Source organism: Chanos chanos, chromosome 1, assembly GCF_902362185.1.
Source record: "Chanos chanos chromosome 1, fChaCha1.1, whole genome shotgun sequence".
NCBI lineage: Eukaryota > Metazoa > Chordata > Actinopteri > Gonorynchiformes > Chanidae > Chanos > Chanos chanos.
This window is the reverse complement of record NC_044495.1, coordinates 21,844,717-22,133,074: the sequence shown is the minus strand read 5'-3', so window position 1 is coordinate 22,133,074 and position 288,358 is coordinate 21,844,717. Positions and strand designations below refer to the sequence as shown.

At 41.4% G+C, this 288,358-nt stretch overlaps 13 protein-coding genes across 16 annotated transcripts in view; 8 read left to right on the top strand and 5 right to left on the bottom strand.

The window, feature by feature from the left end:
- The window catches only part of lrrc17 (leucine rich repeat containing 17), a 5,952-nt gene extending 5,458 nt beyond the window's left edge, over window positions 1–494 (bottom strand). The window contains exon 1 of the mRNA XM_030789184.1: window positions 1–494. This exon is cut by the window's left edge and continues 287 nt beyond it. Coding sequence (XP_030645044.1) covers window positions 1–494 — 494 coding nt within the window.
- Window positions 495–23,899: 23,405 nt separating this feature from the next.
- On the top strand, window positions 23,900–44,436 carry ccdc146 (coiled-coil domain containing 146). Its single transcript, XM_030773135.1, has 18 exons — window positions 23,900–24,079; window positions 31,225–31,307; window positions 31,575–31,784; window positions 33,273–33,330; window positions 33,922–34,098; window positions 34,195–34,268; window positions 34,524–34,751; window positions 35,334–35,520; window positions 36,301–36,393; window positions 36,728–36,895; window positions 37,229–37,317; window positions 37,445–37,609; window positions 38,058–38,282; window positions 38,624–38,852; window positions 42,857–42,979; window positions 43,081–43,218; window positions 43,689–43,931; window positions 44,236–44,436. Exons 1-18 carry the CDS (start codon window positions 23,900–23,902, stop codon window positions 44,434–44,436), a joined length of 2,871 nt encoding a protein of 956 aa, XP_030628995.1.
- On the bottom strand, window positions 24,978–29,060 carry fgl2a (fibrinogen-like 2a). The gene is made up of 2 exons (XM_030773892.1): window positions 28,361–29,060; window positions 24,978–26,464 (listed from the first exon to the last, which is right to left on the bottom strand). The coding sequence occupies exons 1-2, from the start codon at window positions 29,022–29,024 to the stop codon at window positions 25,758–25,760; spliced, it is 1,371 nt and encodes a 456-aa protein (XP_030629752.1). The 5' UTR covers window positions 29,025–29,060; the 3' UTR covers window positions 24,978–25,757.
- A 758-nt stretch (window positions 44,437–45,194) lies between the features above and the next one.
- On the bottom strand, window positions 45,195–60,588 carry gsap (gamma-secretase activating protein). Its single transcript, XM_030780083.1, has 32 exons — window positions 60,373–60,588; window positions 60,095–60,162; window positions 59,724–59,780; window positions 59,317–59,386; window positions 58,797–58,844; window positions 58,304–58,392; window positions 57,863–57,932; window positions 57,592–57,641; window positions 57,317–57,421; window positions 56,954–57,010; window positions 56,790–56,836; window positions 56,527–56,606; window positions 56,386–56,388; window positions 55,980–56,057; window positions 55,782–55,865; window positions 55,517–55,609; window positions 54,665–54,885; window positions 54,269–54,338; window positions 54,019–54,098; window positions 53,474–53,554; window positions 52,956–53,090; window positions 52,595–52,650; window positions 51,964–51,995; window positions 51,454–51,515; window positions 49,792–49,887; window positions 48,823–48,893; window positions 48,570–48,664; window positions 47,860–47,979; window positions 47,142–47,203; window positions 46,283–46,387; window positions 45,901–45,997; window positions 45,195–45,789 (listed from the first exon to the last, which is right to left on the bottom strand). The coding sequence occupies exons 1-32, from the start codon at window positions 60,458–60,460 to the stop codon at window positions 45,689–45,691; spliced, it is 2,571 nt and encodes an 856-aa protein (XP_030635943.1). The 5' UTR covers window positions 60,461–60,588; the 3' UTR covers window positions 45,195–45,688.
- Window positions 60,589–70,023: 9,435 nt separating this feature from the next.
- On the top strand, window positions 70,024–101,227 carry ptpn12 (protein tyrosine phosphatase non-receptor type 12). 2 transcript variants are annotated; one of them, XM_030783665.1, is made up of 18 exons: window positions 70,024–70,394; window positions 84,707–84,815; window positions 85,135–85,211; window positions 86,402–86,497; window positions 86,827–86,865; window positions 87,477–87,548; window positions 88,591–88,650; window positions 88,763–88,905; window positions 90,194–90,260; window positions 90,366–90,443; window positions 90,582–90,680; window positions 93,248–93,333; window positions 96,230–97,032; window positions 99,076–99,147; window positions 100,214–100,296; window positions 100,397–100,430; window positions 100,902–101,015; window positions 101,120–101,227. In XM_030783665.1, exons 1-18 carry the CDS (start codon window positions 70,296–70,298, stop codon window positions 101,179–101,181), a joined length of 2,193 nt encoding a protein of 730 aa, XP_030639525.1. In that variant the 5' UTR covers window positions 70,024–70,295; the 3' UTR covers window positions 101,182–101,227. The 2 variants fall into 2 exon arrangements, with proteins under 2 accessions (XP_030639525.1, XP_030639532.1); XM_030783672.1 differs by lacking the exon at window positions 99,076–99,147.
- A 4,136-nt stretch (window positions 101,228–105,363) lies between these two features.
- LOC115812721 (lysine-specific demethylase RSBN1L-like) lies at window positions 105,364–137,929 on the top strand. Its single transcript, XM_030775212.1, has 8 exons — window positions 105,364–105,850; window positions 108,759–108,935; window positions 117,023–117,690; window positions 131,104–131,241; window positions 131,639–131,781; window positions 135,515–135,682; window positions 135,891–135,999; window positions 137,213–137,929. The coding sequence occupies exons 1-8, from the start codon at window positions 105,364–105,366 to the stop codon at window positions 137,927–137,929; spliced, it is 2,607 nt and encodes an 868-aa protein (XP_030631072.1).
- Window positions 137,930–143,094: 5,165 nt separating this feature from the next.
- On the top strand, window positions 143,095–185,065 carry LOC115815214 (putative homeodomain transcription factor 2). Of its 2 annotated transcripts, XM_030778183.1 has the most exons (19): window positions 143,095–143,210; window positions 160,177–160,257; window positions 168,092–168,148; window positions 168,409–168,420; window positions 171,867–171,936; window positions 172,907–173,065; window positions 174,645–174,810; window positions 176,287–176,448; window positions 177,199–177,412; window positions 179,184–179,351; window positions 179,819–180,043; window positions 180,423–180,551; window positions 180,996–181,268; window positions 181,588–181,719; window positions 181,946–182,032; window positions 182,218–182,373; window positions 182,723–182,818; window positions 182,937–183,062; window positions 183,180–185,065. In XM_030778183.1, the coding sequence occupies exons 2-19, from the start codon at window positions 160,213–160,215 to the stop codon at window positions 183,198–183,200; spliced, it is 2,298 nt and encodes a 765-aa protein (XP_030634043.1). In that variant the 5' UTR covers window positions 143,095–143,210; window positions 160,177–160,212; the 3' UTR covers window positions 183,201–185,065. The 2 variants fall into 2 exon arrangements, with proteins under 2 accessions (XP_030634043.1, XP_030634037.1); XM_030778177.1 differs by lacking the exon at window positions 168,409–168,420 and having other exon boundaries at window positions 179,175–179,351.
- Window positions 185,066–188,752: 3,687 nt separating this feature from the next.
- Window positions 188,753–202,823, bottom strand: LOC115821177 (proline-rich protein 5-like). The gene is made up of 8 exons (XM_030784943.1): window positions 202,693–202,823; window positions 200,472–200,552; window positions 196,319–196,367; window positions 196,045–196,102; window positions 195,035–195,126; window positions 194,659–194,799; window positions 189,564–189,702; window positions 188,753–189,377 (listed from the first exon to the last, which is right to left on the bottom strand). Exons 1-8 carry the CDS (start codon window positions 202,821–202,823, stop codon window positions 188,797–188,799), a joined length of 1,272 nt encoding a protein of 423 aa, XP_030640803.1. The 3' UTR covers window positions 188,753–188,796.
- A 19,840-nt stretch (window positions 202,824–222,663) lies between these two features.
- sco2 (synthesis of cytochrome C oxidase 2) lies at window positions 222,664–224,671 on the top strand. Its single transcript, XM_030785639.1, has 2 exons — window positions 222,664–222,715; window positions 223,694–224,671. The coding sequence occupies exon 2, from the start codon at window positions 223,716–223,718 to the stop codon at window positions 224,613–224,615; it is 900 nt and encodes a 299-aa protein (XP_030641499.1). The 5' UTR covers window positions 222,664–222,715; window positions 223,694–223,715; the 3' UTR covers window positions 224,616–224,671.
- Window positions 224,672–225,768: 1,097 nt separating this feature from the next.
- On the bottom strand, window positions 225,769–231,835 carry ncaph2 (non-SMC condensin II complex, subunit H2). Its single transcript, XM_030773061.1, has 20 exons — window positions 231,737–231,835; window positions 231,455–231,619; window positions 231,208–231,309; window positions 230,892–230,953; window positions 230,702–230,780; window positions 230,370–230,438; window positions 230,050–230,129; window positions 229,566–229,738; window positions 229,247–229,344; window positions 228,916–228,990; window positions 228,692–228,761; window positions 228,294–228,395; window positions 228,152–228,196; window positions 227,969–228,039; window positions 227,736–227,832; window positions 227,482–227,565; window positions 227,190–227,239; window positions 226,984–227,085; window positions 226,599–226,748; window positions 225,769–225,906 (listed from the first exon to the last, which is right to left on the bottom strand). Exons 2-20 carry the CDS (start codon window positions 231,560–231,562, stop codon window positions 225,769–225,771), a joined length of 1,755 nt encoding a protein of 584 aa, XP_030628921.1. The 5' UTR covers window positions 231,563–231,619; window positions 231,737–231,835.
- Window positions 231,836–236,881: 5,046 nt separating this feature from the next.
- On the top strand, window positions 236,882–241,060 carry socs2 (suppressor of cytokine signaling 2). Of its 2 annotated transcripts, XM_030772754.1 has the most exons (3): window positions 236,882–237,441; window positions 238,048–238,302; window positions 239,964–241,060. In XM_030772754.1, the coding sequence occupies exons 2-3, from the start codon at window positions 238,176–238,178 to the stop codon at window positions 240,428–240,430; spliced, it is 594 nt and encodes a 197-aa protein (XP_030628614.1). In that variant the 5' UTR covers window positions 236,882–237,441; window positions 238,048–238,175; the 3' UTR covers window positions 240,431–241,060. The 2 variants fall into 2 exon arrangements, with proteins under 2 accessions (XP_030628614.1, XP_030628622.1); XM_030772762.1 differs by lacking the exon at window positions 236,882–237,441 and having other exon boundaries at window positions 237,866–238,302.
- A 5,734-nt stretch (window positions 241,061–246,794) lies between these two features.
- Window positions 246,795–259,063, top strand: cradd (CARD and death domain containing adaptor protein). Its single transcript, XM_030778327.1, has 2 exons — window positions 246,795–247,289; window positions 257,697–259,063. The coding sequence occupies exons 1-2, from the start codon at window positions 246,962–246,964 to the stop codon at window positions 257,990–257,992; spliced, it is 624 nt and encodes a 207-aa protein (XP_030634187.1). The 5' UTR covers window positions 246,795–246,961; the 3' UTR covers window positions 257,993–259,063.
- A 28,031-nt stretch (window positions 259,064–287,094) lies between these two features.
- The window catches only part of plxnc1 (plexin C1), a 16,808-nt gene continuing 15,544 nt past the window's right edge, over window positions 287,095–288,358 (top strand). The window contains exon 1 of the mRNA XM_030772943.1: window positions 287,095–288,006. Coding sequence (XP_030628803.1) covers window positions 287,095–288,006 — 912 coding nt within the window. The remainder of the gene's footprint in view (window positions 288,007–288,358) is intronic.

Below are 288,358 nucleotides of genomic sequence, written 5' to 3'. Positions count from 1 at the left end.
TGGCAGTCACAGCGCCAGGGGTTGTCATGAAGACGCAAGTGGTGTAGACGGGGCATAGGCAAGAGCACCTCCTCAGTGAGGAGCTGTAGGCGGTTGTGTTGCAGCAGCAGGATTGAGAGTTGACTCAGGCCATTGAAGGCTCCTTCCTCAATGTGTGAGATCTCATTCTGCTGCAGATCTAGACTCTTAAGATAACGAAACTGAGCAAAGGCATCGTTGCGAAGAATACGGATCTTGTTGCGGGCCAGCAGGAGGTGCTCAATGTCATCAGGCCAACCAAGAGGGATGGTGGTCAACTGCCGCTCTTGGCAGTCCAAGACCTTCTTACCATCCTCCACATACTCCTTGCACTCAGCTGCAAAGCGCTTGACAGCCCCAGCTCTGCTCCCCCGGCCCCTTCCCCTTATCCTGTTTCTTCCTTTGCTGCGGCCTCCTTTACCCGCCAGTGCCACAGTAAGGACAAGGAGGACCAGCAGAGCTGCAAAGAGCCGCATGGCTAGGGCTGTGTCAGTTGGGTCAATCACTGAAGTCTCCCTGTCAAACCTTTGTGGCCAGGGATAGAGAGCCTCAACTCACAGCCGGTGTCTATGTAGAGGGCTTCCAGCTGCAATCCCTTAGGAGATAAAGACATTAAGAAAATTGCAGCATGTTAAGTGAAGCACATAGGCAAGCATACTCAGACAATGAGGAGACACGTGTCTGCCCCCCCCCCCCCCCCCCCCCCCCCCCACCTCCATATGGTCAAAAGGTGATCTGCTAGAGGTGTTTCCTACCATTGGGTTTCTGAATGCTTGTTTGGGAGCATTTGGTTTTTTCCAGTATCACAGCACAGTGGAATCCATTGTCTGAGTCAGTTCTTCCTCTATTGTTGGTGTGGCTTTTGGTACCACACTGTATACACAACTCAGCTAACATCTATTTAAATGTTCCCAAACACTTTAATTTACCATCAGGTCCAAGTGACTTTCCTGTCTTTTTAGGTGAAATCTGGTGCTGGTATTTTGTTCCTTTTACAGGTTCTTTTTTGGTCAAGCCTTAAGTGTAGGATGCATCTGCCACAGAGAACTCATTTTTAAACATTCTATAAAGAGCAGGAAGTTTAGGCCCACTGCTTGGAAACAGATGTATGTGAGCCTCTTTCAGTTTCACAACACATCTGCCACGTTGTGTACAAATGAGAATCTTGAACCTATGTTTACAAGACCTTCAGCACAGAAAACACCACTCATGTGAAAGGTATCATCTTCCTGAAACTATTCTTGTTATAAAACCATTCATACAATTTTACAACTTGAAGAAATAAACTAGAAGCTAATGGACCTACAATTCCCATTTGTAAACACAGTGACTAAATGTTGAATACCTCTGAACTTCTTGTTTCCAGACAAAATGTGCAGGAATAACCGAATCTAAACACTTTCTGAAAAAAGATCCTGGATCTCAAGAGAGTAACCTGGTGAAATTTAAAAAAAAGAAAGCTGCATAACCTTCCCCCCAAAAGATTTCAGAAACATTACCTCACAAAATCTTATTATATTCTAATCATTCTTTCATGACTTGTAGAGGTGTAGGTGCAATTTTCTTTTCCTCTATGATTTAATAACTATGAAAAGTGATAAACCTATTTTCCCAAGGGCCTAGCCTGCGGCAAAATAAATAATTCCAGCTCTATTTGATGTCAGACAGCTGCACTGCCTGCCAAGTACTAACATCATCTCCAGTTAGTCCCATTCAGCTGCATCCAGATCAGTGTTCAACAGTTAGAGTAGCTATAAGAAGGATGTGTAACTTCCATTAATCCAATGAATTAGAATGTGCAAAAATGGTAAAGTGAGTCAAAGTTCACAGTGGGGCTACCTTCAATCATATACAGACACCGTGCACGGATTCTACACCGTGCATGGATTCTACACGTACAGTGAATTATAAAATGGGAGTAAATACAAACAAACAGTCTGATGAGGTGCATAACCAGCGGGGGTTTTTGTTCTGAGGAAAATTAGTGGGTAGTGTGTACTAAGTATGAGAATAGAGCATGTCGGCACCAGAGGCCCACAAGTGCCAGTGTAAACACTGAACCATATGGGGAGCGGGGGAGGTTCGTCTGGAGGCGTAGGGCATGGTTAGTTTGGTCTCAGCCTGTCAACGGTATCACTGGCACTCATTCCTGTGCTCTGTCTAGAATAGCCCGGCCAAGTGTCTGGAGGTTCTGACTAAACTGTCACAAAATAAATTGGGAGTCGTACATCCCTCTGCCCTGGTCTGGTGAAGTTAGAGAATAGAGCACTTAACAAGCTTTTCTGTTACTCCATACAGTATCCAGAGCCAGACTGTCATTTCATTTCAACATGGATTAAAAGAAAGTTCATTTCTTAGCAATAAGGAGAATGAGCCTTGCTACTGCGGTTTTGCCATCCACAGCATACACCATTTATCCATAATTCTTTGGAATGGGTTTTTAGAGGTGACTCCTTTCCAGAATTCTGGTGAGCTGCCAACAAAATGAGAAAGCACTTGGCAAACTGCTTATTCTCCAACAGATAGCAGTGTTTTAAGTTCTGGGTAGTGTGGGGATTTCTTTATTAGCATTTGACAGGTGTTATACCTTTTTAAACAGTGCAGATTACCTTTGCAGAAAATTTTCCATTCCTCCCATGCAATAAAACAACACCGTGACATAATGCACCCAGAGGGTTGAGTTTGCTCAGCAGAAAATGTGAAATTCAGATTATCATAAATGATTGACACTCAAAAGTCCAGCCAGAAATGTTATCCCAGTGGGTCAAAGTGAGTCTCAAGAATTAAATTAATCTCAAAACTAGTTCATTGCAGGCTGGTGAATGCATGAGCAGACACCCTCTTGAATATCAGAGGTGTAGAGAGAACAGCTGCGTAGGTCTGCCTCACACAAAGGCATCTTCAGATAAAGGATTATACACAGTGATGGAAAAAATCATTAGTGTGATGGCATCATGCAGTTGTTGCAGATTGGATGACAGTATACTCATGCTCCAAAGAACCTGTTCCATTTCATCCAAGAGATGCTTTTTTGGATTGAGGTCTGATGAGTGAGCCGGACACTGAAGAAGGGGGAGCTCACAGTCATGTTCCTGGAACCATTCTGAGGCACGCTTAATGACATGGTACATTATCCTGCCTGAAGTATAAACTGTAAACTGAAGCCATGAGGGCATGCACCTGGTCAGCAACAATGATGAGATACACTGTGGTATTGAAACACCACTCGGTTGGTATCTAGGGACCTAAAATGTGCCAGGAGAACATTTCTCACACCATTACAACTCTGTCATCAGTCTGTACTATTGTCAACAGGCAGAGGGAGTCCATGGGCTCAAACTGTTTATGCAACATCCTTAACTTGCCATCAGTCAAACACATCAAGAACTGGGACTTGTCAGAACAGGTCATAATCTTCTACTCCTCAGTTGTCAACAATTGGTGATTTCATGCTGTCTGAAGCTGCCTCTTTTTATTTATTAGTTCTCAGAAGTTACACCTGGTGTGGTCATCTGTTAGCACTGCCAATCCATGAAATGGAGGAGATGAGGGTTGTCATTCTGGGTATGAATTTTGTATTGTCTTCATATGCCTTTACAAACAGGCATGTGAAGACAATACAGTTTTATTGTATACACCTTTTACCTTGCACAACTCATTTTCTACAGTGATACAGGCGATATATTACTCAACATGTTGCAATTAATCAGCTACACCACAAGCCTGTTGCAACAAACATGACAGAACTTCAGCTGGGGCTGTTTACTGTTATTAAGCAACAGAATGTGAACTGCTTTCTTGGACGCAAGAACATCATTATAAATCAGTAAAACATAATAAATTCTCTCTCTTATCTAATTGCCTATGGTTAATATTGTTCTTGCATGTTCCTTCTTATTTTTCATTTAAAATTTAAAAGTAAATACTATACCACCCATGCCTCACTGGGTCACATTCTTGTTCTGTCTAGGAATAAACGACAGACTGTCTATCTTATGCTTCAGAGAACCTGTGGATTGTGTGGTATTCCTGTCCAAATGTCAATTTGTAGCCATGCATATCTGTAAAGAGGTATATCAATGCCTGATTCAGGCAATTCCCAACACAAAACAGTCTTTGTTTGTCACCCCAGTCAGTTGCAGCCTCTGGGGTCAATATTTACAAGACTAATACTGAATAAGCAGAACTGAGGAATGGGAAGACTCTAGGGGAAATGGGGAAATGATGCAGAACACAGTCACTGTATAGTAACAGAGAGAGAGAGTTAGGAAGTCGTCTGTTTTCATTCCTTTTCTTCATTTCCCTTCCACCAAGACTCCAGGTGATCTGATCTTACCAAAGTTTTCCTTTAATGTTTGCCGAATCAAGTGCCATATCTATTGCCCTTCAACAGTCCCCCAAGTTTAGAGTCCTTTAAAAATTCCCACCCCTAATCCATCCCAAATTCCAAAACATTCACCAGCTTAAGATTCACACACACACACACACACACACACACACACACACACACACACGCTGAGAGAAGGAGGGAGAGAGAGAGAGAGAGAGAGAGAGAGAGAGAGAGAGAGCAAGAGCGAGAGAGAGAGAGAGAGAGAGAGAGAGAGAGAGCGCTTCCACATACTCCAGCCCTTAATTAAAACCATTTGAATTTTGCTGCATGGAAAAGCAAAGAATCATGACAAATGCGTTATTTTCATTTATCACAGAATCAAACTTGTAGGTGAAGAAGCAAGGACCCCTGATATGAAAAAACAGCAGTAAATCCAACAACTCAAGGCAAACTAAATTCAAGTAAAAGTACTCCCCGAATACCTAAGAAATGTATTAGCTTGTGGGGAACTTCCTTTGTCTTTCATTCATAGCAGTCAACTCTCTCATATCCAGGGACACTACATGATGAGCAGCTCACTGTCGATCAATTCCACCACATACTGTCTGTTTCTACATACTCGTACCTGTTGTCAATGAAGACCTTGAACTCACATTTCACTAAGACAGCGTGGAACTCCCAAGGGACTGCTCATTTCACTCCATCCCCCCAGTACTTTGAACCAGCACGCTGGATATGTAGAAAAGCACCAAGAAACATGTAAGGCTTAAATGCCAACACGGCAATCGGTGATTTCCCAGGTTGCCTCGTTTGATAAACCGAGATGTACCGAAATTGGAGCATAAATGCGTAACAAGCTCACATACAACAAGACATTCCAGCTCTGTGCAATGTTCTGTCTTGGGAATGAAGCCCACTGTAAATCTCCCTCTCGAGCACGTACACTCATATGCGAGGGCGCTGCAAAAGCTTTCTAGTTGCTACCTTTGCACAGAGAGAAGAGCAGCCACGCGTCTGTCCACGAGGAGCACCCGCTGGTCCTGCGTTCTCCGTTCTTTGTCCTCTCATGAACGCTGCACCGGTCCCTGGACCGCCGCCTGCCAGCCGCTCCTATTGCCTCAGAAGCTCTCTCTACGCAGAAGAAGCGCCTGCCTCTGGTTTTGAATTACATACGGTTACGCAGTACAAGCAGGCAAACTTATATCGCTGGCTCTAGCATGAAGTGGACCTCCTCCAGGCTACTATGCGTGTGTCTCGACGCTGTGTTGGGTTTGCCACTCTAAAGACAGAGAAGCTGTATCTCTTACAACAGTCACTTACATAGCGCGCGTGCGTTTGTGTGTGTATATGAGCTGAGATCATATTTCTGACTGTTGTATTGGGTGACAGTATTTATAGCAGTTGCTCTGACAATGTAATTTTAGATAATGTACTTTGTAGTCTTTGCGTGATCTGTGCACAAATGGGTCTGTTTCCTCTTACAGGATGAACTGATTTAACACAATAGAAATTGGAAAGAAGCATTGCCCCTCATTTTCTCTGATACTTCGTTTTTACTGTTAACATGGTTTTGATGGCATGTCCAGAATCTCTCACTTAAGACCAATGTCCTTGAGGCAGATTTGCTGTGTTTAAGGAACAAAATCTCTCTAATGGACACAGTATATCCTCCCCCAAGCTGGCCCTCAAGCTTTTAAAACAAGAGCTGAGCTGCCCAGTTTAATATGCCTGGTTCCAAAAGTCATCTGTAACTGTCTTCTCTGGTCCTTATAAGGAGTGCCTCCCCTCTGTTGATCCATTTAAAGGGTTCACATTAATTTCAAGTCAAAGATAAAAAAAAAAAAAAATCTCCCACACTGCTGGTCAAAGTGCTAGACACTGCTATTTTTTTCACAGAACATCTTCTAAACATTTTATCTAAATTAGCATGTGTTCTAAAAGAGCATCACATTTCAGCTCCCATTTTAAGCATAGTTGCTTTGAAGAAGACTAGTACAATAGCCAGGATTTGCCTTTCATATGTTCTCAGAATCCTTTAGTAGATGTTCTGGCACTCTGTAGCATCTCTCTCTCGTCCAAGTCCAGCTGTAGTGAATGGTTGCTTAGATATCTTTGGATAACCTGAAATACTCCAATACAAGCCCTGCACTCCGTGCATTACACAACATGAAATAGATTTGCCTGCCAGTTCTCACACTCACACAGCTGCACAAGTTATATCAAGGATGTGACTCTTGTTGAACATTTCAAATGGAAACTCCAGATGAACAGTGATTGATTGATTGATTGATTGATTGGTTGACTGATTGATTGGTTGATTGACTGATTGATTGGTTGGTTGATTTGTTGATTGACTGATTGATTGGTTGATTGATTGATTGATTGATTGATTGATTGATTGATTGATTGATTGATTGGTTGGTTGATTGGTTGGTTGGATGGTTGGTTGGTTGGTTGATTGATTGATTGATTGACTGATCAAGGATAGTACCCCCACAAAACTTAGCTTGGTTAACATTTAACTAATTTCATTTCATAACTCTGCGCACATCTTATTTGAAGGTTTACAATGATACTTATAAAATTAAAGTACAACTATAATCACCCTTACAGGCTAGTAAAAATCTGAGTGGGTTGGCACCCGTCCCTTTTTATGTTTGTGTAGATGCTGGATTATAAGTCATATTTTAGGAATTAGATTTCCTGAGTCTGGCTCTTTTCCATGACAGATTGGGAATGCATTTTTTTCTCTAAAAGTCATTGGCAAGAATACTGCACTCACACTTTTTTATTTTATTTAAATCATTCTATGTCAGTTGCCAACTATTGAGTGCGTGGAAATGAGGGGTGCTTGAAAAGCATCATTCTCTTCAGTTCAGCGCAGTATGGTCATCTGACTGTAATCTTATCATTTCCGTAACACCGTTTAGAATACTCAAGGTAATGTGTTCTGACTCTTACTGTCAGTCCTCAGTAGATTTTTGTTGTTCTGTATTGTCATATTTTGTTATGCAAGATATGATGTAATCAGAAATTATTCCATTGGGTAAACCGCTTTTTGCATGAAGGAAGCATTTTTCACCCTGATTACCTCTCAAAGCAGAATATCCATTAGCTGTGTCACAAAATAAAACAGAGAGATTAAGATGAGAAACATGGGTTGCTTATTTTCACTAAAGAACAGTCTGTTATGCATCTATCAGATGTGTGCTTTTGGATGCACTGACAGTTTACTGTGCCATTTCTTGATATTAAAGAAATGAGTCTGGCTATTTTGGGAAACTACTTCATGTAGCTTCCTTTGCTAAAGAGGTGCTCTTGCACTCTGTAAAACTTATGGTGGTACGTTCAGCCTTGTAAGGGAGTAACAGAGAGCCCAGTGAAATCACTGACGATGCATTTCCCTATTCCCTGGAGAATGCAAAATTGAGCCCAGTCAAGATAAGCGTACCAAGGCCAGAAAATTCCTCCTGTAATTTAGTGTGAGTGAAAGGAAGCATGGTGATTTGTTTGCCCCACCCCAAGGTCTTTACTCTTTTTTTCACGCACTGTGGACCTTAAGACTCATATGGCATAGTGCAAAGACAGTGTGGCCAGACACTTCTCTATCTATCTGTCTATCTATCTATCTATCCATCTATCTATCTATCTATCTATCTATCTATCTATCTATCTATCTATCTATCTATCTATCTATCTATCTATCTATCTATCTATCTATCCATTAGGGGTTGAGCCAAATCCGAATGCAGTATTCGGCAAAGCACAAATAGTGGGTTTTTACAAATATTCATTTCGTACAAATATTTTTAAAATTATTTGTTTTTGGGAGGAAGGGAAAAAAAACATGTCAAATAACTGATGTTCCTCATTACGATGGAGTATTAGTGCTACATTGAGGGGGGAAAAATCTGAGATTTTGAGAATAAGGTCATAATATTACGTGAATAAAGTCGTAATATTACGAGAATAAAGTCTTCATTTCAGAAGAGCAGAAGAGGATCAGAGGAGCAGGCTGCCGCAACGCGGTGCTGAAGGGCCAAAAGATTAACTACTGTATTTAGTTATTCGTGACACCTACACTAAAGTATAACTTCACAAGGTACTCCACATTCCTCATTTTAACACAGGCGGCAGGCTACTCCTCTGTTATTTCCCCTCCAAAATGTAACCTAAAATTACAACTTTATTCTTGTAATATTATGACTTTTTCCCATAAAATGACAACTTTATTCTCGTAATATCAGAATTTTTTCTTGTAAAATTATGACTTTATTCTCATGGCAATTTCCTCAAAGTCCACATAGTTCTTTCTTCGGAATAGACACAGTTTCTTGCACAATCTTTTCAAAGTCCTGATACTTATGATAATATGATGCTAATGTGCCAAAAGCGTAAGTGTTTCATTATTCGTGAAACCTATATCTACTACCCAAAGTATACGTTTACAAGATGCGCCACGTGGGGGGGGGGGGGTTAGACTACGTTAGCTCTGGTAGTGTAGCCGGTGTGTCAAATGCTTGCGCCCATTAGAATTAGGGCGGGTGGTGGCGGGGTTCACAGTGTTCATACAGGCATTTATTAGTTTAGAGTTTAGTTTATTTATTAGTTTAGAGTTTAGTTTATTGGTTTCAGTGTGGATGAGGAACTGAATTTTAGTTTTAAAATGATTTTCTTTTCAGTGATGTTTATGGTTATACATGTTTATTGCTGGGTTTATGAAAACCATACACCAATATTAAGTGTTCATAATAATTATAATTGTTTACTGAAGAACACTTTAGTATCCTAAAATGAGAGATGTAATAAAAACAAAAAGAGGACTGTTATGCCTATTTTCACTTTTATCTATCTGTCATCAGTCAAACAGTCTGTCAGTCCATAGGCCCATCGGTTCATCTGTCCAACTGTCAGCCCATCAGTCAATCCATCTACCCTTCCATCCATCCACCCATCTCACCATCTATAATTTGATCTACCCATGTTAGTCCTTGTGGATACAGACTGCATTACAACATGTTGTTTTTGACAGAGCATAGAGAGCTGCCAAGGGAAGATGTGCTGCTAAAGTGGTCAAAGAAAGATTCTGGAATATTCTAGAGTCTTCAGTAACATCTGACTCAATCCTAATCTAGGGGGTACATGTTCAGTTTGATTGTATTTCTTATTTGCGGTCTGCTTTGAACAATGGCCACATTATGTTGGGTTTCAAATTGTAATGTTTCAGCTGATTGAAAACACGCTGCCATTCCTGAGGGTTGACACCAACAAAGAAGACTGTGGGTAGGCTGTGGTGCAACCCTGGGGACTTGCCCTGTCCTGCTGTGTGCAGATGTGCACTGGATCAAATTACATAACAGCATAAGGAACAAAGGACACCTGAACACAGGATGGAGAGATCTCTCTCCCTGTTTGTCTAAGTGTGTGTGTGAGTTTCTCAAAAGTCTTCAAGCCAGTGGAGAGTCCTGTGGAGGATCATGGTCTGAGGTTTTTTTATGTCCTGATGGAAATATTGGTGCCTGTAAATTTTTTCATAGGTAAATTTATATTTTCCACACAAACATTTAAGCTAGAGAGTTCCATATGATCTGCATTTTTATCATCAACTCAAATCTCTAGGCAAACCCTCAGACTCTTGAGTTAATCTCTCAGCATTTCTCACAGTGCTGTGGAGGTATGAGCTGTGAATGAGATGTCACACAGTGAGATATTGAGATATTGTGTCATGGACCAGTAGAAACAAGAGAGGGAAATGCTGTCTGTAATTAAATGCTAAACTGAAGTTTTCTTTGGTTGCTTATTTTGCTCCAATATGTTTTCACAGCTGGGGAAGATAAGGTCTTTTGCTTATTTTAAATACTACTCCTCAAGTAAGATAAAAATAATTCCAAGAGGGTCCAAAAAAACCTGACTTCCAACCATTTGTAGTTCATCATTTTTTATCATAACAGGACAGGATAAACAGAAATGTTCATGTGTCCTAGTAAACTCTGAAGCAGGACTTAGACTGTACATTTGGATAAAAGTGCACAACGGATTCACAGTGCTGCTAAAATCTACGCTGTTCTTTGAAAGAAAAACTAATGTTGCATGGTGATATTCTCTCACACTCCATCTTCCTTCTGTTTTTCCATCACAGTGGTACCAGTTATAATTAGAACAGTGTTATTTGTGTTAGTGCTCAGCTTAAACAAATGTGAGCTCTATCGGTTCTTGCTCTGAGAAGCTCTGAAGAGAAGTGCTTTTTGTTTGGATGGACACAGTAAAGGGCATGACTAAAATGATTAACGTGTGCTCCACTGCACAATTTCAAATCAGCCCTCTATTGTTATCCACATACTGACTCCAAGGTCCCTCAGAGTCAAAGAATTATTTAGAAAACCTCTTTAGGACATGTCTTTAAAATAAAGTGGGAAGACTTCCGAGTAAACCTGAATCCTCTTCTATTCATTTATAATTACATTCTCTCCTCAGATCTTGTCTCCTCTTATTCACTGTATCCTGAAAATAAATAAAAAGAAGTTATTTCAGTTTGGTAGGACATAGTAGAATAAGGGAGGCTTAAGCTTAATTGTCTCATGAATTAAAAATATTGATGCATCCCCATGGAGAAAGATTCATGAAGAATGTATCACATCATACTCCATCTAAAGAGTCTTTTTTAAATAGTAATCTCACGCTACCCTCATATCTCAACATCTAACCTTCAATCTAAATGTCATGTCCAAAAAACTGCTCAAGAATCACAGACTTGTTTCTCTACCAACAGTGGCTACTGGACTACAGAGTGTCAATAAATGGCTAAAGTATATCTCCATTTGGCTGTCTTACCTTGCCGTCTCTCACTGATAATATCAGTTCTCAGCACCCAGCATGGCTGCATATGTTGTGGCAGCAGGCAGCTGGCTAATTGGGCTCAATGTCATGCTAAGACATGCTAATTACAAGACAAATGTGTTCTCCATTAAAATGTTTCAAACAAACTGCCACATGCTAGAACCAGGCCACAGTAAAACTCAGCATGAGATGTTTGTTGTATGATCAGCCCTGAAAGAATTTCTGAAGTACATATTTAACATGTCCTGATAGTTCCTCACAGTATTGTTTTCTCACTTGTCTTGTTTCATTCACGGTAGTGAAGCCACACTGCAAAACTTACAATGCTTTATCAATGTTATGAAATGGATAAACAAGAATGGTTAATTTAAGAAGTTAATTTAAAGATAATCAAGTAATTACTCTCCCTCCACACATACATATATACTCATGCACACACAGAGTTTCATCTCACATGTTTGTTTACCTTAAAGTAGTGTCCTGTCAGCTGGTTAATAGTTGGTTTATGTAAAAACTGAAAAATTAACACTTCTTCCAGCAATTTGTGCACCAAGCAGAATGGGCAAATCATTTGACACATGTAGTCTATCAGTGGAGTATGACATCATCACCTCCTGGTCTTTGCTATGGTCTTTTCCTCGTCTACAACTGTTTCTTTTTCTCAACTTCATGAGATGTCCTGTAATTATATCTTTTTCAACTGTTCTCAAAGTGGCTATAGTGGAGGCAGTGGTGAGTATCTACGCTACAACAGTGTGCCACGTTGTACAGTGTTTTTTACATTCATGGAGTTGTTTACAGTTGTGGCCAGTAACCACACTTCACAGACTCTCAAGTGGGTTATTAAAAGCTGTGACACTCACCAGCAGCAAAGACTCCTTAACACTTCTGAGGAAGAACTCACATTACAGGGCATTTGGTTGCTTTCTCACGGATGACTAGTGAGTAGTGGACGAATGGAAAAAAGAGAGAATTTTTGTGTGTGTGTGTGTAGGGGGGAGATGGGGGTTGTGACTTGCCTTCTTTCTTGAACTCCCCCACACTCGTTCCTTCCCTTTAGGAGAGAGAGAGAGAGAGATAGACAGAGAGAGACGGGGGGGGGGGGGAGGGGGAGGGAGAGAGAGACAGAGAGAGTTGACTCTCCGTGCAAGTTGTCTCTCTCTGTGCAAGTTGCCTCTCTCTGTGCAAGAAGCTCAGTCAATCAACAGGTAACAAATGGCTTTGGTTATTGTGTGGACTGTTTTACTCTGTCACACACCACTGTGGAACACAAGTCTGTGTTCAGACTTTCTGAAACTCCTTTAATAATGGGAACCTCTTTCAAGGGAATAAACACCCATTTAGTCTAGCATTTCTGTGTGATTTATCTTTACACCCACATTATGCTGGAGTGTGAAATGTAAGTATGCCAACCACTTTTGCAGCCATGGTAAGTTGAGTGACACTATACATCCATTTATTGTTTCCTTTCCAATAAACACACAGAGACAATGCATGCACTCCTTTTGTGTCCAGAGTTATTTCAATATTGCATAGGACATTACTTTCATATTGTATGTCCATCAAGAACTATACTTCAAAATTATTCATCTTTCACCTGTTCATCAGGCTTGAGATCAAAAACCCTGTTAAAGTATGTTCAGTACAAATATTACAACACCTATATGTTTGACCAGGTTGTGTTTGGTTTCATACTTGAGTGGCTCATGGAAGTTCATCTGTCAGTCCAGAATAATTCTTTAAACCCACATCAAAGTGCTGTTAAAACAAGCACCCACACTATATCAACTGACTCTCTTGAGAACAGTCTAAAGACACAAACTAAGAGTCCAATTATCCTTCTTCTGTTGCTATTTCCTCGGGCCTTCTGTTTGTCTTTCTCAGGAGGAATGTGATCTCATCGCTCATTCCTGAAGTTAGTGTGTGGGATCTGGCAGAGGAGGAGAAATCCGCAGCGTTTCACACCTGGCTAAACTCTTCCACCAGTCATTCAGCGAGGACCCAACTGACATAAAATAATCTGAAAGGGATTTTGGTACTTACAAGCAACACTTCTCATGGGCAGTCTGACAGCATCTGGCAGCGTCATGCGTCTGAACAAGCACAGGGGATTACAATGAAATTTAATGTAACTTAATGTCTGATATAATGTCTTACATACACAATGGAGTAATAGCTAGCCAGCCAGCGCACCAGATATACTGATAGACAGACAGACAGACAGACAGACAGACAGACAGACAGACAGATAGATAGATAGATAGATAGATAGATAGATAGATAGAGCCTTCTGCCTTACATGCATCCTTACTAAATCTCATCTTCACTATTCCCCACCATACACTGCCCATACACCCACACATTAACACTAATGTACGCCTGATCTCAAGACTGTAAATGCTAAACCTGAAAGCTATGAAATACTGTACACAAAAACTGCACAGGTCATGAGGGCATGATGTGAGTTAACATCTGTTCATTCCAGCGAGAGAATAGTCACAGTTATGTGTATTTACATCCAAAAGACTCACTTCCTGAGTTGACTCTCAGGAGGTGTTTGGGTGTACATCTCCCTTGCTCCTGATTTCAGACCTGTACTCCTACATGCTCATGAATAAAGACAAGACAGTGATACAACTTTCCAGTGAATTTCTTCTATTGCAGATATCCAATACTCTACAGTTTTATAACCCTAATCTGATCGTTACACTGTTCTGACTCATGTAGTCTAGAAAAGAGAGAATTTGTTCATGTGCAGAGCATGGGAAATAGAAGCTCTATGACAGACTCAAACAAGAAAAATGAGTGTTTGCGACATACATCTGTTCAGTGGCTTAAGTGAGTGGGATTTTTCTCTGGGGCTGTGAGGAGTTGTGAGTGCTCAGCCAAAAGCCTAAGGGCTAGCTGGGTTCGGCTGTGGTGCCATTCGTGTGGTTTTTCCCTCCTGTCTGCTCTCACGAAGTGTCTAACTGAGTCACCCAGCTGACAGACAGCATGCCCGTCCCACCTGACTTAAACTAACGCGTTCAAAACATGCATGCATGCTCAGATACATGCACAGACAGAAAGACAGATACACACACACACACACACACACATGCACACACACTCAACACCTATTTACAGTAACACATTACATCTAAGTTGTATTTTTTTTCCATTTCTCCTTCCATTGTAATTGCCAGATCAGCAGTTTTGCTGTTTGTGCAGAAACAATGAGTAATTTTATATCACATTAAAACACACAATGGATTTAGTCAGCTAAAATTTGTCCCAGTTTCATCTGATTTTAATTTACAGTAACATGACCAAGAAGATGCAGTATTTCAATCGCTGCTATGAATGTTCAGAGTTATAATGCAAACCAGAGATAAGACATTTTACTGTAGCTATACAAAGGCAACTCTGCTTTGTTTAAGTCTGCACCCCACAATTAAAATGCACAATCTTTAACATCCAAGGGAAAGAAAGTGTCAGGAAACTAATAAAGTTCTTTTGTGAGTTTAATTACTTTACTAGCTGAAAAAGAATGTGTGCAGTGCATTCATATTCGATTTACACTAATGTAACACAGTTTCATTTGCATAAAAAGTGTGTTTACACTGCTCAAGACAAGAACACAATGCATCTGAGAAAAACTAATAAAATGAACAACTTATTACCTTTTTAGATAAGCGCATATTAAAAAGCTCATTTTACAGATGGTTTTTTTACTTCTAAAAAAGCAAATGTGAAAAGTGAAAGCATGACTGGTTTTTATAGTAAAGAAAAAGTCTGACTCCTTTTTTTCCGTAAAGGAAGGTTATGTCCTCACCAGAAATCACTCTTAAGAACACAACTCTCCTCTGAACAGTGATGTGCTTTGCAGCCCATTGACTCGCACTCATTCACATTTGAGAGCTCTCTGGGTTTACATCACACTGCCCATCAATTGGCCTGAAAAATGAATTCACATGTTTGTTTGCTTTTTTCTCAACCTGTAAGATATGAAATATGTCTTCCTGGTGACCACGGTTATGGAAAATAATGCTAGAATTTCCTCTTTCTCTCTGTGGGCTCTCTTTCTGTTCTAATTCTTTTTTCACATTCAGCTTTCTCAGTATGTATATACAAGAACAAACAGACACACAGACACACAATGCCTCTCCGCCTCACACAGCAAGCCAGTTACTGTAGTATGTTGGAAGTGGTCCCCTGATGTTTGCACTGGCATTGACACAACAAAGTCTGAATCATCAAAGGGAATTTTATTTGGCAGTAAAATCTTGGAAAAAGTGTAACTGATAATTACTGCCTTTAAGCTTCCCATCACAACACCAGCTCCATGGGTCCAAGGTCCAGTGCGCATGCTCTTTCAGCTTGACCAGGGGTTAGCACAACACACAGACACATCATGACTCAAACCATCCTTGACAACACAAGACAAACACATTCCAGTACATGTGTGTTGATATGTTGGTGTGATATGTGTTACAGACACAGAGATTGAGAAAGGGAGGGAGAGAGGGAGAGAGAGACCAAGCGAGGAAGAGAGAGCGATAGAGTGATAGTGTGTAAACGCATTTGTCCATGTGTAATTGCTACACAACACAGGGCACACGTACAGTCTCTGCTCTCTCCCGTGGCTTCCCTCTGGCCTTTGTCCCATGGATCCCCGTCAGCCTCTCCCTGTTGGCCTACATCCACTTCCCGTCTCTAATGGGCTCCCTCTTTATCCATCCGCAGCAGCTGCAGGGACACAGCAAGAAGAGGGGGGAAAGTATGGGGAAGAAGCCAGTGACTACTATCCTGAACATACCCCCCCTCCCCACCCCACTGCCTCTTCTCTATTAGGATGACTATCTCAGTGTCAGAAGATCTCTCTCTCTCTCTCTCTCATATCACATATACACACATGCATACTCATAGGGACAGACAGACATACATACACCTCTGGACTTTAATGTCTGTCTGTCCTTCCTGTTGGAGTCTATGAGAAATGCAGATCCAGTGAGTGGGATCTCAAATCTTAATACCACATGTTTTGTCAGTCAAGAGGTAAATTCACTAAGCCCATAGCCCTACTGTTCCCATCTCTTCCAGTCACGATTCTGATTACCTGTTCACTCATCTTTCCTTCTATAGTCAACTCATTGCTTCGCTCACATTGATCAGACCAATAGCAATAAATCAGGCAAAGAGAGTCTCTCACGCTCTTGAATGTTATTCTTATCCTGATCAATCACAGCATATGTCTACAGCAGGGCTTTTCAACCTGTGGGGCCCGCCCGGGGCCCAGGGCACGAGCACCTACCAAGAGGGGCACAAGATTAGGAGATTTTTAGGCACTAACCGGCAAGTACAGTGAAAAAGGAGGGGGCAGGGGGGCGCGAGTTCAAGCCTAGGAAAAGTGTGTGTGTGTGTGTGTGTGTGTGTGTGTGTTTTTGTGTGTGTGGGGGGGGGGGGTGAAAACCCCTGGTCTAGAGCACAAATAAGTTTTTTTTTAATTCACCCTGAGTTAAAGAAGTGTCATTTGCAAGGAGGATTCTTGAATTTCAGTTTTTTGTGAAAAATATAAATCTTTTTTTTAACCTTACCTTGCCTCATTCAAACCACAATACTCCTTTATTCTTACATCAAATGGTCACACTTGGTGTGGTTGTAATCTTTGCAGAGATCTGTGACATGAATGGTAGTTATAACAACTATTATTTCTGAAGTATTATTTCAAAAATAACATTTTAAATAGGCTTACTTTTGGGTATTTTCTTGTGTTTTTTGTTTTGGGTTTTGACCGCATCAGACTAAAAAAGAGCCATATCTGTGGTCCAGTTTCAGTTAGTGTAACATAGCATGTCATACCATCCTCTTCAGAATCGACCTTTGTCATACCTTACCCTTGACGAAGAGAACAGGTTGACTAAGGGACTAAGGGAAATGATTGAACACCCTTGGTTAATACATAGGGAATGCAGAGGGAATAAATAAATAAAGATAAAAGGATATGTCCGGAACTCCAGAAGCAGGATGCATGTGCAAAACAGATTTATTCAAGCATTTAGGCTGCTCCAAAAACCAAAGACAGACAGAGTTCTTTCACAGCTGACAGGTACACAGAGGCAAGACAAACTCACAGTTAATAAATGTTCCAAGATCAGTAACGGATCAGTTTAGCAGACACAACTAAAACATCCAGGCTCAGTACTCACAGCAGCAAGAGACTCCAGAACAAATACATGCACAGACAATCATATATATTGACAGATGATCAATGGAAAACAAACAGGGAACAAGTGTGAGTGATTATTAAGCCATGAGTCTAAATGAGCCGGTGATCAGCGGGCCAGAGACGGCTAATGCAGATAGGGGAATCAGTGGGAGGTAGAGACTATGATGGGACATAGAGAATCCTGAAAAAATGGATGTTTGGAAAGGCCAGTAAAGTGACATTCTTCCGCTGGCTCCTTCAAGAACTTGAGGCCTCAATAAGGTTGAGCTTCCTGTGTATGTGTACACCAGCCACCTTTTTAAACTGTGCTGCCCTTAAGGGGGGGATTGAAGAGTAGATGGCAGGAGACAACTATATGTCTTATACATGTGGGTCCTGAAGCAGAGATGAAGACCATAAGCTGTCCAGGTTTCTGTCCTTGGGAAGAGCCAAAAAGCCGCAAACTGTATCCATACCGGTATTAAAATCAAAGTTATAAGAAGAATCACATCATTCTCCAGATAGTCCATCAAATGTACGACCACCAGCCCGTAAAGGTTCTCATATTATCAGCTCCTGAGTACTGCAGAGCATGAGAGTAAATGGTAGTTAGGTTATGATTATTAGTTATCATAAATGCAGTGGAAAAACAACATTTCAGACTGACTCAGCCGAAACCAGAACTGTGTTTTACTGGTTAGAGCAAATTTTCCAAATAAAGCACTCTGAAAGAAGGCAAAGGCAGACCCTTCAATGAACTGTTGATTTAAGGATTACAACTGAAAGATGTAGAAGGAGGCCTCACCCGTCCCAAAGGAATCATGTTTTAGCCTTATTTACCATGCCTGACAAGGCTGCTTTGGATAATGGGGGATATTCTATTATATTCTTACATAATATATATTGTACCATATTGTAATATAACATATTCTAAGCACAGTGAAAAGAATTACCATAACATTCTGACTGAGGCATGCATAGGTCTAAATTATTCCAAATATGGCTCTGATACAAGTTATTTTCTTCATGACAAATTTAAAAAAAATGTAGGTATAGGTGGAAATAGGTAGAATCTTAGAGATATCCTTCGACACATGTATATTGCTTGTGTTGAATTGACCATGTATATTGTATCCTGTACAACACCTTCACTTTAAATTTTACATTGTTAAGATAAGATTCCATTACTTGACTCTCCCAAAAACAAAGTCTGCCTTTGATGCAGGTTTGAGTTATGAGATGTTCTTTGATCATTTATGTTTTGCTCTCTCTTTATGGAATCTGATAGAGTGAGAATGCTGCAATGGGGAGTGAAATCTCAGTTGTGACCCATTCCAACTGCTTCCCATAGATGTTTGACCCACAAGGTGAAAGGAGTACCTAAGAGTGAACGCAATGTTTTTCTTCTGAAATGTATCTCAAATCACATTCACCTTGTGTTGACTGCACAACCACAACCAAGACTCAACCTACTTCCAAATGAACGTCTGACCTGTCTGGAAAAGCAATCAGTTAATCCCATGCGGAGAACGTCCAGCCACGCTCGTTGTGTTCACAGTAAGATTCGGGGACATTAATAACGTACTCTTTTACTGGAAATACGTTTACAGCCTTGCTAAATAGGGCTTTTAAAATGGCATCTTGGGGGTTTTGGCATGTTTTAGTGTAAAATACTAGGTTCTGACTGAATAGGATGCATGGACTGATTGGTTGAAAAGAATCACTATCCAATCAGTAAAAGCCTTCACTGGCTTGGCCCGGTCATGCTTCAAAAGCAAAGCAGCAGTGGCTGGCTGCCCTGAGGCCATGCTTTGAGTGAGGCCAGAGAGAAGAAATCCCAGCACAATGCTTGCCTTTAGGTTTGGGGAAAATACCTTTACACACTCAACTGGACTTCTCACAAGTGCAATGTGAGCAAGACTCAAAAGAGCTTTCTATGGTGAAAGTCTGTTCTTTCGTTTGTTTTTTTCTTTCTTTCTTTCTTTCTTTCTTTCTTTCTTTCTTTCTTTCTTTCTTTCTTTCTGTCTGTCTTTCTGTCTGTCTGTCTGTCTGTCTGTCTTTCTTTCCTTTTTCCCCCATAAAAAACCTTTGTCATTCCCAGTTCAGGGGTTTACTCCATAACAACTGTAAGTCAGTTTGTAAAATGTCTCCATGCAATGTAGCACTAAGCTGTAATTTTGGTTTCAGTATAATCACAGAGTATTCTCTCAAGAAAGACATAGCTTCTCAGAATCTTTCCACACATTCCAAAACCACAGCTGAAGATTTTTTTTTCTTCTTGTTGTGAGTGTTTGCCTTAAACTATTTAAAAATTTTCATACAATAGACAATGTGAAGAACTGTTAAGATCTACACCAGTTTTTAAGATAAAACTCAGCAGACAGTATAATTCATTGTAAACTAGTGATAAGAACTGCCAATGCTGAAGAAAAGTATGGTGTATTATGTAATGTAATCCTACACCCACCGTATTTAAGTAACAAGTTTGCCAGAGGTCCATGGTGTGGGCACTTACATACAACAGCATACAAAAGCATACACTCTGCATAACCCACATTACACAAAACCAAAATGACAACGCTTTTCCACAAAACAAATGAGCATAGCCAGACAGAGTGGACAGGAGGGACTCTCCCAAGACAGGGCACACACACAGGGCATAGACAAGCATAGTGATGACTCTAGTACAGATTCTGTAGATTGAGAGTGGAGAGTAGACTCCAGATCCCGACACACCCACGGACACCCTCTAACAGGAAATGGCTGACTGAGATAGCTGTGATGGGGATCAGACCGGAGAAAGCTGGATTTCTGTGGTTGGGGTCAATTTTAGCTTTTTTATGTGTGCCTCTATGTAAATTTCAATCTATCTTTTTTTTTTCCTTTTGGTCACTCCAGAGGCTTCCGGGCAGGCAGACAAGGATAATTCCTTCCATTTCCCCTGATGGACATGGTGTCCTGCTGAAAGGCAATTATTCCTTATAGCTATATTCTGTTCTGTATCTCTCTCTCTTTCTCTACGTATCCTTCTCCTCCACATGCTCCGACTTCCTATCTTTTAACACAGCAGTTTTTTTGTCAGACAGGTCCATGTGGTCTGCTAGCCCACCTCCAGTTGGAATTTCTCCATTAACCATTCCTGCTGTGAAGAGTTGTTGATATGTGGTTCCAGAGAGGAATCTCCAATGTCATTTCAGTTCTCTTCATAAAATACTGCCAGTGTGTACAGCATATGCAGAAATTTTAAGGAACACATGTTCCTCCTCAAGATTTATGACAGGCATATGCCAAACTGATGATGCAATTTAGAGGATTTGGTTATCTATTATTTTAGCAATCAGGTTAACCCCAGTTGTCTGGTAAGTGCTGACTTTGTCTTGTTTAACCTTGAGTTTCTCTTCTAAACGGAAATTCCAGTAAGTCCATATGAGTACTGACTATGGCCCCCTCTGATTAAAGCAATATTCTTGAAATTTGAGGCTCAGCAAAGGAAAGGCCGTAAAGATATCTAAAGGGTTTAAAGAACGAACAACAGCTGTTATATTGTTGGGAAAATGGATGGAAAGTTGATGGGCATGAAATACTGAGATGTTTAACTGCTTTTCATAGCTATATGACTGCATTTTGAAGTCAGATTTCAAACCATGTGAAATTTATTTTGTCATGGCTTTCATAATGAGAGACATTAAAATTGGCAAAAGATTATTTCAGAATGCTCATTCTAATCAAGTTATGAGCACGAATTAAAATGGAGAGCGCATCAATCCGGTTCTCTTAAGTAAACGTCTCCATTTATGTAACCAAGCTAAAATGAGGAACATACATGGAAAACATGCTTACAGGTGAGTAAAGGATGCCCTCTAGAGGACATTGTAGAGTTTGGTTGTCTTTCCTGTGAATAAACAAAATACTGCCCTCATCTCTCACACAGCAAACTATATGTTTGATATAGATACACTCACAAAGATAGTCACAAAGCCTATAGATGTAGTCACGAAGCCTCAAATACAGATTTTTTCACATTGTACCTTTACTCTTTGTTATGTGTAAGCCTTGTCATAGTTTTGTTTTGTATCAGGTATGTTAGTGTTGTTTTGCTTTTTTGATTGTTTGTTTTTTAGCCAAAAACTGTGTCTCCTATGTGAGCATAGAGGCTTCATCAATCTCAGTGTAAAACTACCACTGAGGATCCTTCTTAAGCATCTCTAACACACTGTTCTTACTACCTTACTGATCCACACAACATGCCACAGCAGGAGAAACCTGGAGGGTATTCCAGAAAGCAGGTTTAGTGAAAACTCAGATTTAGTTAACTCAGAATAAGTAGTAAACCCTCTAATAGAAGAGCCCTATGGCTTCATTCTCCTATAAAAACAAAGCCATAGGGCTCTTCTACTGGAGGTTTACTACTTATTCTGAGTTTTCACTAAACCTAGGAGAATGAAGCTATAGGGCTTCTCCTAGTACTTTATACTACCTGCTCTGAGTTAACTGACTCAGAGTTTTCACTAAACCCTCTTTCTGGACATATTTACCTTCAGAAGTCCAAAGAAAAGGCTGCTCTAAATGTGGGTAGTCTGAATTTGTCCGCACAAAACCCATCTTAAAGACACGCAGAATATTGATAAAACTTTCACTTGACATGTAACCCCTCAGTCTCCTAGATAACAAGCTCAGAAAACACTGTCTGTTGCAGTGTCTGCCTCCCATTTGTATTAATCTATATTACGGCTATGTAAACAGTCTTTACACACAGCTTTGTGTGGATGGTTGTTATTATCATATATGTGTTGTATATGAGGGGTACATCCGCATTCGAATTTGTCAGACACAAACTAATACCCTATCTTACTTCCGTTAACGCTATATTGCGCTCCTTCCTGAAGTTCTGAGTTCTATTTGCAGTATTTTCAGCAAATTGCTTTTTAATTTACTTACACAACTTACTGGACTTTAGCTGGGTTTATCGATTTTTTACAGAGATTGTACGAAAGAGAATTTTGTAGAAATGCTGATTGAAGGGTTGCTATGGAAACCTCTCAACCCATTTACAAACAGAGCAGCTGTGATTCGCCAAACAAGAAGGTGCATGGAGGAGCAAGCAGTTGCAGTTGACTGGGCGATTCGGTTTTCAAATCAGAGCTTTATGACAAGGAACTAATTCAATGCTGGTGGATGCGGAAAACTGTAAGTCACTGGTCTGTCCAATTAATATTTTCCTCACGCTTTGATGTTACAACTGACTACACCGAGCACTGCCTGAGCCTGCAGCTGTTGCTTCTTACATATCACGAGCATAACAAATATTATTTTATTTCAACATAACTCACCTCTCAAAATAACAAACATATATTAATTTCCCTTATAAGTGCACAAGCGTTGTATTTAAATTTGTCTAGGAGTGTCTGGGTGAATTTCGTTGCTTTAACTACAGGTGGCAGTACGAACATATTCGTTTTTTGGTAACCACTTGCATGTAGGCTACTATGGCTTAATTTTTTTTTTAACCAGGGTCCTCAGCTAGTTCAATACAAGTTCAAAGAACCATGCTCATGTACCCCTACGTATACATGTTTGTATTTATGCTGGTGCTAAAACCTGTTGGAAATGGGAGTGCCACTGGTCATTCTCGTACAGACATCACGTAGGATAACTTTGATTTGTAAATTCGTGATCTTCGGGAATAGGTAAAGGCGCTGCTGCCTGTGGTCAGACGTTTTTATATATACAGCCCTGGAAAAAATTAAGAGACCCCTCCAAATTTTTTCATATATCAGCATCAGCATTTCACTGTCTGTTGAACACAAGCACACCTCATTTTAATTGATAAGGTACTGATTAGGTGGTCACCTGAATGAAATCTTATTTAATAAGGAAAAGTATAAAAACCGCTGCCGCAGTGGTCATCACTATCCTCTTGCAATAGGACCAACTGGATCTACCAGTGGTAGTGCTACCTCAAAACTGGAATTAAAAAAAAAAAAAAGACTATTGACCATACCAAAAGAGTTGAAAAGAACTGGGTCAGGTCATCTTCTCTGATGAGGCCAGTTTTCAGCTTTTCCCAACACCTGGTTGTCTAATGGTTAGACAAAAACACTGCATCTTTTTTGTTATTTCGATCAGTTGTCATTTACTGCAAATAAATGCTCTAAATGACTATATCTTTATTTGGAATTTGGAAGAAATGTTGTCAGTAGTTTATAGAGTAAAACAAATACATATTATATATGTATAAAACAAATATATATATATATATATATATATATATATATATATATATATATATATATATACACACACACACACACACACACACACGCATTGACCTTTCTGTGCCTCGCCTGTAAATGTCTCTGAGCATGTGTGATGGGCAAGAGAGAGAGAGAGAAAGAGAGAGAGAGAATATCATTAAAGCAAAGCTTCAGTGTTGGTTCTAAATGGGCCATATGTATATATATATGTTTATGTATGTTTATGTGTAGTATGTTTATGTGCACAGTTGCATTTACATCTCTTTTCAGACCATGAGCCAAACTAGAGAAGGGAGCAGTTCACTGAGTGAGGAGGACTATGAATATGATGAGGAAGAAGAGGCATGGGGCACAGTGGAAGAGCCCATCTCAGCCTTAGCTCCAGAGACATGTCTGCAGGAGGAACTCCCCTCTCAGGTCTCAGCCCATCCAGCCCTGCAGTGCTTAGATGAGGTAAAGCACTCCACTACAATCAGGGCTTCTCAGTCTGGGTCCTGGGGAACAATAAGAATTAGTGTTTTTTTCACATCTCATTGAATTTCTGAGAGTTTGGTGAAAAGTTAACAAGTTGAATCAGTTGTGTTAGTGCTCTCATATAATGAGAGATGTGCAGCTTAGCAGATTCCATGTCCTGGAGTTTAGAAACAGTGTAGCTGAACAAATGATGATATCATGCACAGATTAAGAATCACATTGATTTCTCTGAGTTGTCTCTACACACACTACACTGAGCAAAGGAGACTGGAGTGAAAGTTGTCCTGTTCATTCATTTGTTGAGGTGCTATGTGAAGTGTGAATGTGCTCTTTAAAGCATGTGAAGCATACGCAAAGACATACAGTTAGAGGCACACTCCACAGTAGATAAGGACAGACCCAAATCATTAAGGCAACTAAAACCATTATAGAGTTCTGTCAGTTTGTCAAACAAAATCAACATGATTCTTTATCACCACTGACTAACAGCCTAGTGTGTGCATGTATACAGTCAACTGAATAGTTCAATAGTAAATACCATGATAGAGCTGTTAGGGGAGAGGGTGGTCTGAATGACAAAAAGGTAGACTAGTTTAGATTGATTCATGTTATGCTAAAGAGTCAAATGTTCCTATTGTAAATTTACATGAGTTTGTCCTTTAGATTTTTTAATCCTCTGTTTACTTTTTAATACAATTTATTTTTAAAAAAACACTCTCATTTTCAAATGAATTAAGATATTTGTAAACTCTAAAACAGGTCTCAAAACCTCAGCAATCTAAATTTAGACATTTCATTGTAGGCTATAGTTTTGTGAAAATGAATTGACCATGAGACTTTTCTTAAAACTTTATTTGATTTTATCAACAAAAAAAAGAACAGACTCAGGAACAAAAAATAAACCATTTCAGAAAATAGCAGTTCTCTGATTTACTGTACAGAAAGTATTTTTTGAAGATAAAAACAGTATTAAACCCAGACTCTCATTCTCAGACAAAACACAGATATCACGTCATAATGCAGCTCATCCTTATGTTATTGGTTCATTCTTCAAAATAGTCACACAATTACTCCTGTAACTATTTTATGTAATACTGATTCTGATATCACACTTTCAATAATAAATACTGTACATTTCTGTCTTGACTTTATCACGTTTGATTCTCTACCAAGCCCTGCTGGTTGTAATGTTGTATTGGAGACACTGGAAAGCAAGATGGCAGTATGACATAAAAAAAAAAAGATACAGAAATTAGCCTTTAAACGATCTCTTATTTCTAAAGAAGGCATATAAAAGAACGATATTAGCTGTATTCCACTGTTCTTTATGTTAGACACATGTCCCTATTGTAATGTTATATGTGTATTACTTTGGTTTTAGATTTTTAGATGTTTACCACTGCTCTTTATGCAGGACCCATGTGTTAGAGTGTTTGCTACAGCGTGTACACTTTTATTTTTAGACATAGATAGCACACTCGATATCACATACTTTCTCATCAGAGGGTGCTTCATCAGAGTCCTTGGCCATCTGTTACTGTAACATATAAGAATTAGTCTTAAGCTTTGAAATTGTGAATAGTACCACAAGGTGTGGAAAGCTTTGGAATGTAAGTGTTCTTTTCACATCACGTTGTCTTTCGTTCCGCCTGCTGATTTATGGCACGTAATTCTTTGGCCTGATCATCATTTTGACTGTCTTAAAAGCTTGCCTGTAATTGGTGGGGTAATACTCAGAGGACATATTGTGCCACGTGCCCCAGAAGATGCCATTGCGCACACCTTTGTAGCGTTTGTGGTAGTACTTGCCATTGAGGTTGGCAGACATACAGGCGTCAAACCACCAGCCGGAGCTGTAGTAGGCACCGCAGTTGCCTGAAGGGTAACGGTCGTTGTCCCTGTCAGGCGTGGTAAAGAAGCACTGGTCGTGATTGAAGTGCTTGCTGAAGTGCAGCGCGTCACCAGCTGTACCTGAGTAGCCACTGATAGACAAGCGATAACGGAGGAACTCGTTGGCAATGTAGAACTGATCATACTTTGCATATCCTCGCACGCCCTCAAAATCCTCCAGCTCCACGCGCAGTATCATGTCCTTGGCTTTGGTGAGCAGGTGGATGTTGTCATTGCCCAGCCAGAACTCACCATGCAGGTCACCAAAACCCTTTTTGTAGTCGTTCCACATGCGGTTGAAGCTCACATTGCCGTGGAGTCGCTGCTGCACCACCGTCCAGCCCCCACCATAGGACTCCATATCACAGAAGACCTCAAAACTGCTGTTCCTGGGATCGGGTGTGACCTTGTAAACGCCATTCTTGCGTACGTCAAGAATACCATAGTCAGAGCAGTCACGAGGAGCTAAGATGTCTATGGAAAGACAAAGACAGAAACAGAACGTCAGGACCTACGTTACCTTCACAGAGTGGATCTAGAGAAAATCACTTTAGCCAAGGAACATGCTAATAAACCAGCACAGTGCTGACACAAGGATACACGTTAAATTAGACTGCAAAATAACATGCATGTCATCAGCTGCCTGTGACAGTAAACGGAGTGACATTAAGTTTGAAGCAGGGAGTGGAAGAGAATTTTGGAAAGTGAAGTCTTGTTCCTGTATCATTGGTGCAGCTAGAAATGAGCTTAACTAGACACAGGACGTATTGATGTTTATTTTCTAACCCTGGGCATCCAGCCCATTAAATGTCTTCCAAATGATAAAGAGCTGCAATCGCACTTTTATGGAAGGAAAGGAAGGGCCCTAAGCAACTGTTGATTGACAGGAGAGGATGTTTCATGTGTGAGATTAAATAATGGCTCAAATGCGCAGAGAGAGTTAATGCTCTTCATGAATGCAGAGCAAGTGTATTTTGATACAGTTTTGATACTGTGCAACACTTCTTTTACACTTGGTCTTTTAAACTACATATTTTCTATCTGATAGTGTTATAAAAGGCATAACAGAAGCAAATTGTTATCTTTGACCTGAAATTCCATCACCACCAACAAATTTCATTAGTTTTTGAAATACAGCTTCCAGTGAATCAGTGCAGTAGATTTTCAGCGGCCAGTTTGCGGTCTTCTATGTGCAAATGGTTGAATGTTGAAATATTTTATATCAGTAAAATTGCCAGTTAGATCTGAATAGGGAGTAAACATTGCTAGAACAATTACATGGCATGGCAACAGTTTTCTGTTCATTGTCAAGTCAAAGACAGAGCTACAAGCACAAAACAGCAAGTGCAGCTGTTTTTGATCATGTTTACTCCAAAGTGTGTTATGCCTGGAAAGCTAGTTAAGGAATAAATGGCAAAATGAATAAACGGGAATAAATGGGAAGAACAACCAAAGGAATAATTAATTTTCCTCAGCTTTGTGGTGTTTTCTTTGTAACCCATGACAACACTTACATTGTGCTGTCTTATAAGCATTGTTGTTGTGGAAGTAGTTGCGCAAGTTCATCTGAGTGTGTTGAGCACGTCTCTCAACATTGTGGAACAATCTAACAGCTGTCCCTCTTGTTCTATGTCATGAAATTGCAACATCTGTTTTTCTAATAGAGCCAAGGAGCAAATCGGTTACCCTCTCAGTTCAGAGATGCTTATTAAATTTAATCAGTGATCATGGGATTGCTGCAGAATTGAGAATTTTGGAGATTTGCTATTTGGCAGATGTAAATGTTTTCATGACTAGTTCACATTCCATTTTTAAATCACAGTCATGAGATTTCAGTATGGATCTGCACAATCTCCCAGAGAGATGGCCACAAATAGCCATACACTCAGGTTTCTCCACTGACAGGAACCTGGCTGCTGTTAGGTTAATGCAAAAGAATTTTCCAGAAGTCCCCTCATTTCAGAGGGCTCTTTGTATGCCTTCATATCTCTTATGATGATCATTCTCTCAGTCAAACATTAGAAGTAAAAATTTTATGAAGCATTTGCCAAGCAGTGTTCAAAATTTTGAAAACTTAAAACACTTCACAAAAGTGCTTATTTTAAGTATTTAGATCTATTAGTATCCTACTTTCCTACTAATGAAATGTAATTCAAGATTCCTCCAAAAATCACACTACACAGTTTGGTGTTAGTTCAGAATGGAAATATTCACAATTATATAAATACATGATCTTGAGTTACAGCTGTCATCATGCAAAAATCAAAGAGTTTCTGTAATAAAATAACTGATCTAAGATAAACATCCCTGACACCTTTCTCTGGAAATGGCACATTACAATGACATACTATAATGTTAATGAGCTCTTACGTTGTGGTGAGTTGCGGGCAGGGCACTGGCTAGAGCAGGTGCTGCTGAGACGACTGACCACATTGCTGATGTTCTCCACTTTGTTGTCAACAATAGCCTCCACATTTTTCAGGTTGAGGATCTTGATTCCTTCCAGCTGACCCTGCAAACCGTTGATCTGGTTTCTCGCATTCCTCAAGCTCGTTGACATACGGTTCATCTTTATCTGCATCTCTTTCACCAGACTGTTGCTGAAGGTGGTGGAGATGTTGGAGATGTCCTGACCTGCACTGATCGCTGCAGGTTGGTCCTGTAGAGGTGGCTCACTGCTGTCCCTTTGCAGGTTTTGGTCTGCCTGGTACTTCTTGCCTTCTAAGCAGGTGTTTTTAAGGCGGTTGACCGTCTCTTTCAGACTCTGCAGCTCTTTGACGGTCTTCTCCAGCAGCCGAAATTGTTTAGGCAGCTGGATGGTGAGTGGAGGCAGAGTGATTTGATATGGGCACTCATCCTCATCACTGCACTGCCCAGCCGGTCTTAACTTCACCGGGCAACCACCACCGGTAACCTCTCTATCACCACCCAGCTCCTTGTCTCCAACCTTGGAGGTGCTGCTGCTCACAGCCACAGAGCTCTGTGTGAGGTTTATCACCAGGACTCCGCAAACACACAGCAGGGGCAGTCTCATGGTGTCAGGCACAAAGCAGAGAAAGAATAGAGTGAAATAGAGAGGGAGCTCAGGAGCACTGGCTCTTACTGCAATAGCAGGCTTATTAAAACAGGCAAGAGAGGAAGAGAGGGTGGGTGGGGCTGCACTGTATTGCGTAATGTTAGGCTCGATAGCATTCTGCTGTGAGAAATTAAAGAGGAGGTGGGTCTTCGTTGAATACCAATACAGTATTTTTTTTTTTTTTTATCATGAAGGCTGTGACTCATTACCTTGGAATCACCATCACTGCACTTTTCTTGTTTCCCGTTTTCTCTGTTCCTGAAATACCGTTTTCATTTCTCAGCACTGTGTAATTCTATAGGCTTTACAAAGTTATTTGCATCTCTGCCTGGGTTCATAAATCTTCACTCTGTGCAGTTGGTGTCAGTACAAGGTGGAGACATTCACAATTGTCGTAAATGTTTAAATGAGCCCCTAAGATTTTACTGTTTTTAGGTCTTTCTCTGTCAGCGTACACAAGCTGCCTCTCAGCCCTGTTCTTCTACACTCATTATAAAGCTTCATTTATTAAAAGTTCTGGGTGGAAGTGAACGTGAGAATAGCTTCAATATCATAACATTATACAACAGTGCAGTTACTTCATCATTCATTTTTGTCTTTCTTGCTAGAGTACCGGATCCGTGAACATCAATCCCTCTTCTCTTTTAGAGCAGAATTTCCACTGTTTAACAGACACAAACACTGGCTTATGTTACAAGGAATGCTGAATTACCATTGGCTTGTTTACAAGCCCTAAATAAAAACATTTTACAATTGTGATATCACCCTTTAAATAATATTTGTAAATGCGTATTGCTATTGCATTTTTTTCAGTAATAATTGAACATAAATTAGAGGCTGCACCACCAAACACTGAAACAATGACTCCCCGCTCCGTTGTGAGATGCTTTAAGGAGGCTGTAGTGCCTGAGATGTAAACCATCGGTCCCCGTTTTACTGAATCTCTCATTTCAAAGCTCAACCTGCATGTGCAAATCTCATGGCTTCTTCTGAGCATCACAGTTGCTGGCAATCAATTCTGCACTTTGGCTCTCCATAGATCTGTTTCAGGAAGTCTCCTAAATAGAGTACTGTGAAACAGTAACTGCCTGTAAAGCCAATCTGGATTGCCCGATGAATCAGTCTATCTGCATGTGTCTAATAGATTTCTGAAGACTATCTTGAGTCATTCAGTGTTAAATCCTTTTTATGAATTGCTGAATGTGGTTGTCCCAGCAATTGGATTAGTCAGTATGTACATTGCAAACATTCTGTGAATGTACTGCAAATTACTCAAATTAAACCACTGTTTTATTATTTTATAGCATTCCATTGTAGTATTCTGAGTATTCTGAATTGTACCATGTTTTCAAATTACATCATACAATTGTTACATTAATGGTTATTTTAGCAAGTGATTTTTTTATCTATCACAGTTAACATTTGGTCATTTTCAAAAGCACATCTAATGATATTTAAGCTATCTAAGAGTGCAGGCTACTGACATCTAAGTTATTTGAGCATGCAGGAAATACAGTTATGATAAACTGCTCTGGTAGTCATCTTCCAAAGCCCTCCACACTTTGGAGGGCCAAGTGTGGCTGATGTGCCCAAGAAATCACATGATCAGATGGACTGGTAAATGGCCCACTCTGCTAAGGTCATAGCTTTGTGATTAGCAAACCTCTTTTATTTTCCTATCAGACCTCTTGGTCTTTGATTTGCCTATCATTGTTTACAATCTCTAAATGGCCCTCTGCACTTAAAGGATGCTTAAATCAGAAATTGCATACTGAATTGCTGCTGAGTGTATGTTTAGGCGCTAAGATTTTGTTTGTTTTGTCCCTTTTGTAATGGAGGAAACACAGATGTTCCCTGTTCTCTGTTGGTCATGATGATAAAATCATGGTGAACATTACTGGCCATGTCTCAGATAAACAGTGTTCAAAGTTTTTAGTTGTTGTTTTTTCGTGGGGGGGGGGGGGGGGGGGGGCAGCTGTTACATTTGTAGCAGTTGAACTCCAAATATTATTCCCAGATGTTCTAATGTAGACTCAGGCTAAACTGTAAAACCATTAAGCTCAGGCAATCATGTCATTTGAGAGAGACTATTTGTGATACAATAGTCTTAATTCTCTCTCTCTCTCTCACTCTCTCTCTCTCTCTCTCTCTCTCTCAGATGTTCTCTCTCGGTAAAATCAGTAGGACTAGACTGGTGAAGCTAAAGTCCAGTTTCAGCTTGCTGCATGACACACTGAGATGGTAAGCGCACAGTAACAGCTGTGTCTCTCACATTCAACATCAAGTTACATTTACATGTCCACACAAGTATTTACAGAGTGTTAATATACAGCGCTAACCAACCTAATCTTTATTTTTAGTAAAACACTTCATATTAGTTATGTTAAACAGGTTCTAAACAACAGCAGTGTAACCTATGAACTCAATATATAGCTTTGATTCCGTTTTTTTCGTAGTACAACATTCACATTTGTTGAGGACGACAGATTTGGTCTCTCTCTCCTTCAGTTCACAGGAGTCAGAGATCCGACTCCTGCAGAAGGCAAAGGGTTTCCGGGCAGAGCTGGAAAGGCAGCAGCAGGAGCTGGAGAGTGTCGAACAGTTCCCTGAGGGGCCTGACACTGAGGTCACTCAGCTGAGACAGAAACTCCTCAAGCTCAACAATGACCTGCGAGAGGCTGAGGACAGGGATTACCAAATGCAGCAGCAGCTTGAGTGGTAGGTGGCCCATTCTGGGTTTTAAAATGCATTTTTAGAATGCATGTTTCGTACTGCGTTGGATTTCGTTGACATGCAGCACGATTCCTTTATATGTTGCATTACGCATCATACAGTATAAATGCCTGTGAAACCGTCGCACTGTGTTTGTGTGTATGAGTATTTGTGTTGCGTAGTCTCGGCTTAATTTGTTTACTCCTCTCAGGGTGTGGGTCAGTGCCCCGTTCTTGTTCCTCTCAACACGCCTGTCCTTGTGTCTGAAAGGTCAAGAATGTCCTCAGAAACCTCCAAGGAAAGGAATGACATTTGCTGTGCTGAACTCAGTGCCTGAAAGAAGTCACTAAAGCATTGCATGGCAACTGTAAAAACTGTAACAAACTATGTACACCGCGAATGCAAAACAATTAATTTTAACGAACTGGAATAGGAATGTGATTTAGAAAGAGAGGCAGCTATGTTGTGAAGTACACAAATCATCTTGTATATGTATTCCTATGACAATACCAAGCTGAACATTTACAGTAATTGAAACCACTTGTAACACATTCTCGCCAGATTTTTCAATGAACTTTTTTTTCTCATAGCATATTACAAAGTGACTACAAATCAGTGCAGAAGTTAGTTTGGGCCCCACCCCCACCTCCAACCCCCTGACTTGAGACTGCAAACATTTGACATGCACATGCTGCTAGTGCAGATATGTCTTTTAAACACACCACAGAGCCTTGATCTTCAGCCAGACAGATATAAAGGAATTCACCTCACATGATGTGCCATAATTCACTTAATCCTCAGGAGCTGTTTCCCTTGCTAATAGGAGATTATTGTTATGAAAGAGCAATGTGTGCTTATTCATGTATGCAGAGCATTTTAAGCAATCTCAGGAATTTTATACTGACGCACAAACTCATAAAACATTAATGACCAATAAATATAGAGGATACAAATAAAACCGCAAATAGCTGTTTATTTTAAGGCGCCCCTTAGAATTTGTGGAGAGTGTGTTTCTGTGAAACCACCTGCAGCGCTAAGATTTACTGCAATGTTAGGGATGTGTTTAGTAGCCAAAACTCTTAACATCATCTGAGGGTAATCCTGTGCTGTAAAATCTAATTAGTTAAGTTTACTTGAAAATATTATACAAACTCGTTGACTTGACTGAGTTAAGCTTTTATTGCCAAGTTAAAACATGTTATGTTTGAGTTTCCAGGAGTTACAATGAAGTGATTAGCTTAACTAGTTAGATTTTGTAGTGTGGTACATTTAATGGGTTTGAAGAAGGAGAAGAAGAAGAAGAAGAAAAAGAAGAAGAAGAAGAAGAAGAAGAAGCCATTTCCTACATTTTATTTTAGATCCCTCTGAGTATTTCAATTCAAAGAATGATTTCCTAATTTTGCTCTGTTCCTGTCTCTCTGAAGTATTTCTCTTCCTTTTTCTCATTAGAGGGAATTTTTCTGCAAGTTTGACTACACTTGTTTTTGTTTGTAGTCTGCAGGAGGAAAAGACTGCTCTTGAGAAAGAGTATAAGAGTCAGCCCAACCCCGATGTGAGTATCACAGTGGACTACAAGTCATCCTTACAACCACTGAAGAAATGACCGATTATAGCCTTTTTATTCTTATGGCATATGATACATGTTCCTTGAAGCCATAAAGCCTAAACAGAGGTATTCCTGTCAAAACTCATAGCTTAAGAGTCACACTAATAGGATTAAGATCTGTTCAGGCTTTTTGAACTTGCCTGAGGATGGTGTAATTCTAATCACTGGCTCACTAAATGGATCTTCTTAGATAAAACTGAGGTATTGTGTAGATATAACTGCTTCTTTTAGAATGCATTAGTGTTAGAAGTTTTGTCTTTGCATTATTTACACTTAATAATACACATTATTAATAAAATAACAAAACCTTATCTAAACCTAACCCTGTCTTGTCCTTCACTGAAGGGTCAGCTGTCATACACTGTAAGATATATTGGTTAACTTAAGTTGAAAACATGCAAACTCATTCCCCTGATTGAACTAAGTTTGGTCATCCTGAAACAGAGGTGAAAACAGTTTAATCAGTGAATCAGTTGCATTCATAGCAGGATGCCACAGCAGTGCGGGTGTGGTTAAATGTATCCATTGATGATGAAGGAGCTGGAGTGGAGGTTGGAGGCTCTGAAGAGGAGCTGTGAGGAGATCAAGGAGGATATTGCTCAGAGGCATCTAGAGATCAAGAATCTCAACAAAGACATGGAGGACCAACAGCAACAGATACAGAGTGAACAGCAAGAGCTGGAAAGGAACAAGGAGATGATTACGCACAAGGAGGTGAACCAGATCTGTCAGTCACAGAGATAATCTATTATTCTGAGTGGCTCAGGCTGGAGTTAGAGTATGGGTGGTGTTTTATGTTTTTGACTTCAGGCGGAGTTGGCTCAACTCCTCTCCATGCCTACACAACTAGGGAAAGAAACTGAGAAGATTCAACGAAGAAAGCTGTAAGTCAGCACTGCTCTGTCAGTTATTACACTCACACTGCAGCATTATGGGTACCCTCATCATTATGCTCAGCGGAGAGTTTTGGTCATGTACTGACATTTAACACATGCATATATATATGTGTGTGTGTGTGTGTTAATATATGCACGTTTTGATTCAAAGTGGCGTCAGAGGGTGTCATTAACTGCTTTTAAACTCTCAATGAAACTTGAACAATAAGAGTGCGTTAGTGTGTGTGTGTGTGTGTCTCACAGGGAGGTAGAGAAGCGTAAAGCATTGCTGGATGAGCAGCTGAAGGACCTATCAGAGCAGAGGAAGTTGACAGAGGAGCAGTGCCGAGTCGTCGATGCGGAGCGCAGGGAGGAGATGAGGGAGCTGGAGGGACGCAGGGCTCTCCTAGAAACAGCAGAGAGAGAACACAGTATGCTGCTGAGGGAACTGGAGATGACCAAGGAGAAAGAGGCCGTGCTGATGAGTCAGAGGTTAGAACGCTGAGGATCCCATACAGTACTCTCAGTCTGGATGGATCAGAGGTTTCGAACGCTTACCACACCCCAAATCACCATAGTCATATCACTGTTTCAGAGGTTTGGAACTCATATCATACTTAAATTCCTGATTAGGCCAAGGTGTGGATTTCACTGTATTGTGATGGGGCAACAGTGGTGGTCTCTGTCCTCTTTAAACTAAAATGATAGCTCCTAAATTCACAGCATCCAAACAATGGCTGCAGTCATAGTGCATTTGTAACCAAACCACAGATTGCTTCTCTGGGACTTGACTTGGGTGATATTCAGCAGAAAAGACTAACTCAGTCTACCACAACACAATGACAGCAAAAGTAAAACTACTCAGCTCTGCTGAGATTTAAACCATATTCAGGCACTTTGATGCTGATTAGTAATCCCTGAGGGCTTCATATGGTCTCTATTTTTTTTTTTAATCTGTAGCTATTTACTAAGAGATGCAATAGCACACTAAGGCAGATAAACATCAATAAACAGTCTTGTTTAATGCCTTTGTTTAATAAATAATGCATCCTTTTTGATATCACTGTACTGTAGAAGCTTTTTGGACATTAATCTTGGCCACTTCACTGTGGAAAGGAAGGCTGTTCATGAGAATCTGACCAGAAAGGCCCGGGAGAAGGACCGAGAGCTACGCAATGTACAGAGAATGGAGCAGCAGCTGAAGTTAGCCAAGGTCGGCCTGGGACACACTGAGTTTCTGTACAATGAAACAAAAGCTCAGGTCAGTCTGCACCTACTGGCGTCTTCACGTGTCTCAGTGATCCTGATCACAGATAAAGACTCAGTGTGTTTTGGAGAATTGCAATGGCACAGACTGCAGAATAGAAAGGAGTTAATAGATTTTGTTTTTGGTACAGCTCTAGCTCGGACTATGGAATAGTTTGCCTCCACAGCATTGCTATCACAACACTGAGAATTTCCTTTTGGAAAGTTCCATCACTCACAAGGCTCAGGTGAACTTCAGTAACCCTGACACAGAAAGAGAAGTGAGGGAAAGAGTTGCTTACAAGCCTCACAGTTCATTCAGTGCAAGAGGGGTGGAGGAATTTTGCAACTATTACGAAGTGTGTATGGAAAAATTCAAGTTCAAGCATTTATTCTGTCGGAGCACTGTACAGTTATATGCCATATTTTTCACTTTACATTGTGATTTAGCTCTTGCAAAATCTCAGTAAGCTCTTGCAGAAATAATAATGCATTTAAGATTTTTGTATTGTTTGGTTGAGGTCTCCAGCGTAAACTTTCTTTGTCAGGATATTAATCTTGATATTTATGCTCAACATTAATTAAATATTTATAGCTGGAAAAATGACGTTGGTAAAAAAGTCACTTCAATAAGATTATGCAGTAGATTGATTAATTGGTTTAACTGGTTGTAATATTGGTAAAACCACTGATTAATTATGCGGACCCATTTTGAATGATCGGTTCTTTTGTTGTTTCCCCTGCCAATAACAGGGGAGCCTCTGTGGTTTTAAGAACTTTTTCTTTTTTTTTGCAGAGAGATGCGATGCCCAAAGATGATGGCTTACTAGAGAGGAGGAATGACCTCCAAAAGGAAATTGAGAACCTACAACGAAACTTCATTCAACAGGTATTCTGTTGAAGATTCATAAAGCTGAAAATAGAACATTGTCCAAAATCCTTTGGCACCCTGGGTAAAGGTGAATGTAAAAGACATAAGAAAATACATTATTCTTGGTAATATACCAAAACAAATGTTTTGATTCTTTGAGCTGCAAGTGGAGAATAAAAGCATGCATTTTTTCCCACATTTTTTAGCGTAAAGTATGACTCAATGCATACTTGTCTAGTCTTTTTTGCAATAGTATTGGAAGTCACCATGCATCGTGTAGTAATTTTGACATAACAAAAGTGTAAAGGTTGTATGGAAGGCAGATTGCATTTGTATGTGTGTATGTGAACAGCAGTCGTTGGTAGAGCTGAAGGAACAGGTGGAGCAATGTATGAAACAGGAGCAGGCTTTGGTGAGGGAGTCTTACCGCTGTAGAGAAGAGCTCCATGACCTCAGCTGTCTGACTCTTATCAAAGCAGAGGAGAGAGCACAGAAAGGTCGTGAGCTTCTCAAGGCTAAGGTACAACACTAGTTTTAGCCATGCTATCAGGTATTTCTACACATTTACAAGTCATTCATTAAACATGTATTGATATGTATCATCTCATCACACTAATATGAGTGATCTGCATGCATGGTGTTTTTATGTTATAATAACTGCCTTTAAGCATCTTCTTACTCCAGTGGTACACATCTGAAGCACTGTATGGTGATGTTACAGCTGCACAGATTATTAAAGTGCTAAACTCTTAAATCATATCCTCAGTTTAATCAATCCCTCATTACCCAGCTGTAATAGTGGAGCAGTTTCTTTATACACACTTCACTTAAAATCTTATCAATCATTTTACAGATGAGATACAACCATAACACAGAAGAATTAAAGGTCAAAGCTTTATTCATTCAGGAGCATAAGAAACAGAATCAGGATATCAAGTCCAGGTAAATCCCACCGTTAAATACATATCAACCATCTACTGTCAAAATTTCATATATGCCTCACTTACATTTGTCCTCTGTTGTGCCAAGTGTTTCCTGAGCCAGTAAATGTTTTACTTCCTCTGTTAAGGCTGAACACACTTGCCAAGATGTATGACGTCAAAAAGAGTGAGAGAAATAAGTTTGTGAACCTCATCCAGATTATCAACCAGAACGCATCTGAGAAGAGGGAGAAACTCAAGTTCCTGGAAAATAACAGAGAGATCCTACGCACTGATGCCATCAACAAAGACAAGTAAAGCCTGGAATTCAGGTGTTTCCACACTTTACAGGAGGAAATAAGTGAAAACACCAAAACCAATTGTAGTTCTACTGTGGACACATTTCAATTTGAGGAAAATACTTTTAGTGTTTCTAGAGAAGTCTAAAACATGAGTCTGACAACATTTTCCATCGTCTTTTAGTGATTCAACAGGACTTGTATTGCTTCTAGTATTTTCACACACCAAATTTTGGCGATGTACTTGTCTCTCATTACATTATGTCTGGACACTGAGTTGCTTATAGAATGAGTAATGTTATTCAAGTACAAATCAGAAAGCTTTTAACGCTGACAAATTTCACTGTTCTGACTCGTTCTTTCGGACGCGTGTTATGACTTTCTCGAGTGTTCTTGCTCTAATATTTATCTCACCTTTGGGTAAAAGTTTCCCTCAAACTAGCCTGGCTCCCTCCCCCCTTAGGCTATTGAAGAAGTTGCAGTTGAGGCATGTCCATAGTTACAAGTTGCGGAGCAGTCTGAAAAAAGACATCTCTAAGGCCACCTTAGAACTTCAAGAATTACGGCAGGAGCGCGAGGAGCAGAAGGTCAAACTTGGCAGACTGGCACGTGTCATTGACTGCCAGGAGCAGACCATGTTACAGATACGCAAGAGCTACCGTGCTGCCCTGCAGAGTCACAAGAACCGGTGAGAACATCAGACCACCCATCCATCAGCACAGTGCTTCCTAAAGAGCCTTATGCTCTGCACAGTCGTGTTCCTAACAAAATCAGTCGGGCATTTCATGATGAGGTCATGACTGGAATGGATTTAGGAGCCAGTATTGTAACTAGCTGTAGTACCATTTTCAGTAACCCATCATCATTTGCACTGACAACTCACCTTTTATTTAAATATTAATGAAGGTGCCAGCCAGCATTTAAGTGACTCTATTACAGAGTTCATTGGTTAGAGGACACTAGGACAGGTTGACTCTCAAAATATGTGTTTGTGTGTGTGTGTGTGGTGTGTGTGTGTGTGTGTAACAGGGTTGCCCAGCTACAAAAGAGCGAGGATGAGATCCATATCCTCAGTGAGAAGGTGAACATGCAAGAGACACAGTACCACAAGAGAAATTTGGAGATCCAGAAGATGGAGGCAGACATCCACTATTTAAATATGTTAATTAGTGACGAGAACAGACAGATTACCCTTTGCCGCAAAGAGCTACCCCGCAAGAGACTCCTGGAGGAAGAGAGCACTCTACTGCAAATACAGGTAGACTACTTTATCCACTAGAGCAGTACCTGCAGCAGTGTGCAGTAGGCACAGGTATTCTGCTATCGACAGTCATGTCCCAGGTACTGAACTCAGTAGTGATGAGACAATTAGTGTCGATTAGACAATTCACACTTTAAGATGTTTAACAGTTCAGTTTGTACCTTGCTTTTTGGGCCACAGTTTGGTTTGTGGCACGGTTTTAGTTGAAAGAAAATTGAACTCAGACCTCAAGTTTTCTTTCTTTTCAAATATGTATGTAAATGTAACCCAAAAGAACACATTTAATACAAACAGTGACAAAACTCTTCAGAAATGATAATGAAAGAAAACTAGTCTTCGGACCTCTTTTTTTAAGATTCTTCTTTTAGAGAATGAGTCTAAGAAAACTAAACTTCAACAACAGTTACTTTAAATCTTTCCCCCATTTCAGTGACTGAAAGAAATCTAATCATCAGCATCTTTTAAGGTTCTTCATTAAGAAAAAGATTTCTGTTGTCATAAATGACAGCAAAACAGAAATCTTGCCTTGTCTGCAATTTGAATGAGGAAGGAGGGTCTTCAATTTGGGGACTGTCACTGAAGGATGCCATTTCAGCAGAAAAAGAACCACAGGATGACTGCAAAAATGATGACTGACTGCTCTGACCCTCCTCAGATCAATACGCAGCTACTTCATACGAAAAACAAGTTTCCACTTTGAGAAGACTAGAGATTAGTTTTACTTTATTTGTTAATGTGGATTCATATATTCCAATATATCTTATATTATTTATGGTCTGAGTAATGACACCATGTGTTTCATTGCTATTTAAAATAGTTGCTCAGTCAACATTGTCGTTAAAACTGTTTCATCGTCCACTCAATTAAAGCATAAGTGCACCACCTGCTAAGCACAGAAAAGGTGCACTGGATTCAAATTATGATTACTATTATTCCTAATGGTTACCTATACCAGGAATATATATTCCCTGTGATTTGGCATCACATGCCAGGGGAAAAGAGAAAAACTTCACTGACAAGAGCTGGGGTGGGAAAAAATGCTTTATAAATAATTTTACATAAGGTACCGCCTCTTTTTTTTTTTTCATTTTAAAAACACTTATTTTGATCTCATCCATCTAAGATTTTCCTCTGCTGTTCCTCTGTCTTATCTCGATTCCTCATAAACTCTAATCTGGCCTGGTTGTACCATGGGTTGATGAGAGGCCATGCATCTTGCTGTGTGTCCGTTGTATCTCTGCCGCCAAAGTCTTCTACAAACTGTAAACTATATTTTCACCCCTGCACTCTGACTGTTGTGCACAGTACATTATTTTCTGTGTTTCCTGTGGATACAGGTGTTTAATTTTTGGATGTTTGAATTGAAAGATGCATACCAGAGACAGCAGAGTTGGTTAATGCTGGCTGAAAACTACTGTATAAAATCCCTCACATACACCCTCAAACATGCACTCAGCTGAAGTAAGCACAAAGTCACTCAGGCATGAAAACATTTACACTAAGCAATAAATGTGATATACCGCTGTGCACTTTTTCAATGGGAAAAAAAAGTTAGGTACATTTATTCCCAGAGATTGTCATTTAAACACACATTCCAGCCAAGTCCTCAGTTATCTACAAGTAAACTTAATGTATGCTGAGAAGCAGTAGAGCAGAAATATGAGGCAGAATACCGCTGTATGTAATATTCATAATCTTTGATGCCTGCTGAATGTGGCCTGTGTACCCACTGATAATTCTGTTTTTGACCATTTATAGAGCCGTTTTGCAAAGAGGAATTTGCACTGTGCAATGCACCACTCCCCCTCTCGTCTCATACTGTATCTTGTTCTGCACAATGTGTAAACACCGAGCTGTCTCACATCACAGACAGTGGTGGGGAAGCGAAGACAAACTCTGAACCAACAGATCATCTCACTGCACTGCAATAGGTTTAGGTGCTAGAGTCATAAGAGAAGCGCGTAGAGCTCAAAGTCAGCCCATCCCAGTGACTTGGCATTGCAAACATTGTTTACTAGGAACTGCCACTGGTTGGTACTGAGGGTTGCTCTCTCTTTCAGTAAGTCCTGCCAGACAAGGATTTAGTCTGGAAATGAAGCTAGCCATTAGCATTGAGCTAAACCTGCCACAGGCTAGGATCATTGATCAAATAGTGTGACTTTAATGATGGTTAATGAACATTAGCTGAATTTCTGTTTGTTGTATTGTGTTCTGTTTAAAGAGTTGAACTCAATATTCCTGTTAGATATCTGTTTGTTTTTTGTTTTGTTTTAATTTGTTTTGGGTTTTTTCTTTTTTTGCAGAGACACACTACTCTGCAAAAAGTGTCCATTTGTTCTGACAGTTGTTATACCAAGACTCACATCACATGACTGTCTTCATCTAGAGCAGTACCCTTTGAAAAGATCTGTACAAAATCACTGAGACCTAGCAGCTTCTCAGTGACGACTGCTCTGAGGCTTGTCCTCTCCCCATCAGAATAAGAGAGCAAAGTTAATAGCTGAAAATAAAAAAACAAACTTTCAACCTCACACTTCCTCATGTTCTTCTCCCCATTCCTGAGTCATTTATTCCTTCTTTTCCTCTGGCTCTACATAAAGCCCTGATTCATTGTATTACTGTGGACTGAACAGATGACCTTTCACTTGTTCCTGGCGTTTGCACAGAAACCTCTATGTACTTGCTAGGCGTTTACTCTCCCTCCAGCCTGACTGGGTGTGGGCCCACCCTGCTGGAGATGCTCCTGACTGACTGCCTTGCTCTGACGCCTGTTTGTAAATTATTACGTGATTCAGTGCTTTGACTCTCTGTTGTGCTGCCTATGTTTTATCTAAATCAGGCTTGTGGCACTGGTTGGTTGTCATGTGTTTTTTTTTTTCACGGCACTCTTTGATGCTGATCATGAATAATGGGCTGGGCTTTGATTTGCTTTTCATTATTTTTTCGTAAAAGAACGTTTAAAGTTTAAAGCTAAATGTGTGTTGGGAAAAGAAGTTGATAGAATTCACTCTGCCATTGAAGAAGAAAATTCATTTAGTCTACAATATGCAGTGTTTAAGACAAAGCTATGAAGCACACACACACACACACACACACAAACAGAAACCCTCACTTTTTTAGCAGCACAGGGTCAATGTCAGGGTGTGGTCTTCATTGCAACATTGCTTGTGGAGCTGAAATGTTGTGCCTGTAGGACACTTTGAGATGTCCATAAACACCCTCACTGTCTATGGAAACTTGTACAATAGTATGAGTTGGACAGCCTCAGCTGTATTCTAACTCATTCTGCACAGCAATCTGTCACCCAGGCTTTTGGACTGTGTATCTATTCTTTCAAGAGTGGTCACAGCATCTACACAGATGCGCAAATATAAATAGGATTTAGATTCACAAATACAAAGCATCGTAAAAAATAATATAATCTTGATAAAATTTAAGATAAAATATAATATATTCGTATTTTGTTTCGTAACCTCCAATTCATTTAATCATCCAAGGCTCCATGCTTATGATATTGATAAAAGCAAATGGATAAGGGCTCTGTAGAAATACTTCACACATATGTTGTTATTTTCAAAATTCATTCCCATAGTCTAATGTTATTTAAACTACTGTATCATTTAAGCTTTTCCAGCCAACTGCTTAACTTATGACTACTTGTAACTGTCATCTCTCTGTGGCTGACTGAGCAGTGCTGGATGAGTTTTCTCAGGTGCCATGAATTAACTTTAATTCCCATCTCCAACATATCAAAGTGCATTTACTCTAAGTGCACTTACATAGTCTGTACTGACTTTTACCCTAACTGGGTCACTTTGGATGCAAGTTCTCTCTGTATACATTAAGGGGCAAAGCAGGCAACTCTTACAGATGAGAAGTGTATGCATCGTTGTCCCTTATCCAGATCCCAGACAGCTCCAAACAGCGATATTCTGTAGTGTGACCCATTAGGGGGCTGTGTGATCGTTCTGTTCTCATCTGGGTTGTGATATCGTGTCCAGGTGTCAGAGTGCAGGGACCAGCTGCTGTGCCTCAATGAAGCTCTTCTGGAGCAAGCCCAAAAGATCAAAGACACCAAGGGGAAAGAGCCATCCACTGAAGACCTTATCAAGAAGATTGAACAGGTAGGGGAACCTCAGTCTACTGTCTCCCTATCAGTTATTCTTGTGTTTGAGACTCTCAAGATAAAAGGAAAGAGTATATGCTTGTGTGTGTGTGTGTGTAGCTGGAGGAGCGTCTGGTGGATAAAGAGGCTCAGCTGCTGGAGAAGGAACTGGTGTATGAGCAGGTGAACCAACAGTGTCAACACATCTGCACCAAGGCCGAAAATGGCAAACGGGACACTTGCAAACTGGCCAAGAAGGTAAGACATACACACACCCACACTGTCCTTATGCAATCTCCTTAAGCACTTAAGTGGTTATAGAAACTATCTCTAGGTACGTGCTTATTTACTCATCATTCACTTTCTCCCCCTCAAACACACACACACACACACACACACACTCGTGGGTTCTTCATGAGGAGTGTATAAGGCTCTGCCTAGCCTCAGCTGGCTGCAGTGAACACTGTCCTCTGACAGCAATGGATTCCATCTCAGTCCATTCACATTTAACTTTAATGTGCCATCTTCTATACAGCCAAATCCTTTAAGCATGCTTTAACAAAACCCTAGGATATGACAAAAGTGCTGAGAAAACAGGCTTATGGATTAGAGAGAGTGACTGAAAGACTGAAATTAAAATTCAGCATGAAGCTAATTGCTGTGGTTTGTATTCTTCCATATAACTGCATGCATATAAAATCTCTCTCTCTCTCTCTCTCTCTCCTCAGGTAAACAAGATGCAGAGCCGTATCAAAGCCTCCACCAGGAGTATGATGGCCGTGGTATCTGAGCTGTCCATGTGGCAGGCGGAGACCATGGCTCTGCAACAGGAGCTAAGGGAGAAGGAGCTGCAAGTGGAGGTGTGTCAGCAACGGCTGGAGCAAGGCCTGCCACCGTCTGAGCAGATAGAGGAGGAGTGGCAGCGGTACCTCAGAGACCGCAGACAGACCAGTGCTGAGGAGAACCTCAGGGTCAGCTTCAACACCACACAAATACCGCACAATCTCATACACACACACACATTTCACCAAGTCTACACACCAAAGTGCTCATGCAAACACAAACATACAGTCATGCAGCCTACAAACACTTCCACAATGATGCATTATTAGTTTGTTCCTGATATTGATACAAGCATGATAAAACTGCTTTTTACAAAGGATGTGCAGAATGATCCTAGAAGTTAGGAACAGGAGTGTTCAATCCACAGCTTTGCATCCCTGTGTCCTGCATCACTCTACACTGTGTTTTGACTGATCTAATTCTTTGCCTCAGCTCGCTGAGGAAGAGAAGTGGAGTCAGCTGCCCAGCGGTGTGTACACCACAGCAGAGCCTCGGCCCAACTGCTACAAATCCACTGGAGACAGGCTGGACATAGCCAAGCCTTATGGTGCCCAGGCACCCTTTAAACCTTCTGAACCGGGCTCCAACATGCGCCACTTCCGCAAGCCCCAGATCAAACCCATCGAGATCTAGTCCTTCGGAAAACCATTCACAGACAGGTGAAATCAATGTTAATGTCAAAGTGGGAAAAAAAAACTTGAAGGAAAAAAAAAGAAACAGTACTAGATGTTTTTGGAATTAAAAGGAAATTGTATCCCATTTTCCGCAGAAACCGTTCCTCTTCCTTCCAATCACATGACATTTCTGCAACATCTGGAATTGATTTCCAGGTCTGGCCGTTACATGTTTGTAGGGAAACGTCAGTTTCTATTGTTTCTCTATCTGTATCCAAGAATGTATTTGGGGAAGTTAGAGAGAGAGTTTTTATAAGCCATCCGTTCTTAAGTGTGAAAAGAACTTGCTGGCACACGTAGGTCAGGATACTGAAAACATTTACATATACACACGAGTGCCTTGTCTCTTTTTATGACAGTAGATACCTAATAATAGCAGCAATAAAAGCCTGATTTCCTCTCTGTAGATGTAGGATTGGTGCAGCCCTGCAGGTGAATAGAGTGTGTGTAATTCAGTGAAGATCTATTAATCCACACCCACAGTATTCTGATCATATTAAGTATAATGTCATAAGCTGAGGCACTAGTCAGACTGTAGTAGAAGTGATAAATATCTTACATTGGGAGGAAAGGATGAGTATTAAGTAGAAATGAAGTAGCCTAAGCTCTCTCTCCATTCTAGAAAATTACAGTCAAGAAGAAGAGGCCCAAAGACAAAAGAAAAAGGACAGTATTTACACATTTTTAAAAATCTTTTATTTGTATTAAAGGTTTTGATACACATACTGATGCACAGTATGCACTGTAAACATATGACACATTTCCAAAAATCCCTTCTCTGGCTCACTGGTATGGTTTGGAAGATTTTGCATTAACAAATATCAGAGATGCTATAATCTATCCATACATGTAAGCACACACAACTAAATCTCAATGTGCAGTGATGAAGTCTAACTAGGCATCCTGTGTTACAGTAAAGGGACTAGAGTATTCTCAAGAGGAACTGATGGCTCATTGGCATTGAGCAACATGGTCATTTCTCTCACTTGCTCTCTCCTTCCACAGGACTCACATACATATACGTACAGCTAAGATCCTGAAAGCTTCCTCTCATCTCTAACTACCCTCTGCTAGGGACCATCTCCCACAGTTACTTTTTTGGTTAAATACTTTTCCTCATATCTTCAAGAGAAGCCACGCCTGTTTATCTGTTTATGCTTTTCCTTCTCTTTCTTACTTTCTCTCTGATTTATTTGTCTCATTATTAAGTCTTATTTGACTTCAAACCCTATCTTGATTGACGTCTGCTTTAGTGCTGTTTCCTCCACAAACCTGGCATCCACATTCTCCTGCTCCTCAAATGGATTCAGAGCTGTAAAACACACACACACACACACACACACAAACAATCATACCACAGTCTGAAAGTGAGCTTTCAAATCAAAGTTCTGGTCTCACAGACACATGGTGCCACCCTACATACCTTGTTCTTCTGCACTGGAGAGAGTTTTTGTAAGGTAAGTGAGAGGAAGGAACTCTGGCCAGAGGCATGTTTTGTCTGTGTCCCCCAGCACTGAACCCTGAAAACAGGCACCAAACCAACCATGTAAACAAGGGAAGGAAAACAAAATAATCTCTGATCTGTGCTGGCAAACACTCCAAGACCACTTTTAGATAGCTTAGACTTCACAAAGCCCCATTGCTTGGTTTAACTAAACGTCTTTGATGCTAAAAATGCACTGCCAATGTGTGGCCTGTGGAACTCAGAAAAATGAGTGTCAGCAAATTCATAACTACCATACACCATTTATCCAGATTTTACATCATAACCAACAGTCAATGGGTTAAGTTGGCTCTGGACTCACCTTGTTTTTGGCCTGTCTGTCCAGCAGGGTTTGGACATAGTCCCTAGAGATGCAGGCTGAACTAATGGGATGATCCCAGAGCTGACACACTCTCTGCTCCATGTGCTGAAAAAATAACATTGAGCCACACTCAATAGTCTGTGCAAACTAGGGATACATATTTCTGCTCTCAGGGAGCTATAGCTCTAATCTAACACACCTGATTCTTCAATACAGAGGGTCCTCAGGGTATAGGTAAATTGAATCAGATGTGATAGAGTTGAGTTAGGGTGAAAGCCTGCAAATGCTATAACTTCACAGGAGTCTATCTGTCCTCTTCTGATATACACACCCACATTAAGTACGGGAACACTATTAATGTACCGGAATATAAGGATTTTACGTCACTGTGAGAGATTTATGGCACTTCTTTCAAAACAGCAATGTGTACCTGAGCTTAGTGCACCTATACATTGATGTAATATTTAATGTAAAAGAAAAACCACTAGAATCAGTTCTAACAGTGTTTATGCTACACTGTATTTATTGAAATCATACCCACAGCGCGACTTGCATTTCATGAACTTAATAAAGCACTGTATCTGGCCCAGAATGTATTGACAGTAGAAACAGACTGAGAGTGAGCAGAAAGATCGACACGCTGGGGGCAAACGGTCCAATTGATCAGAGACTGGCCTGAGATCACAGAGGATACAGCAATCATGTGCACTCACATTCCATCACTCACATATGGGTAAATGACTGAACAGGCCAACAACAGCCTCTACCTCCCCCGGCCTAACTCAGAAGTGAGGAGGTATTACAAGGCTACAGTGAGACAGTCTCAGTTACGCTTCTGCAGATGTGTTTGAGCTCTCACCTCAGGAAGCCTCTTCAGAATACTGAACTTCAGCTCTTCATTGGCATCACTGTTATCCAAATCTGTTAAGGAGAAAAGGAGGACAAAAAATGAAAAGATTTCCCTTCTCAAATAAGAGAAGCTTTGCTACACTGGTTAGCTTGCTTCCATTGACGGAAACATTCTCACTGTTAATTCATTCTTAGCATTCCATTGAATCTACAGACGTACTGCACATGTGGATTCCTTCAAAGACCGTTTCCATATTAACCAATCTGTATGCTCAGGTCCAACAATTTGCCTTGCATCAGGAATGAACTTTGATTTAGGGACCATCTGTAAATGAGCTTTTAAAAAGTCTGTGCTCTCCCTCTGGATTAGATTCTTAACATTTGCATCAATGATTGTGCGAGGTAAAGTAATGTAACTGTGCTGCTATCAAAACATACACCCAGATGGAATGAGGAGTAGTTCTGCAGTACCCTGAGCTGATGCTTTTTCATGGAGAAACAAGTACGCTGTAGGCAGACACACTAAGACACACTAAGTATACACTACTGTAAGTCTGTTTTACTGCACCTAAATGCATGTGTTAATAAATACAGGAAGCATAAGAGAGCCTTGAGGTATACCCTGAGTCTAGTATGAATGTGTGTGTGCATATGTACGGCATATGCTGGACGTCACAGGGAGTGGAGGTATGTGGTTTACATGTACTGTACTGTGAGTGAGTCAGTACCTGTCATTAGACGAGTGACAAAGGGCTCTGTGAGCTGTAAAAGGCCATGGTCCACGTACTGCAGGAAAGTATGGTGAGGAAGACAACGCACTCCCAGCACAGTCAAAAGAGTGGAATACCCTACAGACACAAACACACACACACACACAATACCAGTCATTACAATGATCTACCCTGCTACCACCTTAGTATAGCTAGTAATGATTGTATAAGTAATTACCAACTAATGACTAACGTGTCAGTCATTCACTTGGAATAAACAAATGCTTTGACTCTACAGAATAAAATAATAACTTTGTTTGAAGAACTTGGCTAGTTTGAACTTTGAGAATAGAATTCTCCCTTATTAGCTCAACACTGGCTTAGAGCCCTTAAAAAACATCCCACACCCAACACTGACTGCAAAATTCATAAGAAGAAAGTCTTAGAGGAGTCTAGATTCTGTGTTGGATTAGATCTCTCTGTCAGATTTAGAACCACATGTTAAGCACGACAGTACGCAGCCAGATACACAGTTCCTGTGCATTGCATTACGTCACAGTCACTAGACCAGCCAGTCTAAATATGAGAGAGAAATGGCAGCCAAGGCCTCCTTCCTGGCGTCAGGCAAACCGTATGGTGTTTTCCTGCGGGCATAGTTGAGCGTGAGGAGAGTGTTTTAGGTGGGCTTCCTGAAGAACTGGATTTTCTCCATGGGGGGTTCCTCTTACCAGGTGGAAGGGGAAGGCACAGGCCTTTGGTGGCTTCCAGAATGCGGCACATCATGTGACACACAGCCCACTCAGCGGAGCTACTCGGCTGTTTCCTGGAGCAGAGAGAAAAACACATTCATACACGGCAGTGATGTGTAGCTAGTCTAAGACAGCAGGCTGCATGCTTGCTGGGATGCACTTACTACTAATATAATGTTCACACAGACGAAGTATTCATTCTGTTAGTTTGAGTATTGAGTAAAGAACTTACAAGAACAGCGCCTCAGGTCCCAGCTTGTACTTCAACCACACTGACTCCAGCATGTGTCTGACTAGCTCCAGCTAAACAGAGAGCATAAAAGTCAGCCAACAAAAGGCAATACCACTAAGTCAGGTAGTTTTAGCCTAGAAATAGTGGTTGAGGATTGGCTAGTGCTTCAGGAAGACTTGAGTTAGGATCAGACAGAGTGACAAGGTAGCTTAAGTAAAGTTAGCCATGTTCAAGACTGTGAATATGGGTTCCTCTGACCACCTTTTCAGTTTGCTTTGTTTGAGATTCAGATCCCCCCACTGGTCTGAGCAACCACATAATATAGTATAATATAGGCTGAGCTGATATTATGACAGAATTTATTGGCAATGTCCAAACACCTGTCTTCCAATATGAGTCATTCACTTTCTGTCAGATAAAATGATTCACTTTTGTTTCCTGTTTTCATCAAAAAGCAGTCATCCAAGTCCAACACAACACAAGAAGTTCCAAACTGCTCCGACTTTAGTTACAGCGAGACACGCCTGTACGCATGCTTAAACACCATGCATGACTTATCACATCATGTTCTCTACTCACTACGAAAACAGGAAGTGCCAACAGGAAGTAAACGCACATCCTCTTTGTTTCCATATCACTAAAAATGCTGGAACAAACGCTTTTAAGATGTGTTATGAAGGAAGAGTATCTGTGACCACGGGTGTGTTTCACATAAAAAAAATATGTTAGTGGGTACCTCATAAGGCTCTTCCTTGACATAATGATAAAGAATGCAACTGGGAGTATGTGTGTTTCTGACATTGCCAGCAGGGGAGGCAAAAAATGGATTGTCAGCCTACAGCGTTATGTGCTACAATGAGTTCCAGCCCTCGTTGTATCATGTCAGTAAAGTAACTCCTCGACGTAAGTGCAAACATATGAGGTTCAGCACAATGAATAATTTTAGCAGTGCACCATAAAAACACACACCAACTTTGCCACGTAATTCACAACCAGCATGTCAATCTTCTTCTTCCCCAGGCGAGGAAGATGGCGGTTCACGTGTTCCCTCAGCTTGTCCACCATCTAAATTGGGGGGGGGGGGGACATGGATTAAGGGATAAAGTTACACACAGAATGGACAGACTTGTTAAGTTTAAAAAAAAAAGTCTTTTGCATGTTCTTTTTTGATAAAGAGATCATTTGAGCGAATATCTACGTGGTGATATCATAGTGAAACCTTGCCACATTTGAATGGAGTGAAGGGTGATAACGCAGCTGAGGGAGACAGCTCCAGATTAAGGACATCCAAAATCACATCACATCCAAATCAAACAACTGAGACCTAACACAAAAATCTTCTTGTTCTTGTTTTGTCAGGACTTTCCCCTTGAGCTCATTTCTGTTGAGATGATGGCGCTGGAGAGAGTTGGCAGGACTTTTCAGGACTTCTGCAGAATTTTAAAGATTTTATATAAGGATCTATTCACTCCATCCAATCTACCCTCTATTTCAAACCTTATACCCTCTGCTAATAAACAAAAAGCTGGCCCAGAACATTATGGTGCCACTGCCATGCTTCAGAGTTAAGTGCCTTTGTCTCAGTGTCTCAGTGTCCTTAATGCCAAGTTATTTTCAACTCATCAGACCAAAATGAGTTTCCATATTGTTTGAGAGGTTCCTATATATATTTGTACATATTCAAAATGGGACTTTTTTTTTTTAAATATGACTGCTACTCTGCCAGTCTTCTATACAAAATTAAATACAATTTCCTATCTCAGTTATGAAATATCGTTGGGCTCTGAGGGTGCTTTAAAACCTCTTGATTGCTTCTCTTGCCCGCCTGCCAAGTTTTGAAGTATGATCTGGTCGTTGCGGATTCTGGGAAGCTTGTGCCTCCCACTGCTCGATAACTGAGTGAGAGTACTCCACAACTTACTTTTCTGATAACTTTTTTCCTTTAATCTTTCTTCCCTTGGCTCTTTCTTGGGTGGTTTTTAAAGGTCTTTTATCGTCATATTGCTTCGTATGCAGTGGCCACTAGTGTCACCAGCTCTCTCAGAACAGTTTACTTCTCTAGATGCACATAGGGTGCTTCCATATACCTTCTCAGGGCAGTTCACTAGCAACTGTTTGGGCTGAGGGGGGTAAATATTTTTAAAAAGAAGAATTTTTGAGGGTTAATTTTGATCATTTTTACCCTCAAATTTGTAAACACACTGACACTGTATTGCATCCTGCTTATATGCATCCTGTAACTATCTTACGTTTTCAGGTCAGAGCGTGTTATTACATTTTAAACCCACACTAACTATATGACTAAAATGTCAAGCATACTTAACCCTCAGTTAAACCCATTTTGATGTACATAAGCAAAACAACATCAAAGATGTTGACAGAGAGAGGCAAACAAACAAACAAACATACAAACAACTATTATCTCCAATCCCATTCTAATCATATTTCCTTCCAACTTGTTAAAAGTATAGCATCAGTTGAATTATATCAAGACTGGAACTCCTGCAGATATTAAACTCTCAGAGGGGACAGCTGCCCTCCCTCATACCCCAAAACTGAACAACAAACTGGCCTTGACTGAAGTGTAAGGCTTTTGATCCTGTCTTATGCCTGTGGCTCTGACTTACTCACCAGGCCAATCAGAACCCTCTGCTGCTGGTCCTCCTCCTGGAACAGTGGAACAACCCGCTTATCTGCAGAGATACACATGAGAGCAGGCTTCTTAAAACCACTGACTACACTTAAAACTGTGTATGTGTTTCCATAGGAGGTAAGTGAAGTGAAGAGAGGTGGGTTGTCTCATGGTTTAATGGACTATGCTTCAAGAGAGGTCAAAAGGTAAACACAGGAGAGAGAGATTTCTTATGTAACGCTCAGGAATTCACACACTCTTTTCTATTCTTTATATTCTTTTCTTCTGTGTAGCCCTTCATTAAGAACTCACAGATGTTAGAACAACCTCGTGAGGTCTTAAGAATGTGACTTGATAATCGAGTGAGGGGAATTTTCTGATGACTGAGACACAGAGAATATCTGAAGTCTTTAGTCTACAGTAGCTCACATGACTCTTTTCCATGGTCTGCTAATGTCTCAAAGGCCTAAGAACAAAACAAGAACTGCATTAACTTTGACATATCTTACCCAAACACCAGGTATCTACCATGGATAAAACTCTGGAGACAAGAAAACAGAGTAGGACAGTTTCAAACAGAGAAAACTGTGCAATTTTAACAGCATGTTAATATGATGGCTACACTTTAAATATCAAATATCACTAGTGATGTCATCCAGACTTGTCTACCTTAAGTCTATGTGAGTAACAAGTCAAATCTTAACTGTCAAATAAATTCCTTAACAACTTCACATATCACTTAGTTGCAAAAATATACCAATATACCAAATTACTCTTTTTCATGCTCAGACATTAAATGAGTATGGTAATGTGAACTTAAGTAGACAACTCTGTTAGATTCAGTATAGTCCCTGTGAAAATCAGTATTTGTACAGATTTAACAAGCATAAGATTTTGGTTGTAAAGAGCACTTCTCCAACTCAGTAAACAGTACTGTATCTTTTTGATCAAGCATGCCCTGAACACCAAATTGCTTAAAATGGCTTCAATCCTCTGTGTTTTGCACCCAGCACATGGTAAAACATGCATCCTGGTGTTTTGCAAGTGCTCTCTTGCTCTCTGGCCCACAGAAATGCTCCTACCCTCACACACACACACACACACACACAGCACATTCTCCACATGCTGCTCTCCACCTACTTTTTGGCATTTTCTTCTATCGGTCGAGGGATGGGAGATTTCTTTTTTTCTGACCTCTGTAACAAAACAGGAGCATTTTTGGTCCCTCATAACAAAGGAAAGAGTCAGTTCTCAACAGTTGTCCACTGGCTACATGTCTCTGTCTATACTGTTTTTATTTTCATGCACAGGCAGAGTAACTATTGAGGACACAAGGATGAGAGTACATGACGAGTCCATCCTTGCTTTCTGAAAGACTCTGCTAAAACACGTGAGAACTTATACTTTTGGATATAACTCTTTTATAAAAGGGCTGAAGGACAAGACATGCGAAAATGAAAACATTTCTTGGGACTACTTTCTTGTGTCCCACCCTCCTCACCAGTGTTGATAGAAGTTTGGTCCAGTCGTTTTGGATACCAGAAGTTCTGTAGCGAGGGTTTGGCACTGCCTCAAAATATTTCATCCTGTCTGTGATCCACTGCAACTCCTCCCAATAACCCTGAAGATTTCTGGCCTAGCACATGTACAAATCAACAACATCACACCATACATGTATGTAATGGTTTAGAAACACAATTTCCTTTGCTTGTTCACTGGAGTCTTCTGCATTTTGTTTTTCTTTTCTAAAATCTGCAGATGACACATTGAGTCATGTGACATTGCGCAACAATTGTCAGTCATTTTTCAAACTTACATATCTTTAACATATTTTGTTAAGTAGACATGGATTTTCTAATTTTGTGAATTGTCAGTTTCCTCTTCACTGTAAAGTCTTTTACTCTCTGCTGTCATCTAGTGTTAAATCAGAGTCATGAAACAAACTATCAGCCTATGTCACAAAAAGTACCTCTGGAATACAGACAGTGCTTTGTAAAATATTAGTGAGAGAAAGCTTACCTTCCCTTTGAAAACAGGTTGCGGCAGTAGTTCAGGGGTGCACTTGACTCCAGGGATTGCAGTCAGGGCTACGGGCAGCTCCTAAACAGGACATAGGAGAGCAAGGTTATTCAGATGACTGTGGGCTTGACTACGCGGCACAAACGACAAAAAATCAAGCAGGTCAACTCATGGCTCATCGATGTAGCTACTGAAACTATAACAACGATATGTAACAAGTAAGAATTTTGTGAAAATTAGAGGAATTCAGCCTATAATACTCTTTCCTGGCTTCTTCAAGTACTCTATAATTTTAATATTAACTGAATCAGTTCCATCAAAGAAAAAACACCTGCATGACTATCATTAGGCTTTCAGTGTCCCTGTTCATTTAGATGGCAAGGGTACAAGGTAAGAGTACCAGGACAGGGCTAAACATTCAAACTCTTCTTATTCTCATAATGTCTTAGCTGGAAATAAGCTTAAAATGTCTAAATGAGCAAGCACTGCTATGAGACTGCTCATCTCACAACAGCAGTCCATGTCATACCTGTGTAAAATCTCACCTTTCTCTCAAAAACTGAAGAATAGGGCAGCACTTTATCCAAACTGAGAGACTGCTGGTAGCTTATGCGATACAGGGACGCTGCAGTTAAAAAAAGAGTTAAAGACTGATATACATATACGGTATTTAATGCATTCATACTGAAGGGAGACCTTGCTACTAAAAACAGATTTACTGAGGCAACAGATGTCATTTTAACATGTGATATGAGTCCTGTTGTTTTGCACAAACACAAACACACTCAGTCTTACCCAGAATAAATTCCTGAATTTGATCGAAGGCGTCAAAGCTCATCACATTATCGCTGATCCAGTCAATGATCTGCAGTGAGTTTGCAGTGAGATTTAGAAGGTCATTATATCTCCTCCTGGCATCCAGCCAACAAGTCTGATTGCATTAACTCTTCACAAAGCACTCGTTTATTGAAACGCTGCGCTCAACTTAGACTCTCCGCTTATGAACACTCTAACACACGATCATCACCATTCCAACAGACTCAGTATCTGTCTCTCTGTCTGTCCGTCTCTCTGCCCGTCCGTCTCTCTCTGCGTTCCCATCTCTCTGCCTGTCTCCCTCTCCGTTTGTCTCTCAAACCTCCAACTCTACTCTAGCGATTTTCATCATCATCAACCCCTTTTGCCTCTCACCTTCAGTTCCAGTTCGGGGTTCGGCCCGAGGTAGACCAGCATGCAGTGAAGAGCAGCGAGCCGCTGGGCCTCTGGTCTGGACGGGCCAAGAAGCTCCAGCAGGAAGGAAGGATCAAGATCAACTGTGTACATCCTGCCTGCACGCACATCCATCAGCCTGCAGCCAGGCAATGTGAGAACCATGCTGTCTTCCCCCACATGATCCAGGAAAGCATCTGCTCCTGCATAACCAAACACGAATGGACACAATCTTTCAGTGGACGTGGTCCTTTAAAAGACTCAGTGAATACAGTCCTGTTTGTGTCGCTCAACTCATCAATGCACTGCGGAAACCATGAGAAACAAAACACTTTACGTACGGCGTTATGTCATTTTTGTGTTTTTCTTCTGAAATGGCACAGGGAGATATGTACCAAACATGTGTAAAAGACAGCTGTTCATGAAATAAAAAAGCAGTATTCACAACTATGTAATATGTAATGCTCATATACTTATTCCATACATAGTGACCCTATTCTTAACACCAAAATCATAGTATTTCTTCAAATTTCAACAGTAACGCATTTATCATCAATCTTCTACATCAGAGTGTGAACTTTTGGCAGATTGCTGTAAAACTGACAAAAACCCCCATCAATATTACAGTCCTCTTAAAGCTTAGCTAAGTTACTATCTAGGACGAGGCTCAGGCCATGTGTAGGTTAATTAAACAGAGATCACCACTCAATATAAAGCCCTGTCACATCAGTGAATGGGTTCAGTCAATAATGACACTCTCATTCAATGGACAGTTCACCTCATAGTTGTTCAATTCACAGAGGCACTCATCTGACAGCTGGAGGCAAAACTGACCTGACAGGAAGAGACTGTAGCAGAGGAGGTCCTGCTGTCTCGTATTGATCAAGTGCAGGAAGTGACCCTTCAGATACACCACCACATAATAACCTGGGGAGACATGAAGAGCCATATGTCTGACAAACGCATGCTCTCCTCCATGAGAATCTGAGAATCTATCATGTTTTCCACTCGCTGGTTTAGAGTATCGCAAAACATGATATAAGTCTGTTTTACCAACCAGAGACTATGAAGGAACGCTGATGAAGTTTCCTGTACTCACCGAGGTGAATAAAGAGTGGTTGGAGTTTGAGTTTAGACGACATGATGTCATGCTCCAGAACGACTGTGAAGGTCTTACTACATCCTGCAAAAAAAAGACAAAACGGTCAAAGAGGAAACATAAAAATATTTAATCCAAAAAAGTGGTATTTTATAATCCTGAGCTGCTGAATAATGATATACACTGTAAACAGAGTACCTCGGTGCACAAACGCAATAGTGTACGTGACTTCTTTTTTCTTCCCCATGGGATGGCTGTAGCACACACACATGGTCCCTGTTTTAAAACATGATATGAATTACGGAATCAAATTTACTAATTGTGATGTGCAATTTACAGCTCTGTTGATCGTAATAAGCATAAATTTGAGACTTGAATGAAATGACAGTATGCATTGGAATATTTTATGATGGCACTAAGCAAATTAAGCATGCCAGGAATTTGATATGGAACTCTCTGATTAGTCTGATTGCATTTTTTGTACTTCAAAACTCTACATTTTTGAGTATTGGACATCAACTGTTCTATTCAGAATGATACTGAAGAGATAGTAGTTTGATTTGAAAGAGTGAAAAAATGTATCAAGGTCAAAATACAAACTTACTCTCTGTGCCAGGTCAAACACACAAAGATAAAATGAAAAGAAGTCACACAGAGAATATTAAAACATTAATACACATTTAGTTGACGTTGCTTTAGATAAAAAAAAAAGTATCTTTGTGAGACAATGGCAAAAACAACTTGCCTGTTTTGTCTGTGAAGACCACCAGTTTGGTTCCATCATTCATCAGTTTTTGGTAATGATCATATCCAAAGTTTACAAACCTATACAGAAATAGCAGACACAGTTTCACAGTAAGAGCTGAGTCGTAATGGTGACCTAATACAGGCGTCAGGTCACAGACTACTGTTGAGCAGCTGTGGTACGGACACAGATGACAGTTGACAGTCAAGTCACATTCAAATGCTCAGATACAAATGAATTCAAACACTTACTACAACCCTTACCTCACAGAGGTGAAAAGATTACCAGGTAGCTCCAGGAGCAGCTCGAACTGAAAAACACAGAGGGTCAGACCAAACCTCAGGGGCTAGTGTAACCTCAGTAACCAGTTTATGGATTAAAGAGGGGTGAAATTGTATGCTGCTGATAACAGTAACAAAAACATTACCACAGTTTCACAGTTGCGATCAGGGAAAAACTGTGCACATTTAAGTACGTGTTTCTCCTGTTGGACAGAAAGAGAAGACTGTTAGTATGGGCAATGCCAAGTATTTGCACCATATACTTTACAAGGTAGACAGCAATCATGTGTCGATGTTATTGCGCAGTTTGACCACAGTGACGGCAACTCTGATGATGACTCAGAGACTGACAATGACTATTGTCAAATGAGGGAGATAGTTTGGCTTAGACACACAATCAACATCATGTGAGAGATAATCAACACAGACTGGAGGAATGACAGGGTGTGTGTGTGTGTGTGTGTGTGTCTGTGTGTGTGTGTGATGCTGAAGATGAAGCAAAAGCTGACTCTGGTGGTGATGTAGAAGAGTCTCTGAGAGTGTGCGTCCCATTGCACCCAAGTACAATCCTCTACCACTCTGTCTTTGGCCAGTTTCTCTGGGTTAAGCATCACCTGCACAAATAAAACATGGTCTCAACAGTGCCAGTTAGTGGTTATAACACAGCTTGCCCATTTAATCATTGAAATCAAAATTTGTGAGGACTGCATGCCTGAATCTGTAGAGTGCTTTCAGATATGATATATATGGACAGCTTAACTCATACACAAAACAAATCCCTTACCATTCTGTAGCCCTCCTGCTTCACCAGTGTTATGTGGTACTGATCCACATCTGGGGAGAACAGGTGATAATCAAAGAGAGCTATAACAAACCATGGTAGGATTAAATATCATTTTAACACAAGCTCAACCACTTGAGTAATGTACTGATTCAATTTTAATCCAAGACTTCTGCCACCAGACTTTACATATCTGGGACTGAGCAACTCTGCTTGCCATAAACTAAGTCGCTAGTGAACCACATTATTTCAAAACCATTTCCATAATACATACAGCCATCCTCTGCCACCAGCAGCAAGTGACTCTCCAGCACAGAGCTCCTGGATGTGTGAGGATAGAGAAACTACACAGAAAGGAAGATTAAAAATCCATCAGTTGAAAAACAATGTAAAGAAGATTAAACAATCTACCTAAGTGAGAAACACCATACATTAAGCATCGATTTCTGAGGTTACACTCAATTCTTCCTGTGCTGTGAAAAAAAGAGCTCAACTAAGAACCGATTTGTAAACTGAAATTCATATTTATAGATTACTGTGGGTGATTAGATAATGAGATCCCAACTAGATTATTTGTGGGAGATACTTCTAAACATTAAGGTAGTAGTTGCCTTACTGGTTAAATAGAGTAGAGTAGAGTAGAGTAGTTGTCTTATTGGTTAAACAGAGTAGAGTACTTGTCTTATTGGTTAAATAGGATGGCATTAGAGAGTACCTGCACTTTGACCATACAGTCCACAGCCTTCAGAACCTTAGTGTTGTTGATTGGATGAATCTCAATGAGAAGAGTCAGACATTTGGAAACTGGAATAAGGAAAGGAAAAAGGTTTCAAATGTTTAACCTCATTAACCTACACTATGTAAATCTTTAACCACTGACCCAACCCTTATCCAACCCCGTTCCCTGTCACTTAAGCAGACTATAGAAAATCTTCATGACAGGTTTGTAAAACAGGTGTACAATGTTGTGTTAACCCTCATTCTCATTGTCTCACTGAGCCAAGGACTTGGAGAGTACACAATCACTGTGAATTCAAATGGGCTGACAGGGTGATTTTGAAAACAATAGTTGTTAAGTAGTTGTTAATTGTTGTTTTCCCTATCCAATACATTGAGGCCTACCAGACTATTGGTCAACCCAGACTGATGCTAACAGACGATACAAATCTCATTTTGGTGTTTTTTGGGTGAGATGTGATGTCATGTACCTGGTTTCAGTTGTTCTATTCCCCTTGACACCTGTGTCAGACTGACAGCTGAAACAAAGACAAATATTCATGACAGCTGCAGCAAAATGTTTGTTAAACACATATTACACATATTAGCGAATACATATTACTGAATTGAGCAAACTATTAGTCAGGCTGCTAGGTAATCTGCTGTGTGAGGCTGCGTTGTGTTTTCATTACAATTTGAGTGACAGTCAAAGAGCAAAGGCTGATCAGGAGAGGCACTATTTACTAAATTACAAGATCAGAACTTTGAGATTTACAAGTTTTTTTTCCCAAAAGTTACAAAGCTGCACATTACGCTACGCATTTCAGTAGCAGTCTAGAATGAGATAACTAGGCCTTTCAGGCTGTATCTATAACAACAAAGCCTCGTTAAACACATGTTCAGGGGGGAAAGCCTACTTCCTATAGCAGTGCCATTTATTTTTTAAACCCTGCAACCATATTTCATAAATGCTGCTTGTAAACAAAACAGCAGGCCCTAGGGAACTCCTACCTAGTAGAGACTCCTCTTTATTCAAAGAGCAGCTGCTTACACACACTTGATTGTCAAAAGTATAGAGGAGCTGTGAGAATAAAGAGAGAAGGATTACTGGCTCATGCAGTAGCTCCACGACAAGTTACACAGTACATAATGCTTGATTACCTGTTAAAAATCAAAACAAACAAACAAACAAAAAAAAAAAAAAACAATCCTGCTATTCACATACTGTCATCCAACATTCATTTCATACCCCAAAAGCTAAATGAGCATGTTTTCAACACCATTCATGACAAATGTGCTGTCAGTATATGAGTCTACATATGGCAACGTTACAACAAGCCGTCAGCTGACTTGAACTATGTGTTTCTTATAACCAAGGTGTGAATTCCCATTCTCTCATGTGCACAGCGGCCTCCTACCTTATTCTGTTTCGTTTGGGGATCATATTTCCCAATTCTGGTGGTCCCAGTTGCCCCCTGTCCGATGAGAATTGAATACTATTAGCGCGTATAAAGACTTTTGAGGAAAAGGTGCGTTCCAAAGGCCAGAGAGTCATGTGAATACAGAAGCTTAACAGAGATTTCATTCAAACCGGGCAATTGTGTTACACACTAACAGTTAACAGTCTTTGGTCTGATACCTTGTGAAAGATACATGCGATATCATTTTCTTAGATGACAGTCATGGATTTTGACATAGTATCGTCACTGGATCCAAAATCACAATGCGATGGATAGAACATTATGCTTGACCTGTCATAATTGGCGATTTAATGCAAAACGTTACTCACTCTCCACGAATACAGGACACCTCCATCTCTCTCAACGTTGAGAATCCGCGGGTCAATACAGGCAGTTTCTTTTTAATAGAAAAAAGATAGAAAAAAGTAGTATTACCAGTTAACTTTATTCATGTAGATAACCTGGATGGATACGGTCAGTGTGTAAGCGCGAGAACATTTTCCGAGAGAAACAGACAACGTTCATTTGACTTGTACGAAAACTTGCAATTTTAGATTCTCGGACTGTAATGAACCGGGAGATCGCATAGTAGGAGTTTGACACTTACCTTCATTTTTCCACGCCGCCTCTTCCTTTCCCAAAATGCTTGAAATCACATCTCTTTCCAGATCAAACGACGTACTTAGATGAAGCATGTGTACAATTTTACGGTCAGATATTTACGAATACTGCATCGGAAAGGTGAAGTTTGATAAAGTTTAGAAACTTCACATTAACAAAACGTTAATTTTACACTTCAGCTGAAGATATGTCCTTTCTTTACCAAAAACGTCTCACTCATAAGACAACAGACGCCAACTCTAACGCCGCTTGTTCGTAAACTGTGCACGGAGTAACGAAATGGTTACACAAGACACCAGCACACCAACTTCCTTCTCCGTGATGCCGATCAAGTACGAATCGTGGATCAACCGTAATCAATTCGACACGGAACTGTGTACGACGAAACCGGTGGAGAGAACCCTCCCTATTGGGTCAGAGACTGAACATACCGTCTGCGATAGGCCGTACACACAGTCACTCTGCTGGACTGGAATCTCAAACGCCCTTGCTGGCCGTCACCTGATGTGGGCGAAAACAAGTGTGATAGAGGTATGGAAGTGAAACTATGGTTGAGTTCAGTCTCAGATCCTTTTCATTAAGGCTTATTTCTGACTATGACTTTTACCCATTTTAGATTTGCTCTTATCAAGTAAATGTCTATATGAAAAACCATTCGCACGAAAATGATCTCACTCTGTATTCTGGGTACAATTCGGCGGCATTGAGGTGCCCCTTATTGGAACCTAATGTTTGGATCTTGAAAGGGGTATAGTCTCTCCTGAGTTTCCTTTTGTTCCGTATATTTAGCTTGTAAGCTCTATGGCCAGTAGGTGGTAGTATTGCACAAGAAAATCAGCGATCCTCGTTACATTGGCAGTCTTTTCAAACAGTAGACCTCTTTTTGAAAATCTCTTGTGCCTCCTTGAAAGGGCTCTAAGTACCTTCTAGTGCTGAATCATATGACTGCCTTAGTTCATATGTTGGTCCTTTCCCTGCAGTGACTCATCAGTAATAAAAAGGTAGGCCTCTTACTGAACCAAGTTTGTCCTGGTTCAGGACCTTTCCCAGCCCCTATCATGTCAAACCAGAGTGCACTGCAATTTTCCTTCTTTCATTCATCTCACTCTCACATAAAATGGGGCATTTTGACTACAACTCATCAGATGTTCCTGCTCAACAGCTAGTGTAAATCAGACTTAACAAAACAAACAAACAACCCCCCCCCCCCCCCCCACAGAAAACACTTTCACCTGCAATGGGAAATTTAAGCTTCACAGCAAAAGTGCAATTATAAGTTCAACAACATGTGTAATGTCACAGCTCACAGGCTGCCAATTGACCCATGAAAGAGAGCACCTCTTGCTGTCCTTGGCAGACAGGGGGCGATAAACAGAAAGGCAAACGGAGCAGTCACACTTGAGGGCAGGTGGTTCCGTGCAGGGACAAGAAGGAGCTGACTGATGTGTCACTCCCTCCATGTGGTATCGACTGAGGCCTTTACTGATTATAACTAAACCTATTGTTTCTCATTTTTTCTCCTATTGTATTACACCGCTTATGGACCTGTCTGAACTTATGTACCAAGCACTCAGTTCTTGATAAACTGAACTCCGAATTAGAGTGAAATCTGGTTCTCTCCCAGATCTGGGACTGAGAGATATAGACGAAGCCACTGATGATTCTGACTCTAGATCACTGACACTGATCAGAAGTACAGAGGGTAACTGTATCATGGTGAGTCTCAGAAGGAGGCTACCCATCCTGCAGCATTCACAGCCGGCAGTCGCTTCCTTTATTTGTTTTTGGTTTTTTGGATTTTGAGTCATGTCGCAAGACTATTGTGTTTGTGCTTTTACGATTTAAAAAGCATGTTCTGGTTTCACCAAATCCTCAATAACCCATTACCTCACACAGATGTCCTCTTAGAGGGATTTGCACCAGAGATGACCCATCTGCGGGCAGCTGACTCATAATGTTAGACGTCTCTTAAGCCTCAGCAATGGCCAAGGCGACAGCATTTCCTGACAAATGTGCGTGTATGTCTGGAACATGGCAGTACACATACCATCCTCCCTCTCTCTCTCTCTCTCTCTCTCTCTCTTTCTCTCTCTCTCTCTCTCACACACACACACACATTAGTCCTCCCAGGAAAGGACTAAATGATTGTCTGGATTGGATTTTCCTCAGCACAAAGAGAGAGCCTTCATCAAAGCTGGCAATGAGTACAGACATTGTTTGAGGAAGGCTGGGCCTTTTATTTCAGATTAAGTGTGGAACTAATGAAAAAGTGTCAGTACCCATCTCCTTTAATCCTGTTGGCTGGGGAGCATCAATGTGGCTGGGTTTATGCAAATCGCCCTAGTGTGGCCATTTTTATTTAGTTCTCTCTCTCTCTCTCTCTCTCTCTCACTCCCCCCTCCCCTCATTGGATTACTTGTCTGTTCTAGCTGTTTTGCTCACTGGTGTCTGACTGTGCATGTACCTGTGCTGTTTTTCATGTTTTGCATAACTGCTGCTGTAGCTGCATAGCTTGTTGTGGGATGCATCCTCAGGAGACACACACACACACACACACACACACACAAACAGTGTTCCCATGGTAATTATGTGGAAGGCTAAATCTGATGGAGGGGTTGACCACCCTGGTCTGGCTGACTGTGAGATGGTGTGGTATGAGGAGCCCATCTGGCAGGAGCGTATGTGGTCATTTTGTAAAGCTCAAACAGTGGAGAGGTTATCATTTAGCACACAGGGCACAGTGGCAGGCTGTTGGAGACAGTTCACTTATAGTCTGGAATGGGGGAGATGATGCATTGGCTGTCACTATACAAACAGACCCAATGCCTCATCTACCACCAAACATTTTGCCTAAATCCACTGAGAACTCTTACTCTTCCCCACTCATACCCATTACAGGCCTAACTGAGCTCTGACAGCCTCTTTCTGTCACTTTCTCTCTCTCTCTCTCTCTCTCTCTCTCTCTCTCTCTCTCTCTCTCTCTCTCTCTCTCTCTGTCAGGCTGATGTAAGTCCAATGCTCGCTCACTCATCTGTCGCCCGAGTAGCTCTATGCCGTGCATGTTGTCACACTGTGTCCATCACCTCCATCACCAAGGCAATCTGTGTCTTTTAAGGAGGAATTTAAATTGCAATTTATATCAACATTGTTTCACTCTGTCACTTGCTTTCTGTCAAATGTGAAGTGCATACAGCATAGCCAAAACATCACAGCAGTCCCTTATTCAGGAAATGGAATCTGTTATCAAATTCAGAGAATGGGAACTGCTATAAAATGTCATTATTGAGAAACAATAATGATTACATACCAAGCTATGTTAGTTTACTGACCAAAGGGTTGCCATGAATGGATCTGAACTGGATGCAAAATCTTTACAGCTTTTGCTTTTTTGTGTCACTCAGTCCAGTCAAAAACACAAAATGAAAGCAGGGTGGGTTTAGAAACCACTTCTGTTTTGCAACCGAGCAGTCGTGATGGAGAGGTAACAGGTCTGTCTGCCATGTCACTGCCCATGTTTTTCAAACATTCCTGTGTATCATTTGGTGTAGCTCCAGGGCAGTTATTTTAACACTCTACAACAGGCAGTTTCACGTTTACCATCTCATAGGAAGTTTCTGCCACTCTGAGGTGGGTGTGTTGACCAAGAAAGTATGAAAGAAAAATTGAGGAGAAAAAGAGTAAAAGAAGAAGTGGAAAAACGGTGACCATGCATGCTTGTACCTGCTCTGACTGAACAAACTGAAGCCTTGAGGTCACAAGGGAAGAGTGGAGATACAGGTGTGTGTGTGTGTGTGTGTGTGTGTAGATATGTGAGTGAATGAGGTATGTAAATCTTGGAAATGTGTAAGTAAGTGTTTGGGTAACAGTGTGTCTTGGCCGTGAGGTTGCGTAATGAAGGTTGTGTGTAGATACGTTTGTGTGAGTGTGTGTTTTGACAGTGGTGTGGGGCAGTTGTGTGATCCACTGGGAGGCTCCCTTCTCCCCTGGGCTGTGTCAGGACTTGTCTGAGTGCATTCCTCAACTCAGCTGCTCAGTCCTACATTAGCACTTTTCTGTCTTCCCTATTCACATCGCTCAGTCCAGAGAGCAGAGCAAAGGTCTGAGACCCTCATGCCCATGTGAACTCACATTTCTGTTTACACACACACACACACACACACACGCACACACACGCACACACACAAGCAAACACAGCTCTCACAAATATGTGCACCACGGTACACATACTTGCACAAGCTCTAACTTATCTTAACTAACAACACACACAAACACATGCACACACACACACACACACACACACACACACACACACACACACACACACACACACACACACAGAGTGCAATCCCAGAATTACTCATTGATTCAGTACAGTGCAGTGTACACTACTACAGTTACACTTTACTTGTCTTTAGACTTGAGAAATGTGGAAATGTAAAGATTCACTTTGTTTTCTTGCCACAGAATCACTTGTTTTGAACATGACCTTCAAAAAGTGCTGTTCTTTCCATCAACTTCAGTTTATTCACTGCTCCGGTCATCGCTGAAAATTATGTGACTGCAATTTTTTTCATAACACATTTCAAATATTGATACATTTCATTTGAGATGACACTGTATCAAGTTCACTAATACTCAGAACTCATATCTCTCCTTTTTATCTCTCCTTTCAGAAGAAGAACAATGGCTCCAATGAGCTCTCAAACCGTCTCCCTGTGTATGATCGAGTATTTTAATCAGTAGTGCCACTGAACTGCCATGCTTCTTTGTGAGAAATAACTTTCCTCTTGTTGTTAGCTCAAATAAGTGTTTCATACAAATAGCTGTTGTATTTCTTGAATTCATAGAAGAAGGCAAATAATACAAAGCAGAAACTGTGTGACAAGACACAGCTCAGACCAGGCCAGGTAATCCATAAAGTCAAACAAAATTCAATTTAATTCAATTTCTGTGTGTGAGTGTGTGTGAGTGTGTGTGTGCGTGTGTGTGCGTGTGTGTGTGTGTGTGTGTGTGTGTGTTCTTGTGTGTGTGTGGCAGAGAGAGACATGAGCTCACCATAAAATCTCTCTCCCCCCCCCCCCCCCTCTCTGTCTTTCTCTCTACCTCTGCAGAGCTAGGCCTGTCTCTTTGAACTTGAGTTAGATAGGCGGATCCCTGTTACCCACACAGCTTACGCCATTGTGAGTTAGTGTACCCAGTTAAAGGTATAGTCACCACAAAAAAAAAAAATCCTACTATTAAATGCATTTGCGCAGACAAGCTTATACATTGCATTACATTTTTTTACATTTACATTGCATTTCTTACTCTTATTTCCATAAGCTCCACCTGCCAGTTTCACTTCATGCTGAAACATTTCAGAACATGTCGTGTGCTCCAATTGCATTGGCTGAAAAAGTTTCATACCTAATAGTGAAAAAGTGATATCTTTAAACAATGCTAAATTTTACAGTTGTGCTATAGGCATTCATCTTCAGATGTTAAGTGGTTTTGCATCAAAACCATATTCCTCTTTCGCTGCTTTGTGGCTAACCACAAAGTACTTAATTTATGTATCAGTTCATCAAACCGCACTCCTCAGATGAAGACTTTATGCTGAAGCACTCCTTGCGGAAGCTTCAAGAGAAGCAGCAGGCATAGGGCAGGTGGTGAGGTGTAGCGCTGTTCTTTGCTGGCTGCTGTTGCAGTGAATGTGGATGGACTCTTTGCACACGCTGACAGTAGGCGGGTTAATGATGTTGCACAATCAGCTCTAAATCTGCCTGGAGGCTCATTTTCCCTGTAAACACTTGCAAGGCACTGTGTGTGTTTGTGTCTATGTGTGTACACGTGTGTGTGTATGTGTGTGGTTTAGGTTCATGAGGCATCATGGGGACCAAACATCCCTATGAGGTTATAAATATATAACAAGTGTGGACCTTGTATAATAGGAACATTTGCTTTTCCCCAGTTGGGAGGACTGTTTTCTAAAGATATCTAAAGATATAGCTGTTATTTTTTAAAACAAAACATGTTTATTCTGTTATTCATTTTTAGTTAGAGTAAAATGGATGTCAGTGGGCTGTCCACTCTGGGATATAATGACAAACATGTGTGTTTCAGAGGAACACTTTAGGACAATGAGTGTGATGTACTAGTTAACCATTGTGTGTGTGTGTGTGTGTGTGTGTGTGTGTGTGTGTGTGTGTGTGTGTGTGCGTGTGTGCGCGTGTGTGCATTTGTTTACTCTTAATGACTGTATGCTCACTGAAGACACTGAAGAGAACCCATGCCCATAGGCACTAGTAGTGCCTGGTTTTGGGGCAGAGACGCTGAGACCTGTGCAGACCTTGTGTGTACTAAGAGTTGTCTCCTTTGATGCTTGACCTGGTTCCAGTGAACTGTAAAAAGGAAAAGAAGTAGTGTGTCTCCCATTGTATCTCCTCCTCTCACTATGTGACAAGCTACTTCCCAGAGCACAGAGATCTGTGTGTGTGTGTGTGTGTGTGTGTGTGTGTGTGTGTGTGTGTGTGTAACGGGTTGTATTCACTGGTTGTCTCACTCTGCCTTAAACAGCCTGAAGGTTTGTTGGTCTGGTCTGTGCACTGGTCTGAGGGCTCACTGTCAGTGCGGTCAGCTGAAGAAGCTGAAATGCCTGAGAGGTTAGGCTGTTAGCTGTGGGGTGGAGTGACAGCTGTCTAAACTCAGCTAAACAACCAGTGACTCAGATGAGCGTGTGCTTGTACCTTAACCTGCATTTGCACCTTGCTCTAATCTCTTACATATTAGACACATTTCTGGATATGTAGAATATATGACGCAGATTATATTTATTAGTTTATCATACTTTTTGTTCAAGAGTGTTGTTTGCTTTTAGTATTTTTTTTTTTTTTTTAGATATGTAGTTTTTGATAGTATTTCCGACATGTTAAGCAGTAACAAACCAAAAGAGCTTTTAATGGAATGTGCAGCACTGTCTCAGCCCAGTTTCAGCGTAAACATTTCTGGACCTCAGGACAGAAAAATCATCTCTATACTCAGTCATGTTTAGAGTTCATTTCCAGTCAGGCATAAAGCTGACAGACTCTTTCAAAGATAGGAACCATGAACCGTAGAGTTCTCTGTGCTTTTTTTGACAGTTCCTCCATGATCGCATAACAGATATTGTGGAAACAACCATTTTGAAATATCAGCTTGCATTCTCACACCATATCAGGCCTGGTTACTGCATGGGTACATTCAGCCTGCAGATCTGAATGAGTGAACCAACTGCTCTGTTCACTCCCTGTTCCAAGCACCTCCTACCCCCTTCTTGGCTTTAGCAGAATGAGAACTGTAGCCATGTATGTGAGCATCATCAAGGTCTCCATTCCAGCCTGCAGCCCTGCACATGGAACTCAGTCAGATCAGAGAAGATTTAAGAGCCACTGTGATACCATTATTCAGCTATCCTACAGACATAATATTCAAAAGAGGATACAACTTGAGACAAGCAATAAAGTAACATGTTTAGGAACTTCAGGAAAGCTACATGTGTTTTAAAGCAGATGAGTATTCATTTTGCTTTTGTATAAGATTTCCCCTTTTTACCGGGTTCGTGGCTTTCACATTCCTTTTACTCTCCTTGTATGTAATGGATCACAGCCTTCCATATTCTCTCATGGACCAGTGACAAAATAATTGTAACAATTTGAGATAAACCAAATGATGAAGAGCTGGGGTGCAAGAAAGAAAGAGAGGTTTTAGGCATTCATAGAATTTGGTTTGAATATCTAATGACCAACTCTGAAGGTCCTAGGAGAGTCCTTGTTCTCTGCCTGATAGACAGCCAGGCTCCCCTAAAAAAACTGGCCTGAATTAGCAGTTTTGTTTTTCATTGACAGTGCCGAGGGAAAAAACAGGAGGGCTGGTTCCTTTTAGCTCCTTCTTTAGAGGCCTTCAGTTGCTGAGGCTTTTGTGTGGAATTAATCATGTATGCCTCTGCTGAGCTCTTGTCAAGTGATGATCCAATTCTAAAGGACCCCCCCTCCTCCAGAAAAGCCCCCACCGCCGACACTTTTACCAAATGTTAATATTGCTACATTTATTGAGAAATAATGTCCTACGATGCAGCATTTCTTCACACACGCTTTATGTAACACTTTACAACATAGAGCAGTACTACGGAGACTTGGTGTATTTGCATGTCTTCTTTAATATAATTTTCCCTTGTCCATTATCTTGAAACAACTCCAGGATTTTTTCCCCCTATCTTTGCTGTGAGCCTCGTGATAGCCAGTTATGAGAGGAAAGCTTGTCTGCAATTTTGTACTTCCTCCCATTCAAGAAGGAACTTGTCATGTGAGACCGTGAGTGGACAAATGTTTCACATACTCACCCCATTTATCACTTCAAATACTGTTAAACTCCACTCAAGGCACACCATATTTCAGTAATCACAACCATTACAACATGTCTGAAAACAGATCTGGTTTAAGAGAAATGCACTGTTTTGCCTTTTTGACATTGAAAACACTCTCAATTCATAATCCATTGTACACTGTACGCACTATATATGGTTACATGCATTTATTTTAGCTGTGAGGCTGATCCAGTTTAACATGTCAGATTGTAGGTGAGTTGCTTATAGTAAAACAACAGACATAATCCGGTCTTAAACTGAAGCAAAAATGAATGCCTAGCATGTGTGTGTGTGTGTGTGTGTGTGTGTGTGTGTGTGTTACTTAGATGAATGGGGGGACATTAGTGCACTGGGTGGAGTAGCTAAGGGCTGAGGCAGTACTTGATGCATGCAGGATCAGTGACAAAGAATAAACAGAACATTCCTTATGCTGCATATGATGGTGTGTTTTTTTCCCCTTCTGAGACATACAGCAATGTTAGAAGAGAGAGAGAGACAGGGAGCATAAATATTCTTCACACAGAACTATATCTCTTTCAATGGCTTTAATAGTCCTTAACTATAAACTACAGATGACAGGAAACTTAAAAATGGAATGGTGAAAGGGGCCCACCTTGAAATTATCTGTTGTGGACATCTATATACACACAAGCACGAGACATCGATTTCTTCCAAACCATTAAGACAAAGCTTTTGATTGTTTAAAGACATGATCCTATCCCTTGACACACCGTAGACTCCAGGCGGCAGGATATATGCATCATACTGTAGTATTTTATACTGAACATTAAGTATGACTGTTTCAGTCACTGAGACGTAAGTATTTAGTGTGCCACGGAGAAGCATACTGTAGACTGGAAATCAGCAGGGGGAAAAATGAAATTGATGGTCGATTGGGAACAAAGAACAAAATACTTTTTCCTTTTCCGTATCTAAATAACACCAATTTTGACAGCGATGAGTATTTGGGTAAGCCGTAGGGTTGGACCTGCACTTACGGTTTAGCCAATGACATGTCCTCTTCGCTGACGTTATGACTGACAGCCGTGCTCCACTGTTAGCAATAAAGAGCTTGGTCCCAGACGTGATTGACGTCAACGCTTATCCAATCATATGTTAACTACAGTTACCGACTATCCTATTGAAGTGAACCATTTCCTACAGGGGCGGTAACGTGCCTTAGCGGCTTTTGGGCGGTCCAGCCAGTTTTGTTTCAGAGTTTAGTTGCTAATGTGGCAGTGTAAAGGCAGGGAGGGGCAAGCCGGTGTTTGTTTTTATTAACAAAAAATATTATTACAGTCTGTTTGACGTATTCTAAGAAGAGGACGCGAAAAAGTCTTAAAACAGCGCGGAGTCGGATTACTGGTCTTCATTTGGGAGGACAGAGGAGCATGGAGCGATAAAAATGTTGGAATGACGCTCTAAGAGGATTCTTTAAAATATTTATTTATTTATTTTTTCTTTATCATTTTCATATTGGGATTACTTAATTTACCGTGGGGAAGCTATTGTTTTCGGAGACTGTAAGGATGGACCAGGCGAGTATCCTGAGGAAGTTCATTCAAGGGGTTCACGCCATGCGAACGGGGGACCAGAGGGGAGAGGATAACTTCGGCAGTGACTTCATGGTGAGACTAAGAGAGGAGACCTCCTGTTTCTTACACTCAGCTGTCTTTAACAGTCGTCTGTGGTTCCCGGCTGGTCTCTCAGCTCGAGAAATATTACCGTTCTGGTTGTATATAGTCTTTAAGTCTTTTTCAGCCTTCGTCGTTTCTTAAAATAACGTTCCCCACTAAGCTGTCTGTGAGACGAGGGTACACAGTGGCTCCTACTCCCCATTCCAGGCTGATCTGCGGCCTAGTTACGTCCAAGCTCAAAGGAGAAGCTGTTAAAGAGACCATCATTAAGTTTTGCTGGTCCCTTGTTTGTGTTCTGGTGTCGCAAACTGCATGCTGCAACATTGTATCCAAATGTTTTCATCACCAAAATGGTTTAGCCACCGTTGCAACAATAACGAGATTGCTACATTAGGCAGCTCGATTAAAACAGAGTTGATGTTGCCTTGTAGCAAGGAAGCTATCATTTGGCGAAACCATGTCGATGTTTCTCCCCCCGTTTCCTTGTCTATACTGTCTGTCAAACTGTGGCAGTATACAAGAATATGTCAGGCGTTTGACGCTGACATAGCTTTTTAGGACACATTAGTAAATTCGAAATGTGAAAGCTAGAAGATTCAGTCACCTAGCCTGCGAGATCATTGCTGTGTCTACAGTCCACGTTCATCCATCACTTCTTTGCATTTTTTTTAAAAAATCCACTTTACACCAGTTTACTTGTGTAGAAAACATTTTCATTTGGTTCTTGACATTTTAACATTCTCTCAGTTACAAGCGTGGCTAACTTTTTCCATACACAATTGGGTAAGCAGTATCGGGTCTCTGTGCGCTTGGGCAGCGTCATTGTCTTTGTCCAGGCATTTCCCAAAATTTTAAACCTATCGTAGTTACTGTTAAATAATGAATAGATACAAGTTTAAAATTACGTTCGATATTATTCCAAATTCCCTTATAATTAAGCAAGCAGAATTCATGATTCCTCTCGGACGGAGGGGTATAGTGAAATAGGGAGTTCACGGATGTTGCGCAAGGAACAGGGGCGTTGGAACCACCTCGAGTCAGGACATTGTAGAGGAAGTAGAGGAAGTGTGAGTCCTTGTCCAGCACTGTGTTAGTATCATGTCAAAAAGACCAAAACTATCGACGCAAACAAATGTCTCATTTTTGCAGCACGGTCTCAGCCAATTTTCTTTAACAATGATTATCAACGTGGTATTACATTCAACTTCAGTTACGTGACGAGCATATACTAACAAAAGTTAAAATCCCCATATGCTCAAATGGCCAGACTGATTCTTGGTGTTACGGTAGCATTGCGCGCTTGTCCGCGGAAGGACGAACTCCTGTACATGCATGAAGACAGGGCGCAAAAAATCATCATTCGAGACGGTTTAGACAAGCCTAAGGCTTTGAGCAGTGTGGCACAGGCTACGTTTAATGTTTATATAAACTGTCCTGACATCTTAACAAATGTGGCAGCTTTGGTGAACTGACATCTACACAAAGGAGAACTCCGGAGGCATCAGCAATGTGGTATTGCGTTGTTCTGTTTGTATGAACGTTGACTCCTCTTCAGTTTAGAACTAGCTTTGACGTTTGGGTTGTAATACAGAGAGCAGTGCAATGCTATCCACTTTCAGATAAATCCTATAGGAAGTAATTTAATGGTAGGTAATGTACAAGTGATGACATGTTAGTAATAATAAGGTATTTTGTCAAATATGTAAAAGAGTGATACCATCTTTGGTGTACAGTGAAGAATTCTTTGAAAAGGATTGCTTGTGTGAAGGGGGTTGGGTGTTACTTATACCCAGGCACTGTGGGGGTACTGGACAAATCCCACAAAGTAGGGTTCACACACTTTGGCCTGCTCCCCTGCTGGTCGACATATCACAATGAAGCTGACAGGAAGTGGGGCAATTGAAGTTGGACTGGTATGGATTTGGTGAGGGGGGGGGGGGTAATTGTCCTTCTGAGGACCTTTGGAGATTTACTGAATAACAGATCACTCTCCCTGTAGTTCATGCTTGCTGTTTCTCTCCCAGATGGAGGGATCAATCCCTGGCCTGCCTGTGATACTGTTCTGGTAGTGCTTTCTTACTGAGTGAATTGCTAATACAGTGTGACTTAATCTGGCTTGATTCAGGGTTTCTGTTTGAGAACATTTCGCATGCCAACTGGGCCCGGACATGCCAGCTATTTTGATGAGACTCTTTTTGCCCCTTTCTCCACAGAATTAACTGAACAATGTGCAAGACTTGAGTAATTTAGAGGACTTGGCATGATGCTCCTGGTGCAAAATGGTGGCTGTGTGGGGGGTGGGGGGTGTACATGGGTGGATGTATGTGGGCCAAACACACAGGCCTTGAGTTTGTTATTCAGGAGGAGCTCCTGCATTTCCAAACTCGCACAATTGCACAAGCTCCCTGACCTCACTTTCCTCTCATGTCCCTTTCTTCTCTTACCAGCCACTGTTAGCCACACAGTACACGCATATACACTCTATTTAAACCATCTTCCACAATGTTGGGAACATGGGAAGTTTTGTAACTTCCAGAAGTAACATACAGCCACATTTTCCATGTTCTCCAGCCCATCTTTTGCTCTTGGCAATGTTCTTCTTTCTCTCTCTGTCCTCTGCAGCCTGGCATGTTTGCCTGGTGGGCTGTAAGAGATGAGGGGATGGTAGCAGGAAGCAGTGTTTCAGTCTTTTGAAGTGGCTAGTGGGTAATCAGCTTGTGGAAGAAGACGGAGGGCTTCGTATCCCTGAACGTTTTGGCTGATCCCCCCCCTTGCATGTCTGAGACCCGTCTAGACCGCTGTGTGTCTGGTGGAATGGTGATAAGGCTAGTAAAGCTAGCCAGTCCCACACTGCCCTACAGGAGACCTCTGCTACACTCTCAGTCTTTTTCTCCCCAAAACAGAAAATCAGATCAGAGGCTACAGTTTTTTAAGTGTGTGTGTGTGTGTGTTCTATTGTTGGTAGTCAATTGAATATCCTTTTATTGGGCAGTACTGTTAAAGTAGCCATTTCATTTGAATAGGGTAGTGGTGAATTAAATGGGATTGGTTTGAATTTAATCAAGTATTGAATTTCTTAACAGCAGAGTAGCAATTCTGAGTGTCCTATAAAACTCCATAGTACCATACAATAATGAATCACCCATTATGTGGAAAAGCCAGATGTCATGGCCTTTTTCTGTAACACTGTTAAACCATCATGTGTAATAATGTATCGTCAGAGCTTGTTCTATTATTGCGTATGACCTTCTCCATGTGAGACTCAAATCTTCATAGTGCTTGTTGGTGTTGACTGAGTGGTGAAGAATGGATTTTTTTTTCTTTTTTTTACATTTTTGAAGAGTGGGAGTAAGTGATTCAGTGCCTGTACACTGCTCAGTGTTTGAAGAGTGAACGTTAAGTGTCTGTTGCTGTTCAGCAAGAGGGTAATGTTTGGGGGGGGGGAGGTGACCAATTATTCTGTAAGGTTGTTCTCTGCTCTCTTGTAAAGAAGAGGAGCAATGTGTCGTTTCTCTAGAGAGAGAGAGACAGAGAGAGACAGAGAGAAAGGGGAGATCCTGTATCTCATAAAAAAAAAATAAATAGACGGAGTGTGTGTGACTCACAGCACAGCTGGTCTTGTTAGGTCACCACAGGGGGTCACCTATACAATCCTGGCTTCCCTGTACAGTTAGTCAGTAATGAATATACATGCCTCTTTGCCCATATCACAGCACCTTACGTTCTTTGTTTAAAAAAAGATTCAACTGAGACTACCGGAAACCCGCTGAAAGAGGCGCTCTTGGTCAACCCCGTAGTTTGATCATCTAACATGATAAAGAGTTGTGTGGTAACACACACACACACACACACACACACACACACTGCTGCTCTCTGCACAAAGTGAAACGGCCATGCTTCTGTGGGGATCTGTATTGTCCTTTTTCTACACAGTCTGAATTACTTATTGCTATGGCCAGTCCCTTGTTTTGTACTCTTTGTAAGATGAACATGGAACTTGGACTTAACAGATTACCATATACATATAGAGTAATAGCGAGAGAGGAAATGTGTAGCCCAGAATAGATTTAGAGCGATAGAAGATGGAGAGTGATGTTACCATTGTAGGTTTACAGTTATGCAACTGTGGGTCCTCTAGAATTAACTTTTTATTTCATGGTATACCAGATGTTTACAATGCCTACATAGTGTTGGAATCTCATACAGCCTAGCACTTTGTCACTTTACTGAAGTTTCTTTACTGAAGCATCTCGTGGTGGTACATTTATTATGTTCTGACTTAAATTGAAAGTTCTAATATGCACATAAAAGAATGAATAAATGCTCAAGCCATATCTGCTTTCATCTTCATTGTGATTCTCTTAAAAAAAAACAAAACAAAAAAAACAAAAAAAAAACGCACAAAACCACACTACTGCGACGAGACCTCATGCTTTTGTGCCTAAAGTCATCACACATGCATGCACATACATGTTATCAATTCACACAGAAGGTGATGGACGGTGTCTGTGGCAGTCCATGATAGTTAGATGTTACTCAGTCATTCAGTGTTAGTAATGTTCAGCACTTGCACAGTCTTTCTTATGCAGACACACACACACACACACACACACACACACTCACTCACTCACTCACTCACTCACTCACTCACTCACTCACACTCTCTCTCTCTCTCTCTCTCTCTCTCTCTCTCTCTTTCTCTCTACTTAGACTCACTATAGCCCAGCCGCCCAGAATAACATTTTTATGCCTTGATTCTGAAATTGTGTCAGAGCTAAGCGAGGTATTTCCGCTGTGCAGGCGATTAGATTGATTGTTTTTTCTGTTTGTGTGTGTTGGTGGAGCTTTAAGGGGATCAAAGCTAGCCTGAGTAAATCTAGAACATTCTCAGTACCAGTGCAAGCAGTACAGATAATAACCTACAGGAGATGATGTCATCAATTGCTGTTTATTTGTATATTTGTAAAGTGAGATGTTTCCCCCTGTGAGTGTAATTAAATGTAAACCATTTGAGTGTTAGTGTGTGTGTTTGTGGCTAGCTTGCAGTGGTATCTTGGCTTAAATTGTGTGCGTATTTTTCTGTGTGTGTGTTTTTGTAAGCCATACAGTTGAGATTTGACAGATGCTCACCAGTGCTCCTCCCTCCTCTGTGTGCCATGCCAGATGAGGGGGGGATTATGGGTGGGAAAGTTGAAGTGGTCACAGGCTCACATGCTCTGCCTCTACCAGTATACTCTAGCATGCTTGTCCTCTTCTCCACGACCCTACACTACTCTCTCACTTCCTGAATCACACAACCAGTACTCAAGAAGGAAAGAGTACACACCAAATGATTTCAGATCAATGTTTTCTCAGTCATCACCAGTCTAAAGAAGAGATGTATGGAATAACATAATGATGTTTGTTAATTGATCCACTCTTGTATAAATATGTCGATGAAGTTCACTGGACTCTGTGGGCAGCCCTATTCTCTCTCTCTCTCTCTCTCTCTCTCTCTCTCTCTCTCTCACACACACACACACACAGACACAGACACACACACACACACACACACACACTTACAGTGGTTGGGCCAGTGTCTCATGCCAGGCTAATGAGAGAAGGGGATAAAGGGCTGTGACTCTCACATCCTGTGTTTGGTCTAAAAAATCACTGGCTGAGAAAACGAGTGTGGACACTCATCCCTCCTTCCTGTGCTCATACCTCCTACTCAGAGCCCAATGCCAGAGCTGTGGCTCCTGTTTCCTCCCTGACCGCTCCCAGGCTGACCAACGAATACATACTGCCGTGTGTGTGTGTGTGTGTGTGAGAAAGAGAGACAAGGAGACCTTTTTCTATTTCATTTTCTTCACACACACAAATTCAAACTGGGTACTGTAAACTCATAGCTTCAAATTATGGAACAAATTCTCTCTTTAGACACGCAATAATTTTGGAGAATTTTATCCCTCTCTTTGCCTATATTTAGAAGCTCTCTAAGAGAATTGACGTATATTTTAAGACCCTCTTTTGTTCTGCGTTTTTCCTCAATTCCTCTCTATCCCTGGATATTTTTCTTTGTCTGCACACACACACACACACACACAAAAAGCGCTGCATTACATACCCATGGTAGATCTCAGTGTTCATATCTATAACCAGTTTCTTACGTTATACACAAATACAAACGGCTGTACGCTCCACCCGTACGTTTTTTCGCATAAGCATTTATAAACACTTATAAATGTTTTCACACATCACTTTTCTACATTTGTCAGTGTCTCACTGATTAACATTGGCCAAAAACTGTCAGAGGTCTGTCTTGCTGTTGAGGTCTGTACATGGCCCAGATCTAGGCCACCACATCATCAAAAGCCATGATGGCGTAAAGCTTTCGACAAATCTCCAGGAGGTTTGGGGTCAGACAGAACAGTGGCCTGGACAAGCTCACGTATATTCTTCATGACCAGTGCTTTATATTCTCTGTCTGAGGAAACAAGATGACTGGTTTTTCTCTCATAGTTCATCAGTCATTTCTTGGTGTCACTGGAGTTTGCTCCCCAGAGCCTGCTGAAACACATGGGCTGCTACTGACTGCATATGTGTGTGTGCGTGCGTGTGTGTGTGTGTGTGTGTGTGTGTGTGTGAGAGAGAGAGAGCGAGAGGGAGAGAGAGAGAGATGAGAGTGAGAAAATGCTGTGTCAACTGTAACAGTAGAGAATGGGTATTAGTTTCTTCAGTGTAGTACACTTCATATACATTGGGGAGTGGGATCAAGGTGCATGGGGGATTATGTGTTTGACTGTCTTGGGTCTCTTGGTGGTTTTCTGAGCATGGGTCTGCTTGGCTTAAATTCTGCCACAGGAAGCTAGTGGTGGAGAGGAACAGAGCAGCAGGTCCGAGGTCTGTATTCACCTCCCTTCTTGCCTCACCCCAGGTGTTTCCTGCAGTGTACATTCACTCACAGACAAAAAATACTCCTGTGGCATAGATATCCCTGCCAGGTACACCCCCTCTCTCTGTCTCTCTCTCTCTCTCTCTGTACACCCCCCCCCCCCCCCCCCCGCCCACACACACACACACACACACACACACACACACACACACACACACACACACATAAACGCACGTACGTGTAGTCACACACGTACACATTCACAGCATCTAGGTTTCCTTAGATTCTAATCGCTTTCGAAGGGACCTCATCCTCCACAGACAGGGCTGGTCGTGTCTGTAACCTGCATATGGACAGCAGCTGTTACTACCTGTGTTAACTGCTATGTCATCATGCTGTCACTGTGCTAATGAAGAGCTGTGTGTTCCTGCAGTGTCCTTCTCTGCTGTAGAGTAGCCATATGGAGAGGAGCTCATCATTTACTCATGAACATTTTCAACTTCCTCTAATTATACCCAGTTTTACAGTAGACTTTACAGAGGAACAGGAGGATGCTTGGAAAACAGCAGTTGGGTTTCTTTGAAAGGCTGTGCTTCGTATAACTTGTTGCACTTCAGTTACCGAGGGAAAATGTCTCAAACAGGTCTGAGTCACTCTCCAGCCTTTTTGTCATGTAGGTGCGCTCCTGCTCAGCATTTCATCAAGAACACTATGACAGTCAGAGAAACCAGTGATAAGTGTGTAATATCACAGCTATTTCTCTCTTTCCATCTCTCTCTCTCTCTCTCACACACACACACACACAAACACACACTCACATACATACTTAATTATAGATTAATGGTGATCTTCTGGACCATTCAGGCTAAAATGTGAGCAGAATCACTGATTTACAGAAACACTCATCATATAGTGCATCATAGTGCCTCTTACAAGAGCTGAGACCTTTTGTTGGACCCTGGGAAATTTGTTCAGTTTAATTGCATTTCCTTAAAGGTATTTTTGGAAGGTTTTGAATGTCTGAAATTTTGAAATCCTTCATATCACTCTCTTTGCTCCTGGTGATGATTAGGTGGCTTAAGCCCTTTGCTTTAGTTTGAAACCTAAAAAATGCATTCTAAAAAGATTGCAGATTCAAAACTCTGCCATCCCTGCCTGTGCTGAGTGACTGATAGGCATCAGTAGATGACCAGCTGGAAGACGGCCTAATGAGACAGAGGATCTACCAGTGGCTGACTCATTCATCCGCCTCACGGGGGGCACAGCCCCTTACTCACCCGGCCTGGGGTGGAGCAGGAGAACGGCAGCAGGGGCAAAAAGGGGGCGCAGCTCTTCCCGTGTGCTGTCTGTGCTACAGATGTTTTCCAGAGGATTGGTGGATCATTACCGTTTCAGGGTCTATATCAAGACAGGATCTCTGCTACTCCATTGGCCGTGGTCGCCTCAGAGGCTAACAAGAAAGGTTTATGGCTGGTTTAATGTCCTTTGAACTCTTATTGTGTATTTCACAGCACTTGCACACATTCAAGATTGTGGAACAGAAGAATATGTCTTTGTTCCTAGGATGTGGGTGTATGGGGGTTTTGTGTGCATGTACAGGCCAGTGGGAGTTGGATGGGGGACAGATTGAGTAGCATTTACTCGTTGTTCTCATTAACCTGTCTGCGTGGGTGACGTCCAACGCTTCCTGAAACTTTATCTCAGCATGCGAGACAGAAGGAAAGAGAGTGAGTGTGTGACGGAGGAAGAGAGAGAGAATATGCAAGGGCGTAAAGAGAGCATGGTTTTAAAATATACTGTATAGTCCTTTCCCTGTCCTCTCTCTCTGTTTGTTATCCTCTCACCTATGTACATAACACTGTAAATTCTCCCTGTATATCTGTTGGTATGAGGATAGACAACTCTCGCTTTTCATTTTCCCTGAGGGTCTGCATGAGCGGTATTTGTCGTGGAAGTTTTTGTCAGCATGTGTTTGTGTAAAGAGCTGAGCCTGGGCCTAGTGTGAATATCCAAGGAATCTACACGTCCTCCGTGGGCATCACAGGGACAGCTGAGTGAGGTACAGACAAAGTGCTGGGCTTTATATTCATATCAGATTGACGCTGGTCTCTTGTGTGGAGGCCTTCAGACGAACACTTTGCCCGGTTGAGTTGTGTCTCATGCTAGGCCAACCATATATATAACCATGCGTCTGTGAAATAGCCAATAGGACTTTAGGATTTGTTTATGAGTCCATAATTAGCCCTTGGGTTTGCAGTATGGTACATATCTTGAACTGTCCTCAGTAACAATGTGTGTTGAGGTGTTCTATAATTGTATGTGTGTGTGTGTGTGTGTGTGTGTGGTGAACATGGGCCTACTCTTGAGTGGGTGACCCAGGGGGGCGGTACCGCCACCATCAGCAGACCACACATCCTGACCACAACGGAGTTTCCACAGAAACCTAGCGTAGCTCCACCTCTGCTCCTTGCTAAGAGCCCCGAGCAATCAGAGGGGAGGGCTGGGGGAGGAGCATACACTACCTACAAAAGCCACATTTCCTGTGAATAATTCAGGAAAAGGGAAAACAAGTGCTTACTTATTCAGTCAAGAGAAAAGTAGGTTAGGCCACATGTTCCAGAGACGCTACACCTCGGCAAAAAAACACTCTCCTATTTTTCAGGGAAAATAGAGAGTGGAAAATGTAAAGCAAGAGAGTGAGACAGAGAGAGGTCCAGCATTGCTGTGGAGAGGAATTGGTCCCAGACTGTCAGTTTATGCTTAACTGGAATATGCCTGGAGTAATTCCTCTCCTTTGAGAGGAATTGAGAGTGGAAGAGAATTGGACCCAGTCCAAGAGAGAGAAAATGTGGATTATATTCAGTGTATTCATCTTCTCTTGTCATTGTAGATGGAAAGAGAGAAATAGAAGCTGCACAGCTGACCCAAAGCTTTTGTATTGATCCATTTTAACAGACCAATAATACTAATCGTTGATGATTTACCAACAGCCCAAAGCTTTAAACATGCAGCCTCTGCTGCCAGATCAAATACCTCCGGAACCACAAGCTCGTAACCTTCTAACAGCAAAAAACACACACAGACATGTGACCACCGTGCACTTTTTGGTGGTGGCAGTTAGGCATGGTCTAAACTTTGAAAGATTTGATTTGATCTGATTTGATTTGATTTGGCTTGTGTCTGCACAGCTGCTCTATCATCCCTTACTCGTCCTCACCCTCTCATTCCTCCCCAGGGCCTGTTGATTGATGTGTGTGCAGTGCCATTATGGTGGGCTAAAGAGTGTTTTCACCCCTGCCTTCACTCTGGTTCAGCTCAGCTGGCTCCTCTGCTTACAGAGGGATTACAGCATCAGTCCACCACAGCATCTGCTGCATGCTGCACAAGGCCACTTTCTTCAAGTTGTGTGGATTAATGTGGACTGGGGTTTTCATGTGGTTCAGAACATAGCTCAAAATGGCCCTTTGTTAGTATTATGATCTCTCATGTATGAATGTAAGCACAGGTGTAGTACAATTCACTGCTATGTCCTCTCTTTAACCATGATAGACACTTTTTTTTTTAAATTTCAGTTTTTATTTCAGACATAGCTTCATTGTCTAAGTGTTTTTCTTCACTCGAGGCAAAGATATCTCACCATACATTGTAACCTACATTTTTTGAAGGTGTTATTTCCTCTTTGTTGACTGAGTTAGGGTGGAAAAGGCAGCAGAGATATCTTAGGTTTCAGTGCTGCTGTGGAGTTGGGCGAATGTGTTTTCCCTGCGTACTCTCCCCGTGGTTGGAGGTGGCGGAGGCTCTATACATTGTGCGTCTGTGTGGGTGTGAGTGACGTAGGACTCAGACATTGGTGGGCTCTGATTCTTCTGAGAGGGGTGTGTTAGCCTGTGATGTGGTTGCTTAAATATGAGGCTGCCGCCTTAGCCCAGTGTAGGGGTAGGTGAGGGGGTGGGAAGAGAATGGGAGCACTGGGCCAATTTCTCTATAGGCTGCCTGCTGGGCATGGCTGGGGGGTGTGGGTGGGGGGTCTTTTAACGCCCCGGTCATTGTTTCACCCCTGTGCTGGCAGAGGGGGAAGTATTATAGTCATAGTATGCACTTTCAGGAAGTGCTGCCCTGTTGGTTGACTCAACTACGCTTGCACACAAACACGACAACTTCCTGTGTCGCACAGGCAACAAGCCACAGCAGCGTAGACAGGACAGAAAGAGAATAGATGTTAACTGGTTTGCTACAGAGCAGTCACAGACTGACACTGTATTGGTAACAAAGTGTCCATTAACTGTGTTATTGACAACGCCCTTACAACGTTGCCACATAATCATACAGACATACATATGCCAACAGAGCACAGGCCTTTTCTTTCCCTGTCCGTTTCCTGCTTTTCTTCTTGCTGCCTTATCCAGGCTGTTATTCTGTGTTTGTCCATTGTGAAAGAGCAATCTTTATGTACCTCAGAAGAGAGAGCCATCTCCCGACCACTGCCAGGGAAAGAAACATTTCATTATGTTGTTTGTTTGTTTGCATATGTCTTTCATACGACTAAGAGGATGCAGAATCTTTTTAGGACGTCCCTGAAGCGTCTTAAAGACCGGTTTTTGAAAGAGTGCCTGTGTGGTTGATTTTGCAGTCAAACAGGCAGGCTGGAGTAACTGTCTGGTTTCATCTGAAATGTAATACAGCACTGTTTTGGACAAGGCGACCGAAAGAATGCCCCCCTCACAATCCAACAGCTGGAGGCTTAAATCAGATGAAATTCTTGGCAAAAGGAGAGGCATACTCAGATGGCTCGAAGCAGATCTTATGTTAAGAGGCTTTTTAAGAGGACAAATCATTCTCGACACTAATGGCTAGTAGTATTTCCTGCCATAGAGTCAGGTAGCTGGAGAACTAAGCAAACCTCTACTGTTGAATAGCCCTGTTCAGGTGTCTTCATGGTCTTGTGTTTTGTTATTGAGAGTATAGGAGTCTTTTTTTTTTTTTTTGGTAGCCTCTTTCCACTCAAATTTGATGCAGTTTTGGTGACCTTGGTGGAGTGGCTCTGTCACCCCTTCAAGCTGTTATGTATCCCCTAAACGTATATGGTGATCAACTTTATTATCTAGGCAAGTGGACTTAGCATCAGTATCAACTGATGACTGATAGTTCAGATCAACCAGAGGGGAGTTTCATCACCACACACACATCTACATACATAGTCAGACTCTGATGCTAGAACACAGCATACAATATACAGTTGTTTTTTCCCCCCATTCACAGATCTTCCTCATTCACACACAGTAGGTTTTTAGTAAGTAAATTTCCATTAAGATCATAGGTTAATTTCCAGTACATTTACACATGTGTATGTGCTAATAAGAGAGTAAAGGAGACAGCAGCACATTAGCATGTTAACAGGTAGCCTAGTGACGCCTTATAAAGTACAAGCAAGACCTTGTGTGCAGCTCAGCAAGAATTTGAATTTTTCTTTTTTTTTTTTTTTGCGCACACCCACTCGTCATACATTGCTGCGTGTGTGTGTGTGTGTGTGTGTGTGTGTTTGTGCGTGTGCGCATGCGTTTTGTGTTTGTGTCTTAGGCTGTTTCTGCCCTGACCCCGCTGGTCTGCTGCTGCACTGAGTTTTGTGTGCTGATGAAAATTTAATTCACATGAGACCAGAATAGCTGTAATGCAATTACTGTATGCCTGAGAGAGTCTTGATCTCCAGAAAGAACAGAAGCCTGGGGCGAAAGGCTTTTACACAGCTTTGTCTGGAAAAGACATTAGCATCCCTGTACTGCCTTCCATAGCCCAAATAAATCTCCTCAAACACTTACACACTTCAGTGTGATCATACAGACTGTCAGAACTCTAAAGAGAGAAGAGTTTCAGAAAATATGTCAGAAGACTGAAAAATACTGTACTCATGAGTCATGATACGCTTGAAAACAATCATATATTCCTTTAATAAATTATCATTATAAATATGGATAGAAATACACTTGGCCTGTGGGTGTATCAGACAGTTTCAACACACTACCCATTGGTATTCAGATCTGCATTACCACTAATTATGAAGGTGACTACTAAACTCTGAGGGTATGTATTCAACACATCTGTGTTCAGAGATTCTTTCAATATTTCTTTAGAGACCTGACTCTGTTCTCTGCTGGACTCTATTCTTAATGTTCTGTCTTTAACATCTATATGGTAGCACTGTAGCAAAATAGTATTGTTAGGTAGTCTTCCTCAGTGTTTCGAATGTGACAGCCTTCTCTTTTACAAAAGAGAGAAAAGGCAGAACTCTCACATAAGCCCTTGGAAACCACAACGCCCACGATGAGAAGTAGAGACAGAAAAGATAAAACCCTCAGTATGGTATGTTGTGTGAATTCACTCTTCTCTTAAACTAAGAAAAGTTGCAGGTGAATTGTATTTCGGCTCTGTTACAAACAGCAACTGTCAGCATTATGCTTTTCCCCTCGGATGTTTAGCATTCGATGTTAGGGAAAATCTAGCACCTAATTATACAAAGCGATCCCTATGAGATTTTTCTAGTGGGGTTTTTTTGTCACTCTGTCTACTGAAAGTGATTAGGTTTAAACATGCCCATATTAATTTAGAGAGAATAGAACTAAAGTCCTAATTAGGCACTATAGCGTATCCACGCCATGTAGAAGTTCTCCCCATCCCCACTGCTAATATACCCAAGTAGGATCTCATTACACTAGAAGTGTCCCTGAAGATTTTACAAGCTTCTGAGACTCCAGCAGAACGCCTCAGCGATGCTGTAATTAAGTCTGAAGAGAGGGAGTTGGAGTGGAGCAGTGGAGAGGGCCACGCTCACCCTGCCAAGCCAAGCAGAGTGGGGCAAATGTCTGAGAGAGACTGAAGGCATGACAGGCATGTGTGCAGAGCTGACTGGGGAGAGAGGTGCTGTGGTAGAAACTAGGTAGCTCCCACTTGGGACCACACTCATGAGAACCCCTGTTGTGAGTTGTGGGTTTCAGAGGTATTAGAGCATAGAGTCCCTGCAATGAGCAATGTTTTTTTTTTAAATGTTAGGAAAGGTTGTTGTGCTTTTCTGTGGGTAGCCAGTTCTCGCAAAACTGAAGGAAGTCTGACCCTGGTGCTTTGAGATAAGATGTTGGGGAGTAGATCCTGGTCTTAGCTCAGAACTAATTCAGTGTTGTTGGGAGACCAATGATAAGTCTCTGAGTTAAAATGTGGATGAGATGGGTTCAGGAGCAGGTTTTGTAGTGATGGTCCCTGAGAGATAAGTGATATCCTCTCTGGAACCAGCGTCCCTTCAACGTGCCTCATTTTCAATCTGAAACATCCCCCTCCCCACTAACACGCTTTTTTTTTCACAGTTTTTGATCACTATTGATCTGCTCTGTCAAACCCCTTTTCATGACCTTTTTTTCTCCTGTTTTCTTCCCATCTGCAGAGATTACGCAGATTGTCAACCAAATACCGAACAGAAAAAATCTACCCCACCAACGTCGGCGAGAAAGAGGAAAATGTGAAAAAGAACAGATACAAAGACATACTGCCATGTAAGTAATCCTCCCATTTGCCCAGCATTGTGCCCGTGTAGTCCCTCCAGCAGGCAGCTGGGCTTTGGCTGTGGTGGACTGAATTTCTCCACTAAGCATTATTGACATGCAGAGCAGGCCGGAAAGGCACTTATTGTGGTAGATAGCACAGCTTGTTACTGCTGCCTCCAACGCCATCTGTTTCTGCAGCCTCTGTCCCTTCCCATGTCCTATTTCTGTTCACTCTTTGATTAATGCTCAGCTAAATACTCGGGATCTGGGTTAAAGTAAAGTTATGTAAATAGGGATTTATATTAAAAGCTTTTTTCATCTTTTTCAGTTGACCACAGTCGGGTTAAAGTGACGTTAAAAACCTCCAATCAAGACACTGATTACATCAATGCGAATTTCATCAAGGTACACTTCAGATGAACTTCTTGTATCTTAAGAAAATTTCTCATCAACAAAAAGTAATGTCACATCATAGAATGTGAGAGTGTGAAGAGTGCGTATGTGTTTGTGTTTTCGTATGCAGTTAGAAGTGGAAGGTATACTGAGGTAAATGTTATATAAAATGTTTGCACATTTAAATGTGCACTCATCCCATAGTTACAGTAATCTGACTTGCACTGATCTGAATGAATATATATTCTGAGAAAGCTAAAAGACAGCTGCAGTAGTCCTAACCTCTCAGAGTCAACATCTGAAATAAACTCCTCCGTCAGGCCGTAGTGTATTGTATAATTAGTCTTGGATAAACGCAGCATTAGCTACACAAGGTAGTCTAATACACAGTCATAGTGTACATCTGCTAAGAGATTTACACCATGACTCTTTGACTCTTCAAGTCAGAAAATATAGATTGTAACAGTAGCTGAAAGGTGACCTGAATATTCTCAGCACTTTCCACCAGTCTTTGTGTCTCCTCTCTTGCTAGTGTGCTAATGGTGTGGTAATAGACGCAACATATTATTCATGTCAAGCAAAGCATTACCTGTCCTTCCTCTCTGTGATTTTTTTTCTAATTCATATATTATCCAGTGTAAAGTGATCTCTCCTAATGTGGTTACTTCCACGGAGAGTGTCGTTTTCGCTTTGTTATTAGCCAATCTGCAGTGGAGCGGGAAGACAACCACCTTGTCCCAATTAGTCTCTGTCACATCTGCTGAGAGGCTCCGTGACAGACAGGCATTTGTCTAATGGACTGTGACCATTAACAACTTACTGCACTGTAGCCACATTTCTTCCTGCTCATGCTTGTTCTGGGTGGTCTGACAACCAAAAGGCTCTATCAGTATTATCTACATTATATATGTATAGTGTAGGGATTTTATAAGAATAGTTGTCATTGCCAACGTTGCAGAAAATCAAGGTTCAGGAAGGTATTGCACCTGCAGATTTGAACTGTAATATCAGCTCTTAGCTCACTTTTTTATTCAGTTTCTTCATTTATACATGTCTCTGGATTTTCTTAGGTTTATGTATGTGGTCAGATAAAAACAGTTTTTTTCTTCCTGGCGATACAGCCTTTGTTTATAAGGCTATCCAAACATATCTGCATGTATGCATGGTTGTATTTCTGCGTACTCACTCTGTGTGACATACAGGGAATGGATGGACCTGAAACCTACATTGCCACACAGGGTCCACTGCCCAACACTGTCATAGATTTCTGGAGGATGATCTGGGAGTACAATGTTGCTGTAAGTGATCTTACCTATAGCACTGTGTGAGTGCAAAGCCAACAGAAATTTTCACACTCATCTTGGTGAAAGCCGCCTGTCCGTGCTGTCCTTCCCACATAACCAGAGCATTTGTATCTATTTGCATGTTAAACTAGAAGCATCCTCAGATAAATGTACTAATTTTCTTATGACACTGTTTCAACAAGACTTACTGTATCCAGGATGACAGTTAGATCAGCGCAAACAGTGTGTGTATAAAAGAAGCTTTCAGAATTACTGCTGTTTCCTCACTGGTTGCTAATTTGCAAGTTTGACCAATAATCTATATTTTCCTCTCTCTTTTGCAGGTTATTGTAATGGCTTGCCGAGAATTTGAGATGGGGAGGGTAAGAGAAAACAACAGAGATCATTTATACAACAAAGCACCGTTTTTTACAGCACACAGTTTCGTTCTGTTACTGTGCAGTTACTGATTGTAAATATTGCACTCCCTCGTCGCTAATGTGTATTTGTTACTGAAGATGGTGCTTTCACATTTCTTTATTTTGAATAGTCAGAAACTACAGTGATTGTTGTGGGTTTGTTTGTATAGTACTATATAAAGTTTTCACATGTGTATATAATTGTTCAGCACCGTGAGTGTCAATGATGTTACATCTTACCCTGACCACCACCTGCCTTTTTGAAACTGGATGAAAGGTTGTGCGTGTGTTTGTGCATGCGTGTGCGTGCGTGCGTGTGTGTGTGTGTGCGACAGAGAGATGAGACCTGATCACTGCTCTGGCTGCTCAGTGACTTTCACACACTTTAGTGTGGAAAGTGTGGTCTCCCTCTCTTTCTAGTCATCAGCTTTGTTTGATGAGGCCTTTGATCTTTTTTCACACTCATGTCAGTCACAGTGAAAATAGTGACTGATAGCTGTCACCGTGAAAACAGACAGTAGAATATTTGTGTCTCTCCATGGAAATCTAATGAAGAGTTGTCCTCTCTCTTCCAGAAAAAATGTGAGAGGTACTTTCCCCTGTTTGGGGATGATCCCATGACCTTTGGTCCCTTCCGGATCTCCTGTGTAAGTGACTGCTTCCTACCTCTTTAGTAAGCCAAAATAAATTCTATTTTTGGCCTGCCACCAAAGATCCTGATGCCATCAGAGGTTAAGCTAATGCACTGTCAGAGACCCTGTGTGTGGCAGTTTACTCGTTTGGTAGTACTAGCTCATAATTTTTTTTTGTCTGGTCATCAAACATGTTTAAAATAACACCACTCATTACCATAAAATACCATTTAATTCAGTAAGGGGCATCTATCTTTAAAGTCTACAGGACCACCAAACGTTTTGCCCAACTCCACAATAAAAAACAAACACACACACACACACCCCTTTTGAGCTTGTAAAAGTTCTAAGCAAAATCTGAGTGGGAAAATAAAGTGTGTGTGGTATAGCAGGTTGTTGAAATACATCATTGGTTCATAAGAACTGAGGAATAATTGTAGTACAGTGCAATCTGACTCAAAATGCTCATCTCAGATTGGACAGCTACCAACAAATGGTGCCCTATAACCTTTCCCAAGCAGTTGTGTCTGTATTACTGTCTCAAGCCTTATTCAACAAAACATCTGCCATTCACTGGAAAGACAAATAAAATCTTTTTGATTTGTGAAGACACGGTTAAGTCATTAATCTGCCATTATCCATTATGTGTATTGAGTGCTTTGAAGGTTGATAAGGGAATGTGATAATGTGATGAGTGAACCCATGAGACGTCTCATTTCATAATCACCGTCGTTCAGTGAGACACACGCTCAGTCTCAGAGGTCACACATTCCCTTTTCGTAGATTTCATTCTGCCACCCCCCCCCCCCCCCCCAGCCCTTTTCTACTGCACATTTTCTAAATGAGTCAGCCTGTATATTTGGAAATGCACTCAAACAGTGTGTTGTGAATCAAACAAATTCCTTACTAATTGTTTCATCTACTGCACAGCTATTACATTTCTACAAAATACTTTCTCTGTACTGATCAACAAAAAACTCTTATGTTTTCAGTGGGTATGATGCTCTTAAAGGCAACTGTGATTTTAATCATTTAACATACATAATTTTTTTTTCAGGAATCAGAACAAGCTAGAACTGACTACTTTATCCGTTCTCTGACAGCAGAGTATGAGAATGTAAGTGTGCACATCCTTTGGCCCACTAATGTTGTGTCATGTAGGAAGCCAGAGTGGTTAACCTTTGAACACGTTTTCTTTCTTTCTCTCTTTCTTCCTCCTCCTCTTTTAGGAGACACGACGAATAACACAGTTCCATTATATAAACTGGCCTGACCATGATGTTCCTTCTTCCTTTGACTCCATATTGGACATGATAGCCCTAATGAGAGAGTACCAGGAGCACAGTGACGTACCCATCTGTATACACTGCAGGTAAATCCTGCTCCATATACATGTAAAAAAAAAAAAAAGTCTCGCGTGAAAATTCAAGCCTGTGTCGTTTGTGTGGCTCGCAGATGACTCAAGCGAATGGCAGTAACCTTGATGACCTGCTCATAACAGATCTTGTTTTCTTTTGATCGGCCCCATGAGTCAGAGGTAACAGTTAGGCATTGTCTAGTCTGAGGGCTTCCTGTTCACAGACACTGCCAAGAAGTGCCCCCCGCAGTTAACACTGAGGAACTGTAGTACAGTACTCAGAGTCTCTCCAAAGGGGAGGATAGGATGACATCATGTCTGCCCCGATCACACAGCCAAGCTGGCTTGACCCTCCACCCCTGCCCCCCGCTTCCCCTCGCCAGCGTCTCCTCGGGGTTAAGACGCTCAGAAAATTACCAGCTCAGCCCTATTTTTCTCCCCCCCCCTCGCTTTGTTTTATTTTTTGGGGAGAGGTTGTTAATTAATTACTTTCAGGAAGAAGCTTGGGGCGGGTTGTTAAGGGTGCGATTGAACCCACATGGGTATGTGTCTGCGCCTCTTTAAAATTAAACCTCTGATTTGCAGGGCACAGTCATCTCAGCATGAGGGCACAGTCTAGAGCCTGATTAAAGATGTCTAGCTTTGGAATGCCATAGGCATGTTCAACACAGTATAGCTTTAGTCTGTGGCCTGGAGTTAGGGTTAGGAATCCAAACCCACAGTGGACCACGGTACTTTCCCAGGCATCAGAGACTTAGGCTCAGCCTGGTTAAGAAAGACGTCGTGCCTTTTCTTTCTGTAAAGTAGTTCAGCACAGGGAGCATTTTTTGAGGAATTTGAGGAATGTTGTTTGTTTTAGATTTTTTAATCAGACAACCCAGGTGTATGACATGAAATATGGCATGAGAGAGCCCATACTTCACTAAGATTCAGTGTCAAGCTCAGGTGTGTATCCACTTGTATGAATACAAGGTATCAATACAAGTTACTTGTATGTTAAGAATACAGATTCACCAATGCGATTGGAAATATTACTCATTCCTTCATATTGTTGAAGCAGAAATGTGCTCTCATATGCGGTTGGCCTTTGTTTCTGCTGATATGTTATCAGTTACTGACTTACCGACTTTTCAAGAGATGCGTGGGGTTGTGTTTAGGGTGTGTGTATTTGTTCATGAATGAAATATTTCAAATGTTTTGTGCATGTTGAGCGTTGAAGATTTCTGTGTCTCTTTTTGTGATTTTATTTGGTACATTTATTCTTACCGTGTGTGTGTGTGTGTGTGTGTGTGTCTGTTGGCAGTGCTGGCTGTGGGAGGACAGGTGCCATTTGTGCCATAGACTACACGTGGAACCTGCTCAAAGCTGGGGTAAGCCTCTCTCTCCCCTGCCTTATACCGATATACTGAGTACTATTTTCTATCTGTCGTAAAATCTCCTTTTCTTATTATGGTGTTGACATTGGTATCTTACAGAAGATTCCAGAAGATTTCAATGTGTTTCGACTCATTCAGGAAATGAGGACACAAAGACATTCTGCAGTCCAGACAAAGGTATGTTACGCCTTTTTTTGGGATCATGGTGTGTTGTCGTAGATAGTTTTGTATGTGAAGATAATTTGACATACCAAAGGGCTCGTAAACATTCAACTCGAGGGCTGACTTTCCTCATTCCTGACCCTCCCCTGACAGGAGCAGTATGAGCTGGTCCACAGAGCCATCGCTCAGCTCTTTGAGAAGCAGCTCCAGCTTTTGGAGAGTCCCACTAATTCAGAGATCACCGATGGCATGGTAAAGTCCAGATTCTTCCCTCTCACATTTTCACCTGTCCATTCACCCAAACCTCAGAAAACCTGTAAATATCACACTACACACCCAGATAATAAGTCGTTCTCTTTTACTCTCTGGAGAACTGTGTTAACAAGACGTGAATGTAGCCATGTGTATTTGAACTGTCGTATGTTTATGAGGTAGAGTAGCAATAGTGTGGCATATGAAGAGATGTCAACAAATAGGCCATCCTCTACCTTACATTACAGTGGCATGTGCCTTTCCTCGTGCTGTCCTGACATACAGTGCCTATGAACTGCTGGCTAATATAATTTTCATCATGTGGATGGGATGATCCGAGTGAGTGGTTGATGCACTCAAAGCAAGGGCTTCCTCCCATGTGTTTATGACACCATACGCAGACATATATTATTTTTCTGTATTGCCTCCACTCAAGAGTTGTCAAATCAGTATTCTCAACAGTATTGTCTTGCCTATGATCATATAGCAGACTCAGGGGAACCCCCTGAATATGTTTCACTGTCCTCCAAAACTCCACAGGCTCTTCTGTCTGTCCTGCTCTCCCAGCAGTGCATGAGTACAGCTGAAGATTTCTGGCTTTGTTTACTCTGAGTTAATGCTGTGGATGGTTTATTACCTTTTTATAGTCACTGAACACTCTAAACTGCCGCAATTCCTCTAGATGGAGTTCAGCAAAACTCAAATCACATAGTGACTCCAGAGGTGTAATCTGTCATCTGCCTGGATCTAATGAAGCTGCCAAGACAATTACAGCATGTCATCTTGAAAATATTGTAATCTGTTGGAGGGGACCACTTTTCAAACTGACTGCTGAGTGCCTGACCGTCAGTAACCATTGTTTAGAGGGAGGGTGACCCTAGCTGACACACCTGCCCTAGGGAACACAGCCAGCTGTCTTCTCTAAGAACACTGCAACAGACAGCAAGTGTGGTACAGCTGGGATCCATGAATCATAGATGTAGGAGACATTTCTGCTCTTGTCAGGCAGTGCCTTAACTGAGTGTGTTTATAAAGGTTAGATAACATTTCTGAAAAGCTTTTTTGGTTATCCAGTTGGAAGCACAGTGGGGCCAGACCACTGTCTGATGCAGCTTAAAACCCTGTATCCTCATGTATCCTGTATCCTGTGTGCTCACGTCCAACCGTAGTCCAGGATGGACTGTTGTGCTTTCCATTTTTGAATGCCAGGTTATATTTTCAGTAACATCTTTGCGTTGTCCTCAGCCGTGGTCAAGCGAAGGCTCAAGCATGTAGCTCAACTCTCACAGAACAGGCATTGTCACGCTAATGAAGAAGAAAGACAGGATGTCCCTAAAGAACAAGGAACAGACAGATGGAGAGAATGTACCTCACAATTCCCAATGGAGTTGAGGGGGGGGGGTGGTAGTTTGGCAACCTGCCAAAAGCTGAGGGTCACTTCCTGTTTGGAAGGCTTGGGATCTGTGACATAATGCTCCCATAATGCTCTCAGAGCCTGAGAATCTGCCCACATCTGGAAAAGACAAGTAGAGCACAGCAGCAGCACATGTTTGCCCTCCTTCCAACAGGGCCTTCTTGTCAGGCCACAGTGCCAATATTCTCAAATTTACACACTTGTGTGAGGACATTCCCTCCGAGCCGGAATGTTTTGTTCCCTGAGTGGGAGGGGTTCTGGAGGGGAAACTGCCATTACTGGATGGACCGGTGACTGACGCCTCTCGAAAGCACCGCAGGCCAACGACACATTCTGATAACTGGAGCTCATTGTTTTAGAAGCACAATACAGCAGTAGAGACCGCAGATAATACACTATACTTAAAACTAATTAGGCAGTTGTACTCTGTGAGTCTCTGTTTATGCACTAGAGTGTATTAGACAAACCGTTGGATCAAAGCCAGTGCCCTAGCCTCTAGAGGCTCTTTGTTAGAACAGAATAAACTGGTCAATGTGAGAGGCAAACACACGGAGCATGACTTAAATGACCTGATTCAACCTCCTCTCTCCCCTCCGTCACCATTGATTTTTCCCTGCACTTTAGCGTTTAAGTGGTCAGCAGTTACCCCCTAACAGTTTCAGATGTGGGCAGCTGTTATCCCACTGATCCTTTGTATCTGCACATGAATTGCGGAAAGCGATGGATGAAAATTGCTGCTGACCTACACAGTCTTACTTGAAAAACAAAAAAGCATGGCTTTTATCTGTACTTTTTTTTTTTTTTTTTTTTTTACACAGGCCACAAAGCAAACACTCAATGGCACTAATGTCTCAAATAAAGAACAGATTTAATGGATTCTGATTCGGGTTTAAAAGATTTAATGGCTATGAGCCCCTTTTCATTTATGGCAAAGACTTCAAATAAATAGATTTCATTTAAAGAGTACCGCATTGTTGTGTTAGAGGTCAGGTTGACTTGAATATGAAATGTTTTTACGAACAGATTATTACTGTAATATGTAGGTAAATGTATTATCAAAATGGCTCGTTGCAGGTTCTGGAAAGCTAATCTGTGCTTTAGGAGAAGAAATGCCTGAAAGTAAGTCTCATCTGTTTTTCTCTCTTTAACTCAGGAGGAAGGCAGCCCAGAAAAAGCAGGGCAAAACTCAGATGAAGAGCGATGGGACACCCCTCCACCAAAACCACCCCGTATACGCAGGTAAAACACACCTGCCCTCCCCTACCCACCTCCACCACTGCCAGGACCTGTTCAAAACCCCTTTACATTTATGACGCTGTCCTGAAGCACTGAGAATCTGGTTTCCAGAGAGCTGAACTAAAGTTATTGCCTCCATTTGGTGAAATGTTGAACAATCACGACAAAGCTGAAGGCTAAGATGGGTTTTTTTTGTAGATGAATCTTAACCTTATCTCTTGAAATCCATGTGTGATTGCATATGTTGTAATCGAGTGCTGGTGTGTGTTTGAATGTAGTCAATGAATAGAGTGTGCGTAATACTAGGAGTGTTTTATGATATTATGTGAGAGAAAGGTCGTTTATTAGGCAATCCAGAAATGTTATGAGGGTATATTTGTATTAGTGTGTGTGTGTGTGTGAGAGAGATGTAGCACGTAAGAGTGTGAGAGGAGTTTGATTCCCTGGCGCTGCTCTCCTGACAGAAGTGTGTTTGATGTGAGACATGAGCCTCTTGTTCTGGGTCTCCCGCTGAGCTCTTGGATCTCACTGCAGCAGGTCAGAGAATAGCTACAATATACACAAAGCCACTGGTTTAGAAGCCCTGAATAAAAAAGGCTTCTGGTTGTGTCTTTAAAAAAGACAGAGAACACTCAGTTTACTTTGGAGGGTGGTAGTGTTGAGCTGTCTGCTTCTTTCTGCTGTTCCATTAATGGTAACCTGTTACCATGTGAGGGCCACTTGACACAAGTGGATGTGACCTAGAATTATGAACCAGTAAGCCCAGTAATTGGCCAAAATGTTTTTTTCTTTTTTACCCTAAAGAATAATATTTTGACAGTACATATGCAACATTATATACTCTGCATCCATAGCAAGTGGATGTGCATGCACATATGCACTTTATCTGTTGTTCTGTTAACAGGTTAAGTGCAGATTATTTCCTTCTCTGTGTGAGGTTTAGACAAGCTTAATTCCTCACCACCATTCTTTCTCATGAATGGTCATAGTCATTTTCACAGGAATCGGCAGCGTTGTTTTCTGACTAGTATTGTGTGAAGCTGAACCTTTGTGATTGTGTAGGTGTCATTGTGATTCGGTAGTTTTAGGGGTAAGCTGCGTATATGTGAAATGCCACAGGACTTTTGCCCTAAGCTTGTATGAAGGACACACACAATGAGTCATAGCTCTTGAAGTAAGATTGTCCACTCCCAGGTCCACAGTGCCACATAAACAAGAAGTAATTTCTCTCTTACTGAGTAGCCATTCTGGCTCTGCACGCAGCTGAGTTTCTCTCTCTCTCACTGAAAAACAAGGCCGATGTAGGAAACTGAGAACAGAGGAAGTGTTTCCACTAAATCATTGACACTCTGCATGTCATGTATTCAGGGCAGATAAATTATTGCTGAGATAAAAAGCAGATGATTCCCCTGAATAAAGGCCATATGCAGAGGACACAGAATTGTTTGTGTGTGTTTGTGTGTGTGTGTGTGTGTGTGTGTGTGTGTGTGTGTACGTGCGCGTGTGTACATGGATGTGGGGAGAATTGAAAATTCATGGAACGCTTATGCTCAGAACAGAAGGGAAAAGTAGAACACTGCGGCTGAGGATGTTTATCCCAGCTGTAAAATGAGTTTCTCTCTCTCTCTCTCTCTCTCTCTCTCACACACACACATTCTCTCCCCCTCTCTCCCTTCCCTCATCCCCGGGGATTGGTCTGTCCTTCCTGTGTCATCTGTGAAAGTATGGTGGTTGCGTCAGATTAAGGAGGACACGTGTACGTCTCTGTTGCTGTGTGTTGTCTCCATCATTACCTGCTGCAGTGGCCTGCTCCAGTGTGGCAGGGGGAACATGTCCTGGTGTACAAACAGCACATCAGTGAACAGAAACTGCTGTGACCTCTGACCCTCCGGCTCTGATGGGTTAATGTCAGAGTGAGGAGAAAACTCTGTGACCATCTTTCTTTTCTTTCTGAGGAGAAGCTCTGGCAGTTTGTCATGTCCTCAGATCACTATGAAAAAGGATGCTAATAGATTACAGTCATCTTCCTTCTCTACCAAATTAAAATCCTCTACCCAGTCAAAAGGTGGGGTTTTTTTTACAGGACAGACTGTGAACAGGTTTCACAGAGAGCCGTATTTTGCAAATCATGTACATTGCTTTGGCCTGAGTGGAGATCACACACTCATTATTTGGCACATGGCCAAATCCTCCCAGTGCTAGGCTGAGCTGATGCGAGTTTTAGAGACATTAAGGTGTCTTTCAGTATGCAAGTTTGTTTCAACTCACAGAAAAGGGGATTCACACATCTTTTTTTGAGGTTGGACATTTTCCGTTTCTTACCTCTTGTGTGGTTACTTATTCTGACTTGCTCAGCTGAACCTCAACATCCTGGAAACTTCGACTGAAATATTACCACGCCAACACCCCGATCGAGGTGAATTAGCAGGGTATTAATTTACCCGTTTTAGACATTTAGAGATTTAATGCATACTGAATAATAAAGTCAGAATATCTCTCACTAAAATATTCTGATTAAAACTGTAGTATGCTTTTCTTTCACTGTTTTGCAAGGTGTTTTACGAGACATATTAAAATCTAGTCTAAATATTAGTATTTAAAAATATAAATGTATATAATCAACTTATCACAAGTTTAACAAAAATTTAGTTCAGCATTCTTAAACATAACGGCAGAATGTAAATCACAATTTTGTCACAGACATGGTCAAATGCAGCACCACCTAGTGGCGATACTGTATAACGGTCAAAGAGACTCTGAGTAACTTCAAAATATCATTCTGATTACTGTGGTGAGCTCTTCACTACAATTAGTTATCTTCATGTTTCTTTTTTTTCTTTTGTTTTCTCTCTCTTTTTCCATTTTCCTCCCTTCATCTCCTCTCCTCTCTCTCACTCAGTGGTCAGGTAGAAGGGGATGTGAAGGAGGAGATCCTGCAGCCTCCTGAGCCACGGCCCGTGCCCCCCATCCTCACCCCATCACCCCCATCTGCCTTCCCCACCGTCACCAACGTACGGCAGGACAACGACCGCTACCACCCCAAGCCTGTGCTTCACGACCTCAACGAAAACTACAGCAAGTCTGCCGAACCCGGCCTCGCCTCAGCTCCTACGGCTGCTCCGGGCCAGGCCGCAGCCCCAGCTCCCGACCCCGTCTCTCCCACCCACTCCCCCTCCCTGCCCGAAAACCTGGAGAGACGGCTGGAGCGCAAACTGAGCATAGAGATAAAAAAAGTTCCCCTTCAGGAGGGGCCGCGAAGCTTTGAGACCAACAGCGCCCTCCAGCGTTCGCACGCCTTCAAGGTCCGCTCCAACACGGCCACCAACAGCAGCACCAGCAGCGGCAGCTCTCTGTCCGAGGACTCTGACACTCCCCCCCGCCCCAATCACCTGCCCCTGCGCGCGGGGGAGCGGAGCCAGGCCGCCTGGGCGGCGCCCGAGCGGACACCGAGCCCGGCCGAAGCGGCCGTGCCGGTCAGGACTGCGCTCAGCTTTACCAACCCGCTGCACTCGGACAACTCTGACGTTGAGTTGGAGGTGGTGGCAGATGGGGGAGTACAGGACGCTGAAGGTCACTCTAGTGTGTCTACAGCAAGGGGCACCGTCACCACGTTAATGGGTCCACAGGGGGAACAGTCCCAGTCCAGGAAGGTCACGCCCATGTCGATCGCTGGGCACGGTGTGTCGGGGGATTTATCATCAGGTAACGTGGAGCTGTGGCTAACTGCCCGTGACTGCGCGTCTGCTTAAAAAGGTTCATTAGAAGTTTCACATACTTTGGTGATCTGGAGTTAGAGACTGTGGTTGGCTTGGGTGAAATAAAGTGTTGCAGGCTGATCTAGGGTCAGTAAGGAGTGATGGGGAATCACAATGTAATGCCTTGCTCTTGGCTCCCACTGAGACACAGACAGTTTAACACACAGCTGCTGCACACTGATACAGACCATTACTACTCATATAGCACACAACTATTCATTATTTTGATAGTTTTTATGGATCTGTGGTTAGCTGCAAACTATGCAGTATCTGCTCTAATTTCCTTGGTTGTTTAATCCTATGTAGTGAGGTACCTTCACACTGAAACCTTTTCTGTGTTAGTTTGTGTCATTTCCACATTGTTTATTGAAGTTACTCTGGAAATGATCTTAAAAAAGAGAGCACAAGGTAAAGTCTTTTCCATTAATATAGAAAGTCTATAGTAATAGAGAAGTCAGAGAGGTACAGCCAGGAACTGTTCAACACATCCAGGGCCCATCGTATATTTACTATAGCCAGTGGCATTGCTCACATGAGTTCCTGTAAAGAGCAATGCAGATCAGTTTTAGGCCCTGTGTTTATGTCAAGTTATTAGTGTATGCGTCATTCATAGATTCTACCACAGTGTGAATGGTAAATGCTACAATTGTTATTTCATCAGTGGTGGGTTTCAGATTGTCTAAAAAGCTAAAGACACAACGAAACATCTCAGGCAAACCTGAGGAATGCAAAGTAGTGAAAGATGTGATTCACATATTTAACTGTCATTATTTGAGTAATCTAGTATTCTTGAGAGGAGTCAAAAATGAGAAAGGAGTGAAAATGATTCTTTTGGTCAAGGCTTTTAAATGGCTGCTCTATATGAACATATGTCTCTATATGTGCGTGCGTGAGTGAGTGGGTGTATGTATGTGTCTGGTGGGGGTGGTTTGCTGGGCAGATGTGTTGATGGCCTGGAATGCGGTGAATGTGAATGATACAAACGGCTGATTTTGGTGGGCTGTGTAATTCTGATGCCTTGCAGAGGAGTGGATGTGTGTTGGCTGGGTTGTTTTTTTTCTCCTTAGCTCTCAGCATGGATCGCTGTGTGGCTGGGGTTGCTGTGTGTTTCACTGGATGCAGTGGAAATGGGCTGTGAGTCGTCCTAGGCCCAAGCATGAATTAAGCTTATATCTACACACACATACATGGCTAATATAATCCCGTCCAATCAACTGAATCAGTTGTTTGAACTGACTCTCTCTGTTTTGTCGACACACACACACACACACACACACACTTCTTCTCTCTCTTCATTTCACCCTCCGTTATGTGGGAAACGGAGGAGATACAGCTTGGGCTCATCTCTGGCAATCAGGGACTGTATTAGAGAACAGTTACTGTGATTTGACTCCAGAATGAACAAGCACCGCGTGGAATGTGTTTGTATGTGTTCAAGCGTGTGTGTGTGAGAGAGAGAGTGAGAGAGTGGGGTCAGCGTCACTGACGGTGGGCAGTAGGTTAAATTAAGACGGACTGGAGTCTGCATGTGAGCTCTGGAATACACACTGCATGACGACAATGAGGCTGAGCAACGATCCTGTAAATGTTAAAGAAAAGTCCTTTTGATCATCAGGGAGAGGCTGGCCGTCCTGCAATGATCAAAATTCTCCCCGTCTCTGCTTTTATTCAGCGCTGCTCCTGATTTGACTGTCGATGTGTTCCAAATGACCAGTAGAAATCCTATGTGATATCTGAATGAGAGACAATGATCAGGTGAGTCATTTGGGACACAGCTTTTAAGCCCATCCCGCCGACACTGTGCTGATCTGGGTTGATCCAGGCTGCTTGGCTTTTTTTGTTGCGGGCTGGGTTGATTGGTTGGTGGTGCACCAGGCTGTGCACACTCCTGCCCTCATCGCTCTGCGGGGTTTCTCCACTGCATGCTCCGACTCAAACGCTCACCTCCGTGAATGGAGTTGTCGGTAACCGCTGCTCTTGTCTGCTCCAGACAGTGACGGGAGCGATGATTCCCCGCCGCCTCTTCCTGAGCGAACACCCGAGTCCTTCTTTCTGGCCACAGGTGCGTCTTGACCACTCGCCTCCCGTTTCCCTCTTGAAACGTGGTTCCCCATGAGGCCACAAGAGGGCGCCAGAAGAGGCACTTCAACGTTTGGACCTGCCTTTTTTTTTTTTTTTTTCCTTTTCCTTTTTTTTTTTTTTTTTTGATACAGACACTAGACAGCTGGGACGACAGGAAGACTGAACTTTTCTAGACATCTCCACCGTGAAATGTAGGCCAGTCTGACAATATGAAAACTGAAAGCATATTACTCCTATGTTGTTTTCCTGTTTGTGTCCATTTCCTTGTTAGTCCAGAAGTTGTTGATATAAACTCAAAATTCAACAAACATCACAGAGATTGCACTCCTCTACCAGTTTCATACTGACATCTTCTAAGCTCTACACAGAGCTCAGAGAGGGATGTGTCAGCAGTAGGACTGCCTCGACTCTCTACTCTGCCACTACAGAGCCACTGCTCCCATGGATAATATCAGGATGCCATATATAGTCTGACTCTGATTGACCTTGGTCTCACAAACACAAATCTGCAATGGTGGCAAATGGCGTATACATGTACGTGTATGTGTGGCCAAACTAATTGCTCTTTTATTCCTTACACATCCAATAGAATGGTTTTGGGTAGTGTTATGTTCTTATGTCATGTTCTAAACAAGTCTCCACCGGATCTTTGGGTCATTTGCTCTGTCCCTTGCTTCCAGTACAGTCAGGCTCTGTGTCCGCTGAAGCATGGTGTAGGTTAGTGTGGCTCAGCTGGACCTGGGTGGTCCCTAACGGACTGAGACAGCAGTTAGCGGGCTGAAATTGACATCCTCTAATTAAGCGCGTGTTGGCTTAGTGATCTCTGTGGAAAGGAAGACAGAGAAGGAGGGGAGTCTGCTGATCAGCTGTACACGTGTGTTGGAAGGGTCCTTGAACCGGACAGAGAGGACAAGACTGTCTCTTATACTTCTTCACCCAGAATTCAAAGTTAGAAGTCTGTTCCTTTTCACTGCTCTTCACTGAGGGCTGGCCATGCTGTAATGAGTAACTACAGTTTTTTTTTTTTTCCCCTCTCCTTTCACTAGACCCTATAGATGTGAAGCCCGTCAGCTGTGCTGAATCAGGTGAGGCTAACGACAGACCTGTGTCAGAAGGGGAGTCACCTCAGGTGAGGAGAGGGTAGGCGGTACCCAAAACATGACCTCCTTTTTTAATCTTCGTAATATGTGACCAGACTTCAAACACTAACCTGCTGTTCCTCTTCACAGGGGGGGTTGAACACATCAGTAAAAACAGAGACTGGTAAGCGGAACTTTCTCATGCTGCCTCTACTGAGTGTTTGAATGTCTTGCCTGTAACATGTGAAATGAGACTGGACTGACTTAGCTCTGATGGTTTCCCTCCTTCTGATTTAGTCAGTTAGAGACCTACAGAGTCAGTTTAGTACTTACACATCTAGCTACGCTAGCATGGTGTGTAAAAGAACACAGAGAAGACTCTCATATAATGAATGCAATTACCCTCACATACCACTCTATAAATGTGCATCAGTCATATTAATTAAGGGACATTCTCATAAACTGTAAAAAAACTAAAAAATAAAACAAGGACTGAGCGTTTGCTAGTGTACCTAGTCCCTGCTGGATAATGCCTTTTTTGGCTCTCTTTGTTCCTAAGAAGTAGCATTACTGTTTAATGAAGTTGAACCTATGTAAATAATGTAGAAATGAAAAAGGAAGAAGAGCAGTGTAACAAGCGTTTTGTTTGTCTTAGACGAGCTGGGAGAGATGAGAAGTGAAAAGGAAATGTCAGACACTCGGCTGGAGGCCTCTGTGGCAAACAGAAGCACTGCTGTGACTACAGAGACCAAGAGCACCTCAGAACAGGGTGAGTGTGAGCAGCAGCAACAGGGAAGAGCTGTTTGAAAGAGAACTTTGGTCCTTGTGTATGTTCCTTTTAAATCACTTTTCAATCCTTTCTCTGCCCTCTAGGATTTGGAGCCCGATGCGCACAACCCAAAGGCCCAAGAAATCCTCCGACAGAGTGGACATGATGACCCAGGACCTCAGATTCTACGCCATCACACACACACACACACACACACACACACACATATACACGCACGCACACACGCACGCACACCTCCATTTCTTCCCCTCCTCTCCTTTAAGTGCCGCTGGATGAAGGGGAAAGACCCTGCTCCTCCACTGTCTCCACTCTTAAGACACAGCCTCCCTATTTCCAGACTAACACAATCAAGCTAAAGTTCAGTAGATAATCCTTCCCCCCAGCATGCACCGGTACGCTGTCTGCTGTACTGGTGCCATGTTTCCCAGGGGTCCACTGTGCTGGTGCTATACCTGCTCCTTTTGCTGGGACCATAGACCTGCCTTATTCCCTTAGTAAGAACAGAATCTTGTTTTTTCTATCCCAGGTAGAGCATTTTTCTCTTCTCTCCTGCTATACTTGCAGACTTTTATTACTAAGACTATGGCAAGATAATACAACATGCATTGATAGGGACAGAAAACTACTGTTTTTTTTTTTCTGGAAACATTTTCTCTGCTAACATGATAGCTATATATATATACATACCTATATATATATATATATATATATATATGCATTGTTTTATAAATGTACAGGGCAAGTAGGTATATAATATGAGAAATTGCTATCGCTAAATATTCTTATTAACAGAAGGTGTAAGAAGTCTGTGCATGAGGCCCCATGTACCTTGAACTGTAAATTATTTGCCCTCTGTTATAACAAATTTTTCAGGGTTGACTTTTATTTTGTTTTTCTTTTTTTGTTGAAGTTTTTATAAAGGCTGGATGGGCAGCAGCCAGCACCTGTGATGGCACGGGCTCAAGATTGTAATAATGCTTTTTTGTAAATCATATTCTAAAGGTTATTTTTGTATACGCGGTTGTCTCTCACGCACTCTCTCTCTATCTCGCTATCTCTGTGTCTGTCTCTGTCTCTCTCTCTCTTTATCTCTCTCTTTCTCTGTCTTGCTATCTGTCTCTTACACACACACACGAACACGCGCGCAAACCATGCCCTGTACCACTAGCCTTTTTCCGGAGCCCACCTGTGCCTTTTTGAGAGAGTGCACCTCCTTTCTGTCTCTGCTCCATCAACGGTGTGTTTGTGAGATGTGCACTGCAGCGTCCAAGCCTCTGGGATCCAGTTCAACACCAATCTTCCCACCAACAACTGTTTGTATGTTGCCGAAATCAACCAACCTGTCAGTAAAAGGAGAAAAACATTAAGCTTAACGTGTTGCCTGAGTGTGTTTTGTTTGAGTAAAACAGTGTGTCTGCTCTGAGGTGATGGGTAAGTTTGGAGTGGTCTGACATTATTGTTATTGGTGCTGTAGCCAGTGCTGCAGAGCACTGCTGTTCATGAGTCCACATTGGTCATAGTCATTTGGCAGGAAGTGAGCTCAGCAGGAATTGCTGTATGACCTGGGGGAAGGCTTTCCTTAAACTCTTTCCCACACCTTCCCTTCTCTGATTGGTTTAGTGTTTAGTGCACTTTCATTTGGTGCCTGAGATTTGACTGTGTAAGTCAGTTGCTGCTGGGTGTTAATTTCATCATACACAGCTAGAGTTTCACTTACAGAGATCCAAGTGCCTTATGTATCACTCCTCTTTACAGGTACGTTCAGATATTCTGCCTCAGTCCATGGGAATATTAATGAGAGAGGACAATATGAATAAGTTACTAAAGAGGCTTTGGTTTGTCATTACATCTCTCTGTGAATCAGTGGGGAGCCTTCAGGGGTTCTAAAACTCAGACCTCAGAGATTCCTCACTATATTAGTTACCTTTCAAAACCATCACACTAAGACAAATGTCACTTACTCATCATGACCTTGGTTCACTGAACAGCTTTGCAGTCTTGCCCTGCAGGAGCACACTTGAATCAATATTACAGACACAACATCAGGTTGAAATGTTGAATCAGTTGTAGTAGTGCTGGAGTAGATTAAAACGTGCTGTCCTGGTGACCGATACTGAGATGCACCTGCACAGATAAAAATCACATGACCTCAAAACTTTGTGTTACTCCAGAATATATAAATACTTCATAGTCCATCTTTCCTCTGAGATCAGGACAGATTTACACTCAATGCTTTGTGTTCATGTCAGAGTTTTGACTCCCTCTGGCAATGGACAATATTTCAAATTGTTTTACAGGAATTTGTTTGACTTTCAAACAATTAAAAATGTCCTGTCAGTTAAATTCCACATTCTGTGGTGTGTGGTCAAATTCAAACTCATGAACTAATGAGTGTCAGTTCCAAAATTCTGAATTTAGCAAAACCGTGTTATCAGTCCCTATAAGAAAAGATTTAAGTAAGATTATTTGTGTCACATGACGTAACGTGCAATTGCTGATACAGAACAAGGACTCCCTTTCTCTTATCGTCACACTTGTAGTGAACGCACACTATCCATTTTGTTTCCACATAAGATAGTTTTTATGTCCCCAAATATTTCTTAAATATGAAGCATTGGTGTCATTCTTTGAAAATTGCATTTTCCTCATGTACGCTACTGTGTATTTGTGATCCTACCCACAGGTAAGTTTTTCACTTATAATGCTAAACTTTTCTTATTCTAGATGGGCCATTTAGATTATTTTGAACTACTCTCGGTTACAAAGAGACCACCTGCTGTGTCACAGAGGGGCGAAGAACTCCTAACAGTGTCATTCAGCACAAGGAAACTGGTCTTTTTCCCTTGACCAAAACATCGCAGTAACAGAAAGGCACTAGTACTGAGAAGTTGTTGGTGCTATCACGTTTAAATACAGAATTCATTAAAGCATTGATTTAATTAATTAAATATAGAATTCATCAAAACATTCATTTGTCGCTGCTTCTCCTTTGTTACCTGTGAGAGAAGTTCTAATGTTGGAGAGGGGCATCCTTTGAGTGAGGTGGTCCAAAAACTAAGGCAATGTGAATAATTAGCCCATCCAAACCAAAATAAAAAACAGAAAAAGATGAGCACGGGATACAGAACATGCCTATAGATTTCATTTCCACTTGATTAGTTATGAACATGACCGTTTTTGAAATACATGGCAAGAAAATGTATGTAACATAATTATTTCATTATTGGAAGGAATAGCGAGGATAAATGCATATGTTATCCCAGTTTGTTTTGTGTAACCAGGCTGTAGGTCGCCCCCCTGAACCTTAGAAATACTAGAGTGCAACCATTCCATCTGAATGTTCCTGGGCCGGTTCACAAGAACAGGAAGGTACAACTGCACAGCAGGGGAGGAAGGCAGTCAGTCTGTCTTTTCCCTCCTCACTTGAGTGCACCGTTGAGAAAGCGTGTCAACCAGGGGGCGGGGAATGTTCAGAATTGGCGATTTGTCAGTCGCCCACGCAGAAATCTTAACATTGAGCGTCTAAGTGGAATTCCCTTGAAGTCGCAGGACGTTGGGGGAGGGAAAGGGGTGTCGACACATGAATAGCACACAGTCATATTGCAAATTAATCTGAGATTCTTACACTAGAATCGTAAAAAGAAAAAGAGTTAAAACTATTATAATTATTTCTTGCTGGTGTGGACATGTCTGTTTGCATAAACAAAGAATGTTTAATCCTGACCGAGTGTGAAGTTAAATCAAGGAATGTTGCAGCTAGCACAAAATAAATAAATAAATAAAATATATAGGCCACTGTAACTGGAAAACTCTCAGGGCTCTGCAAAGTCAGTGGGCTACCGAAGATCAGCTCTGCAGCAGCCTGTTATTGTATGAGGGCAAAGTGGTGTGTATTTAAAGACAATATTCATGTAATAATAAAATTGTTCAGGAAATTTGGATTTTTTTCTTTTTTTGATAATTCGGACCCAAACATCTACGGTATGGAACGGCTAAGGTACAATTTGTGTTCTACCAACTAAAGCTTTATTTGCTGACGAGGACAGTAGCCAAAAGACCAATGCAACTGTTATAATCACGATAACTGGGGGTTATTCGTTTTTCTGTTATTGGTGATTATCCATGTCTGTCGGTGCTCTTTAATGTCTTTCCCGCGTTATGCGACACATTCCCGTATCCTCTCTCCCCTCCCACCACAGGACTCACGTAGGTACAGACTCCGCCTTAAATATGCTCTGCCTGTCAATAGGGTCGAAGCCCCGCCTCTTCTCTGCCTCTTACACAAACAGCAGTAGCGGTCGGGAGAGTAAATAGAGAAAGCCCCAAGATGGCGGAGCCAGTAAGCTTCATTCACTTTGGTGCAGCGACTAAAACCTCGCTCTCCAAACCTAAGGAATCGAAACCATCGTCGGAGACCCGACCGCAGTCTTCCCGGGACCATCATCCTCCACCACCTAAAAAAGTACGGAACGACGAGAAGAGCCTTAAACCCAAGAAACTAAACGGAGAAGGAGGGGGAGGAGGCGGCGCAGTAGAGAAGCAGCACCAGAAGCAGAGTTATGGCAGCCCAACAACATGGAGCTTCAGTCCCATCAAGTCGAGCAACCCCACGGCGCCAATCCAGCCACCGCTACACAAAGTGTTCAAGCAAAGCGCTTTCCTCGCCTCACCCCCAAAACCTAAAAAACCCAAGGAAAAACGAGAGAAGGAAAAGGAGAAGAAGAAACACAAACTGCCCACTGAAAATAACGTCAGTAGTGTGAGTAGTTCAGGAATGAAGAAGGAAAACGGGGAGGTGAAGTTGTTACAGAAAGGTACCACTGTTTTCTTATGACCTATTATCAGTTTACTAACTCATTTTGACATTTAAAAGCAACTCAGAAAGTGGGCTCCATATTACTGTTTGTTTACTACGCAGTTATTCGCTAACATAATGGAAGTGTAGCGCACGTCCATTAGCCATTTAGCAGACTGGCTAACTTAGCCTAGCAGTTGAGCTAGCTTGTAGTTTCCCATTTTAACGGGCAACAAGCGCATGTGGGCCCGCAATGTGAATGCGTGCGGTTACAATGTGACCACTCAGCTTGCAAGCTGGAACAAACATGTTTATAATTCGTCGTGGTCATTACTTGTTTTGAAAACAAGCATCGAACATTCTTAATGTCTAGTATTATGACAGTACTTTGTTATTGCCCCCCACCCCTACAAGCTGGATAGTAAAGCGTGGCGACCTGTTTTGAAATTCGCACAGAATCCAGTAAGTTTAAGTTGTAACCTGCTGTGTCTTTTAAAGTAGCAAGCTCCTGTCGAAGTTATATGTTACATAGAGTTGTTCCAGCTATGCCTATAGTTGCCTATTTGGCTTATGCCAAACAAAACAACCTAGGGAAAAACAGTCTTCCTACAATTAATATATTTGTACGTAATTTAGATTTGCATGCGATTCTGCGTACATGTTTTATGACCTGGTGAATTTCTCAAAGTCAAACATAAATCGCAGATTCGAAATGCTGCACGTTTATCGTGCTTAAAACATTAGTCGTTGGTTTATCAGTCGTTGTTATAACTCAGATTAGTGGATGTGAGAACAAACGTGTAATGCTTAATAAACAATTGCCCGCCATTTAATACAGTATTTTGTACCACGCCCCCCCGGCACAACTGTATTGCTGAATTGAGCGCCACTGCATGTGGATAGCATCGGTGTTTAGGAGGTTTTTCTCCTTATATTACATTAAGACATCTCATATTTTCCATCCAACCAAATTGCTGATAAGGAAATCTGCGTAAAAATTAGGAAAATGTCCCAATTATCATCAGATACAAAGCAAACATGAGATTAGGCTGTTGAATATTCCAAAATGTGATTATGGCTCATCAACCACTAAATATAACTGGAAAGGGCAGTTTCTTTTCTTATTTCAGTTTCTAAACGTATTTGTTTGGTTAAATTATTATCCGTAAGTCCATTATTCTTCACGAGGTTAAGATTGTGCTGTTGTGGTTATATATCAGACACGGTCAAGTGCTGCTCGCGTGTTTTTCGTGAATGTGTGTCATGCTCAATTTTATTTCCTTATTCCTTACGAAAACGGAGCGTATCAGCCTTGATTTGTGTGTCTGATCAAGTACACAGAGCCTCGAACGTGGACCTTAAATGGACCCAAATGCTTCTAATGGAGATATTTGTTCAGAGGTTCTGTTTACAAAACACCTCAACTGCACAGTGTGCGGCTTAGTGATGAAAGTTTCTTAAACATAATTACGAACACGTTAATTAATTGTTCATTTGTTCATCTGTTTCCTCCTCGCAGGACTGTAGGTCTAAGACAAACCTCTAATGTTCCATATTCATATCACCATAGTTGATATCATTGTTAAGAGCTGAATGACACAATACCTGTATAGAAATAAAATAAAAAAACAGACAGCACTCAAATTTGATGAGAGTTGTTACAGCCTCCCAAGAAGCACAAATGTTGTAATTGTAGTATTAGCATAGTACATTGTGCATCCAGTACCATGTGCTTACCAGTGAGTAGTTTTTTTCTCCCCCCATAAAACAGAATTTCCCTACACCAGCATGTGGTATTTAACTAATTAATTTAGAGGAAGATTAGGTTTGCAGAGAACACTCTGTATTACAGTGTGTAGCCTCCAAGAGACGCGTCTGATTGAGGACTGTAGTCGATTGCAGAGATTTTCTCATTCATCTGCTGGAGATGCAGCTACTCGGGGGCTTTATCAGAGAACGACCCTTTCTCTTTGCCAAAGCCATACGAGAGACATTTCATTTTTCATTCTCTTGTGCGAGCTTTAATTTTCCCCTTAAATAGCTTTAAAGCCTCCTTAAGTTCATGCCTAGGTTTACTCTAGCCTTCTGGTATTTTTCTTTCTTAACACAGTAGCTTTTTGTGGGTTTAGTTTTACTTCCATTTGTCTGTCTCCTTTGGTCCATAACTAAGAAATTTTCCCACTGTGAAGATTAAAGGGAATTCTTTGATCCTTAGAATACAGTCTTGAGTTATTTCCTGTGAGGATGAATACAAAGCATGTTAAATGCCCAGATGCTCTCAGTTCACAGTGATTGTGTGAGTAGCATGTATTACATACACACTAGTACTTCTCAGGCTAAATTTTTTACATTCAGAAAAGCATCACATGTTCAGTTTCTTTTGAGCGCCAGCCCTTCTTCCCCATTCACCATCACGTTCAAATAAATATTTTGTTTTGAAATGTCAGCCGACATTTTGATATGCTACTGCTGAGGCCATAGTTTTCTTTGCAGAACGCGTAATTCAAATACCTTCTTCAACTGACTTAAATGCCTATTTGTTTTTTGCAGTGTTTTCAGTGGTTTTCATTGACCTTAAAATGAACACAAATATTTGTAAAATAGTTCATAGGAACCGCATTTGAAGTATGATTAAGGAGGTGTTTTGAATTTCTTGTTGGTTTAGAAAAATGAAGAGGTTTTTGTAATAGCGATGTTTGTTAGATAGTTTCAGAGACTCTATTTACTCAGAGGCTGTCTTCAGTGAGCAAAGGGAAACCGATGGCTTTGTGTCTATGCTCTGTCTCACTGTTGTCTTGTAGAGGTCTGTCAAAACATGTCTAAAACAATATGAGTTACTGACACCAGGACGCAATGTTTTTGTCTCTGTCGCACACAAATGAATGAAATGCCCTAACGATCTTATCATGTCTACCTGTCTCCTTTAGACCACATCAAGGACAAGATGAGAGAGAGGGAGAGGGAAAAAGAGAGGGAAAAGAAGAAAGAAAAGGACAAGGAGAAAGAAAAAGAGAAGGAGAAAGACAAGGAGAAAGAAAGAAAGAAACATAAACTAATGAATGAAATCAAGAGAGAGAATGGGGAGGTGAAGCTACTGCAAAAAGGTATGTGAGAGTTGTGTCACTACATAAAAACCTGTCTTAACTGATCAGTAAGTGTGTTAAATCTTATGTATTCTGTAGTTTTGTTGTGCCATGTCATCAATCTCTCGTTTTAAATTTGTGCACCGGAATGTGACTTGTATGTGGCCCTCCTGCTCTGGCGGCTATAGAGGCAGAGTTTCCAACAACGTTCACTGCCGTCAGTATTGTTTTCTGTGAAACATATGTACAGTAATATCACAACCAGCAAATTATTATCAAAGCTTTAATGGGAGATTGTGGGAGTATTTGGTGGAGTACAGATGCGTTGACGCATACAAACGACACGTCTGTGTTTGAAAATCCTCAGTAGGGCAAAGGCGGATGACTCTCCACACCCAGGCCCTGTCTGTCAGTGTACAGTAAGATCTGGACACTTAGCCTACATTAATGGGCCTAAGCTATTAATACCTGCTGTTGTCCCATATCTGCGTTTAGAGCTGCTCTGCACACTGTCTCTGTTTAAGTGATAGAGAATGGCCCAGGTTTCCCTCCCACATTCTGACAGCTGTAGCTTTCTGTACTTAGAGTTTTTTTTTTTTTTGTGGTTGAGGAAACTAAGCTGAAATGACTGTGACATGAGAGGAATATAAATAGAAAGCTTGATATTTGCTTGACCTTAAGTGGAGCCTCTGGTGTGTGTGAGATTTGTGTTTGGTGTGGAGTAGCTTTCCAAGTTTGCAAAGCAGTCTGGCAAAGGAAAGCCACTCAGCGTTTCATCAACTACACTCTGTGAACCTTAGAGTAAAATGCCAGAGTTATGCATTTGTTCTTCCGCTATTTTCAGCCCCTTTGTCCTTCAAACACCCGAGTGATTTTTCAGCATAAAAGCCATATGTGTGTTCTCAGGAGTAGTGTGGGTATGTGGAGCATACCAGGGAAAATACTTCACAGTCTCCCCCTAATTTTTTATCAGCTCTGCCTAATTTAACCTGAATTTGACGTGTTACTGAATAGGGCTGCCGTCTTCAGTCTACGTAAGTGATGATGTCGGCGATGAAAATCCGTCGACAGCAATATTTTAAACCGACGCATCATTTTTTTTTTATTTTTATGAATTTACCTTTTGGATTTCTAAAACGCTTCAGTTCATTACAATCGACTATTTGACTCGATTAGTCAAGAGATTAATCGATAGAAAAATAGTCATGGCAGCCCCAGCAGCAGTTATGTAGTGATATTGAAGAAAAACATTTGTTATGAAGAATTGAAGCGTTTTAGAAATCAAACAGGTAAATTCATAAAAATAAAAAAAAACTGATGCGTCTGTTTAAAATATTCATGTCGCCGCATTTTCATTGTCGATGTTATGGATTACGTTGACTAACTGTGACAGCTTAATTACTGAACAGGGTTTGCTTTCGTTATTTTTTGGCAAGGCACTATGATTTGTTGAAGTCCATTGTGTCCTGTGCTGAACAATTCGCTTCATTTGTTTGGTGAACTTCTCTGACAATGCATAGTTTGTGGACAGAGACAAAACGAAAACAAGCAAGTTCGGTGACACACGACTACCCCGCTACCCTGGCCATAAAAGCGGCCGTGAAACCAAGACAACATGGCCGCGTTCCTTGCTCTGTGCCTGAGTGTGTTTGTGTATGTGGAGATGAAGAGAGAAGGGGGAAACCTGAGATGACAGTGCAGTGTGTGATTGGCCACGGAAGTCAGGCTTGCTGAGCTGCTACTCTGCCACTGGTGTTGGAGAAATGTGACCTTTTGAATTGAAACCACTGCAGGGCTTCTCCCCCTAGTCAAACAGTCACACTGAAACAATGCCTGTATACTGACTACATGTACTGTTCACTATCAGTTCACAAGACGCTGTGCCAGTTACTGTGCGGTGTTAGCGCTGCCGCCAGGTGTGATTCCACTTCATTTCAGATGCCAACTTTAGTTTCTAAGGTGTGGCATGGTGGAAAGTTGGAGTCTTTTGTGTGGTCACATGGACAATGAGTTGTCAGGTTATATGTGGGGATTCTGCTCAGTTTTTTTCTGAGTTTTAGGGCTGTTAACACGGTGTTTTCCCACTGACCAAGTGACTGACTAGAGTTAGTTTCTCTGTTGTGGTTTTTTTTAAACTGCTGCTCAGTTTCTCTTTCGGCAGTGCTGAACTATGATCAAGTGCATGGGGAACCTTTTGAACAGAGCAAAGTGGTTTCTCATTTTGTTTTCATTTCAAAAATAATCTTGTCTTGTTTGATTTGCTGCATTTACATCTTAGCTTAGTCAAAATTCATGACGTTTTTCAAGTAGTGTTATGCTTTTCATTTCCTTTATTATTTCACAGTCGTACCTAGATTTTTGGGTTAGACTGAGACCTGACCACAACAGATTCCGGTAGTGTAATAAATAAATAGATAATTTGGTGCGTGACAGCACAACAGGCGGGGATAGGACTGAACGGCAGTAGAATTAAATATGTAAATATGGCCTGATTATTACACCAAGATGATGTAGGCATGTAAAATGACACTCTTTTTGTTGAATTAAACACACATGCAGATTTTGAAACCACGGTATCTTTGCTCTTCAGAAGAGCTGTGCTCTTCTTCATTGTGTGTATGAGAGAGAGGCAGACTGGCCTCCACAGCACTGTGTTGTAGTTGTTAGTCCTTGGGCGGCGCGTATCCATTCATTACAGTGTTGTGACTGCTCTTTGTAGCGCTCCATTACCGCCACGCCAGCCTCGTGCAGTTGAAGTGAAGGAGCTGAAGTCGGTGTGTACGAGCAGATGTCAGTGACTGTCTAAGAGTCCTGGCCCCTGCCGTGAGGTGTGCTTCACCGTTCATGGTTGTGAGCCCAGAAGACGAGAAATGGAGGGTCCTGCCTCCATCCAGCCCTGCCCTGTTGTTTGTGGTGTTCTCCTTATATTTTCACAACATAAATAAGAAGTTTTAAATTTATGACTGTGTATTTAGTATACTTAGATTAAGTATACTGGGCATAAAACATGGAGGCTTCAGAAGATAAAATAATGACTGTCCTGATAATTCTAATTACGGGCTGTTACAATATTATTTTTAAAAATAGAGAAAATAATGACTGTCCTGATAATTCTAATAATGGGCTGTTACGATATTATTTTTAAAATAGATAAAATAATGACTGTCCTGATAATTCTAATAACTGGCTGTTACAATATTATTTTAAAAAAAGAACCAACTGGGCTACTATGGCTACGGTCATAAATGCTGAAAATTTGTCATGAAGGTGAACGATTCTAACTTAACATGTTTTGAATGAGTTGTTCTTAAAAGATAAATGTTTACAGTCTGATGTGTGTGTGGGCGGGTGTGTTTTTGGTTTTTTTTTTCTTCTTGAGCTTGTTGTAGATTTAAGGTTTTCATGCTCTGAGTGGCTGTCTAGAGACAGTCTCTGCTAGTGCTGCTGAAGTTTGGAACTCTTGGCACATCCCAGGACACAGCGTTTTACCTGGGCCTGTGCTGTTTGCTAATCACACAGCTGCAGCTATCACCAACACAAGACTCCAGAGCACAGCGGCCAAAGAACCCCAGCAAGAGTGCAAATGTCATGTCTATTTTAAGATAAACATCAGCGCAGCCTTCCTGTATGCCATCTGCCTCTGTGCAGAGAGATTCGATTTGGGAAGCTAGGAAGCACAAATGAGCCATTACATCCTATGGATGGAGCAATTGATAAATTTGGTAAAAAAATTAAGGGACTACCACTTCAGCCCAAAACAGGCACATTTTATTCAATTTGAAAGGTGCTGCTGGTGGCATAAGATATTCCTAACACACTTTCAGTCTACCCCTCAAGGTTTAAGTCAAATTGAAGTTAATTTATTTTAAACACCTGAAAGGGATGTTGGGCATAAAATATTGGAAGGATTTCTTTCTAGTGCCAGGAATCAAGGAATGGGGAAAATGATTGTCACAGTGGTTTGTATTTCTGAAATGTGAGAACTATGTGTTCTCATAGCTCTTTTGAAAATGTACCGGTCTGATTGGAAATGAATCACAGAGCCATTGTTTTCTACTGCGTGTATGTTTCAAATAAATAACTCGTGTACACATACGTATATCCACTTCATGTATACACATCTATATAGGTAACCTACTACTGTGATTGGAAAAAGCAACCTGTTTTTAAAAAAAAATACTCAGTGTAGTTTTGTCTCTCATATATTCAAGTTTTTCAGGTCATTATCACTGAACAAGCTTTTGTTATCCTTGAGTCTGTGTGGAGAAATACATTACCATGAGATTTAAATGTATTTTTTTTTTAAATGTTGTGTGAAACATCCTTTGAAGAGGCATCTTTGTGAATAAATGGAATGGTTTATATTCAAAACCTGAGAGGGAAGAAGTTCAAAGATTGATCATTTCCATCAAGTTTACATAGCACTGAAGGCCAGCTGTCACCGAATGTTCATTATGGTAAACTAGGCTGTGGTGAGGGTGTGCAAAGTGTCTGAGCACCAGTTTTACTTGAGTTTTAATTGAGTAAAGGTTTCTAATTATCTGGAGTCTGCCTTGTTGGCAATCACGGCTTTCTTCGTCACTCTCTAAGCCCAGTGTCATTTGCCTGCTTGAAGGGATTTACCGTTTGGAAGCGTGCCTTGAGAACGTTGCAGCTGGAACTGCTTTGCATACATTAAGCATATACTAGAAAGACATTTTGGATAATGACTATTTCTAGGCAGGTGATTACAGCACTGTGTGTTCAGTGTTTGTTTGCGCCGGATGACGCTCTGATTCACGTCTGAGCCTTAGATTGCACTGAGATTAGATCCTCAGTGGAGCGATGTTAACGAAGAGCCGTCCTAATTTAAGCACACACTGAAGGGGAAAATCCAGAGCTTGGCTGGGGCCACTTAGTCCTTTAAAAGAATACTCTTTAATACTTACATTCTCATGCCCTGTCTCTGGACATTATACAGTACACTGTTCTGTCAGCCAGCGTCTTTTTACGAGACCGGCACTGGATATCCAGTAGAACAGTTAAATTGCTTTGCTTGTGCTGCTGGTTGTTTTGTTGATGTTCGTGCACTCTCAGCAGCCCACATGCTGATGCCATCTGACCTCTGTCAATGAGCGATTCTGGTTTAAATGACTGTCTGGCGTGTTGTCCAATCTCTAAATGGCAGTGAGGGTTGCATTTGTGGGGGAAGGGTGGCTGTGACTGCTGGGGTCCGGATTAGAAACTAACATGCCGTACAGATCCACTCCTCCGTCCCATCCTCTCTGCCCGTCACCTCTGCCCCCCCACCTCCCCACCCTTTTATATTCCTTTCATCCCTCCCGCTCCTCTCCGTCGCGCTGGGTGGATATAGGTGAATGAAGTACTTAGTTTATGTGTGGCCAGGGTTGTGTTGAGTTTTAAGAAGTTCAGAAAGCAAACTTCATGTCAGTACCACACACACAAACTCCATGTACCCTTTACGCTCTTGATACTCGTATATGTTGGCTAATGTTCAGTATTTTCTCTTACGTTGCATTAGCACCAAGCAGGGATTGCACAGGTACATAATTTTACGACTTGAGTACTCCTCTCCTGAAAACTCAGGTTGTCGAGCGTGAGGGTCGTGCGGGAGGTGTCTTGCATCAATGAAAATACTGTGCAACTGTGATGGGGTTGGTCTCAGCACATGGAGCAGAGCATAAAATTAACGTTATGAAGATAACACTGTACGCAGTGGTGAAGTATGGATGATACCGTTGATATTTTAAAGTTATTGTTGCCAACATTTTACGGTCGCCCAAGATAGAAGGTTCAGTCAACAAAGTGGGGTTTTTCACTATTTTTTCACTAATCCACAATGTGAGGACAAATAAAAGAAAAGCACACTGCTTGCCTGTTGCCAGTGCACATCTTCCGCACAGCCTAATGATCTTAATAAGTTTTCCTCTTGTTTACCAAGGGTTTTACCTGGAAACTGAGTGCGCGCGAGATCTAGCATCACACGATTAATGGGTGCTCAATGTTAATGTAGAAAGTCGAGAATTGCTGTAACTGCTGAAGAACTGGAATGCTTGAGTACTCTGTGCAACCCCTAGCACCAAGTAGACATTTACTTTAGGCCCAGTGAATCTGTAGGCTCTCAGGGCAGCTTAAATTTTTCTCCATTTTCAGTTCCTCACCCTGTTGTTGTTCTTGAGATATTATTAGAGTATTGTTATTTTTTCACCACTAAAACTGTTAGCTGAGCAAAACCTGTCATAGACACCTTTCCAAGACATAGATTTAGGAAACCTGTCAGGGATGTTTGAAAACTTGAACCACTCTGAACTCACAAAAAAGACCATTCTGGCCGTCAACTCATAAACCATGTCTCATACAGTCAAATTAGTTTATGTCTTTGGCTTCAGAACTAGTCTGAGACAATTTGCACAGTCATTGGAATCTCACCCTCAAGAAGTGTCAAACTTTCAAAACATCGTGGCTGCCACAAGCCAGTTGATTGTTATGGGTCTGAAGCAGGTCTGAGTGATGTGATCCTGGCCTCTTAGGCATACACAATGGATATCTCTGAGGGAACAGACAAAATCTTACTGATGCTGTAACAGGGACAAAAAAAAGTCTCTTTTATTTAAAAAAAATATTGAACCAGTCAAGTCGAACCTTTTCATGCAGTGTTTTTTGTGGAAGGCTCCAACAGTGAATGAAAGAATGAAAAGATGTCATGTAATGATGGCAGCTTTGTACGAGTGCAGAAACAACTGCATAACAATGAACAAACAAACTCTGTTGGTGATATTGAATAAAATTAACTCAGTGTAACCTAGTAATGTCTGAATGCCACATTGTCCCTCACAATAAGCATGAACAAATTCAGCCTGTTGAACCTACTGGTAGTCCTTAGAGTTAAAGGCCCCTTGTGCGTTTCATTTGCCAAAACGCTGAAGTATTCTAGAGAAGCCACACAATGGGCAGTAAGTGAGTCATGAGGATTTCTAATTCCACAGTAGACCAGTTCGATACTTCTGTTAGCCACTGTCCAAAGGGCTGGGATTGGTTAACCCCCTAGTTTGTCATGATCATTAGGAGTCTCTATTGACTGTTTTTGTTGTTGTTGTTGTTGTTGTTGTTAAGCAAATATATTTCTATTGAGTAGTATCTATTTGCAGATCATAGTTTGGTCTGTTTTGGAGAGTATGTCAGTCCTGCTCAAAGCTTCTGTGATGTGATGCTTCTGATTCTAAAGATTCTGTTTGGACTTGGATCATTCTATTGCACTGCTAAGCCATAACAGATCAATTAGAATTTTGAATCCTGATAGTATTTAGCTCCAGTTGTGTTTTAGCCTTTTGCATTATTCGATTATTAGATTTCCCTCCAGACATTCTGCTTCATTCTTTTAAACAAATAATAAAACCAAATCATATGTTTCTCCTCTTTTTGAAGCCATTTTTCATACTGCTGCTTTGGACCAAATCAAACACTTTCTCTGTCTTTTCAAATAAATATGTACCAAACAGCGAAGAGATGACATCACTTTTTATCAAGTTAAAACACAAATAGCCAGGGTAGAAGGGCCATTTGTAGCCATTCTACCTTGGGTAGCATTTTCAGAGCACTGTCTCTATGTGTCATCAAACCACTTACCGAAAAAAGCACCTGAACACACTGGTAAAGGTTAGAAATACAGAGAATGACGCATGGCAGTGTTTGTATTTAATCACCAGGCCCCTATACATACTGTAGACATGTGTCAATACATGTGTCAGAATTGGCATTTCACCTGAGGACTAAACATGGACAGCATCTTGAATGAATTACATTTTCTTGTGTGTTTTTAAGTGTTTGTTAGGATACATCCAGGAAAGTAACACAGAAATAAAGAAAGGATCATTTAGAAACAGTGTATGGAGTATACAATGTAAGTACACATTTAACTTGTGTACTTACATTGCATACAGGTTTGAAAAGAAGGAAAGAAAGAAATCCAGAAGCAAAAATAATCGAAAGTAAAATAAAAGGGGGGAGGGTTTAACAGTTAGTGTTGTAGGTACAGAGGTTTTATTATTTTATTTATCGTATCAGATTTTTGAGGATAGAGGTTTTACTCTTTTACTGTCCTGTTGCAGGTGACAAAGAGAAGCCGAAGATCAACTCAGAGGAGTTGCAGATCAAAAAGGTCAAGAAGAAAAAGAAAAAGAAACACAAAGAGGGTGAGAAGCGCAAGCGGCCCAAGATGTACAGCAAGTCCAGCCAAACGGTTTGTGCTGGTCTGCTTAGTGCCAGCGACCTGCCCAGCCTGCTCTCCAAACCGGCCGCTGAATTCAAATCACCTCTCCCGGTCACCCAGGGCAGCGCCCTTTCTCTGGCTTTACCGGTCGCCACCATCAAACAGGAGAACTGCAGCCCCAAGTCTGATCCGGCTAGTTCTGCGACCAAAGCTGGCCAGGCCCGCCCCAAGCTGCCTGGCCTGGACGGGCTGGAGTTCGGCCGCTTTGTCCACGTGGAGCAGCAGCCCAACGGTGGTGCTCTGGTGGTTCACGCCTACAGCCGAGAGCTCTCTGTCCTGTCTCCCGTGGAGATGCAGAGGTTTGCCCAGGAGTTTGTGACGCTGGCCTTCAGCGAGGACTCGTGCGGGGCGGCACATTACGTCATGGGCATCATCCATGGCGCTGCCTCCTACCTCCCTGATTTCCTCGAGTACTTCTCTGTCAAGTTCCCCAGTTCGCCCGTCAAAATGGAGATCTTGGGGAAGAAGGACATTGAGACGACTACAATGGCAAACTTCAATGCTCAGGTCAGTGTGTATGAATTCTTTTTTTGTGTGTGTGTAATGTTCTATTCGTTATGCTTAATTTGAAAAGAGATACCATACTAATACAGTTTTAGTTATCTTTCGAATGGTCATGGATATAGACACGAAAGTGTGTGAGGATACTGCCATGCAACTCCTCTGCTTTTGTTTCTTCCAAATATGTAGAGGACAATATTGTCTGTAGGCTCTTTTATTGGACATATATCCTGTCAAAGGTGTTAAGGATAATAGCAGGCCACTAAGAAACATCCATGCTTTTGAGAAACTGGTCTTGGTTGAAGTCATCCGATTAAATCTTAATTGAATGGAGGATGGTCTAGATCACCAGCTCTTCTTCCATAATTATCTGCTTCACTATCAGGGGAAGCCTCTCCGGAGAATACTGCAAAGATACATTTTTCTCTTCTCCACTGAAATCCAATCTTGAGCTTGTGAAGCAAGTAGTCTGAGATAAAAAGATCTAATCAAATAACAGCAGTGTCCCATGCTGCTTGGATTTCTCTAACACAAGAAGAAGAAAAGGTGCATTTGCTGAGAGGAAGCGCACCAACATTTATTTAGATTAATTTGACATTTGGATCTATGATGTAATACAGGTGTAAGTTCTGTTAATGACTGTGGAGAATGCTGGATTCACTTGTATTTGGCTAGCTTTCTCTTGGTTAGGAAGAGTCTTTTAGCAGTGTATTATGTATGGATGACTGTACCCGCTGTGACAAAAATTAGAATACTTCATCGAAAATAAACTGGTTAAGTCTACGAAAGCCTAAACACTGCACGTTTTCTGTGTACCAAGCCTTTCGCACCTGCTGATGTGCGGAAAATTCCGACGGCTGTTTAATGAACCGGAGGGCGATTGCTACAAATAAGCTCTAATGTCCAGTCTTCCTTCCCAAGGACCTGTTTATCCACCCACCATCATTTATGGAAACATAACCTCTGTAAAAATGCCTCACCAGCAATATTGGGCTCTTGTAGCAGATGCCTGAGAGGGTTGTGGATTGTGGAGGAGAGGTATTGTAGTCGTCAGTGGTTCTCAGGCCCTGTAATGATGTAAGCCATCTCTGAGGATGAGTCAGCCGCCGAGGCATTAGCAATCTGGCTGTGGCTCAGTGATGTCATGAAGAAGCTTTAAACTAGTGCATGTTGCTATTATCTCCTTATTGGGGGAAAAAAGGCTTTGCCTGTACTGCTGCTGCTACACAGAGATCTCTTCATTTATGACCCTGCCATAGTTCATGGACTGCCCGTTAAAATCAACCCCAAGGATGCTCTTGGATGATATTGGCAAAAATTAAATATAGATGGATGACCATACTTTGGGGAAAGACACAGTAGAACTAGTTATGTTATATGACTGATACTGAGAACGTGTGACGTTTGACCAAGTGTCGTGTGTGTGTATAGGGTGTAATCGTTCCAGCGATTATATTAAATGCAAGGTAACTAGTTATTTGCTGGGTCATTTTCAGTAAGTTAATAGGCTTCTTTGGACATCCATTATCATGTCAAAATTCTCCAAAAATGGCTGCTTTATTCATTTATTGTAATAGAACATATCTTTTCTTGACAATGGATTAATATGGATGCTCTATCTAAGGTCACCTTTTCATCACTGGTCAAAGTGAACGTTCCATGTGAAGTGGACAGTGTGCAAAAATGATGGACTATTGTATTACCACTTTGCAAGTACACTGTGTTAAACCAACACAGGTAAAAGGTTCAGTATAATCGATAGCATAGTGTACTACTTAAGACTACAGCAGAGCACCAGCATCTCTCTCAAATATTGATCCCAATAAAACCAGCTTTTATCACTACAGTGTTATCTTTGAGAGGAGGCCCTGTTTTAGCATTTCACTCAGAAAGGTCTTCATTGAGCTCCCGAGAGAAGTGGTGTGTGCGTGTGTGTGTGAGTAACAGAAAGAGAAGGGGTGAGGGAAGAAAGGAAAGAGAAAATTGGTGTGTGCCAGCAGGCATAGCCCAGGCTCTGTATGCTTGTGTCTGAGGGCAGGACAACTGATAGGACATTGATCAGTACATGCAGGGTGCTGAGGGAAACAGTCTCCACCACAGGCAGGGAATAGTCTGTCTTTTGGCATCCACTGTCTCCAAGGCTAGACCCCTGCTATGGACCTGCCTCTCCAGTATTGGAATATCGTCACAGGCCTCTGAGTGTAAAAATACTCTGATCACTGTGAGTGTATTTGTTTGCTCATCTCTACTTAGTCGCCCTGTGTGTGTGCGTATGCGCGTGCGCTTTATGCTGCTGAGCATAAAATGGAAGAAAAATGTGCTCTTAAGGTGATCACTTACCCAGTGCTTGTTTATTGCTGTGATATTTTCTCTCTCATTCTTGCTTTCTCTTCCTTTGCTCTGTGCGTCCTTCTCTCGGTCTGTACCTCCAGTTCTTGCATTTTCCCATTCCCGAGGTACGGCTTTGTTTCCTAGCAACACCATTTTTTTGTATTCCTGAAAACAGAGCGTTTTGAGAGAGAGAGAAAGAGAGAGAGAGCACTTTGCAATGTGGGAATAGGAGAACAAACCCAGCAGATGATGCCCAGAACACACATGCTGACAGAGGCTGGTAAAATGCGACTTCCTGTGCCTGAGATTGAGGAGCTCAGTTATGAAATGAGGCAGAAAATAGTTTGATACATGTCTTATGTCAATCATATCCTCACACTCAGCAGCAACTCAGCATTAAAAAAAAAACTGCACAGGCACCCGATCCACATCTCCAAATCCCACTGTTTCTCAAATGCTCGTGTTTAAGTGGGTCTGATTCACAAAGCGGTCGTTTTTGGTAAGCTTGCCTTGGAAAATAATGTCACGGGTTTTGCATTTTGTTTGGGCAAAGAGAAGAAACATTTAGACTGATCTGGAAGAAAGTGGTCAAAATGCAGGGGGAAGAGGACTTATGTATTGAACCGAGGATGGGGGAATCAATAGCAACTACATGAGAGCCCAATAAAATTAAATGTGCTAGAATCTTACAAACAAAAAAAAAAAAAGTCATTTCGCAAAAGAAACGACCATCTTACACCTGTTGAACAATCCCACTGAAAACCAGTCTGTTCTGTATCTTTACACACACACACTATGTTTTTAATTAAGCAAATAAATGTACCTCCCGCCCCCGCCGTCCTGCCTGGATTGATTTTGTTATAGCTCTACGATTGTCTTTCAGATTTATGGAGTGCTAATTTGATAAATTAGCAAGAGAAGGAAAACACATCTGGCTTTGTTTACTAAGCATGACATCAGCGCCTGGCCGGATTTAAGGAAGTGACAGGCAGAGCATTCAAAAGCATGTTGATGAGATGTTAAGCCTTCACAACAGGTGGAAGCTGTCATTCAAACATGAGACATGTCTGCGTGCACACACACACACACACACACACACACAGGGGGAGAGAGAGGGGCCCTGAAGAAGAGTCTTCTATTTCACTAAAAATCATAGAAGTCTGTGCCCCTGTTATGTTGAGTAATGTGGCTTTAAATCAGGCGGAAATAATGCTGAAATGATCTGTGTGTAAAGCTCTTTGCTTGAGTTAGGAGGAGATGTACTATGGCTACAAGGTAGTTCTAAAGTTTGATCCAAACAGTGCCTTTGACCGTATTCATTCACCAGTGCTTGCAAAATCAAAGTGTACATTTACTAACAATATGTATGTGTAAAGAAAAAGCATTTGTTCTGAGGTTTTCTGGCTCATCTGGCCTGGCCCTCACTCCACTGTTTTTTTTTTTTGTTTGTTTGTTTTTAACCAAAAACAGGGGGAGAAAAACTGTTGATTATTCCTGCCATCATAGTGTTGGTGGTAGAGTTGGCTTTGATTAGTTCATGAGAGAGAGAGAGAGAGAGGGAGATATGGGTGTGCATTGGAGGAGAGCGGTTTGAACCAGTGACCCGGCGGCAGTGTTTTGTCTTGTGTGTTGACTTGTGCAGTGCCAGCGTGCTGGCCGTCAGTGTGGACACAGCATGTAGTGTCTGGGAAGGGGGCAAATGTTCACACCTTCCTCACCCACTGCACTGCTGGAGTGGACACAGGTATGCTGTTTTCCTGTCAGGTCCTGTTAGGGCCTGGCTCATCTAAGCACCGCTAATATTCTGTTTATTTACGGGAGAGATTCTCTGTTCTCTGTGTTCTCCCCTCTTTAATACCCCCTCTCCTCTCTCCCAGTCTTTCTCCGTACAGTTCCCTTCTTTTGAGGGTTGGTGAAATATTTGATTTTTCAAAGCAGAGATGCCCGTGTGGCATGGTAGCTCCTCCAGTCTCACAAAGGAAGTATATGTGCTTGTTGCTGTTGTTGTCGTATTTGTTTGTGTCTTTTAGCCAGGTCTTGAATTCTTCTGTGTGTGTTTTTGTTTTAACCTACCGTCCTCAGCCTACTTTGACAGTGAGACCTGATCACTGTGTTGAAACGGCTAAGACCAGTATTGTATTTCTGGAATCCCTCTCTTTCTTTTTTTTCCCCCCCCTTTCTACCCTTGTCTCTTTCTCTTCTCTCCCAGTGCTCCCTGCACAGCTGTGTTCAAAAGGCCCTCCAGCCAGAACGAGAGGAATTCACCCTTTAGGCCAGTGACAGGGAGGAGAGAAGAACAGAGAAAGGCAGAGAGAAAGCAGGCCCCTGTGCAACCATCTGGAGAATGCAGATGGCGCCATCTGGCCAGGAGACGGCATTGTTTTAGCTTTTTTTGGTCTTTACAATTAAGACAATCAAGCAGCTATTCTGAAAAATGACTTGCATTGAAAGAAAAGGTCCACAGCAGGCATTGGTGATCTGGTGATTTCCCCTCTCTCTCCCTTTATATCTCTCTCTCTCTCTCTCTCTCTCTCTCTCTCTCTCTCTCTCTCTCTCATTATCTCAGCCTGATAAACATTCAGTATTTGTGATAGGCCTGTTAGTGAAGTGGAACACAGATATTTCTGTTTGATGTTGTTTGGATGGTGAGTTGATATATGTCAGGGGTTGTGTAAGCAAACTTGTGGCTTTTCTTCACAGGTCAAAGTGGTGCTGTGGTCTGTGAGGGTGCTGTACTCATTCCCACAGGTTGTGGGCATTAGCACGGGCCTAGCGCGCACACAGGAGGCTTTCACACGGCCTTACCAGGCGTATGCTCTGTCTGTCTTCTGCTTCTTTATTAAGGCCCTCCATCACAAAATTTTAAAGGATGAAACCCTGTGGCCTCCTTTTTATTTATCCCTCTATACCTTCTCATCACTCTACCTTCCTGTAACAGACGTGCTATCTGGGTGTCCATTTTGCACGTAGCCCATAGAATCTTAAGAGCTATGTTGTGGATGGTGTAAATCTGATCTCTGTTATAGAAACACAACATCTGAGCTCCTTACTTGCCTCTCGGCAGTTTTCTGTAATCACAGTCGGTACAGTAACAAAGAACACTGTTCTCTCTCTCTCTCTCTCTCTCTCTCGCACTGTTTATTGAAACCATTAGTATAGCTGCTGTATAGAAAAAACAACCAAATGAGTGAACCTGTCTCTTGGCTTTGGGTTTTTGAATCTCATTTCAGTTATGGTTAATTTTGAGCCTGGGTGACTGGCATTATTTAACTTTCCCCTTCCTAATCAGGCCCTGATCTCACAGCTATCTGCTTCTCCTTCCCTCCTTTGAGTTCTTCAGGCCAGTCCCTTTGGGAAGCGTGTCACAGTGATTTTGGCATTGCTTGAATACACCCCCCCGCCCCCCAAACCTCCACCACCATCCCTGGAGTTCCTGCCAGGAAAGGCCTGTTTGTCCTGAGCTCACCCCAGTCCAAGAGACGCCCGCTGGAATTGGCCATTCTGTGAAAACTGCTGCTTTCCACGGCATTTTGGCAGTAAAGTCAAACCCAGTCTTACATAGATGGACAGACACAGCCAAAACATGAGCCTCTCACACATCCACAAACTTATCTGGGAGGGTAATGGAAATGAGGCATTTAATGGAGTTTTACTGAAGTTAAAGTAGTCTTTTTTTTCTTTTTTTTTTTTTTGAAAGAATGTAAAAAAAAAAAAAAAAAGTTTGACACAGCTTAGAGCACATGGCTTACCTTGATCTGAAGTGTAATCATGTGATAGAAGGTATGGGTGCACACATGCCAGTGAGACAGATCCTTCAGTAAAGCTCATTGTTCATATTAGTGGTGTTAAGATGACCCTTAAATGAGGCTAATTCAGCTATGTTATGACCAACGGACATTCTCACCACTGCCTTTACCTACATGCACTCACCATGGAGAATATATACACAGCGAGTGTCCAAGGGATGAAGTCAGACAATAAACAAGGTCATCCACACACACTCACACACCCCAACATGCACACTGAATAGAAGAAAGCAATGCGGAAAAAGAATGGTTTATTAAGGAAGAATGTGTTTGGTGGAGCGAATGGTAGAATAAAAATAAAGGAGGAGCTGTTGGATGGTTGTGAGAGGGGCATAGTGTGAATGTAGGAAATAGCTGTCGTAGTGGTAGTAAGATATGCACAAGGACAGAGACATTATTCTTTCATGAATGACATCATCACTGCTTCAGTTAGACGGTCATTTGTTACAGAAAGTCAAACGGAAAGCTTGATGGAGACATATGTGATCTCTCCATTTTAGACCCTCCAAAACTGTCGCTGTACTCCAGCCATTGCCAAACCCGCGCCGAGGCAGGGCGCATTAATACATACACTATTGATTGTATGCACAAGAGATGCGACCACTCATTTTCCCCAGTGATTTATGGCAGCATCACTTAATCCTAGGACCCCCTGCCCCCACCCTCCACCCCACAAAAACTCACCTTGGAGCAGTAAGATGTATGGTCCAAAGGCACTGCAGACAGGGAGAGCTGTGCATTGAAAGAGGACAGAATTAATGGCTCTGAGAGAAGGAAGAGGAGGTGGAGGGAAACAGGGAGTGGATAAAGAAGAGGAAGAGAGCACAAAAAGGCGCAACTCCCCTAAGAGCAGACACACTGGGCTCCCAGTCAGAGGGCCAGGAGGACTGTGTGTGACCTTGAAAAGCAAGACTGTAAAACGCGTCTTTCTGGTTTAGCAAGCTGGCCGCAAGCACACACACACACACACATATATACACACCCTCACTCTCATTTTTACATTCAAGAGATGGGTGAGCAGGGATTTCCCTTAGTAGCACAGTCTGTCTGGTTATTATTTTTTTCATTTAGCATATTTAGAACTTATATCATAGACAATCTTATGTCACCTTTTAGAACTTTAGATTGAAAAGGAAGTTTAGATCTTTTGGCAGTAAGGGCAGTTTTGTCCTTCATCAGTTAGGCAGTGTTTTATAACAGATTGGGAGCTGTGACACACACTCTGTTTTGCGTGTGGATTGCAACTGGCCGTTATGTGTGGGAATCTCTGTTTCCTGTTGAGGTACTCACTGAAGGGCTTGTCTTCATGACAGTCCGAAGAAAGCTGTCACTTGTTACGCTTCACTACCAAATTACAAATATAGAACTGTAGAGGGTGAAATTGGCTAATCTTTACAATGCGTGTAAGCAGACACGCCTAGACGGCACGCTGGCCGTTTCAGCTGCCCATATGAGCACGCTGCTCTCTATGCCAGACGTGGAAATGCTCCTTCCAGAATTTTAATATATTTTTTTTATTTTTAAATATCTTGTATGGTATTTTATATTTTTTATATGTTATATTCTTAGAAGAATTGTAGTTCTTCTAGACTGTTACAGATTTTGTACAAACGATGACAGAATGACTGCACTCACATTCTCCTGATAGCCCATCTCTCTGTGTGGTTCATGTGTTGTTAATTGGCAGAGAGGGGAAGTTGTGATTTGTATTAGAAATAGTTTTCAGGCCAGGGGCTCTTGTAGACATTGCTGGACTAACTTTAACCCTCTAATTGAACACTAATATCCTTTCACACAGGACACCAGACTACTGTGGCGTTCCACGGACATTAACACACACAAGCAAACACACACACACACTCTCTGAGAGAGAGTGAATCAGTGAATGAGCGAATGATGAAAGACTGAAAGAGAGGGAGCTGGAGGGCTTTCTTACTTTTTAATGCCAAAGCCACAAGCTATGACAGTACAGCCCCACTCATTAGATGGAACCCCGTGAGAGAACGTTCTAGGATTCTCCTTCCAAAAAAACAATTGACTTGGAAAAGAATAAAATATAATTGACTTGAATAAAAGTCCCTTCAGTGGCATGGGATGTTTTCCCCCTCTATCTTTAAAGCCAAAATTGTCGACGAATATGCTGAAAGTCACAGTGTACTGGCATTGCTGAATGTAACCTTATTCAGCTTTGTGGTAAGATAATTGTCATTGAATGTGTTTTAAATCTGTCAAATGAGTCATAAAACAGTCTGAGGTCTGATTGTGCAGAGTAACAGTAGCTGGCTCACAAGACAAACGTTTTTGTGTGAGAACAGAAAATGGATCAACATACTAGAGCCTGACCGATAAATCGGCGTGCTGATATGAGCTAATTGCAGATATCGGTATCGGCGTTTATAACGGCTGATAAATGACAATTAAAAACGAGACGGTACATGGCTGGAAGATCTGGATCCTTCATCCATGTTATGACATTCATGTCAGCCATGTCTGTTTTTGCTGCAGTAACGTGAAAGCCGGTACAGTCAGACAAACATCAAAATTACATTCAAGGTTACAACTTAAACTCACAGCTAGTGTTCTTGAAGGAGCTGCTATTAGAGGATAGGAAAGGATTAGTGGCAAAGAAAACTCCACAGCTCAAGTATTGCTTTTAATTAGGAACTCCCTGTTATGATTGGACACAGGAAATGGGTAACAAATGAGTTTATCATTGTCATGACCACTTAGAGCTCCAGTAAACGTTGCTTTACACACAGGACAAGAACAGTCACAGTAGAAGAACCCAATGCCAGTGGAACTAATATGAGCTGTATTGGCTCATTAAGAGTGGTACAAATGAAGTACTGATGTCCTCTGTTCAACACTAACTTCTGCTTAATGATTTCTTGTGTAGAATAATATCTTAACACAAAAGATTCTTCACACTTTGGAAAGACATTTACATGGTTTCCAAAACGTGATGATAAATGACTTGTTTATAAGAAGGTAGCAGGCCAACGTATTCACAGTTGGTTTTAACCTCTGTAATGTGACTATTTTCTGGCGTAGCTCTCCCAGGATGTGTTTAATGCTGGTTTTAATGACAAAACCTTAGAGGGAAGGCAGACTGTTATGCTCTGATGTGTTAAGGGTCCTGGGTTTGTGAGCACAGATCACAAATAATGGAGTATTTGCTCATGCTGACGGAGCGTCGATGGTGTTGCCTACTCACAGCCCCTGGGTGGTGTTTCCCTCTGAGGGTTGTCTGCTGTCTCTGGAGCTTTTCATTGTCTCAGTAACAGGAAATCCCAGAGAAGCACAGACCTGTCCCCATTCCCACCACTCTCTCTTCCCCCACTCATACTCTCAGCAGGAAAGAGACGCTGCGTGTGTGTGTGTGTGTGTGTGTGTGTGTGTGTGTGTGTGTGTGTGTGTGTGTGAGTACAGTTCCATTACCTGTGAACGCACTCTGTCCATCATAAAGAGACTACACGCTGAAATGTCTGTTGCACCCTGCCCTACAAGAGTGCGGGCATGTATGTGTGTGGGAGGAGAATATCGTTTTGTTAGGTAGAGGGAAATGATATGTCTGTACATTTAAGACATACACCATTAGTTCATTATGTGTCTCATAGATGATTAATTATAGAGAAAGTAGATGCTGATTAATTTGGCCTCCTGATTTACTACAATCATATCCTCCTGCTGACAACAATGAAGGAGTGCATAGTGCAGGACGTGCTGCCAATAAAACTGCAGACTCCTCTGACTGTTCTCTGAAGTGTAGTGAAGGAGCATTATTGTGGTATGCCCAGCCATGTCTGTAATCAGGCTTTTTTCTCTGACCCCTAAACTCACACTTTAAGAAAATTGGATGAATTAAATGAGGATGCATTCTGTAAACTCTAAAGTAGAGCTAGTCTAATGGCATGGTAATTTACTTTGCACATTCATGTGAAATGTAAAAGACTTGAGAGAAACCACAGACAACGTGGGCATGAGTGCAGAACGTGTGAAGTGAAGCTGTTCTGGTGTGGATCTGGTCATGGTGACCTCCAGTGGCACTGTGTCTGCTCTACCCAGACATGGTAGTCTTGGCTGACTGCTGGCTCACACTTCCAGCACACCCTCCCTCCCCCCGGTCCTCTCCCTGTAGTCGGCTCACTTCCTGGCCACGTCCAGTGAACCCGTTTCCCCCTCCAGCCCCATCTGTGGCTCTGCCAGAGCGATGACTCAGCGACAGAAATGGAACAGAGCAAACGGAACACAAGCCCAGAGCAAAGCTTAGCAGAGTTTGTGTGTGTGTGTGAGACACAGCACATACATCGTATTCATCAGAGTTTGTGTGTGTGTGTGTGAGACACAGCACATACATCGTATTCATCAGAGTTTGTGTGTGTGTGTGTGTGTGAGACACAACACATACATCGTATTCATCAGAGTTTGTGTGTGTGTGTGAGACACAACACATACATCGTATTCATCAGATCCAATCCACTCCATTCAGTTCCCCTCCTCTTACAGCAGGAGAAAAGAAGCCAAGGAACAGCAGCAGCAGACTCCACTCTTCCCTTGAGAATAAAAAACTGCATGCACACGCAGTCTCTTCCACACACACACACATACACACACTCGTTAGCGCTCTCTGCATCCTCTCTGAAGAGCCACAACATGATTAAAATTCACATCTCTCAAGGCTCAGATCACAGACTTCTGTTTTGGGAAACTGCTTTTTTTTTTTTTTTTTTGGTGGCACACGCACAAGCATCGAGTGGATAACTGCCCCCTAGCAGCTTTCCGAGAGGAGGAAGTTAGGGGGGTTTTGGTGGTGGTGGGTATTTGTGGAACTGTGGGTTATGGGGAGGGAGGGGGGGGGGATTATGCATCTCATCCTCTGTGGTGGCTGGACTGAATTTCTCCTCACATCTGTCTAACATGTGACAACCATCTCCTCATTTTCAGCTCCTTTCACATACAAGAGCCAGAACACTGCCAGATGAAATTTTCCGGCGATGTTGATGGATTCCCCCATCGCTGGAACAGTCGAGCAGATTCTGTCGAGTGTCGATTTGCTGACAATGTGATTAATTTACAACACATTTTGTAGACAACTCAGGTTGTTACATTTGATAGTGGGCTCAAAAAAGATGTGTTTGTGGCATTAGACTGACACTAGATGATACATCTTCACTGATTGCTTATCAGTGATGCACTAACTTTTGTTTAAGTGATTGAGATCTCCCAGCTCAGCTTGCCTTGAGACAGTTACAGGGCAAATATGTCATCAAAAACATCATCCTCTTGTTCCTGCTTTTGTTCACATTTGAGTCTACACGTCATTGTCCTGGATCTGGTCTTCAGCAAATGACTGACCAGTGTTCTCAGTATTTCGACTCTGGCTTTTGTTCACAGGTAACCCTGTCCCAGTATGCTACTGGAACGTGTACAGCTAAAACTGCATGTTTGAAAGCAGTTTAAAGTGGGCTTGTCTCTGTCTGTGAGCGTGCGTGTGGATATGTCAGAGGCAGTGTGTTCTTGTCGTGTGGGTGAAATCAGATGTGTAACTGAGAGGGATCTGCTTGTGAGTCTGTTTTTGCTGACACAAATGTTTGGCTGTACACTCAAAACACAAGCCCATCTATGGTGAGAATCCCTTAATGACACACGGCCTGTTGCTTTGATAGAGTCAGTTTGCCACTGGAGTGATTGTGCCGGCTGGATATATACCGTAATGATCTGTCAGAGGACTAGTATTGGCTGCCTGTGTCCTTTGTGAAAAGAGTGTTTCTGAATGAGGCACTTCAGTGAGAGGGCCTCAGAGGCTGGCAGCAGTCAAACCTGTGGAGAAATGAAAAGCATGGGGCTGGTAGATATGAACTTGGTCAGCGTGTTGTGGTGTATGCAGGAGTCTTTAAGCTTATATCTACGTTTTTTTTTATTTTTATTGTGGAAAAAATGACTTAGCTGTGTCACTCTAGGAAGGACCACATGAAATCATAGCGTTGTTTGATAAATGAATCAGTCTCAACGTGTTAAGTTTGACTGTGTGTGTGTGTCTATATTTGTACTGTCTCGTATTTAATGAGGTGTGTGCGATCTTTTTCTGCCTGACTGTTTATCAGTGTGCGAAACCTCTTCTAGTGCATGTTTCTGTGTGTGTTTATCTCGGCAACATTCATTTACTTAATTGCGCACACTGAAGACAACACACACATACACAGATCATGTTTTTCTCTCCCCAATCAGACAGTTAACTAAAGCTGTCACTTAAGCTTACCTTCCCACACTTGTCCATACATCAGAGACCCCAAGCAGAGAAGTGTCGGTGTGCAGTAAGCGTTTCACTCTGCCCTTTTGTCACCTAGTATGTGAAAGCCTCTACCAGGGGACTGAATTCGGCGTATATTCCTACAGCTCAGATGAATTTCTGAATCTCACGCTGACTCCAGCTTTTACCCGTTCTTTGTAAACAGCAGTCAGAGCAGTCCTGGGAAAGAGCCAGACGTGGATGCGAATATGATTTACACAGACCTGGAACATAGTGTACACACAGCACAGCCTCTCAGTATGGATGTGTCTGTACATACATGCATACGTACATACACAGTACACATGAATACCTACATTTCCTTTGTGTATATTAGTGTTGACACACAAACTATTTCTGTATCTGTCACCATATATGCATATCTCAATACACATATCTCTGTATCTATCTGTATATTGTATATTTGTAAGTGTGTGTGTTTGTGACAGCCTCGTAACGAAGCAGGGTTTGAGACAAATGGCTTAGAGATGTGATGATGAGGCTGTTCTTTACTGTGAAGTGTTGTCACACATTAAAGAGGGAATGAGAAAAAGGTGGAGTGGAAAGAAGGAGATTATGTGGACTTCCTCTAGAGGGAGGAAGTGGCAGGCAGTTGTTAATCTCTCTCTCTCTCTGTGAGCAGCGTTGGATGTGTCTGCTGCCTGGAAGCAGTGATGTTTCTGTTGACATCATTAGTCTGTTTAAGTCCCACTCTCACACTCTGGCTCTCTCTCTCTCTCTGCCTTTTCATAGTGTAGTGACCTCTCTCTGTATTTTCCTGCCATATCCTGAAAAACAAGAGTCTTGGCAAATAATTACTCCTCCACACATTTACCGAGAATGTTCGCATTTTGGTGCAGCAAAAAAGAATTAATAGGTTTAAAATCGCTATAACAGTTCACTATTTCTTACTCTTTTTGACCGAATTTAGTTATCTACTGTATATTGTTCTCCTATTGTGTGGTCCTGACCATGTTCTCTGTGTGGTTCTAGGTAAAGAGAACCTATTCCCATGGGACGTACAGGGCCGGCGCCATGAGGCAGATCAGTCTGGTGGGGGCCGTGGACGAGGAGGTGGGCGATTATTTCCCAGAGTTCCTCAGCATGCTGCAGGAGTCACCCTTTCTGGAGGTGAGACAGATTTGGACTGTCTGTGGTGAGAGTGCGTCATCCTGTTCCATTTCCCTGCTGTCTGTGTGGCCTCTCTCCAGAGACCTCTTAGCAGTTTGTTGGCCTTTCTGTTTGGAAGTAAAAAGTAATGGCATAGTTTTTGAAGTATTGGTCATGCTGTCTCCAAATATTCTGTATCCTAAAAGGTCTGACAGTTCACATAACAAATACCTGTTTGTATCTACACTAAAGGTTTCCTGTCTCCCTCAGAGTCACAGGGTGATAAGCATCTCATGAGATGAACTGTCTGAGTTTACTTCAGCTCTGATTAGCCAAGCTAACACTAAGCCTTTAGTGTAAACTTGCAGTTGTTTTATGTTTCTAACCGACATTGGACCCTTGTATGTGTCTGGTGCAGCGGACACTGCCGTGGGGGACCTTCTCCAGTCTGAAGCTGAAGAGCCCCACAGAGAGTGATGACGGCCCCATCATGTGGGTGCGACCAGGAGAGCAGATGATCCCTGTTGCTGACATGCCAAAGTCTCCCTTCAAAAGGAAAAGGTAAGGCTGGTTTCACAGGGCTGGTTTTGCAGAAGGAGATCAGGCAGTATACTGCCTATTGTCAGAAGTGTAGTGTTAGAAATATGGCAAAGACTACACTGAGTTGTCCTTTGTACAGTTTTTCTTTTTCTTTTGGGGAAAAATATACAGTATATTTTTCAGACACAGGCCTCAGCCTCACTATGACTAACAGTCCAGCCCACCAGTGGTATGCAGTCTGGTCAGGTAGACCAGGCCTTCGGCGTACCGTATTCACGACCAGCCTGTGCTTTCACTCGGTCAACACTTGGCCACCGGTAGCATTAGTGTCTCTTGGATGGGAGTGCAGGAATATTGAAGGTGTAGTGGTCTATCCACCGATTTATCCAGGAGTGTTCACTGTACTGTTGGCCCACATGAAGCTTTCAGTGCCATTAAAATCGAGATTAAATGGTGACCATTCAGCAGCCCCTGTTTTCCAAACAACAACTGCTTAATCCTTTTATTCGCCTAGCACCCCCTTCTCTGTTGTTGTTTCTCTTCAGGCTGATTTGCTCTACTTGGAATGATGCTCTTTTTCCCCCTCTTTTCTCTCTCTGTCTCTCTCTCTCTCTCTCTTGTCCTTTCATCTGTTTCTGAAATCATAGGAATATGATTTGACATAAACATGAGCATTGGAGAATGAGGCATGTTATCTCTGCTCTGTGCCCCCTGCTCTCACTATATGAGACAATTAGCGGCTTCTGCCTTTATCACAGCCTCATTTTGCCTGATGTCTTCTTGCTCTCTTTATACTTTCTCTCCCACTCTCTTTCTCTCTCTCTCTGTGTGTGATCATTGTCGTGCTAAACAATGCTGTGGCAGTCAGCTGCAGGCGCTACATTTCTTCCTCTATCAGTGACAGAGTTCCACCACATTATGGCTTACAGAACATCTCAGGCATACTCACACTCTCAGCCATGTGTGTGTGTGTGTGTGTGTGTGAGACATAAAAGAGAGAAGAGAGAGAGGAAATGCAGTCACATTGAAATAATGCTGAGGTATTGGTTTCAGTTTTTTTTTCCCTTTCTTTTTTTCATGCCATCCTCATCCCCTCCCCACCCCTTCATGCCCCACCCCTAAATCTTCTCTTAGTATTTCACCTCACACTGCGCGCAGTTTGCACACAGACACACACACGCAGGCACGTGATTTAAAAGCTGCTGTCACTCTTTTGGCAGCATTTAGTTGCTTGAGTTGCTTTAGACAATTTCTCCATCGCCCTTTCCATGGAAAGGCTCTTCTGCCAAAATCATAAATACACATTTAGTGTCACGGTAATACCCTGTATGCATCCGAGGCTGTGAGTTTTCATCTCTTTTCTCTGTCAAAGTGATGCAGTAAAACTGTCGAGCAGACGCGTTGGCTTTCAGAAGTGTTCATTGGGTGAATCATGTCCCCCTTGTGGAGTGCACAGGTGTTTTATGAATTAGGGATGTGTGCGTGTGAAAACCAGAGCAGGGTAACGAGTACCCTGGGGTGGAGAGAAAAGGGCATTTTCAGCAGCACTAGAGACGTGTTTTAACATGACCTGGACACAGACTCCTCGTATCAGGTTATTGGTAGCGTTTGTTAATATGGATTTGAAACTTTCAGGGATCATTGCTGTTTAAAAAGACCATATTTAAAAAGACCATTTACAACCATATCAGAGTGCTCCAGTCTTCTTCTGTAGATAGATAAAGGAAAGTCAGACTGTTGTTATATAATATTTTGGCAGAAACACGTATAGATGAGTAAATGCATGGAGTCGCTCTAACTGAACAGGTATTGAATGTTGTCAGGTCAAGAAGCGCATTAATGAATGAAACGTGAAATATCGTAAAGTCAGTCATTCCATCTGAAATCTGAAATGGAAAAGTGGAATTTTACACTCTGAACACACTCTCTTTTTTTTTTTTCTTTTTTAATTTTATTTTAACACATCTGGGTGTTCATGAGCCCCCTGGCCTTGTTTGTGTCTGAACTGCAGTCCTCCAGAACTAAAATAACAGTCATGATGAATGAAGTGGAGTCTTAAGTCGTCTGATGGCAGTGAAAGGGGACTGAATGAATAATGAGATGCTATGTTCCGTCTGAAGGCTGTGGATTGGAGTGTGGATCTAGATTTATCTGTGAAATGTTAACATTCCTTACATCATTGTTAACTCTGCATGTCCAAATCTTTATCTCTTAAACACAAACTTCGCTTAAAAACATTGCCAACATTTTTTGTATTTACTTTCCCTGGGACAGCCAACAACAGCAAAACTCCCACACTGGAAAACCCAGGCATGACCCGAAGAAATATCACTTAAAATCCCAGATTGTACAAGTTTCAAAACACTCGTACATACAACGTGCAGTGGTTTCAATCAAACAGCCCTCATCAGTGTGACTGATGAAAGTCACACCTAGACAGGCTGTGTAATTATATGGTTGATGAATGATGGCACTAGATAACAATAACAGAGGGTTCTTAGTTATACACTTACAGTTAGTCCGTGTGTTCACACATAGTGATTATTAGGGTGGCTTTGGATTGGGCTGTGGGGAAGCTCATGGATATAGTTTGACTATTTATTAGAATTGCTTGTCCTAATCCTCAAGTCAGTAAGACACTACTGACAAATCTGGTGTTGGAAACTGTTTTTACAGGATATTTTGTGATTCCTGGATAATAATACCATCTATTTTGAGTGCATTCATCTGGCCTCACTTTTCATAAATCAAATTCTGTTTTTACAAATTACTATTTTATGTTTAAGGAACACCTGTCTTATCTCTTTCCAATCACACAAATCTTTTTGCGAGCAGTCTGAGATGGTGGGTGTGATGGTTTGGAATACGACATGAATCTTTTCTGCTGTATTGTTCTGGTAGTGTAACTCTAGCCTTTGTACATGTGTGTCAGTCTATAAATCCAGTCTTTAACCTCAGATTAGCATTGGACACAGTTCAGGCTGCGGCTCTACACAACACAGTAATGACACATCAAGTCCCTCTCTCCACAGTTCCCACACAAACTCAGCTCTCCCTTAGTACAGACAAATGATGGGGCACTGGTGTCTGATTATCTTTCCTACCTACACACACACACACACGCATGCACGCACACATACCACAGCCCTGTGTCTCTGACAGTGAGCTGAAAGTGTGTGTGTGTGTGTGTGTGTGTGCGCTCGCGCGCACGCGTGTGTGTGAACCTTTCAGGCTGTGGCTCTTGGTTTTGCATTCATTACTTTATCGTGACACACAGCTCACATCACTGGTGCATACTAAACAGGCCCCCTCCTGCTCTGGCCTGGAGTGGTTTTTTCTCGATGGCGTTTGGGGTATAATGTATGCTAAATGCCTGGATGTATTCACTGTGCCTTTGTGACAGTTTTTCCCCCTCGGTGAGCATTTTTAATTTAGGCCAGTTTGCCAGTGAAGTGCTCCCAGTAACCTGCTTTCACACGAGTCTTGGAGAACCTCAGTGTCGATGACTACACTCTGAAGATCTTATTATGATATCGTTATGTATTTATCTTGTTCTCCTTGCTTTCTTTTTTTTTTTTCCTCACCAAAGCATGTGTGGACATTTTTAGGCAGTATAAAACCTCTAACCAAATGGCTGATTGGACAAAGTATTTTTGCTTTTTGTGTCGCTGTGTCATTGGCTTGACTTATTCCAACGCTCATCTGTGAATGATCGACCAGTATTTCAGCTGAAATGTCTTCCCGCCCCTTCCAGGTCAACCAATGAAATAAAGAATCTGCAGTACCTACCTCGGACGAGTGAGCCGCGCGAGATGTTGTTTGAGGACCGGACACGGGCCCACGCTGACCACATAGGACAGGGCTTTGAGAGGCAGACCACTGCTGCCGTCGGAGTGCTCAAGGCCGTCTGCTGCGGAGAGAAGTGAGTTCAGACCAGGCACACGGTCTCTCTTATATTTATACTCATATGACACAAACACACAAGTGTTTAACTTCAGTCTTATACACTGTCTCTCTCTGTACCCCAGACCCATCCATTTAAAGATTGCTTTAAAGTTTCATTGTATTTGGGAGTGAGCCAGTGCAGTAAATGTATGGGTTTTGTGGTGACACGATGCTCCTGTTCTTAGTGCGGAGCCTCCTCGCATTACCAAAGATGTGGTCTGCTTTCACGCCGGGGACTTTCCTGACGTGGTACAGAGACTTCAGCTGGACCTGCATGAGCCACCCCTGTCCCAGGTCAGTTTTCTCTCCACGACCTGTGCTCCTTTAGATCACTGCTTTTACCATCCAGGCCAGAAGAACCAATGTTCTGCTGTTTCTGTCTGTCAGATCCTGTACACAACTGATTCTGTATCATTTTCTCTGAGCAGCGAAAAAAGTCCACTTCCGTCTAGCCGTTCTCTTTTCTACTGAGTCAACAGATAAAGCACTGAGACAACTGGAGCCCTGGGCTTTAGACAGGAAAAACACCAATATGACATCTAACATCATGTGGCCCTGTCTGAGCTTACAACAGACATTATGTCAACTAGGCCATTAACAGTTTCACATTCTCCTGTCCTGACCATCTTCTCTGTATGTAAGAAAACAGCCAGTGTGTAGTTACACCAGTTTACTCAAGCAGTGTATCCTCCTGCTCCAGTTATATTGTGTCCTAACAACTGATCCAGAATCAGTTTATGGACCATGATATCAACATGATCCCTCTCCTTAATCAATCATTATAAGAGACTGAGAACAGATGGGTGGTCAGAAACTTAATATTTCTCTGCTGGATGAACAGAACACTGACCTCTGCTGGTTAGGAGGAGTAAAGGCACTGAAGGTGCTCCACTGCACTTGGGTTGGCACACGAGTTTGTGTTTCACTTACGCTCAGAGTGTTCCCTGCACAATGATTGGTGTATGACGTAAGCCCAGTATGACTTGAAGCACACTCCCTCAGTACTTCAGTGGGCACATTACCTGGTCAAGTCTTGTGAGAAATGTCTGTTTAATATCTAGCTAGACAGTCTGTTGAAAAAATCTTGCACACGCAGATTAACTGATCAGATAAACTTGAACTTGTAAGTCATATACCACCGGTGGGGCATGTTGATTTCTGTATGTCTTTTGATATGTGTTAATGGGGAGAGTTACAAGGTCTCTTAGATTCGATATTACAAAATTATACAAACACACAGCAGACTACAAGGGTTTCAAAACCCATTTAAAGGGCTTCTATCAACAAGCTGTTTCTGTTTTTCCAAGGTGTTCAAAATGCTAAAAGTGTAAAATATTGCTAACATAGCACATATATTGCCAGTATTCCATAGTAGATATAAATCAAGTTTTGCTGAAGTACTGAAAGCATTTTCCCCACTGATACACTGACAACATTCAACGTTTAATACCCCCACCACCTTTCTCTCTCTCTCACTGTTTCTCTTCACCCCCTCTGTAATTTGTAGTGTGTGCAGTGGGTGGACGATGCCAAGCTGAACCAACTGCGGCGGGAGGGCATCCGTTACGCCCGCATCCAGCTCTATGACAACGACATCTACTACATCCCCCGCAACGTGGTACACCAGTTCAAGACCGTCTCGGCTGTCTGCAGCCTGGCCTGGCACGTCCGTTTGAAACAGTACCACCCAGAGGCAGCGGAAGAGCAAGAGGAGGAAGAGGAGGAGAGGAAGGCTCTGAATTCGGCTCCACACTCACCACAAGTGAAACAGGAGATCTCCAGCGAGCCCCTCAAAGTCCCTGCCCCACCCACCAATTTGGACTCCAAACCCCCCAGAGACACCCCATACGTTCCTCATATCAAAGTGGAGCCTGCAGACTCCCACCCAGAGCGACCGACTAAACCCCCCAGCCCGGCGTTTTCCCCGCCTCCACCGCCCGCTACTTCTTCCGACAGCCGACCCAAAGCGCACCATCCCTCAGAGTGTCAAACCGCACCGACGTCTTCACTCACATCCACTTCCACTCCAACCCCCACCCTTACTCTCACGCCACCCAAATCTTCCACTGGACACTCAGACAGCCGGACTGCACCCCCCCAGCCCCGGCCCGACAAACCCAAGGACTCGGTTTACCCAAAGCCCCCAGTCACGCCCCAGGATACACGGCCACAGCACTCCCTCAAACAGCACCTGCATGAGCAGCCAAAAGACTTTTTATACTGATTTGTACATAAACTGTTTTTAAGATAGCTTTTTTTTTTTTTTTTTTTTTTTTTCTGTTTTGATTTTTATTTTTAGTTTTATTGTTTTATCATTTTGGGTTTTAAATGTTGTTTTTATGATCTGAAAAGGGTGAAGAGAGAAAAAGTAAATCTCAACAAAAACCAACGGGACACCCGCGGCAGTGTGACGCTGAAGATGGAGGACGTAATCTGGGTGCGCGGGGGTCGGGGGCGTAGGCTTTACCTTCTCTCCTCTCACTGATTGAACGCATCACAAATGTAGCTTGTAACATTCCTCAGTGCCTGTCCGTAACTGTGAACTATCCAAGCACTTAGGGCCAGCTGCACTGGTACTCTGCAGGTCTGAAAACAAAACAAAACAAAACAAAAAAGAAAAAAAAAAAAAAAAAAAACAGGTCCTTAAATAATATATTTTTAAGTTGTAGGCTAGAGTTGTATTAGAGCTGACATGAACATATATATTTTTTGTAAGATGAGACGAGAATTCTTTTAATGACTCCAGGCTTTTTCCATAGAGCTTATTTATATCAAGGGTTTTTTTTTTTTGTTTGTTTGTTTTGTTTTGTTTTTTTTTCTCTCCCCTTCTGTTTCAATTGTCAGCACTGTAGTGTACATAACTTTTTTTTTTTCTAAGAAAATGTGTAGTGTGATTTATACCTAAATAAGGACCTCTTAATAAAAGGTTCACATTATGCAAACGTTGTTGTTTAAAAACAAGGGCTACACCGAATAACCATGTGCATGAGATTGAGAGACTCGTTAAAGGTAATCCTCTGGACAGCCTACAAATGCTCGTCCACCACCGCCATTCTCCTCCGCTCCCTCTGTGTACGCCTAAAGACAACTCTGTTTGGACATGAAGAACAATGAGAGAGTAAGAGTACTGCAGAAAGTGTTGGATTAACTGTGTAGAGCGTTAGGGTCAGAGGTCTGGTGTTTACCCTCTGCTGATCATTAGCTGTTATGCATATATGGGCAAAAAAAATGACACATCTCTTTTCAGTTTATTCTTGTTATTATTCTTATTAACTATACTGATTTTTGCCAAATAATTTTCATATTGGTGGGGGCTCAAGATCCTATTGGAATAAATACCTAAATAAAATAGGATCAATGAAATAGTGCATAGAACAAAACACAGAGTAAAATAACATATAAATTAGGCAGTATATAAATAAAAAGCTACTTTTACAAGTATCAGAGACCTGTTTGGACCTGTTTTCAGTTATTTATAATTAAAGACATAATTTAAAATGTACACAACTGCACTCTAGTACAGTATGTCAACACCTTAAATATAACCTTAGAATAGGCTGTAAAAGTAAAATAAGATTAATAAGAAATATAAAAATATGACTGTAACCAAAACTGTGCATTGCCATAAAGTTAAAAATGACTATTTTTAACACATGAGACAAAGTAGTTGCTAAAAAGGTTCTGTGGGAGACTGGGTGGTTGCATTTTATCCCACTTGTTGACTATATTTATATAATCTTTTCTATATATTGGCTTCAGTCCTTCCTACATTCTAACTAACCATTTTGATTTGCTGAGTTTACTGAGACTTTTCTCTAATCAGGAGCCTTGAGTTAAAAATAAGTACATTTGCATCATGAAAACCCACAAAAATGTGGCGTCTCCAGTGAAGTGAATGAGGACATCTGACCATGATACCATATGTTTTTATAAGGACATACTCTCTCCTTAGCTTTGATGAAATGGTAAGATTATTCCCAGGCTTTTATTATACGTGTGTTACATAACACAGCCACCCACAGGCCCATGTCTGGTCCTGATGAGCTCAGCACTTCTGCTTTCTGAGAGTAGTGCTGTGAGCATGCAGCTGGGTTTGATTCATCCAGTGTATGTTTATCCCCTTTCAGCTGACCCTGGGCCCTCTCGGATGTGTGGACAATACAACAGAAGGTAAGGGTGACGTTGACCCCTTTGCAGTTAAGGGCACAAACACTTCGGCTACCGAGAAGGAGATCCCCTGTGAGAGGAGAGGGTGAAGGCGGCTTTTGAGGATGGTGGATTGTGTATTTCTGCTTGTGCTCAGATGTTGACTGTCGGTTCAGAGAGATTTGGCCTGTGTCACATGAGTACAAGTTGTCTCTGAAGGTTGTAGTGTCTGCCTGGGTTCCTTTTGTAAAGACATGACGTAAACCAAGAGAGAGTGAATAAAGTAAGCTGAGACAGTTGATAATATGGGTTTGAGAATTTCTGAATTAACCAGAAGAGGGAAGTAGAGATTTGAAAAAGGGTAGATTAAGATTCAGAAACGGATGCAGTTTGCTTCTAGATCTGTAGCGCAAAATAAATTATACGTGTAATTACAGTTTATTTCTTTTAGGGGTTACTCAGTCCCAATCCCTCCTCTGACTTACTACCATACACAGTTCAGTTATCATGATCACCCTTACCTTCATACATTTATCATGTTACACTTATCATGATCATTCCTGTTGCTTGCTCATATGAATATGTTCTGTGTTTTTTTTACAATCAGAGTCCACAAGCTAGATCACATTGAATTGTGCAGAAGTGTGTGAGTATGTCACTTGTAAGATTGCGCAGGGCTCACTTTGATAGAGGCATGTGTAGGTTAACTGATGTGTGGAATGCAATATTTAGATCCTAACTGTCCCTGGCTCTCTCAGAGCAGTTTCACTGTGTCAAATGAATAGGTGTGGTCTTTGATGGGCTTCTGACCTCTGTGAATGTCCAGTACTGAAAACTGAATGGCCAGGTGCCGCCATCTCCTCTCACAACATGGTATTACGTGTATAGATGCTGTTTCCTTAAATGCATCTTTGGATGCTGACCCATTTATTTGGCATGTTTATTTACAAAACCTTCTGAAAGACAATATAAACAGTACAGGTGATGACCGCACTACAAAAGGATGTAATGACATATTGTCATCAGAGTTATCAAAATTGCTGAAAAGGCAGGGGCCAGTATCAGCCCCAGTAGCATGTGACATGTCAAGTCTCTGTGCAGCAAAGCAACTCTTTTCACAACCATTCATCCTTGTTTCTGCTTAATGTTACAAGTCAGAATCTGAGCTTGTCTGTTTCCTAATTTCAATTACTGGCCTTTCATAATTAACCACGGTATCAGCTAACATATCCATCCAACTTTTAATGCGTACCTTCTTTGCCTAAACAATAGCAGACACGCCAAGAAAAAGACAAAGGACCTCAAAAATGAAAAATAAATAAATAATTCTGATGAATATAGTTGAAAGTATTAAAAATTCTCCATTGACAGCACAGTCTCATTCTCTATAGATAAGGTGTGTCTGTGATTCAGTGTAAAAACATGTGGCCGGTGTTGTGGGAGCCCCATCTCTTAGACTAAGCCCCTGCAGTCAGGGAAGACATAACAGCCCAGTTCTACCATGGCTCCAGTGAGCACCATCCGAAGGGGCACACAGACAAACACCAGGCGCAGTGCTATCAGATGATCAAGGTGGGCACACGGTGTGAGACAGAAGGTACCAGCCGTTTCCTCAGAGGGCTTAGTGGGCCAGGGCATGGGTCACACGTGGCCTTACACTGACCCATCGTGCTGACAGCCAACATGAGAGGAAAGGTGCAGACCCAGGCAGGGAGGACAACAAGGAACCGGTTCCACTGCACTTTCCCATTCAGCTTCAGAACCAGCAGGATAAAGAAGACCAGGGCAAAATGCCAGAGAGTAAGTGAGGGACATCTTAGCTCAAACAGGGGGCAGGAACATCAACAGCACCCTGAAGATCAAAGTTCATTCTCACGTCATTCCAATGAATTACCACATTTTTAAAATTATAATTCAGCGCTGGTGTCCCATACTGAATTTGATCATCTGATAAAATGTTTTCATTTTTTTTTCCTGAATGTTTAAATTTTGCCTGTATTTTCCTTACTTTTTGTTGCACTTTTTATTGCCAAATATAGCATATATTGGTCTCCTATTAACTGAAATTTGCATCTGTTAAATATGTAGAATCCTACGTCAACAGATGCAGCCTTATTGATGCACCGTCAGGAGTTGTATGATTTATCGTCATTATTATATATATATATTTTTAATCAATATTTCAACACTTTTAACACATGGGGGAAAAGTTTCGGATATGTTAACGTTTTTGAAAATCGGTCTGCTACCTGGATGTACTTATATTTACCACACCTCGTAATACGTTCACAAATATACAACACGAGGGTAAACATTGCTTTTAATTTGCACATTCCTGTAATCCGACACCACCTTGATGGAGAATTCGCTGCCTGCACCTCGGGCTAACTAGGCTATAGCGATTTCGCTTGCTGGGAACGCAAATCGTTGTATCCACGCAATGACTTGCTGTGAGAGTAAATCTACCTTGGGGTAATAAATAAACTTTGTCCTCTTAATTTTCGCCTGTGCGTTGGCTGACGGGATATCATTACAAGAACAATCGATATTTTACTACATACGTGGTTAATTTTAATGTTCTCCTGTGCATATCGTGTTTATTATAGCAGCGAAATGGACAATCAAGTAATATTGCTACCATGCATATCTTATTCTTACTGGTCGTTGGACGATCTTACTGTCAATCACTGTTTATATTGTATTTCCGGGTACAAAGGATTGTGCGGTAAGTATCGAATATATGCACAATTTTTTCATGTGTGACTGTCACCCCTGGAACAGACGACCACAAGAGGGAGTAACGACATCATTTTGAAATTAGTTCGATAAGCGCTATGTCTTAACATTGTTTTCGTACATTATCATGTGAATGTGTTGCTGCAGCTACAGAGACTGAGCGAAGTCTGAGCAGAGTGCAAAGGTTCTGATATAAATGGATGAATCTATGCTGGTCTACATTTGTTTGTGTTCATGCCAAGAAGTTGACTGAAGTGTGACCTCTTCAACCCCTGTAAATGCGTTTAAATTACCCGATGACGAATATAACTACTAAACCTTGGCTTCTTGAGTAGCTTAGGCATACCCAGTATGGTGCTAGTTAGCGTCAAAAACGAATGCCTTAGAGTTGTGCCACAAATTAATGTGCGCATATATTCAGTTCACCTCGGTAGAAAGCAAGAATAAAGCTGGTTGTAATTGTACAGTAAACGGATTTGAAGAGGTCACTAAAAGAAAGGGAAACCCCTCTTCTCCATAAGATAACGCATGGTAGCATCTCTGTGATATAACCGATCTAAGAGAGCACGGTAGCATTTCGATTCATCATCCGTCTGAATGCCGACGTTGGACGATTTACAGAGGTAAAGCGCATTCATCTGAATATTTCCCGTATGTCTGCCAAGTATGCTGTGGTCAGAAATTTGGCATTTGTTTTCCAATGATACTTAAAAGATTTGTCTAATATTTTACAATCCGACTAAACAACGTTCCATAGAGATTTGTCACAGCAATGCTGGTCTGCTTGTTTGAAATTTTACCCGTCGCGGCGGAGCGAACGGTGGTAGATTGTACAACCGGAGACAGAGATGGACACAGATTTTGTTAACTTGTCTGCGAGACAAGAGACCCAACCGCCACTAATAATAAGACCGACAAGACACATACATCGGCTTAAATTACACGTCACGACGATTCATAGCATACTTATAGACTGTATGTAATTGTCAACCATTGCTCTTTTGTTGTTAGTGCTTCCATGAAGAGCTCTGCACAACCGTTTTTCTCATTTCTTTTTCTCATTTCTTTACATGGTACGCGAATCAAAATTCACAACCGCATCCTTTCAGCTGTGCGTTATAAATGGACTCTCCAGTCCACTGACAGATCATACTCTCCTAGGACAACCTCATCTCACTCTACACACCGTTGTTTGGCAGATCGATTAAACCATATTCATCGCCTAAACAATTTTGACAGGATATTATGATGTTTTCTGTGGAAAAATTGAGCATAATCCCAGATGTTAAGCATTTTTGTTCAAACAGTAAGATACATGAATGCAGCACAAGTTGTCTGTGAAAAGTCTCACTGACACAGAATGAATGTCTCTTACCAAAATATCAATAATAACAAAAATTATTTTCTTAGTTCTGACTAATGAATTCCATTATAGTTTTCTATTTGTCTCAGTGACGCTGCTTTTGAAATTATTCATAGCAATTTTATTGCCTCAGAAAAAGGCAAGACCAAGCAAAATACAACATGTCACTTTTACAGTTAGTTGCCATTTTGACAGCTGTTTTGACATTTGTTTTTACACTTGATAAATTAATTGTAACGGGAGATGGGAATTTCTCTATCTGCTAACGCCTGACTTGCACACCTCAGTCCCTGAAAATGTTGAACAGTGCTTAGATCCTCTCAGTGGTTCCTTTTTTACCCAGTATGCTTCTCCCACTCTCTCCCAAAAAGTCAATCTGGGTTAAATTGACAGGCTCACGTAACCAAAGGGCTTAGGGCCACAGAGTGTCATGTAAGGTTTCACCTATTTAGGGTTCTTGTAAGTGGATTTGCATCCTCATTTGCCTGTCATATGCAGTTCACTGGGGCTTTAGTCTGCTGTGGTTTCTTATCTGCCTTAATACCATGGTCGTCTGACAACCGCACTGGCACGGTGGATACAAACCCTTTAAAATAAAACAGTTGTGGTCTTCACTGAAAAGAAATGATTATCCTCTCAAATTCTAGACCAACCATTCATGTCATGAGATTGATATTGATATTATTATTTTGAGCGAGAGGTTGTATAACTGATGAGCACATATGTGTTCAAGTGCAGCCTGTGTCACTATGACCTCATGTCTAGCCAATTTGTCAGACTTGTGCCCATCAGTGCTTGGTGTTTGACTGCTCTGTTTTGCTCAAGTGGAGGACTGTAGATACAAGGCTGTCCGTTGGTACACTCGCTTGTAAGCTACAAGTTAGCCTCTGTGGCCTTGCCACCAATGGCCTTTGTCATTTGTGCATTGCCTCCTATCCTTTTCTACCTCAGCTTTGTGTAGGTGATGTTTTTGCTTCTTCTCTCTGACCCTATCAGCCACTGTGACTGATGCAGTCAATGCAGCAGCCCAGGAAAGAATATTGATTTGACCTTGAATGAGAGAGGAGCCCATCTCCTCTCTCTCTCTCTCTCTCTCTCTCTCTCTCTCTCTCTTTCTCTCATAGGCCACACTGTGGATGTATATCCTCTCTCACACATCATGACCTTTAGTATTTGCCCTTTAGTATTTAGCCTGTATTTGCCCTCCTCCTCGAATTTTATCCTGGTGGACATATCAACAGCATAAACTGTGCAGTGAGAAATTTGTATAAGATACTGAGTCAGACTTTGAGAGTATGTTTACAGCCAGTGAGTTAAGCCTGAAAAAGGGTGATCTCCATGGTATACCCACACTGCCTTTAAAGGGACACAGTGCCCAAACACACTCCAGTTTGAAAAACTAAAGCTCACTGTCTAATTATTTAAAAGAAATACATACATAATGGTTTACTGTTACTCTACACAAGTTGAGCATGAGTGTAATGTAAATGGAACATGATGCATTCTTTCTGGCCTTGCTGGCTTTGCCCTGTGAAGTGAGACATTTAGTTGGCTGACAGCATGCACTGAATATCCAAAGAGATCACTTTTTCCAGCCTGTGTGGAAACAAGTGTTTGTGTATTCATCAACCCCTCATGCCTGTGTCACATCGGATTGTGCGCGCGTGCGTGTGTGTGTGTGTGTGTGACTGTGAACCTTTCAGGCTGTGGCTCTTGGCTTTGCACACATGCACTACTCTGTCAGGCATTTCCACACTAATGTTACCATCACGTAACACCTCTCTCTCCCTCTGTCTTCTCTGCCATGACCGTCTGTGGCCTTTCATTTTGACAACCTCCTGTTCTGTTACTGTGTAGGATCACTCAGGTGGAGACATTAACACTGAAGTGTTGACGGATATTTTGGGCTTCCTTCCACAGAACAATCCGTTGAATAACTTGTGCCGAGCTGTTTTTGCCTCCTCAGAATAGAGAAGGATTAGGCCACTTGCTTCTTCCTTGAGCTTACTGAGATTTCACCTCACTGAGTTCACAGCACCTTTTCTTTCCTCTAGTTTTTTTTACCACACACAGTGCATTTCTCTTTCCCTTCATTCACATGGTGTTGTTCAGGACAAAGGTGACCCAAAATTTGGCAGAGTGCACAGTGCACCCATTGAACTGTATATGTACTTGTGTTGTGTATTCAATTGAAAGAAGGCCTTGGCTATTTTTGACTTTGTGTGGTTGACCTGTTAGAAAAGCTCACTGAAGGTAGAGTGAAAACACACTAAAGAGCATCTCTGAAAAGTGTTATGTAACTGTCATTATTATTGACCTTCAGGACACAAGACAGACCGCTTTAAACGCTTCCTTTCAAGGCCACAGTAATGTCTCAGGTCAGCCGGGCTATTCTGGTGTTTCATTTTGGGTTGAGTAAAAGGCCAGTTAATGTTTGTTTATCTGTGGCCTTCGTGTTTATGCCAGCGTAAATTGGGTTGTCTCTGCTGCAGTATTTTACTGAAATGATGGCACGTGGTGGAGAATGGTTAAGGTTTATGGCAGTACGTTGGTGACGGTGTTGACGACGCCTATGCGCCTCTCTTTTATAGTACTGAGCTTCCTCTGCTTTTGTCTGGGACAACGTGACTGTGTCAGCTGCCCCCAGCTGTCTCTGACACACACACACACACACACACACACACACACACACACACACACGTTTGTATTGATATCTTAGTGGGGATACTAATGGGGTAGATAGACTCCCATTATCTTGTATCTAAAGAGTACTGACCTATCCCTAATTCTAAACCTAACCCTAACCTTTACCAAAGAAATATATATTCTGACACTTTTTTTTACCAATAACAACAATATAGTTTAGAAAAATGTTGGTCTGCTAGTGGGGAGCAGCATTTTGGTGCTCACAAGGCACTTTTGCCAGATTATGCTATCTTACTTTGGACTTTTAGTCACACACACACACATGCACGCACTCACTCTGTCTCTCTCTCTTGCCTATCACACATGCAGCTTCAAACATGCTCACCCACCGACACATAACAATTCAGGCAGACTCACACACAGATTCACACAGACTAAAAATAGGCAAGCACACTCACACACACTCATACACTCACACTCTCTCTCTCTCTCTCTCACTCACTCTCTCTCTTTCTCTCTCAGACAGCAAACTGGTCACATTTAAAAGTTCCAGAGGAGAGTCACACTCCTGTTCAGTCACCATCCTGTGAACCATCTTTATAGCAGCTTCGACCCTGCATAGATTTACAATGAGAGAATATTCCGTGCCACCAAAGGTCAGCATAAAAAAAACAACAAAAAAAACACCCTCAGCCCTTAGAGGAGATTGACGTCGTGAACCCGTCTGTGACGCAAGCCCTTTCATCTTAAATGTAAAAACATGTACTGCGGGTCTCTCCACTCTGCCATGTCTATAACAGGGAGGCCATTGTCTGTGCATGTGGTCAATTGTGAGACGACTTCTTGTGATGACTCCTCCTCTCTTGAGTACTCTCTCTCTCTCTCTCTCTCTCTCTCTCTCTCTCTCTCTCTCTGTTGAATGGGCTGTGCACACTCTCAGTCTCCCAGCTGCTGGGAGCGTGTGCAGCTGGCTTTCCTGTGCCACTGGGGTGGGTGGGTGAAGGTCTTCGGTGTGGCTTCTGAATCTCAGTGGCAGGTGTTTCGGTTTGGGGGGGGTGTGAAGTGGGGATAGATATACACTGAGATGCTGGAAGCGCAAAAGAAGGGTGGTTCACTTGGAGAAGTTATTGACTTCTATTCAGTGGTTCTCAGAGCAGAGTTGAACAGGGGTTTGTATGTCCATTTAGCCTTCAGTTTAAGGTTTGCTCCTAATTTTAAGTATGGCTACCTTTGTACATTCATAAGCAGACAGATAAAACAGGGGATGAGTACTCACACTCACATTCACTGCGGTCACTGGAACAGATAGTCCATGAGTTGTAAATAAGGCAGATTTAAAGTGACTTATGAAAACATAAACAATGGAAAAATACCATCTTTCGATTTTCAGTAGTCATTTGGTTAGTAAACTGAAAGTGAAGAGGGACTGTGAGCTACAGAAAGAGATCTCTCTCTTTTGGCGTGTGAGTGTGGTGTGGGTAGAGTGGGTAGATGATGAGGCTGTAGACAGTCTTATTAAAGCAGATGCTGTGACTGAGTCTTTGAGTAGCGTCATAGTGCTGTGTAAGCACCTTGGGGCTGCTGCTGCTGCTAGACGGGGTTTTCATTAAAGCTCATAATTCAAAGCATCAAAACTTCTCAGTGACTAAACTCAAAGGTTAAACTCTAGTGTAGTGCGTGTGGCAGGGTGGAGAGCGGCTTTTGGTGTGCTGTTAGCAGCTGTACTGAATTTGGGTGAGTCCTCTCGGGTAGTATTCGTGAGCAGACTCCACAGGGCGCTCGTCTTGTTCTACTTTAGTCAGTCAGAGGGATTTGACCTTTGAGGGCCAATAATGTGAATGAATGAATTTGTGATGCATTGTATTGGTATTTAATAGTGCTGGTACACCCTGTGCATTGCTTTGCCTTGTAGCTTTAAACATATGTATATTCTGCATTATATTTTTTGTGCGTGCGTGCGTGCGTGCGTGAGTGTGTGTGTGTGTGTGCGTGCGTGTGTGTGTCTGAGAGAGAGTGAGGGAGAGAGACCCATTTGCAACCCTTATGCGCTCTTTACTATCTTTCTCCTAATGCCTTATGATTGTCGTATAATTGATTGTTACATCGTGAGTGTTCACACTCATTTATTTAGAGGAAAAGTCTGTGCCACTGTTGAAACACACACTGACTTCTCATCACAGTAGATGATAAAGAATGCGTCAGTGCTTTCAGTGCAGCACACACACACACACACACACACACACAGAAAGACAGCCTAGCTTCAGTTTTCTTTCCGCCGTTGCTCTCGACAACTCAGACATATGATCAAGTGGCTTTCAGAGCTAAGATGAGTTTAGCCGATCACTTTGAGTTTGGTTTATCACATCTGTGTCACCCGCCACTCGACATGGAGCGTTTCTGGAGCGCAGAGGCCGTGTTATGTAACGTCTCCAACGGTTTCTCTCACACCCCTCACAGATTCACCCCTTTTCCTCTCCCTCTGTCTCTTCAACTCCAAAACATACTTTCACTTCAGTATTTGAAACCTCATCTCTGTTGTTGTTGTTTTTTTTTTCCTATGTGCGTGCTGTGCACAGAGTATATTGAACATATCCTGAGCTGATCCTAACTGAGCAGACCCTGAATGAGTGCAGTGGGTTGTAGTTCGGGGCTGAGCTGGGGCTGAGTGCAGGAGACACGGGCAGATTGCATGCACCCTCCGCCCACGCAGCAACCCGCCCACACGCCACTGGCGACTTTCGTGCTGCATGTAGCGATATGCAAATGCTGGTTACTGAGATGCAGATAACCTGCAGAGCTCAGAGTACAGACGATCCTCGAACAAAGATAAATCACACTTTCAGGTTTCAGCTCTCTCAAGAAAAGAAACGGTTATTCGCGTAAAGGCCTTAACACACGTTACCTCTCCTGTAGGATTTAGGAGATTGAAAGAAAATCAAATGAAGCCTGAACAAGTGTCAGATTACCGTAGCGATTTTATTAGCGATTTTATTATTAAAAAATGTATTTCATTGCATGTGGTCAGTTTACACCACAAAGACCACGGATCCTGAGCCGCACTGTCCCTGTGAAGCGCTTTGCCCTCGTTACGTGGATGACATCTTCCTTTATATTTCTCACTTTCTCATGCATCACTCTCTCATATGCACTCGCTGGTTTGTATATTGGAGAAGTGGTTTTGTGTCATCTAGTAGCTAATATAAGGATGTGTTTAACAATGCAGAGTATTCACACTGGAATGGCTTGTAGAAGAGGTTTAATACCAGACCTTTCTTTAATCTACCGTAAGGCTGACTCAGAATACAGAGACAGTCTGAATAATGAAAAACACGTTTCTCACAAAAACAGAATCCTGTACAAACAGGAAATCATTAATTGCACCGCCCAGATATGTAAATCTAACACGGGCTATGTGATAAATATGTGTTCATTACTGCTCTACCTTAATACTGTATTGAACTAAATGCATTAATGTATGCAAGTTATACTTTGAGGGATATGGTGACACTATAGAAGCTAATGTATTAATAATTTAATTATGTTTGGATACACATTCAGTAGTTTTTTGGTTTTGGATAACTTGGACAAGCGTGAAGATCTAAAACTCTGGAACATTTTGCATAGTTTATATATGTGGCATTATCTCTCTGAGCAAGGCTGAGGTTGAACCAGTGTGTTGTCAGAAGCGACTGTTTATGATGAAATGGACCTTGCTCTGTTTACAAGAGGTGGCTTATCCTTCTGTCGCTATATTTAACTCTGGGGTCTGTGACAGCTATTTGAGCATTTCCTGTGTCAAAGATTAGTCATAAAGGCTTGAAATAGACACTGATATCTATTTGGATGTTATGAAATCTTATGTGGCAGGGAAATTTGGAGTCTCCTTATGGAGAGTTACTAAGTCTCAGAGACCACAAAACTGTGATGGATCTTTTTCCTTTATTACATGATCACAGGAGAAGTACACCTCAGAGATGAAGTGCAGTTCTCACTGAGGTAAAGGAGTGGAGAGCTTTTCATACAGCGAGACAAACAAGTCCAAGGACATGTGTAGGGGTTTCCAAGATCATTTTTCTCACGGAGCACAGGATATTTGGTGTTCGCTCTCAGGTGTGACAGACACAAAGAGGCCTTGTCTTCTACATAATAAATGCTTATTGTTCTAACACACAGATGCATTTTGCAGCATATAGTAATGAAGCAAGCACAGGTCCCTATAATATTAATACTTCACCATGACAACAGTCATGGGGCACATTTTCCTTCTAAAAGTTGCCGTAATAATGCAAAGTCCTAATGCAAAGTTCTATTTTTCCTATACATACATACATAAATACATACATATAGACATACATACATACATATATACGTGTGTGTGTATGTAACCATGCTAATTTCTTTCTGACTAATCCTCCTTCTTTCCTTTCCGACTTTTCCTTTACAGAATTCTTATGTGCTCCACACAGTTATAGTTTTATTGAAGAACATGTGGTGTTCACAGCAATCAGCGCAGAGGTTGACGCTGTTTCAGTCTCTCCCTGTCTCTCCACTCAGGCCTTGACAAGCAATTCGTTCTCCTCTGCACATTTGCTTTGTGTCTCTGGAACAGACAATCTGCAAGCATAATCTCAATCTCAGTTGCAGACTATAAATCAATCACCGTGTCTTGTCACCGGTGGGTTTGATGTATTCACTGTGGGCTTCCCCCACACTCTACCCTCCTCCTTCATTCTGCTCTTCCAGTTACATACTCAGAATTAGCCCCCTCCTCGCACATAATGGACTGTCAGACACACACGCGCGCGCGCTTGTGTGTGTGTGTGCATGCATGCATGCGCACGCCCGGCCGGTTGCAGGGTCATGTGTGCAGTATTGATGAGGGGTAGCACAGAGACAGCAGTAGAGACTCTGAATAAGTAAAGGAACAGGATCCCTTGTAAAGAACAGCCATGTCAGTCAGTGGGACACCTGAGCTCTCTGCCTGGCTCACTCAGGACAGAGACACATCCCACCATTGCAGGCTTTCACAGTACTGAAAAACCCACAAAGCACTTTTGACATCACTTTTCTCATTCCTCGTAACCGAAGCAAAATTTTACCCTTGAATGTGAAAAAGTTCGTGGCACATATATTCTTAAATCATTTTTAAACCATTTTCAATTCAGAGCCGACATCAGTAGAGTTAATCATCAGATAACTTGCACGCCAAAAGTCAGTCTGAACAAGCTGATCTTGCGACAAGGGTTAAAATGGATTATTTTTCCATATGCAGCATAAATTAATGTCCAACCAGTACATCCTCATACAGACACCTGCACCGTGTTAAACATGTTTGAAATATCAACAGGACTTTATGGCAGGCATTAGCCTCTTTGTTGGTCTTACTCAGATTTAAAAAAAAAAAAAAATTCTTTCAGTGATGTACCTGCATACCCATACAGGTTTACAATAAGATGATATTTGTCAGTTCTTGTCTATATGAAAACAAAAGGATCTGGCATGTGATGTGGTGTTGGTGTTGGTTCCTCTCTCTGTTATCTTACACATGGTCATTAGTAGCAGCAGTGCAGGGTGATTGGTTAGTATTTCTGCAGGTAACCTAAGAATATTATTTCTGAAAGCATAAGTGGGTAGGATGTGGTTTCATTTGTGTTGCAGGGTAATCACCTTTACAGCATGTGATGGAAAACATGAACACGAGCCACACACACACACACACACATACACACACACACACACACAGACACACTCAGGGGCATCCACTTCACACATGAGGATTTATGAGGGATCCTCCACCAATACCTCTACCACTGCTGTGTCATTCTTTAGTAAGTGGAGGATTAGATGTCTCTGCCCCCTTTCATCTTACACATCCCCCCTCTCCACACACACACACACACACACACACACACAGACACACGTGCTCCCTCCGCTGTATGTGAAAACTATCCGTCTCCATCATTAAAAATGCACTGGGTTCTGTGTAGGGTTACACATCATGAGTTACATGCTAACAAAATGGAGGGACATGTTTGTCACTCGCCTCTGATGTGTCCATATGAATCCAGATCCACACTGGCCTGGACTGATAGAGGCTGAAACCAGAGGTGGGCTTTGTTCAAACTGTAGTCAAACAGATAAAGGCCCGAGTACTTCAGGGGTAAAGGCTGCAGGCTGGAGATTTAAGACCAGGAGTGAATCTCCAATTAGGCAGAAATAAATAGAGCTAGAATCGACAGGTCTGACGTGTCTGAGAGATTTTTATTTATTTATTTATCTGTTTTAATTCACACCTGTAACAACAGGTGTGGATTAAAACAACAAGTGTACATCGACTAATGCACCTGTTTTCTCTGTATGTTTCAGACCTGCAAACTCCTTGTAAAAAGAGAACCTGCTCATAAAGCATGCATCAAAATCTATTATTTTTGTAATTTGTGTGGGTCTTTTTTTTTTTAAATTATCCACTATTTCCAGCATTGTTTGAATTCCAGCATTGTTTGAAACACTGGCCCTGACCTTGGCTGCAATGTTAAAATGTATTTAGTCATAATGAAGGCTAAAGGACACTGAGCTGGTGGGAGGCCTGAAGGAACCATGTCTGGTAGCATCACACTCTGTTCACTGGTGGACTTATCTAAAGCATTTCATCATAAGTCTTTATGTAATGTTTATTCCCAGTGTTGCATAACAGACACCATCCCGCTTCTCAAATCCTGCCAGCAGTCTCTCTCTCTCTCTCTCTCTCTCTCTCTCTCTCTCTCTCTCCCTCTCTCTGAGGGATTATGGAGTAAGTCCTGAACTACCCCTGATTGTCGCGTACAAAAACATTTGGCCCGTATATTTGTCAAACACTTAGCATTTTCCTCCAAGCAGGTTGCCAAGACCAGTACCTGCTGGCACAGCGCTCTGTTGACGACTGGACCGCTCAACATCGTGTCAGAGCTGCGCAGCTGATTAGGAAATTCTCTCAACACACCTCCCACACCCGGTCACGCTCTCTTCCCAAAGGGAGCAATGTCCAGAGCAGCCTGCAGCTCAGTCACACTGTGTGTCTCAGCAAATACACTCTTTTAATGTGGGCTCATCTTTGGGGCTTCAGTTATCAGCAGCAGTGTTGTGGTAACCTTACACACAGTGCAGCAGTGTTGTGGTAACCTTACACATAATGCAGTAAGAGAGAGCATCTGACTTCGTGCTCAGGGCAATGTTCTATTAACCCTATAAGAAAATACAGTTATTTGAATATTTGTCTGTGTAGTTAGACATTGCTCTTCTTATTTAACTGATATGTTTTAAGCCAGAGGTATGTCATTCAGGTTTTTGAACGGGAAAGGGTGGTTTTAAAAAGAGTATGTTATGTTGTTAAGCGTTAAGGAGCCGTAAGAACAATGTTGCGTTGAATTTTTGCTCCTTTTGAATTGAAGTAGTGGTTCGGCCTAAAGGTGAATTTGGCCCTGGAGAAGTGCCTGCCAAAGACCAGAAACATTGAAACAGAGACATAACTGACAAGCATCTCCACATCTTCATATAGGCCAGGCACAAATTGACTGTGATTGATAATGAATATTAAATAAGTGAATATAAACAAAAATTGATATATTTTTATATATTTGCAATTTACAAATTGTATAAATGCCAAAACACAACAGTCCTTGTGGTTGTAAAAATACAGTGTGTTTTGACTAGAAAATATTGTAGAGTCAACACTTCCAGAAGATTCTCACATGCCGTCTCAGACCAAGGCGGGGGCAGGTGGAGACTATAATGATGATACAGCTAAAGCAGTTAAGAGGTGTGGTTCCCTAATTCTGTAATCATGGAGCTTTGTCTTTTTATTTGGGGATTTCTCATGGGTAAGCTCCCATGTTGGCATCTGCTTACATCTGTAAGAGAGTAATGTATAGCTATTTGCCATACTGACAGAGCCTATTCTGTTGGAGTGTCTTGTGTCAGAATGTCCCCCCCAAAGCAGTCCTGATTGACACACTGCAGTGTATCCAGTTCAAACTGGAATACTGGTTACTCATTGCTAAGGCTGTGTTTCCTCGGCTTAAAAATGTCGTTGTTGCCTTCATTTTGACAGAGTAGAAATTGATATGGTTTTTACCAAAGATGATGTATTTTACATTTATTTAAACAAATGAAACAGGAAAAGAATCCTGCTTTCCTCAGGCCTGCATGAAGATTTTAGCCTAGTATTTGAGGGCTAAAATCTAGCCCTTGCTGACACTGGTGAGACTGACTTGTCATTAATCCACATATTCTCTCTGCTGTTCTTCCATTGTGCAGGGCTGTGGAGTTGCTACACAAAACCTTCGACTCCGACTCCCACTCCTCAACGTATGGTACCATTGACTCCGACTCTGACTCCACTAACCCAAATTTGCTTCCGACTCCACGACTCTAACTCTGACTCCACAGCACGGCTTTATTTTAAAGCCGTGCTGTGGAGTTTGCTGTGGAGTCAGTACACAAAACCTTCGACCCCGACTCTGACCCCTCAGTTTGTGGTACCACCGACTCCGACTCCAGTAACCCAATTTTGCTTCCGACTCCTCGACACCGACTCCGACACCACAGCCCTGCCATTGTGTTTTATTTCATTCTCTATTTTTATACCCCCACCCATGTGTCTGAATTCATGAACTAAGTTTGGTGACATGTAAATCACTCAGTGGTTTCTGCTTGAGGTATGGCAACCTTATAAACCTGTGTGCCTGTGTGTGTGTGTGTGTGTGTGTGTGTGTGCACTACTACGCAGCAGTGTGCAGCTTGACTCATAAACAGTCAGTAAAGCTTGTCTGTTGCTTGTATATATGAACTCCATTGAGTGCGAGGCTAAGCCATGATAGGGTCAGGATCAGAGAAACGTCTGTCACTGAGCTATACAATGAGTTTAGACATGCAGCGAGTAGCAGTTTCGGGAAGGGGCTGTTTATTTTCAAACACATTTTCTTACTCACTCTAAGTGCCTTAATGCGCAGAGTTGTCTGATCTTGAAAGCCAAGCCCATTATGGGGAAATGTTCACATTATACCTCAGCCACACCTACTCATTGGAATCTGATGTAGTCTGTTTTCTTCATAGGAAAAGAGAGGAGAAGCAGACATGTGGTGAGTTTGAAACCCCAGTGTCTGGTTCCCTGTGTAGGAGGGCACTGTTGATGAAGCCGAGTGGGGTTCACACATAGTGAGCCTCCCTGTCCTTTCCTCTCTGTCTGGGACCTGTCTATTTTAGACCCACCACACTGCACACCACATTCCCCTCTCTGATATATTTTTGGCCAGGGTGCCAGCGCTCTGTTTTTCCATCCTGACCTAGTTTAGGCTCTGCACAGGGACTGAGGCTTGCATGTATTATTGAGGGCTCTCTTTCTTTCTTTCTTTCTTTCTTTCTTTCTTTCTTTCTTTCTCTTACTGTTTCTCTTTCTCTGTCACTCTGTCTGGTCCTCTGTTAAAGTGCCTGGTTCCTGAGCCATGTCTGTTCTTTGGCTGTCCGGGGACTGTCTGAGGTTTAACAGTTTTGTGTGTGGTGTGTGTGAATATTTTAGGTCATCATAAAAAGCACTTTGAAGCGAGGGAAGTGGAAATACTTTATACAGTCATTTACTTCATCAATCATCGCTCACCCCGTTCCACTGCTATCTCAGTCTGCTCCCAAACCTTAGAATGCTGTGATAACCCATTAGACTTCATGTGTGTGTGTGCGTGCATGTGCACCAGGAAGAATGATTTATAATCCTCTTTGCCCTAACCATCCAAATATGGATAACACTCTCTAAAAAAGGAGATCTTGGCAACTGTAACTAATATTACAACTAATAATAGTCCAGTTTCCACTTCTCACAACTGAAAGGATTAAAGTCAGACCCGTGGTTGATGCGTCATTTGTTTTCCTTAATTTTTTTGTCGGCATGTCTTCTTCGTGAAGACAAATTCAGGGAGCTAGTGTGTGTGACATTTGCGAGCTGTAACAACGTATCAGGCTGTATCACTCCCCCAGGCACAGTGTGTTTATGGGTATGGGTATGAGTGTAGGTGGGTGGGAAAGATAAAAACACACATCGCTCTAAGGAACTTTCCTCTCTCGATCTGACAGTTTGGTCCAGCAGTGCATAGTGGGCACTCAAAGAGATGTAGCCTAATGAGTGGTAACCTAGGCTTCAGTCACAATGGACATGTTTTGGAAACTGGGGCACATCATCATCATCATCATCATCATCATGTTTGCATGTCTGTGCTATTTTTATTTGGCCAAGTTGAGGAGTAATCCTCAGAGATCAGGGAATGATGCAATAGAACTGGAGCTGTGCTTGTTAAGTTCTCTTCTCAGTCTGGTATAGTGTGGTGTGGTCCTTGAGAAACCATTCAAATGAAATTAATGTAGGCCTACTCACAGTCTAACCCCAGCCTCAAGCCCAACTCAGTCTTGTAACTCGCTGTAATTCAGTACAAATAAATCATTCTGTCATTTTTTTAAAAACATTTCTTCAGGGAGAAAGGAAATTCTGTTAGTCCCACCCTAACTTTTTTTTCAGGAGAAGAATGTTTTCTTGCAGTGTGCATCAGGTTAACATTTTTCAGTAGGCCTAAGTTTTAAATAAATCAGGTTTTATCTTCTTTAAATAGTTCCGTTTTTCCTACAGTGCCACATGAGTCAATAGAGGACAAACTCACAAAGCTACAAAAAAAAAGAATTATGGGAGGTGTAATTCCATTAAGCCCTAGTTACAGTCCTGACCCTACCGTTCAGGTTCATTTGTAAATTCTGCCAATGCTAAGTTTGAGGGGGGATAAGTGCTGTCTGCGCTAAAGGTTAATGAGCTGCTGTATTCAGTCTCATTCTCTGAGGTCAACACAGACACCTTACACTGATCCTGCCACATTTAAAGCCAGTCATTAAACTGTGAGCTTTGGACTTACTGTTTTCACTAGCAGTCGTCCCCAAGAACTGCGATTCCTTTTTCAGTGAGGATTTTTTTGTACGAACATGTGAAATGTGTGGTATTGCCTGTGGGTTTGTTGTTCTAGCTTGAGCCAGCAGGAAAGTTGAGACACACCGTGAACCTTCACACCCAACAAGAATGCGAAAAGAAAAAGAAATAAATAAAATCTTTGTTTTTTAGGTGGCTGATCTGAAAGCATTCGCTGTTAGTTTGTCTCATACAGATAGCTCAGTGAAGAGAGACGTTTGTTCGTTGTTCGTGCTGAGCGGCATGGTTGAGCTCCACGACTGCCATCGAAGGCCAGACACTAAAAAAGATACCATCAAACTGAGGTTCACAGTCAGAGTCTTATAAACAGCCCATCTCTCTCTCTCTCTCTCTCTCTCTCTCTCTCTCTCTCAGTGCAGAGAGAACACAGATAAAGGGAGGAGGAAGAGAAGGTCAGAGTCTTTTCGTGTTGTTTGCAGGTGGTGAATACGTGCATTTATCTGCCCTCTTCAAAGAATAAATCAAGCGAACTGGAGGGGGGCACTGGTGACGGTTTTATTTCCTCTGGGCAAAACTTCAGACTCACTCTGAAGGAGAAAGAACAGGAGGAGAAAGAAAAAGAACGAAGCGAGTGTTTCCTTTTCCTAAAAATAGCATTCACTTTGGTAAATGGTATTCATGTTAAAGCCAGAGCGTTTCCTTCCTGTAGCTTCTGTGTGGTGATGAAAAGAAAAATGCGTTTCACTGTAAGCTGCCTGATGTCACTTGCGGCCTGTCAAACAGCGACATGAGAAAGGCAGTCTCTCTCAAACTAAAAGTAAAACCTAGGTGGAGTAAAGCCATAGTTTTGGTATCCATAGATGAATTATGACGACAGCGTTTCATTATCTGATCCTAACTTTAGTGCACAAACACTGCTCATACAGTAAACCTGTTACGCCTGACAGTTTAGACTACACAACAGAATCACATATCTTACCGTATCTGTCCCCCGGCTAATATGTGACTACACTCCTACACCTTTACTCAAACACACACATACACACTCACATGTACCTTCTGCTCACTCATTTGTCGTATGTTTACATGCAGAAGACAGGATGTTAAAGGAGGCTTAGATAAAGAAGCACAGAGTAAACATACAGAAGGTGTCTGTCTGAAGCATCATGTCAGTGGTGTTTCAGTTAAACCCAGGTTCCATTGCCTGGATAAGTCCCTGTTAAACACAGAGACGTCATTCAAAATCACATCACATCACAGTGTTAGATGTGTCATCATGAGACAAGTGAGAAAAGCCCCCCACCCCACCCTCTTTAAATGCACATTAACCACACACATGCCTCATTCAATTTTGCTTCAGTTTGAGATATTATACAGATGTTTCTCTTTGTCTGTGTATGTGTGTGTTTTAACGGTTTTATATTGATTGTCCCATCATGCAGCTGTTGACATTTCAGTCATGGAAGATATTTGTAATGGTATGACATTTTGCAGGATTGTTCACCGATAGCACGATAACCTCCATGCTAATGGTAAATTATTAGCTAGCGCTAGCAGAATTAACAGGGTCTCTTAGTTAAACTCTGTGCTGTTTTTGCATTTTTCTTTTTTCTTTTTTTTTTTTTTTTTTGCATTTTCCATGTTTTATGATGTCAAAGCAGAAAGTGCCTTACGAACGTTGTGCTCAGCTGCTGGGGGTTGGGGTGGAGTCAGCATTGCCTTCTTGCATGTTTGGTTTATGGTTTGTGCCCTATGATAGACCTCAGTTGCAGCTTCTATGAAGGCAGAACACTAACACAACAGATATGTGTGTGTCCTCTTGTGATTGGTAAAACACATCCATGACATCATCATACAATGTACCAGTAATTCCTTATGTCACAGTTTTCACACATATATGAAATAAACGCTTGACTGCCATGTTGGCTCAGAAGATGTCTCTAATGTCTGATGTGTGTAATGTGCCCAGAGGCACGACTATAGTCACAGTTACTGTCATCGCTTTATGACATGCAGTGCTTCATGCCAGACCCTTGATAATACCCATAGTGCTTTAGCAGGGCAGATGCCCAGGTTAGTCATATGCTCTGATTATGGTGGAAACACTCCTTAGTCTCCTTCATTTTCTCTCTCCGTCCTCCCTGGTTAACCATCTCTCCCCCTCTCTCAGTGTGTGGTGGTGAATATGAATAAGAACTGTGACAGTTTTAGTCTGCCAAGCCCATAATGAGGGTTTTCTCTCCCTCTACAGATGCGAACCAACAGAGAGAGAGATTACAGAGAGATTTATGTGTGAGAGAGAAAGCTAGACAGAGTAGAGTGAATGAGCAAGAGATAGAGAGACCCAAAAGAGTAAGACACAAAGAGAGGTAACGAAGGAGAGAATGAAAGGTACAAAGAAAATCGGGGTGCAAAAAAAAAAAGAGGACAGCAAGACAGGTGTACATTGAAAATGAAAAAGGAGGATTAAAAAAAAACATGAGGGAGATGGAGAGTGAGAAAAAAAGCCTCTTCAGTATTAATGAGTGCTGTGTTGACGTCACACCCTCTGACACACCTGAAAGCTCTTCAGCTGCCTCCAACCCAGATGCCTGAACACACCTCCTTACCTCTCTCCTCTTTCTCTCCCTCCCTCTGTTCACAGCTTAAAATGACCCATGAGCTAAGCACTGACATGTAAATGGCTTCCAAAGTGAGAGATGCTGTGGTGTGGTACCAGAAGAAGGTAAGTTCAAACATTTTACCATTTCTTCCCTCTGAAACTTTGTTCTTTTTGTCGTATTTTATAATATTCTGTTTATGTATAATGTTGTTCCTTCTTCACTGCACCTTTGATAGTGGTTTAGTTTGTTCTTTTCAGGTTTACTTTGCTGAAGCTGTCGTTTATATGAAAACAGAACAGAAATTAAGAGACATGCATATTTTTTAACACTCTATTTTACTACTGGCATGATCAGTACATGCAGAAAGGATACTTTATGTTTTAAAGCTCTGTCATTGGTCTTGAATGAGTTTGAAGTTGACGTAAATCCAGCCTTATTTGTGTGAACAGGTTGTTGAGTGGTTTATAGACAAGCTGTAGTTTTCCATCTGAGTGTATTTGATAGTGAGTGGATGGAACATGCTTGGTGTTGAGTGCAGGGGACAGGGGATCAGTTGAGGGGAGTGTAACTGATCACCTTTGGACCGCGCCGCTCAGGCTATAGCTGTTACTCTGTCTATCTCCCCCTGACTTCCTCCATCACAAGTCTGTCAGCTTTACCAGAAATGAAAGCATCTGAGAAAATGAATGTGAAATGTAAAGTTCTGTTTGAGAAGTTATAGGACTGAATTTTGTTCACTTCTTAGCACAGTGTAATGGAGGTGGTTTATTATAGTTTATTAAGTATCTTAAATAAGCAAAATAAACCAGTCAGTTATGGGTTTGAGTCTGTCCAGACTGGTTACTGATTGTGCTAATGGTTTTTGCCCCCTCTGGTTTAAAGAATCATGATAGGGTGAGAGTACCTGTTTGTGAAGTATGAATGACTGTAATGAGATACAAATACTGTGTAGTGTTATCTGGGGGATGGGACAGGGTGTAATTGCGATGCAGTTGTGTTAGGACTTAATCTCGTAACACAACTCATCTTTGCAATGCTCAGTGATTTCTTCAGACGTCCATCCAGCTCTCTGATGAATGTTGTTATGGGGTATGACTGCTCATGTAGTTAGAGTCATGTGGGGTTACCTGCAAGCACTGCACAATGAAAGTTTCTGTTTGAGTCAGTCTGAAAACCATTTAGCTATCATTTTCTCTCTTCCATTGCTCTCTCTTCCTTGTTCTCTCTCTCTCTCTTTCTCTCTCTCTCTCTCTGTCTCCCTTCGGCTCTGTTCATTTCTTTTTAATTGTTTTTATTTCCTTTCAAAGAGTAGCTGTGAGTTAGTCAGGTTGTTTTGTTGCAGCACACCAAGTATCCTTCTATGTCCTCACCACTGTATTTTCAGCTTACCTTCCCATACAGTGGTAGTGCTGTTCCATATGACCGCCTGTTTCATGTTTATAAGGCATTTGTCATCTGGAAGACAAGGCAAACCCTATGACTCTCTGGTAGAGATAAAAGAAGAGTCATGATTTACGAGTCAGTGTTTACTGTTTTGGCATCTCCAGGGTGGATCCTGATGAGGTGAACATAATTCTCCTATGTGTGCAAGAGTGGATGCATTGAAAAGTAGGTTTGTTGAACTGCTTCTTCGCAGAACGACGCCGTTAGCTTACGGTTACCTGAGCCATATTTAGTTAGTCATGTGAGTCAGAGAACTGAACAGATGAGATGGCCAGATCAGCTATGTCACTCTGACTCCATTCACTTTACCTCAGTTTACCTGCAAGCTCAGATAAGGATATTCTAGAGAGGTAAAAATACACCCCCACACACACAGACAAAGCAGAGGTAGAGAGAGAGATATGGAGAAAGGATATCCATTCGCCCTGGTAAAAAGATGGATTGTGTACATATGTACAGACAGATGAAGACATTGTTCAGATACTGAGTGTTGAATCAATGCGCGGGACAGTGGTTCAGTGGGTTGTAGGTGCTGTGGGTTGCAGTCAGTCTGACTTGATTCGTGGATTTTCAGTATCTCTCTTTTTTCCTTCTTCGGTTAATGACCACACTGTCTTCAGAATTAAAATTTATCAGGTGTCTCATCTCATATTCAAACACACACACACACACACAGACACAGACACACACACATGCACGCGCACACACACACACACACACACACACACACACCCACACACTGGGAGGCATGAATTCCAGAGCCATTAATCATCTCACGCTTTGTTTTTTCCACTGCCTTCTGTGTTGCTGAAGGAAAACTCAGCTGAAGCAGTGCAGTTTGTACGTTCGATATGATATTTGTGTATGCTGGGTGTGTATGTGTATGTGTGTGTAAGAAAAAGCTCAGGAAATACCTCAGAACTGGGCACCACCCATACCTCCCAACCATTCTCCCCTCTGTACAGAAGTTATATCACCCAGCACACGTGCACAAGCAGGCAAATACACACACACAAACACACGCACACACACACACACACACATGATGGGTTTCCTGTAAAGTGCTCTGAAATTTACAGTAAATAGCTGAAAAATACATAAACAGTATGTACAAATACTGTAACTGTGATTGTAAATGACAGTCTTGTAAACAAATTAGATGTTTTATGTTAATTCTTATGTAACTGCACATTTTACAGTATTTTACTGCACTTTTAATAGTTTTTAATACTAGTAATTACAATACCATAAATCTACAGCACTCCCAGATGTTGCCACTTCTAGTCTGGTGACCTGTCAGTGGAGGGGGGGTGAGGCCCCTCTGGCTTCCCACCACCAGTTGTCTTCATGTGGAAACACTGCTGTCAGGAATGAAACCTGGCTCTCTGGTTTAGTGCACTGGCATCTTTTCTACTGCTGTGCCCAAACACCCCAAAGGCCACTGACATTTTGATATACAAACTTTCTTTCCAGCTGCTCCTGCCAAAATTGTTTTTGTTTTTGTTTTTTTTTTCATTTCACATCCCAGAACATAATACATGCTCCAGTATTTCACTGTAAACAAACCTATCACTATAAAGTACCCCCCTGCCCCACCCCCACCCAGCTGTAAATTTATAGTAATTTGTTACTGTGGAGAAAAACACACAAACCCATACACAGAAGTAAGGTGCTGCCTGTAGAATTAAGCTAAGCCCTTTCATTTGTATAAAATACATGTACACACCCACGCACGACGCAAACCTAGCACTCAACCTGGACTGACTTCACACATCCGCTCACACACAAAGCCACCATCAGACCTCGTTTTCATCTTTCATGGTTTTTGCCCTCTTAAGCTGTCATTAAATAACAATCGTATTCCTGTTGTCTGTCTGTCTGTCTGTCTGTCTGTCTATCAGAGCATTTGGTAAGAGAAGGTGTCTCTCCTCATTAATTACTTCACCTTTCCTCCACTGCTCTCCATGCGTCTTCCTGTGTTGTCTCAACTGTGATCTGTTTTTTTTCGGTTGGTTTGTCTCTGTGTTTGTTTGGAGAGGGAATTCCCTTGACACATGAGGGTTGCCCTTCACCGAGTTTATTTGAATACTAATTGGTATGAAGTTTCATTGTGATGAAATAATACTTAGTCGTTTGTTACAAACAAGTTATCCCACCTGTGACGTTCAGGTTTGACATCCAAAAATCAAAACATTGACACCATAGCAACAGGCTGTGACTTCACAGATTTAGCACACAGCTAGCTCACCAAAAACAAGCAGCTGACTGACAGCAGAGAGAGAGAGTGAATAGAGAGTATCAGAGGAATGTGTTTCATTCCAGCTCCACTGGACAGCTCATTGACCCAGCTCTACACTGACCCCACTCATTCAGACAAACAAGGGCTGATCAGAGGACAGCTTGAACAGCAGACAGTTTAAGCGTCTGTCTGTTGTGTAATAAATGTGCTTTTCTGAAGTTGATTTCTTAAGTACTTAAGCGCTTTCTCTCTTTCTCTCTCCTTCTCTCCCCGTGTGTGTGTGTACGTTTGCATTTTTTTTTTATGTGCGTTTGTGTATGTGTGTTAAAGGGAAGAAAGGCGTCAGTTGCACTGGTTAGAAATACTTCAGCTCTCTTATCCCATTACGTGCCTGGACCAGTCTGTCACCACTGTGTGCCCACACCTCTTACTCTCACTCTCTTACACATACACACACACACATCCAAAAATGCACAGATGTTATTTTTATCCATGTAGGGCCATTTTGCCTGTATAATGCCATAAAAGTCTAAAGCCTCTCTGCTAGTTAAATGGTGGAGAAACGGACTGTAGTTCTAACACTGTGTGAGTGTCCAGTGCTGCAGTCTGAGGTCCTGTTGATATTTGTGTCTGCGACAGTGCTTGTTAGGTATCGCTTTGGATGTATGCTTACTTGTCAGTTGTGTCAGTGTACGTTGGTACGTTGGGCACCTATGTGTGTGTGTGTGTGTGTGTGTGTGTGTGTTTATACACAAACACACACACACACACACAGATATATATACACAGTAACACACAGATATATATATATATCTGTGTGTGTGTGTGTGTGTGTGTGTAGGAGATGCTGTGTCTTGGCGGTTTGTGTTGGGCTGCTGTTCTGTGAAGTAGGTGGTCAGTCCTCTCCCCCTGTGTGTCAGACACTATACCGTTACATAACTCTACGTGGCTGCCACAGTAACAGCCTCAGCTCTCTCCCTCTATCAGCTGCCCCTCTGACAGAGCTGTCACCATGGCGATAATAGCATGGCTATCTTAGCTGCAGAGGCTTTTAACTTTTTTACCTTCTCAGTTTTTCTCTTTCTTTCTTTCTTTCTTTCTTTCTTTCTTTCTTTCTTTCTTTCTTTCTTTCTTTCTTTCTTTCTTTCTTTCTTTCTTTCACACACATAAATGAACATAAGATAAGATACACCCCCATCCTTCACACCATTTCTTTCCCCAAGCTTTATGAAATTACACATTTATCATACACAATATGCACACACACGCATATATATTATATACTGGAAATCTCTGAGTCCCTTTCTCTATTTTATAACATCTATGGTAAGGCTGGTTTCTCTCTTCATCCCTGTACTTCAGTATTATGAAAAAGTATGGTGTTTGAGGACCTGATTATCCAATACTAGCTATGTTTGGTCTGTCCAGTCAGTCCCAAACCCCATATGTGGCCACTCGATCTGCTTACATAACTCAACACTCCCCCCACCCCACCCGCCCCCATCACAACATGGCTTACTCTCTAAAGCTCTTATCTCTCTCCATAAAACCTCATCTGTCCCCTGCTCTGGAGAGGATGCCTATTAGTAGACTTGTTCTTCTCGCTGTCTGATAGAAAATGACATATGAATTATTCCTAAGCTTATTGCTGCTGCTTGTTGTACCGTTCTCTGAGTTGTACACTCAACACTCATTCTATAACCTGAATTCCTGTTGTTCTAGTTTTGTCTGCAGACACATACCTGGGGTCACCATTCAGCTGAGAAAGACAAGGGTTGCCACGGGATACGGCGCAGTGGTTTTGATTGGTTCTGCTTTGACCCTTGTGTTGAATATTGCCCTTGTCCAGTCAGCATAGGGGAACTGTTCAACAGTTTTCTGTGGGGCTAATATCGGAGTGAGTGAGACATTTCTCCATCGAATTTGTCTCTCCTCCCTGCTCTCCTGTAGTGTTCATCCATTACATTTAATCTCCCATTCTCAATAACACAACTGTCTATCTATAACCCCCTCCCCAACACACACACACACACACACACACACACACAGACACATGCTCACACTCATCCCAGAAAGATCTTTGTCCTTGGGAGAGAACAGGAATTTCACACTGATGTATCTTACTCTCTATTCAAGTCACAGCTCGGCTAACAGACCATTAGTGAATTTTTCATATTTCGTAAACACTGTAATGTGTCTGCTGATCACGATGATTAAAGAGGCTTAAGAAAACCAGTGATTTAGAGAGATGCTGTTTATTTGTTGTCCTATTTCAAATCAAAGGACAGGAAGGATGACTCTCACCCAGGCCTTTTATCTAGAAAATTCAGCTGTACACATAACACTATCATTACTGTGGGCTTTCTCTCTGCACTTCTCACTGCATACAGGCTTTTACACCTGTTCCTTCATCTACAGTCTTATCGTTACAACGATTCATCTCTCTCGCTTTCATTCTCTTCCTTTTTATCTGTCCCTCACTCTTCCCTCTTTCATCTTGACCTTGTTACTTCATCTCTCTTGTTCTCCGTTCCTTATTCTCTCCCCCCCCCCCCCCCCCCTCTCTCTCTCTCCCTCTCTCCGTATGACTTGTGTGTTTCTGCATGTTTAATGAGAGCTCATTAATAACCCAGTGTTTCCATTGGTGTAAGAGGCCACTGAGGTGGTCTGGTCCTTACAGGGTGCCTGCCCTTATGTCTTTCTCAGTCTAAATGACACCCAGTCACCCCAAGCTGTGGAAAACATCCCCTGTTTACACAGAATGCAGTGCACAGAGAGCTTAGGTTACCCGGACGACAGTGCCACGCTTACACAAGAGAAAGAGGGAAAAACAAAAGCTGGTCTTGGCAGAGCAATAATCCCATCTGTAATCCATTTATTTTTCATTGTCATGTTTGTCTGTCATTTGTGGCTATGGAAATATTTGCTTTTCATTGCAGCACAAGTTAAAATCATAAATCTGTATCTAAAGATGTTAATCTAATGTGCTTGGTAATCCTACGTGAACCTAAAGCTTTCCTTCTAAACCCTGACAAGCGTTTCTATTGTAATTGTAATGGTAATTTTGATGATCAAAGTAGTTTTTTAAGAGAAGGAGATATCCATATGAGCACTTATTTAAAGTCAGAGGAAAAAATGCATTTGCATCTTGGCCTTTCTTTATTGTTTTTTCTTCCTTATCATTCCTGTGGGCTGAATTTTGCTCACTCGTGCAGTGCATTTAGATGAATGTGCATAGATAGAGTCTGAGTATTCAGTGCTTTTCTTCTGGTGCTTTCCTCATTTCTCTACTGTTACTTGACTCTTGCAGTGTACATAGGCTATCTCTTTCCAAACGCAAAGATGAGAAGAGGAGAAGGTTCTAGTCCTGAGAAGGACACTGTATCTCTCTCTCTCTCTCTCTCTCTCTCTCTCTCGCTGTCTTCCTGTCTCTCTGTGGTGTCTTACACGTTTAATCACTTTGATTGTTTTTCCTAGGCTTCAGGCTGTATGAGTAAGTCTAAGTCAGATCACAGCTGAGGTAGAAAGAGGCTCTCTCACATCCAAGAGATGCTTCACACAGGAAATCTTCTAATGTGCTCAAATGGTGCAGAGATGAGGGGGACAGGAAGGGCGGGTGAAGTGTGAACATCTTGAAAGCTCAGCTCGGTTTTTGAGACTTAACGCGCCACCCCATCAACCACCGCCTCATTCATAATGAACACAGGCAGTACACATTAGACCCAGCCTTACTCATGCATGCAGGCCAGTGTATATCCAACAGCTACCAAACCTGGTCCCATACACACACACACACACTCCCACATACACACATGCACAACTGCGGGAGAGCTCTGTCAGTCAGCCCACACCTGACACAAAACTGAACAGTTGGCTAACCATGCTCAGAGAGTTGCACACACTCCCTTCTGTACACACACACACAGACACACAGTGTACACATATGCACACAAACAAGCAGGGTTATCGACCTTTGTGATCTTTGCAGGCCGTTGACTCAGACAGGCTGTTGTTACAGACATGGTTTTAATCATTTCCACAGTTGTGTGATAGACATGAGGCCAGCGTACTCTTTTTGGAGGGACACTACAGTTCTTCCATGACCTCTGGGCAGGGTTACCTGAGTTCACAACTGTTATCTAATAACTAATATATTTTTGATTTTTCAGACTCAGACACCATTGCTGATACTATTTGTGATACCTGTGATACAACTAATTCTGATAATAATAACTAATGTATAATATCATCTCTCTCTCTCTCTCTCTTTTCAGATTGGAGCATATGATCAGCAGATATGGGAGAAGTCAGTGGAACAAAGAGAGATCAAGGTAAAACTGCCTCCCAGTCACACCCCTGCGTCTGTCAATCACTCCCCTCCTTCAAAATCGACCTTTCATTTCTCTTCATACCTTTTCTTTGATTATGCTCTAGATTCCCCCATCTCAGTCTCCTTATGTCTCAGTAGCACTCTTAATGTGTACAGCTCTCTCACTAACTGTGCCATCTACACCCATTTGCTCTTTTTTTTTCCTCCATTAAAACATCGTCCCTCTCTTCTATGCTGCTCTCTCACTCCTCCTCTCTGCAGTTTATTAGACTGGTGAGTACTGTGGAGGCCTGTGCGTGTCTGTCTCTGAGTCCATCCTCCACACCTCCACTCCAAACCTCCACACTTACTCTCTCCACCCCTTCCAGCCAGTAGACTGCGCTTTGTCTGGTTCCTGTTTGGTATTAAAACTGGCCTTGTGCTTTTTTTTTTTTTTTTAAACATGGATGCGTGTGTGTACGTGTGTATGTTTGCTTGGGCACTAAAAATGTGTGTGTTTCTGGAAAAAATAAAGGACTCCTTTGTAGGCACTAAGTCATTGTCAGAACTTAGACGGCAATTTTCTCTGTTTTCTCCTCCAGTGTAAGCGGGAGTTCACTTTACTCACATCTCTGACAAGGAGGCCATTTTGTAGTGGCTTCTTCACTGCCCCCTGACCTTCAAAGTCACTGAGAGACTTGCCCTCAGAGATCTGATCCCTTTCACCTGCTCCGTGAAGGGCTTTGAGATTGAACCCCCCCCAACCCCTCTTTCCCCCTCTCCCATTTCACCGACAACAAAGAAAGGCTGCCTGTTGTGGCACAGCCAAACTTGGTCAAATAAGTATTTAAAGTATTTGGATGACTGACCCTGCTCAACTGATTTAACATGGCTCCTCAACCTCATCTGCTTTTCTTCAGTTCCAAAAATTCAAACAAGGTTGAGCATGTTGAAGCAATATCAAACGAACTTCACATGCACACCTTACAAATCTTCATCAAATTTTTTAGAGGGCAAGTTTTCAAGGAAAGGGAGCAGTGAAGAGAATGGTTCTTCTAGCCCTCTAGGCCTCGCAGGTCATGAACACACCTGGTGTGTCATTTCTGCTGGCTGGGATTTTTGACACAAGTGTTTGCAGCTCAACAGTCTCATCTCACTCGTAATGCAGGAATGAGGATTAACATCAGTAACATCTCGAACCTGCTGATTGGCTGAGTCTAGAAACTTACTCTAACCACCAGATACTCATTATAATCTGTATCATAGTGTTACAAATGTGAACGCAGAATCCAGTTTTAAATGTTTTACAGAGTCACCTGAATTAGGGAGAGCTGTTTGGGTAGCATAATCATTTTTTTACAGCTGAGTTTTATTTCTGGCATTTGCCTGTGACCATACCCATACCTAAAGTGTGAAGATGCGCATATATATATTGAAAGAGAGAGAGAGATGTGAGGTGTGTGAGTTAGACGTCAGACCCCCCTCTAGTGGTGACATACTCCAGTATTTTCTGTATACTGTACACAGTTTGCTGAAGTGTTTGTCCTTTGGCTAGATGGTTCACAGAAATTGTGTTGTTGTCTCAACGCTGCTGGTCTAGAGTGCTTTAATGTCTTGTCTCTCGTGGGATTAAATCAAATCACCCTGATGTGGAAGAGAGGTTCATTGATCTCAGCGTTTGATTGATCGCCTGCTGCTACTCAACTGCTTACAACAGTTTAGCGTCAGATTACTGTTAGATAAGCAAGCATTTCGCTGGGCCTCTATCACTGCTCTCACAGATAGAGGAGCCAACAATTGAGCTGTATGTAAATATTTGTCTTAGATGTAGTTAAGCTGTCATTTCTGCTTAGTGTCGTGCTGGGATATACCAACCATCTCACAGTCTCTTGAAGAATACACTCTAGACCAACAGATTACGATCTGATAGCTGTGTGGTTGTCAGGTTTTTTAGACAACACCCTTGGTAACTACCTGTGTGTACCAGGAGTGCAACTCTCTTCCTTATTGCAGTTTTACTACGTCTAACACTCAAATGTGGAAACTTTTAGTGTCTGTTTCATAATTTGTTAGATCTTATAAATGTCAGTATCTCAACACCAAGGTCACTTAGGTTAATATTTGCCAGTGAATTGGATGAAATCCTGAAAGCGTTGGTGGAGAAGGCACTTTGATCATTTCAGTCAGCGCACCACGATGGGTACATTTATTGTTTAGGCACAAAAATGATGATTTCTTATCATAGTCATTGGCAGTGGTGGATAATGGCAGGTAAGGAAGCGCTAAGCCATCGTTAGGTGGAAGCGTTAGGTGGAGCTGTTGGTACAATGTGTTTGAGGTGTGTATGCAGTCCTTGTTTGTGGGTGTGTTTATTAATGAGGATTTGCATATTGTGTCTGCATATTAAGCATGTGAAAACAGAGCTGCGGTTGTAACGTGGTAGTTTACTTACTCTCCTCTGTTTGTGAGTGCATATGTGTGAGCATGATTGAAAAAGAGAGGATATTATTTGGCCAGATGTTCCTCTCTCTTTCTCTCTCTCTCTCTCTCTCTCTGTCTTTCCTTTCATTCTCTCCAAAATGTGGTGGAATGGATTACTACGATGTAAGCACTATGCTGCGTATATATGTACGACCATCTGAGAGTGAACACAAAAGGACGTGTGTGTGTGTGCGTGTGTGTATTCGTGTGTGAATATGCATGTTTAGACCCTGTTGTGTCATCAGCTGCTAGTTGAGGTGGGTTGACAGAATGCTTCGTTGCTGAATGATTGACAGCATGACAGAAGCTGAGACTTGTGTGGGTGGGGCCTGTCTCTGTGTACTAGACAGTAACCTCACAGACACATGACTTTAAAATGATTGACACCTGGTATGTACATAGACACAGATCAGCCAAGCGTTTGGTCCAGTACAGACCTGATCCCTCTCTGCGTTCCTTAAATCCCCCTAGAGCTTCACGTGTCTGGATAGATCTCAGCCATAAAAACTCCACATTGCCCCTGTAGTTGGTTTAGTGCTATATCTGCCATATGACTGAAACCTGTCCAGACATTTCCTGTGAAGGGCTTGTGGAAAGAGGGCTAAGGGAAGACTTTGGGTTGAGCTTTCAGAGACAGGCAGGATGTGCATATGTCCGTGTGTGTGTTCGATTACTGTGTTGTGGTCACTTGATGCTACCTTGTTGTAGATGAGATTTAGCATATTAGTTTGTATTTGTGTATCTGAGTATTTGAGTCCCTTGTGGCTGTGCTCTGTTTGGTTTAAAATATTTCACCTCTATGTCTATGCAGAAGTGACAAAACTGACTCTGTGTGAAACTGTAAAATGAAAATGCAGAGTGCAGAGAGACGCACACTTCCTGGGCTGAAACTGTCACATACAATGTTTCTGTTTAGATGCTGTTTATTAAGACCTAGTAAGACTATTTAAGATCTGTTAAGACCTACGTGTTCATTTAAAATTTATGTGGAGACAGTGGAATAGAAGCATTTTATGGAAGGAAGTATCTTACAGGGTCAGGAGAGTAGACATTTAATTGGCATAGTCTTCTTCTACAAAAGGAGCATTTTTCAAGCTCAGCAGTTTGCGTTCCATTCCCCATACTGAATGCTCAGTTACTGGGCCTGAAATGGAATTCAGCCCAGTTTTGTAGGGGAGAGTTTCTGTGTGTATGTGTGTGTGTGTGTGTGTGTGTGTGTGTGTGTGTGTACTCTTTCATACGTTGCTGTTGTTCCGTAGGGTCTGCGAAACAAACCAAAGAAGACAGGTCACGTGAAGCCAGACCTTATTGATGTTGATCTTGTCCGAGGTGAGTAGAACTGAATAACCATGGAAACCTCTCTGACTGTACATAAAATATAATGGACCCCAGTTCAGGAATGAGACTATGAGAGACACAGTGTCACTAAATGAAAAGAGAATATATTCTTTTTTTTGATAGAGAGCTCCTCAAATTTAATATAGTCAGTTTAGAGGAAGATATTCTTTTTCACTTTAAACATAGTATGGATTGTTGGATGGAGTCACGTTGGTGGGTGAGTTTTTTCATAGTGACAGAGCTAAACAGTTGTTTTGGATATTAAAAAATAAAGGCAGCCCATAGCATTTTACCCTGGGAACATTGTGTTAATCTCTGAATGTCAGATCAAGGTGCCAGCTCACATCACTCCTTCAGTCACTTTTCACTCTTTCCTCTTTCTCCCCTGCAGCTCTGTGAATTATTCAGAGCTGCAGACAGTGGTTTCATTCTGTTTTCCCTTCATTGCTTTTTTATGTGGACCCCCCCTCCTCTCTTTCTGTCTCTCTCTCTCTCTCTCTCTCTCTCTCTCATTCTGTCTGTATCTCACTTATCTGTCCTCTTATCCTCTCTGTCAAGCTTCAAACTCAGCCTGGCAGGCATAACAGGTGTGATGTAACTTAAGGTTGTGAAAAACAGTGGAGAGCATCCTACAGTTAAAGGTATCATCAGTGAGACGTCCTCTTTTGAGGAGCAGTTGAATTAAATGAGTTAGTCATTTGGAGGTTGAGTCAGTGAAGGGCGTCTAGACACTCACTTTATGCTAATGTTGATTGGCTCTTTGGGGACATGTCTGTCACAGCATTTATCTTCAGGACTATATTCAGATTATATTCTGAGTCTGAGACTCCTACAGAATCTTAACTAATCTTCTCTTTCAATAATCTGTGAATCCAGGAAGGTTTTCTTAATTTGTGTGTAATCCAGATCAGAAAACAATTGTCTCATGTGCTAATTCACACTCATTCATCTCTTAATCCAGGCTCAGCTTTCGCCAAGGCCAAACCCGAGAGCCCATGGACCTCTCTGACCCGCAAAGGCATTGTCAGAGTGGTCTTCTTCCCATTTTTCTTTCGATGGTGGATCCAAGTCACCTCCAAAACCATTTTCCTCCTGCTGCTCTCTCTTTACGTGCTCCAAGGTCAGTCCAAGGTCACCGTGTTTATCGTGACAGGCTCATAGATTAAATGGAAATGTAAAATTAAGTTTTCAAAAATGATACCATTTGGCAAAGCTTTGTACTAATTGATTAACTGTGTGGAATTTAATTTTGTGGAGAATAGTAAATGGAAGAAGTAAACAGTGAGACCTATTTTTAAAAGGAGCTGATGCTTCCTCAGTGGTGATAAGGTAGTGATGTTTAGTTATAATGAAGTGGGGACTTCACAAAAGGCCTGATTCACTCGAACCACCAAAAAATGCTACACTGACAATTTAATGTTGAGTGGACTTCAGTTTTGTCTGTAGTGCTGCCAATACGCCTTTTCCATTGAGAAAGAAAAAATAAACCCGTTTAGAATCAAGGCCATTTCCTCATTCATTAAGGGTGTAAGAGTAGTGAGGAGTGTGGTGAGTTATGGAACTTTTTGTGCTTTATAATTTTCAATAATCTTTTCATTGGAGGGCGGGGAACCTGATCTCCCTCACACAGACATGAATACGCCCTGTTTGACGTCTTGGCATAATTTATTTTCTAATGTAGCATTCGCCTCATATTGCTCATGCCTTGCTAGCGTGGCCACAATCTCTGTGCCTATTTATACTCAGAGGAAAATTCCATTTCACAGAATCCCTGAGTTTAGTCAACAGTTTGTTAAGCAGCTGCCAGTGTGATAAATAAGTTATTTTTACCATGTTATTTACTGCAGTTACTTTAGTTATACATCTAAACATAATTACACGTAGACTGTGTCAAAGCTTCTTGTAAAGTGTTGACTGAAAATACTTTTTTGGCCGTGTTGTAAGAACACTGTGACAAATGCTTGGTAAGAGATTGTCTCTGTTCATTCATCCTTCACCTAAAACGCCGCATTCTTGCTTACAGGTGGTTGAGAAAGCGTAGGTGTGTACTGGAAATTGCCCTGGCTTGTGTTTGTGTTTGTGTTTGGAAACCTGTGCACTGGGGTTTAGGGTGGAGGTGCAGTTGCTGCTTTAGTTGGGGTTATAGGTTGGACGCGTCTTTGATTCCTTTGGCCAGGCTTCCTCTTTCCATATAAACAAAGTAAAATTTTTCTCCCAGACCCGCGCCCTGAGGGATACATGGCACTCAGTCACACACACTCACACTCACACACGCACACACACACTCATATATGCACGCTGACATACACACTCATACTTACTCAGCAGTCAGGCCTGGAATGCACCCTCCCCATTTTCTCATTGACCTTGAGTTAAATAACAACACTGAGAAGCTGTTGAAAGGCCTTGTAAAGTCACCTAAAAATGACTGTGTCGGCTAAAGCCGGTTTGCTTTGGAATATGATGTGTAAATTATACTTACTGATGGTTGAATGTAAGGTACACACGGAAATCCTTGTATTTGTGTATGAAAAAGTGTGTGTGAGGTAAGAGCCAGGGTAAGCAAGATTTTTACACTCATGTAAACAGTTTACATTTCATATTCATGGAGAGAGAGAGAGAGAGAGAGAGAGAGAGAGAGAAAGAAACAGGGAAAATACGTCTCACTCTTTTTTTTCGATCTGTGTCCTCTGTTTCAGTGCTTGCAGCAGTGTTGTTTTTCACCATAGCTCAGCCCCATGGCATCCCTGCCACCGAGGTGTTTGGTGCCATCTGGCTCATGCTGCTCCTGGGTACCGTCCACTGCCAGATCGTGTCCACGCGCACACCCAAACCCACCCCCAACAGCAGTGGCAAACGGAGAAGGTGGGGAGAGCAGTCTGGGAGTGGAGAAGGGTGGTGGTGGTGTTAGTGTTTGTCTGTTTGTTTTGCTTAGAGTAGCACTCTCTCTCTGTGTCTCTCTCTCTCTCTCTCTCTCTCTCTCCCTGTTTTACAATTCTGTGTGTATTCAGTCTGAATCCCTGATTTACTGAAGCATTTTTTAGATTGAGCTGGTGCTTAGGCAATGAATCACTGGCCAGATGTTTTCTTTTTTCTGACAGAATTTGTTTGAAAAGGCTACAGTATATCAGGATGTTATTCTAACTAGGAATCTCTTGTCATGTGACACTGCCCTGGCCCACACACGTCCTGTGTGTGTAGGTGTGAGGTTGCTGGTGATTTCCTGTAGCGGTATTGGCTCTTTTTAATGCCGCGCTAGATTCCTGTGGAGTAGAACCTGCTGCTACTTCCTGTCCCACAATGCCATGGAAAAATGTGACCATACTGTACAATACTGTTAAAGGACCATTACTTTAGACTGGACCTCACCTGGCCCACGGAAACACACTTATCCTCTGGCAAAATGACTATAATAAAATTAAAACCTACAAGATAGGATTAATGTAATACAGTTACGTAATAAGGTGCCATTCGGTCATTCAAAAGACTTGTTTTAGAGAAAGAGTTAGTTAGAGCCCAGGGGTTCACTCTCAGCAGTCACTGTGGTCTGATCTCCTCAGCACGTCTTATGGCAGCAGTCAGTCTCACTAAGAGGTCTGGTCAGATATCTCCCTTAATCCAAATCAGTCAACACATCCACAGTAGCCCATGAGTCCATGGGCCCGTGTGGTGTCGTCTCAGACAGCTGACACACTCAGTTCTGTCTGTGAGAGGACCAGATCTCACTCCATATGAGGATTCTTATTTATTCCTGATTGCTGAGTCACTGATTCTTATTCATTGCTTATTTATTTTGAACAGACAAACTTAACCATTTTTCTCAAAAGATTAAGTACAGAGTTTTCAAAATACACAGAAAAGAAAAATGAGAGCAATTAAGTAATTGGCGGTGAATGTTTAAGACGTTTACGCTGATTAACCTGATTAATTATTTAGAACTGGTACATAAACAATAGGTGATTCAACAAGTCTTAAATCTTGTATGGCACTAACTGTGTGCACAAGATCATTTGACAGTTTCTTAAGTGTACACTTTGCCTGTTTGCTCTGACTCAACAAGTCAGTTGTCTAATGAGTGCCTGCTCTTGGACCTAGGGAAATATTTAATACATAAAACATGCAGAATAGTTCAGGAATATTGTTTTCCTGGAATTGTATTCAAATTCTGAACACTGTCAATCGATCAGGTCTTTCAGTATTTTCCTCAGACTCTTTAACGTTTTGGGAGAAAAGCTAACAAAAAATACTTTTACTTTTTTAAAGAAAGAAAAAAACATGACTCTGTTTGGATCCCCTCTCTTTTCTTAGCACTCTGCTCTTTTTGAATCTCTCTCGCTAAAGGAAGTTAAGGAAGGCAGCTCACTTGGAGATGCATAGGGAAGGCGATGGCTCTAGCACTACCGATAACACACAGGAGGGGGCGCCACACTCCTCCAGCTCAGCCACCACTTATGGCCTCAGCGCCTTCTTCCGAGATTTCTGGCATGATATCTTTAAAGTGGGGTGTGTATTTTTCCCTCTCTCAGGCTTCATGTTTCATCTGCTCAGGCTGCAACATCCCTTCTTAACTGACAAAGAGTAGAGATCACGATTCAGGCCCATTCATTTTCCAGTGAGTTCATGGAAAGAATTGAAATTCAGTCCATGAATAGAAAAATATTCATGGATATCAATGGGTGGTTTGTGTTTTATGAACTGAATTTCAATTCAAACATTAATGTGAAACTAGAATGAACCAAAACGGATCTTAAATCTGCTGACAACAGAAATGTTCGTAGATTTCTTCATTGTACATCACGAGAAGTCTTCACTGAAATGGGGATTTTGCAGCTTAGCTATTCCAAAATGATATTCTTAAACATATCAGCTATGTTAAGGCATTTCAAAGGGGTAGCTATAAACCAGTTTAACCAAAACATTAGAAACCACTGTTCAATAATTCATGGCCCCTAATGAACTCTCTCTGGTTTAGTTTTGGCTCCACCTGGGCCATGAGAAGAATAGGAGAATTCTCATTTGTACTCAGAACTATCACAATGCTTTGAACCCTTACATAGCACTGCCTTTTGTCCTTTAGACTTCTGCTGTGACCTGGGACAATAGAAATACTCCTCTTGGTGTGGCTCTTGTTCTATGTGTGGGTGCTGAGACTCTGTGAGACATAACTCTGTGTCTTGGCTCTCTGAGAACAAGTATTTAGCCTGCACTGTGACTTCTGCCGCATTCTAGAGTCTTTCCCATCTATCTCTCCAGGTCCAAGAAGTCAAAACTGTCCATCGATAAATCCACGGAGACGGACAACGGGTACGTGTCTCTGGACGGCCGTGTGACCAGTAAGAGCAGTGAGGAGGGACTTCAGCTGCCGGAGGCTCACTGCGACCTGCTGCGTGGAGAAGAGCCCTGCTGGAACACAGCACCGCCCAGACACAGCTTAATACTGCCACCCATCACCCCCATCAGTAATAAGGTCTCAGCACGCACATCAAACACACACACACACACAGATTCATACATCATACACAGCGCTGCCCAGACACAGCCTAATACTGCCATCCATCAGCCACATCAGTAATAAGGTCTCAACACGCACATCAAACACACACATACACAGAGACACAAATTCATACATCATACACAGCACAAACCAGACACAGCCTAATACTACCACCCATCAGCCTCATTAGTGACAAGTAGGGGTAACTCACGATATGATACTACCACGATATGCTGCCCACGATAACGGTATCATGATAAATCGATTCTGCGATACTCGATACATTGCAAGAAAATCATCTACGACACATCACAATATGTGTAACTGAAGAAGAAAAAATACCCCAAAAGGCAAAAAGCAGGGATTATGAATTTATTCACTGCATTGTCAGTTTCACAGAATTGACAACTGAGATGAAACAATGTACAACAAAGTGTATAGAGTCCCAGTTTAGTCTTTAACACACACAAACAGACTGACTGCAACTTGTCCACGTCCACATGTGAAAATTGATTAAATAATGTGTTTTTCCTTAATAAAGAGAGACGGTATGAACAACTTTACGATAAATAGGTTCTTCTTAGTTGTAAATGCCGAAAGAGTATGCTCACTTCGTTTAGACCAGGGGTCTCAAACTCTGGTCCTGGAGGGCCGGGGTCCTGCTGATTTTTGTTTTCATCTCTTAGTTACCTGTTGATTTTCACCTTGAAAACAGGTGTTGACACTCTTCAGCCAATCAGAGATTCTATTTAGTTGGTCTACAAGAAAAACAGCAGGACCCTGGCCCTCCAGGACCGGAGTTTGACACCCCTGGTTTAGACAGAGAGGATGTCACTGGTCCAGCAGCTTTTGCCCTTTGCGCTGACAAGTGGATCACGTGATTTTTATACGCGAACAACATTGGTTCAGCGCAGTGAATGCGTCATCTTCATTGTTGTTGTGTTGTAAACCTTTCTGCAGAAAAAAATAGAGGAGGCGTGGGCTGAATTTTGTAATACTTTTCATTCGCACATGTGCGAAATACATTTTACAGTTTGCACATATCTACTTTTAGTCGCAAATGCGAATGCAACGCTCACACTGTCGAGCACCGAGTCATAATGAAAATAACAGACGAGTCAATTAATCTTACTTGAATCCTCCCATTTAATTCTGTGAATAAAATTGTCCAGTTTGCAAACGGCATGCTCCATGTCAAGCTCATTATTCGCTGTATTCTAGAGGCTGAAATAAACCAACACTCTCGACCTGAGAGCAGACAGTGCTTTACGTTTAGGAGTCCCTAAAGCCATCTTGACGACTCTAACTTCCTTTCCAATTTCCGTTGTGACCCAAAAGAAGAAAGTCTTGCGCCATCTTGTGGACTTCAAAAGCAATGTTATCAGATTAGACGTTTGTACCAAAATAAAAGTATGTTACATGTATTTTTAAAAAACTATGAAATAATGTTAAATAAATAAATATCGATACTTGGCGCCTTTGTATTTATATAATATTATGCCGGAAAATATCGCGATACTACACTGCATCGATTTTTTTTTCTCCCACCCCTAGTAGCAAGGTCTCAATACACACATCAAATGCACACAAACACACACACACACACAGACAACACTCACGCTAACATACAAATCATACATCATATATACACACAGGAACATACACACATATACTTGTGCTTAACGTTGCATTTACAATAGACAGTTATAGCAGTTGTTGTGCTGTGTGTGTGTAGTGTTTGCAGGAGCCACCAAGCCCACACAGTCTGGAGAACATGTCAGATGAGGCATCCAGTGAGGAGGACCCTGAGGCCACGTACAGCGCCCTCCGCAGGGGAGTGGAGCGTATGAACAGTGACTGCACACTACGCAACCGCAAAGCTCACCACTACAAAAAACTTTACCCTGCAGAGGTTAGCACTTAAAACACACACATACACACAAACACACATAAATCCTATCTTAAAGACAAGTAGTGAAAGATGCTTGTGACTGAGAACAGTTCAGGCACAATTACGTATCACTCTGAAAACCCTGCTCTGGTGAGAAACACATTTTTTTTTTTTTATTATAATGATTTTGGAAAATCACTGCTGATGCATCCATAATTCTTGATGGCACAGCACATTAAAGCAGTTCTGAGTGTGTTATAAGTCGTTACTGAAAGTGAAAACAGGGCAAACTTCTCCTTTAATGCACAGAAAGCACAACACACAAAAGCAACCACGCTCAGAAACTCCGCCATGTCAGAACACACGGAAAGAGTATTCCTCTCACACCTCACTCCACGCCCTCCCTCCTTCTCCACCTATTTCCCTTCACCATCATTTCCACCTTCCTTCTTCTCCCTTCCTCTCCCTCTCTCTCTTTCTGTCGTCAGGAGACCCCCAAGTCAGGCACAAGCTGCAGTTCCCGTTGTTCAAGCCTGCGCACGCAGGACTCTGAGAGCACACGGCACGAGTCGGAGACGGAAGACATCCTTTGGGAGGATTTCCTACACTGCGCTGAGTGTCGCTCCTCCTGCACCAGCGAGACTGAGGCGGAGGGGGCCTCTGCCGTCTGCCCGTCCTCCAAAAAAGAGTACCGCGATGACCCCTTCCATCAGGTGGGGCTCCAGCTCTCAGACCAAACTGTTTGAGTTGTCTTGGTGATGACGAGTACTCCACTAGTGGAGCATTGTATCTTTATTGTGAGATCTCAGTTCTATGTACTGCAGGTTCAGCACTGCATCAGGAGTTCAGATTCAGTTGTTGGAGGGCTGGAATATCATTGTGTTTCAGCATTTCATTAAGTTAGCGAGGATATCTGAATTATTTCAGTTGTTTAAATCACTTTGTATTATTTCATCTGGGGCAGATGACAATCATTCAAAAATGTCCATTACTCAGCTCAGTTTCTTTCTTTTCTTTCACTCTCTTATCTGTCTCTTTCTTTGTCACTCTCTCTCTGTCTCTCTCTCTGTCTCTCTCCTTTGGGTCGTTCAGGGTCACGTCCCATGGTTACACAGTTCTAACCCAGGGCTGGAGCGTGTGAGTGCCATCGTGTGGGAAGGAAATGAGTGTAAGAAGGCTGACATGTCAGTGCTGGAGATCAGTGGCATGATCATGAACAGGGTGAGCCATTCATGTCCGTCCAGAAAACGTACTGGACTAGTCCAGATCACACACACAGATAAACTCTGCATATTTTTTTGACCCTCCCTCTGTCCTCGTGATTTATTAATGAATGAAAGTAGTATTAATGGAAATGACGGCGCATTTCTTATTCATGAGTGGAATTTCTTTTGATTTGACTAAATTGAGATTATGAGAGATATAAGTGGATGTTAGATGTAATAAGTATCCCAACAGAGATTCACGTTGCCTTTACTCAGAATGGTTGGTTAAGAATCTTAGACTTGACAGTAGAATCTAAGACCTGCTAGTAAGACTGAATAACTTCAGGTCTTTCTCTGAATGATGAGGCAGTGTGTGTGCATTTATTTCTTTTTCCTTTTCATTAAAACACATGAAACCTCATAATGAACCATGCTGCATCCTGTCTTTCTCCCTCCTCAGGTAAATCTCTTTACCCCTGGTATTGGGTATCAAATATTTGGGAATCTGGTGGCGGTGACACTGGGTTTGACCCCATTTGCCTATAGACTGTCCCAGCACAGGGACGTGGAGCAGCTGGCCATGCTCTCGGCCGGCGAGCTCATCTCCGTAGCCTTTGGCTCCAGCTCCGACGTGATGGTCATAGCCATGGTGTTGGTGAGCTTTGTGGTGCGTGTGTGCCTCATTTGGCTCTTCTTCTTCCTGCTCAGTGTGGCAGAGCGGACTTACAAACAGGTGAGAGAATCAGCTTAGTCTTATCGCTTACAAATCGTCTATTCAGTGTCTCAGAATGTTTCTCTCTTATCTGTGTGAAGACTGTTAAATGTTTAGTGTTACGGTCATTTTAAACCATATAGATATTAGGGTTGTGCTTTTACACATTTTGTTGCTGTCTGTTTCACCAGAGAACAGCTTGGTTTTTGGGGTATCATCTAGGCATCCTCTTGTACTATTAGAGCAGGTGGACCCTCTAAGATTAAAGATTTGATCGATCATTGGTTTTCTCCTTATTGAACTTATGATTGTATGATCTCTTTTGATATCACTTATCCAGCGGTTACTCTTTGCCAAGCTGTTTGGTCACCTGACGTCGGCCAGGAGGGCCAGGAAGTCCGAGGTGCCTCATTTCCGTTTGAAGAAAGTGCAGAACATTAAGATGTGGCTGTCTTTGCGCTCATACTTGAAGGTACACTCCTGTTAGAATCACAGCCTAGCACAGCAGTTTAACAAAGCCCTTACCATAATGTTGTTATGATATGTAGTTGTATAATTAGTACTTAGTTATAATTATAGTTATATTTAATTATAATTAGTTAATGTTTATCTGGAGTATTAGGGATGGGAAAAACCATGTTTTTATGCAGTTCATTTCCTCTTATGTCTGTTTGTGTGTGTGTGTGTTTATCACACAGAGACGGGGTCCACAGCGGTCAGTGGATGTCATAGTTTCCTCTGCCTTCCTCCTCACTCTCTCTGTGGTCTTCATCTGCTGTGCTCAGGTTTGTCAGACTTACACTGACTCTATCTCCTGTCTAGTGCCAGTATAACAGAGACTGTGTAAAAGTCTGTACATGTAGTGTTGCTCTAGCTTTACGTGAGTTATACTCGAAAAACTGACCTCTTGGTTGTTACCTCCCTCTCATCACTTTTCATTTTTCCCTTTGTTTCCCTCTTCTCTCTTCAGCTTCTCCATGTGCATGAGACATTTCTAGATTGTCACTATAACTGGGAGTTGGTCATCTGGTGTTCCTCCCTCTCTCTCTTCCTGCTGCGCTTTGTCACACTGGGCTCCGAGACCAGCAAGAAGTACAGCAACACCTCCATCCTACTGACAGAGCAGGTACAGGCCCACCTTGACACTACTGATTGCAGAGAAATACACCTTAACACCACTGATCACAGAGGGAGAAACCTGAACGCTACTGATCACAGAGAGATTAACCTTAACACTACCGATCACAGAGAGATACACCTTAATATTACTGATCACAGAGAAAGAAACCTTAACACCACTGATCAGAGAACGAGAAACCTTAACACCACTGATCACAGAGAGATACACCTTAACACTACTGATTGCAGAGAGATAAATCTTAACACTACTGATCACAGCAAGATAAACCTTAACTCTACTGATCACAGAGATACATGGTTACATCTGGAGCATCTTATCTTTTGTTCTCTACCAGATTAATCTGTACTTGAAAATGGAGAAGAAACCAAATAAGAAAGAGGAGCTGACTCTGGTGAACAACGTTCTGAAGTTGGCCACCAAACTGCTCAAGGTACAAAGCACCCATGACTGACCTCTTAGACTTTCTGTTGGTACACAGTAATTTCCTTTCAGAATCATCTACATTTGTTCAAAACTCCTTTTTCTCTCCACGTCTCCCCTGGTCTCAGGAGCTGGACACTCCATTCAGGTTATATGGCCTTACTATGAACCCACTCCTCTACAACATCACTCAGGTGGTCATCCTGTCCGCAGTATCAGGTGTCATCAGCGATCTACTGGGCTTCAATCTGAAGGTGAGCACACCGTTTCTCTCATTAATGATTATGCTTTTACATCTTCTCCTAAAGCATGTTTTTAATATGGAAAATAGTGTAGTACTTTCAATATCTTCTTTTTGTTTGTTTCCTCAGCTTTGGAAGATCAAATCATGACATTTAATCATGACATCTGAAGACTGCAGGTTCTCCTGACTGGACAGGACCCAGTTCGACCACAGTAGGACATGGTTGCCTCTGAACAGAGGAACTGTGATAAGGAACTTTTGGTCCTTTTTTCTCTGACATATCAGAGTGCTTACGTTTCACTTGTGCAATTTACATATTTATTGTACCCTTTCAGTGTTTTTTGACTTCTGTCATGTTTTAGCTGTTTTAATTGTTAAAGTATTGTTTTAGCTCTAGGTGTGTGTTCTCATGGGGATGGGCGTACAGACAAATGACAGACAAAAGGATGAGAGAAAAGAAGCTAAATGCTAACAAAGAGGGAACAGTGGCAGTTTTGTATGTGTGTATGTATACGAGCACACAGTGAATATTTACTATGAAGCTCTTGAAACTATTTGACTGCAGCAGTGTAGACCCTCAGCATAGATGACATTGGGATCTTGTTCTCAGATTTTCACGGTATAACTGTGCTGCATGTTGAGAGGCTGAAACTGACTTGGGAAGATATTTAAAATTAGGCACATTGGCTTTTACAGATTGTCCATGACAAGAGTACACCAAAGTGACTGGGCAAAAACATCTCATGAGTACACACGTTGTGGATGGCTTTTTACCTTTGCCATCATTAAGAAAGTGATTGTGTTAAGAGACAAACTCACACACACAGGTCACTGTTACAGCCCTGGCTGAACAGCATCATGTGAATGCAGGTAATATCAGCGGAAACCCTTGACACTTGCATTGTTCATAAAAAAACCGGCCGTTATAAAATGTGTTTGTGTTTAGTTCATAGAGTTAATAAAACCTAGAGGGCGCACTTGCTGTCACAGATGGCTGAGGTCATTTTGAAGTTGTCAAAATTTCTCAAATTTCCATTTTCTGGTTTTTAGGTGATGTAACGCTGTTTCGAAGGAGTGTTCAGTTTGTCACACTCACCGGCATCTGCCAATGACAGCGACATATAGCCGATTCTTACCAAGTCCTACCAAGTCAACCACTTTAAAATGAGTTTACAGTTCATGTGACAGCTCACCCTCTATATGCTGTATTTTATTAACTCTATGATTCATACTTACTAGGGGGCAATTGGTGTGGCTTTGTGGGAACATGTTTCATTTTACAGATGTCTGACTTACGATATTGAGCAATAGCTGTTAGCACTAATGAGTCTAAGGGTTTGGTTTAGAAAGTTTGAAAAAAACTGTCAGTAGAGTGCAAACACATTGTGGTACTTCACACATCATCAACATGTGAATCTTACAGGTTAGAGTATTAAGATGTCACTCTGCACAGTGATGTTAGTATCACAGTATTTTGCATGTCAGTCCACCAACCTAGCTCAGAGTTCTGACATATCCCTCCTCTGTGTCTTTAATTAGGTCTAGACATTGTGTTCTCAGAGCAACTGGGAGAGTTCCCCCACTTCAGGTGGAAATTGCCTCAAAATGTGCACTTTAAAGTGGAAAAAGTTACATGTTTCAATATTGAAAATATTATTTTCTTAGCCTTGTTATTTTGTTGATTTATGTACATTTTTTTGCGTGGGACAGTCTGTGAAGAACAACCAAAGTGCTTTTTTTTTTTCCTTTCACTGAAAAAAACTGAATGTATCAGTACATGCTTTAAACTTTGGTTTTATTGGAAATGCTTTAAAAAATGTTATCATGTTCATTTTTCAGTTTGCATTGTGCTGTTCCTCTTTTTTTGTTTGTAGACTGACGCTCAACTTCATAGAAATGACAGTGGAAACATTTGCTGTGTTAGAACACCATGAATTCTTTCTCTGAGACTGAAACAAAATGTATCTAGAAAAAAAACTGTTCTTTGTTTTGCTGTAAATTTTCCAGAGGAAGTTGTATTTATGTTTCAAAAAAAGACTTTTTTGTGAGCTGGTCTGTTTGTATCAGTTCCTGAGGATTTTTTTTATATAAAAAAAGTGTGGGTATCAGAGTTTCATTCTTCAGTTCACTACTACTGTAGTTGGTTACTCTCCTCCCAGAAGGCTGTCGGTCCAGCCCTGCACAAACACGGCTGATTCGGCTAATCTAGTCCTTACGAACTTCTGAATAGCTCTGTCTCGTGTGTTAGTCTGGGACTGGAATGAAATCCTGCAGGAGTTGCCTCCATCTGCCATATTGGAAGGAGAGAAACAGCCTGCCAGGTTCGCCTCAGTTGTTTTGACTTCTTGTACTTCAAGACACTGTAATTAATACACCCATCATTAAAAAAAACACTGTGGTTGAGTAAGTGCCTCTATTGTGGGAATTGCTCCATCAAAGATTACTCTGCTTTAATGAAAGATTTTGCACAAACTTTCTTCTTTTTTTGACCCAGTAAGATTAAAGAAAAATTCAATGCATTGTTATATCAAGAAGCAAGTAACAGCATATGACAGGTTTGTCTTTGTAACTGATTCCATAAACAAGCCATGGGAAACTATGATTCAAAGTTGTATATATCGCACACATTTGTCTTAATGCAGCACAAATTACTACCTTTATCACAGAACAAACACTCAGTCTTCTCATGTGAGCAAGGCTGTTTTTTTGGCAAGACTGGAACAGGAATTAGGAAACACCCCCACAACGTGTTCCAGTGGTGTATGGGTCATTTACACAATATAAACTGTCTTATGTGTAAGTAACAATGGAAGGTTGGATTATCACGGACGACATAAAACAAGAGGATCAGTAGATCAGTTTGATGGTATGTTCAGATCATCAAAAGCGAAAGAGATGACAGGCTTCAGCCTAACGTAAAACAGTACAGAGAAACTCGTTAAAAGTATCGGTGATTTAAAATTAGAGCCCCTTATAATATGCTCAAGATTCTCCATTAATCATCCCAAAGAAACCGATTTCCTTGGCACAGATTTTCCATTAATCTTCCCACTGAAACCGATTTCTTAGGCTATGCGAGTGAAAAATATTGATCTGATTAACATTAATTAGACTCATTTGTTTCACCATTTCCATTTTTTCTGTACTGGTGACGGGGAACAGTTTATGATAATATCCTCCGTGACTCTGTGGAACTCTATGAGACGAGAGCTTAGACAATAGAGTTTTCTAGAAGAAATCTTTGCCTGTGTGACTGGGTAACTCTGAATCTGTCGCATATGCCTCCCATAAGACCATCATTTTCACCGGGCTCATATTCACAGCATGGGATTGTGTAAGAATGAACAGTGGTGTTGATTCAGTTTTTAACAGAAAGTTCTCCTTGCTCTCTAATTAAGTCAACATCCTCACACTGTTAAACAGTTCTGCTGCTTTGCCAGAAGCCCCGGGTTGTCCCTTTTCTCCCTGCAGAGGCCCTCCGCCACAGATCCATCCAACATGAGACAGCACTACCACACATCTTTGTCCAGCTCCATGTTCTGACTCACAGAATTCTTCACATAAGTTCTGCCAGGGGGGCAGGTCTTTGAAACCCCTGACCTTGAGCAAAAACCTACAACTGAGAGGTTGGATCCATCAACCTTTAGACTGGCAGGTGTCAGGCGCCACGGTTTACTGTTTGATTTTCAGCATTTGATTTTCACGCCATTTGATTTTCAGCATGACTTTTGGGCTTCATCTCAATGATTCAGCTGTAGTTTGACATTCGAGGTATTAGTTCAATCAACCATACCCTAAGCTTCTCTCTTTGAATTCACCAGTCACTCCTTAAATCCAGTGGTAGACTCAAATGGTTCGGCAACTTGCAATAGGAAATTTTGGAGGGAAAAATATCTCAAATGCAGTCTAGGATGCATGATAAAGTGGGTGAGACACAACTTCTTTTTCCCCAAAGTCTGAGTAAACTGATTGATTTTTATTTGCCTATTTGTATACATTCTGTAATTGGGTCTAATGGTAGCATACCAACATGCATACCAATAACAAAATGAATACACCCCGTAATTCCAAAATTGTTCACTCCAAACTATTTCCCTGAGACCTAGCGAAGAAATACTACTGATTCTGGACATTAAAATACCCTTTCCTTAATAATGGTGGCCTACCCGGGAAAATCTGATAACAAACAGGTTAACATTTAAATTAACAGAGCCCTTGCAGCTGTGATTAGAGACCTTTTAAAGTTCTACCATCCTGTGACCCCATTTAAGATATGGAAATTTACTCACAAAACAATCCACATTCCAGTTAATTTAGAAAAATAGGCTTGATTTTATAGCAGATATTATGTTGAACCCTCTATATGCTTGGTTAAAAGTGTCTGTTATTCACAAATATGTTCAGTTAATAGAGTTTTGCCTCAAAGTAATTTGGTTTTATAGTGCTTCAGCTCTCTGACATTAGGTAGAGGAAAACACTGAATAAAAGACTCCAAGTATTGCACTGATGTTGTTCAAAAGCAGTCTTCCCACTTGTACGGTGTTTTGTTGTTTGGTTGTCTGTAATTACGCCTACAGTTTTTTTTTTAAATTATGCTGCAAATATTTTGGGTGGCACGGTGGCGCAGCGGGTAGCAATGTTGCCTCACAGCAAAAACGTTCTGGGTTCAATTCCCAGCCGAGTGGCCAGGGTCCTTTCTGTGAAGTGTGAAGTTTGCATGTTCTCCCCGTGTCTGCGTGGGTTTCCCCCCCACAGTCCAAAGACATGTGAATTGGAGCTACTAAATTGCCCCTAGGTGTGAATGTGTGTGTCTGCCCTGCACTGCACTGGTGACTTGTCCAGGGTATTTCCCAGCCCAGTGAGCGCTGGGACAGGCTCCAGCACCCCCACGACCCCAATTAGAATAAGTGGCTTAGAAAATGAATGAATGAATAACATTTTCCTTTTAAAAAATCGGCTCTGTCTGTCTTTTGAGGATTCTTTCCATTCAAATAACAGGTGTTTTTGTAATGTCATGATAAACTGCACTCTGGACATATGCACTTGGACTGTTATCCCAGCAGCATTATACAGTATGTAGTAAAAATGTGGGGAAGTCAGTCAAGTCCTATACTTACAGAATGCAAGTACCATCCAAGTACAATCCATTACAACAACTTCATTCCATATTCATATTATATTTTTATTTTAACTCTAAGCATTTTTTTTTTTTCAAAATTATACAAACATCATACAAAAATCTGAACTATTACTCAATTGAAACATTTCTATGATTTACAGAATTAAAAATTCAAATCAAAGTCACAGAATTCAAAGGCATCACCTGAAGCGATTCACTCTCCACAGTAAAATCAGAAAGTTAACTGAACTCAGTACATGAAATGATGTGAATGATGTGTGATTCTTCCTAACTGTTTGAAGTTAAAATCTTTCCCCACACTGAAATGGAACTGAGCCCATCTCTGGTGTTGTATTCGTAGCTAACCTGGCTGAAATATGTTATCCTGATCTCCAGAAGCTCCTCTAACACAAAAGACAAAAGAGTCCAAAAAAGCAAAAGGAATGTGAGTCATAAAAATCCCCAGTAAGACAGAAAAATCAAAATTTGCTAAAGCTCAACAAAGAGGTACAGTACTGTTACGCAATTCTGTTAAAAAGGGGGTGTTTTTCGAGAAACCGTGTCAAGAAAACGGTAGGGCAGGTTGGTTAACGGGCAGTTTGCGTGAGGGGCTCTGATCGTTCCTCTACGCTACGCTCTGTCTGCCGCTCTCTCTGCTGAACGTTGACGAGTCCGAGCAGCGGCGAGGGAATTCTATGAAGATTCCCTCGGGATCAGAGTCCAGTGACTCCAGAATCTGGTCCACTATGGTTTCTGGGCTGGAGGAGCAGCTGTGAAGGGAGGAGACATCCTGGCCCAGTTCACTGGGGGATTCTCTGCCGCTTTCTGAGTGGAAGGGGCCCGTGGAGGGTTCGGGGAGGATGGAGGGAGAAGGGAGTGGAGAGTGGCCTTCTGCCTGCCTTCCACCGTCACCCTCAGTCTGTGGTTTGAAGGGCAGCCCTGTCTGGGCAGGGGTAAGCTGGGAGTTTACGTCTGTGTCAGGACTGGTTGAGGAGGAGTTCACCTCAGAGAAGGCTGGCTCCTCCAGACAGGAGGTCATTTCACAGACGGAGTGGCGGCGAATCCCCACGCTACCCACAGAGCCCGCGTCAGAGTCGTACTCTACCACAGGGGTCAACATGGGGATGTTATAGCTCTTGGAGCGAACCACAGGGTTTTTGGCTGGAGGATCACCAGCCTTAGGCCAGCGCCGTAGCAAACGCTTCTCTGAGAGAGAGAGAGAGAGAGAGAGAGAGAGAATTTGGTAAGAAGAAACATAAAAAGAATAGCTAGTGGCAATTTGGAGACAAACTAAAATTCAGGAGTCATAAGGATATAGGTAGAGGAGTGCAGAAACAGTTAAATAAATAATGTGATCTATACTGATGGCTCAGAACAACAAGGACTGCTCACCAAGCACACAGGAGGACTGTGATATAGAACCATCACTGGAAAAGAGGCCATGAGTGCCCAGGTATGGAGAAACCACTTTCTGGATCAGAGACTCCAACTTCAGATAATCATCACTCACCCCTTTGGTCTCATGAACACCCTACAAAACAAAAAGCATACAACATACGCTGTCATATCTGTTCCATTTTACAACTCAAGACAACTGACTCAGGTCTAAAGGAAACACACAGGCTATATATTTGCCTACTATTTGTCTTCTATGGAAACATTCTGACAAATTTAAACATTGAGTGAGTCTGTTAGAAAAGAGTAAAATCTGTCCAATTTCAGAATCCTCTGTGAGAGAGAGAGAGAGAGAGAGAGAGAGAAAGAGAGAGACAGAGAGAGAGAGAGAGAGAGAGAGAGAGGATTGCAAACACTGCTCTAAAAAGTGGGTTGTGGTCATCTCATCAACTAGATCAAGGTCAAATATGACCAAACATCTCATGCATTCTCTAGACACGTTTACATACACACACACACACACACACACACACACACACACACACGCACACTCACACACGCACGCACACACACCGCAAGTTTTAAATTCTGACAACAAAACAGGGTAGGACTATGCTGATGTCACTAGTTCTGATAAATATAAAAAAATATGACCTAGAAAACCTTGCGTCACCATAAACGCTAACTGAGGACACATGAAAACCTAAGGGACTGTGGAAGAATGAATCAGTTAACACATTCCTATTCCTGTCCCTCCTTCTGTAGTACACCCTAATCACCAAAAGAGGGGGCTTCTTCAACCTAAATTCGAAGGAAAGCCGAGAGATACAAACAGGAAAGGCCAAGAATGTTAAACACCTCACTTTTCCTCCCTTTCATTTCATCTTTTTCCCTTGGCTACTCTTTACTTCTCTGTTCATAGTGTGAGTAGGAATCTTTGTATATAACGTGGAAATTGATATGAAACTATGAAAAAGCACTGCTCCTGTGAGAACTCTATATGTGTATTGAAAACCTGATGTGACCTGATGACTACACTGTTTTCTTGAAGATGACACGGTAAATTTCCACTGTGTGTCCAACTGCATTCACTAAGAGCTGCATTCATCACTGGCTAGGAACAGACAGATGCTGACAGACAGAAATGAGAGGTTGGCAGAGAGAGAGAGAGAGAGAGAGAGAGAGAGAAAGGGAGAGAGAGAGAGAGTACACACAGCAGTAGAGAGGAAGCCAAGAGATGCATACACACTGCACAAACAAACAACATGCCCATACAAAAAAACAAACAAACACACATACACACACACCACACATAGACACACACACACAAACACACACACACACACACACACACACACACACACACACAGAGGGGTGGCCTGTCCAAACCTTCTTCAATCATGGAAAATCACTGAGTGTACACAGGCACACAGATCAAACAGAGTGAAACTATATGCTCTGTTTAAAGCTCTGCTCCTCTTATGATGTATCTAGATACACAGTTCAGAGAGTACATGAATGAATGACTAAATGAATTCTATTAATACAGAGTAAACACATATAGGCCTGAGCAGGAGAATAAGTGTGTTTGAAAGTGAGGGCAAAGCAAATGACTAAGTACTGGTTTGCAACTGAACATAAATGCATGCTGTGGTGCATGCATTCTGTGGTGCATGCGTGCGTGCGTGCCTGCGTGCGTCAGTGAGTGACTGAATGAGTGGGTGAGTGACTGAATGAGTGGGTGAGTGTGAAAAGGAATGTAACCAGTGTGAAAAGTGTGGACAGAATCTGTTCCTCTCTGTCACAGCTCTTTCCATGAAAAATGAATACACCCAATGACTCTGTCTTAGAAAGATGAAACAAAACCAGCCCACTGCGCCCCAACAAATCCCCCTGCAGACACAAACACACACAAACACACACAGACACACACACAAACACACACAGACACACACAGACACACACAAACACACACAGACACACACAAACACACACAGAACGGGAAGGGCTTTGGATGTGTTAAGATGGGGATTTTCTGGTCGGGTTAACAACAAGGACAAGACGTTGGGGGTTCCCAAGAGAGCTCCTGATTCACTCCCACAGTCACATAATCCGGAAAAGCAAAATTAGAACTATCTTTCCACTGTCTCCTGCTCTCTGTATCTTTTTGATGCCCTGTGAGAACAGATCAGATTAAGGAGTGCAATTCCTCACAGACCAGTTCATACTCCTAACCACAATAATACTGAATGATATTTTAGCCCTCCCCATTTTCAAACCAGTTATGAGCAGGCTACATCAAAGGTACCGTGCAAATCTGCAGTGCACCGCAAAGGAAAAAGCAAACCAGTTTTATCAGTCACTTCCTTAACAGACATTCTACTGGAAATTTTACATGAGGTTTGACATTTTGATGCTTCATAAAAAAAGACCCATGCACATATGTAGCCACACATGCGCACACACACACACACACACACACACACACATACAATGTAAGACGCTCTGCCTAGTCCCATATGCCCATCTTCCCTCTCTCCATCCCTGCCATTGTTTCCAACTATGATTAATCTATATGTTTGGGGTGGAAGTCCAGGGAGAGAGGAGGGGGACTGAGCCCAAAAGTGGAGTATTTATAGCCTCTGTGCAGTTGCCCGCAGTGGGCCTGCAGGTCTCTGAGAAGCTGGAGTAAAATATGTAGGTTATGAGAACCAGTGGTCAAGCAAAACCAGCAAACTCAGGGAGGAAGTGGAAATGATTGTGTGCGTGTGTGTGTGTGTGTGTGTGTGTGTGTGTGTGTTGAGAGAGATCAGAGCATCAGAGAGAGAATGTATGTTTTGGGAAGGATCAAATGGATAGTGAAGGGTCATGATGTGTATGAAGGTCTTTTTGGGATTCCCCCCCCCCCCTCTCTCTCTTGCACACACACACACATATACACACAGAGAGACACACACACACCAACATACACACTTACAAGTTTTTAGAACGTACATTGCTGAGTGTCTACTGATTATTACATTAATCATATGGATGCAACACAAGTTTGTGTGTTGAGTATCAAGTCCCCAGAGATGAACTGCCTTGTTATCTAGTGTGTCTGTGTCTTGCTCTCTCAGGCCTTGGGTACTGCACTTTGTCAATCTCTGCCTGCTTTAACACTCCTGATTCAACTCATTAGCTAATTATTAGGCCTTTGATGAGCTGAGACGGGAGTGTTTGAACACAGGGACAGCTAAAACATGCATGGTTGGGGGGCATAAAGAGCAGGACTAAAAAAGGCTCATGTTATACAGTACTAGAAAGAACAGGAGTGTTAATGCAAACCACAGAAGCCTGACTTACTGGGATCTCTGTATGATTTCACAACAAATTCATGTAATGGCTTATAACTGTTTATTACTGAAGAATTCACCTTATGGATGCCTTATCCAATTTTCAAAACCATTTCAATCTACAATGCCAACAAATCTAAGGCTACATATGTCACCAGTGAATTTTTGTTTTTGTTTACATGTAAGTCTGGAAAACACACGCGCACACACACATGTGTGTGTGTGTGTGTGTGTGTGTGTGTGTGTGTGGGTTCAAAGAGATGGGTGACATTTTGGCATGGATCTTGCACACATTTAGAATATGTAATTTAGAATACACTGGCACAGGAGACCGTATGGCGATGCTAATGAGTTTAGCCCAACAGAGAGAGAGAGAGAGAGAGAGAGAGAGAGAGAGAGAGAGAGGGGGGGGGGGGGGGGAGAGAGAGAGAGGGGGAGAGAGCCAAGGGCCTTTCATAACCACCCAAGCCTGTAGCTCTTTACATATCAGTGTACTATTATACTACACAGCATGGCAGCACAATCATAATACACTTAACCCAAACTGACCTCTACTACACTAAAGTCTACTGTCTAGAGCAACTGACTCTTTGATTCGTTTATTCTCTCACTCTCCATGAAAAATGAATGCTTTAATTCGCTCTTAAACTTTCCACTCTCTCTCTTTCTCTCTCTCTCTCTTTCTTTCTCTTTCTCTCCTTGTGGGACACATTCCTCGCACTCATTTTGTGTTGTGGTATGCACTTCCCCTCTTTTCTCAGAGCCATTGTAAGTTTGGGTTACTGAGTCACTTTAATGATGTCAAAGAGAAGCTTTTGAGTTTGATTATTTCTCAGAACCAGAGCACAGAAACCATCTGAAGTCTTTCTCATGTGGTTTCTCTGACGATTCTGTCAAGACCAGAAAATAATCATCATAGGTTCAGAATGAGTGAACTGTCTGGGTTTAGACTGTGGATTTAATAAGAAGCCAATGAAAAGACGAACATTCACATTCAACCTATCTGTTGAGGCCATGCATGCATCTATCCAAAGGCTTACCAGCCATTACAATTCAATCAATGAAAGTGAGGGGCAATTATTAGTTATAATGAATCCAAGCAAGGGGCAATTATTAGTTATAATGAACCCAAAAACGTAGAAGAGAGAATGTTTCAAATAAAAAAAACAACCATATCTTTTTTTAAGAAAGGGAGGATAGCATTAGAAAACCAAGTACAACTTTTCAATAGAACTGGTTACATTGCTACGGTAACCTAAGCCTTTCTGAGTGTAGCTGAGACCCTTTTATATGCAGACAAAGAGAAATAAACAGTTGTATCAAATCACTGTGGGATTAATTATTTTAGTAATTCAGTAAGACTACTGCAAATATCTACTGTGTAAAATATACAGAACAAATAGAGTCAGAGAAATTACTGTGTTAAGAGTACTGTAAGATTAATCAATCTGAAACCTTCCAGGCATTATATAGTGTAGCAGATTGACTCTCTTGTGTGTCCACTTGTCTCTACAGTGGATCTTCACTGAGAATCTGTTGAAGGTGGAGTTGACTAAATGAACATGGTGGTTATTTGTCTGTACAGATTGTCAGTGTATTCCTGTGGAAAACGTGCAAATGAAAGACCACACTGAGTGAGGAAGAGAATCCCCCCAGTCCTTAGGATCCCCTCACAATGAATTTAAATAAGAGGGAAAATAGAGGCGCCATATTCAGGCGTCTTCACTGTGTATGTGGGGATATGTGACGATGTGTACCTGCAGTATGAGCAGCATTTGGATGATGGATGGGGGAACACGTGCACGGGGTCGCGACAGGGCATCCTCTAGTTTAATATTCAGAGTGATAATATTACGGAAATGCAGCAGAGCAAGCTGTCTTACAGACGGTTCCTTCCCCTGTAAATACACATACAGGCAACACACACGCGCACACGCACACACACACGCACACACAGACACACACACACGCACGCGCACACACACACAAAGTGACATTGTTTATAAACAAGCAAGTTAACAGCTGCAAAGATATTTTACAACTCCAAGCATTCCAAAAAATTTTGCTTTGCTCTTTTTTATTTGAAAGCTTTGCATGTTGAGATAGGATGTGTCCATGAGAGAGAAGTTCTACCTGTACAGGGTAGAAAATGGCCTGAAGCATCGACAGGACATCACAAAAGAAGAAGTCCCAGGTCTCGGCCAGAGAGTCCAGAAGCTTTTGACCTGCAGGTGACATGAGAAATCAACTCCAGCTCCGACTGACTCTCCAACTCTACTGCTCCTTCTACAACAAAGCCACTTGGAAGAAGAATAATTTTGTTCCCCAGAATCCCTGTAGCCATTTGTAGCAGCGTTAAACTCTGAGTAATTTTGACATGAAACATTCTGGGGTGGTGGTGGTGTGGGGGGGGGGGGGGGGGGGGAGTTGGGGCTGAGCCATGAGTTATGAGGTTACCTTTAAAAAAGAGGACAGCAATAGCATGCTTTGACAAAGGAAACTGTTCAAAGCCACAACAATGCAGAGCAGCATGTAGACTTGGTTCTTTGAGGTAATTGCACAGGTCTATCTCACTCACACTCTGAGTAATTGACAAAACTGAGGACATGAGCTATTTTATTTCTGTGAGACGAGACCCACAGTTTTTCATGCCTAAGGGACATGGAGGAACATCTGGAGAGAACTGTGGTGAAAACAATATTTTGTGAGTGTGAGCACAATTAAAAGATGCATGCGCATGTGTGCACAAGCCCCTGAGTAGGGTCCTGACAGATGTGGTCAGACCTTTAACCACTAAACACAGTGCTGTGAATCTAACAAACCATGATTAAAGCACAATGATGCAGGTATCTGTTTACAGGACACATGTGACATGAGACACAACGGTGGTGCAGAGGTCAGAGCCAATTTTTTTCCCCAAAAATAAAATCAGAGTTCAGACTAAGACAGAAGGAAGAGGAGGTCGCTCAGCAGAAAAAAAGCACTTCCTGTCAATCTAAGGTAGATAAGGTGTGAGATCTCCTGCATCTCATTTCCTTTTCCGGTAACACTTCATAACCACAAAGAGAAGACTTCCATCACAAGAGTACTTCCTGGGTTATTCTCTCACAGCTCAGGAACAATCATAAGAACATCACCCTTACCTTCATAGAACCGTATTTTGTCCCGCAGTATAACCATTCCTTTTGTGAGGAGCTGATTCTGTGGCGGAAGAAAGTAATGAAATGGTGCTGAGAAAACATGCACAGAATAACGTCATTCCAATAGAATTATACCGCGTTACATTGTAACATGGAGAGACTAAAAATATCACGTTTTGTTTGTTGTGGCATGTAAAGCCCTTTGAGACGATGAACAGTGATATTGGGCTCTAAATAAACTTGAAACCTGAAACATTACAACTGATTGTCTACCTACCTGAAGGTATTCAGTGAAGAATGAGCCTAGCTCTGTCTTCAGTAGCTGCCTGTAGAGAGAAAAATAATAAGAGTTAATTATGAATGAAAATGTGATTTTTAGTTCTTTAACTTAAACGTGGTTATATTATGAAATATAATTGTTAAAATACAACTAATGGTAGGATTTTAAAATGACAAGGAGCAGATTCTAGTTTTTTTCATCAGAGCAACAAAAATTCAGATGAATAACACTGCTTAGCAGAAAAACCTGAATCTCATTTCAGTAAACATATTCTCTAACCTGCAATAATGCATATTATTCTATATATTAGCATAAGCAACAGTCATGAGTTGTTCTCTGTCACTGTGTTTCTCGTTTCTCTTCCTCTCTCTCTCTCTCATCCAGGTCACAATGGCCACGACAAACACTACGCTTTACGAGTCAAACCTAACACAAAACCACTGAACACACAGTTTGAGAGTACCGCTATGTTCAACAAACAGAGAGCATTTCAGTTAAGGCTTTGCACAGGAGATTCCCTGATCAGAGACCATTACTATGAAACTGGTTTACACACAGGAAGACAACTGAAAATTCCCACAATACTGTAGTCTGTGACTCTGATAGAACTCTGCCTACATTACTGAAGTACTTTAGAGTGCTGAGAGGGGATGTGGGGCCAGAATCTAAATGACGGATCATATTCAGGACACTCAAGAGGAGTTCATAGTTTTGACATTAAGTGTATGAGATTTTACGGGTGCTGACTGTGAGGCGCGTGAAAAGTGCCCTCCCGTTCCCCGTGGGGATCAAAGGTCCAGTAAACCTTTTCTCTGAAGTCAGGAAAACAGGTGCTTCCTGTTTCCTCTACCCTGTATGATGAGGTCACGTCTCTGTAGTCATTAGCATACAGCAAAAATGAGCAGCGGAGCAAAGACCAACCACAGCCTGTCTCCACCTGTTAGACAGACCCCTCACCCTCCCCCACCCCCACTGGCACCAAACATACAATTCACACAGTAATTCCTTATTTGCCTCTTTATGCCAAAACACACAGCAAACATGGTACGCGTTTACTTACTAGCATAGGCAGACGAGAAATACGTGTCAACGAAACGTTAAATATATTCATTGTTGAATATCAAAGATCCACTCCAGCTGATGGGTCAGTGTCAGTTATTGTAAAAGAAAAAGGTACTCGTAGAAAAAGCACATGACACAAGACACGTCGTTTTATAAATAGTACATTTAGTGCAGTAAGTACGAAAAAAACATAATTTTGTAATTTCACATAAAGTGGAAACTTGAAACCAGATATTCAACAGAGAAAAAAAATTCAAATAAGAAGAGTGGGTCTGTTAGCGGCATAATTTGTGTGTAGGTCTGACCGAGGCAGAGTGGTCACACAGTTTCTATCGAGGTGGAGCCAACGTAAAGCTGTAACACAGTTTCTATAGAGGTATGACCAAGGTGGAGTAGTAATACAGTTTCTATGTAGGTATGACTAATGTAGAGCAGTAATACAGTTGTAGCAGGTCTGCTAATCATGCACTAATAGACTGGCATACACTGGGTCTGTAGGGACGAAGAGAACCGGACAGTCAGACTGGGGGTTATTCTAGACGCATGTGACATTTAAAGACCAGTGTTCATTAAGTGACAGCAAGCATGAACAGCATATTAAGGACAAGGCACACTGCTCCAGCATAGCTACAAATAACATACACAGTGATCGTCATTACGATAGCAGTCAGAGCTGTGTGTGTTTAGACAGCTTGATGTACGGGAAAAGAAAGAACCATGTCACCCTGGCTCTTTAGGGCATCTTGCCATGTTTTTCATATGGAACCCTTTAATGAGCTGTTGTTTTAAATAATGAACTTTACACTCTGCAGCACTGAAGAGAACCTGAGAAGGATTTGTGTTTTGTCAAATCTGCCCGTGTGTTTTTCCAATGTAAACACAAGTCTCATTAAAAAAAAGAAAAGCAACACAATGAAATGAGAAACCTGAAAACGACATGACGCAGATCACATTCACAGCTGACAGATTGCAAAAACCCCCTGCAGGAAACAAGGTGAAATAATAGCCTGTACCCCATAAACCTCACCTGCATTGTGCCTTTAAACCAGTCAGAGTGACACTTCAGACAACCCTCAGATTAAGACTGTTCGTAAGTTCTGTGGAGAACCAATGTTTTACACATAGTCCATTTGTGCGTTGCCTGGGACAGTAATGACAGAGTTTTGTCTGGCTATGATGGTGTTTGGCATGCTCTATGAATGATTGTGCTAAGTTTGAAATGCCCCTGGTTCTGTTTGCACTTTGTATATAATAGAGCACTGTCTGCTTTGGTTAAGATGAAACATTGTGTGGTCTGGCCCTGGTTGAGTTCTGACTGGTTAGAATGCAGTTTTGTGTAATAACTCTGGAACTGTTTCTTCTTACTGTGACACAGTTTGATATGGTTATGAATGAGATATGTTCTGTCTCTTTCTGGTGGAAGAACTTATCAATGGCTCTTCTTTAAGGAGACATAGACAGGTGCTTGCCGAGGCTGAGAGATGCTTCCTTATCCCTCAGTAAGACAGACAGGATCAAGTGGATCCCAGATACATCCAGTCTAGTCATCTGGGCCCCCACACACTGTGAAAGGGCAGTCAAAGGACACTCTCTCCTATGTGAGGGTAAACACTAGAATTACTGTCAAAAGAGCTCTGGAGAAGACTGAAGGAGAATATCTAATTCTGCAGGGTTGTTTGTTTGTTTGTTTGTTTGTTTAGTAACACATAGAAGGGGTTAGGCAAGGAAACAGAGAGGCCAAGAGACTAAGCATGAGACAAATGTAGCAAACCAATTGCTTTCTACAAACAACTGCTCAAAAAACACACAGTACAACTGTAGTCTTGAGAACAGCTACACTGTTACCTTGGCAATATTAACAACATAAACTGCTGTCTGTCAATTCTCTAATGTCCTATATAGACTCTTCACAAATATACTATCCAAAACATGACCAAAAACACTTCTTGTACTTCCATATCGTACAGTGAGTGAAGGTGGCCCCGGTATGCAGTTGAACCGAAACCCTTGTCACCACAAGCAGGAAAATTGCTAGTGGAAAATCTGCTGTGGCTTATGTTGTTATTGCCTTTACAAGAGAAGGTGGGTGTGTGGTGAGTGGGTACAAATCATTTTCCACCATTCAGTAGAGCTATATCTTTACATTAACAGTACAGACAAAATAAAACAAAAACTAACGAGAAGCAAGTCAATATCCATGTGTTGTTAGAGCAACCCATACCCTTTTCATCCTGACAGCTGAACTACATACTTAGAGCTTGAGAGACAGAAAAAAACTCTTTACTTCCAATTCATTTGGATGAATCAAGCAAAAATCAACAAAATCAATTTTGCCTACTGAAAACCCTCTCTCTTCAAAATGATACTTAGGTCGATTTCAATCAGTCAGATTTCTATGTATATTTCATACAGTTAGATTTCTATGTCTGTTTCATACAGTTAGATTTCTGTGTATATTTCATACAGTTAGATCTCTATGTATATTTCATACAGTTACATTTCTACGTCTATTTCATATAGTTAGATTTTTATGTCTCGTACAGTTAGATTTCTATGTCTGTTTCATATAGTTAGATTTCTATGTCTATTTCAATCAGTCAGATTTCTATGTATATTTCATACAGTTAGATTTCTATGTATATTTCATACAGTTAGATTTCTATGTCTATTTCAATCAGTCAGATTTCTATGTCTATTTCATACAGTTAGATTTCTATGTCTGTTTCATACAGTTAGATTTCTATGTCTATTTCAATCAGTCAGATTTCTATGTCTATTTCAATCAGTCAGACTTCTATGTCTATTTCATATAGTTAGATTTCTATGTCTATTTCATATAGTTAGATTTCTGTGTATATTTCATACAGATAGATTTCCATGTATATTTCATACAGTTAGATTTCTGTTCAGGGAAACATGAGCTGCCTGCTGCCTTTAAAGCAGGGACATGAACTCTGACACTAAAACATCTGCTTAAAACATTTAAAGTGATGAAGTTGTCTTGAAAACTGAAGAAAGAGGAAGAAAAAGAAAGTGGTAGTATGGTATAGTAGTAAAAGTTTAAGTGGTAACATGTCATGTGACTTACCTTACACCCTCATTGAGAGTGTACAGCTCATTGTCGCCAAGGTCCTTCCTCTGGAACACAGCAATCACCGCATTGTGGATGCTTCAGATACATCAGTGCACAGACACACAAACAAACACACACACACAGACACACTTAGTTAGGAGACATTTGTGGAACACAGAACTGTAACAGCCACTAAAGACGATGACATTAGGCATGTGTCATAACAAGAAACTGGTCGCTTTTCTCACTTTCTCAATAATGAATTCATGTTTCCAGCTATCCATGCACCACATCTAAACTTGAGACTGATGTGTTCCATAAAGTCAACCATATGTGCACGTACACTAACACCCACCCACCTATCCCCATTTCCATCATAACGGGATGCACATAGTAACATTATAATCTTAACCAGTACTGTGCGTGACACTCATATCATCTCAGCCTTGTTGAGACAGCAGTTAATTCATATTCTCCAAATGACAGGAGGGAAAAGACTGAGCAAAGACATAAGAACATGTTCTTATGAAATATTATTACAAAGAGTGAAATCACACTTCAGAGGGAAAAATATTCTCTATTTGGAATTCTGTGTGTACAGCTAAATATTACCTAACATCAGAATGTAGAATAAAAATAGAATAAAAATGCAAATAGACGCATTTGCACACACACACACACACAGACACACACATACACACACACACACACACACACACACACACCAGATCAGCAGACCAATTGTATTCTCACCAACGACACCATGCCTACATTGTTCTAAACCCACAAGTTGGATGTGAGTAAGACAAAGGCCTTTCTTCAGTGTGTAAAATTCTTTGTATTCGTCTCTGCCTCTCATCCAACAGAAACAGGACCAAAGTTGAAGCTCAGAGCCACCACACCCACATGCACTGGCCCCGTTACACTGGAGAGACTACTAACCTCAGCAATAAATACAACTCAGTGTCTTATGTTCACTATAGCACAGAATTACTCTGCCCCATGTCTTAATTCTATTAGGTATGAATTCAAACGGAGAAATTTGTAAGGAACAGTACATAGAGTGAGTGTCTTCATGAGTGTCAAATGCTTCAGAAAGAAAGATGCTTTGTCAGGGAGGTCAGTTTGAGAATAACTTTGTTTAGTAGAAATTAAACAAAGATTTTGTGGAAAATGATGTCAGTGTATTTCCTTGCAAATATGGTCAGTTCAATCCAAATCTTGGAGTGTAATATGAGTTTATGGTTTTTCAAGGTATGAAAGTATGCATATGACTTTTCAATAAGATAAAACAATTCATTTAGCATATGTGCAAGTTAATAACTCCTTATATGTAATAAGACTGTATAAAAATGTCAGATTAATTCCTTACATGGCATTCTGATGTTTGGAAATAACTGAAATACTGTAATGTTGTAATTTACTTGTACAATGAGAGGGAGAGAGAGAGAGAGAGAGGGAGAAAAAGAGAGGTGTAATTGTTAAAGGGATATGGAGATTGCATTTCTCTAAACTGTATCATCTTTTTCACTTCCTCTCAAATAATGATGAATTTGAGGTACATTTTGCCTGGTCTCAATGGAGAATATGTCCTTTTCATGTAAAAAAAAAAAAAAAATCGACCATCAAAATACAATGAAATTCCAGGTTGCATTCCATCATTAACGTTTAGTCCAGCATAGCATTCCCGAGGAAATTCCAGGCGAGCCTTGGTTTAATGAGGCCATGGATGAGCAGAGGCTCTGAACTTAAAGGTCCTGTCAGATTTCACAACAGGATGCTGAGGTGATGCTTTCTCTTTTTTTTTTAAATTACACTGCAGCACATTGCTACACATATACTCTTTTCCTCACACATATACACACACACACACACACACACACTTACATATATGCATGCGCATGCATGCACACACACGTATACGCACACATATGCGTGCACTGTTACATCTACCCCTGTGCACACCCATGTACGCACACACACATGCATGCACGTACATGCACACACACACTCACACACCCACACACACACACAAAAACATTTGTTCACTGGCACATGAAGTATGCATCAACATCTTACATCTGAGCTTCTTGTGCTCTGGATGACATGACCAAACCATCCAGGTACAGATCCATACCAATCTATGAACTTATCCGTGTGTGTGTGTGTGTGTGTGTGTGTGTGTCTGTGCGTGCGTGCGTGTGTGTGTGTGTGTGTACGTGCAGGTCCAACATACCTGTTCCAGGTGGCGTTGGCCCCAGCCTTGCGCTGCTGTGTACCTCTCTCCTCCAATGCTGCCTTCTCGCTCTTGCCCAGGTCGCAAAGACTTGGAGAACTCATCAACTTCAACCTATAGAGAGTTCTCATGGTGAGATGAGAATAGAGACAGCAACAGTGCACTCAGTCTCACACTGCCAAAGGAACAACAACACAGAGAGCACAGACAGAGAGAGAGAGAGAGAGACAGAGACAGAGAGAGAGTGTTGTGGAGAAGCACGCAAGAGGGGGAGAATGACAAAGGCGTCACTCCCCACAAGGTGCAGAATGTTTGTCTCCACCCCCCTCCTCCCTTCCTTCTTATTTCTGCTCTCTCTTTCTCTCTCTCTCTCTCTCTCTCTCTGCTGCTCTTTAGCCATGTGGTCTAGTATGGCAGGGAGGGGCTGTCTGACCCTGCTAGTGATTGCTTCTCCTACTGCTGAGAGACTTCCTCTCTGTCTCTCTCTTTCTCCTCTCTCGCATTCTCTTTTTCTTCTTCTGTTCTCTCTCTCTCTCTCTCTTCTCACAGATGCTCAAGAGCATTCTCACAGAGGTGCATGAGAGCCAAACTGTGTGACAAAAATGTACACGCGCACACACTGTTCCTTTTGTGTAAATATGGGAAGCAGGCACACAGACAGTCAGGACGATGGTGGTGGAATAATTTAGTCCTTGACATTTCTTAAAGGTGACACTGGTGCTGAAGGCGAGAAATATATCCGTCTATATCCGTAACCACAAACAGTGTGTCTTAGAGCAAAGCCAGGTTCAGACAAACTTCTTGGGTTTCTTCAACTGGAAAGAGGAAGGACTACTTCCAGTGTTGCACGGTGTGTGTGTGTGTGTGTGTGTGTGTGTGAGAGAGTGTGTCTTTGTGTTTGGTTGGGTGGTTGTGTATGTGTGAGAGAGTGTGTCTTTGTGTTTGGTTGGTTGGTTGTGTGTGTGTGTGTGAGAACAGCAGAAAGGGAGAGAAAAAAAAGTTTATATGACCTGCACTTTGCATAGTTGTCGGTGGGTGCTTATGTGGCTGCAACTCTGAATGTCGAGTTTGTGTGAGTGTGTGAGTGTGTGTGTGCGCGTGGGGGTGTATTTGTATGTTTGCGTGTGCCTGTACGTGGGTGTGCAAAACAATGATAAGAAGTAAAAAAAATAAATAAAAAATCAAACCCGCAGATCCTCTCCCCCAAATGGACAAGACAACAACAATGGCGAGATATAGAATACTTTCACACCCTAGCAAACAGTGACAAAGACTGAATGCTTGAGTGCACAGAGAGAGCATATACAACCAGCAGTGTGACTACACAACAGCTACTGTTCAGATCTGGGCTTTTCACTCACATCAATCAATCATTCCCATTTACACTTCTCCTGCTTTTCCCCCTCATCCAGAAACGTAATGCCAAGTCTACAATTCCTGAAACAGTTCATCAGAATTACCAAGTTAACAAGGCCACACAAATGATCATCTCACAGTCTTATTGTTTTTTAGGTTTCAGCAGACAGCAGTTAAAAAAAGAGCTTTACCTCCTAGACTAACAACAGCTAAGAATGTTTTAGTACAACTGTGGGGTTTTTCCGCTATATCAAAGGCAGGAACATACAATATATCTTTGACATTATTCTATTAAGACTGTCCAGGGCTGGTTAATGCTTCCTTCCTGCACTAAACCCATGAGTAATCACAGCTTTTCCTGGATTTTGGAGTGAGAATGAATTGGTTAATATGAATTAAGGTTTTCATTCTTCAAAAAAGAAAAATTATAGATAGTGAACATAAAAAGAAATGATGGACCACAAAAATGATATGGAAACACCAGAGAATCCACAAGATAAGGTCATAAAGAGTGTGACTTACTCCAGCAGATGAATAGGTACATAGTAACCCCACTCCATTGGCTAATGTGGCAATGATGAGTGCCACTACAGCAATGCAGGGGTTCAAATTCTCCAGAGTTTTAGAGTAATCCTTTAGACTATCCCTCCAATTATTGCAGTTAATCCCAATTGGCTGGAAGGAACTGTCATTCCGCCGTCCACTGTCACCACATTTTGAGAGAGCTAATCCTCAGCAGACAGACTGTACATCAGTAAACTCTAACATAATTCTAACACAACCGGTAAGTGGTAAGTAAATTCTAACATAATCGGAACCACAGTGAATGTGGGAATATTCCTTTGCACCACTCAGTTTGGTCTCCATGTGAGGTAAGGCATTCCCTCTGAATGCAGAAGTAAAGAGATCTATTTTCACTGCCAAGCACTCAAACAAAGGGGAAATTCAACTTTAAGTTGCCCAATACTGGAAGTACTTTTAAGGTGAATAAGCTTTGTGTGTGTGTGTGTGTGTGTGTGTGTATGTGTGTGTGTGTGTGTGTGTGTGTGTGAGAGAGAGAGAGAGAGAGAGAGAGAGAGAGAGATGCAAGAGGGGGATACAGCATGCACATTTGGACTCAACAAGTGGGTAGGGTATTTTTAAATCTGGAATAGGTTATAGTTCCGTAATAAACTTAAGCCTTCCCAAAAAGGAAAATGACACAGTTTTCATTGGAAAACACTGCGTGGTTATAAACACATGGACAGAGTTGCAGTCCAATTTTCATTACATTAAACAATATTTGGTTTGTAGAGAGGCAATTTCTGACTTAATCTAAATGAGGTTACAGGATAATGCTTAGGAGTCATGCCATGTAAATTCCAGGATTCATCATGTAATTGTAGCTGTCTATATTGAGAGGAGGTCCAAGTCTAACCAAATTCTCCTCCAGGCCATGGAGCTCCCTGCCTCACAGCTTCATCCAAACATTCACACAGATCACACACGCAAGCATGCATGCACACACGCACACACACACACACACACACACACACACACACACACACACTAACTGGTCACCCTTTTTGCCATGCACTGTAAAGATGGGAATTTCAGTCTGAGCCTAGAGTCCGAAACTCTGTGATTCCATTTCAGTCTTAAAACTGTTTATCACAACCTTTGCAGATTTTTGTATTTTGTAAACATCACATTACTTTGGTGAGTACAGGCTCAAAACTGTCTGTTTTAGCAATATGAATTTGTATCCAGGTACAGCACTATATCCATCCCACTCTATCTGCACATCCAGCACAGCAGTGCATCAGGCAGTCGCTCAGTCTGCTCTGTCTCCAAGGACGTGACACTGGGGCTCTGGCAAGGATCAGAACCAAGGGTCCGGTGGAGCTGGACAGGCTGGGCTCCCTTGTCAGGGTCCAGACTGATCCCAGTGAGGCTGCGTTATATCTGCTATAGTGGCTCTGACCGGGCAGTAGATGGAGCTGTCAAATGGATTTATGCCCTGTGCCAGATATGTAGGTCAGAGAGGGGAAAACGGGGAGAGTGAGAGAGAGAGAGAGAGAGAGAGAGAAAGAGAGAGAGAGAGAGAGAGAGAGAGAGAGAGAAAGAGAGAGAGAGAGAGAGAGAGAGAGAGAGCATACAAAGAGAATGATGGGGGAGAAAGAGAAAGATGTACAGGGATACATAGGGAAAAAACATGAAAAGGGTAGAGAGATTAAAAACAGAGTGAAAGGATGAAGATGATAGAGGAGAGAGAGATAGGTTGGTTGGAGACAGTGGTGGAGATAAAGAAAGATGAGAGATAGAGGAGACTAACAAACCAAAAGTTGCTCCACTGTGGTGCTCTCTGCCAATTCACCCCAGTTTTCCTTCCTGCCCCCAGACACACAGTGCTCTGCATTGATGAGTACAGTAATTACAATGGCCTTTGAACAGTTTATGCAACATTACAGGCCATAAATACAAAGGCATGGCCTACATTGACTGCATACATCAGCTATTTATGCTGCTACATGACCTTTGCAATTGCAATAAAACAAATAACCACACAAACAAGGAGAAACAGCTTTTCTTCACAATAAAATACTGACAGAGGTGAACTTCTATCTCTCTTTCTTTCCCTCTCTTTCCTTTGCATATGTATAATTTCATGCATGCCCCCCTGACCATATTTTTGTTTTGTCTGCACAATTCTCTGTCAGTGTCAATCATCCCCTCATTCAGCCCAGTCCATTCACACAGGAGAGCTTCCACAGCAGGGAGGTCTATTTAGTCTACAGTAGGAACACAAAGGCAAAGGCACTCTGTGAAGAGGCCTGTAGAGACCACTACAGTTCTACGCTAATGCTAGCATGCTACAGGCTGCACTTGTGTTTGAGATGAGTGCTTTGACCTTTCAAGTGCCCTTAAAGCTCAACTTACCTGGGGGCAGTGTGTGTTTGTGTGTATGCATTACGCTTCGCTGGTCAAAGTGCCTCAACACTAACCATAATTAGTCCCCTTTCCTCCCCCTGTAACGGCAACATGCTCTTTATATTAATGGACCTGCGTTCTCATATTATCCGTCTGTATCTACTCTATCCCTCCTCCCACTAAGGCAATTGTTTCCCACAACAGAGATGGCACAAGGCTTTACACTCCACGCAGCCTATTGTTATCCCTCCCCAAGGCTATGGGACACACAACAAATGTACAGCCCTGCTTAACACAATTCCTAGGAATGGAAATAACAAAATGTATTGGTGACCCAGCTTCAGGCAAACATTCTTGTCCCAAAGGAAGGTTTCAGGGCATAAGAGATATGCTGAATCTAAGTCAAGTCAAATACCAATGTGTGGAAATGATGTAACAAAACAGAGTCAAAAAGCAATTCTGTCCAGCAGTGATTCCTCTCAAAACAACAAAGGATTCCAAACAGACCCACAGATTCTCTCTCCCTCTCACTTTCTCTTTATCTGTCATATGTACACACACACACACACACACACACAGAGTTTCAAAGGAGTACCAGTGGTTTATAGAGCAGGATATACTGAGAGTTCCTCTCTACTAGCTATGCTGCTGTTACTCCCAAGAGAAACCCAGAGCTCTGAATTCCTCCCCTTATTTCCCAGTCCAAATGTATGCTCCATGAAGCGTCTATACCCACATTCCTCTCTCCATGCCTCTTCCTTCCTTTCCTGTCCAGATCCAGACTGCCCGAGCTGCTGTGAAAAACACTCTTGGCTGGTAAATGATGCCTTTTCTCTGTAGTTACTGTAGAAAGAAATGTTTGAACGGTTGGAAAGTATTTGACGGTAAGAGAAACAAACTGAGTGAAAACATGGGGGAAAAAGTGTGGAGGCTGAAAAGACAGCCATACAGCCCTGCTCTTCTGTTAGTCGGATATTACACAAAGGACCTGGTGAATTATGGTCACAGGACCTTGAGGCTGCAGGAAATTCCTGTTGTCACACAAACAGCCTTTAAAAAAGTTCTAAAACAAACGTTTTTTCTATTTCATCTCAAAAAGGTGAAACATACACAAAGGAGACATGACGCACAGAGGCACAGCAGGTGGTAGAGATGTCGTTTAGAGTTTTTCAGTATAAAACTACTCCCGCCTCTCATTTTATATCAGTAGTGTTCAGTACAACTGCTTACGGTAGGTTGGCGTTTTTGTCCATTCCAATCAGGTAATGACTGAAATGATGTGACACAACAAAGACAACACTCGTCCCTTGACTGATTCACTACGAGATAGTCTCTCACTATTTGAAAATAATGTTTTACCATGTTTTGCATAAAATGTATCTTCATACTTGCAGATTTCAATCACAGTACAAATTTACAACTCAGGCCAGAAAAAACAAAACAAAAATGGCCGCCACGGAACAGCCCCTGCGTCAATCCAGGAGGGGGAGTACTCGTGCACGCGTCCTCAAAAATAAAAACAGCCACTGCCTATGTCTTTTCACCTGCTGCAGGCCTCATGAGCAGGAAAACAGCATATATGGAGACCCACGCAATTTCCTTGGAGTCACCTGCAACAATGCAGGCATCCAACTGTCCAGCTGACGCTCCCAGAACACGGCCAGTTCCGTTCTTTGCAATGTCAGATCCAGTTTGTGGAAGCTGAGATTCAAATATGTGACATCACTGACGCTGTGCAGTGTATTGACTGTGACACCAGCTTGGCACACATCTGAAGAATGCTAAGAGTCCAAAAAAAAAAAAACCCCTGAAACTGCCGTACGAGCATTACAGAAACATTCTCCACAACAACTCAGCCCTAACCCTCATTTTTCAGCTTAAAGCCAACACATCTACAAAGGGCCTTTTTCAAAAATCTCTACACATCATTTAAACATCACTAGACCAAATAAAATTCTTGTGGAGGTCTACAGAAACATTAGCCAGTCTGTTATGTCTAATGCAGAGATACTTTCCCAGGTGCGGCAGCAGAAGAAAAAAAAAAACTTTGTGTGGTTTGGTAGACTTTCTAAAAGCACCCAACAAAACAACAGTGAAGCCTAAGGAAAGGCAAGCTGACAGTTCAGTGACACTCCTAACTACCCTGTTACAAACCCCATTTCCATTATCATCTGTAATTCATGAGGCAAGTTTTTTCCTTTCCAGAAAGTTCTGACGCAAGCCTCCTGATAAACTCTGTGACCCATTCGACTGAGCAGGCCCCTGAGGTGCTGTTGCTTACCTGAGCTTCCACATGCACTGCCACTGAATTAAAAATTCACCAGTGTGAATGAATATTTAAATGATAAAATCATACTTTGGTGAATTATTAATGGAAAGAAGGGGCTGTAAGGCCTGAGGAGGGGACTGTAGGATATTCTCTACATGAAACTATAAAGTTTTAAACCCCAAGCTGTTTGCCACAGAGTGCAAGGTTTAAATGGCGTGAGCTGTTTACCTTAACCAATGCAGTGTTGATAACAATGGGCTGTTTATGACACTGTACTTCATTGAGAAAACAAATGCCACCTTTGCTGATTGAAACTATGAAACAACAAGTAGGCTAGGCTATGTTAAATGCAGGGTTATCACTGAAAATGTCAGTTATTCAGAATGGCTTCTGAGGATATGAACTGTTAACAGAGTCAGTATGGAGAACCACAAGGGAAACCCTTCAAAGTTTGTCCTCACTTCCTTTGAGTTGAATCGAGGGTAAGTGTGTGTCCTCACTGTAAGAGTCAAGGGGAGTGTTGTTGGGCCTTCAAGGTTTTTGGGGTTTGTTTGTGTGGTCAACACTGGATCTCTCTTGAGACGTTCACAATAACCATCTGTCGAACCCACATCAAAACACACTCATACAGCCAATCAGCTTAATCCTGCACTGTTTCTTCTCACAACATGGAGTTAAAAAGATTGGGCATTATACTGGCCACACACAGGCTGGACCGCTATGCCAGTCTAAATGACAGGGTTTCATCACATAGAAATTCCTTTACCAGTCAGACAAAATTCCTTAAAACTTAAAATTGTCTGATCTTAATGGAGAAAGTAATGGAACAAAATTCCTTATAGGGACTTAAAAACAGTGTCGTGAGAGATGAACCTAAAAGTCAAATAGAACAATTATGTTGTAACTTTAATTCATTTGTATTGCTAAATGATATCAATATGTTATAAATGCAACATTTCAATATTAAAAAAAAACCTTTACATATTGTTAACCCTCCAGAAACCTGGGGGTTCTCCACCATTAAATAAGAGGGTTCTGAATTACCAGCAGGAAGCCCTGATTCAAATAAGTTTGGCAGCCAATATATATGAACAGAGCCCATCAACAATTATACAAAAAGCATGAGAAGGAGAAGATGTGAAAGTTCCTATAATCCCTGTAAAAGGTGCTGACACAGCTATAAAATTACTTAAACTGTCAGCTGCCATTCCAGCCTCTATGTGTGTAATCTGAGCATTAATGAAGTCTTGTCTGTTTAAGTAGCTTAATACATAATGAAAGGGAGGGTAATTCCATTAAGAGGGTATCATGGGTGTGACATAACTCCTAGGCTTTTGAGTCTAACGTTGGAGTTGAGTGAGTGCCTGTTCCCTTAATGCAGTGCTATGTGAACCAGACAGTCGTCCTTTGGCCAGTCTTAAACCCCTCTAAGATTTTTTTGTCCCTGCCTTAACCTGAAAATGCCAGATTGTACATTACTTTACAAGACCTTATCAGGGCATCGATGACCACAGTTTCTAAGGTCACGTGTGGTGTTGGGCCAGATGATTGTATATACTGTAGCTTTTCAAAAAGGGGGTTTCCTAACTTGGCATAATAATTAATTTATCATTATACTAGCTTCATTACTTTGCTTTCATCAATCTAAGTGTGAAGACATGCATTCTTAACCGTATATTAAACAGGCAATGCTGCTCTCAAATACACTATTCAAAGAAATGAACTTAACAGTTCCATTATGGCCAGAAACCCGTACTGGTCCAGATCTAACACAGAACCCGCTCTAAAGCTTGTGGCATGACACCAAGATAACACTGACTAGGCACCAGAAAGAGAGAGAAAAAAGAAAACAAATTAAAGTCCTAGTCAAATCCCAGATGCCAGAGCTCAGATTGGATTCCCTGTGTCTCTCTCAGTACATACACAGCCCTTTCAGATGAAAAGCACATCTGGTCAAACTGCCCACTCCCATATTTACAACAACTGGAGTCAAAACAAGAGCTGGGCTCTCCATTTTGTACTGTCAACTCACGCTACAAACCTTCCACGCCAAAGACAAAGCAATGCCGCTATGCAGAACACAGCTCTGCACACACATACAGTTATAACAAAGGTCTGTTCACTCTCTTCCATATGGAATGTGTGTATGTGTTTGCATGGGATACAGTAGTTCACTGTAACCAACGTAAACAAATACAAAGGGAGAGAGAGACATAACCAAACAATGTCTAGGTCAAGAACATACGCTCACTCTCCAGAACCTTAGTATTCATCTCTAGACTCCTGCTTACACACAGAAAAGAAAGAGGGAGAGACTGATGTAATGCTGAGAAAAACTAAAGTGTCGATGATTTAGACTCCTTCCATGCTTGTTTTTGACTTTTAACGAGGACCATTAAACATATATTCAAAATAAAGAAAATACCAACATAAAGTACTGATAGCCTCCAAACACTTTCAGCAAAGCCTCTGTGTGCCTTGACATAGATCCTACAGGTGTCTAGACCTCTGTGTGTGATGCAACACCATTCTGCCATGAGAAATTCCATCATTTTGTGTTTTGATGATGGTGATGGACAATGTTGTCTCAAACATTGTTCCAGAATCTCTCATCAGTGTCCAAACAATGCCCAGAATAGATATAGGTATATATAGGTATATATAATAGGTATATATTTTACACTGTTTACAGCATTTTCACATGGGCACAACATAAAGGATGACTCAGCTGAGCATATGACTTTTTCCACTGTTTACTGCCTGTGTTCTTTACACCACTTTATTCACAAACAGGCACGGGTGTCGTAAGGGATTCGTGTCCTGACTATAGCATCCTTATCTGAGTTCTGGACTGTTGATTCTCAGTGAAACTGCCTGCTCCCAGCCTCAGACTGATATTTGCAATAGTCCGATTCAGAGTTGCTCCTCTGTTTTGCCTTGCATGTGGAACCACTCAAGGAACAATTCAGCCAAGAAGTAGATGCTTTTGGCCATGGCTGACCCTAGCCGATGTATTTCTTTGGTTAAGAGACCTACTCCTGTAAATTGAGCTGCCTTTACCACGCAAGCTCCTACGAAACAGCTTACAGGTCATCTTCTGAATAACAGACTAAACGAACATTTCATACGGTTCTAGTACCTTTACGTTATTTTTAGTAGTCCCTGACCTCTAGCGCCGTCCAGTGGCTCACGTGTGCACATGACTGCCGACGATGGTCACAGTTTTTACATGGTTTATCAGAAATCATATAAAAATGCGTGATATTCGGCATTCATAGAACAGACATATATAGGTTCCAAAAAGTCCAGGTAAACACAAACATTATAACTTAGGTACGTGTGAGGTCTGTTTACAAGTCGTCTGACTGTATGAAAGAAATTTGTCAATTTGGGATTTTTTCCTTCTCGTTCATAATAATCGGAGAACAACAGAGTGCACTGTGTTCGCACCCCACTACAATAGTACACAGTAAACGAACACAAAATAATTTCAGAACAGGTGTTTAGCTCGGCACTCGTCTAATCCCACATACCCGGGGCGTCGTGAAGGTGTACGCACACACACGCAAACACATCTTCCCACTGACAGTCAGCCTACTTGGCCAAATCAGGTTTTCCAACGATACCAAACAACTCTCGTCAGGTTCGTACAGTAATGAGTATGACTTGTCAAGAGACTCACTGTCAAGTTCTGCATACATTCTAAAGCAACCCTAAACCTAAACATCGGTCTCGGAAAACGTAGCACACCGATCCACAGTGTTGTCTCAAATTCAACACAGACCACTACTGTCTACTGACGGCGCGACTTTGTTGTGTGGTTCGCTGTACATTAATCTACAAAACAGGAAGGCGATGTGATAGTAACCCTCCAAATACATTTGTCAGTGTGCAAAAAACACCATGGTGTAGTTCAGAGAAAAGGGCAGGTTACTCGCTCACTCTGAAGTTTACAAGACACAGTGTAATAAAAGAGACAAAAAATACGCACCGTTTTTTGTTCTCTCCTTCTCCTGGCCGTGTACACCATGCCACTGTGATTAAACTCAACAGTCGTCATAAGCGCTCTGCATTGTTTACAGTACTGAATATACAGAAGTACCGCTATTTTTGTTGCTTCGTGTGGTAGATGAGCTGCGATGTTTAGGGTATACGATATTTATCCACACTGTAATACTGTGGGATTAATTTTTAGTTTCACTCCGTCAGACGACTGCAAGCATACATGTGTAGGCTGACTGCGCCGCCGATGTCTCCTCCATATGTTTTCTCGAGTTTAGTGGCAGCCAGCCGCTGTCTAGTCTCGTAGATGCTGAGCGTCTGAAAGCGATGTGCACGCGCGCTGTAAATTACTAGCAATGAGTGCGAGGAAGGACAGTCAGAAACTGTTCGCAGAGAGCGATTCCTCGCCCTCAGATATGGAACTATGCCAATGTCCAGCTTTTTAAGGCTGCAGTGGCGCCTACTTGCAATAATATTTAATGATTTATTCATAGGTGACGCTGAAGATATATGATTATGTACTTTAATGGATGTCTTAGATTACTGATACTACTGAATAACCCTTAATTATCTCCCGCGGTGGTTCATCATGATCAAGCAAACGTTGTTATATACTACTACTTCCTAAGAATTTATTTATTCCAATAAAAATCTGAATTTGTCATGTTTTGAAAAGACATATCCACTGAATCACCATTTCTCTGTTTAATATATATATAGAAAGAGAGAGAGAGAGAGAGCGCTAACGTAGCAATCAGTGACACAGATTAATAAAAGGCTAAGAATAATCAGACGGGAATACGAAAATCAAACCATCCTGAGTGAAAGAGTTCACTCAGAGGCCTTTAGCAATATAAACAGGCTAAGCATAACAAGTATTTAACTATGTGTAATTAAGCAGTTATAATCATGTGAGCATGTGAGTGTATTCTGCAGGAAATATGTGTTTGTGATTGAAAGATAAATGTTATTATAATAAAGTATTCATTTGTGTCTTTAATGAAATATTGATATCGGTCACCTTCAGACTACAGGAGATGTACTGAAGCATACAGTACTGATCAATTTGTTCTGCAGTTACTGGTCACCATGGCAATTAGTGAGTATGAGCAGATAGCCCACATTCCTCTGTCATGAGTCATGTAGTCACCAGTACAAGTGAGGCTGTTTGTACCCATACGGTTGGAGGGAGGATTTGACACAGAAACAACAAACAGTTATGAAATAACAGTGCCATGCATTGCCAAACACTCTTGACCAGCATCATAGATAGAGAGAGGTACTACAGAACAATTCAGGGGTGATCTGATATTCATAGCCCATGCCAAAGGTGGGATGACTTGTAAACACTCTTGCTGAACATTTCAAATGAAACCTGTCGTCTGTGGAAACTGACAAATTCGTTTGTTTGATAGTTTGTTTGGTTATAGTTGTTTTACTGTTTGGAGCTGTTATGATTGGTTTATACCTCAGACAAATGCTCAAAGCATGACACATGATACAATATCTTGATAGTTCCTAACGCCATACACATTGTTATACATATACTCATATGCACACACATACTCTCTCTGCCCCCTCTTATGTCACAGACATGTGTACACACAGACACACACACACACACACACACACGCGCGCGCGTACTAAGAACTACACATATTTGTTCCACTGTGGTAAACAGATGAATAACCGTGTATTGCAAACATGTGCCGATTGAGTCCTTTAACATTGTTTCATTGTCCTTAATGAATCAGTCTGTAATGTGTAGTGAGGTGCTCCCCTTACATAGTCTCACCTCATAGCAATTATGTATGAGGGCCCAGTGGTTACAAAGTCTACATTTCAAGGCCAAGTGTCTCTTTCCTTCATAAAACAACAACAATAAAACCATCCTGAGTGGGGAAAAAAGAACAACATAGAGATTATATATTGAGTGTACAAGGAAGAGACATTGTGAAAGCCCAGCTGGCACTCTCTTGTTTAGCCAATCATTGATGGGTTTCTCTTAACTTCAGGGTATTATACTGGAGTTTATGAGAGACTGAGAAAAACAGGTGACCTTGGTGTTGAGCAACTTATGCCATAAAAGAATAAATTCATAAGTGAAAGATGGATTAAATGTTTATTTAGGGAACTGAAGCATATAAAACTAGGTCTCACGGTGCAGAATCCACTGCGTCTTGTTTGAAGAGTGTAGACTGAGCAAAGATAATATTTGTAACCATGCACATGTAAATAGAGCAAAAAAGGTTTAAATCTAAGCAGATGCAGAGGGTCATCTGAGAGGTCACTGAACTCTGGTGAAGAATCAGTGTGTGGTATTACTCAGATGATTTAATTCATTATTAGTAATTTAGTAATAGATATTGCTCCTCACAAGCAAAGGCAGTCAGACCTTTCACACTAATTAAGAGCAGAACTCCTTAATTAATTTAACCAACATATCGAGATTCATTGTGTGCCCATCCTGTGTTCAGTACATTTGCTCTGTAATCCATTGCAGTCCTTAGATATTCAAGTGAATTTATGAACCAGAAATTTAGTCCTAAAAGTAACGCCACAAGGAAAGACTATTGGAGTAACCAGAAAGCTTTACGAACAACTGTGTAGTGGTCAGGCTTTCTTATAACTATAGATGAAGCAGATTAAAGATAAAACATTCATTACAATCTTGTTATAGTTTTTATTTATCTGTCTAAACCACACACAATGTTATGCAAAATCTCCTCTTTGCCTCAAGACAGATGAGAAACATAAAAGGATCACAATGTCATTACTCTCTGAACAAAATTCAGACAGAAACCCCTTCAACATCCATATTCCTGAGCCCTTAGCATTAATGGCCAAATAGAGTCCAAGTCTGTGTCGTATGCCCAGCACACCGAGTTAAACCTTACCAGAATTATTAACCAACTGGACTGACTTCTCAGAGAGAGGAGAGTTTCTAATTTGCCTTGAAAGAGCCCTCTCCCTTATCCCTCAGAGTTACAGATTATTACACCCTGAGGATGACATCTTCATACCCTCATTCTCAGAACTTTAACCGTCTAAAGTCTGAAACATGACAAAAGCTGTGTAAATAATTCTTATAAATTACATCTTATAGATCTTGAAATCTCTTTGAAAACAAATGAAAACAACCCTCTGTTCTTTTTAGTTGTTTTTGCTCAGTCCTACTGTTAACATAACATAACAACAATAACATTTGATAACACTACTGTGTGGAGTTTGATGCATCACAGATAATTTGTCACCCAAATGTTAAAATATACTTCTCATTTAGGTTAAAGATACAAGCCCCCACCCCCCCAATCCCCCAAAATTCCTGAGTGATTTCAGCAGCTGCCCAAAAGAGATAAAGAAATTTCATTTTATGAAGAGATTTGCTATCATAGTGGAAAATTATAGAGCAGGAAATGGAGAGAGGCACACCATTAAGACCACTGTGCTTCTGAATAAAATCTCAAAGCACTGAAGTTCCCTATCGTGTGGATGAAACATGGCAGTTGTTTTTTCGAAATGATAGTTTGCTATCAAATCAAAATTTACAATGTCCTCGTTCTGCGTTAATGTTTTTCCTCAGTCTAGTGTTTATCAAAACGCTCTAGAGCGCTCTTAAAAAGCTTTTTAGCGCTGGAGGCCTGAGAGTTTCTGCTAACACTTGAGCGACTGATACCAATGAGTCCAGACTGAGTGAAAACCACAGCTTGTGTTTGTAGGTGTTCTTTTTTCAGCATACTTCATCTAGTCAGCTCAGGGAGCAAGAACCACCACAGTCTCAAGCAGACATGCTGGTGAAAAAAACCTCTCCCCTACTGAAATTAATCATTGCTAACTATCAAAACAACTGAGACATACACTTCTGTTTGCAAAGATGACCACACCAAATGTCAAGTCTTCTGGGAATATCGGTAATGTGTATTGAATGGTATTGTTATGAGCCACATTCCTATGTATCTGCTGAACATGATCACCTACTGTTCATGGGAATACTGTCAGCAAATTTCATATTAGTTACAAAGTATTTAAATTTCATATTACATAGAACAAAACCATTGTGGTTGCTTCCATGATCTCTCAGAAAACTATGAACCATTGCAACCAATGATTCTCATTGTTCCCAAGCAGCCAGCATTTTCTTGCCCAAAAACAAGCAGACGTTCTGGGATCTTTACCTAACAATGAGGGACTAGACTCTCAAGATAATTCAAGACTGCTTATTTGCAAACTGTGCTGACATAGTCCAGTTAAAAGAAAATATTTTCCAAATTACAGGTAGATTACCTCTTTGTCTGACTGCACCACCAGTGAGAACTGCTCAATCTCTTACTGCTCTCATAACGTAATACATACCAGGTTGGTTTCCCCTTTATCATTGCAGTTTATTGTATAGCTCCTTCTTCAATGTAGATATAGTAAAAAAAAAAAGAGTATTAGTATTTACTCAAAAAATCTGTTCAGTTTGCCTTTGTAATCAAACTAGTCTACTGCAGCATAACAAGCATGACATAATTTTTCTTCAAAAATTCATACTATCTGGAATTTGTTATTATGTTAAAGTGAAACTGTGCAAACGTCTTAAAGTCACTCTGGATAAGAAGACTTTCTAAATGAACAAATGCAAATGCTTTTCTTTTGCTGTCCCATCACACAATCTTTTGGCACTGTGCACTATTAGAGACATGCAGAGGAAAGGACCTGACACTGGGTGATTTTGATACAGCTTGGTCTGTTCTTCTCCAAAATGATGTGTGTGTATGTGTGTATATGTATGAGTCTCTGAGCTAGTTCATTAGTCCACTTAACACAGAGTATGTGTATGTGAACATGGAAACAGCCAGCTGTTAAAACCTTTATATCTGGCTTGATTACATTGGACTGGTGTGAAGGAACCACTTTACAGACCAGACTTTGAGTCAAATGCCCAGTAATAATCTCCTGAGTGTAAACAGAGACAAGATTAAACAGGTTATCTCCTGAGAGTCCTCCAACAGGATCATGATGACTTTTGCTATGCTGATATATCGCTGTAAGAGATCTGTTTTTCCAGACACTTGCAAAAACTACATAATTTGTGTCTGGGCACAAGCTGGTAATGTTCTGCCCTCTTGTCTGCTTCTCTCTTTCACTCTCTCTGTCTCTCTCTCCCTGCCAAAAACACTCACTGAATAACAATTAGCCCAATGGGCCCTCACACACTTAACATTCAAGTATCATAGTTCCAAAGAGAAGAGACACTTCCTGCCCCCCCCCCCCCCCCCCCCCCAAGGAGCACCAACACCAGCAAACACAGATTAGCAGTGACCTGGAGAGCGTGGCCAATGAGGCAATCACAAGTCAGTGGGCTACCAATACATACTGAATACAGAGAGAAGGTGTGAAAAGGAATAATACGTCTTGTCTTCCTATTGCAAAGATGTATTGCGGAGCAAGAGAGACTGGAGTCAAACCAGTGCATCCTTAGAAGAGACAGTGCAGAGCCAGTAAAGCGATAGCAGGAACTGTTTTGACCCAGGAACATCAGAAGAAGGAGGTTGTTCTTGGTGTGTTCTTTTTGATTACTACACAGTAATCAGTTTGTACACAACACATCTGGTGTCAAAATATCTTTTCCTCTCGCCTGTGAAAGGGAAAGATAACTGGCAGATAAGTTGTTCTTGTCCTAAAGGCATCACCTTCCCACAAATGACTGAGTTTACTTTTGAAATAAGGGAAGATGTAACCAAGACCTAAAACAATATAACAAGGACCAGTTTCTGAAACAGATTTACCCAAGTATTGGTCAGCACTTTGAAGAAAACAACCAGCCATCAGTATTTATAACTCCCTTTAAAAAGCTTGTATGATGGACCATAGCAGCTGGGTTTTTAAAAGCTAGTGGGTGGACAAATAAGTTATGGTGTGTTTTGTCCGTAGGCTATTTATATCCATGTTTTGGTAATACCAAAAACCATGTTGTGTTTAATGACAACAACCATGAAGGCATGCATAGAGATCTTCAGCACTGTTTGTAATTTGTATAGACATGATTTTGAAATGAACGTCAGAGCAGCGGTCAGCTGGACTGAACTTGAACTAACCTAAAGCACATATTTTCACAGGACAGCAGCGTCTTGTTAACTCTGACCTGGCAAAAGCTTCGATATCTAACCCTTCCTCTGGTTTTTTCAGAAGTGCGCCTCTTTGTTCTGAAGTAACAAATGGTGCGTTGATTGCATTCCAGGAGATCCCGTTTCAGACCCTCGCTTCAGGGTGGGATTCAAGAGCCGTGAGAAAGGCTTGAGTAGTTGGTGTGAGGGGCCTTTCCAAAGTGCCAGAAAAGTGGGATTGCACAGTCACAGGGTGGTGGCATAAGCTGCCCCTCAATGAAGGCATATGTCTGTCTGTCTAGTTGGCAAGCACTGAGAGAGGCAACTGTATAAGAAGGGTTAGTGTGTAACAAGAACTGCGAGTTTGATTTGGATGGTCTGATCCTTCAGTTCTCGATTAGAAAAACTTGATGTCCAGAGGAGACTCAAAGAGAAGTGTTTGGAGTTAGAAAATACTGTTAGCCTAGTTTTGATTCGATGTTTGAAGAGATAAGATCCAAATATTCAGTAATCTCAGACTCTTTGGATTAACATTACAATAGCTCATGATCTGTAGCTGGTACATGTTCTTGTAGCAGATGCCTTGCCGTGGTCACCCGACATGGTGATCCTTTCATCCACGGCACATTAGATTTAGGGGCTAATGCATATCTGCAGATCAGTGCAAGGGACAGGAGGGTTACTGATGTATTCTTACAAGGCTTGTTTTTTCTTAGACAACAGTCTGACCGGTACAGAACTTATTTATAAAAATCCTTTTAGAGGGAAGATTGACTGACAGGTGGGCTTGACAGTAAGAGTGATCACAGACCACCTGAGAGAAGAGATTGCTGACACTAACATTTTTTTTTTAACTTTTAAAGCATTCATCCCGTTATTCTGAAACAAACAATAATGGCATTTCATCTCCACTCCATCTCCTTGTGCTTTAACAGCGAACTGCCAGCGCGGACACACATCCCTTTGATCAGGGGAACAAAGGGAGAAAAAAAAAAGGTTCTCATGACAACTGGACAGTGCTTGTATGGGAGATGTATATCCATGCACTGCAGCTTGCTTTTTCCTTTTTTCTTTCTTTCTTTCTTTCTTTTTTATGAATGCCACCCACTTCAGTCCCTCTGGTTGAAAAGGGCATCCTCTAGCAAAAGAGCTAATTGGTCACGACGGGGACAGGGGCTGCTTACACAAAGACATGGCCCAGTTTAGCAGCCACCGTTTCAAAGCATCATTTCACATATTCAGCAGACATACATAGGGCTCTGTAACTGTTAGTTAATTTACAGAGTGTACTCTGCATCCATTCACTTGCTCAGGCACACAGATGGAACCCACTATTCTGGCTGTTAGAGATTTTGGTAAATAACCTATATTTGTATCCAAATTGGGGTCATCTGACCTAGTTCTTGCCCAAATACATTCTCCTGATAGAAAAAAAGTGAGCGGCAGAGGAAAAAGGAGGGCACTGAGACTGAGTCATCAGGAGTGACGCTCTTTATGTACTCCTGATGTTTTGAAAAGTATTGTGATTGTATGAATTCTAACGGTGTTTCCAGGATGCTGTTTTCTGCATAGCTGGAAAAAAGGAAGAAAGAAAGAATTTTTCACTGGTGACTGACAATGTCTTATTTTCGTTGGCTGAGTGTTACAGTGTTGGGTCCAAGGAGCTGTGGTTTGTTTTATGCTTATTAGCACTCCATGGGCAAATCATCCAGTTCAGGGACTGTGTTAACTGATCTCGGCTGTGAGATAAAAGCTGTTGCTGGACACGTGAGTGAAAATGGTCAATGTCGAATTAAAATGGGGGGGGGGGCATTAAATTGATTATATAGTGTTCATTAATTTCTACTTTTATACTCAAGGAGTATTTCTAATTGATTCCTAAGTACAGAGTAATTCGGCTAGTCCATTGGCCATACAATCACACATGGCTTCAGCCTCCACTCTCTGGGCAAACAGCACATTTCCTCTGTAGCTGCATGAGTGTGTGTTTTTCTTGGGTCTTTGGATAGTCTTTATCCATAGGGAGAGGAAAACAGGGCTTTCCTCTATTGGTTCTATCAGGGGATAACATTCCTTTCAAATATTGTTCTCAATGTAATTTTGCTTCCTTCCCATTCTCATTTCCCATTTACTTCATTATTTCCACTTCATCCATGGCAACCAGTAAACAAAGAATAAGTCAGTCTGCCTTAAATACTACAACAGGTACGCTAATCAGTGAACAGTCACACAGTTACGTTCAGACCCCAGACACATTACAAAGTATTCTGTTCTTAGAACAGTTCTATTTTAGAGTTCAAATAAGAACATTATCAGTGGCCAAATGTGAAAACAGTCTGTGTAATATTTGCTGAACTACTACAGTATCATGCTGAGTGACTAAACATACTCATGAAAGTATCAGGTGGCTTGGTGTGATTTTTATATGCCTGTCTGGTGTCCATGGATAAATCATTGATTGTTATATATATATATATATATATATATATATATACACACACACACACACACACACACACACACACACACACACACACACACACACACATATATATATATATATATATATATATATATATATATATATAATAGACAATAATCAATCTACTTCTTGTCCAGTAATTTGTTACTGATAGCATGTGCACTCACTCATTAGTAAACCATAATCTTGTGAAGGTACGGACCATTTCATCTTATTTCAGTCAACACAACTCTATTCTTTGTACTTTTTAGTGTTTTCAAAGACATGAACTGAGTTAAATCAACCTAAGGTGTGAGCAGAGTAGCAACCATAATACTTTCAATTAAAAAATCCCTTCCCGTTTATGAGGAAGGTCCAGAGAAAGGAGATGAATTGAGCACATGGAGAAAGTGGTTTGGTGCATTTGACAAACCTTAGCTGAGGTGTACTTCTACGGCAGCAAAACCCTAACCTTAATCTCTCGTGTAGTTCAAGGGTATAGTTAACTGCGGGCACACTCGAGGACTGGAAATGATGTGTCCACCAACATTGTGTGAGTTAAATATCACTAAACTGATACATGGCCGTAATGCCACCTAGTGTTTATTTCATTTATGGACGTTATCGCGCAATGACGAATCAGTATCTCCACCTGGATGCGCAATAACTTCTGAGATATTAACGTCATTAAAATAGTAGCGACTCTAGGATTAAAACTAATTATGAATAAATGAGTAAAATAATTTGATTATATTTCATAACTCTTAATTTTATTCAATTAGCGCTTGTCCTCAGTATTTTTATGTGATGTTGAATCCGCTCATCTGAACGAAAGATGTGTTTACTCAATATATGCTATTGTACAACCAAGTTACATGTGTAGCCTTCTGCGGGCACTGAAGCTGACTACGAAGGTTGAGGAAGTGGGTGCGTTGGGTATGTAAAAATATTAATATTGTGTTGGTTATATGAATGCACATCTGTGAAAAAATGTAATTGATTCAATTTAAAGTCCTTTCCATTAAATATTATATTTGTATCTGTATTGGCAGCTATGCAATTGGTCAAATAAACCTTTGCCAACGTTTTATGTTCAGCTAGCATGTAGTGCAGAACATCATGGAATAATAAAGTGCTTTATTTATTTTATATCGAGCAGCCTTTCCGTCATTTTATAGTATGTACTGACTAAAATTACAGTGCTTTTAAGAGAAAGGATTTTATCTCCAATGCGTGGATCTTACACGACATATAGGCTACATGCTCAAGTGCAGCATGGCCACTGTTGGTCCAGCTAATGAGAAAATTATTACCAGTTTATTGTTTTGACCGGACGTGAAGGTGCTGGTTTACGATAGGAATATGCATTCGCCTACAGTCGTTTCTGCGGTCTGTGATCATGCAGTCTGTAAAAATAGTTTTCTATTCAATCAGAAAGCTTCTCCCAAAACAATCATTTTTCTAAGTGAATGATCATGATTTAAAAACAAATGAAACAATATGATTCAGCTACTTATCACTTTGAACTTTGACACTGGCAAAGAATGCTGCCTTTTATTTTTGATGGAATTTTCTGTTTAGTGTCCAGACCACACTGGTTAGTGCTTTACTGAACAGTTTAAACACTAATCCAATCCTTGATTTATTGAATATTTATAGAGGAGTTACAGCTGGGCCAAAATAAATGTGATTGTTTCCTCACACTGAAATGGGCCTTTCAGTGGTACTTGATTTGAATTAGAGTCCAATCCTATGACCTTATTGTCAAAATTAAAAAACGATATATTTTGGAACACTGTATGGCAACGTTTCAACATAGTCAATCCCCATTGTAATTCATGTTCACAGCAGTTCTTTTGGATCTACTGCAGACTAATTTTTTTTTTTTTTTTGTAATTTTCCATTTTACATCAGTGCACCCTCATGTTAGAAGAGGATGCTGAGACTTGGGTGTTTCAAACAACGCAACAGTCATGTGACCTTCCGGAGTGTTCTGCAACACGCCCTTAGAGCCTCTAATACCCACCACAGTCATGACTCAACACTCCATATCCTGAGGGCACATCTCTCCTCAAAAGGGCAGCGAACCCTCTGTAGGACCGTAAATCAGGGGCCACCGCACTCATCCTTTAGTTTTGGGGGTCACAGGGCTTCCTACTCCACTCAGCCCCCCAACCCAGGCTCCAGGGCCAGGATTACCCTGCGGACTCGGCTGGCGGTGACATTGGTCATTGGCAGTGGGATCCTGGGCACGTGGTTGTACGTTTGGCGTGAGAAACAGCAGAAGCTGCAGCTGCAACGTATAGAGCAACTCAAACAGGTAGCAGTCGGCCAGGGTAACTTCCACCTGCTGGATCACACGGGCCGACGCAGGACTAAACGTGATTTTTTGGGCAGCTGGGTTCTCCTGTACTTCGGTTTCACGCACTGCCCAGACATTTGCCCAGACGAGCTCGAAAAGATGAGCAAAGTGGTGAGTCTCTTGGACAAGGAGTCCGACCTGCCACCTGTTCAGCCGCTGTTTATCACGGTCGACCCCGAGCGCGATGATGTGGCTGCCATGGCAAGGTATGTGAAGGACTTCCACCCACGCCTCATAGGGTTAACGGGCACACCGGAGGAAGTGAAAGAGGCTGGGACGACCTACCGGGTGTACGCTAGCGCTGGGCCCAAAGATGATGATGGAGATTACATTGTAGACCACACCATCTTAATTTACCTAATCAGTCCAGATGGGCTTTTCCTGGACTATTACAACAGAATGAAGAACGATGAGCAGATCGTTGAGAGTGTTCGCAACCACATGAAAACTTATGTTAAATTATTTTCAAACTAAACTATAACTTGTGTTAATGGATGTTAAGAGCTCTCTTTTCATGCTCTCTGTATCAAAGCAGAGCTGTGGTTTCACTAACCATGTTTGATTTCTCTTTCAACCCTATTTAACAGCAGTTTCCAGCCTGAGCAAAACAAATTGAAAATCCATCGACTGGTTCAGTGTTTTGTTTTGTTTTGTTTTTTTACCCCACACAGACATTATTTTAGGTTTTGCACTTGCTGTATTTATGAACACACTAAAAGCTTTGGTTCATTTGATGCCATGACTACAGGACACAGTAAGTGTTGCGTCATTAACAGATCATGTATTGTCAACCAACATCTTTGTATGTTTCCTGTGTGTAGCTACCAGAAGAAAAAACCCATCCAAAAACAAATGAACATTTGTTTTAGGCCCAGTTGTTTTAAGAATAAACCACAGAGCCAGTATTCTGGGCACAGATGAAGCCTTGTGTTGGACTACAATTGGATTTTCAATAAAGGACCCCCCAATAACAGTTAAATTTAGTTCATGACAACATGCAGTTTGTGAATCTCACTTCACTCACTTATTTTGGTACAGCAGGGTAGAAAATGATGAACTTTGAGATTTGATTGAATGTCTTTTTTTTTTATTTTGCACTCAAGTGCTCTTACTGTCAAACATATAAAAGCAGAAATGACATGAGATATAAAATACTGTGGACTGAGGTGACTGATTCATTGTGAATTCCTTTCCTTGCATAAATACAGGTTAACAGATATGTTTCTCTCCACAGTGGTACACCGTAATCACAAACTAGATTTGAGGAAAAACAGAGGGCAGGCTCTAAAGGGAGAATCTCCACTCAGAATAGTTTGGTCTCAGACTAGAATGAATCCTTAGCTAGCAAACCAGCCTCAGATTTATAATGGAGATTTTCCTTAGTACTCAGTTACTTAGATGGGGACTCATATGCCCTGTAACATGTTTCATTCTCAAAAGTTTACAAAAGACCTGAGCACCCAAGTGATTTCATTTGAAACATTACAGATACAGAAAACACATAATTCTATGAAGCCTTAATAAATGTCTATAACCCACTAATATACATGAGGTTGCATATATGGAATTGTCCATAAGCCTTTGTCACATAGGAAATCCTCTCATGGAAGTTCTTGTGGGTCAGAGGTCAGTGTTCGTTGGAGGCAGCGTTATAGGTCTTGAGGCGCTCGTGTGCTCTGTGTTTACTGAGTAATGTCAGCCCCACGGTGTCTATGCTCTCCTCCAGACCCACCTGCTTGTCGATTTCCACAGTGTAATCATTAGCCTGGGGAAAACAGTAACAAACAATAATGCAGACATTAACAGACAATCGACCAGTGTTTCCCCACTCCAGGTACAGGTAACACGCCTTTCTGTATTGAGAGAAACTATGCAGGCTTCTGCTCCATTCTTGTTAAAAGAGACTGGATATACATCAGGAGCTTGATAAACTGTATTTACGTACATGTAATCTGGCAAACTGAATTACAATTGAAAGGAGAATGGACACGTTCTGACTCCACACAATAATAGTTTGTCTACCCTTGCCCTACTTGTATGGGTGTGCTGTTCGTTTAGTAGGACAAGTACATAATGTGAACCAAAAAGTTTGGAAACCAGTGTGTTGGACAACTTAACAAACTCACGATATCTTGCTACCCAGCATAAGAGAGCTAAATCTTGTTCTGAAGACCTACTGATTTTGCAGACATTTGCCTCCGTCCTATTCTAACAAACCTAATTCAGTTAGTTAAGGATCCTAAACCAGAGCCTTTGTAGAGGAGGGAAAATGTAGTGTTTATGTCATTTTGTTGCAGCCTCAACATCAATTTTCAACACTTTGCAACAGCCAATTTGATGCATCTGTCTCAAAGTACAGATGACATCCAAGTTACTTGTCTTTTGAAAGAAAGTGTTTGATTCACTTAATTTTATATATTTTTTTTTGTTTTGTTTTGGTAAAGGTGAAATACTCACAAGTTGCAGAGAGGCAAGCATGTAGCGACAGGCCTCATGATTATCCATGCCTTTGACAATAGAGGCAAAAGAGCGCCTCTCTCCGATGCCACCGAAGAAGCTTACAATCCTGTCCCCATAATCATGGATGTCAAAGGTCACACGGTCCTCCTAAAACAGGAGAGTGGAACAACCTCATTAATGAACTCACAGGGTTTACAAACCAAGTTATTTTTCCATTTAAAACGTGGACTTTTAAGTGAAAATGTTGATTTTGATAACTGTTTAATTCTGTTAATGATTTACTCACTGACAGAGACTGTTAAGAAAAAGAAAAAAGGTAGCATTGCACATTAGCTTTGGCACATTGTTTTGGCACACAGTTTGTGAATGCATGTGTGACTACCTCAGCTGAGAGAACAGGATTGATCTGGTCCTCCCAGTCTTTGACTCTTCGAGACAGAGCAGTCTCCTGGGCATACTTCTGAGACTGGACCAGGAACTGCTCCTGGTGGCACGAAAACCATTTGAGTTTGTTTAGGGGAACTGGATAAAGACCCTAGAGAGTCTTATAACCACAGCACTTTCAGTAAGAAACCAAGGCACACATACCACACTCTTCTTGACCAAATCTTCATAACTGATTCTGACCATCTGGGAATCTGTGAAACAAGTCATATCTGCATTAGTTACTCCCATATTCTGAAGAGGATGAGTCTAATTTTAAACACTAAAAGATGTTCCTGAAATAATCATTACTGTAGCAATAAATAATGCATTTTTAAAAAAGTGATGTATTGAGAACAAGTGCCTTAAAAAACAAAAAGAGGAAAGGCAGGAACATTGTGTCATATTTCCTGCGAGATGTTGAAACGGGCTAACAGAGGAACAGAGAAATGTTTACCAGAGAACAGTAGGTCCTGTTCTCCCAGACCACCCTCTGGCTCATCAAGCAAATCCTCATGCTCCTGATCTGAAAAGTCCTCCACTGGTAGTGTGTCAAGAATATGGAAGTTAAAACAAAACAAAACCATTTCTGTTAGCATGCAAATGATGGTGCTGGTTATTTGGGCTCTTTTAAGTCTTTGTAAACTGTGTCAGCGTAACTTAAGTGACCTGTGCTATGTTTCTAGACTGATGTGTGTGTGTGTGTCTCACCTTCTGGATCTGGGTGTCTGATTTCCCCTGGATCCTCAGGTTGTCTCTCCAACTCCACATAGGTCTTCTGCAGCACCTCATTAGAGACACACACTCCCTGACACAACATGACACACACACACACACAGAACAGACAGCCGTTATAGATAGACCTCTGAGATGAAGGTTGGTGGCTGTTAGAAACATGCATGTTCATATAGAGAAGCAAATACACCGAGTCAAAGAATATGTACCATTTTCCTCAAAATTTTCTTCCGGACTTTCACCCGTTCTCCCATCTTACTAAGGTAGATGTAATTCAAATCTGTGAACATCAAAAAAGTTGAGGTCAACTGAATCCTAAAAAGGTAAAAGATCAAAGTTTCTTTAATGCATGGCTGTTGTATAAAACGTGATTTTCTTTTTTCAATTCTAACCAGGAAAGGTTGGGCCATTCTTCAGTTTGCGGTCTCTGGTGTCGTCTGTAACAAAGACAACACAGGGATGTTTCAGCTCATTTTTAAGAAGTGTGTATGTTCATCTGTCTGGATAGTCCTTGTTAGACACACAGACACTTACAAGCATTAGTGCACCAGCTCCCAAAGTCTTCAAGTTTGAAGGAACCTCTCCTTTTCCTTTTTCCAGACTCCTCCAAACCAGCTGGGACTTTGCAGCACTTCCCTATGGGAAAACAGGTCATATGCCTTAACCCTCTTCATCCATGAACATATCCCAAACCATTGTTTCACATGGATAAAAAACTGATGAAACGCAAAGTTCCCTACACTCTTCTGGCTGTCGCAACAATTCCATGTAATTAGTCTATTCCAACTGCCGCCCATCTGAATCAGCTGCCCAAGTCATTTTTTGCTAATGCTTAGGGTAGTGAGTCTTAGAGGACATTTAAAAGCATTTATATGCATATGCATATATATAAGACAAAATCAAATTCACACATAGTGCTTTTGAGCCCTCACCTGTTTTCAGAGGCTTATCTTCCCCTAAACTGGTATAGGGGTCATGCCACTTCCATGGGTCCACAGTTTCCTGCAGAACAGAATTAGATTTTACAGTCAGTTTCCACACCAGATGGTGCACCCTGATAAGCCATGGTCAGAATCAGTGTTTCAGGTTCTGTTGTGATGTATGGGAGTAAGATGGCATGTGTTTGTTAGGGGAGCTCTATTTCACTACACTGTACCTTTAGTTGCTTGGGCTCCTCAGCCTCAGGCTGCACAGCGGGTCTCTCCCTCAGTATCCTCCTCTCACCGTGAACCTGAGACTGCTGGAAAACAGCACACAGTATATCTCTAAGGCCTGCTTTATTAAACCAATAAACCACCAAATGGAGAATGTTAAGAAATTCTGCTTCTTACTGCATATTGTTCACTGACACTAATCAACAAATATTTTAAGTCAAAAATAGTTTGCTTTAGTATTGTGAAGACTGGCAATTCTGTGATCTTTTAATTACTGAAATAAAATTGAAATAACACCACAGTAACAGACAGCAACACTTTCACTGTTCACACCTGCTGTCTCTCCACATGTTCTTCAGGTTCCATGTCCATCATGTTGTCCTCCAATGGTACAAAGTTATCACAGCCATCAGCCTCTTCCACTCTCTCCTCTGGACAGAAAGGAGAGAAATTCACCACATGAAAGTTCTGAAGGTTGGCTGAAGCAGTACAATTTGATTACAGTTTTGCATAAGGCAAAACACATGTCAATGGTCAGATTTAACATACTTGGTCAGCTTGTTTTGTTTTTTTAAATTCATCTAGCCATTTTATATCGATCTTTCCGTCTTGTATCTTTGCATAAACAAACAGACCGGCCTCAGAGTGTCACCTGTGAGGGGACGCAGGGGGACAGGAGCGACGATATCCTGCCAAGTTTCTGTGTTTCTCCTCAGAGAGTAAGAACGTGTTGGCCCCAGGTTCAGTCTGACGATTCCCAAAGCGTCCATGGTGAAGTTATTGATTCGAGCGTCCTTACAGCTGCCTTGCACCTCACCTTTCCGACTAGAACACATACACAAAACCACATTCCATGTAAATCTGTCAATGTAAATCTGTAGTTTATTTCTCCCATTCCGAAATGAAAACCTTCCTCTCTCTGAAAACAAACAAACAAACAAAAAATATATATAATTGAGTGGGTACACTTAAATAAACTTGTGGTTCCTCAAAGTGTTGAGCTGATATTTGGATAAACAAAACTCTTTAAATGTGTCTTTAAATATGGAACCGTCCACATCAGAGTGTAATAGGGGAAACAATCCCTGACTTTTATTAATGATTTATTAATAATGATTTTTATTAAAGATCCTTACCTGAGAAGAGGATACTTCTGCCTCTCATGAGACTCAGCAGGGATCAGAGACTCGGGAGGGAGGGGCACAATCTCCACAGCCTGGACAGAGAAGCATTACTGAATCCACAGTCTGAGAAACACACAACCTCTAGCCCTCCGTCACACCCAAAATAACATTTAAAAAAAAAATCAATATATGCCTAAACCCCCCCCCCCCCCCCCCCCCCCCCCAAAACAAAAACACTGAGACAAATCTATCAACTTATATTAATTATAGTTTTACAGTAACATTAATATTACACTAAAACTGACTGTGGAACTGCTCTTAGTGAACCTTACTTCAGATGGGTCCTCCTTCATTTCCACAACCTGACGGCTTTGCTCAGAATCCTCTTGTTCCAAATCAAACTGTACAGGGAAACAGGGAATGTGACTCAGATTTTGATGATCATCCCATAAAAACACAATAGGAAACAGTGAATTAAAAATGGTTGTCATTAGATATTATGAAGTTATACTCTACAACAATGAAAACTGCTGGGTCAGACAGACTGAACATCCATACTTAAAACTATTTCATCTAAGGCTGTAATAGGGTTGCCCTGTTTTAAAAAGGCCTGACTTAGCAGACCAATTCCACACTGTCCAAATTTTCAAGTTTCTCTCTTTACCTCAATGTCATCTCGTTCAATGCCAGCTACAATGTTCTCTTTTTCATTCTCTCCTGTTGCTGTGGTTTGTTTGTCACGTCTGTGGAGACAATTTACACAAACAATACTCTCTGATTGCCTAGTTGTCTCTAAGTTCTAACGCATGTAAGCAATTGTGTGTCTGCTGCCAGAGGCACGTGTAAAAGCTTACTTTTTGGCTTTGTTAGAGATGTAGTCCAGGGTTTGGAATACTAGATTATGCAGGAGCTCCACCTAGGCAAAAAGAAACATGACGATGCATTCCATCTCTGATATGTTTTCTCTGCCTTGCACTTAAACAAGATCATACATTTTTTCATAGATCATAGATTTTTGGGGCGATTTGTTGGATTAAATGTGGGAATTATACATCAAACTGGTCAATAACTAAATCTTCCCTTTATATTTCATCCAATCCATACATGAAATGCTGCTTTAAGGGAAAAAAGACACTACATAAATGAAAAAGAACAAATGGTCTAACTGACCTTCTTGCCATATATGCATGTGGAGCCTTGAATGAGCAGTGCAGCCTCTGCAAAATTCATCATTGTTTTCCCTCCATCGAATGAGATGCACATCTGGTCCAGCTGTTCGTTGAAGATATAGATAAAAAAAATGTTGAAGTAATAGATCGAGAGCCTACAATATGTACCATTACAACATCTTGGAAACTTATCAAGCAATAAACTCAGGTTGTCAACATAATCTAGGCATAATAGAAAACACACTAACCTCTTCAAGGTACTCTCCAAGCTGTGAGGCCAGGTCGATCTCCCAGTTTTTCGTGAGGTCAAGAATGGGTTTCATTAAGTGGGCGAAACGCGTTTCTGCATGATCCATGGTAATGTTTGGTTCCAGTTCTCGGGACGTTATCACTTTGGAAAGGAACCTGGGCGACTGCACAGTAACAGACATGTCAAATGAATTGCATACAAATACTGCCGAGAGCCGTAGCGACAAAAACAACAGGAGGCGGAAAGCGTTATAAATGTGAATTCGTGTCTACTAACTTACCCTGCGAGCAAAATATTGGATTTGACAAGCTAGCCGTCGGCGTGGACAATCTTTAGTCAGCGCAGACTAGGATAAAAGAAAGAAGATTTGTTCAGCAGTCGTCAAAACCAGTGTTCTGTGCAGTTAAACCCTACTGAAATGGCAACTGGTTAGCTATTGATGATTCACTTCAAAGCAAATCAGTTTAAGATAGCTAGCTAAACACCCACTAATGTCAAATGATAGCCACCATACAATGTGACACATGTAAATATGATGGAAAAAAATCAGCGTACCTCAACAAAAGGCAATCCGAACTACAATACAATGATTTATCAAAACCATTCCTGTAATTTACTCATACATCACGTAATAAGTATCTCATATAAACCGCGCTTCAGCCATTTTTTGTTTTTACCGCGTCGATGCGTCACTCTTCTTCGGCGGTGTTTCACTACCCCGGTATCCAACATATGTGTATGATGCCACCTAGAGGGCTGGAGTGCCGCCTGGCCTTAAAGAGTTGACCAAATTGGTGCCCAAAAGGCTCAGGTGACATCCCTTATACTTAAAAGACATTAATCGAATTAAGCAGCTAACTGTAACGTCGAATCACAATTCTCAGTCTCAGCATTAAACTACAATAATCATTCTTACAAATTCACTTAAGAACAATTTTAACTAATAGCATAAATATGTTTTAATAAGTTCACACAGCTCAAGGAGACCTACTAGTATTTACATCCTTTCATCTCAGCACATAGTCCTCTGTCCAAACTGGCGGTCGTCCTTCGTGGACCCTTCGGGCTCGTTCCAACTGATTCATGGGTGATGTATTCATGGGCATCTCAGTCGGAATGTTCGCACTGTCTTGCATGCGACAGATGAACAGCATTCCATTTCTTTCCATCGCTTTACACATATGTTGGCGGTCCGTTTGTTTGCGCACTGACAGTGGGTCTGTAAGTTTGCATTCAGCCTAGGCGGTTTGCAAAAGCCTTCTAATTCAGTCTCCACATTTGAGTGTTGGCGACCTGTGTATTGTCTCATCGTGTTTTGGCGAATGGCAACTCTTTCTAAAATGTATTCTGTGTTTTTGATATTCAGCACTGGTAGAATGATTAGTTTGGTCTACATCTTCCTTCCCATCAAAAGTTCAAACGGTGACATACTAGTTGTAGTGTGCAGTGTTGCTCTGTAATTGTGTAGAAGTGTTGCCAGCTTTAATTTCCAGGGCGTTTGATGCTTCTCTGCATTTTGGAAGCAGTCTTTTGATGCGTGATTCCATCGCTCCACAGCACCGTTTGCTGGAGGCCAGGAACTTCTTGTTACTCATATAAACTGGTTGCAGGGTGTACCAGCGTGTTCCTACCCAATGATGTACATTGTGACCAGAACAAAATTCTCAAATGTCAAACAACCTTTGATGATATGTTGGTACAGGTCTCATTAATAAAGACAGCTGCCAGTTTCTTTAATACCCTGCAAGTTATTGGAAACCGACAAAGCTAGAGTTATGCGTCTCTTTCAGACAATGAGCGGCATCATAAAATGCCATTATAGAGTTTAGTTATCAATTTTGTGCGAACGCACACTTGTTGATTAATTTAGTCGAGTTAATTTAAATCCCGACGCTGCTGCCACAGGCCATACCCAGTTGAACTTTTCCGTTCTTCTTAGAAAAATTAAGACTCCGTAACAGGCTCCGTGGATTGTGTGTATACAAGCGATAGCTTGTAAATATGTCTTAGATGTAAAATATGTGATGAGCCTCATGTGTTCTGCAATTCAGCACAATTGGTTTATGAAAACCTGTAAGAGGCTTCATCTCTCTTCCTCATTAACTTGGAGTGGTAAAATTATAGGTCGTCATTTCAAGTAATTTCTAACTCGTAAATATAATTGAAATGAAGAAGATTTAGGCCTAAATCATAATTACGTCTTGAAGGTATTAACGCGTAATTCTGATTTGTATTTGCAGGCAGGATAGGCCAAGGTAACTACGTTCGATAGGCCTATTAACCTCAGCAATTTTCTTTTATCTCATTACCAACAATAATGAACTATACTACAACATTTTGTACGCATCGTCTAATGTCTTTCATGTAGGTGTCCACAGAGGAATGGCTTACTTTACGAAAATAGCCTACCTCTTGGCTTTGAATAGCTACGCGAATTGTATTCTTATCAAATTTGTTTTTGGGGAATGTTTGCTTGCTGACAAAAACCGCATAGCCCGTTTACTGACTTAATATGGAAAAAGATTAAACATAATACAATCTTACGCAGTTTCTCATCATACAGCCGCCTTTTATGCTAAATCAGTATCACTAGCGGCCTCCGCCCTCACGCTTTCGGTCATTAAGGCAGCTAGCCAGGTGCAAATAGAGTAGTTTCATTTTGACTTTCTATTGTTAGGCTATATTTTGTATAAAGTGTTTAATTAATGTGTGTTGAATATTTAACCTTTAAGAATATCACTCTATCCATGACGATTTTGGCAAAATCTGCTGTTCCCTTGGTGACCATGAGATGGGGTAATAAGAACGGGTATGACACGTTACCAATATCACCTTGGCCAAGTTTTTATTTACGCTTCAGCCACTTCAGTAGTAATAATGTATCAGTCAGGCCGCGAACCTCGTCTTAATCTTAACAGCTATAAGAAAAAGATAATATTTCTTCTTATATTAAGCTGTTGCTACACCCTACATCTCGCCAGGAATGAAACGACAAAGCGTCAGCTCGTCTGACCTCAGAAAATAATCAACCAACTATCCCTGACAAAAAAAGTGTTGTGTAGCGGTAGTAAGGCTATCTTCTTGGCTACTGAAGCACAACCACGCTCGCATGTTTCCGTTTGATGAAGTTAATGAAGACTAATAAAGACTATACGTCTATATTTTGGAGTATTACTAGGTATATTTACAGAAGTCTGCCGTACCTTTAAATTTTAGGCAACAAAAGACAGACGAAAATGAGCTGCAAATACAATGAAAATCAATTGTAAATCCAAGCTTTTAATATATTCTCCTTTAATTATTTTAAACTACAACAGCAAGAGAAAACGTTTTAAAGACCGTTAGCTGAAAACTCAGATTTAAATGACCTAAATATACAGTGGCGGCCATCTCTCAGTTATCCTCAGCAGTGCATTTATTGTAACCAATTCTATAGATTCGAATTTTACGTAAATGCGTTCAGTATCACCATAGGCAATGGAGATCCAACGCATTGAAAATGACTGTGAAAATACGGAGGGTAAAAAAGGATCAGTCACATTTGTTTCAGTGTGAACAAATGTAGTTAAAAATATTCAGCGCATGTTTAACGACCATCTACAAATGAATCAGACGTAGCTTTCAAGGATTTTTAATCGGTCTGCGGTTGAAATCAACGAAATATTTAGAAGCTATTTCTTGTCCTCTAAAATACAGACAAAAACGATGTTCCATCAAATGCTCTCTTAAAAACCTGCAATGAATAAAGCCTTTCATTTGTTAACGCCGATTTGAATTTAACTTTTGCAACCAGCAGCCTAATAAATTATATTTCTCGAAAATGACTGTGTTTAATTTAGAAAACAACTTTTTCGGCGCCCGTAAATTTCCTGTTGATGATGCGTTTGTTTAATCGACTGAATAGCAGTTAAAGATTTAACAAACTATTTATAATCACATTTGATATTATCAAGACTTTTAGCTGCTAAAATCTTAAATTCCGTATAAGCAAATGTATATTATCGTTGTTTTGAGACCTGTGTGTATTAAAAAAGACTGAGCTCTACATCAAGAAACCGTGACTTCTAGCTTTTTACATTGTTTCACCTGACTTCATCTCTTGATGCCAGTGATGCATCGCTTCAGCCATGCAATCACAGTGTCATATTGTTGTGCAATGAATGCTGAAGTACTATAGCTTTTACTTGGCACATATTCAATTGACGATAAATCATACATTACGACTTTGTTTTGTAGCGCTCAAGTAATCGATTGGATTTCTTTAAGGTAGCTCCTATCCATAAAGGGTTCAAGTGCTGTGGTTCTCCCAGACTGATAGGTAAACGCTGCAGTGCGTTGTGTAACGCGCTGTCTAGCGTGATGATGCACTCATCACTCTGTATCAGCGACGTGGATCAAACACTACGGCATATAAAACCAATACAAATACCATATTATATAAAACCAATTAATTATGCCCCCAGCGTGTTTTAGCTGTAAAATGAAATGGCACCAGTTTTTATGCATTGTCAGCCGACACACTGCCCAGTATGTAAAACAGGCTGTTTTCCTGTCTGAATTACAGCGTCCTTCTGAATTTGCAGGCATGAAGTGCTGGAATGAAAACGTTATCGTTCCCAGAATTTACTGAGATACCGGCAGGTTTTGGGCCGTGAAGACTGCCTCAACGTCATATGGAGGTCTACATATCTTAGTGTGAACCGGTGGTATACTGTGTGTTCCTCAATATTAGAAATACTAATAAGGCTGATAAAGGCGATAGGAGTGTCCTGCCTATATTCTGTTAGGCCTAATTCTATGGACAGAGACGTGTGTTCTCTGCAGGGCACATGATGTCTGGTAATGTTGTCTGGAAACTACACATGAGGAACGGACTGAGAACCGATGATGGTCGTTATGTAGGCCTCGTATTTACTTAGGTGAAATATACTTTCCTTTTGAAGTAAATAGGACATCTAATTAACCGCTGAATGTCCTCCGGTCTATGTTGAAATACCTGTAATAAATGATACCACACATTATCTTCAATAATTATTGTTGATTTTTTGTTAAAAAACTTGTATCAATATATTGATGCCAACGCTAGACCTCTTCGATGTTGTTAACAAAAGGCCACTAATCTTTTAACCTCCGTTTTTTGCGTGTAACAGAAATATGTGATATAACAGGTTTGGTATGTAAAATTCCGTTTGTTTTATGCATTGTAAAGTTCTCATAATTTGGACGTGGTTTAAAAAATATTTGTCGAGAAATCTTCAAAGGTATGAAGCGTTGAAAGTACCGGAGTTGAAAATGAAAAAATATTCACTCCGTACGACCTTAAGAAAACGCAGGCAGTCTGGACCACGTGACATGATTCCTGGAAAGTTCCTGGAAATCGGTCTTTTGTGTACAGCTCTGTTTAGGTTAGAATAGGTTGTTAACAATTCACTCCACTCAAAGAAGAGAAGGTAGAAGTTGCAGAAAAGACATTTGCATTTCGTACCGGATACTTGTTTCCCCAATACAAGTGCTGCATTAATTCGGTACAACGAATGAATTGACGGTAGTAGATGTGCTCTGTCGTGACTACTCAACGAGCGTTAGGTGGCTTCTTACACCTCTGTGAAGCGTTTGACACATTGCGAGAAATCTCGTTTGGCAAAGGGACGAAATAGACCTTACTACGACGTATTGTTTACCCTCTGTGTCTCGTGTTACCAGTCAGTCGGTAAAACATAGATACTGTATGTCCAATGAGAGCAACGTTTTGAGTTCTTGTTGTTGGAAACAGTTCAAAAGGGTAGTGTCACGTCAAAAATGGCTCGTAAACGTCAAGGTGCCGTGTGCGCCTACACAGTTTGTTAGCTGCCATTTCGACTGAATCGCCTTGGCATGGCAATTACCATTGCAACCAGCGATGCGTTGAGAGAATTCGTAAGCCAAAACTGGACATCTGCTCACTGCCCCTTGGATTTGTGTGTGATTTGTTGCAGGCTGACATGGGTAAGTGTACTGTGTAAATTCGAAATTTTCGTGCAAATAATTTCTGTATTTAACATTATTTTAACTTCAAGCTTCAGTGGATGGCATATTGCCTCTCTATCTTGTATTAATCCCCGAAGGTAAATAGGTTCGTATCTAAGATAAATCTAACAAAACTAAACTAACGTCTGTGAAGGCATTTTCATAACAACATAAAACAGAACATTACTTAACCTTTTAGGCCAAATATAATTTAGACTTCCATGTCAGTTTCCTTGTAAGCAGACTGCTGTTTCTCAGAATGCTGTTAATGATCTGTCTTGAAATTGACACTCCTTATGTAGGTAAATGACGCGAAAATTTCAACTGAAAACTTTTACAGTACTTTAATATGTATTTGTATTGTATTATGTATTAACATGTATTTGTATGATTTTGACTTATTTATTTATTTTGGTAAATATAACCTATTCAGTTGACCCCGGATTAAATTGCAATTGCTCCTTTAGTTTTCTGTTTGACGCATGTTCAACTCAAGTAAATCAGTCAGAATAAACTAGTTGTGTTAAAGCGTAGTCTACACAGTGTTACCACGTTGATAATCTTTAATCATTAATTTATTCGCAGGGCAACGCACTCTTTGATAAAATTTAGGGACAAAGAGGGGGAATCCTGCTGAAAGTTTGCCCAGTTGGGGTGTTTGCCCATTTGGGGGGAAATTGCACGCTGTATTGGATGTATATCTTGGTCCTCCAATGACCTGCCAGTCATCCGACTCCACGGAAACTATCGGAAATGAAAGGAGATCGGAGACTGAAACCCGAGTTGCAGAGTCCGAGCAGAGCCGTATCGCGACAGCTATGAGGGACCTTAAAAAAACAGGTAATTGTTTTGAATTTTATGGCAATCCTTACTTTCTAGTATGGCATCGATTAAACTTAACATCTTCTGTGCTGTGGGCTACAATGCAAGTCGGTGTACCATTTGGAGAGCATGATTTCTCACCTGACTATTTTTAGATAAGCGCGCCTGTCGCAACCTTGTTTAGAACAAATTTATTTAGTAAGCGAGCGTAGTTTTTAACATTTTTGAAAACATTAACTTTTTCACCTTATCATATTCCAGTACATAATTTGAAGCGTTTTGTCTGATTTTGCTCGACGAAGCCGCTGTTCTGATGTTTGTATCTTTCGGAATAACTGAAAACAGAATTCTTAACGAGTGAAGGCTGTTGTTTTCAGATCTGTCTTCCTCTTTCTTGATGTGTCCAGATTAGGGTGAAATCTTCATATTTCATGGTTTATATTATTTAAATTTGTTAAGCTTTTACGAAAGCCTAGTATTCATATGGAATTTTATACGTTTTTGTCGTTACTACTGGCACAGCATTCAAAAGTGAACGATCACACATCAAGTCAGTTTTTATGAGATGCTTTTACATATGAATCACATGACCTTGTACAGTGCCTTCATAAAGTGTTTTAATTCACTGATATTTGCAACGAATAACAAAATGGAGCGTCACTCTGCTGGGAACCTATTATTTTCATTTACAGTGTCGTACAAGCATTTGATAGTTACATTATCATAAACATCGGCATACCTCCAAGAAATATAATGTCGGATATCAGGTGGAATGTGTGTTTTTTTTATTATTATTATTTTACTATTATATGATTGTTCTCCTTGCACCTTAGTGTTTCCCCCTTTCAACCACGGTAATCTGTAGTACTATGCATATTTTGTGCTGGTCTGCAGAGACAAAGAAATGCTTTATTCAAAGCGATCACTTATCACCAATCACTTGTTTAGTTGTATCAGGTGTCAGTGCTGACCTAGAATAAACTATACAGTCCTATGGGTCCTCAGGATTGGAGCTGGGAAACAGTACTGTAGCTATACCAAGGAAATCCTCTGACATACACCACCTCACAATGGTATATGTTCTCTCTGTCTGATATATTCTAAGTGTTTTCCAAACATTTGGTAAACATCTGCTTTGCAAAGAGAGAAAAAAAAACCCACAATGAAAGAAATAGCAGTTCTGTGAGCCACAATTCAATATATTTGATAGTGTTTGTGTTAAATCATACTTTTTCTGTGCTGTTTGGCACTAAGGTTAAAATGGAGTGTCTGCAATGCCATGGGGTAAAACTTAGTCAACATCGGTTTGTAGATATGAGATATGAGGGGCAAATGGAGAATGTTTTGTGCCTTCACTAAGAGGCACACAGATTGAAGCTTTGAAACATTGGTGTGTAAATGCAGTACACTCCTTACAAGCACACCAGCTCACGGGGAAAGACAAAGTGTTGTAATAAAAAACATTTGAACTGAACAGAGGGTGAAATTGCACTATACTTTTAGGTTTCATCACTGCGTTGCTTATATCAAGCACTGTACTGATGATTTTGTGAGAGCATTCCATTGCGCATGTGATGCACTCTCAAGTTACCCAAACACACAACTTGTAGCAGATACTCTGAAAGAGGACACTATATAACCATGTGTTTGTGTGCACGTGTGTGTTTTCTTGGAAACAGGGTGGTACTGGGGAAGCCTTACTGCTAACGAAGCCAAAGAAATCCTCAAAGATGCATCAGAGGGCACGTTCCTGGTCCGCAACAGCTCCCAGCGAGACTATCTGTTCACCATCTCTGCCATGACCTCCACTGGGCCCACCAACTTACGTATTGAATTCAAGGAAGGAAAGTTCAAGTTGGACTCAGTGGTGCTGGTTAAGCCGAAACTCAAGCAGTTTGACAGTGTGGTCCACCTGGTGGAGCACTACGTTCAACTGTCTCGGACTTCCTGCAAGAGCGGGTCTGCCCCTCTGGTACCACCAAACGGCACAGTGCAGCTACTCTTAACCACGCCTGTCTACACTGCCACACCCTCGCTCCAACACCTCTGCCGCATTGCTATAAACAAGAGCACACAGCAGGTACAGCAGCTCCCGATTCCTAACAGACTCAAGGACTACCTTTCAGACTACACCTACCATGTTTAAAAGACTGCATTATTTGGATCATGTGGACTACACCCACCTAAGCAAGGTGCAAGTGTGCTATATTTACTGTCATGAATTGGGTTGTAAAACTTCACCTGCGAAGAAAAAAACAGGACGTTCTAAAGAATTACATTTGCCATAAGATATGGACTTAGAAACTTCAGAAACCGTTGCTCAAACTCAAGAGTGCATTTTCTTTGACGCCAGGGCCTGAAGAACTATGAAATACATTAAGGACCTAAAGAGTACATTTGCCATATCCATGACCTGAAGAAATGCAGACTCTTTGTATTCTCTGTGTGTACTGGATGAATGACTACATTTGTCATGTGCTGGACCAACTGGACTATGCAAACTATATGTAATACTCTTACTGTCTGCACCAGTGAGCTGTGTCTCAGTGTGTGGACATATAGATCTATGAATGTGTTAAATACATGAATTATTTAGCATTGTGTGTTTGAAACACCGGTGTCTGGCACTGTGTACACTTCTTGATTTGATGTTTATTGGCTCACTGTCTTTTTTTTGTACTGTAATCAAAGAAAAACTGCATGGAGTCTTGATATTATGGTGAAGTGAGTTCTTTCATGAAAGGAATCTTGAGCAATATTCACATTTCAGACTTCATCTTTTTCACTTTCATCTTTCATACTTTCTTCTTAACTGCCATTCTTTTCCCCACCGTTCAACAAATATATTTAAAGCCAGAACTCATTTTTCAACCACTACTTGGTAAAGTACTGGTGATCTGTCTGTAAAGCATTAATTGAAGTAGATGAACCTCCACATTGACGGTTCCTCACAAGCTCAGTTCTTTTCTCTCAGCTCAATTCAGAAATGAATTCTATAAGCCAATTAGAAATCTTCATGGCTATTGATAGCACATGTGTCATGCACATGTCAGAACATCCCCAGACCTCAGCTTCGGTTCCCAACTGCTTGGGTTGTTTCCTCAAGTTCTTACATAAGGTTCAATTGTACAAACAAATGTACACACTTGGTTAGTGAGATCTGCTGTCACCATGGACAGGAATTTCTCAGATGTTGTGATCTAATGTGTTTAAACATGGTGCTGAATCTCAAGTGTATGATCTCTTTCTCCCATGAAGGGAGAAATAAAACGTGATATTCCATTAAATCTCTTTTTTTGTAAAACCCAAATGACCTACTCAATGACAAATCTGCATGACCTTTTACGGGGAGAAAAGCTAAAGCAGTCTGCAATTATGAGTAACTTGTCATTAGTGCTTTTGTTTAAAAATTGTAAAGAGAAGTACACAACCCACAGGCTTACTGCACACAGCCTCATCCTGTCGGTTACAGTAATTCTCTGTTAATTACTGTTCCAATAATACTTCCCTACTTCTAGGCACTTCTAGCAGATATGAAAAATTTCACACAGGTTTAAGTGAAACAACAACAACATAACTTCATATATGTGAAAGATAAAATATCACGGGGAAGAGACCTCAGCATCTTCTACGTTTGCTACTGGTCTGATTGGCCTTTGCAGCGTAAAGCCACTGTTTCAGCTAATCGTTACCTGAACTAATTGCAATCTCCTTAACTCAGGTCACAAATCTTACAAAACCTGAGCCTGTTTGCTTGACAAGAGCTCAAAGCAGCAGTTTTGAGTCTTACTGAGGACAACAAATGTTCGGTAGTTCATCACAATTATCAAACAGTAGAAATTCATGGTGCATAAAACATATGTTTTTTGTTTGATTATATGTCCTGCATATTTGTGCCTCTCAAGTATTGTGTGGTGTATTGTTGAATGATTATATGACACTGCATGACCACTGACCTATTTCAAGATGTGCAAATTTTTTAAACAGTCTAGCTAGTGTGTTGCCACAGATCTGATGAGGTTCACTAACCTATGAAGTAGTCAGGCATCTCCACTGTAGCAAAACACATGTTTAAAGAGGTCTGATTATTTTTAAATTCTTTGGGCTTGAGGCTGCTTCTGCAGTTTTCCTTTGATTACTCTGAACCAGAAGCCTAGAAGGCATGAATAATCCAAGCTATGTTCACAGTGACGCCATGTTTTCCTCTTTCTTTGTTTTTTTTTTTTTTAGCATTACATGGTGGCATGAAAGAGGAAATTTGAAATTTTGGAAGGGGCAAACATCTGTTTACCATAAAAACAACCATTACCACCAAGTACTCCCTGGGAGCAGCATGGAGACAAATGATGTGTTAGTGATGTCATTTTATTTGGTATCAATAGCAAGAGGATAGGAAATTTGCAGTCTGCTTCGGTCAGGAAATAAGATATAATTGGTGTTTGGAATGTGGTAGTATAGTCTCTCCCACACATACACTTAAGCACTCACACAGGGAGTGCTTCTCATCTTATCTCTAATGTCTTAAGCATGAAAGGAACCTAATAGCTTAAACACTCAACCATACCCTGTAATCTCTGTCAGAAAACATAGAAGCTAGACTGCAAGTGGTCACACAACTCTTTGCACATACATAACACACCATCTAATCAGATAATTAGATTATAATTAGGACCAACTGTTTATTTTTGTGACAATGTTTTTATGATACCTTTTAGAAAACACATGCAATACAAATACAAAAGAAGTATATCCCAATTAACTCAAGTATAAAAGAAGAATATCACTGTTCTAATAAGCTGTTGGCACTTGAACAGAAGACACAGGGGATTTCTGAACGTTCCAAAACGTTTCCTGTATCAAGATTTCATGGCTCTGAAACAGAGCAAATATGAGAGCAACACACCTGACCAACAGACTAATTTACATCAACTCAGTTTAGAGATTAATCCTGCTTTCACCTTTCGCTCTCTCTAGACTGGAAGGATTGGTCGCCAAAAGGAAGAGGGAAAAAACCTGTAAAACACAATCAAAGGTTGAATGCAAATCCTCCATAGTCAGAACTGGTCCATGAGCTGCAGGCTGTCTTAACAGCTCAGAGAGATTACACAGACAGGAGTCAATATAGAGGGGCTGTCTTTCAGGTCTAAACCTCTAGACTTACCATATGTCTGCTCAGGCTATTTTCACAATGGAGAGCTCAAGTGCCATATCTGGCATCGTTAAGAACACAATTAGCTGATTTGTGGGAGGGTCAGCTGGACAGGGTACACTCACAGTCATCTCACTTCAGGGACTCCTAATATCAATGGGGCACCTGCAATGTTGTGGATAAATGTAGAGAAATAGTATGGGCCTCCACACATGTTCTAAATTGAGAGATAACAGATTAAAATCTCCAAAAAGAGACTATTGCCTTGTCCTGCAATAAAACGAATAATTGTTTCATTCTGTCCCAGTCTGTCAATATTAAATGAGAACATTTTAAAACAATTTTAATTTGTGTCCCTTTTGCATAGCTGAGGGCCAAAACTCTTTGCTCTTGCTGGTGTTTGACTGTCCTAAATCATTTTGCAATGTTTTTGTTATTAGTAAATCCAAATCAAATGTACAGATGTCATTAAAATTACACAGGCAATAAAAAAGAAGTCTGAAAACAGACACTGAATACAACCTTGTATCCACATGAATGATTTCATTCAGGCTTATCAGTGGATTTCCATCTTCATGACCTTGTATTCCAACGTCATATTAATTTGAATAAACCTGAAGAATCACATCACAGAACAATGATTAAGATCATGCACACACTACTCTCCATAATGGCTGTAAGATCAAATAAAAAGAATAAAGTTCAAATCTTTAGATCTTAAAATGACAATGCAACATGGATGTGTGCATCTTATAGAGTCCTCGCTGAAACACTGTAGTGTTACTTCAGAATGCTTGACTGGGCAAAACATTAAAAAACCTCACAATACAGATTCACTGTGTTCTGAGTTATGTGCACATGAATAATTATAAAAATCTATTCAGCTGTTTTCAAGAGGAGTGAGGCATTGAGCACTGGGCTTACAATATCACAGGGATACTCGCTCATATACATAGCACAAACACATAATTTTAACAATTATCGTAAAGAATAGTGTCACGTTCTGTCAACTAATGCATTTATATTACACTGTGTTCATGCATAAATGTTTTTTCCTATGCTCTCAGTGGAACAAGACCTTTGAATGTACAGGCCTATATATTAAAAAAAAGGGGGGGGGTGCGTCAAGACGTAGCCACTTGCCTCCCCACCCCACTCTTCTTTTGACACATAAGAAAACCAAATGATGCTAAATGCCTAGGATCACAACTCTGTCCTATAAATAGGGTGAATACTTCGGCTACGTTCACACTGCAGGCAATTTCATTTTTTTTAATGTCTAATTTGCATTTTCACTAATCATTTTAATTTTAAAAATGACTCATTCCAGATATGAGCCTGAACTGGCCGCCTTTCTAAAGGGGCTTCATGCGCAAATTAACAACAACAAAAAGACGTCATATCTGTCGGGCTGTAGCCGCGTCAATTATGGAAGCGACCGACACAGCGGTTTGTGCTCCCGACTGTATATATAGTAGCCTATATAGCCTTGTAGAGGCCGACACAAAGTCTGTTATTATGACTGGATCGGGATGGAAAATGAGCAAAAGTCGCAGCTTTAACGCTTTGCTCATTAAATCTACCACCGTTATGTCTTTCCACTGATACGCGCCCCCTCCCCATTTTCCGCAGGCGAACTACCGCAGAGTTTCAAATGGAAAGTGACAAAAGTCTTTTGGGTCACGTTAGTTGATTTTACGGCTCTCATGGCTTGGAGTCGGGTTTAGTACCACATGTAACTACGGCCCAAATCGGAATAGACAGCGTGCGACTTTGTTTGTTTATTGGGCCATTCACACTGCCTTACACATTATCAATGTGTCACATATGAGGGCAAAATCGGAACCGGCTTAGTTTTAGCTGCAATGTAAACGGTGCATTTCCTGCAAGAGATCTGTTTAAACAGGTGGTCACACGGGTACTGTACCTGAAAAAAAATTGCCAGACATTTTGTGCGGATATGATCTTAAGGGTTAAGTGTTGCAAAGGTCATAGTAAGTGTGACAGCTCTATGCAAATCAATAAAATTGTGATTTACATATAATATGTATATAAGCCATAAGATTTTAAAATTCCCTATAATCAAATAAGCTCTAGTATTCAAACAACTCACTTATCAGTGCAACTAAATTGTAAAGGAGTCCTTCTGAAAGTTAAATATGATAAATAAGTGTAGCTACGTAATGAAATTCACATTGTGGTGAAATCATTAATGAAACATGTAAGAAAAATACAGCTACATACTCGAGACATTTATAATATTGTAAGAAAACATATTAATAGTTTTAAATGACTCTAACAATTGTGGCAGAATTCACACCTTATCACTGTTAACTCAGAATGTAAGATACTTAAAGAACTCTGTGTGAATTTTCACTGTAATCTGTGCAAAAGACCAGATAAATAAGTCAGCTTTAGCAGGAAGCTATATTGGTACAGTACTGTGTTTGTACTACAAACATGCAATGGAGGGACTGTGCCAACAAACTGAATCTGTGGTCTCTCCTACAAGAGCAACAGGTTTTGCCTCAATTTCTAATGAGTATGATGAAGATGAACCTCTTTTTAAAATAAATAGGTAGATCTGCTATCTGTTGATTTGACCTCAAACATTACTTCTAGTATGGTTATAAAACTGACAGTTCAGCTTTGTATTATTTGTTTAAATTCATCAATCCACAGTTTTCTGAACACCAATTAAAGCCAAAAGTATACAACATTTAATTGTTAAATGGGTAATCTCTGATGAAAATTCTTATTATCCCTGATACAACATTTTATCTATGTCAGGAGATCCAGCCCTCAGTTTTTGTTAACATTTTGCATGAAGAATATTATAGTGTTTCAGGTCTGACACTCGCATGTTGTCACCCTCGCCAGTAGCCTACAAAAACACCAGACTGAACTTCAAGAGCTTCATTAATTCTGGTCCATTTGAATCTGATGTGTTACTGCAGGACCAGAACAGCAATGTATTCACTGATTTAAATACATTTTCTGTGGGACAGAGGTTATTTTTCATTCACGAACTATATTTTATTGAGAAAGAGTCTTTCTAAAACCAGTGACTAGCAGGTTGTTTATCTGATTCTTAAAATACAAGACGCAGATGAACGATTAAACTATTGACAGCAATTTAATTAAGTAAACCTTAAACTTTATTCTTTGTCCTGTCATTCATTATGCGTGTTTTTAGCCGTAAAAACCTTGTCTGTTGACAACGTATTTACAACACATACTTAGTTCCTAAGCTTCGTTTCTGGTCGGTTCATATTGATGCGACACGGGAAAAACAACAGCTACCGCCTTGTTTGATAAGAAGCACCTTTTTGCTCAACTTGTCACTAGCATATAAAGAGCATGTATTATGTTGACGTCTTTAAAGCAAAACTTGAATTCAAATCATCCAGTGCTAAGACCACGTGAAAGATTTTCCTTCATCTTAGTCAGCCAATTTGTTTAGGTTGTCGCTTCACAGCTTGGCTGACACGTCTGATTTAGTAACGTACATTTGGTTAAGAATCTTTAATGTCTCCCCTTCAAATGGATACTAAACACAAAGCACTTATTCGGAAGTACAGACTCTATTTATCTAATCAGCTTTTGGTCGACGACACGATTGTTCAACTCTTATACCAAGAGGATATCTTAACAGAGAGCCAAGTGGAAGAGATTCAGACGCAAAACACAAGCAAAAAGAGGGCTTTACGGTTGCTAGACATTCTACCTACGCGAGGACCCCGGGCTTTTGAAGTGTTTCTAAAATCATTAGAGCAAGAATTTCCCTGGGTGAAAGAAAAGATACTGCAGGACTTGACGCTAGAAGACAGCAGCGAGCCCCTTTTGAAAGCTTCAGGTGAGTGTCCGTATGCTACAGCAAGCCGCTCTAACTCGTAGTCAGCTGACTGGTGGTATCGACAATTCTGTTTAAACTACAATAATCGACTTCCTGATACCAAGAATGGATTTTTCGCCTTGTTAGTAATGATAAAAAATTTTGTCTCCGAGAACCGAATTTTCAGTTTTGATTAAAATGTCTGATTTCAAAACGGTATATAAGGTACAAGTTAAAATTGTTTTGGTATTATTTACAGAATTTGAGCGATCAAGGTTGGAATTTCAACTAGTTGTCAAAGGTAGTAGGTAGGCAGTAGCAGGCAAAGCCTGTTGTTTCGTATTTGAATTACATACTTCAAAATTCGGGTATTTAAAAAAAAAAAAAAAAGATTCCAGTCCAAATGAAATCAAGTTTTTGATGTTAAAAATTCATAAGAATTTGGAATGGAGTTCTTGATATCTCTAATACTGTAATTATGCTTAATATTGGTTGTTAATGTCTACAATTGTTATTTTCCTGCTAATGTTGTGTAAGAAAAAAAACAACAACAGATAGCCTACTGCTTGGGCCATGTAACAACAGCATCTGTGAGTCACACAAGAAACTCTAACAACCAAGAATAAAAATTCTCTTAACTTTGACATTTTCTATAGATTATATTTGTAATTTTGGTCGAATTTTAATGAGATATCTTTAACCGTCATTATTAGAACAAGTGTTCCAGCAGTGATGCAAATATAACCTCAGATACCGACTGTGCCACATACTGTCATTTGATGTGTGCTATGGGCACATGAAAAGACGCTTTGTTTTACTTCTACAGAAAGATGCTCTTTTTCTTGTGGAAATTACTGATTTGTGGTGGAAAAGTATTACAATGCTTGTTCTTTCCCATAGTTAGAGTAAGGAGTAAGTGTAAACCAGGCAGTGACAGAGGGGTATCACTACATCCTGACAGTGATTACCACACCCACGAGTCCTGGTGGCCAGCAGTCAGTGAGGACACAATGCGCAGTAGGGCTAAATGGCTTTGAGCAGGAATGAAAAATTTCAGAATATACTGGATATGTAATGTGAAACAGAAAGTGACACAGCGTACATACCCCCACACCAAACTGTGATGGTGAAGATTGGCAGATGCCAATTATGCATGGCTGATTCTCCTACGGTGATAACCAGTGGATGCTGTCAAACATTCTGCCACTATGATGACTGGTAGATGCCAGTCTAAAGTTACATGCTCTGCAATGGTTGATGACGTTGACTTCTGTGACATCAAGTGGTTTCTGTGCAGCACCGAAGCCCTTTGACGATGATGTAGTCACACTGATACAACACATCTGCATGAACATTAATCAGAGGCCTTGTCAATCACTTTCAAATTAGGGAGACTGGTCCTTTTTGCATTTAGGATCAATCCAGTATCCTCTCATAGCTGAAAGGTTCAGTGTTGTGCAGCAGCCACTGAAGCTTATGCTATGTGGAGACCTGCCTCAAATGACAAACAGTTAGAGACTCCTGAGAGGCGTGAATGTATTCAGGGCTGGCATGATTAGGTAAGGTGTTGGGCATGAGGGTGATGTCTTCCTGCACTGGTTAACTGGCTTTAACGGTCCAGGGACCGGTGCAAGTTCGAGCTCCCTGTTCAACATAGTATTACAGAGCTCCGCAAGGCCATTGCTCAGCAGCATTGTGTGTGGATTCCTGATGGTGAAGCAGTGGCTCAGTTCCCTGATGGCTGAAATGCTGAACCAAGCTAATATTCCTTTCAGCAGACATCCCGCGTTACACTCTGTGATCGAGCCTATCATGTTCCCCGGTCCATGTGATGCAATAAGCTTTGGTAATGAGTATGCAGCTAGAGCTCGCCTGTGTCCATAAGGGGAAACTGCTCCAAAACGTCCATTGTAATTCTCTCTATGGGTGTCCCCAGACCAGTGTTGTGCCTTGGACTGCCCAGGGGGTCCTGTTTTTGCTCTACAAGCATCACAGTCTCAATAGTTCAGTTCTGCAGTGCAGTAGTGTCAGACCTAAGTGTCTCAGCATCATGGTCACTCCAGTGAGATGGGCCCAGTTAAAACACCCCTTCTCATAAGGCACAAGAAAGCTGGTGGCCACTCTCAGGTTGTTGAACAACTGGTCTGACGCTCCCTCACCACCTTTATAGACCAACCAGCAGTGATCTTTGCTCTCAGAGTGGTGTCGATGGCAAAGCTCTCACACGCTTTGTCTTCACAAAGTTAGGAGTGCAAGCACTGTCTAGTCTTTCCAGGTCAGTGATATAGAGCATCTGTAACACCTCCGGCCAACACGCCGCCAGTCCATACTAGTCCACAAAGCAGTGAGAGACATGGTCCATCTTCAGCAGAAAACACCTGGTATGGTCCAAAGCACTTGGTAGTAGTGTTGGACAACCTTCAGAAGCTGCATACATTTTGCACTGACATAGAAAACACACAATTCACTACGTGCCCTCTCTTTCTCAAGGTCAGTGTTGGAATGATGATGTGGTGCAGGAGTCTTGTTGTGTTTCCTGGAGGTGTCATGTTTGCTGTTCTCACCTGTTTAAAGAGCTCCGTCAGAATTTTCAGTGTCCTCCTGACGTTGGCAGTATCCAATGCTCTGCAGGCTCTCTCATTGCTGATACAGCTGATCCAGACCTGAACTAAGATATAGTCCTGTGATGTCAGCCATGCCAAAGAAGTGGAATTACTGACCCAAACGGTACTTTTACCACACCATGACAAATACATAGTGGGCGATCTGGCCTGTCGCTGTCTCTGGATCAGTAAGTTGGTGTTAAAGGTACACTGACAACTTCTAACCCCTGATAGTCAGGACAGACAGCCAATGCTCTTGAATCTTGTGGATTACCTGCAGTCAGCATGTACATTCCAGACACCCAACCCTCAGTGCTTCAGACAGGGCTGGGAGGAGCAGACTGGTGTGAGTTTGCTGTTTTCCAGTGTCTGCATATTTGCGTCACTGTGTCATTTCTACACACACACACACACACACACTTTGGCTTAACAATTAGGCTGCAGTATGTTTATGTTCAGGAACAGTTTGCTGTTTTGCCAGAGCCATAGACAGTAGACAAGAGCTGAATGGCTTCACTGTTTAAAATTGGCATCAGGACTGACTTTAATTATTTACCATTTATTTTGTGTATTGGGTGATCGACCAATGAAACACTGTTTACTAACAGTTGAAAAAATTTACCAAAATTTGCATCTGTAATCACTCTGTAAGATATCATATCATTTTGACACATCGGCTGTGGAGTTAAATCAGGCTGCTTTGTGACATGTATCTTAGACAAAAGCATTGTAGGTTCAGAGCTTTGAACTCAATGAACTCTGGCCATGCCAGAAAAACAAAAACAGCTGATACTGATAACATGAACAAAATAAGAACGTGCCTCCCCCTTATGTGACGTTTGAAGCAGCTGCAGATAAATGTAGATTCTAATATTGGTCCATGAAATGCAAGGATCAACTTAGTTGAGGAGACACAAACTTAGTGCTAATGTACACAGCTATGTTAGTCAGAGAAATGTACACAGCTATGTTAGTCAGAGAAATGTACACAGCTATGTTAGTCAGAGAAATGTATACAGCTATGTTAGTCAGAGAAATGTACACAGCTATGTTAGTCAGAGAAATGTGTACAGCTATGTTAGTAGCAGCAGAGAAAATAATGTCTCAAACTCAAGCATGTTCATGTTTCTTTATTATTTTCACAATATGTCTGATATGTGAGAAAAAACATTCTGATTTTAGTTTGGTCATTTTTGAAAAAAAAAAGAAAAAGACTTTCAAAAGGTTAATGTTTCTCTAGTTTGAATATATATTTTTAATTTAAGAGACATAGCTGCACTTATCGGTCAAACACAGACACATCTCTTCCATTTTTATAGTTTCAAGGAAATTAACTACAGTGAAGCTTGACTTAAAAAGGATATTCAAGTGTTTATCACAGTTCTGCCACTGGCATTTGGACTGGCAGTTCTTTGCTACAGATACTTTTGTATCTGTAAATAGAACTGGCACAACAACAGTTTCACACTCAGTACACTTTTCACCATTTACACTTACTTGAATGGAGCTCTAATGTCAAATGAGACCATCTACTGATTGAAATGGAACAGAATACAATAGTTACTCCTGGTTTCATTATACAGAAAAACACTTGTACATACGATAAAATGTTGCTAGAGATTAAAAAAAAATCTCATTCACTGAAATACTTTAACATCCTGCTCCAGCTGGTTTTTGACACCTGCCATTAACTAGCAACATTCAAACTCTTGCTGAAAGACAGGTCTAGTGGTGTGTTGCGTTTGCCATGTGAGAGCAACACAGTAACACACACTTTACCTCAGTAACCCAGCCACATCTCTACTGTTTGTATATGCTTCCATTTACTGCAGAGCAGGTCTGTAATCATACACGTTTATCTACGGAACAGTAATCGCTGATGAAATAACACACTGAATATGAAGTGAAAGATAGGAAAAAAGAGAGATATGGAGGAACAAGGAAAAGAAAGAGTGTCTGCGTCTTTCAAGGTCAGGCCTGCTCTGCTTTTCTTTTCTGCCTTCTGGTTTCCATGAAAGCTGCATTAATTCCAGGCACTGCTGTAGAGACCAGGCACACTCGCTTCGCATCCTCCTTTCTAGGAAAAATATAATCAAAGCCATTTGTTGGCCACTCACCCCATCCCTCCTGTGCTTCTTGAGCTCCAATGCTCAGTTTTATTGACTAACCGTGCAGAGTGTTGCAAACCCGTTGTGGTATATGAGGAGTTTGAGATGGTGGAGGGAGAATAAGATGGAAAAAAATATATCTAAAATAGATTTTTCATACTTGAAACAAACTTGTTTTTGCATAACGTTTAACAAATGAGTGTGTAAGTTAACGTGAAGACGTGCATGAGTTTATTTTATGGTAATTCTTGTAGTCAATTCATCTTTTTTTTTTTTTTTTTTTTTTTACTCTGTTCATGTTTTAAGATGTCCACGGTATTAGCAGTGTGTATGCATAATAGTCCAAATCTTCTACCACATTACAACAGCAAATGGCCTCAGTTTTGTTAGCATGGAAACAATGCATGTCAGTCAAACACATGGACAGGAATGTCTGCCTCACCGAGGGTCTCATGAGTGCCCATTAGCCAATAAGATAATCAGATGGATAGTAATCCCATAGTCAGTATTAAATTCAGCAGAAATTACTCACCCCTACCCATCATCCCACAACCAAATATTATTGCTGTCTGCTAAATTTGTCTCAACTGAATCAGCAAATCCCCTACATCTTAGAGTTTTGCTCCTAAAAACTCACTCTTAGTCTAATGTACCAATGAGCACAGGCAGAGTTAAATCCAGTTCCTCTGGCAAAATAATGGGGTGGTGCCTGGTCTTCCCCTAGTCTTCTGGACTGTCTGAAGTAGGCGCACATTTAGTCATTTCCTTTAAAAGGGAAAAAAAAACCCTCTCCGTTGCAGTGCACACTGTTTGCTTTCTTTGGTACACTCTTAGCTAGCTTCTCCCCCTCAATCCTCCTCTCTCTCTGTAGTGCCGTCTGCTTTCCAGGAATCTTGGCTTGAGGAGTGTCTTTTGTGAGACTGAGTGGAAAACGTGAAGTAGGCCTGGCCTCAGAGGCCTGGACCCCTCCCCCTACCACAGTGGTTAAGCCTTGGTGCAGCTGGCCTATCCTGCTCTGTGTACTTTAAGTCACACAGTGTTGCTTGGAGTTTTCATTAAGAAGGCCAAACAAGGTGGTTTTTATATTGAAGGGAAAGTGCCGTCATAAGGCAACTGAGGACAAAGGGAGATTTGGGCTGAAGTGAGGGTTAGGGAGGGAATGCAATGACAGTATAAGGACAAGAGTGAGAGAATATGCGAAGTCTGTTTTTTATTTTGGGAAATCTAATGTGGACTTTCTGAGGTTTGAGCGCAGCAGGACTGTGATGTCCACACACACTGTTTCAGCACATACCGTGTAGCTCTGTGTATATATAGTTGCTCATGGTGTATTTAGGGATAACTGTGCATTAATGCCCTGTTGTTTTTTTGTTTGTTTTTTTTCAGAAAAAATGTTATGATGCAGTGTTGCAGTGACTAATTGACCAGCACTGAGGTTTAGCCTAGTCTGTGTTGTGTTGCTTATAGTATCTGTTTACCCCTTCTCTGTTTAGCAACACCATACAGGTTCTTCCTTTGAATACAATATTTGCTGGTACTGGTTTGTTGAACCAGTAAGGTGATGTTTTGTGCACATTCAGAAATAGTTCCTGCTGTTTGTAAATAGGCTTTTAATAATATTCTCAAGGACAGTGCTTAAGCCGACTCTTCACAAAAGACACGGTATTGAAGTGCCATTATAATAGTATAACAAGGAATCAGATGACTTCCTTGGTATTAGGAAGCAAAACAATGCTTCTTGCAAATTGTTTTATGATACTGGTAGCACCGTGCTGCTTTTGGTACACTCAGCCCTTATGTCAGCTCGGTAGCATGTTTTCTATATCGACTGCTCTTTATTTAATAACAACAATCTATAGGCCCAGTACTGACAGCTTAGGAAAGCCAAAGGGAATGAGTGATGGTGTGGGGGGGGTTGTCTTTTGTCAGAAAAGATGAGTCGCTGTTTGTCACTGAGGGATTTCAGGTCTTTTCTGGTAAGCTGATAAAAGCTTTATGTATCATTTCCGAAGAGAGGGTCTAGAGACAGGCCACGTTCAGACAGGCCAGTCTGACTCTCCCATTATTCAATAAATTGCCGTCTTCTTTTTTTTTTTTTCCTTGAAAGAGAGTCCGATTTTTATGGGAATTCTGTAGTATGTGTAAATGTATACTCAAAGTTGGTTCCTACATTTCAAATCACGTGACACCACATTCAGATTTTGCTGTTTGTCAAAAGCATGTGCCTTGTTCCTTCTTGAACTGCCTGCAGTTAAGTGTCTGCACGTGTGTTTGAAAATTGAGTCTGGAATGAGTGTTCTCATAAAAGAGAAAAACAAAAATTCCTAGAAAAGTCAAGCACTTGGCTAAAACCCGAGTTTTTTTTTGTTTTTTTTTTTACGTATTCCCCCCTCCAAAACAAGTTCCCCCTTTTCACCACATTAAACACAATGGGCAGATCCTCCAATTGAAAACCTGTCTCTGAAATCCAGCTTGTTTCAGAGAAATGCCATTTAATCATTTGGGCTTTATTTAAAAACTTAATGTCCCCCATTTTGGTGTTTTGAAGCTTTCTCTCTTTTCCCATCCGCAGTCAGATTTTGTTCTCATGGTGTGATTTTGGAAACATTCGGCTTGGTCTTATGAAATGTAATTAATTTAATTAATGTTTTCAGTTATCAAGAGTATAGCTCACTGGTACAGAGAGTTGCATTTATTTTAGATGGGTTAGGGTTACCCTGTTTATGTGAAAGTTGGTGTTTTGTAGATCGCACTTCATTTACAAACTAGAGGGGCACTCGGAGAGTGCAGATCTCTGCCAAGGCCTCAAATCTGCACCCACAGCCACTGTATATGTCTGGATATATTTCCAAAACTATTAGAACAAAAAAGTCAGAATGTGTGATTGTGAAACCTTTAAATAGGCTTTTGTTGGTCATATCGACTTGGAAAAAACAGTAAGGATAATTTAGACATTGCTTATTTCCTACATACCTGCTGCATTTGTTTCTACTGTGATGTTTGAGATGGCTGTTATGTTTTTTGTTGTATGTTTAGGCACACCATGCACTATAATGACGACAGGTTCGCTCATGGGTGATAAATTCAGTTAATTTTTGTCCTATCTCGCAATGTTAACGACAGTGAAACAAAATTTGTGGATCTAGTCCGTGATTCAGATCCACTCCAAAATTAAATGGGTTCTTCCTTGGCCCATACTACACTCCTCCACCAAGGTTCATGAAAATCGGCCCAGTAGTTTTTGCGTAATCCTGCTGACAGACAGGCAGACAACTGGACAGGCAAACAAACGGCACCGAAAGCATCACCTCCTTGGCGGAGGTAATAAAGTGTGTAATGTGTCTACTGATGAAAGCCACATTAATGCTTCATTTATCTGATTTCCTGATTTTTTTAATGTTTGTCACTGTCTGCCTCAGTTTGGAAATGTCACATTGATCAAAAAAGCAAACAAACAAACTAACTAGAACACAACATAAAATCTGTCTCCTGTTTTTCACTCAGTCTCACCTGTCATTTCTTTTTGTTACACAACCTTCCTTCCCAGTGGGCTTTTTCTACCTTCCTTCTCAACCTTCTTTCTTTCCTGTTATTTCTGCATCTTTGTGCCTCGTTCTCTCCCCTGTGTTCCTTTGCTCTTTTCAGTCGAGTTAACTCTTCTGCTTCATTTTCCTCCCTCTCGTTCACTCTGTCCCTCCCTAACACTGTCTTCCTCTCATTCTCTTGGAAAGCTGTGTCATGTTCATTAATCAGATATGTTTTAGTCACAGAGAGGTGTTTTGGTCCAGCTGCATGTTTATCCTGTTCTATCCTGTTGTATTTACAAGTGCCACCAGGAAAATCCTCTTTTTCCTCACCCATGGCTTTGCGCTAAAGTAGCATGCCGTACTAATTCCTTTTGTTTATGAAGTTAAAAGGGAACTGAGCCATACACAGCAATCACAATCACACACACATAAACACACAGAGAGAAGGGATTGTGTCTATTTTTGACACTTCGCAGTATTTTCTTCTGTGCTTGGAATTTCAGATTAGTGAGAGCAACAGTATCAGCCTCTTTCACAGGCTGCAGTACAAAGAAGCACTTGTATTGCTCTCAGCACTCAAGGAGGATCCCCAGGAGAAAAAAAAAGAGAGAGAGAGAAATAGAAGGGAAAAGAAAATAAGTGATTGAGAAGACAAAAAGTGGAGGAAGAAAACTGAACAGAAGGTGGGAATCCTGGGAAGCCATCCATTTTGAGGCTTGCTCCACCTCCTCAGAGTACACCTGTTAAATTTCAACCATGCTACACACTGAAAACACAGAACAAAATGTGTTGTTTTTACTACAGAGTGTCCAAAACACTGGCTGATCTCTCGTCATCCCACTGCAGAAATCAATGGGTGTCCTTGATTCTGTGAGGCGTTTTAAAAAACATCCTCAAAACAAGTGCTAGACCTGAACTTTGTCTTTTACCCATTCCTGTTGAACAAATAAAACACATTTCTATCCTGTTCTAAGAAATCGGGATTTTATGTTTCACAGAGCCAAAGACAGGGAAAGCCTAACAGCATGAGAATATTCTTATAACATTTTAGGAAGTTAAGCAGTAGAACAACGTCCTGAACCACAGTTTGTCAACTCTAGTCCTAAGCCAGATACTTTATTCTTCTTTTTAAGAATTTCAGAGAGTGTAAAATCCTGGTCTCCTGTTTAATGCTCCCCATTTATCCACTCAGATAAGTGTAATAGATTTTTTGCCTGTATTTAGTTGTGTATCACAGCCCTCCTACTGTCCCATCAGTAACTAGTGCATGTACATTCAAACTGCCTTTCCCACTTTGTTCTTCCACCTTCCCCATATTCCCTGCAGTTTTCTCCTATGCCAGTAGACCTCACCCAGGCCCTCAGAATGATCCATAATTACTTCAATGTCCAGAGAGCATTGTAGCACATCTGATTTGAGAAATACTGTTCATTTAACTGAATCAGATGTAATGTACCCTACAGAAATGTAGGGTATTAAAAATATATATACAGTATATATACAGCTTTTTTTTTGAGTTTCAGAGCCAAATGTCTGTGTCCCAAACAAACTAATCAACCTGGATCAGAGTTGTTGTTTTCCAAACCCGGTATTGAGGAGACAGCATGACGTTTTTTTCCAAGTCCAGTATTGAGTGGACAACATGACATTTTTTTTCCAAACCCAGTATTGAGGAGACAACATTACATTGCCAGCCCAGCACCAACGCACCAAATTAAACCAAAGGATGATTCATTGATTAATTAATGACTAGTTTATACTGGACTTGAATTGAAACATGTTGGCTGTGGATGGTGCGTATGGAATTGGAGAAACACTGCTGTACTGAAGTCTGTCCCACAGGACATCTGTGGCCTCCTGCGTCATTACCTGAACACAAACAGGGGTTTGGTGGCCTGTTTTGTTTAGGAATGTAAGAAAAACAGGGTTTGCTATTGTTGTTGTTGTCTAATCATAGCCAAGTTCGTCTCCCTTGCCCTATTGAAACTCAATGTGTAAACTATAGATATGGACCTACATCTTAGTGGCCGAATAGAATTAACTGAAGTCTTTAAACTGAAAACCTCTTGTCCATGACAAGGAACAGTGTTAAGCAACAAACATGTAACAGAGAAGCTAAGAATTTTACAAAGCATTCAAGCCGGAATAAATCCTAATATATCTTTCTTTCTCTCTCCCTCAACACAACAGATCAGTGGGGTGTCCCTGACCACATCCTCCAGAAGGTTCCGTCAGACAGGCAGTTGAACCGCCTGGCAGGTTGTTTGGGCCAAGAATGGGAGTCTGTCCTGCTTGACCTTGGCTTGACGCCTGAGGAGCTGTACCGTTGCCATGCTGACCACCACCTTTGCATGCGGAGCCAGGTCTTGGCAGGACTGGTACTGTGGAAGCAGTCCCAAGGTAGAAGAGCCACAGTCCAACGCCTTCTCCAGAGTTTAGAAGCAGCAGAGCTTCACCCGTCTTCTCTGGGGGACATATTTCAATGAGGCCAGAAGAGACAGGAAAAGCTTATGGGTCCATGTTTCTCAATTCCATGGGAAATGCTTCCCGGTATTGGGTGTCACAGTGTTTACCACCGGATCTTCTTTAAAAATGGGATTTCCAGAACTATGGCACCGATTTGAATCCGCTTATTTTTTAAAGCAGTCTTCAGGACTACAGCATTAAAAACTACTTTTTCCAATGAAAGACTTCCACTCACATTTGCAGCCTTTTGGAACAGGTTGAGATTAGAACTGTTCCTTATGTAATAATAAGGAGATCTGTACAATATGCCAGGCATTACCGTGCCTACTTTGTAGCTGATACAGACAGATTTATTAAAAATAAGAAGAAACCCATAAGGGAATTGAAACCAAGGGTTTCTAGCGGTTAGGTGCATATTTGTACTGCAGTGCCTTGTCCTGGAACACACTGTGATTTTTCTCCCCTTAATGATGAGGTGATGGAATTTATATACCACAACTGCTCAGCAGTCAGAGCAGAAATATGACAACAATACCCATGTTTCTAAATCCAGAACATTTCTGACAATTCAGAAATCTGTTGTACTGTCATGGACAAATACACAGGCAGTTATCCACTTGTTGGTCTTGTCACATTTTTTCAGATTCTCCATGATTTTGCAATAATTTGTAAAATTCCTCATAAATTCCTTTAATGGCAAAAATTGGACGGCGTATTCACACTGTTGATTAAATGTGGATAGTGTGAAAGAGGTGGATTCTCCTCAAAAACTGCCACAAGAGGAGTACTGTAAGATATAATGTGACAGCTATATATACACTGATCCTCAACCATCATCTTCATGTCAGAATACAATTGATAAATTGTGTTGGAAACTTCAAGTATTACTGTGTGAAGGTCTCTAACGACAACCTGTCCTTTTCCAAGATATGAGTGATTTCAGTGATTAGCTTGAATTCATACTAGTCATTTTTTTTATTTGGATCTCCAAAGCAGCAGCTACTTACCCAATCATCTTAAAATGGAAATCCCATCCACAGTAAATAATGAATTATAGGAGCATTTGTTGCTTCTCTTGTTCAGAGACCTTCAGAGTTGACCAGTGAGGGTTTGGCATGACTCACAGTAATGATCTCTGGTTTGTGTTGAAATCCCAAGCAGAAGTATGAGTATGAGTATGTTGTGCTTGTCTCACCTTGGTCTTTCTGATATTTCAAGGCATTGCATTCTCTGGATGAGAATGATATTCTTATAAACATGCTTCCCAAAAATTCTTGTTGAAGAGGGGAAGGTTCAGATAAGATCAGTTCTTTAAATGCTGTTTGTCATTGTTTGTTTTTAAAATTCCTCCATTTGTTCTAACTTTCAGAATATTTTTTGTCTTATCCACAATATTCCTGTGATAGTGTGTGAAATATGTGAGGAATTTGACACCAATTCCCAGGCCTTGTAAATCTGTCCAACATTTTTTGTCCGTGTAGTTTGTTTTCTCATGTTTTACCTTTTCACATTTGAAATATCATGCCTGATACTTTCACCAAGTTAAACTGCATTTGTTCGTGTGTGTGTGTGTGTGTGTGTGTTTGTGTTTTTGTTTTTGTTTTTGTAAGTACACTTATGTATGTGGAAAGCTGTCAGTATGTATTTATATGTCCTGATTTTGTCAATGTGTTTATGGGTGGTGCTTCCCCAGATCGGATGTGTGTGGACGTAGTATTATTTTATGTTTTATTTTGCATTTTGTGTGTGTGTGTGTGTGTGTGTGAGAGAGAGAGAAAGAGAGAGAGAGAGAGAGAGAGAGAGAGAAAGAGAAAGTTTGCATAGATTCCTAGAATCTCAGGGGAAACAGTTCATTTTGACATGTACTCTTGACCTCCGTGGTTAAACATAAATGACCATCCACGATCCATTGTCCCTGAAACAATTGAACAATTGAATTGCTCATAAAAGAACGTTCCGACTCACCAAACTCACAGTTAATGATTATTAATTTACATCCTCAGTTTTGGTTAAGGGCCAAAAAACATGAACTGCATTGTTTTCCCTGGTTTAATTTTGTTTGAATGACAAAGTAATTTGGACACAGGGATTTGTATTTGACATGTATGTCAGATACCCAGAGTACGATATTCTGGGTCAACAAACTTGGCTGGCAGCCGGTAGCCTGGTGAGCTCAAATCATTTACTGCATAGTGCGCCTCAGATTTGTTTTTTCACATGATAAAAGAGACTTTGACTCATCACACCAAACAAGCACAAACAGAGGAATTATCAAGGCTGAGCTGCCCCCAAGAGTTTCTCAATTCTAGGGAAGACTTTGAAGTGCTGGTCAGGGAATTTTTTGTTGTTCCTTACCTCAGACTTTCTTGGAAATTTCGAAAGATATTTAAACATGCCGTCTTTAATTTCCATCAAATAATAGCTGAATTCTCTCAAAAATCTCTCCATCAAAGCAAGTGACCCAGATCTATCTCTTGACATGCTGTACCCCTGTGATCACTTGACCGAGCTTAGTGTGCTAATCCCCCTTTTCCTGGTAACTCAGCATAAAAACAATGCTGACCTTTAACCCTCTCCTGTTGGGTGGGGAGAATCCTGACCACCTTAAAGTTTTCTTCTATGTCATGCCGTGCAACTGCATGTAAGGGATCATGTTCGTTTTCATTCTCTGTCCTTTGCCACTCATTGGGAGTAGAGAGAGATGTTGTTTATGGTGCCATTGTGTAATTTGAAAGTTTTTTTCCTCCCCTTTCCTCCTTCTAAAGGCATTTTAAAACATAGTGCTGAGTAACTGCTAGGATCTAATATCTATTAGTTGTGGTCCCAGAACATAAAGTGAAGCTCTTATCAGTCTCCTTTTTGCTCTGTTGTCCAGTCAAGTAAGACAGCCTGGTTTGGGCATGCAGGGACTAATGGTGCCATAAAACACTGAGTTCTTAATAATGCTCTTGACTCTACCCAAAGGATATTCAAGGCTTTGTAAGTATTTTGTATGTGATCTGTGCCAAACCTTTCTCTCAGAGTTCTTTTATGGGTTTATTGTTGTTACGTAATTTTTAATCTTTAAATCATTCAGCACAACAAATCCATATTTTTCTCTTGGTAGCTATCGATTCAAATGAGCAGATAGATTATTCTGAATAGAGAAACAAGCTTTTTTGGTCATGTAGACTAAATATGTTTGTGTAAATGGATATTTCTCATTAATAATCAGTATTTCCCTTCTGTAACTGGATAGGGCTAACAAGAGGGGGAAAAAAGATGGCCCTTGTCTTGGATTTAAGAGACTGAAAACAAAAAATCTGATGTCTGTTTAGGATTTTACTTGACCAATCCACCAGAGACTACAAAATGGTTCACCAGTTCAGTTCTCCTTTAGGCCTGTACAGTGCAGTGACATTTATGTGTACATGTTACGTTTCGAATTCTGAATCACATCAAACGACTCAAGGATGCTTCCCTAGCTTTCAAGTTTGCGAGACAATCCAAAAGACAACGGCGATATTCACATTACACTCAGCTAAACATCATTTCACACTCACTTTAGATCATGGAATCAGCCCCACTCTCAACATGAAAGACTTTATGGATGCAATTAAAACCATTAAGTGGCTAATCCATTGGCTGTTAAAACTGAACTGAGGTCTGTTGTTTTTCCAAGCCTCAGAAAAGCTACTGTAAAACAGCTGTAGTGTTTAAATCCTTTTATCATCGATTCAGACTCTCAGAAATACTCAGCTACTGAATGGGGGGAAAAGAAATTTATTCCATTTGTAATTCAGAGTATTACTCAGAAAAGTCAAAGAAGCATTCGGCGAAATTTGTCCTTAAGGCCAGTGCCTCATTTTGCTGTCTTGCCTGATTGAACCATGTGTCACTGAAAATGACACATCTGAAGGGATCCAAATAACACTTTCAGTTCATGAATCAAAGGTGCCTCTTTGGCAAAGCTCTCCTGCCTGCCAGGACGATTAGATAGTGCTGGCACCACAATGTGCTCTCCCAGGTCACGGGGATAAAGAGAGTCAGTCTGACAGCAGCTATGGGGAGCTGCAGAAGATGCTGCCCTGAAAGGCTCAGTTCAACCTTGTATTCCCCCTCCAGGAGTCTGGAGAACCCAATGGGCTGGCTGTGACAGCCAAGCATCCTCACTCTTGAAATGAAAACTACAACTGAACCCTTCTTTATGTGTGATTGTTCCTTACAGCATGTTTGGACACATTCCGGAATGTTTAATATGGGAAAAGGGTTTGTGATTGGGAGAGTGCATGTCTGTGTATGGCTGTGAATATGTTTGAAATCTGTATGAATCTGACTGGAAACTGTGTCTGTCAATAGTCTCTGTATGTGTGTGTGTGTGTGTGTGTGTTAGGTTTGTTGGGGGGGGTAATAAGTTAGTATAAGAATAATTTCAGTTAGATGTGCTACCACTCAGAAAGAGTCGTTTTAGTCTGAGCTCTTCTTAAATGTATTGTCATTGTCCTTCTGTTCAATGTTAATCACAATATAATCACATGACAAGAATAGGTATGCACTTAGTGTTAGCATCCCAGTCCATCCTAACACACATTTAAACAGAAGTGTGCTCATTTCCTGACCTAAAACATTAAAAGACATAGAAGAGCATACTTTAAGTGTTAATTGTTTTTTAGGTCTTGATTTTTGCACCTGAATAATCGTGCTCGCACCCAGAGATTTTTTGGCTTGGATTAATTTCCTGTTATTCTTCTGCTGTGGTTGTTATTCTCTCAGTAATGAGTAGGTGGGGCCTAACTATCCTGTGTGTGTGTGTATGTGTGAGGGAGCGTAGCCTAGAAGAACTTAAGTGCTAGTTCGGATGTGGGTGTGTGGATATATCCCATAGAGTTTCAAAATGTAACCTACTTTCCCTCTGATAACGGTGTTTCTGTGTGAGTTTTCACAATCTGTGGCCGTTGGCCTAACCCACAAGAGGGTGTGACTAAGATGTGTAAAACCCATATCTCCCCCTCTCTCACCATCCCCTTTGTCTCTTTAGCTTGGCCTATAATTGTGGCACATAAGTGTTCCTGACTTAGACAGTAAATTATGCTTAATGTCATTCAACCAATCTGTCAAGCTAAACCTGAGTTTTATGAGTATAATCAAACAATCTGCCACGGAACTTTGTATTCAATCAAAATAGTGTTGGAAATAAATGTTGCATAAGATGATATGCTGCTAATATGTGATATGTGCAAAAAGTATTGTAATGTTGTGAAACTCATGTCAAGTACATTGGTATGGGATTTTCGAGGCTGCTAACTGTATAACCCAGTTCAACCATTACTGCAAATTTGCATAACGTTTTAACTGTTACACCTTCACTTTTGTCAAGTTAAGTTCTTCTATGACATCATTTCCTGTGATGAAGATCAATAACAAGCCTGTCCTCCCCTGAATCACCAGCAATTATTAAACCTTGGGGTGTTGTCACTCATTAGACTCCAGCTTTTTACTTACTCTCTGGGGATGTCCTTGGGTCTTGCAGAAATGTCAGTCTTTTATATCTCTGTCACTGGGATCTAATATAGTTCCTACGTGCAGGTTGCCAACCATAGAGGGAGCATATGCTCACTAAGCGTAGTGCCACCCAAGGGCCAATTTGCAAGACTGTCAAATTTGAATATATCAGTCCCTGTTTGATTTATAGATCTCCAAACTGCTCTGCTGATCTATGGCCACAAGTGCTACACATGGCATATTGACCATTTTTCTACCACGGGGCATACTTGGAGGCCAATTTAAGCTTGGAGGTCTTCAGTGCAGTTTGCAGTCCACATTGCGTTTTGTAACGGCAGAGTGCAGATTTTTTTTTTTTTTTTGATGCGGTCATAGTTGCCATAATATGTGTCGAATATGATTAGTATGTCTTTTCTACATGCGTGTATGTGTTCATATACATTTCCAATGGTGCCACTGACAAATCTATGTATGTCTTATGTTATGCCCCCCAAAAATAAAAACAATGCAGGATGCTCCACTTTTTCAGTGTGAAGGAAAAAAATCAAGGAATTTATAAATTAGTTATATCATGTATCAAAAACAAGGTCCGAACTCCTTTTAATATGGCAACCCCAAATTAACTCTTGTGCAACAAATGCTTTATGGAGGCGCCTGGTTGGTTACACGGACCCCATTCCTGCATCTAATCAAAGCCGTTCAGCTGATCTGATTACGCGTGGATCAAGAGTCTGTAGTGGGAAGAGACTTTGAGGCAAAGGTCAAAAGATGTAAAACAAGGAGGCACTGAGCATGAAGAAAGTCAAAGTCCTTGAGTGGCCTGTCAAAACCGGGGCGTGACTTCAGTCATGGCAGCACTTGAACCCTGCAGTCCACAAATAACCCCCAGTCAACATGAAAACACTACACTGCCCAGTTAAACAGTTAAGAACAGAACCGTCCGAATATGCAAAGTTGATGAACACTTATTTAAAGCGTCTCATGACTGCACAGAGCATTCGCTAAGATGTACGCCTAAATGTAAAATGTATAGTCTATGTGTAGCCCTGTTGATATGAATTGACTTCAAGCAAAACCTCATCTATGATACACTGGTGCGGATTACTGTTAATCCTTTATAATATCAGTAAACTGCATACACAGAATGTGCACTTAAAGGCTTTTGTGTAATAGGCATACGCGTGCGCATTATGATCACACATTATAGTACAGTGTTTACTGTGGGATTTGTGTAAGTAGGGTCCAAGTTCCATTTCAGGCAGGAACGGAGCTGCATGATTTTATTCTCACTGAGGACCCCCACACCTGACTTACCTTATTACATTTGGATGATTGGTTGATGAATGACACATATGATTTTTATTGAACAGGAACAAAAAATGTGCCGACTTGAGGGCTATGTTGGAGAGGGGTGGGGGGGGGGGACTGGGGGGTTCGTATGTGTTGACAACTTGCCAGTGTGGGAACTCATGTTATCACTTAGGGAAATCAAGGCGTACTCCTATAGATGTCTCAGTAACACACACCGAGAGAGTTTTTACTGGGCAAAACTAAAATAAACTTTAAGTTCAGGTTAGCAGAGTCATGGTATTATTCAGACAAATCAGTTCATTTTCACTGCTATTTTTGAGCTCCAGGACCAGAAACAAGAGATGGTCAGAGTACAGAGAGGAGAGGGGAGGGCAAGAGGATTAACAGAAATATTACATAACACCCCCCCCCCCCCCCCCCCCCCCCCCCCACTCATTATCTCCCTACAGCTCCGACAGCCTCAGAAGGCTGCTGTTTAATTGAATGTGGACACACAAACAGAAAACTGTCCTTTCCTCATAGTTAAATGACTGATTTGCTTAAGATGGATCTAAATTTGGATGGAATGGATTTTTCTTTATTTAGTTGTTACAGTCTCTCTCTCTCTCTCCTTGTCTGTGTCTCGCTTCCTCTCTTTTACCAAGTCCCTCACTCTCAGATTATATAACTGCAGTGGAATCATTTCTATAGTGACATGTGTGCTGGGTGGAGAGGACAGAATTCCAAATTTAGATGAATCACAACAAACGTGACTAATGTTGCTCCTTTTCCCCCTTAAAGCCCTCTGCTTAAGAACCACACAGAGGCTCAGTCAGTCCCAGAAAGACATCTGCTCGTCTGCTAAAGCACTGTAAAGCAGTGATAGCACAGATACACACACACGTATTCACACATAAACACAAATCTAGATACCCCACCCACACATACACACACACACACACACACATACACACAGGCGCACACACACAAGAATACAATCTCGCACAAATTTAGAAGCATATTCAAATTCCGCTACATTTTAGAGGCTAATCCCCAGGCGTGGGTATACAAACACACGTGTAGGACATAAAGTATATATTCAGATATATACATTCACACACACGATACAGCTGTGCCTTGATTAAGGCAGGAGCAAGTGTCTGCTTTTACCGATCAAGAAGATGAGTAGTCTGAGGAATTTCTCTGGGATTACCTTCAGTACCCGGGGCTTCCCAGAATTCCACAAACCAGGAAATGGATTTCCTGGAAGCAGTGATTATAGTGAAATGGCAGTAAGCCATTTGAGCGGGATGGTCCATGCACAGCTCCTCCCTGGTGCTCCTCCCTCTGCAGCAGCAGGGCAGCTGTGTCACTCAAACACACTCACACAGCAATTAGTCTGTCAGTCCTGCCGGTTACCTCGCAGTCACACAGAGAAACAGCTCTGTCTTTTCAAGTCGTTAAACGCTCTCATTATGGGAAGCTGAATTTAAAACTTTTGTCAGGCACGTTAACACACAGACCTTACAATTTTTGTGGTGCTTTTCCATATTATCCAAGATGAGCTTTTTACGTCATTGGGTGATAATATTAAAGTCAGATCATCCTGAGGAACAAATCCCGCAAGCAAAATAGCATGTGTTAATTCTGTTGGGCCACCATTTAAAGTTATAGGAAGCTGCTGTTGTAAATGGCATGATGTCAGCACATCAGATAAATGTTTTAGCTTTAGTAACACACTCTGTCTCTCTCTGTCTTTCTCTCCATCCTCCCCCTCCCCCACACATTAGTGAATGCGCTTCAGAGGAAAAGCCTTTCCACTCTTCTTCGCTAAGAGCATTAGAGAGGTGAAGTATCATCCTCAAACAGAGCTTGTTACTGTAAATATAGGTAAGTATATTAATTAAACTGTCATTCTCTCTCTCTTAGGGATGAAGAGCACAACCCTTTGAAAACTGTATAAATTTCATCAACCACTTTTTACATTTTATATTCGTCATTACTTTACTCCTCTGACATTCTCACAGGTCGTATCACAGAAGTAAGAATAACCACTGGACAAATACTGAGTATCTTAAATTTTCATGGAGATCAGTGAAACAATAGGAGACAGAATTAGATGATTTAGGTGTAAACTTACAGTGGAATGTGTGTGGAATGTAAGCAATGACAAGAATAACTTTGAAAAAATGTACTCTGAGGAAAATGGAAGGAAAAAATACGGAAGGTTAGTAGCCATCAGGAAATTTGACTGCATAGAAAAATTTCAGAGAAGCTATTTTTCTCTACAAGATCAGAATCAAGATGTTATTATTATTTTTTTTTTTAATGTAATAAAAGTTTTTCTTCTCACCATGTAGTCAGGTTGTATTGCAATGTATAAACATGACAGATCTGAATTTGCACTCATTCTTGCAGCTATTATGTGGAATTGGTCTCCCATGTATTGTTTTGGTCTGTGTCTAAGACCTAGCTTTTTGATTTGATGGAAAGGTTCTGTCAAAAGCATTGTCCTTAAAGGTCCTCTCTACCCATGCTATAGTAAGTTCAGCACCTTTAGATCAATCAGAGCTAAATATTGACTAAACTGTGCCAGAATTGACATTATTATGGCAGAACATCAGGGTTTGGCTTGTTAGTGCTGATGTTTGCAGCACTACATTCTCCCAATGAGGAAATGTTTATCACCACACCTATTTTTCCTAATGTTTCACCTACCCTACCCTTCAGCTTCTCTCAAATTCAATATTCAATTCTCTCTCTCTCTCTCTCTCTCTCTGCTTAATTCAAGTGTTGCTGAGGCAAACTCTTTGATTAACTGGCTTATTTAGCATTTGTGGAGAAGGGATTTAAGGAAGTTGACACAGGCAAATCCCCAAATTGTTTTAGCTTTCTTGGAAATATTTTTTGAGTTCTGTAATTACAATAACATTTAAGCCCCATGTCACTGCGACACTATTTTTGTGTGTTTTCTCTGTAATTTCATGCTGAAAAAAGTCTGGTGTTTGCTGGCAATTAGTGATGTTCACAAGCAAAATAATTTTATCATTTCATATCAGCCTGTTTCATAATTTTATAGTGTATGCCTCAAAAGGTTTTTTTTTTTTTTATCTGGTTTTGTTCTGTGTTATATTTAAACAGAAGCCACTAAGTGGAGCTCGTAACATTGGTATGAGCAGCTCTAGATTTATATCTCCCCATCACCTCACATGAACCTCTTCTGAACACATCTACACGTTAATCTTTGTGTCAGCTCCACTTTAGGATGCGCCCTGTGTGTTGGCTTGGTGAAGGTGATTTATGGAATGAATCATGGCTGCGTGTGTCTGTGTGTGTGTGTGTCTAGGACAGAGGCTGAGTGATTATGGAAATGTTCACTCTTAGCTTTGTTTCTCTTTCCTCTTTTAGCTTTCATTTGTTGTGAAAAGCTATCTGAGAATGAGCAGAAAGAAAAGAACGACTCCCTGATTAGCATCCTCAGAAAACCTCAAAACCCGACACTTGGTGATTATAACAGCTTATATCCTTGCTTATTGGAAGCAGATGTGTGTTTCCAGTTAGCCTGGGTAAGACGGCATTCTCGGATGGCAAATCCTCTAAGGCAAGTGAAATCACACCACTGCGGAGACGGTCTTTCTGTGAACAGATACCCGCCTTCTCTGAATGGAGCCCCCTCCTGTGCCAGCCAGAGGCCACAGCAGTGAGCAGACAAAATAAGAGGACACAGGAATGATTCCTTTTTTTCCCCGCCGTCCTTAAAGTAAACAGACAAATAACTATCTGTAATTATGTACATGTATGTATGATATGCACGATTATGTATAATTATATACATTACATGCATGACCACATTAAGATATTGTAAAAATCAAACAAATACACATGCATGTGTGCAATGTTTGATCAGCGTATGAGTGGTCACAGTCAACCACAGTAGTGAACGCTTATGCATATAAGATGTGACATATGTAACGTATATCATTTGACATTTGAATAATACAAACATAACTGTATGCATATCACATACTGCCAAGACAAAAAGCATGTGTACCAGTGTACTGAGGTGCACATGGAATATAATTAGATGGGGTTTTTTTTTAATGTATTAGATATGGATGTTGTCATCTGGGGTATATGAGAGTTTGTTGTACTTGGAAAGACCATAATGTTTTGCACACTTGCACTTATTCTTGATTTGTACATATACTTGTCTGAAGTGTTCTTGAGGCATATCGTACATTTGTTTGTTTTTCCAAATCAGCAATATTAATCCACTTTGCACCCAAACAATGGTCTGTGAAACACTGAAATAAGACCATACTAATATGGTGATTGTTGAATTAATAGCTGTATATGCCACTACTGTCATAACTAAATTATACTCACTCAAATTGAGCCCTATATATTATAATGCATACAATGCAAATATTTTATTACTCTTTTAGCATACTTTGGTAAAAGTAATACTTAACATCATATTACAGCTGAGGATTGAACTAGATTAAATTACTGGGAAAATGCCTGTAGTTTCTTGGCATGTTTAAATGAGCGGATGGTTTGCTATTGATCTCTCAGCAAGTGAAGAATACAGAACTGGGTCCTTTTATGTAACCACGTCTACTGCAAGTTTCGCACAGTTTCTTTTTGTCACTCTCTCTCTCTCATGAAGTGTATGCATGTATGTGTGTGTGTAGAGTACTTACAGTTTTTCACAATTGTTTACACACGTTTTCTGAATCTTTGACTCATTTTCTCAAAACGCTAAACAGAATACACAAACCAAAACCACAAACACAAAATGCAAAACCCTAGCAAAAGCAAACACTGCATTCAAAACTGTTTTATCTCTTTCCAAAATGTTTTTTTTTGCATCAAAATGACACACACAAATAGAATAGATCTTTCTACCAACCAACAACATACTGATGTGCTCAACACAAAACGCTACTATGAATAGCTTACTAGTCGGTTTTTGCCTTTTGCATTTTCAGTCTTCGTTTGTAGCCAGTTGTAAAAGCTTGTTACAGTAATGTATATCTACTCAAAAATATATAAACACACACAAAGGCAATACAGTAACTAAAACATTATTTTTGATCAAAGTGCAGTATTTTGGAACACTTGTGTTTTGTATGAAACATTTTACATACCAAATAAGAAATAACCAGGAAAAACATTCAGTAAGATAAAGCGTTTTCCGGAAAAAAATTAAATAAATAAAAACAAATAAATAAATAAAAGTGGCTCATTTTTTCAAAATTCTAAACACAAAGACAAAAACAAATGCAAATGCAAAATGTAAGATAAAAGAGATTAGGCTGCTTCTTGCCTCCTATTTTGGTCTGGCCACAGCACCTCATCTACATCTCAAGTGATGTTCTCCCTGGCTAAACAGTGGGATCTTCTGGAGTGACGGATCCAGCCACCAAAAGCCCCCACATCAACTTCACCACATGCATCCTCTATTGCCTAGAGAAGAGGCATGTGCAAGGGAATGGCGGTCATACACCTTCCATCACTATGCTCTTCAGTTAGGTTTATGAATGGGGAATATGCTGGGAGGTATAGAACAACCAGTTGCGGACCAGAGCAGCCCAGTGGAAACTCATGTTGTCCCAGACGACAGCTTACCTGGGCTGCTCTGGTCTACCTGTCTGCTCGGCTGGAATGAGGGTGCCATGAGGTGTGTCCAGGAATGTGATGAGACGGGCGGTGTTGTGGGGACCAAGGCTGGCATAGTGATGGAGGGCACCTTGCTCGCTAATGGCTGCTCCATGCTGCTCCATGCTGTTCAGGGACATTCACAATGGCACGGTGGCCAATAATGCTCTGTCCCCATCCCCTTCTTTTGGCTAGGTTAAAGCCAGCCACATCAATAAAAACGACAAACACCCTGCATTACAGTGACATCCAGCTCCAAGACTGCCTGAAACAGACAAAGAGGCAAAATGAGAAATAGACTTAGAGCAGTCAGTATGGTGAAGCAAACTGAATTAAAGTACTGTGACATGTCTATACCATGCTGATATGATAGTAAATTCACAGTATAGTACTTACTCGCACATATTCATAGCACTGTTCTTTAACCCTCTCTGAGTTTCTAACCCTCTCAAATGGCACCCTGTAGACCTGTTTCATCCGGATATGGTTGCACTGTTATACATGGTTGAATGTGGACAAGCCCACCTGGTGAATGTTATTATATACTGTGTTGTCTGCAATTATGTGGCTCTGGATTTCTTGTAGTCTAATGGTATTGTTTGCCACCACCATGTTCACAATAGCAGTTCTCCTGTTCTGGTGTGAACAGCCGGTGTCTTCCACCATGGCCTGGTCATTTCTCAGTTCTGCAGAAGATCCAACCATATGATATGATTGGTTACAGTAAGCTAAAATAATTTCTTTTCTTTTTTTTCAATATGAGATGACATTACTGTAACATTGGTCAACAATCACTGAGTAACATAGGCTTACTGATATGTCAGACTGCAATATATTACAGTGTACATACAGAAAGAGCAGTAGCATAGTGCAGATACTTTGTAATTTACTGGTTCTCGTTTATGAATGTATGGCTGATAGATGCAACCGTGTCGCGGCTCAGGTTGGGCTGAACTCTCTGCCCAGCCTCCCTCACACTCAATGCATGCTTGAGGACATAGTCAACCAGTCTCATCAGAGACAACTGTCCTTCCTTGTCCTCATCCTCCTCCTCCTCCTCTTAATCTCACTCCTTGACCTTTAGTTATTACCTCATCATTTACCTCCAATTTTCTCCAAAACAGGAGAGCTCATCTGTGGCCTTTTTGTAGTGCTAAAGCTCAGATTTCCGTGTGAACAATTAAGCAACTAATGTTTACACTAGTTGCTTAATAGTGCTAAAGCTCTGATTTCTATGAGAACAATTAAGCAACTAGTGTTTACACCTCTGAGGAGAGGGTGTTGCCAGTTGGTAAATAAAGCTTGGCATCTTGATTGGTGTTACTTTCCAAAGGAACACAAGAGATTTTCATTTTGAATGTTGTGCCTAATGTAGAAAACTGTGTGTAGTGTTTTGTAAAAATTGAGATTTAGAATTGAAAACTGAATTTTGCAGACTTGGTTTAGGGATTCGGTTTCAGGTTTCAGTGATTGTGTTTCAAGTTCCAATTTTAGTGTGTGAACAATTGTGAAAAGCTGTAAGTTGTATGGAAAATGTGCAGAAAGGCCTTATATAGTTCTCTTCATACAATAATACATAATACATGAGCTACATTAGTGTATCATGTCAAACAGATCTTCATAATTACCTAAAATTCTGTTACTCAGTATTACACTGTTTCATTGCCAAATTGTTAACTTAATAATGTGATTATTCTAACACAATGACTCTCAGAATATAGCCATCGGTTGCTGAGGCTGCTTTGTGTTGGCCATTATACCATGATACATTTCAATACATTCAGACCTGGTTTTTTTGGTATATGGCGCCACTTGCTGGCTCCAAAATAAACTGGTGCAAAAAGGTTTGAACGTCTGTAACTTGTTGAAATGTCTAAATGCCATTGTCGAATGTGAACCACAAAACTAAGCCCAGATCTCGACTACTATAAGCACATTCTTAGCCTCACACTTTTTGCAAAACACTACACACAATGTTTTTCAAAACGTTACACACACTTCTCTACATTAGACACAGAAATCTAACATGATGTCACTTCTTTGCCATTTCAAGGCACTGCCATTCAAAATACCATACTTATGAACCAATTGATCAAACACAGCCGTCAGGTATACAGACATTTCGGCGCTTAATTGTAAACTCACCAGTCAGGCGTAAGCACTATAAAAAAGGCAACAGGTGAGTTTATGTCTTCAAGAAAAATGGAAGGCAGTGTTGCAGTAAGAGAAGAGAGAGAATGTGGATGAGAGGGAGAGCCCATGGAGGAAGAGGGGTAGGGAGAGGAAGAGGAAGAAGTGGAGATGGACCTGGAGGAAGATGAGGACAAAGAAGATGAGGACCAAATTTATCAGATGAGATTCAAGCAACACTGGTTGATCATGTTGTAAATGATGGGTTGACATTGAGAGAGGTGAGAGAGGACATAGCCTGTGATGATGTGGACGAAGTGCTATGGCCAGATCCAGCTAAGCCAAGAGATGATGCTTAGGGTTTTTTTTTTTCAATTCATGCTTTCTTTTTTGTCTCCACAAATGTTTTTGCTGTGTTTATGGTATGTACTATATTCTATTTCGAATATGTTCTGCTCTTATTCCCAGTGCAAAATGCAACCTTTGGAAATGCATGGATGTATTGACTGATTTTCAATGTGGAGAGAAATAAATATTTTCATCAGTGTGCAGTACTGGTCTTGTGTGTTGTGTTTGGTCAGTATATTCATATACTTTACTCTAAAAATATCCCTGAAAAAAATCAAACCCAGACGACATCAGACTATATTTTTGACAGGAGGATCACTGACTGACACACACACATTACTTAATGAACACTACTCAACTCAGCTGTTATTGCTGCTGTCCCACTATTATCATCTTGCAATAATGCACAGTGCACTTTATGACTGCTGCTCTCTGCCCCTTTGCACACATTGCACATTCACTGGAACAACTGCATATGTAACTTTAATGTTAATACTCCAATTACTAAGTTACTTGTCATATATCTACCTTACTTGTCATAGATCTACCTCAATTGTTATTTTTCTCTTGTTTTGTCTCTTGTCTTCCTTATAAGATTTTTATTTATATATTGTTTTTTATTCATACCTGTCTGGTAACAGAGGATTAGCAAAGTAAGAATTTCATTGTATAGTGTAACTGCCTGTTTTGCTGTGCACATGACAATACAGTTTTTTTACGATTGCTTACACACTATAATTAAAAATAACACACGGTTAGTGAAACCTGACACTCAAGGAGCAAAACCTCAGCCCAGATCTGCACAACTGTAAGCACATTCTCAGCCTCACGCTTTTTGCAAAACACTACCCACAGTGTTTTGCAAAACACTACCCACAGTGTTTTGCAAAACACTAAACACACTTCTCTACATTAGACACAGAAATCTAACATAAATCTAAAGGCACTGCCTTTCAAAATACCACACTTATGAACCAGTTGATCAAACACGGCCGTCAGGTGTAGAGAATCTTGGGTGCTTAATCTTAAACTCACTAATCAGGCACAAGCACTATAAAAAGGCAACAGCAAAAATGGAACATTGGCCACTGGGTTATTCTGAATGTCCCGGGCCGACGTGGTGGTAACATCACAACGTGCGCTGCAATTACACAGAATGGGGTCCTCCACTGCCTTGCCAACTTGGGTCCTTACAACACAGCTCACATACTCACATTTTTGGGCAGGCTTCACCACATTGTCACAGCAGAAAACCAAGTGGATGCAGAACAGATGAGATACATTGTCGTCTGGGACAATGCATCTTTCCACCAATCTGCTCAGGTCCAAAACTAGTTTCATCAGCATCCACAATTTTCACTTCAATATCTCCCACCATATTCTCCCTTCTTTAACCCCACTGAGGAGATTTTTTCAGCATGGCAGCAGAGGGTTTATGATCTCGAGGCCTATGTCGGGATACCCCTCATTCAAGCCATGGAGGAGGCCTGCGACCAAATTGATACAGGGTCCGTGCAAGGACAGATTCATCATTCAAGAGGACTCTTCCCTCACTGTCTTGCGAGAGAGGACATAGCCTGTGATGTGGATGAAGTGCTATGGCCAGATCCAGCTAGGCCAAGAGATGATGCTTAGGGTTTTTTTTTTTAATTCATGCTTTCTTTTTTGTCTCCACAAATGTTTTTTCTGTGTTTATGGTATGTACTATATTCTATTTCAAATATGTTCTGCTCTTATTCCCAGTGCAAAATGCAACCTTTGGAAATGCATGGATGTATTGACTGGTTTTCAATGTGGAGAGAAATAAATAATTTCATCAGTGGTCTTGTGTGTTGTGTTTGGTCAATATATTCATGTACTTTAACCTAAAAATATCTGTGAAAAAAATCAAACCCAGACTATATCATCAGAAAAGTAGAAATGTTAAAAGTGTTTTAGATTGAGCACAGCAGTGTGTAACTGGTTCAAACAGAATTGGATCGTATGAACCATGTGTGTACCATATGGTGGCAATTTATAAATTACTGTATAGTTTTGAATGAAATGTTTCATTTTCATCTATAGTTTTGAATGAAATGTTTCATTTTCATCTGAGGTGTTCTGCTACTTGTGTGTGTGGTTGTGTGAAATGTGTGTTGTGTTTTGACAAAATGAGCCCTGGTTTCAAAAACGTGCTTAAGCAATCGTAAAAAACTGTAACAATGTCTCTGAAAAAATCAAACCAAGAATATATCATTAGAAAATTATAGATGTCAAAAGTGTTTTAGATTGAGCACAGCAGCATGTAACTGGTTCAAACAGAGTCAGATTGTATGAACCGTGTGAGTCCCATAGGGTGACAAAATTGGATTTTTATAAATTACTGTATAGTTTTGGATGAAGTGTTTCATTTTGCAAAAGATCTGAGGTGTTCTGCTACTTGTGTGCGTGATTGTGTGAATTGTGTGTAGTGTTTTGACAAAATGAGCCCTATTACTGTAAACTGTAACATGGGGGTGAATGGCCGTAAGGGAAGACAAACTTCCTTTTGGGCGAATCTAGCCAGGGGCTCTGGATTTAGCGCCTAACATGAATAAACCAATCCGCAGAGCTGACTGCGCTGATGAATTCCCAATCAGAGTTTTGAGTGAGGGGGGGTATCAATGATATGATATCATGCGAGAATCTTGCCTTGTGTCATTAGTCATACAGTAAGGATAAGATTTGTCGTGCTGAGTTGAAAAGTTTTTTTCTGTTGGAGGCTAGCTTTGTTAATTGCTAATGTAGCCACAATGGAAACAGAGGACGCTGTCCCTGTTTTATTAAATAATACACCATTTCATTCGTTGGACTACAGTGAGAAGGTTAGGGTTAAAGCAGCAGGAAGACCAGTTCCAAAAATCAAGATTAATAAACCAAATGGTAAGGTCAATGTGTTCAACACCTCATAGTATCAGAAATTGCCATGGCTCACTGGCAGCCTCAAGAACCATCGACTGTATTGCTGGCCTTGCCTGCTAATGGGGAAATCGCAAACATGGTCTGTTCAGGGATTTAGTGACATCAAGAATTTGGATAGGGCAACAAAATGCCACGATAAATGTAAAAACCATGTTGGTGCTGCAGTTCGATTGAAATTGCTGGGCAGGATGCCAATTGATCAAGTCATGGATGAGAGCGTACGGCTGCAAACCGCACAGCACAATGCTAGAGTGCACCGTAATAGAGATACCCTGAAGCACCTGCTTGATGCCACTGCTTATCTGGGCATGCAAGAGTTGGCATTCAGTTGGCATATCGAGAGGGTCAATTGAGACAACAAGGGAAACTACACAGAGCTAGCAGAGGTGATTGCACAATATGACGATTTACTTGCAGAGCATTTTTTCTTTGTAAGGGACCATGTACAATATTAAACATATATGTTACCATTTAATGCATTGTACCAGAGTTAGCCTAAGGCTAATTTTCATCTGCAGTACCCTGGCAGGTCACAATTAAAACTTCTACTCAGTAACAGAACAACATTAATCAAACTAGACTATCAAAACAGAGCATACAAATCGCAAACATTGATATATCACACACACACACCTTGTCAAGACCATGAGTATGTTAAACAACTTCAAAACAAGGGCAGTCAAGTACCAGGCAAAATGAAAATAATACAAAGTCAAGCAAAATGCATAGAAAATAGAGTCAGTGACTGCAAAGTTGAGAAGCTTTTAACAGATTTTTCAATTTGACTTTACAGCTATTGATAGAACTACAACACTTTACATCATCTGGAATGGTGTTCCACTGAGCAGTGGCTTTCACAGAGAAAGCTGACCGCCCAAAGTCAGTGTGACAAAAGGGTATAGTACAATCTGTTATGGAAGCTATTCTTGTGGATTTCATGGAGTTTTCTGAGCGAAAGTATACAAAGTCATGTAGAGAAGTAGGGGCCAAACCATTTAAAATTTCATACACTAGACACAAGTTCTCAAAGCTAAGAAGATGATGTTTACACAGGGATTCTAGTGGTACAATAACTGCTTCACCAGCCTGCCCCCAATATGTAATACAATAAGACATGTGGGAAAAGATCATGGCAGATAGCCACCTCAATTAAAAGCGAAATCAAGCAGGAATTAGACACGGCTCCCTTCTTCTCCTGGCAGATTGATGAAACCACAGCCATAAGTTGTCATTCACAGCTCTCAGTCATTGTCAGATATGTAGATCATCAGGGCGCTATTCAGGAATGTTTTCTGTTTTATTTCCTGACGTGTCAGGTGGGCAAGATGCGCAGTCCTTGTTCGAGTTTGTGCAGGCTGAGATGTCAGGGTACAATTTCACGGAGAAACTCATTGCACAAACTTATGATGGTGCTGCAGTTATGGCCTTGGATCTTAATGGCTTGCAGGCTAAAGTCAAGGAAGTGGCTTCTAGTGCAATGTCTGTTCACTGCTATGCCCATCGCCAAAATCTTGAGTCAGGGCGTCAAGTTTATTCCCATGGCAAAAATCTTTTTCACTACTCTGGGTGGTTTCACGTCTGTTTTTCCAAATTCAGTAAGTGGCAATGCTTGAGGAATTTGGTTTTGCTAAAATGACTAGGAATGCTCCAACACGTTGGAATATCTCATCCAGGGTGGTGAATACAGTTGCCTCTAATTATGAAAAAATTGATAGAGATGTTCACTTGCATCGTTGAACATCCGTCTATGGATGATGAGACCACATGTTTGGCTGATTGATTGAGGGCTAAATTAAAGGACTTTGATTTCATGTTTTTACTTTTTACTTTTGATTAACTGTTTTCACACACTGATGTTGTATTTGATATCTTCCAACACAAATCAGTGGATGTTTCCTTTTGCAAAAGGCTCATAGAAAACCTAAGGCAATTGCTATATGAGCTAAAATTAGAGAGGGCCTTTGACAAGACATACACTAAAGCTGCAACACTGACAGAGGACCCAGAGTTAGCTCACAGGAGAAAGAGAACACAGGGCCAGCAGGATCAACATCAGATCTATGAAATGCTGTATGATTCCATTCATGACAGGATCAGGGCCCAAGTCACTCAGCTCTTCCATCATCTTGACTACTTGCATTTCATGGAGCTTTTAAAACAGAACTCCCAGCTCAGACACTGGCCAACTTGTCAGAAATGTATGGCCATCTCTTTGACGAGGTGAAATTGAAAGTGGAACTGCAGCATTTTTATAGTGATGCAGAGATCCATTCATCCTGAAAACTGTGTGATGCCACTAGCTTCATGAAATCCAACGGTCTTGATGAAGCAATGCCTGAGCTGTATGGACTAACGTGTCTGATTGCCACTATTGGTGCCACTTCTGCAGAGGTTGAGAGAACTTTTTCAGCCTGAAATGAATAAAAAGTTATTCCAGAAACACCATGGGACAGGACAGGCTGAAAAATTTAGCCATCATTTCGACTGAAAAGAGGATTCTCAGGTCACTTCAACAAAATCCTCATTAGTATGACCAGGTCATAGATATCTTTGCTACCCAGACAGCCAGGAGAGTTGAACTCTTTTTAAAATGAATGCCCATGTACCTTCAGTAATTAGCTTAAACCTGGCACATCCCGTCCACTCTAAGACAACAAATGATCAGTTTCAATCAGTATCATAATCTGTTTTTAAATTCTAGCAAGTTGGCTTTAAAACATCAGCATGCAGCAGTTTACCACATTTTAGGTATGTTTTTATTGGCAACTAGTTTTGGAGTCATCTTCAGATTAATTTTTATAGTATATGGTCATGTAAAGAACAGAACACAGCTGTCATTCCCAGGCTATGCACATGTAGTCCTGTCATCAGACCAGCCGTGGAAAACTTAAGAACAGCTTTCACAGAACAACATTGCCAACTATATCCCAAAAAGTGCTTACTGTGCTGTTATTTTTTGCATGTCTTTTAGGTGATTAGCTCACTAGTTTTAGACCAAAACTCCTTACTGCTGCTTTAAATGTGTCTGGGTTTTACATGCCCGCATATGCCCACATCAACACCCCACCACCACCAAACTTCACCAAGCACACCTTCCTTCCTCCCCCTACTTTTACAGCTACCAGACCCTCTGACCAGCCTCCTGTAGACTCCACCCATGGTTGATTACATGGTCAACCAAAGTGGCCCAGATCTCATCTGTGAAAGTTGTGTGACTGTCGACAGTTCTCCTACTTCTTCTGACTTGTCCTCTCACCACTCCTCGTCCTCTGTGTTCTCTTCTTCCCCCTCCTCTTCCACCCTCTCCTCTTGTTTCTCTTCCTCCTTCTTCTCTTGCTCCTCTTCTCCCTCCTCCTCCTCCTCCTCCTCCTCCTCCTCCTCCTCTTCCTTGTCTTCCTAGTCCTCATCCTTCCCATTATTGTGCACACCAAGGAGAAAACCTGAATCCTATTTATAATGTTCAAGCTGTGATTTCTGCGTGATCAAATTGGTTACAAGTGTTTTCATATGTACATTCTGGGTGCAGGTAATTGATAAATGAGTGTGGTACTTAAGTGTCAGTATTTAGCAAACAACACACACAGGCTTTTAGTTTTGAATGGTGTGGCTTATGTAGATAACTGTGTATAGTTATTTGCAAAAAGTGTGTTTTAGAATTTCAAATTTAGTGTAAAGCAGACAATGTGCTTATGGTTTAGCATACCTGGTCAATAGATAGACTACATGAGTTAGTGGTCTCAGTATGTCACAGCCTGCACCTCCGTTTTGGACTTTTGGTTTGACATGTCTTTGTGCTCCTGTTCTCTGTCTCCGCCCCTCACCTGTTCCCGTTTGTCTAATTATTACCTTGTTAATTTCACCCAATCCTGTTTTGCCCTGATTAGTTCTCCTTCTATTTATGCCCTAGTGTTTGCCTTGTCTTTTGTCTATCGTTGTTTGTGTTTTTGCACACTGTTATGCTGCACCTTTTTGTTAATGGCTTTTGTTATTAGTTTACACCTGTATTTTGATCTTCGTTTTAAGTAAAGTCTTCCGTTTTTTTTCACCCACATCATCGTGTCTTTGCACTTGGGTCCTGCACCACACCGCCAGCGTGACACAGTAATTGCGCCAGAAGTACCTGTTTTTGTGTCTTAGCAATAGCAAAAAACTGTAATACAGTACATACATTTTGTGCTTTCTAAAAAAAAATATTCACAACTCAGTAACAACACAGTTTAGATATTGCATACTGTAAGTGCTGCAAGCAATATAGTATTGAATGCCTGTGGATTCAGTACTTGCATACAGTGCCGGCAGGGTTTCCGCTAGGACTTTTTCTTGGTATCTGGAAAAAAAATATTTTACCGGACAAATTTGAAACTTATTGGTCACGTTTCAATAACACTCGATGTTACAAATGCGAATATAATGTACACCTAGGTTGATGAAAGAATGACAATGAGCTCAAATCAGTTTGACTGTTTAATGAACAGTAACGATTAAGCAAAATGAACAGTAATGATTGAGCAAAACCTCAACATTAGCCACTAAAATGTGGGCTACTACATCTGTACGTCTGTAACATCTTTAGCCTGTTTAAAAAAGGCTAGGCCTACACGGCATCAAATGTAGCCAATAAGGCTACCAGGTAACATTTTATTTTCTCCTTTTTTTCCACTGCGGCAAAGTCCTCTGTTGCCAACTTGAAATCAAATGTATCTTTGTAGCTTGCAATACGCATAAGCTGCGTCACTCTCTCCTCCTCCAGGCTGTTCGCTGTCAAAACACAAATGTCCTGAGGACATTAGGGACAGCCTTCATTATAGCTACTTTTTTTATGAGCAGTATTATCGGACATTTTGACTGGCTAGCTCTTTATTTATCTTTTTTAAAAAAAAAATTTTACCAGGAAAAAACCAGTATGCAAGCGCCATTTTTAAAAATCTGTGTAAAACGTCACTTCAGCGTTCCTACTGGTGGTGCGAATGCAAACAGAAAAAAAGCCCTTGAAGGTATGAAGTTCTCAGGGGAGCTCCCCAGTGGGTAGCTGAGTCTGTAGAACTGTTTGGTCCAAACGCACCTATTGAAATTTTTGATCTTTGACCTTTCTGAGTTGCACTCAAAGGGTACTCTGTACACTTGCTTTATGCGCATACTGTTGATTCCTTCAAAATTTGCATAGTCCTCAATGCCTCGGTGCTGTATTTCACACAGTCTAATGGCATTGTTCTGAAGGACCATGTCAACTATGAGAGCCTCTTGCTGTTGGAAGAATATAGGAATCCCTACACCCTCATATGGCAGTCTTGCAATTCTACAAAAAGGGAACATGTAATTACAAAAATATACATGCAGTAAAAACAGTGATGAACTTCCCCCCTAGTCTCCTTTATATTGGCAAAGTGATGCACTGAAACATCCGTATAAAGTAAACTTTCAATGACCAAAAAAACCCAGTTACCTATTCTGTTCTCTGAATCCCCTGATTATAGTGGCCACAGAGAATCTGCGAAACAAAGAAAACAGCCTGAAGGCCCTCCGAGAGGTGGGATGTAAGAGGGGCCTACCAGGATGGATCAAACAGCAACAAATGTAAGCACAACGATAAACGAGATGAGGATTCTTTGGAAGTGCAGGTGTGGATGGGAAAAAAAACAACACTCAAGGAACTTCACATCCATATGGGAAAGACAAAGTGCAGTGGTGGTAGCCATAAGCAACCTTGCACTGCTCAGGAAAAGACAGGTCAGACAAATGGGATCCAAGGTCAGGTCATAAACCACAGTGCCATTTGGCCCGATGTTGAGGAGGCAGGGCAGGAGGAAAGGGGAAGAAAGGGATGCCGAAGATCCTCAAGGTGCAGACCTAGTAGCACCCCCAAGTGACCCAAGAGTGGAGTCAAGTCAAAGGGCCTGAGGTCTGAAGAGCCCAGGATGAAGGAACAGGATGAAGTGGCCAATGTCCAACAAAGCTGAGGAGTGGAGAAAGTTGAATGAACACTTAAGTGAACTGCTACAGAGAACCCTGCGTGGCCCAGTGGAAGCCAAGCTAAACCTGTTTAGGGAAAGCATGTATGAAGAATGCAACAGCAGGTATGGCAAGGTGACCGTCAGGAAGGCAGTAGTAGTCAAAGGGGAGGAGGGAGAAAGAAATCGATGACCTGGTGGCAGGCAGAAGGCAGCTCTGCAAGTGCTGGAGGAAAGCAGAGGAGTCAGAAAAGAGGCTCTGAAGAAGGAGATCAGAAGAAGGCTTGCTAACCTACAGAGGGCAGAGTGCGGCCTGCGATGGAGGAAAAGGAAAGAGAAGGAGAGGGCAAACTTCAGGAATCCGTTCCGATATGCAAGTGGGCTCCTTGAGGAGAAAGCCAGTGGAATGCTGGAAGTCTCCAAAGAGGAGCTAGTCAACTTTTTCTCTAGGGCCATATACCATAGGATCTATAAATGTTTCAGGAGCATAACCCAAGTGAATGTTGGGGGGAAGACTTTCTTCTCTGTGATGGCAAGAAGGATGACCACTTACTTGATGGAGAATGGCTATATGGACACCAGCTGCCAGAAGGCTGGGATCCCAGGTTTCCAAGGCTGCGTGGAGCATGCTTCAATGATTTGGGAACAGATCTAGACCGCAAAGAGAGAGAAAAAACATCTGCTCGTCCTATGGCTTGCCTTCGTGCTAGACTTCTTCTGCATCCCAGTAGGGATTGCAACGGGGTACTCCATCTCCCCCATCCTCTTCATTTGAAGTTATCCTGATTGGAGCAAGGCAGGTGCTGGGTGGAGTCTGTCTGCCTGTGGGCCAGAGGTTTCCCCCAGTAAGGAGCTATATGGATGATATTACTTGCCTTTTGTGAACTGCACGATGCACATCCAGGCTCCTGAAGAGGCTGGATGAGCTGATCACCTGGGCAAGGATGGAATTCAAGCCACACAAGTTAAAGGGGGTGAAACTATAGGGCCACTTTTGGAGGGGAAAACATCCCCCGCATTGCATACCAGCCCATCTGTCGGGGAAGGCAATATACATCCAGTTTCTCAGACAAGGAGATGGGGAAAGCCATCCTTCAGCAGCTTTCAGCAGGCCTATTGAAGGTCGACTCAGCTACCAGGAAAGTACAAGGTGTGGTGCTAGCATTTCACTCTGTACCAGCTTGAAGCTGTGTGAAGTCATCTTATCAGCCATAAGCAGGATGGATGCCTAAGCCAACTCCTTTATCTGCAAACAAATGGGGCTCCCACAGTGCTTTTCAGCAGCCTTCCTGTACAGGTGGAATTCACTCCATCTACCCCTGAAATCTATAACCCTCGGGTACAGGCAAGAGAAGGCAAGGCTGGTGATGGAGATACGGGACTCCTACGACAAGGCAGTGAAGGATATGCATTCCCGAGTGGTGACTGGTAGGAAATGGAGGGCTGAGGAAGAAGTGCAGAAGGCAATGAGCAGTTTGCAACACCAGGAGGTGGTAGGCAGGGTCCAGACAGGGCGGGCAGGCCTTGGATGGGCTGACCCACCAAGCCTATGGTCCACATTAAGCAAGAGGGAGAGGAAGGACCTTGTTGTCTCTGAGGTTACCCGGATGGAGCAGGAGGGGTACAGAGTGAAGGCAGTGGAACAGGGGCAGCAGGGGCGCTGGACAATGTGGGAGGGTGTCACGAGTTGAGCGATGGACTGGGCAGACTTTCAGAAACTGCCACAGGCTCGACTCAGCTTTCTCATCAGGGAAACCTATGACACCCTACCCTACCCTTGCAACCTCCATCAGTGGTTTGGGACAGAGCAAACCTGTGACCTCTGTGCGACCCAGGTGCTCAGGAAGCTGGCAGAGGTGGTAGAGAAAAGAAGGCCGGAGGCAAACAGCAAAAGTCCAGCAGAGAGCCAACAGAGGATCCACGTTCTCAGGCAGGGGGAGCCTGCAACCAACACCAACGGGAGACCAGCACCTAAGTTCCTGACATAAAGGTTGGAGTGGAGAATGGAGGTGGACCTGGGCAGGTAGCTAAATCTGCTAAACCTGGGGAAATCTGCAGCACCACATTGTGGCCAGACATGGTGCTGTGGATAACAGCCGTAAAATCAGCACTGCTGGCTAAACTGACAGTCCCATAGGAGGAGGGGTTGGAGGCAGCCCATGGAAGGAAGAGGGCAAAATATGCAGACCTGGTTGAGGAGTGCAGGGAGGGTGGATGGAGTGTGAGGCTCTACCCGGTGGAGCTAGAGGCTTTGTTGGATACTCAACAACGTGTCTGCTCAAGGACCCAGGGCTATGGGAGCCAGACTGCACAAGACAATCAGGGAAGTATCAGAGGAGGCGGAGAAGGCAAGCTTTTGGTTCTGGCTGAGAAGACAGGACAAGGAATGGGGAGCGAGCAACTACCGAAAGGTTAGCTATAGGGGGTGTCATGGAGACATCCATGTTCACTGCTCCACCACCAGGAGATAAGGGGCGAAACGTCTATGAGCGGTGGTCCCCAGATGATGACCCTGCAACTAACAAAGCAGGCACTGGTGGAAGTGCAGCAGGCCTAGAGCTTAGCAGGAAGAACACCTACCTGTACAAGCTATGAACAAAAACATAGTCTATCACAGTTGCTCGAATGTCATGTGAAATTACTGTTCTTGGTCTTGCTCTTCCTCGTCCTCCTCCTCGTTCACCACCTCTTACATGCACTCTTCCTCCTCTGCCTCTCAGATTCTTTCTATCCATTGTTGGTATCAATCTTCAACTCATCCGTGCACTCTGAAATGGCTTATATTGGTTTCATCGCATCATTAGCAACAAGTGTGAACAATTCTGAGTCGTTGTTTGTAAATGTGGCATGCTTAGCGGGACAGGGGAGTTGGTTTGTTGAAAGTTTGTAGTGTCGACAATGCCACCTAGAGGAATTTCACCCCCAAAAAATTATTAAAAGGCGTCAAACATGGTCGACCCAAAAAAGTCACACAGGTTCGAGAACACTTAAGACCAGAGACGTGATTCCGCAAATAATGTATAGAAATTGACACTTTAACATAGACAGGTAACCCCACCAATTGCTAAGGCAATATGCTAGTGTCAGCTTGAGTAAACACAGACCACATTAACGTACACACAATCCACAACAACAAATCAGTGCACATAAGATACTGCATAGTGCCCTGTAGGCCCAGTAGCCTACAGGTGACAGCAGAGGGGAGCCAGAAGCAGGGCTGGGGCTTACCACAGCAGAACAATTAATGGAAAGGGGAGGATCCTGATACTACACACCACACATGAATACACGACACAATCCAAATCACCCTGTGCTCTACAGTAAGGGAGCAGTGAAGGAATGCCACCACCAGGGAATCAGCCTGCGCTTAAGCCCTACAGCTCCGGTCGGCCAAAAGAGGAAAAAGAAAAACAAGGGAACAACAGTTAACAGAATCACAATCAAACCCAAATACTCATACAAACAAGATAAATCACCAAAAGGACAAACACAATCAATCTTCAAAAAAAAACAACCAACAAAACTCAAAGTAAAATGAGCACAACCAAACAACTCAACCACAACACAATGAACAGTAACACAATGAACAGTAACACAATGAACTGAGGCAGAGATGCAACATCGAGTGCCTTAAGGCACTTGCCTTAAAACACTCGACCGGGATGACCGAACAGCGAAGACCAACCAATGTACAAAACAAAGAAAAGAAACAATTAAGACCAAACCAAATGTAAAGATGTGGAAAGGTTGAAATGTAGAGACAAAAACAGCAGCACTGACTTAGAGTGGAGGCCGGGAACTTGACAAAGGCCACCCACCATCATGCGCAGCAAAGCCTACAAATACAGAGATGCAGCTTCCCAAACTGCAAAAGAATGAGAGCCACTAATACCACGGTCCAATCACTCAAACAAAAGCAAAGCTGCCTTAAGCAGGCTCAAAATGGAACAATTCTACTCTGTATTCACAAATTCCCAATACATTGTATTCGCAGGTTCCCAAGCAGAAGTGGAGGATGATAAGAAAACGCATGTTTGACTAGCAGTCCCCTGCCTAGATAGAACGCTGAAAGGGGATCGCCCAGTAATTAAGGTGAATGTTAATCAACGGATCCAGCCAAAGACAATTAAGTGAGCAAGCAGAGAGAAGGAAAACCTAACCTGCTACATAAGCTATGACATCTGTGCTGTAATTGTGTTTAACCTCTGCCGTTTGAGGTTACCATTATGCATCACAAGTGCATCACAGCGCAAAATGTGTTTTAGTGAGTGAGAATGAGTTTAGAGTTTTGCAAAAGGAGTAAATGAGATTTGCAAATTCTATCTAACTAGGTGAAAATTGTGTATGGTTTTGCCAAATGAATGATCGATTAAATAAATGGGTTCAGGCTACTGAGCATTTGGTTTAGAGAATTGAGTTTAGTGTTTTAGCGTTAAAGAAGAGCTATATTGTAATACTGATGTATTACTGCCATAGGAGCAAATTACAACAGATGTCCTCAGCTGAACAAAATACATTCATTATTCATTAGCGCCGGTGATCTTTCAATGCCTGCCTGGCCCGCCTGATGGCGGTCTTTTCGTGCGCCCTTCTCATGTTTGTCCAGTGGATTGCAGCATGCGCAGCTTGTGCTCATCGCAAAAGTTTCAAAACTCGCCATGACTTAGTCCGACTCATTTCCCCTTGATGATTTTGCAGTTGAGTCAGCGAATTAGGCAGCTGAGTAGGACAGTAATGAGACAGAAGACAGGATTTTACGTTCCATGTTCTATTTTATTGGAAGGGGGAAATCTTACAGTTATTTGAGTATGCAGTGTTAATCTCTATTAAAATTAGTTTATATGAATTATTTAACATATTTCCGAAATTTGAAGGGGCAATGACTGATAGTATATGCACTTTAGTAGCTGTCTCATGAAACTCCTGCTTGTTTTGACAGAGCAACCACGTTTAATTTAACGCGCAGCTGCATATTAAACCCTAAAACGACCGACTTCTCCGCACCCTTTCCAATCTGCGATTAAACCACAGCTAAGCTAACGACACAGCCGTACTGCTTGTTTTTTGTACACGTTTTTGTACAGACATAGATGCTAAAATAGAATTGCACTTTACGAGTTATGCTGCTGTTTTGCGGGTCTTGTGAACTTTTGAGTGCGCCGGAGTGCGCAGTGCGGAAGTCATAAAGCAGCGCGCAATGTAGGACATCACCAGTTTCACTTGGGGTTCGGAAGGTCGCACCTCTTTTCGCTGAATGTAATTAGAGTGCGAGAAAACAATCGCGAGTATGTTTTTAGCGACTGACGCTTGACCAGAAGTTTACCATGAGGGGATCACTACTCGGAATTCTTCTTTTCTTTAAATACTCCATATGTGCGGACGAACTGAACTTTGAGGGGGACATTAGAGACTTTGCGGTGGGCAATAATAAAGTTTATGTTCTCACCGACGATCGACTGCATCAGATGCGACACAACTTAACCATTGAGACAGAAAGGTACATCTCTAATGCAACGCATTCCAACAGAGTGAATATTTTAGTCTACTTTGGAAGCAACAAGACACTGATTACCTGTGGAACATTAAATTGTGGGTATTGCGAGGTTCTTGATGAAAATGACATCACCAAAAGTTTACACCGTGAATCAATATTAGTTGGGCCTTGGAGAAAGGCATCATCCGTTGCCTTCATTGTTGACATCAAATCCCAGAAATACCTTTTGGTGGGTAAAGAAAACGAAGAAAGCCCCTGTGGCACCAGTAATTTTGTGTCATTGTGGAACACTCAAGATGAGCAATACGGTGGCATTTTCTCCAAGTCTAACACTCGTGATACTCCGACACCACCTTATATTCATTCCGAAAAGAAAGTCCAGTTAGTAGACGGGTTCCAATTGAATTTAAGTTCATACCTGTTTTTGAACGTAATGACAGAAAATGGATCTGCAAGTCTTAAGGTGCAACTCTTACGGACTGAAAACAAGGGCACAAAGGCAGACACGTTGAAATCTCTCAGAGGTGCGACTCTGAAATGTTGCGAAGACAAGCAGCGTCGAAGACTCCTGTCGTCCACAGTCATCAAGGATACTGAAGAAGTCCTCTGGGCAGGTGTCTTCAGTGCGGAGAACGCGCGGGATACAGCGAACAATGCTTTGGCAATTTACGACATCAGCCAAGAACTCTCAGAGGTTCATGATTTTTGCGACCTCAAGGAAAACGCCCCTGCAGAATGCAAGGTTTGGGGAAAAAGACGTTCAGTTCTTACTAAAATCGTTAAACTCTGGTTAACGTTAACAGTCTTTGCACAACACTGAATAATTTTTTATTACAATTTTCGTTCTATAATACTAGCACCGCAATCAGTCAGGGCACCGCATTTGATCATGCATTAGACAACTGATATCTGATATGTTTATCTGACATTAATCAGAAACAGTCACACTCTTCTCCCCTAATTCTGATCCTGATGTCGCAGATATGAGCCCTAGTAAGCTTATTACGTTTAACATCTTGCGTAACACAGCCACACCGGTATTGTTCCGGATAATGATGAAAGTCATAATGCTCATCAAATCTAATACCTTCTCG

Excerpts from the sequence above, each read along its gene's own strand:
- cradd (XM_030778327.1), top strand. The coding sequence starts at position 246,962 with ATGTCTCCCCTTCAAATGGATACTAAACACAAAGCACTTATTCGGAAG. Across the intron at positions 247,290-257,696 it reads GCCCCTTTTGAAAGCTTCAG|ATCAGTGGGGTGTCCCTGAC; the intron begins GTGAGTGTCCGT and ends TCAACACAACAG.
- LOC115821177 (XM_030784943.1), bottom strand. The coding sequence starts at position 202,823 with ATGAGAACTCTCTATAGGTTGAAGTTGATGAGTTCTCCAAGTCTTTGC. Across the intron at positions 196,368-200,471 it reads ACTCTCAATGAGGGTGTAAG|GCAGCTACTGAAGACAGAGC; the intron begins GTAAGTCACATG and ends TTCTCTCTACAG. Across the intron at positions 196,103-196,318 it reads TCTTCACTGAATACCTTCAG|AATCAGCTCCTCACAAAAGG; the intron begins GTAGGTAGACAA and ends CTTCCGCCACAG.
- socs2 (XM_030772754.1), top strand. The coding sequence starts at position 238,176 with ATGACCTGCCAGTCATCCGACTCCACGGAAACTATCGGAAATGAAAGG. Across the intron at positions 238,303-239,963 it reads GAGGGACCTTAAAAAAACAG|GGTGGTACTGGGGAAGCCTT; the intron begins GTAATTGTTTTG and ends TCTTGGAAACAG.
- ptpn12 (XM_030783665.1), top strand. The coding sequence starts at position 70,296 with ATGGACCAGGCGAGTATCCTGAGGAAGTTCATTCAAGGGGTTCACGCC. Across the intron at positions 87,549-88,590 it reads GTCCCTTCCGGATCTCCTGT|GAATCAGAACAAGCTAGAAC; the intron begins GTAAGTGACTGC and ends TTTTTTTTTCAG. Across the intron at positions 93,334-96,229 it reads AAACCACCCCGTATACGCAG|TGGTCAGGTAGAAGGGGATG; the intron begins GTAAAACACACC and ends TCTCTCACTCAG.
- ccdc146 (XM_030773135.1), top strand. The coding sequence starts at position 23,900 with ATGAGCCAAACTAGAGAAGGGAGCAGTTCACTGAGTGAGGAGGACTAT. Across the intron at positions 31,308-31,574 it reads CTGCATGACACACTGAGATG|TTCACAGGAGTCAGAGATCC; the intron begins GTAAGCGCACAG and ends TCTCTCCTTCAG. Across the intron at positions 38,283-38,623 it reads CTGCAGAGTCACAAGAACCG|GGTTGCCCAGCTACAAAAGA; the intron begins GTGAGAACATCA and ends TGTGTGTAACAG.
- ncaph2 (XM_030773061.1), bottom strand. The coding sequence starts at position 231,562 with ATGGATCATGCAGAAACGCGTTTCGCCCACTTAATGAAACCCATTCTT. Across the intron at positions 230,781-230,891 it reads ATCTCTAACAAAGCCAAAAA|ACGTGACAAACAAACCACAG; the intron begins GTAAGCTTTTAC and ends TTGTCTCCACAG. Across the intron at positions 228,396-228,691 it reads AGATAAGCCTCTGAAAACAG|GGAAGTGCTGCAAAGTCCCA; the intron begins GTGAGGGCTCAA and ends GTTTTCCCATAG.
- LOC115815214 (XM_030778183.1), top strand. The coding sequence starts at position 160,213 with ATGGCTTCCAAAGTGAGAGATGCTGTGGTGTGGTACCAGAAGAAG. Across the intron at positions 171,937-172,906 it reads TGATGTTGATCTTGTCCGAG|GCTCAGCTTTCGCCAAGGCC; the intron begins GTGAGTAGAACT and ends CTCTTAATCCAG. Across the intron at positions 182,374-182,722 it reads CCATCCTACTGACAGAGCAG|ATTAATCTGTACTTGAAAAT; the intron begins GTACAGGCCCAC and ends GTTCTCTACCAG.
- LOC115812721 (XM_030775212.1), top strand. The coding sequence starts at position 105,364 with ATGGCGGAGCCAGTAAGCTTCATTCACTTTGGTGCAGCGACTAAAACC. Across the intron at positions 117,691-131,103 it reads TGGCAAACTTCAATGCTCAG|GTAAAGAGAACCTATTCCCA; the intron begins GTCAGTGTGTAT and ends GTGTGGTTCTAG. Across the intron at positions 135,683-135,890 it reads GCCGTCTGCTGCGGAGAGAA|TGCGGAGCCTCCTCGCATTA; the intron begins GTGAGTTCAGAC and ends TCCTGTTCTTAG.
- gsap (XM_030780083.1), bottom strand. The coding sequence starts at position 60,460 with ATGCTTCATCTAAGTACGTCGTTTGATCTGGAAAGAGATGTGATTTCA. Across the intron at positions 55,610-55,781 it reads ACCACTCTTTATTCACCTCG|GTTATTATGTGGTGGTGTAT; the intron begins GTGAGTACAGGA and ends ATGTCTCCCCAG. Across the intron at positions 51,996-52,594 it reads ATAGAAGAAAATGCCAAAAA|AGTTTTATCCATGGTAGATA; the intron begins GTAGGTGGAGAG and ends TCTTGTCTCCAG.
- sco2 (XM_030785639.1), top strand. The coding sequence starts at position 223,716 with ATGCTGAGACTTGGGTGTTTCAAACAACGCAACAGTCATGTGACCTTC.
- fgl2a (XM_030773892.1), bottom strand. The coding sequence starts at position 29,024 with ATGAGACTGCCCCTGCTGTGTGTTTGCGGAGTCCTGGTGATAAACCTC. Across the intron at positions 26,465-28,360 it reads TGCCCGCAACTCACCACAAC|ACATCTTAGCTCCTCGTGAC; the intron begins GTAAGAGCTCAT and ends GTCTTTCCATAG.